Source organism: Glycine soja, chromosome 17 (assembly GCF_004193775.1).
Source record: "Glycine soja cultivar W05 chromosome 17, ASM419377v2, whole genome shotgun sequence".
In the NCBI taxonomy this organism is placed as follows: domain Eukaryota; kingdom Viridiplantae; phylum Streptophyta; class Magnoliopsida; order Fabales; family Fabaceae; genus Glycine; species Glycine soja.
In genome coordinates, this window is record NC_041018.1 from 41,734,737 (window position 1) to 41,998,176 (window position 263,440).

General features: G+C 31.5%; 28 protein-coding genes, 1 long non-coding RNA gene and 2 pseudogenes across 46 annotated transcripts; 16 read left to right on the forward strand and 15 right to left on the reverse strand.

The window, feature by feature from the left end:
* Window positions 1–858: 858 nt before the first annotated feature.
* On the forward strand, window positions 859–5,909 carry LOC114392665 (GDSL esterase/lipase EXL1-like). The gene is made up of 5 exons (XM_028353874.1): window positions 859–1,294; window positions 2,195–2,325; window positions 2,469–2,702; window positions 5,099–5,354; window positions 5,432–5,909. Exons 1-5 carry the CDS (start codon window positions 988–990, stop codon window positions 5,620–5,622), a joined length of 1,119 nt encoding a protein of 372 aa, XP_028209675.1. The 5' UTR covers window positions 859–987; the 3' UTR covers window positions 5,623–5,909.
* A 2,946-nt stretch (window positions 5,910–8,855) lies between these two features.
* On the forward strand, window positions 8,856–13,285 carry LOC114393072 (GDSL esterase/lipase EXL3-like). Its single transcript, XM_028354332.1, has 5 exons — window positions 8,856–9,205; window positions 10,953–11,083; window positions 11,166–11,399; window positions 11,834–12,089; window positions 12,300–13,285. The coding sequence occupies exons 1-5, from the start codon at window positions 8,884–8,886 to the stop codon at window positions 12,488–12,490; spliced, it is 1,134 nt and encodes a 377-aa protein (XP_028210133.1). The 5' UTR covers window positions 8,856–8,883; the 3' UTR covers window positions 12,491–13,285.
* A 10,605-nt stretch (window positions 13,286–23,890) lies between these two features.
* LOC114393177 (GDSL esterase/lipase EXL3-like) lies at window positions 23,891–28,907 on the forward strand. The gene is made up of 5 exons (XM_028354443.1): window positions 23,891–24,219; window positions 26,793–26,923; window positions 27,517–27,750; window positions 28,059–28,314; window positions 28,511–28,907. Exons 1-5 carry the CDS (start codon window positions 23,940–23,942, stop codon window positions 28,699–28,701), a joined length of 1,092 nt encoding a protein of 363 aa, XP_028210244.1. The 5' UTR covers window positions 23,891–23,939; the 3' UTR covers window positions 28,702–28,907.
* A 5,390-nt stretch (window positions 28,908–34,297) lies between these two features.
* On the forward strand, window positions 34,298–36,446 carry LOC114391774 (GDSL esterase/lipase At1g23500-like). The gene is made up of 5 exons (XM_028352723.1): window positions 34,298–34,520; window positions 35,013–35,143; window positions 35,402–35,635; window positions 35,866–36,121; window positions 36,217–36,446. The coding sequence occupies exons 1-5, from the start codon at window positions 34,298–34,300 to the stop codon at window positions 36,444–36,446; spliced, it is 1,074 nt and encodes a 357-aa protein (XP_028208524.1).
* Window positions 36,447–42,607: 6,161 nt separating this feature from the next.
* LOC114391958 (la-related protein 1B-like) lies at window positions 42,608–46,949 on the reverse strand. The gene is made up of 6 exons (XM_028352984.1): window positions 46,194–46,949; window positions 45,373–45,949; window positions 45,150–45,294; window positions 44,969–45,059; window positions 43,227–43,298; window positions 42,608–43,080 (listed from the first exon to the last, which is right to left on the reverse strand). The coding sequence occupies exons 1-6, from the start codon at window positions 46,662–46,664 to the stop codon at window positions 42,880–42,882; spliced, it is 1,557 nt and encodes a 518-aa protein (XP_028208785.1). The 5' UTR covers window positions 46,665–46,949; the 3' UTR covers window positions 42,608–42,879.
* Window positions 46,950–56,159: 9,210 nt separating this feature from the next.
* Window positions 56,160–58,719, forward strand: LOC114392814 (probable cinnamyl alcohol dehydrogenase 6). The gene is made up of 5 exons (XM_028354039.1): window positions 56,160–56,431; window positions 56,508–56,735; window positions 57,120–57,408; window positions 57,914–58,067; window positions 58,393–58,719. The coding sequence occupies exons 1-5, from the start codon at window positions 56,223–56,225 to the stop codon at window positions 58,599–58,601; spliced, it is 1,089 nt and encodes a 362-aa protein (XP_028209840.1). The 5' UTR covers window positions 56,160–56,222; the 3' UTR covers window positions 58,602–58,719.
* A 4,138-nt stretch (window positions 58,720–62,857) lies between these two features.
* Window positions 62,858–64,691, forward strand: LOC114393001 (UPF0496 protein At1g20180-like). Its single transcript, XM_028354256.1, has 2 exons — window positions 62,858–62,993; window positions 63,409–64,691. The coding sequence occupies exons 1-2, from the start codon at window positions 62,942–62,944 to the stop codon at window positions 64,500–64,502; spliced, it is 1,146 nt and encodes a 381-aa protein (XP_028210057.1). The 5' UTR covers window positions 62,858–62,941; the 3' UTR covers window positions 64,503–64,691.
* Window positions 64,692–65,473: 782 nt separating this feature from the next.
* LOC114392453 (peroxidase 64-like) lies at window positions 65,474–66,562 on the reverse strand. The gene is made up of 3 exons (XM_028353599.1): window positions 66,359–66,562; window positions 65,976–66,164; window positions 65,474–65,800 (listed from the first exon to the last, which is right to left on the reverse strand). The coding sequence occupies exons 1-3, from the start codon at window positions 66,560–66,562 to the stop codon at window positions 65,591–65,593; spliced, it is 603 nt and encodes a 200-aa protein (XP_028209400.1). The 3' UTR covers window positions 65,474–65,590.
* Window positions 66,563–70,418: 3,856 nt separating this feature from the next.
* Window positions 70,419–72,379, reverse strand: LOC114392564 (expansin-A11-like). The gene is made up of 3 exons (XM_028353749.1): window positions 72,062–72,379; window positions 71,516–71,837; window positions 70,419–71,016 (listed from the first exon to the last, which is right to left on the reverse strand). The coding sequence occupies exons 1-3, from the start codon at window positions 72,198–72,200 to the stop codon at window positions 70,710–70,712; spliced, it is 768 nt and encodes a 255-aa protein (XP_028209550.1). The 5' UTR covers window positions 72,201–72,379; the 3' UTR covers window positions 70,419–70,709.
* A 1,168-nt stretch (window positions 72,380–73,547) lies between these two features.
* On the reverse strand, window positions 73,548–78,884 carry LOC114394063 (probable 26S proteasome non-ATPase regulatory subunit 3). Of its 2 annotated transcripts, none has more exons than XM_028355613.1 (9): window positions 78,778–78,884; window positions 78,604–78,685; window positions 78,334–78,530; window positions 78,041–78,181; window positions 77,809–77,945; window positions 77,631–77,685; window positions 77,449–77,559; window positions 76,981–77,220; window positions 73,548–74,394 (listed from the first exon to the last, which is right to left on the reverse strand). In XM_028355613.1, exons 2-9 carry the CDS (start codon window positions 78,680–78,682, stop codon window positions 73,882–73,884), a joined length of 1,473 nt encoding a protein of 490 aa, XP_028211414.1. In that variant the 5' UTR covers window positions 78,683–78,685; window positions 78,778–78,884; the 3' UTR covers window positions 73,548–73,881. The 2 variants fall into 2 exon arrangements, with proteins under 2 accessions (XP_028211414.1, XP_028211415.1); XM_028355614.1 differs by having other exon boundaries at window positions 78,787–78,844.
* Window positions 78,885–80,186: 1,302 nt separating this feature from the next.
* LOC114394133 (ribonuclease P protein subunit p25-like protein) lies at window positions 80,187–84,613 on the reverse strand. The gene is made up of 9 exons (XM_028355726.1): window positions 84,473–84,613; window positions 84,177–84,299; window positions 83,282–83,362; window positions 83,091–83,179; window positions 82,889–82,963; window positions 81,641–81,702; window positions 81,510–81,569; window positions 80,894–81,076; window positions 80,187–80,590 (listed from the first exon to the last, which is right to left on the reverse strand). The coding sequence occupies exons 2-9, from the start codon at window positions 84,297–84,299 to the stop codon at window positions 80,511–80,513; spliced, it is 753 nt and encodes a 250-aa protein (XP_028211527.1). The 5' UTR covers window positions 84,473–84,613; the 3' UTR covers window positions 80,187–80,510.
* A 3,517-nt stretch (window positions 84,614–88,130) lies between these two features.
* Window positions 88,131–88,850, forward strand: LOC114391813 (E3 ubiquitin-protein ligase ATL23-like). The gene has a single exon (XM_028352790.1). The coding sequence runs from the start codon at window positions 88,265–88,267 to the stop codon at window positions 88,649–88,651; it is 387 nt and encodes a 128-aa protein (XP_028208591.1). The 5' UTR covers window positions 88,131–88,264; the 3' UTR covers window positions 88,652–88,850.
* A 2,337-nt stretch (window positions 88,851–91,187) lies between these two features.
* Window positions 91,188–91,754, reverse strand: LOC114391775 (glutamate-1-semialdehyde 2,1-aminomutase, chloroplastic-like). Its single transcript, XM_028352724.1, has one exon. The coding sequence runs from the start codon at window positions 91,737–91,739 to the stop codon at window positions 91,188–91,190; it is 552 nt and encodes a 183-aa protein (XP_028208525.1). The 5' UTR covers window positions 91,740–91,754.
* A 3,936-nt stretch (window positions 91,755–95,690) lies between these two features.
* Window positions 95,691–99,799, forward strand: LOC114392710 (annotated as a pseudogene).
* Window positions 99,800–103,260: 3,461 nt separating this feature from the next.
* LOC114394137 (calcium-dependent protein kinase 2-like) lies at window positions 103,261–106,475 on the forward strand. Its single transcript, XM_028355732.1, has 8 exons — window positions 103,261–103,996; window positions 104,108–104,251; window positions 104,750–104,902; window positions 105,013–105,128; window positions 105,338–105,505; window positions 105,616–105,743; window positions 105,990–106,086; window positions 106,171–106,475. Exons 1-8 carry the CDS (start codon window positions 103,315–103,317, stop codon window positions 106,222–106,224), a joined length of 1,542 nt encoding a protein of 513 aa, XP_028211533.1. The 5' UTR covers window positions 103,261–103,314; the 3' UTR covers window positions 106,225–106,475.
* Window positions 106,476–106,564: 89 nt separating this feature from the next.
* LOC114394139 lies at window positions 106,565–107,744 on the reverse strand. 2 transcript variants are annotated; one of them, XM_028355734.1, is made up of 2 exons: window positions 107,244–107,744; window positions 106,565–106,772 (listed from the first exon to the last, which is right to left on the reverse strand). In XM_028355734.1, the coding sequence occupies exon 1, from the start codon at window positions 107,685–107,687 to the stop codon at window positions 107,280–107,282; it is 408 nt and encodes a 135-aa protein (XP_028211535.1). In that variant the 5' UTR covers window positions 107,688–107,744; the 3' UTR covers window positions 106,565–106,772; window positions 107,244–107,279. The 2 variants fall into 2 exon arrangements, with proteins under 2 accessions (XP_028211535.1, XP_028211534.1); XM_028355733.1 differs by having other exon boundaries at window positions 106,565–106,778.
* A 1,210-nt stretch (window positions 107,745–108,954) lies between these two features.
* Window positions 108,955–110,501, reverse strand: LOC114394140. Of its 8 annotated transcripts, none has more exons than XM_028355741.1 (4): window positions 110,267–110,501; window positions 109,885–109,958; window positions 109,582–109,707; window positions 108,955–109,449 (listed from the first exon to the last, which is right to left on the reverse strand). In XM_028355741.1, exons 3-4 carry the CDS (start codon window positions 109,673–109,675, stop codon window positions 109,307–109,309), a joined length of 237 nt encoding a protein of 78 aa, XP_028211542.1. In that variant the 5' UTR covers window positions 109,676–109,707; window positions 109,885–109,958; window positions 110,267–110,501; the 3' UTR covers window positions 108,955–109,306. The 8 variants fall into 8 exon arrangements, with proteins under 8 accessions (XP_028211542.1, XP_028211540.1, XP_028211543.1 ...); XM_028355739.1 differs by having other exon boundaries at window positions 109,856–109,958; XM_028355742.1 differs by having other exon boundaries at window positions 110,225–110,501.
* Window positions 110,502–113,941: 3,440 nt separating this feature from the next.
* LOC114392806 (uncharacterized protein At1g76070-like) lies at window positions 113,942–115,025 on the forward strand. Its single transcript, XM_028354032.1, has one exon. It carries the CDS (start codon window positions 114,145–114,147, stop codon window positions 114,850–114,852), a length of 708 nt encoding a protein of 235 aa, XP_028209833.1. The 5' UTR covers window positions 113,942–114,144; the 3' UTR covers window positions 114,853–115,025.
* A 4,897-nt stretch (window positions 115,026–119,922) lies between these two features.
* Window positions 119,923–124,523, forward strand: LOC114391776 (probable alpha-amylase 2). Its single transcript, XM_028352725.1, has 10 exons — window positions 119,923–120,001; window positions 120,099–120,135; window positions 120,557–120,594; window positions 120,913–121,039; window positions 121,083–121,263; window positions 121,361–121,473; window positions 122,089–122,180; window positions 122,442–122,563; window positions 123,079–123,114; window positions 123,975–124,523. Exons 1-8 carry the CDS (start codon window positions 119,984–119,986, stop codon window positions 122,499–122,501), a joined length of 666 nt encoding a protein of 221 aa, XP_028208526.1. The 5' UTR covers window positions 119,923–119,983; the 3' UTR covers window positions 122,502–122,563; window positions 123,079–123,114; window positions 123,975–124,523.
* Window positions 124,524–135,697: 11,174 nt separating this feature from the next.
* LOC114393237 lies at window positions 135,698–136,798 on the forward strand. The gene is made up of 2 exons (XR_003662496.1): window positions 135,698–136,361; window positions 136,450–136,798. It is a non-coding gene; the product is annotated as an uncharacterized LOC114393237 (long non-coding RNA).
* Window positions 136,799–145,129: 8,331 nt separating this feature from the next.
* LOC114393881 (L-ascorbate oxidase homolog) lies at window positions 145,130–151,974 on the reverse strand. Its single transcript, XM_028355359.1, has 7 exons — window positions 151,643–151,974; window positions 151,448–151,557; window positions 148,555–148,825; window positions 146,896–146,998; window positions 146,052–146,763; window positions 145,750–145,828; window positions 145,130–145,629 (listed from the first exon to the last, which is right to left on the reverse strand). Exons 1-7 carry the CDS (start codon window positions 151,778–151,780, stop codon window positions 145,417–145,419), a joined length of 1,626 nt encoding a protein of 541 aa, XP_028211160.1. The 5' UTR covers window positions 151,781–151,974; the 3' UTR covers window positions 145,130–145,416.
* A 4,459-nt stretch (window positions 151,975–156,433) lies between these two features.
* Window positions 156,434–166,820, reverse strand: LOC114392261 (ubiquitin-like domain-containing protein CIP73). 5 transcript variants are annotated; one of them, XM_028353316.1, is made up of 19 exons: window positions 166,680–166,820; window positions 166,531–166,558; window positions 165,421–165,624; window positions 165,195–165,312; window positions 164,801–164,905; window positions 164,562–164,680; window positions 164,339–164,419; window positions 163,564–163,731; window positions 163,394–163,463; window positions 163,160–163,311; window positions 162,037–162,201; window positions 161,884–161,955; window positions 161,261–161,381; window positions 160,873–161,193; window positions 160,638–160,789; window positions 160,320–160,547; window positions 157,789–158,382; window positions 157,079–157,234; window positions 156,434–156,941 (listed from the first exon to the last, which is right to left on the reverse strand). In XM_028353316.1, the coding sequence occupies exons 3-19, from the start codon at window positions 165,547–165,549 to the stop codon at window positions 156,870–156,872; spliced, it is 2,823 nt and encodes a 940-aa protein (XP_028209117.1). In that variant the 5' UTR covers window positions 165,550–165,624; window positions 166,531–166,558; window positions 166,680–166,820; the 3' UTR covers window positions 156,434–156,869. The 5 variants fall into 5 exon arrangements, with proteins under 5 accessions (XP_028209117.1, XP_028209116.1, XP_028209118.1 ...); XM_028353315.1 differs by lacking the exon at window positions 166,531–166,558 and having other exon boundaries at window positions 166,690–166,820; XM_028353317.1 differs by lacking the exon at window positions 166,531–166,558 and having other exon boundaries at window positions 164,562–164,668.
* A 3,349-nt stretch (window positions 166,821–170,169) lies between these two features.
* Window positions 170,170–173,490, forward strand: LOC114393204 (catalase-1/2). Its single transcript, XM_028354468.1, has 7 exons — window positions 170,170–170,440; window positions 170,532–170,628; window positions 170,707–171,761; window positions 171,861–171,950; window positions 172,360–172,427; window positions 172,526–172,619; window positions 173,135–173,490. The coding sequence occupies exons 1-7, from the start codon at window positions 170,426–170,428 to the stop codon at window positions 173,192–173,194; spliced, it is 1,479 nt and encodes a 492-aa protein (XP_028210269.1). The 5' UTR covers window positions 170,170–170,425; the 3' UTR covers window positions 173,195–173,490.
* A 2,640-nt stretch (window positions 173,491–176,130) lies between these two features.
* Window positions 176,131–177,586, reverse strand: LOC114392045 (probable serine/threonine-protein kinase PBL21). The gene is made up of 3 exons (XM_028353081.1): window positions 177,086–177,586; window positions 176,566–176,957; window positions 176,131–176,454 (listed from the first exon to the last, which is right to left on the reverse strand). The coding sequence occupies exons 1-3, from the start codon at window positions 177,507–177,509 to the stop codon at window positions 176,197–176,199; spliced, it is 1,074 nt and encodes a 357-aa protein (XP_028208882.1). The 5' UTR covers window positions 177,510–177,586; the 3' UTR covers window positions 176,131–176,196.
* A 1,973-nt stretch (window positions 177,587–179,559) lies between these two features.
* LOC114391777 lies at window positions 179,560–180,342 on the reverse strand (annotated as a pseudogene).
* Window positions 180,343–182,927: 2,585 nt separating this feature from the next.
* LOC114394262 lies at window positions 182,928–186,965 on the reverse strand. The gene is made up of 5 exons (XM_028355942.1): window positions 185,951–186,965; window positions 185,293–185,380; window positions 184,966–185,211; window positions 183,506–183,630; window positions 182,928–183,413 (listed from the first exon to the last, which is right to left on the reverse strand). Exons 3-5 carry the CDS (start codon window positions 185,084–185,086, stop codon window positions 183,126–183,128), a joined length of 534 nt encoding a protein of 177 aa, XP_028211743.1. The 5' UTR covers window positions 185,087–185,211; window positions 185,293–185,380; window positions 185,951–186,965; the 3' UTR covers window positions 182,928–183,125.
* A 181-nt stretch (window positions 186,966–187,146) lies between these two features.
* LOC114394261 (short-chain dehydrogenase/reductase family 42E member 1-like) lies at window positions 187,147–195,153 on the forward strand. 4 transcript variants are annotated; one of them, XR_003662680.1, is made up of 10 exons: window positions 187,147–187,423; window positions 187,502–187,844; window positions 187,941–188,218; window positions 188,303–188,499; window positions 188,609–188,976; window positions 189,330–189,396; window positions 191,610–192,176; window positions 192,335–192,559; window positions 193,461–193,509; window positions 194,706–195,153. XR_003662680.1 is itself a non-coding variant. In XM_028355940.1 (6 exons), exons 1-6 carry the CDS (start codon window positions 187,201–187,203, stop codon window positions 189,394–189,396), a joined length of 1,476 nt encoding a protein of 491 aa, XP_028211741.1. In that variant the 5' UTR covers window positions 187,147–187,200; the 3' UTR covers window positions 189,397–189,607. The 4 variants fall into 4 exon arrangements, 2 of the variants coding, with proteins under 2 accessions (XP_028211741.1, XP_028211740.1); XR_003662681.1 differs by lacking the exon at window positions 193,461–193,509; XM_028355940.1 differs by lacking the exons at window positions 191,610–192,176; window positions 192,335–192,559; window positions 193,461–193,509; window positions 194,706–195,153 and having other exon boundaries at window positions 189,330–189,607.
* Window positions 195,154–198,838: 3,685 nt separating this feature from the next.
* On the reverse strand, window positions 198,839–200,354 carry LOC114392338 (cell division control protein 2 homolog D-like). Its single transcript, XM_028353428.1, has 5 exons — window positions 199,887–200,354; window positions 199,604–199,809; window positions 199,434–199,503; window positions 199,205–199,343; window positions 198,839–199,121 (listed from the first exon to the last, which is right to left on the reverse strand). Exons 1-5 carry the CDS (start codon window positions 200,321–200,323, stop codon window positions 199,029–199,031), a joined length of 945 nt encoding a protein of 314 aa, XP_028209229.1. The 5' UTR covers window positions 200,324–200,354; the 3' UTR covers window positions 198,839–199,028.
* A 1,052-nt stretch (window positions 200,355–201,406) lies between these two features.
* On the forward strand, window positions 201,407–210,429 carry LOC114394147 (chlorophyll a-b binding protein 7, chloroplastic). Of its 2 annotated transcripts, none has more exons than XM_028355756.1 (6): window positions 201,407–201,601; window positions 201,684–201,853; window positions 206,828–206,974; window positions 207,303–207,435; window positions 209,383–209,475; window positions 209,891–210,429. In XM_028355756.1, the coding sequence occupies exons 1-6, from the start codon at window positions 201,461–201,463 to the stop codon at window positions 210,203–210,205; spliced, it is 999 nt and encodes a 332-aa protein (XP_028211557.1). In that variant the 5' UTR covers window positions 201,407–201,460; the 3' UTR covers window positions 210,206–210,429. The 2 variants fall into 2 exon arrangements, with proteins under 2 accessions (XP_028211557.1, XP_028211558.1); XM_028355757.1 differs by having other exon boundaries at window positions 201,687–201,853.
* Window positions 210,430–212,637: 2,208 nt separating this feature from the next.
* On the reverse strand, window positions 212,638–217,265 carry LOC114394146 (uncharacterized protein At1g76660-like). The gene is made up of 3 exons (XM_028355754.1): window positions 216,987–217,265; window positions 213,484–214,666; window positions 212,638–213,100 (listed from the first exon to the last, which is right to left on the reverse strand). The coding sequence occupies exons 1-3, from the start codon at window positions 217,023–217,025 to the stop codon at window positions 212,901–212,903; spliced, it is 1,422 nt and encodes a 473-aa protein (XP_028211555.1). The 5' UTR covers window positions 217,026–217,265; the 3' UTR covers window positions 212,638–212,900.
* Window positions 217,266–221,409: 4,144 nt separating this feature from the next.
* LOC114391414 (pentatricopeptide repeat-containing protein At2g13600-like) lies at window positions 221,410–228,753 on the forward strand. Its single transcript, XM_028352419.1, has 8 exons — window positions 221,410–221,622; window positions 222,034–222,152; window positions 222,281–222,367; window positions 223,145–223,210; window positions 223,592–226,320; window positions 227,426–227,510; window positions 227,725–228,300; window positions 228,389–228,753. Exons 5-6 carry the CDS (start codon window positions 223,709–223,711, stop codon window positions 227,427–227,429), a joined length of 2,616 nt encoding a protein of 871 aa, XP_028208220.1. The 5' UTR covers window positions 221,410–221,622; window positions 222,034–222,152; window positions 222,281–222,367; window positions 223,145–223,210; window positions 223,592–223,708; the 3' UTR covers window positions 227,430–227,510; window positions 227,725–228,300; window positions 228,389–228,753.
* Window positions 228,754–263,440: the final 34,687 nt, after the last annotated feature.

A 263,440-nucleotide genomic window follows, 5' to 3' on the forward strand; every position in this document is an offset into this window, starting at 1 on the left:
TTTTCAAGACCTAAGATATCTAATGGTATAGAAAATAAAAGATATGATTAAAAATATAACTCCGAACAATTATAAAATGTCTCATTTTATATGTTTGATTTGAGTTTCTAGACATAGTGGTACAAAAAATAAAAGATATGATTAAAAAACAAATAAATGTTCTTAGATAGTCCGTGTTTTGGATGTATGTCTAATTAATTGTGGTAAGATCGAGATGCAGTAAAAAAAAATGGTAAGAGATTAAATGAGTTTTGCACTATCTAGTACTCCCTTTCAAACCAGCTGGTGAAGAAAGAGGGTTCCAGTGACCTCGTTTATTTGAAAGCAATTTAGGTTGGTTGTTCCAGTTAATTATTAGCTGCGGCAAAATTAATAATGTTGGTTAGCATTTTCCTGGATTAAAAGTGACCTGAAATATGACCAGAGACGATTGTCTTTGACTTCTTTCAGGTTTGCTAATCGTCTTGCATTAAATTAGATAAGAATTTGAAACTTAATTAAAAAACTCAGACTAGAATTGACTCATTCAATCAATATTGCTACTATTACTATATACTATCTCTTTCAAATTTACAATTTGATCTCTACCACTTTCTCTTAATCTAGTATAAAAGACATGAAGTAGCAGTCTCCTCGATCTTCATATCAGTGTGTCATTTTAGACATAAAATAATATTAAATACATAAATATTTAAAATTTAAAATTTAAAATAGTCAATAATTAAAATTAAAAGATAAGAATTTGCTCATTAATGGCTTGACAGAATCGTCGAACTAGAATGATAAGTGGCGTTTGCTTGACTATATGCAATAAATGAGCTAAAACAAAGAAGGATACACTAATGCTGTCATACACTTTATGGTGTAACTGTGTAAGATCTGAATTACAAATGTATAAGATGCCAAGTTTGATCATCCTTATCTTTATTATTTCAGAAAAAAGAAGCTCAACCAACAAGTAGAGACAAACCCCAGCTACATAAACATATGGGTCTTTTTATGAAGCTCCCTTTTCCTCCTCATCTTGCAGCTTCCTCACTGCTCCATTTCATATTATTATTATTATTATTGATTTTTGATATTGTGTGTAAAACAAGGGCAGTTGTGAAAATTCCACCAAATGTTTCAGTTCCAGCAGTGTTGGTGTTTGGAGATTCGATCGTGGACACTGGCAACAACAACAACAACTTGGGAACAACGGCTCGGTGCAATTACCCACCATATGGTAAAGATTTTAAGGGAGGCAAACCAACTGGTCGATTTAGCAACGGAAAGGTTCCATCTGACTTTATAGGTACGTACATGTGCTATCTATATATATTAAGTTATTTTCATATACGAATTTTTTTTTATTAAATATTAGAAACAAAAATATTATTAAAAGTTACAATAATTTATATATCTCTTCTTTTTGCCCTTCCTTCCCATATATATGTTTGGAAAATATATAGTTTTGTGAGCTAAAACATGCATATATACGTGCAAATGTCGAATACAATCATTAATAGTTACTACTATAAAGGGAATCAAAGTGATATGTTTGGGCTCTTCAAATAGATAGTTCCACATATATAAAATGCGACCTAAATGTTGAGTTCAGGTAATACTTTGATACAAATTAATTACTATTACTATTAAGCTAGCTTTCAGTATTAATTAATTTTGATGAAAATAACTTATGTACATATCATTTATTTTTTTACATTTTCATCAATTTCCAGTATTATCTAATTGATTGATTATATAAAATTTCCTATACTAATAATATATAGAAATTAATTAAACTGTTATTCATTTGTTATTTGTGTGTATGTACTACTGATATAATTTACGGGGCCTAGTAGTCAAAAGCCAAAACAACTGATGTGACTTTTTTTGAGTGACAATGTGATTTAATTTGTTTGGAGACAACTAAGGACTAAGAAGGTCTTAAAGAATAATGTTAAAAAAAATATTTAATACAGTTTTAATTATTTTTAATCATTTTAAAAAGTAAATAGTAGATAGTATAGTAATTAACTTTTATGTTTCTACGTATACAATAAATATTTTTTATTTTAGTTTTTTAAAGAGTGGACCTTAATTGAAGTTTATTTTTTCCTTGCTGAATGAAGTCAGTGATATTAAATGACGGTGGGTATTGGCTTTAAATTAAATACTGTATCTTAGTTAGTATTATTTTGTGTTGTATCAGCTGAAGAATTGGGCATTAAAGAGTATGTACCAGCATACTTGGATCCACATCTCCAACCTGGTGAATTGGCCACTGGTGTGTGCTTTGCATCCGGTGGTGCAGGATATGATCCTTTTACATCGCAATCAGCGGTACGCATAATATTAATAGTATATATTTACATCTCCAAATTAATTATTTTCTCTTGAAAAATTAATTAATTAGTATTTCTAATTTCTAATTAATTATGTTTGCTACATTCATTATTATGCATGATATGATAATGAATTATCAGTCGGCTATACCTTTATCGGGTCAACTAGACTTGTTCAAAGAATACATAGGCAAACTACGAGGAGTGGTTGGAGAAGACAGAGCAAAGTTCATCTTAGGCAACAGTCTTTATGTTGTGGTATTTGGCAGCAATGACATTTCCAATACTTACTTTTTGACCCGTGTTAGACAACTGCAATATGATTTTCCTGCATACGCTGATTTTTTGCTCAGCTCAGCTTCTAATTTCTTCAAGGTACGATTAAGTTTCATCACTTTCATCATCCAAGCTAACATTACTCAAGCCTCGAGCCAATTACAACTACATACTGGCTAGTCACATTTTTCTGTCATATTTTCTTATTAACCCACTTACATTTTATAAAAATATTGCATAACTAGTAAACATATTTAGTAGTTTAGATAAGAATACTACAACAACAAAATCTTAACTCATTAAATCACATCGACTATATAAATTACATAATGTCATTCAATATAATTATAATTAAGAATTAAAGTTTCAAAAAAGTATTATGAACTTTAAGATTTTTCTTAATGATTTCTTCTAACATTCTTTATGGTCTGTCTCTTTTTCTTTTTCTTTTTTTTTCAAACTAAAAAGTCATACCATTTATTCTTTTAAGTAACACTTTGTGATTTGTTTTATATATTCCCAAAACATCTATCTTAACTAATTTACTTCATCTTTTCTTTTGTTTAATAGGTGGTACACCAATTAGATAAGAACTAATAATCTTTTATTTAATTAGCAACCATATTAAAAAAATAAATTATAAAAAAATTCAGAATTATTCACATCTACATTAAATCAAATAGTCGAGTTGTTTCCAAACACCACAAAAATAGATTTTTCGGAGATAATGCAATTAACAAGTACGAATGGATTGTTAACCACATAATCCATTACGAGAGTGATGGCTGAGATGCACATATACACAATATATTTTTTTACAGTCACATTTTAGAATATTTTTATTCTATTATAAATTTATCTATGAACTTTATGAAATATTAAATATTTTTTAAGTTTATCTTTATTTTCTAAATAAATCCTATTTAATTATTCTACACTTTCCTACAAGGCAAGTGTATGTTTTTTCACCTTTCTAATAATAATAAACCGTAATAATAGCTATTAATATATTAAAATTAATGAGACATTAGAAAAATTAATAAAATTGAAATTATTAAATATTTATTTCATGAAAATTCAAGACTATTAGCTAATTTTAGCAATTTTCTTAATTTCTGTGAATTAGGTGAAAATGACATAATAAGAAATAAATAGTGCCATATCTTTCTAAAATATTCTCTTGATAATATTTTTAGTACTCTATGAACAGTTATTAAATAAAAAACTAAATATATTTATTAATTTAATATTTTCTAAACAATAAAAACAAGTTTAGTACCTTAAGAAATAATATTTAAAACTATTCATCATGGCATAGCTTATCACCCACTTATTAAAGAAGCAGTTTTTTCAATATATATTTGCTTTACACCATTTTTAGTTACAATTGATGCATAATATTCATCAATTTTTTTATAACTAATCTATGTTAAGAAATATATCTGATTGTATTTGTGAGCTATCATCTCCCAATTATGTTTTCTCCATCTATAATACTCAAACTTTGAGACCTTATTAGAGTGGATTAAGACTAGTACTATTTGAACTAATGACTTGATCATTTTATACGGTTTGGGTAATCAAAATAAAAAGTTTTTCTTATCACCGTCTCTTTCTCCTAATAAGTATTGTGTAAAATGAAAAAATAAATTTTAAAATAAGTGAGATTTTAGCTTTTCAATATAATTTTAATTAGTTTTTTTCATTAATACTCCTAATAAGTATTACTTTAGTTTTTCACTATAATATTAATAATAATATAATTTTATAAAATTACTATTATCTTTTATTTATTTTTACTTTTTCTCGTGCCATGTAAAAAAAATTGTCACAACACTTATTATAAGATAGTGAGAGTATTAAATAATATTCTATCTGTCGAACAATATTTGTCATCTTAGGTATTTTTATACAAGCAAAAAAAAATAATTTTATAAAATTAATAATCTTATTATCATTAATTTAGTTATAAACTTTGTCACTAATCATTACTAATATAATATAAGAGATATAAATAAATAAAACAAAATAATTTTACATTAAAGAGATAAGTTAGATAATTATTTTAAAACTTATTTTTTTCTTACACGATAATTATCATATGACAGAAAGAGTATTAAATAAAATAAATAAAAATTCGATCCATTGAATATATTTGTTTTTTAAATGTTTTCTCCATCTCAAATTATTATTTTTTAAATAACGTCACTCATCTTAGAAAAAATATTAAATGGAACAAATTTCAATACAGACACAATATTGAGTAGAAAGTATATCAAATATATAAACATTTAAACATCTTCAATTATTAAGCTTAAAATTTTAAAACCGAAAAAATAGTCCACGGGTCAGCCTGCTGCAAATGAAATGAAATCTATTAAGCTGCGGGTTAATTAAGTGGTCTGTGGTCTGAGGTGAAAAGACCCACATCTAATTCATGACGTTTTCTATACTTGTAATGATTAATTAACATGTACTTGTTTACTTATTGAAAGGAATTATATGGATTAGGGGCACGGAGGATCGCAGTGTTCAGTGCACCACCACTTGGGTGTTTGCCATCTCAGAGAACGCTGGCAGGAGGTTTAGAAAGAAAAATTGTAGTCAATATTAACAACGCAGTACAGATATATAACAGCAAATTGTCGAAGGAGCTGGATTCTCTCAATCACAACCTTCAAGATAGCAGGATAGTTTACATTGATGTTTACAACCCTCTCTTTGACATCATTGTAAACTACAATAAATATGGTAATTTATATTTTCGCTTTAACCTTAAAGTTTTGATCAACATATATTCATGTTTTGTTAATTTGTTTTTTGTGCAGGCTATAAAGTCGGAGACAAGGGGTGCTGTGGCACGGGCACAATAGAGGTTGTGTTATTATGCAACCGTTTCACTCCATTGTGCCCCAACGATTTGGAGTATGTGTTTTGGGACAGTTTTCATCCTACTGAAAGCGTTTATAAAAGGCTCATAGCTTCTCTTATTGGAAAATATTTGGATAAATTCTTGTGAGCTTTCTACGTACACCCATCAAATTCATTCTTTAAAAATTTAGTAGTAATTGATATTTGTAATTCTTAAGAACTACGTAGAGATTTTTATATTCTTAAAAATCACGTGTTGTCAACACTTTTAGAATGATTTTTCTATTTTCTTTTTAAATAAAACCTCAGACTTAGCCAATTTCTGAGGGATGGTTAATTTGCCACTTTGCTATCAGGATCAAATAACGACGAATCATGTGTGTACAAAATAAAGCATGTAATAAATTTAAAATGTTGCATACAGTTTATATATGATAAGCTTAGCCTAATCATTTTGCTTCATTGTATGCAAATTAATTATTTCATATATTCTCATAAAATAGCTTATATTTGTTGAAGGAATATGGTAATTCTAACTCTAACCGTTAATTAATATTCATAAGATAGGAAATTGAACAATTGGAAAATCAGACTTATCAAAAGTATTTTATATATTATAGGAATTTTGCGTTTTAGCATCGGGTAAAAGTTGATACTGAATGTGCATTTAGTGTCAACTTTGTGTCCACCATAAAACTGACGCTACCATATTATAAATATATGACTATATGCAATAATTAATTTATATTCTATCAATTAAAATTGTTAACGGAAAAGATCAACCATTAAATTAATTATTGTATACAGTCATAAAATAATTTATAATAGCGTCTGAAAAAGATGAAACTAAGTCGATGCTATTAATGTTCGACTAAGGGCAATGCTAAATTGTGTTGGCCTTAACATTGCATCAACTGATGGCCAAGACAAAATAGTGTTTGTTAAAATGCATGAACGAAAATGGTATTTAAGCATTGTATTATATTATTTTTTCTCCTATAATTTTATAACTAACTCAATTAAGTGATTATGTTAATACAAAAATATTTCACAATTTTTCCGCTCTCAGGACAGACCTATACATATTTGAGGGTCAACAAATGCATCCCTCATTTTAATAATGTCACATTATTTATCTTAAAATGTTATATTTTATATCCTAATTTAATATGTTTGAACCCTTGAATTATTTTCAGGTGAGAATAAATAAAAGCACACCCTTATATTTTAGTAAAATTATAAGTATTTATAAAATTTTATATTTACACCTCTTATTTTATATGTATTAACCATTACTTTTTTCTTAGTCTTTTATATCATTAGATTATTTTTTAAATAAATTATTCCGACGGATCCCGAGTCCTAGAACCGCCAATGGCCCATTATAATTAGAGTTAATTCAACGAGTGTTTGAAATACATCATTAGCTTCAATTTAGTGACAACAATTTGAGTTAGAAATTTTGTCAGACTTTTAAGCTCAGTGATGACAAAACAGTTATTGAAGCTAATAATGTATTTAAACCTCAAAAATTCTTGCGTTGACTTTGCATCGGCTTAGCCCACGTTATTAGCGTCGGTGTCAAGACGGATAATATATTTTGGACGTTGTTTTTGCACTTTCTTATAGTGTTTTTTTTGTGTGTTTTTAAATATTAAAAAAGAGGAAATATTTTTTTGACTTTATCGTCCACAATATATTAAAACAAAGTATACGTAGTTCCTGAAAAAATATTGATAAATTAAAATGAGATTTATTGTGTGTGTTATTATACACTAATCAAGTTGGAAGATTTTAATTGTAAAACAATTTTTTCATTATAAAAAAGTCATACTTTACGTACAAGGAGTACTCTACCTCGTATAGTCGTATAAAACCAGGCGCCATATCAAATGGAAAGATAGAGACAATTTTCGAGATCTATACACAATCAAAAAATGGACATTGAGCGCTACCCATCTTGCCTTAAATTAACCAAGTCCATAATCTTTCTTTTATCAAGTCCAAAACACAGTTCAAGTTGAAAGGAATATCCTGAAACACAAACTTGTTTCGTATAATCTAAATAGAGCAAACTACAACATGCCTAAAAAGATGACAAATAGATCGTAACTTTTTCTTTCTTAGAAGTGATCTAAAGTATGCAAATCATACATGCATGTTATTACTTATTAGGCAGCACCATAGCATAAGCATAGACTACATACTAAATCCAATTTGTCATTGGAAAAGATAAAAATAAGTGATAACTATATCTTCCTCCCAAGAAAAACACACAAAGATATACGCTACGTACACCTAAGGCATGCTATGCTCCTCTATTATATATATATAATGTTTACTCACTTATGTTTTAGTTGAAGTATTTTAATTTAGTGGTCTCATCTCTAATTTAATGAGTAACGAAAGAAATGTGATTGCTTAAGGAAAGTCACTAAATGTGATTAATTTTTTTCAAAAATATTTTTTCGTAAGATCAGAAATCAAATCCATGATTGAGATAAAATTATCATTCAATCATGTTATACATGATTGATTAAAGAACACTTGGTTTAATTGGATTAATCTGTCACTGTTATAACATGCTAAAAAGTAGCATACAAATTAAATTAAGAAAATGTGTTATATATACGGTAATAAGAACCTACAATTATTATATGGACGAATTTTATTATTAAGTATTTAGAAGTTTAAATTTTAGAAGGAAAATATTAAATGTTACGAAAAGATTTTTTTTTTCAACTCTGTGTTATGTGAAATCTCGTTTTTTTTTCTTAATTATTCAATTAATAATTGTTTTTTTAAAAAGGTCCAGTTGAATGTTACTTCTTCGTGCGATTTGTGCACATGATGTTCGTTCTCAATAGTAACACTCATTTTAGAATTGCTATTTAAGAAATAATTTTATCTTATCTTTACTTTTAACTTTTTTTAACCATCATAATTAAAATTTTTAATTCTCTTTAAAATCTTGAGATATTTTCACAAATTTTGATCATTTGAATTGACTATAAATTAATACTTATTTAATATTTAATTATACTTAAAACTCTTTACTTTTAATAAAGACGTTAATTTTATGATTTTACATATAAAAAATTCATAATATATAAAAAAGCTAAAAAGGAAATATGTGGTCGGACAAATTGTACTATTGTGATTAGATGTATGACAAATGCACTGAAACTAAAACACATGTTTAGGAGATTGTCATTATTGATGTCTTTAAGGGTATATATGCCAGCCAGACGTACGTTACCTTGCAATTAATTCTTAACGTTGCAGTAAATGACATACGATTGTTTGGTATAGTTGGATGAATGATTTGAAGTACAAATAGGGGGTTGTACATAACTTAAATTTCCTTAGATCGAAGAAGGAAAAGAAAGCCAAAACTACAGTTCTTTCAATGAAGCTCCCAGCTTTTTCTTCTTCTCCTCCTCCAGTACATTATTGTTTTCTGCCTTCAACGACTTTTAAGTCACTTGTCCGTTTGACAGTACTATTACTAGTTGTTTCCAGCAACAAAACAAAGGGTGCTGTGGAACTTCCACCAAATGTCTCGGTTCCAGCAGTGTTGGTATTTGGAGATTCGATCATGGACACTGGCAACAACAACAACAACTTGATAACATCAGCTCGGTGCAACTTCTCACCATATGGCCAAGATTTTATGGGAGGGATCCCTACTGGCCGATTTTGCAATGGAAAGGTTCCATCAGACATTCTAGGTTTGCTTTTGCTTCTTGCTTCTTAATTAATTACTTCTGAGACAGATAATACGTATTTGCACTAAATTAGCTTCGAGGACATTTCTAAGTTGAATCATTTTTATCAATATTAATTATGTAATGTTTAAAAAGTCATTTTTACTGAATTATATTAATTTTTTAAAATAAATGATAGAATTTAAATTGAACAAAATTTAATTATATAAAATCTTATCTATTAAGTATAACAATTCAAATTAATTTATGATTTAGACTTGTTAAGTTGTTTATACTGATTAAGTAATAATACATCAGATGAGATTCTTTATGTGTTGAGTTATTCCTTCTTTTTTTTCATTGCATGTATTGCGTGTCATGAGCTCAATATTTTATTTACTCCTCTCTTAGCAAAAACTAAAAAACATTGATCGAATAATCAAATTAATTTAAAATTGGGATTGATCTATATTAGATGACATTTGAATTAGAGCCACTAAATGATAAAATAAGAAAGGAGAAACTTAACAAATTGAATCACTTATGTTGAATCAAAAGAATATACAAAAAATATGCTAATAATTTATTTGTTTGTGATTTTTATCATTGCTTTATCTTTAGATGATGTATGATATTGGGATCTTTCATTTTTATAATTAAATCCCTTTCTTAGGAACGACATTCTTAGGTAAAGGGTTTCTGTAAAAAAAATTATAAATACATTTTTGTGATCAATTACCATGAAAATTTTCAATAACTTAATAATTAATTCTCACAACAAAAAATTATTTCACCTATAAAGATGAGAAAATTTCATTCTCATTTATTAATATATGACTTAAATATATTTTTTATAATTGGTAAATTTTTAAATTTTGTTTTTGATTCCTAATATTTTTTTTTTAACTTTTTTTATTTTTAATAATTTTTTTGTTTTATGTTTGTTCCTGTATATTTTTAGACAACACTTTAAAAAGTGAAAAAAATGGATTTAGATAGCACTTTATAAATAATAAAAAATAAATAATTTATTAGGAATCAAAAAATAAAAAATCATTAGCAACAAAAAAATTCAAAAAATTATCAGCAACGAAAAACATAATTTAACCTTAATAAATTAAATTTCTTAGAAATCATATATGTTATTTTTTTAATCTTCTATTAAATATGAGAAACTTTTAACCTTTCTCGGAAATATTAATACTTTAGGATCGTGATCCCTATCTGTAATTTAAATATGTTAATGTGTAAAACTGTAAATTTAATTACTTTCTAGTTGATTTTTATATTTTGTGACGTTAAATGAGTGCATATTTACTTATTTTATTTTAGAAAAATAAGCACTTTTTTACTACTAGCTTATAATTAAGAGAACTTTTTGTTCTTTCTAAAAAAGGCTATTATTTATCTAAATTTAAACGTTGATGAGTTTTTTTTAATCCGTAAATGTGGATGAGTTGCTTCAACTTGATTTGTGCAAGGGGATTAAGTTTAAAATTTTTTAATAGATAAGGTTTAGCTTGTATTCGTGGGTGCATCAATATCATTTTGATTTTAATTTATTTGTATTTATGTATAGGTATAGAGAAAATAGGTATATATAATTGATGCACTTTGAAATTTGTATTTGTTAAACTTTCATTAGGGTATGTATGTCGGATGAACAATTGCCGTGATTTTAACATATTTTTTTTCATAAATAAAGTCATCACTTAGCTAAAGTCTTATATTTTTCTAAAATTAGTTTCGTTCTGTTCTTTAATTGGATCAGTTGAAGAATTAGGCATAAAAGAGTTTCTACCCGCATACTTGGATCCAAATCTGCAGCTTAGTGAATTAGCCACCGGTGTGTGCTTTGCATCGGGTGGTTCCGGATACGATCCTTTGACATCACAAACCGCGGTACACAATCAATTTTCTCTCCCTAATTAAAGTTTGTGAAATTAATAATTTTAACTCTGCACGTTACTGCTATTTATAACAGACAGCTATACCATTATCCGGTCAACTAGACATGTTCAAAGAATACATAGTGAAGCTAAAAGGACACGTTGGAGAGGACAGAACAAACTTTATCCTAGCCAACGCTCTTTTCTTTGTCGTTTTAGGCAGCAATGACATTTCCAACACATACTTTTTGAGCCATCTCAGAGAACTGCAGTATGATGTTCCCACTTACTCTGATTTCATGCTTAACTTAGCTTCTAATTTCTTCAAGGTATGCATTAAGTTTCATAATTTCTTCAATTGTACTACTATTTATGACTTTAATTTCAATGAACAGTCAGCATTATGTTATTATAAATAATGTTAATGAATGTCCTTCCAATATTGATTAAGAATAAGAAATGTTAACCAGTTACTTTATTTATGATTTTTTTAAGTTTTCTAACCATAAATATTTTTTATTTTAATTTTGTAACTATAGTATCAATCAAATTAAAAACTGTTATTCTATTGGTATGACTTTTACCATGCATAGTCATAATTGATGTTGTAATTTAACTACAATGGAAATACTCTCTGCTTTCATATGATCACTAAACATATCAATCAATTCACGTATTTTTCATAGTGCTTATTGTTATTTAATCATATGAAAATTAATGTATTATGTATTAATTTTTTCTTCCCTCTCAATAAAATTGAAAGGAAATATATCAACTAGGTGCGCGGAGGATTGCAGTACTCAGTGCACCGCCAGTTGGGTGTGTACCGTTTCACAGAACATTGAGTGGTGGAATAGCAAGGAAATGTGTACAAAAGTACAACAATGCAGTGGTGTTATTTAACGACAAATTGTTGAAGGAGATAAATTCCCTTAATCAGAACCTTCCAAACAGCAGGATTGTTTACTTAGATGTGTACAACCCTTTGCTTGATATCATTGTAAACCACCAAAAATATGGTAATTACATTACATATATATTTCACTTTATCTTTTGATAGAAATTACCATTGATGAGCTTTTGTTTAGAAATGGTTAGTGAAAAAAGTAGCTAGGTAAAACTTTCGTTGTTTACAACCCTTTTGTTATGTATCACTTTAATTATAACAATCTAAAATAAATTAATGGTTTTAATTAACTTTTGCAAAATGTTTCCTTGTCCTACTGCAGGTTACAAAGTCGGGGACAGAGGGTGTTGTGGCACAGGCAATCTAGAGGTTGCATTGACATGCAACCATTTGGATGCCACATGTTCTAACGTTTTGGATTATGTGTTTTGGGATGGTTTTCACCCTAGTGAAAGCGTTTACAAAAAGCTTGTGCCCGCTGTTCTACAGAAATATATATACCAGTTTGCCTGAGCAATTTATCTATTTCCTTTTTACAGAAATCTACCTCTGATTTTTTATGTAAGTTCGGGCTTCATTAATTCTCAGCCACGTTGCTACCAAATAATTAGTTAGCTATATATGAAAGCTAAATATTCATGCATACAATTTCTAGAGGATTGTGGCTTTTTCAGACAATTGTAGCAGAAAGAAGTGCCTTTTAGATGCATTTTCTTTGAAGGTGTATCTCAAACTGATCGAATTCCTTCACTAGCAAATCTGGCCAGGAGAGGGATCATTCACCCTTTGGAATATTCCGATCGTCCAACATGCAACATTTTATATATTTTGAGTGCATAGCTTGCTCAAATGTATGGAAGCTAAATTGGATTGCCATTTTCTCAGCTTTGCGTAATGATTACAAGGTCCATTATCTTCAATTTCTCGCTTATTACCTAGTTGTTGTTCAGTCTTGACTCAGTAGTATGAAATAAAATTATTTTGTAATGAAAAAAGATCCGAGATAGAGGAAATAGTTGATTCATGTTTATGATATGCTATCTTGCTTTTAAATTTGATGTGGTATTTTTTATTCAATCATATTTTAAGGGGTCATGTAAATTTGATTCGAGTTTATGATTTGGTGGTATCTTGCATATGCTGCGGATTGACATTTAGTGCAAATGTTTTGTGCTTCTAGTTGTCACATGATTCTGTTATGGTGGCATATATTTAAAGTGGGTCTCTTTGTATTTGTCTTGTTTAATTTTGCGGACCATACTTGTCCAGGTTGTCATTTTCTAATGCACGAGGAATGTTTTGGCTGAATTTGGATATAGGGACAGATTTATATTTTAAATTGATGGAGTTATTAGACTAGTTTTACTCTTTTGACAACGATAGAGTTTGAGTATCCGTTTAATTATGAATTATGAGTGTGTGTGTGTGTGTGGGGGGGGGGGGGGGGGGGGTTGGATTTACGTTATGTTGAACTCAACTTAGTTCCAAAGGTAACTAATGTTTTAATTAAAAATCATTCTGTACATGTGAACAGAGATATTAATTAATAGGAGCTGGATGGTTGACTCCAAAGCTTCCCCCTTGTGATATTTCAAGGGAAAAAGCAATGTGTATCAAAATTTGGTCTGAGTTTTTAACTTGGACATGATTTTTACTGGTCAATGATTTTTACTGGTCAATTTTACCCTTAGAGAAACCATATATACAGTAGTATATTCTTCACTCATCAACCCTAATTGTTTCCTCGACAATTTGGGATGAACCAATGTTTCCAACTCCTGTGTTGAAGAAATTGAAGCAATTCATTTGTGGATGCTGCAATCAATAAAGTGGAAAATATTATAACAGCATTCTAGATTGATTAATACTAAAGAATTAATTGATATAGAAAACTGATCTAGAATGTTGATAGTGATATTGAAAAAATATCATCTTCTTGTACACGTACATCACAATGATTTTCTAGAAATTGATGTACGTTACCAATATAAAAAAGCATTTTCTTTTGTATAGTAGAGAATATTTAAACAATAGTTAAATCAAACGGCTATTTATCGGTTGAAAATAATGTTATAAGAAATTTCATTACAATAATTTCACATTTCTATTTTTTTTTTTAAAAGGAAGTAAAATTTTGATAAAATAAATATAACACTTAACAATTATAAAATGCCTTATTTTAAAAGTTTGCTTATGGTGTCCCTAGCTATAATGGTACAGAAAATAAAAGATAAGATTAAAAGTTCTTAAATAGACCGTGTTTTGAATATATATCTAAATTATCATAAGAGATGAAATGGGTTTTGCACTATCGGTATATCAGAGCCCGATTGAAATAAGGTGTACGAGGATCTGAATTTCCTTGTCAACCAGCTGGTGACGCAATCTCTATCATTTTTCATATATTTATAAGTTTAATCAAATATCAAATTCTTATAGATAAAATTTTGGTATATATTAAGTGTATTAGGTGGCGTTATTAACTAGTAGTTAGCAGAACATCATCCCCAACTTGTACGGACGAGTCCAATTATGATGACATGATAATAATCATGTGATACAATAGCAGATGGATATCAGTAGCAGTTGCAGAGTGCTTATATAATTAATTGAGTTCCCATGCATTAATGGAGTAATAACGAAGGCCACGCGGATTACTGGAGGAAAGTGTAACAACTACTACTCCAGTCTCCAGCATTCGTTGTTGCACCAGCTGTTTATTGATGTTTCAAATATGATCATGTGATTAAGTTTTATGGAGTATGTACATTTATAAAACTTGTACTGCGAGATTTGTCGGCAAATTTAATCTATATAAGGCTTTTATTATAATAATAAAAAGGGAAAAAAATTATATAAGGCTATTATTATTATTATTATACATGGAAGGAGTCAAAAGGGAAAAAATTATAGAAATGTTTTATAATTGCAAAATACCATTTTCAGTGCACTCATAATTTTTTAAAAAGAACTTTTTATTTGCAATGCATGCACGCACAGCCAAGTCTTGAACAAAAAATAATGAGAACACGCGATAGTAAAGTTCTGGTTAAATATAATATTATTTTCTGCTTCAAAACTTTGTTATTTAAAGGAATAATAAAAAATATTAAATGATAGTATTAATCTTAAGAAAATATAACTAGAGTTAATTAAATTACCTTTTCTTAAAAGCATAAAACTTTTCACTTCCTTAAAATTTCCTTGTTTTATTTAAGGGAGATACTATTTAAGATATTAGAATAAGATTGGAAAACATAATTATTTTTTTTCTAAAATAGCAATTTAATTGATATATATATATATATATATATATGTATGGAAATCAAAAGGTATTCTGAAATGAGGACAATTAGTTTTTTAAAATCAAATTTAATATGAGATCTAAACATGATGTACGTACTATGTAGAGGAGATATTTCATTTTCAAAAACTAATTAACTTCTCCAAGCGCACAATATTTTAATTTTCTGCTTTTATGTTGATACAAGGTGGTTGGCACTTGCAGAGCGAGTTATGGCAAAAGAGGGGGGAAACAGTCACCACATGGTCTGCATTATTTGCGGTTCGATTTTGAACCACCGGCTATTATTTTTATGTTATTAATAAGAAAAAAAACTATATATATAATTCGAAATTTATTAAAGGAGCCTAATCCATTTTACTACTGTTACCTTATTATATCCCATTTTTGTTCTGATTTTGTCATCTCAGCCATATTGAACGTGATAGGTAAAGTGTGGTTACCATGCATGTTTACCATCTAATAATTTCTCGGTTATCAGAGACACTTTCTTTAATTAGCGCATCATCAGCTTAGGCTTGGCCCACCTACTTCCGTGTAGTATCAATTAATTTTCTATTTGTTTTCACGAGAATATGCACAACTCCAGTAACTCACCTTAATTTGTTCACCCTTTGGTTTTTCTTTGGTGATGCATGAGTCACTTAATGCAAGGGTTAGTTAAGGACAGATCGATCCAATTAAGAGGGAGCACGTGTCTCTCTCCCATATCCCTCTTCGATTCGTTTTAATAAATAATAACTTTTGTCATTTATTGACAAATACGTCTCTCAAATATGCAAATACACAAAATTTAGTTTCTGAAAATGTAAAAACTGCAATAAATATATCCTACCGTTAACTTCCGTCCGTCACCATTAATAAAGTAATTTACGTGGCACGGATGAATAAATTTGTCACTGAAATGTTTTTTTGACTTGTTGTCTTCTCACTCCGCTTGACAAATGTGTCCGTGAAATATGAAAATATAAAATTTAGTCCTCAAAAGTATAAAAAGTAAGACAAATATATCCGGACATTAATAATAGAACGTGACTAATTATTATTATTATTATTATTATTATGTATTTCTAATTTACTGTTCATTTTCGTTTAATACTTATGCAATATATTTTTTAAATTGCCTTTTAATATATATATTTTTATTATTTTGATTTTCTTTTCAAACCTTAATCTTTGCTAATAAAAAAACTTTATCTTATATCTTATAAATTTTTTCAAACTTTAACTTAATTTTTTACTTTTAATCTTTAAAATTATTTCATATCTCAATTTCAAATTAAGTACCCTTATATTTAGAATAAAAATAATATGTCAGAGTTTGTTGAGTAGAAAAAACATAATCGGTCACGGGACCAAATTTAAATAAAAAATACAATAATATTCAAACTAATACAGAGGTTAACTTAAAAAAAATTAGTACAAAGGTTTATTACTTGCCTTTGAGACGTAGTGTTGTATTTCTCATTGATTTAGAGTTTGCAGCGACCTTACATTTCATTTGACATATTATGTAACAGTATGTAATAAAGATTAATAAATAATTGAAGAAACAAAAAATTATAAGAAATAAAAGACTTTCATTTTTTTAAATGGTAACTCAATTGATTAAATTTTGTGAGACTTTTTTTTTTTTTTTAAATAGTTGATTAAATTCTTTTTTAAAATAAATAAATTTGATTTCGCGGCCGATTGTGTTTTTTCTATTCAAAACTCTCGACATATTATTTTCAATTTAAATATAAGAGTACTTAAGTTGGAATTGAGATATGAAATAATTTTAAAGATTAAAAATTAGAAATTTTGTAGAAATTTAATAAAATTATAAGATATAAAATAATTTTTTTAACAACAAAGATTAAGATTTGACAAGAAAATCAAAATAATAAAAATATATAGAGAATTTAAAAAATATATTACATAAGTACTAAACGAATAGAAGTACTTAATTATAAACACATAATAATAATAATAATAATAATAATAATAATAATAGTTAATCACAATCTATTATTAATGTTCGGATACATTTGTTGTACTTTTTATACTTTCGGGGACTAAATTTTGTATTTATCTTTCAGTGATGCACCTCTCAATAGAGTGGAAAGACGAAAAGTAAAAAAAAAAATATTATGACAAATATGTCCCTATACTGACAATCCACGTTGACAATCATTTTAGTGACAAATTTATCCCTCTATGTCACATAGACTACTTTATTAACGGTGACATACAGAAGTTAACGGTGTGATATATTTGTCGTACTTTTTACACTTTTGGGAATTAAATTTTGTAATTTCATCTTCTAGTGAAGCATTTTTCAGTGAATTACACATTGATGGACAAAAGTAGTTATTTACCCTATATTTATTTAACTAATATTTCTTTGATTTTGAGTCAAGTCGTTTTTTTCCCTAAATTCTTATATTTTACTATATTTATGTATTTTTATAGTTGTTGGGGGTACTTGTTCTTCTATCAAAGGATTTTTTTGTTGTGTTGAAAGGTCTTTAGAGTGGAAGGATCGTCTACTTGTTGTTTCTTGTTAAGGATTCAAGTGCATGATTATCGGACATAACGGTGGAAGAATACGTGTAAAAGACATTTCGACCCTCAAGTGTGAGTTCTGCTCAGAGCTATTAATGATATATAGTGGGTAGGGGAGAATGAATCAGTCCTCTTACTTAGAGACCCACCCCTTTTTATACTAATCTTATTGGACATGAGGTCAGTGGGTCTGTTACATCATAATTACCCGTTGAACATTACTTCTTCTATCATGCTTAGGTATCCCTAATTGAGTGTAGTGGTTATAATTGCGGTCGAATGGTGTTTATTGCTCGAACGTGCTAAGATTGAGGCATACTGTTTAGTATATGTGGATATGTGACCGAAAGATGTATTCGGTTTGGGTGTGCCTATTCAATATAAAAGTCATTTTTAAAGTTGTTTTTTAAATTTTGTCCTCCTTAAATATTTTCTGAATTTTTTTACTTTACATTTTTTTTGGATATCATTATATTTTCTTGTCTATATGGTAGCCTAGGACCTTCTAATTTAAATGTTAATTAATTAACATGAAAAGCATAGGCGTTATCGTCGGTATTACTTTCTATATATAGAGCGAGTTCTGTGAGAAGTCTCGCATGGCGACAGTCACAGTAATAATAAAGCCTATATGCATTTCATCTGACAAGGCTACAATCTAGCAAAAAGAAAGACTGATAAACAAAACCCTCCAAAACTTCAGTAAACCCAAAAATTAATAAAGAAATTAAAAACTGTATAGAATGAGCATGACATGTAGATTGTGGCTACTTCCCATACGATGAATGCTCATTTATATGTATCTAGGACCATTGCAGGGTCTCAGTCTGTCACTTTATAAATTGTTTTGGATGGACTTCATGTACGTCTTTGACAACTTGTATAGACAGTGGTCCAGGAAGTTTACGATTCTAGCATTGCAATGTCACTACTGCATCATGCTATCTAGGTTTGTTTCAAAAAAATTAAACTGAACTAGCGTCGAACTATGCTAAAAAAATGGAACTGTTTTGAATAAAAAACTGAGCTGAATTGTTTCATACCTCAGTTTTAAAAAATTGAACTGCTCCAAAACCAAACTGCATGAACCAAACTGACTTGTATCTTATGAGATTAAAAAATGTAAAAAAAAAATCCTTCAAAATAAGATGTTTATTGAGAATAATTCAAACAATTTGGAGTACTTTGGTAGCAGTTTGGAGTAATTCAGGACAATTCAGAGTAGTCCAATTTAGTTTGTTCGGACTGTTTTTTACCGTTCAAATCAGTTCAGCTCATCTATTTTGTCCACCCCATTTCTATCACATTTTCTGTTGTACAAAAAGAAATGTTTACTGCTATTTGTTTGCTTGATAACAAACTAAGTTCTGGAGTAATTAAAGCTCTAGTACTATAACAGCCAACCTAATTGATTAATTTATTTTTATAACAAGATTGAATTCATTAAAAATGATAGGACCCTGGATTTTAGCATGAGAAAGGCAGAAGATCAGACTTGAAAGTCTGATACACATGTCCTCAAAACCAATTAATCAGAAAAACTAATAAGGCGGCCTAAAGCAAAACGAAATGTTTATATATAGAAGCAGATAAACAAAAACACCAACTTAACAAAGACTATCCTAGACATGTGTGGCTCTTGACATCATCTCCAAACACCAATATCGAGCCATTTTGAGGTTCCACTGATTCTTATGGAACCACAATTAAAAAGCACCAGCTAGCCAATAAATACTCTATCATAATTCAGAAAAACAAACTATGCATATCACCCAATTCAGCCATAACACCCTATCGATTAATTGTAGATTTGTAATAACTGATCTTCCATCAATCTTCTATTATAGTTACTTGCCATACACGAAGAAATACTCCGATATACTAATATATTGATTAACAGTCGACATCTGAAATAAAACTTCAATCCCATAAATGGGTATAACATGACTAGATGAGTAAGAATAATAAATTAAGAGAAAAGGTGAAAAATATAATAGATGATGTAAATGTGATTAAAAAACAGAGAGATAGAAATATATATATATATATATATATATATATATATATATATATATATATATATATATTTTAACTTAATTGTATTTGTAGTCTCATGAATCTTGAATCAGATATCTCTATCTAGATGTAGAAGCCAATTAATGTTATAAAGAGTGAGCCACAACTCTGCAAAACAACTGAATATTAATTGGGATTTGGGAGACTCTTGATGAGATAAAGTTCCCAATTTAATTTTTTTTCCTTAAAATTACTTTATTTTACTCCGTCTGTCAACTTCTGAGTTCTGACCTTCTCTTCTCTTTGTCCGTTTGCTTTTATGGGCTTTGCTTGCCCATGCACGAGTTAGCTAGCAACGCTTGATCTATTATCAATATGGTTCAGAATTCAGACACAGACCAAGCGATAACTGCAAATGCTCTAATAACGACATATTTTCGTCTTATTTATTTTCGATCCCTCTCTTTATCCTTATATAGTAACCATATGTCAGTGTTCTTCGTTCTTTGCGCACAATACGTACGTTAACCATGGACCATCACCCTCTAGCTACATTTAAAAAGAAACCAAAAGAATCAAGATGGTGTATATATATCATCTAACAATTTACATTTTTTAAGATTTTTTTTTCTTTTACAAATAAATCACTTTTAACACTGGAGATTTTTTAAAATATAGACGATGTATCAATATTAATGGATGGTACGTTGATTCAAATAGTGTATATTTAACTTTCTTTAAATAATTAATGTTTTGTACATGAAAAAAAAAAACTTCAACATTGCCTTAAGTACTGTACATGTAAGTAGATTATTAGGAAAAAAAAACATGGGATATATTATTAACATTTACCCTTTGTTTGGATGAAACAATTTAATAGGGGAATTCATTTTTTCAAGGAATTTAAAATGATTTATGATAAAATAGCTTGTTTGGATAGAATATTTGAAAGGAGATTTAATTTTTGGTATTTTTATGAATCATTTTGATTGACTAAAATAGTAAGATTTCAAATTCTCTCAAAAAATATAAAATTTGAAATTCTTTTTACGGATATACTCACTCTAACTCACGTTCTTGATCGCGACTCTTTTTCGCTCAACACTCACAATTACGGGTGACCAAGGTTTTTATGGCTGATATCGACATAAGTTGTTTTTCACTAACGTTGGCCGAGGTTTTTTCGGTTAGATTTTTTTTGTATGATGTCAACCAAAGTTATTTTTTGCTGATATCGGCTAAGATTTTTTTTAGATAATGTTGGTTAGGGTTATTTTCTTACTGACGTCACTCATGGAAAAATTTTGCTAATGTCGGCCAAGGATTATTTTGGCCTTTGTCATCCAGATTTTTTCAGTTGATGTTGACCAATGATTTTTTTGGCCAACTTTGGCTAGATTTTTTCTACTGATATCGGTCATGACTAACTTTTGAGTAAACACCTGTTAGGGTTTTTTAGCTGACGTCAACTAGGTTTTTCCAGCCAACACCAGTCAAAGCTATTTTTAATCAATATTGGTTAAGATTATTTTTTAGTCAATGTTAGTTAAGGTGTTTTGGCTGATGTCAACTAGATTTTTTTAGCCGGCATCGGTTATGATTTTTTTGCTGACATCGATTAAGGTTTTCTGGCTAACATCAATCAGAGCTATTTCTTAACCACATTAGCTAGGTTTTTTGATTGATGTTAACTAGGATTTTTTCTGCTAACACCAGCTAAGTATTTTTTATCGACATCGGGCATGACTATTTTTAGTTGACATCGACTAGGTTCTTACAGTTGACATCTACTAAAGTTTTTTCCGTCGACATCGGTCAGAACTATTTTTTAGCCAACATCAGCCAAGGCTATTTTATACCCGATGTTGGGTAGGGTTTTTTGTCCGACATTGATCAGAGCTATTTTTTTTAGCCAACTTCTACTAGGGATTTTCTTGCCAATGTTGACTAATGATGTTTTTTGGCCGACATTGGATAGGTTCTGTTGATCGGCATCAACTAAGTTATTTTTTAGCCAGTATTGGGTAGATTTTTTTGTCAACGCCTGCTAGAATTTTTTAGGCCAACCTAAAAATAGCCTTGGTCAATGTCATTCGAAAAAACCCTAGCCGGTGTTGGCCAAAAAAACCCTAGGCGACGTTGGTAAAAAAAATCTAACCAACATCGGCTGAAAAATAGACTCAACCAATGCTAGTCAAAAAATAGTCATGGCTGACATTAGCTAACAAATATCCTCGACATACTTTGACAACAAAAAAATCCTATTTAATGTCTACTAAAAAATAACCTTAGTTGATGTCGGTTTAAAAATATCACTGGTTATGGTCAGACAAAATAACCCTAATTAAAAATATCAATATTTTATATTTATAAATTATTAAAAATTGAAAATATTTGTTAATTAATATTTCAAAATTAGATTGTTTTTATTTTCTATAAATTTTAATATTAAAATTTTATCTATTTAAAATATAAAATTAAAATTTTGCATATGAAAGAAATTGAATTGTCCTATTCAAACAAAAAATTTTAAACGGAAAAAATTTGAATTAATTTATCCAAACAAAATATTTAAAAAAAAATTAAAATCAAAACAATTCAAATTCTAAACATTTCAAATTCCTTAAAATTATAAAATTCTTAAAAAAATAAAAAAAGTTAAAATTAAAACAATTCTAATTCTAAACATTTTAAATTCCTTAAAATTATAAAATTTCTAATGCAGACAGAAGCTTATAGTTCCGTGAGAAGTCATTCAAGGATAACGGATTGAAGATTGAAAACCGAATGCTTGATCCTCACCAAAGAAAGCGAAGATGTAAAGGTTTAGGTTAGTTGCATAGGGCAGGTATAAGGGAATCGTACGGACCATATTCATAACCATACACGGTCCACCACCTAACGCCATGCCACTAATTTACTGCTGCAACACAACTGTGATACCTTGAATATCTTGTTACAAAGCTACCTTCCTTATCTACTTTGCTAAATTAATAATTATTGGACTTAATAGTATTTTGATTCTTTCATTATGATTTATGTGTAATCTCAATCCTTTAATATTTTATTCATTTAAATTCTTAAATTTACAACTGTTATAATAAAGTTTTCTTTGTAATCATTACAATCTCTTCATTTTGTTTACTAAAAACTCTATTTTCATTTTTTTTCAAAAGATCCATGAATTGAATAAGTTTAACCATTTTAAGTCTCTTCATCAAAATTCACTATTTAATTAAAATTTCACTCACGATCCTAAATTAAAGGGTCACAAATTTTCTCATCTTCTACCTTAACTTCACATTTAATAATACTAGTATATTTCAAGTATTATGGAAAAGTTGACTTTATGAATTTTTAAATCATTTTTATGCGGACTAACCTAGTTTTTTTAGAAATATCACAAATATCTTTATTAGAAAACAATCATACTCAATTCAAATTATAATACCATTATGAATATTTTAAAATATTTAACAAAATTGTATATAACTGAAATTTAAATTTAAGACCATGAGTTAAGTTGGATCAACATTCATATATAAGTTGATGCAGGCATTGCATGGTTAACATTCTAGTTTTTTGTTTGAAAAAAAATTGAATTTTGAATTTTAGTTATCGTAAAATTAATTAGTTAAATAGAGAGTACTAAAGATTGGATCATAATAATCAAGAAATTGTAGGACTAAATTGAGTGAAAAATGTTGAAGAGTTAAAATTACATATTAGGGAGATAAAAAAATCAGTTAAATCTTTATTTTATTTTTTGTTTATTCATCAAAAGTGCACGAGTAACTTTTTATATATGGACATAAAATCTTCCACGGTTTTGACAAAATTGTATCTAGTGCGGATTATAATTATTTTTTTTCAAAAAACAATGCACACCAAACATGTTGTAGTAATTCAGTAAACAATATTTTATAAAATAAAATTATGGGATATATAAAAAAAAAGCATTTAATTAATCGTCGAGGCCTCATGCAGTTATTGCATGTGGTTATGATCCTTTATATAATATAACCTTCCCTGAGACACCATAGTGAACAACAAGTCTTACATTAGGTGGAGGATATTTAGAAACAGCTAGCAACTATGGCTCTCATGCAGCTTACTAGCTCTCCTGTTGCCTTATTGCTCCGTTTCATAGTAATATTTGCTTTATGTTACAGAACAATGGCTTTGGTGAAGTTGCCACCAAACGCTTCATCAGTTCCGGCAGTTTTAGCGTTTGGAGATTCGATCGTGGACTCAGGCAACAACAACAACATAAAAACACTGATTAAGTGCAACTTCCCACCTTATGGAAAAGATTTTCAGGGAGGAAACCCAACTGGTCGATTTTGCAATGGAAAAATTCCTTCTGACCTAATAGGTAATCTCTTCTCTCTGAACTGGTTTCTTGCCTTTATCTCGGATTTTTCTAGCTTAGTTAATTACAGCAAAATTTTAATGGAGGGAAGAGAGTACAATACATTCTCACTCTTGTCTCTTTCTCTTGTATAAAACTGTGCCCTGTATGAAAACTTTGAAAGTTTAGACTATTATTAGACAGATTTAGTGTATGAAGATAAGAATGAGAGATAAAAGAATACATAAAAGATAGTAGAAAAAAATATTTAAGTAAAGGTTTTGTGTAATAAATAGAAAATAAATAAAAGGTTTTTTTTTTTATGCACACAAATGATTGCAAGAGATCTTAAGACACTCAAAGGTGAGTTACTCTCTTTCAATCAGGTTTTCTTCGTATACAAGAGTTGAGATTTGCACTTGATCAAACATATACTGTGTGTGGACAGACTACAACTTTCCACCTTACCACTCGAATCAAACATTTATTAGTAATAAATAAATGGCTATCTAACTTTAGAAATGATCAACAATAATTAATGATAATAGAATTGAGGCAAATAAAATGTGTAATTCATGTAATAGATCTCATGAGATAAACTTTGCTCTTATTATTGATTTGTGAGTTAGGCTTCAACCAGTCCTTTGCAATTATACGTTACTAATTACTAACATTGCTAACCTTTTATTTACATCCCTAAACTCGTTATCTTGTATTCATTTCTTTGCTTTCTTTTAATTTTTATGTATCGTGCATTCTTAATGCACAATGGGTTTTACGAATACCATGACAAGAAGTAATTAAGACAATTACAAATAATTTGCAATAATAATAGTAAAAAAATAAGATGATTATCCTAATTGTCATAGCAATTAATTAGAGGACCTTGGTCAACGTACAAGATATTCATAACTTTTTTAGTATGAAACACATCTATCTTTTATAAGAGAGTCGAGTAGATTATAATAAAATTTAGATTTAATTTTTTAAGTGTTTTTTTTTGTGTTATTGTGAAATTGAAATTAGAATAAATTAAACTTTGGTAATTTGCATTAACTGTCAATATATGGTAATGAGGTTAAACTATACCATTTTTTTATTGAAATATTGCCAAAAAAGAAAAGAAAATGTTTGAACAAAACTTAAATGTACTTTCTTGAGTGTTTTTAGTGTTGTTTTCAAATTAAATTAATTTTTCTCGTTAATAATCTACATAATAAAAAATTCTATGAAAAGTCAATATAAGATATCAACATTAAATGTCAATTTTGACGAGAGAGTAACTTTAAAAACACCTAAAAATTAACTGCATCGAATTAAACTTTATCCTTTTTATATTCTTTTTTTTCTCTCATCTAATATTGAAAGTAACAATCCGTGCAGTCACAGTCAAATTTAATATCGATCAAGACAGGATGTTTGGAACCTTCTTTGTTTTTTGTTTTTTTTTTGTCTCACGCGCTCTAATTGGAAGGTCCTTTAATTTATTTGCACGTACTCCGTTTTATCCCAACCATATACTGTGTGTGGACAGAGACTGTTCAATCTCCTTCGTTCTATCACAACATTCAAACATCATATTTATCTTTCTCTCTCTTTTCTTCTCTTGATGCTCAATAAAGTACGTTTGGTTCCACCAAAACTTTTTCCAAAACAAATTAAATGAAACTTAAGCGGAAAAAAAAAAGAGAAACAAATTTGAATGTTAGTGAGGTTATAGAACTCAATATAGGGGAAGCTAAGAGTATGAATTTGGAGCACGAAAATTAATGGTGAGACAACGAGTGACATCATTTGGAGAGGTAAGTAGCTAGTTGTGAGGATCGGAGGTTGTTCCAAGCTTATGGCATCAGCTTGGGTTGGTGGTAGACATGAGGGACATTAATCTCTTATCAAATTAAATTGTTGGCTGGAATCTCGACACATCTTTTCATCTTATTGTTATTGGTTCGTCCCAGCCAGGAACAATGGAATCGTTGGCAATTACTATTATAAAGTGATTTGGGTACGTGGGATGGTAGTGTGCAGGTAAGCGAAGCAACTAACAAGTATACTGCATATTCATGAGAAAAGGAAGGCCAATATAACTAGACCAAATACTTTTAAAAGCACTTTGTTAAAGAAGCATTATTAAAAAAAACTTTTAATATTAATTCAGAAGCGTATTTTGGCTTACTGTTACCTTTTTAACATAATGTAAAAAAGAGTAATGATATCTCGATATTTCCTTAATACTCATAAAAATATATATTCTTAAATAACCGTATTAATAATAGATAATGTTAAATATTTTGGGTTCTTTGATGAAATGTTTTTTTATTTACGTAAAAGAATATATTAAATTTTTTACTCTAATGGTTAATTTACTCACTACAATTATTTTTTTTACTAATAGTCATTACAAATTTTAAGAAAATAAATTTTGAAATAAAACTATTATTGTAATAACTTGACCATCAGAATGTAAAAAGAGGATCCATTTCCCTGGTATGATATTGTAAATGTAATTACGATTCATATGAATCCTTCACTAAATTATAAAATAGTTTTGATAGCTAAAACAGTGTTTAATTTATTGCAAATTCCTTGAGTTTCAGTTGAACAATTGGGTATTAAGGAGTATTTGCCTGCATATTTGGATCCGAATCTCAAATCTAGCGATCTTGTTACCGGCGTCGGCTTTGCCTCCGGTGCTTCAGGATACGATCCTTTGACACCCAAAATAACGGTACATACACACTAACTTGAGCTCCATCTTCAATTCCTAAAGTATTGTTGAGTGGAATTAATAATAATCTACACTCCATATTTTACTGATGATTTTTCAATATATAATTTGATTATAGTGTAAATTTTCTTGAAGTGAAAGTGTATACAAAATCGATTCAAAATCATTTTAGTTCACCAAATATCTTAATTTAAATCAATAGCAAGTAGTATATTCTATATTTTGCGACCCACAAAATTGTTCAAATTTTTTTACAGCAGGATACGTTAACTGTTGTAAATTCTTTAATATTTTTTTATCAACAAATATTAATTGTTAGTATTGTTAATTTTTGTTAAGAGAAAAATTTAAATATTTAACCTCCTTTCTTTTCTTTTCTCTTTTTATCATTAAATCATGAATATTATATCTTTTTAGTTGTTGTAAATTCTTTGGTAATTATATATCTTTGATTCTAAAAATAAATAATAAAAAATTAAACATCTCTTCACCCTTAAGAAAACAAATCTTATAAATTTACATGTAGATGGAAATTAAATTCTATGTATATCATTATTGGTAATGTTGACCATTTGTTTGTTACATGTAAACAGTCAGTTATATCATTATCTACTCAACTAGACATGTTCAGGGAATACATAGGAAAGCTGAAAGGAATTGTTGGAGAGAGCAGAACAAACTACATCCTAGCCAACAGTCTTTATCTTGTGGTGGCAGGCAGTGACGACATTGCCAACACCTATTTTGTTGCTCACGCCAGAATATTACAGTATGACATTCCTTCTTACACCGACCTTATGGTCAACTCGGCCTCTAATTTTGTAAAGGTACCTATGTTCGCATGCTTAGTGTTTGATTGATTTACATGATTACTAGGGGGAAATCACCTACTTCGTACCTAACTATCTTTGCATATTTTTTTAATAGAAAATAGTGGGTAATTTCAGGTTTGTGAAGAAAATAATTATAGAAATAAAATAATAATTTATGCATATAGTTATAGGAGTAAAATAGGTATATTAAAATATTGTTATTTACTTTATATATAATTATAGATTATACGCTCTTTAATTTTATAAGATTAATCTATCATAGCATGCTCACCATATATATGATTTATTTTCTTCTTCTTAAGGAATTATATAATCTGGGAGCTCGTAGAGTTGCAGTACTGGGTGCACCGCCGATTGGATGCGTGCCATCACAGAGAACTCTGGCTGGAGGGCTAACAAGAAAGTGCTCAGAAAAGTACAATTACGCAGCCAGGTTGTTCAATTCCAAACTTTCAAAGGAACTTGATTCCCTCGGTCACAACTTGTCAGATACCAGGATAGTTTACATTGATGTTTACACCCCTCTGCTCGATATCATTGATAACTACCAAAAATATGGTAAACCCAAGTTTACTTAGTTGCATTCAGTCATTCATCAGAATTTATTTAATTAATTTCTTCGATAAAATTCACTAAAAAACTAATACTAGTAACAAAACAATTTATATTTAATTTTTTTCACTAAAATAGTACATTAATTCTTTTTAATGATTCTTGATTTTTTTTCTCAAGTTTTTCACTTCTTGGATTGTAGGCTATAAAGTTATGGACAGAGGTTGCTGTGGCACAGGCAAACTAGAGGTTGCAGTGTTATGCAACCCTTTGGATGACACTTGTTCCAATGCTTCGGAATATGTCTTTTGGGATAGTTATCATCCAACAGAAGGAGTGTACAGAAAGATCGTAAATCATGTTCTTGAAAAGTACATGGATCGATTGTTTTGAGCTCGATTAAGTTTGCCCACAGGAAGTAATTAATATGAATTGGTTATGTTGATGTCAACTAAGACAATGAGTATTTTGATTTGTCGAGTTTATGTGATTGTTGGGTACTTTTTGTAGATTTAATATTCATAGCAGGCATCGATCCATCTCAGGGACGTTTCAGATTTTTCCTCTGTGAAATGTTTTACTTTTAGGGTTGATGTGTATGTTGTTCTATTCTCATATACCTTTCTCCTTGTATGTCACACGTTTAATTGACACCATTTCAAATTTCCTCAAGGTTCACCACCTCCCCTTCAAACTTCAATCAACTTTATCAATTAGCACAAACATTCATCGATGTCTATACTCCTCTCTTTAATCTCATAAATAATCCTCATCCAGAAGGTCATTTTCTATACAACTCTGTTCACTAATTCAGTATTAGTATTAATTAATTAATTGTATAAATTATATCAACAATGATCAATGAGAGAAGGCTACAATTGTGGGCTGGCCCCCCAACAATCCTAACCCACTTATTTGGAGCTGACTAGGACGAGGCCTCCTTAAAGCCCATAACGGCCTTACTAGAATGGTTGAGCCCCAGCGTTGAGGGACAAAGTGTCCACCTTAGATAAGTTCCTCAATTTTAAATTGTAATAATATATTTTTAAATACTTTTTGGATTATTTATTGAAGGTATATTGACATTATGGAATTCTATTTAAATAAAATATTTTTATCTTACGAAAATATTATTGAAAAATAATATGGAAGTTTTTAAAATATTTTTTATAATTATTATTTAAATTTATTTAATTAATATCATATTTTATATTATAATATTTTTTAAAAATAATATGCAAAATTAATTTATTTTTAAAATAATTTTTTAATTTTCAATGTAATTTTTTTATCATCAAAATAAATTTATGATGATTAAATCCATTTTATATACAACTTCAAGTGGTTATGATACTCTATAATTTATTTTATTTATTTTAAATAAATGATATGAATTAATAATTAATCTCTAAGACAACATGTAATGATATATAGTTCAATAAATGCTACATTATTTTAATTAAAAACAATTATAGATTTAAAAAATTAAACTTTTATAAAGATTAAAAATAACAATAAATAAATAAAATCTAGCTAAAAGCCTAAAACCATGTTAACCCATAAAAGAATTTATATTTATATTAAATTATAAGTAATATATGTTTAAATTTTATATCCTAAATTGTAACATGTCTTATCTGAATATTTAAATTTTATATCTTTTTTATTTTATTACTATACGTTGCATAGGATTGAGTTCTTGAATTTTTATTAAATGGTATACTTAACTGCCATCTTACATGGTTTGAAACCATGTTAAGTCCTGTTTAAAAAACTATTTCAAACACATTTTATCTTAAATTTTAGTTAGCATTAATTTTGAAATATATATATATATATATATATGTGTGTGTGTGTATATTTAAATTTTTGGATTTTATATCTATTTCTTTAATTAAACTGAATAGGGTTGAGTTCTTGAAATTCATTTAAATTTCATATACATGTTAAGTCAATTCTAATTAATAAGCATGACTTCTAAATTTTATATCTTTATTTTAATGATTAAATGCTTTTCTATTTATTTTTAATATACATTGAATAAGATTGAGTTTTTGATTTTCATTATATAATATATTTAACTGTCACATCCAAGGCCACAACAATGTTATGTCATATTTACAATAAATTAAACGATAAATAATTATTTTCGTCCCTGAATGTAGAGTGCTGATAAATTTGTTCTGAAAGATGAAAATTTAATTTTTAGTCACTGAAAGTGAAAAAAGTGCGACAAATCCATTAATATTTTAACTTTCATTCATTTCCATTAATGAAAGAGTCTATGGTGGTACAGAGAGACGAAAATATCACAAAAATAATTGTTAACATGGCTGATGAATAGATTGGACCAAAATTTCAATAAGTTTTCATTGTACTAATTTGTCATATCCTAAATTTTGTTTCATTTGAAGGTAAAATATAATTTAATTTTCGCCTCTCTCATTTTATCATTGCAAACATAACATTACAATAAAACACTTAAAATAATAAGCAAACAAGCATAGTTAGAACAAACATAATAATAAGCATAATATTATGACGTGAATCTTACGAGGCGGATCGTTTGATACAAGATTGTTGACGGAGAGGGACGCCACTTCCAAAAGTGGAAGATAAGTCACGGTGACGCCACAAGGAATCAACCTTGATAAGTAAGAATTTGGTTCAACAGGAACCCTGAGAAAAGCTTTCTCATGTATTTGAAAAGAATGTCAAAAGTCCCTTCATTCATTTTGACGAAAATATATATAGTTCACCAAACCCTAAAAACGAAATAAATTGGTGCAGCTGAAAAAGCATAGGTTTCAGCCACAACCACCAAATTATTTATTTAATTGCAATAATTAAATAATAAAATAAAAATAATGGAAACATGAACCTTCAATCATCATTAATGACAACTATACAAATAACCAACCTTGTCTCTATGACGTGTTGGACCTGTTTAAGTCTGCCTCTGGTCATAGGCCCTTCAAGTGCTTCATGGTCCTTGCCCTTAGTTGTGTCCTCATCACTGTGTTGGGTCCTTTTAAGTATGCCTCTAGTCATGGGTCCTTCAAGTGTTTCATGGTCCTTGCCCTTAGTTGTGTCCTCATCACATTAATTATTCGACATAATCATTTTTGTAGCATTTTCGTTTCTTTATGTCATGTAGGTTCTTTTATTAACAATAATAGACAGAAGTTAACACATTAATGAATTTGTTTCACTTTCAGGAACTAAATTTTAAATTTTTATCTTTCAGAGATAAATTTGTCAATGTTCTACATATTCAGGGACGAAAATGATTATTCACCCATTAAATTACATTTTTACCTTTAAATGAAATAAAAGTTAGGTCTGACAAATTAGTCTAATAGAAACTTAGTAACATTTTGGTCCAATTGAAACTTATTGACATTTTGGTTTAATTTATTTAGCAGTTATGTTGACAATCATTTTTGTGACATTTTTGTCTCTTTGTATTACGTATACTCTTTCATTAACGATAATCGATTAAAGTTAACGGATTCATGAATTTGCCACACTTTTTCACTTTTTGGGATTAAATTTGAATTTTTTTTCTTTCAGAGAGACGAATTTTTCACCGCTATATACATTTAGGGATGAAAATGATTATTTATCCTAAATTAAAACACATTTTTTCTTACATTCTAATTAATATGACTTATGAATTTATATCTATTTGTTTTAATATGAATTAAATAGGATTTATTTCTCTATTTTTTATTAAATAATATATATTGAATATTTTAACTGCCGTATGCATGGCTAAAATCATATGAAGTCATGTTTACAAAAACTAAAACATATTTCATCTTAAATTCTAATTAATATGACTTTTGAACTTTATATGTGTTTAATTAAATGTTAAAATTTTATACTTAAAATAATAAAATATCTTATTTTAATGTTTAAATCTTATATCTATTTATTTATTAATATATATTGAGTAGGATTGATTTTTTTTAATTTTATTAAATGATATATTTATTTACTTATTAATATACATTGTGGAGGATTGCATTCTTGAATTTTAATAAATGATATACAGAGAAGATTGTAACTGTCATATATGGAAAACATTCATTCATGCATTTTTGCCTTGTAAAAAATTTATAACATTCTCCTATTTGTATTTAGAAAAACTGAGACCTATTTTATCTTAATCCTAACATGACTTTTTATAAGGGGTATGTTTGTTTCACAAATAAATTTTTTACTCATGCAAATATTATTGCTCAAATATGACATGAGAATGTTATTATCAAGGAGATTTTTTATTAAAAAATATTTATTTAACTATTAAAAATGGTTGAAAATATTATTATATGCCTAGAAATAATTAAAACATGGTTGGTTATATTTTTTCTAGGAATATATACTATAATTACTAAAATATTCTTATTGTTAAAGTTTATTAAAAAATAAAGATGTGTCTAAGGTAGGTATCAGCATAATTGTCAACTCTTGATAATGATTGCTTTTCAAATTTAACCCAGATTAAATTTCCTTTATATTTTTAACTTATTATTTTTTTACAAAATTTTCATTACATTCATTCTTAATTATGAGACTTTTTTAACTAATTGATACCCCTTAAGAAAAATAGTTGATTTAGTTTATCACATTAAATTTTTTAATTAATTATACTATCATTCCAAACTTATTCTTTTATTTTCTCTATATTCACTTAATTGTTTTTCATTAATATTTGGAGAGAAAATAATAAAGGTTATGTAGGAAAAAATAATTAATACATCTAAAAATTAGAAAATAATCCTATAAAAAAGAATAAACTAAGTTTTAAAAATGATTATATAATTATTGTTAATTCTATTTACTAGCCATTTACTTATTGGATTACAATTACTAAATGTGACCATTACTAGGCAAAAAAAAAAATGAATTTATGGTAGAACTAATTAAAATCAACTCATGGAACTACTTCATTTAAGATTGGAGATAGTACTATTATAAGGTTCATATGTTCTTATATATAAGATTCAATTACTTAATTCATCAAGATAAATAAAGATAAATAAAAAGTTGTTAATTTAGTTGATAGTTATAAATTTATTTTAAATTTATAACTTTTTTCAAAATTATCTATGTAATTAATATTGTTTTATTCTAGTTGTTTGTCAATATATTATCTCTCTTGTTTAAATTAAGGATATTTCTAGTCTAAAAATAATTAATGTAAAAAAATTATAAATTGAATCTTATAAGAAAAAACAAGTATCATCTTAAACTTGGGTCTTATAAATAGGAATAAAGTGAATATCTAATAAAAATCTTTGTCCTTCCTTCCCCTCCCCCTCCCGTACAATTCATTCCCTCCCTTCCCCTTCATTAAATCATTTAATTAAAAACAACTCATTCAATTTTTTATATGTTTATTTAAATGTTTAAATTTTATACTCCTGATTGACTCTTATCATAAGGTATAACCAATTCATTAAGATTAAAGAAATTAATTAATTTAATTGAGAACATTAAATTTATTCTAAATTATTTTTTTTTCAAAATTATTCCTATAAACCTTACAAACATTAATGAGTTATACTTCTCTCACTTATGTCATTCTAAGGATAACTTTAACAAAAGAAATTTTTATGAAAAAAAAACTAATTAATTAATATAAAGACATTTGATATTGAATCTTATGATAAAAATCCAATAAACAAATGTGGGAGTACTTTTTATTAAATTAATTTTATATCCTGCATTCTGGCAAATCTTATCCTAATATTCAAATTTCATTTCAATTTATTTAATGCTATATATTAAATTAATAAGATTGACTTATTGAATTTCTGTAGAATGAGTATATGGAATATTTAACGGCCATATACATGGAAAATGTTTCTTTCCTGTATTTATATCTTGCAACAGAGTTAGTATATCTATAAATACTATCACTACCTTGCAAGAAAAACAGTGAGCAAGTAAAATGGATAAGGTATTATGGGAGAGACTAGTAATGGTTGTGTTTGTTTTCTTTGCTATCCCATTTCCCAAAGTATTAGTTGTTAACGGAGCAATTCCGGCATTGTTTGCATTTGGTGACTCAATTCTTGATACGGGAAATAATAACAATATCCTAGCAATAACTAAGTGCAATTTTCCTCCGTACGGAAGGGATTTCCCAGGAGGAATACCTACGGGAAGATGTTGTAATGGAAAAATTCCTACAGATTTAATAGGTATCTATCTATATATATATTCCCTTTATCCCAAGTACAAAGATTTATGAAAATATATATGTCTGATTTTAATTTGCTTTGACAGTTTAGATATAAATTCTTAACACGTTTTGTTTCATGCTTTAAAATGAATGACATTCAATGATGTCAATTTTATTCCAAAGATATATATATTTTTTAATGATCCAAATGCTATTCCAAGATACTTAAGAAGAAGAAAAAATGCGTTTGATTAACCTTTGAAATTCCTGATAATCTATTTTTTGAAATTCTTAAGAATAGTTAAATTTTCATATATCAAAATTATATATTAGAGATGGTTTTTAAAATAATTACTACTATAAAATTTAATAATTAAATTCTTTTACGCTCTCAATATATTTTAATAATTAAATTCTTCTACGCTCTCAATATCTGGTGTTCTCAACATTAGTGGTGTTTAAGATTTAACCCATTCTAATTTATGTGAATACTATATTGTATTGTATGTAGCATCGGCTTTGGGAATAAAAGAAACAGTGCCAGCATATCTGAGTGGTAACTTGAGTCCTCAAGACCTCGTCACCGGGGTATGCTTTGCTTCTGCTGGTTCCGGCATTGATGATGCCACTTCTAGGTTACAGGTAAATACAGTGCTTACACTGTCACTACATTTTCGTCATAAAATAATTAATAAGAAATTCAATTAGCAGTAATATTTTAATTTTATGAAAAATATTAGTTAATTTCTTATTATGCGACTCATCTCTTATATTAATTAATTTCTTTACATTATTAACACGTGAGTTAATTAAAAGTGTTTTTTATACAATTTTTTTACAGAGATAAAAAAAATATTTTCTTTTTGGTTTGTATTAATTTGGGCTATTATTGCATGTGAGCAGGGAGTTGTATCACTGCCAAGCCAACTGAGATTGTTCCAAGAATACATAGGAAAGCTTACAGCACTGGTTGGACAACAAAGAGCAGCTGACATCATATCCAAAAGCGTATTCCTCGTCTCAGCCGGCAACAATGACATTGCCATTACCTATTCTTTTCTATTAGCCCCAACATTGCAGCCTTTTCCTTTATATTCCACTCGTTTAGTTACCACCACTTCTAATTTTTTCAAGGTTTGCATTGCCCCTCCCCTTCAATTCATTTTATCATTAACACTAACATAAACTATATAATGCATCTCACTAACTTGTTATTTTTTGTTTCAAAAAACATTGTATCAGAGTGACGTACATATTCAATGCCTAATTGTAGAAGTGTAGACATATATATATATATATATATATGTTTTCAGTGTAATCTTTTTATAGGTGATATTAATTATATATTTAATTACAACTTGAAGAGTCTTTATGAACTTGGAGCACGACGAGTGTGGGTATTAAGTACATTGCCACTTGGATGCTTGCCTGGAGGTAGAACTGTGGCAGGGGGACCATTAAGGATTTGTGCACCCTTTGCGAATCAATTTGCACAGACATTCAATGGCCAATTATCATCAGCAGTTGATTCTATGAGAGTCACCCTTCCCAATTATGACATTAGGTTCATCGATGTCTACACTCCTCTCTTTAATCTCATAAATAATCCTCAGCCAGAAGGTCATTTTCTATACCATATTAACTTAACTGTGCAAATTATATTAACACTTGTTAATTATTAATATATATGTTAGTTTACTTTATGATAATATCAGGGTTTGTAGATGTCTCGGAAGGGTGTTGTGGGACTGCGCCATTTGGAGTTTCAGGAATATGTACCCTTCTCAGTTTGTGCCCGAATCCTTCTTCATATGTTTTCTGGGATTCTGCTCATCCAACTGAGAGAGCTTATCGGTTTGTTGTGTCTTCTATATTACAACAACACACAAACAATGTTTCAAACTCTTTTGCTTTTGCTCCAGTTAATTCTTCCCTCTCAAATTAATGTATACAGATTAGGAATGAAGAGATAAGCATCCAGTAGTATTTCCCTTAAACTTAAGGGAAGTAAATTTGTTACAATAATTTTAGCATCAATATTAATAAACTTTATTTATTTTTATCACCATCATAATATTGTTGTGGAGTATCATATTATTACGATGTATCATCGATTTTAACAACGATTCATTTTTAACGAGGACAAAAATTATTCCTATAAGCATTGGACTTAATATATTTGTGAGAATACACCTTTTAAAACGGGGAATGGTATCCATTGGAATTGCAAAAGCAACCAAAATGAAAGAAAATTTATTGAGACAGTTGAATCTCTTTCAGTTTAATTTATCTTTTGTAATTCATATTTTAATTTATTCAACAACAACAACAACGCCTTATCCCACTAGGTGGGGTCAGCTACATGGATCAACTTCCGTCATAATGTTCTATCAAGTACCATACTTCTATCCAAATCATTAAGTTCGAGATCTTTTTTGATAACCTCTCTTATAGTCTTTTTGGGTCTTCCTCTGCCTCGAATTGTTTGTCTTCTCTCCATCTGGTCTACTCTCCTCACTACAGAGTCTACCGGTCTTCTCTCTACATGCCCAAACCACCTAAGTCTATTTTCCACCATCTTCTCTACAATAGGCGCTACTCCAACCCTCTCTCTAATAGCTTCGTTTCTAATTTTATCCTGTCGAGTCTTACCACACATCCACCGCAACATCCTCATCTCCGCTACACCTACTTTATTCTCATGTTGGCTCTTGACCGCCCAACATTCTGTTCCGTACAAAATCGCCGGTCTTACCGCAGTCCGATAAAACTTTCCCTTTAGCTTGATCGGTACCTTTGCATCACATAACACCCCCGATGCTTTTCTCCATTTCATCCATCCTGCTTGAATGCGATGATTCACATCCCCTTCAATTTCCCCATCATCCTGTATTATAGACCCAAGATATTTAAACCGTGTGACTTGAGGGATAATATGGTCTCCTATTTTCACCTCTGAGTTAGAAACCCTCCTTCTTTTGTTGAACTTACATTCCATATACTCTGATTTGCTTCTGCTTAGGCGAAAGCCATGTGTTTCTAGAGCTCGTCTCCAAGTTTCCAACCTCTCATTCAACTCCTCCCTCGACTCTCCAAGAAGGACTATGTCATCTGCAAAAAGCATGCATCTCGGCGCTATCTCTTGGATTTGTTCCGTGAGGACATCCAGAATTAAGGTAAAAAGGTAGGGGCTAAGGGTTGACCCTTGATGTAAACCAATTGTGATGGGAAAATCGTCTGACTCTCCACCCTGTGTCCTAACACTAGTCAATACCCTATCATACATATCTTGGATAGCTCGAATATATGCAACCCTAACCCCTTTCTTCTCTAGAGCTTTCCACAAAATCTCTCTAGGCACTCTATCATACGCTTTCTCCAAGTCAATAAAAATCAAGTGCAAGTCTTGTTGGGCCATGCGATATTGCTCCATCATCCGCCGTAATAAATAAATCGCTTCCATGGTCGACCTTCCCGGCATGAAACCAAATTGATTCTCAGTAACTTGAGTCTCCTTTCTTAATCTCCGTTCGATCACTCTTTCCCATAATTTCATGGTATGACTCATGAGCTAGATTCCCCTATAATTTGCACAATTTTGTATATTCCCCTTGTTCTTATAGATTGGCACTAACGTGTTTCTCCTCCATTCCTCCGGCATGCGTTTTGACCTCATAATTTCGTTAAAGAGTTCGGTGAGCCACTCAAGACCTCTATCTCCAAGAGTTTTCCACACTTCAATAGGTATGTTGTCTGGCCCCACCGCCTTACCATTACTCATTCTTTTCAACGCTTCCTTTACTTCCTGTTTCTGAATCCGACGATAGTACTTATAGTTCCGGTCCTCTTCTCTTGTGTCTAGACTGCTAGAGTCATATCCATATCCATCATTAAATAAGTTGTGAAAATACGCCTTCCACCTTTCCTTGATATCTTTTTCATGCACTAAGACTTTGCCTTCTTCATCCTTAACACACTTTACTTGATCCAAATCTCTAGTCTTCCTCTCTCTACCCTTAGCAAGCCTATATATAGATCTTTCTCCGTCCCTGGTTCCTAGCGCTTGGTATAGTCCGTCAAAAGCTTGGGCTCTTGCCTCACTCACCGCCTTTTTGGTTTCATTTCTAGCTATCTTATACTTATCCCAAGTTTCAGAATTTCTACACCTAGACCACTCCTTGAAACACTCCTTTTTTACTCTAACTTTGCTCTGAACATTTTCATTCCACCACCATGATTCTTTACCCCTAGGTCCAAAACCTCTAAATTCACCCAACGTCTCTTTAGCCACTTTAATAATCTCTTGGGACATCTTGTTCCACATATCATTTGCACTTCCTTGTGATTGTCCACACCAACCCTCCCATATCTTTTGTTGGAAGATTCTTTGTTTCTCACCCTTCAAGTGCCACCATTTGATCCTTGGTGCTACCATAGGACTTCTTCTCTTTGCCCTATCTCTAATTCTTACATCCATAACCAAAACTCTATGTTGGGTAGTCAAGCTCTCTCCCGGGATAACTTTACAGTTCAAGCAATACTTCCTATCAGACTTCCTGATAAGGAAGAAATCTATCTGAGAACATGTCCCTCCACTTTTGTAAGTGATAAGATGTTCCTCTCTTTTCTTAAACCATGTATTGGCTATAGAAAGATCCAAAGCCTCCGAAAACTCCAAGATGGATTTACCCTCCCCATTCATTTCCCCTAGGCCAAAACCCCCATGCACCCCCTCAAAACCTCTAGCCACGCTACCTACATGTCCATTGAGATCCCCTCCTAGGAAAACTTTCTCTCCTTGGGGTATATCCTGAAGTACCCCTTCTAGATCCTCCCAAAATTTTACCTTAAAGTGTTCTGCTAACCCAACCTGAGGTGCGTACCCACTAATAACATTAAAGGTGTCATGTCCCACTACCAATTAATTTATTCAATTAATATTATATATAATAGAATATTTAAATCATATTTAAAATTAATTTGTTAATTGAATTGGTTTTTGATATTTTAAATTAAATACATTTATTTTAATAATTTTTATGTTTTTTTTATTATCATGAAAATCAATTTATGTTTGTTAAATTAATTTTATATAATGTTTTTTCTTTATTAGAGAGGACTGCAGGCCAAACATGACAAAACTAGGAACTAACAATGTGGGGGAGACATCTCCTTTATTAAATCCATCCTTCTGATTCGAGCCCGCCTTTGATATCGCATTGAATAATTCTAAATTCTTCTATTTCATCCTCCTTTAAATTTTTTAGGTTTTTATTCCATAAATAAATAAAATTAAAAAATTACACAAATAATATATAAGTTAAAAATTATATTCCTAAATAATACAAATCACTGTTTAGGGTGACAATTTGGTTTCTCTCAAACCCATTTCTCACGTTCACTTTTTTTTTTTATAGGAATCGATTTTTAATGGGTCAAATTTTTTTTCAATTTTATATTTATTTATTTTGTTTTTAAAATACTTAATTTTTATTTTTAATATTTTTTTATTTCCTTTTAATTTTTAATTTTATGATTTATATGTTTTTTCAAAAATAGTTATAGGAATTATTTAATTCTTTTAAATTTTTTATGGAAGTGGTATTTTTGGTCATTTTGTTTATGTTTATCATGTTTTATTAATCGAATAAGAGTGTAGTCTCATAAATATAAATTATGGGTTAAATATAAATTTTAGTAATAACAAAATAATTTTAATTTTTTTTATAGAAAAATTAAAATATATTTTTTAAAATGAAAATGAAAACAAAATGGAAATCCAATCTAGTAAAAAATATCTCAATCATAAAATAGTTTTATTTTTTTATTTTATTTACATTTAAAAAATTGTAGTTGTAAAGCTATTCTACATGATTGAAGAAGAAGAAAATAAAACAAAAACTTAGATAAATATAATAACCCTTAGGAACTAACATGGTTAAAGTAAAGAATCTTTTAAAAAAATAGAATTTCAATGATAAATTGTAATTTTAAAAACACATAATATATACAATTAATAAAATGGAAATAAAATGGATTTCCACTCTTGAAAAAAATGAATAAAAAATATGCAAAAAATTAACAACAACATGCGCCAAATGATTTTTTTTAAAATGATAAATATATACAATTAATAAAACAATTTTTTAAAACAAATAAAAATAAAATAATATAAAAACGTACAAAAAAAATATAAAAAATGCACTTAAGAAATCGATTCCATAGGAACTGATTTCTTACCTGGGTTTAAAAAAATGACACATTTAGAAATCCGTTCATGCAAAAAAAAAAACAAAAAAACAAAAAAAGGTAATCGAGAAGTCGATTTCTCAATGTATCAAAAAAAGTGAAAGTGAGAAATGGGGAGTTTGGAGTAACTGGATTATCATCATGAATAATAATTTGTATTGCTAAGATAAATAATTTTCAATTTGTATTATTTATGTAATTTTTAATTTTTTTATATTTATAGGATAAAAAACTCTTCAAATTTTATACTACTTTTGATTATGAACGAATATAGGTTGAAGATTGTGGGGACAAATATATATACAGTATTAATGTATATATTAAAGTATTCTTGTAGTAATGATTTCAAATCAAACACAATTAAATGTATAACATGTCAAAATATACCTATTATTTTATTTTCTAAATAAAGTCAACAATGAGTAACTTTTATAGTTTTTAATATTATAATATATATATATATTGGGAAAAAAAACAGAAACTTCGTGCCTAATTGTTTTTTCATGTTTTTTTTAATAAATAAATAAGATAATAAAAGTTAGTAAGTGGTTTATGAAGATAGTTATAGAGATAAAATAATAATTTATGAATGTAATTATAGGAATAAAATATGTATAAAAATGTTACACCAAAATACCATATTCCTTTTATATATATAGTTATTGATATATTATACTAAATCCTGTTCCTATAAATTTTCAAAGTAAAATACTAGTAAAAATCAAAACTTTGACATGTAAATTCTTGGATATGTTTACGGTTTTCCTAAATTAGGTACAATTTTTATATGTTAAAAATGAAAAAATCATCCAATATTTTTTTAGAATATTAGAACTTATAAAAAATAATTATAATTTAAATTTATACTTTAAAAAAATATTTTGTTATATTTTAATGCTATAAATTTATGCATAAATATTATTCTCATTATCTAAAATTTCAAGATCCATGAAAGCTTTTGATACAGCATTTGTAGGAGATATATGATTGCTCTGTTGCATTACCTTCCCTGTAAGCAGTTGCAATCTGCATCAGCGAAAGTGATCATGATCTTCTTCGGCACTTGATTGTCCTGAAGCAAACAGCACACCATACCAGCTGTCAACTATCCCCATCCACTGAAATAGTATGGCCCAGCCACTTACGTTTCATAAACCTTCTTCATCTCCAACATGCGTTGTGGCTTTCTAAGTCTAAGAAATCGTTTCTTAGAATAAATTCCCTTCCTTATCAAAAATTTGGATTTCTAATATAAGAAACACGCCATGAAAAAAGAAGAAAGCTTACGGAGATATTAACATTAACGTTAAAGAAAGTAAAATTCTTTGAATCACGTGGACGAATACATAGAAATTCTAAGTTCACAGATAAAATATAAATGTTTAAGAAAAATTATAAAGAAAACATTTTTTATTTTATTTTAAGATAATATTATTAATAAAAGTATTTGAAGATTAAAAAATGATTTTATACAATATAATTCTAATTAATTTTATTGTATTTAATTTTACTTTTCCTAAAAAAACTTTAAATTTAAATTTACCAATTTTTATAATATAAAATTTAAAAATTTATTTAAATTTTTAATAATTTTATACAATATAATTCTAATAAATTTTTTTATGATAGCCTTGACATTCTTTGCTTTTGCTGATGGAGAGTGTGTAATTTAGAGCATGCATATATGTATTCCACCAAAATATATGTTTCAATTTTCATTGTATCAAAAATTTATCCAAAATAATTATAATTTAAGATGTCAATCATTTATTTATATAACTTATAAACATTTTCTCTCACATGATAGACGTAAAATTAAAATTCAACATAAAAAATAGAGAAAATTGTGAGAAAGAATTAAAAAAAAAAAAAACGCGTTACCTTTGTTGGAGGCATCCATCCTCACATCCCATCAGAAAGTCAAAATTCATGCCACCATTAAGCCATTTATCTACACATTCTACCATAAAAAAAAAAAAAAAAAAAAAAACAGGAAAAAATCATCCAAAACGAATATAAGCTATACAAACCAATAACCTCGTTAAATCCACATTAATCAAAATTCTAAAATTTTATGTCTAATTAACTTTTCTCTTTTCTAATTGGACCGTAACAATGGTAAATAATTCTTAGTTGTTTCCACTGCTGCTCCCGGTAGCATCACCACCATTTGACATTCTTGGATCTTCATCTTTAATTGTTTCTTCCAATTTGATGGTTTGAAGATTAGTTGTAAGGTTATTGTATCTTGATCCAATGGGAGATGTTGAACCTCGCTGAGTAGAGGACAACCATCTTTTCCACTCGTTAAGTCTCCTTAGCTTGTCACCCTGGGTGTTGAAAAAAGAAATCAACTAAATGGATTAAATCATGACTATTACAAGTATTATAACTTTATCCTTCAAACATATATAGCCAATAGAATATATATACATATATATGGAAGTGTGCATAATACTAGAACATAAGAGCTTACTTGCACTTCCACGATAGCAGAAGTCCTGATCGAATCGAGTATCAACTGAATGTTGGTTGTCAAACTTTTAACCTGAAAAAAAAAATAATTCATATGAAAAACAAACCTAAGCCACAAAATATTTATAAAAATTTATCACTCATTTGAGAAGCATGATCAGACGACTTATTGCAAAAAAAATAAAATCAGAAACAAATGATCACTAATCACAACACAACCTATAACCTACAATAACAACTCTTGCATCACTAACTTTAGAAGGAGATTAGATGTTACTTAAGGACACCATATCTTTTTTAAGTGCATGTGCATTGAATTGAAAGGAAACATAGTTGAAAATTAGCAAAGGATGACTCAAATTGACATGTTAAATAATAATCTCAAATTTTAAAAAATTCTCAAAATAAGAGAATGGTAACTCAATAAAAAAAAATGCCAACAAGTTCTCATAAAATAAGAGAATGGTAACTCATAAAAGATATTGAGTGCACAAATACCAACAAGTTCAGGGAAAAAATGATAATAATGAAAATTGGAAAGTATTATGTTTTATGATTGATCTACATTTTATATACCAAATTCTAAGCTACAAAATTGGATAGTCAGGTGACTTCAGAGAATCTAATTTCATTACTTGTCACTCTTGATAGCATACCATACAACTAATCAGCTGATAATAAATTCATACATATTTTCATTTGAAAAATACTAATAGTCATTAAAATAAGGAGCTAGTGACCAAATAGAAGAAACTCCTTATTATGTTGATGTTCTATTTAATAATGGAAATAAATTTGCAATAGTCATCATCACCGAGACTAGTTGCAATAGATCATGCTTGTATTGCTGCATGTTTAAATAAGGTGTCAATAGCATAAATCCTTCCAATAATGTATTACACGTACTTGAACTGCATGGGTTGTAAAACATCTCAAATTATAAGGTGTATAACAAATACCGAATCCAAAGCTCACTCAAGCACCTAGTCACAACTGACCAGTTGTTTCAAGGATTCTACCATCCACACTAGATGCAGTACATATACCCAATATGGAGATATCGAGGCAAAGGAAAACAAATTGGGGCAGCATACGTAGAAAAAAATATTAAATAAATTGGATGAAGAACCAACTTGACTATCTAAAGTTTGCTAAAGCACAAGCCATCCTAAACTGTTTTATACACCATATGCACCAATACTATAGTGTGTATTCAACTTGGAAATTTAAACAACAAATAACTAAAAATATATATCTGAAGATCTTGCAAGAGCAATATTTGGAAAAAAAATACAGCTCAAAAGTTACAAACAACAATTATCAAACTTTTATGTCTAGGCTTACCATCACTAAAGACACAGAAAATAGTATTTTAAAATTCATATTATTAGGGTAAAAAAGGTCCAACTTTGTCATTTCTGCCAGCCATCTGCAGCAGCATTACTTTCATAATGACAGAATAAGTAAAATAATCAACTTCAAAGTGAGAAATGTGTCTTTCCGGATAAGAGATATAGGCAAAGTAGCCATTAGCATGCAAAAGTGTACCAAAACATAGATGCCAAATAAGTTGTGTAATGAAAAATCTTCAATGGAAACAATCTTAAAAAAGCAACAAAAAATGCTAGATAATTACTACTGCAAGTCAAAGACTTACTAAATCAAACAACTAGAAGTATAACATCAAAAGGCTCCACATAAAAGATGCAGGAAGTATAGCTTGACCAAGCACAAATAACTTACTCGAGGGAAGTCTGCTATCAAAGTAACAGGAACCCAACCTTGTTCATCCATTTTAGACCTTAAAAACGCATCTTTCACTAAATTAGCATCACTGCCAAAAAAAGAAATGACGAATGAATAGAAAATTCAATTGTGAAAGATTTATTGACAGACAAAATAATAAACAATAGACTAATGTTACCTAAAGTAATATTCAATTTGATAGACTATCATATTAGAGAGAGGAGATTCTGCAGCAGAGAAGAACGGTGTAGGAGGAGGGCTGTGAGCGAAGAACGACATACCCGTAAACTGTTCCACTGTTACTGGTTGGTAGTAATAAAACTCTAAAATGAAAAAGAAAAAACATTGGTTAGATTTTATTTTATGCAAACACAATGGATGGAAAGGAAAAATAAACTAACCAGGAAAACCAATGGGTTTAGCAAATGGTCCAATAGGCTGAGGTCCCACAAATGCAGCAGCAGTAGTAGGTGGTGGTGTGTGTCTCGGTAATCCTCTTGGAGGCATCCTTGGTTGAGGAACAAATGCATCTCTAGTATTCACATAATTTCCACGATCTTGATGATCACGCCGGCTACCATAACTATTATGATAGGAACCATCTCCTCGGGGATGAGGCCCAAAATAACCCCTGCGAGAGGAACCCCGATATCCATTCATGGCAGGCACAAAACCCCCTACCATTGGTCCTGCATCCCAGTTATTGTTCCGGTAATGATCTCTTGGAGCAGGGTCAGGGACCCCTGGTACCATATTACAATAGCTAACTGGTGGGAGCTGGTATACAGGAAAAGGCGGGGGCGGCGGTGGTGGGGGAGGGTTAGAGAAGTTGCCCTGTGAAGGATCAGACACAGTGCTGCTGCTGCCACCTACCCGCTTCATTGATCTTTGTCTACCAGGCACATTATAATTTGGAGCAGAATTAGGTTTTGCATTAGTGGTCGCTTGTTTCTGAGGAGATTGTGAAGCCATTGGCCCCTACAACATATATGAAGGTCAATGCACCATTTACCATTATTCACCAATATTTAAAATCCTTTCTTATCTACCCTCTTTGATCATGCAAAAAAAATAAAAAACCAAAAACTTGCACATAGACTGAATTTTATAATTGGGGATTCTTTCTTCTTCCTATATTTTTTATAAATAAATAAAATAAACAGAGAATTAACCACACAAGGAAAAACTGAGCAGAGAATTAGGGTATGTATTTGAATCAAACCTGAGGAGAAGTGGAGAGTGATCCATAATCGATAACAGTATTGGAGGACGATTCAGGAGGCAATTTAGCAGAACCTTTGGTGGACGCAAGCAAAGTGGGCCATGATTCAGCAGCGCCCATTACAGGCCCAGTCTCGACGACAACGCCGTTTGAGGGCTTGTTCCAAACGAGCTTTTTAGAACGATCCGCATTGCCCTCAGCGCCATCGGAACTATCTACATCACCAACCGTATTAGAATTATCCACCTCTGGGGCTTGGTCAGCAACCAGAGACGAGGACGAGGACGACGATGACGGCGGCGATTGGTGAATGCCGCTCCCCGGTTGGGGCTCGCCACCGTGAACAAGCTGAACCCACGGGGAGGGAAGATTTTTGCGCCTGAACTTAGGGCTGTTGGCGTCGCTGGGCTGCGCCGGTGACGGAGCACTGGGCGGCGAATGGTGGTTTGAAGATTTAGCAGCAGTGACCATTGATAATTGGGGTTCCTGGTTTTTTCTTTTTTTGCCTTCTTAGAGTGATAAAACAAAGTGCAGACTGCAGAGATTGATCAGTGTATAACCAAAGAAAGGGATGAACAAATAAACAAATCGGTAAATTAAAAGATAAAGAAGAGAAATAATAAATATATGAGTTAGGGTTTCTCTGGGTAGAAGTAGAATGAGACGGGAACGGATCTTAGTTGGAGGAAGAACCCTCTCTCTCAGCACAAAAACTGCGATTTCTCGCCCTCTCCTTTGCATTTGTTACTATTATCACTCAACAATAAAAACAATTAAACCTACTTATTTCACCTAGCACCCCTCAAGTATGTGCTCAATTTCCATAATTATGCTTTTTAAATTTTTATTTTTATTTTCTTAATCTTTAATATTAATTAATAAAATATTTTCTATTTTACGGTGAATAATTGAAACATAATTATATAATTTTGAAAGATGTTATATCTTTTATTCGAAAAATATAATTTAATAATATCATTATATTATTTTTTTATCAATATAATTTTACAATTTTATGCAAAAAAATTATTTGAAATAGTAAAATAAAAAATATAAAAGACAGAGATAGATAAATTCTTACGAATTACATAATCATGAATAATATTGCTATTATGGTTAGTTTTTTTTTTTTTAACTCCACATTGTAAACCCTAATCCAATAAACCCTAAGTTGCATCTTTTATCTTAGCACCTCTCACTTATGTGTGCAAAGATCAAAATAAAACTCCCCCATATACGGTATACCTTCTATTCTGGAAAGATTTCACCCCTTTCCCATAAGACTCCTTCACATATTGATGATGTGTGTAGATTTCGTGCAACCACGACTACTTCATCAACACATTACGTCGTCATGTCAATGGAAGTTTTCCTCCCGAAGCTAAAGGGTAAGGCCACAATTAATTAAAAAAGTTATCCAATGTTGCTGCAATTTCTCTTTTCAGTTCAATGAAAGGGAAGGTGCGTTTAAATGTTGACAAATACAGTGTTCTTCAGGGGTGGACCCAAACTATGATGAGAGGGGAGGTCAATCACCAAAAAATAAAAATACATCTAACAATTGTATATCATTGGTTTTATACAAAATATTTATAATTTGATGCATTAACAATCTATCATATCACATAAAATCTTATCAAAAAGCACATAACATTTTTCTTATATGTCACAAAAATAATAATTACTAATTTTTCAACATTTTTTTCCAATGTATACCAACAAACATTTAATAAAATATTTATCTTCCATCTTCTAGCAAAGTGTTGTCTTGTTACTAAAATATCAAATATAAAATATGAAAAATTAATAAAATATTTCTTTTGTGTGTTAGGTGTCTTTTAGTCTTTGTCGGTGTTGTTAATGTCATAGCTCATGACTTTAACTCTTATTGTGCATTTTCATAGTTTGAAAATTATAACAATTTTCAATTAATAAATAAAATGACACTCGTTTATATGAAAAAAAATTTATCCGTTCTTGTTTATATAAGATTTGAAAAATAAGAACTCCTTATGTTGCAATAAAATAGAATTTAACGACTAAATATTAATTATATAGTAACTAAAATTTAATTAAATATAATATTTAGATCCAAGTTTCTTAAAAAGATAACATTATCATTGATTTTATAATTTAAAAAAGTTAAGAGATAAAAATTGATTATATAATAACTAAATTTGATGAAATATAGTGAGATAAGATTTCTTAAAAAAAATTACTATTGATTTTATAATTTAAAACATAATGTTAAGAGATAAAAAAAATAATTACGTAATAATTTATTTTTAAAAAATAATATTCAATTTCAAATTAGATTTACTTAGTAAAAAATCAATTTCTTTAAATAAATAAATATAATACTAATCTATTATTTTAAATATAATACGAATTGTGGCTTGGCCCCCTCCTTCCTTCATGGGCCCGCGCCTGATGTTGTTGTCGGGTGGTCTATGTTTGGCAGAGTTTGAAAGGATTATGAGGGACATGGAGATGGAGGTTTGCATTCGATTTCCTTTTTTTGTAGAATGTGCGTGCTTTTTTTTATGAAAAGGAGAGGGAGAGATGGGAGATGTGTTTTTTGGAAGGTAGTTTGGGGGAAAACAAAATAAAAAATGGAAAGGATGACAGTTATGTAAAGTAGTGTTAATAGCAATTGTTTTTCTTTTTATTCTTTGTTAAGCCACAGAAATAATCAGCCCAAAGAAAATTTAAGAGAGTTGTGTTTTTTTTAAGGGATCTAGACAATTAGGAGGTGGAGAGAAATATCCATTGTTAGATTAGAATTGATTTGAAGTTTTCTTTGTGTTCTTTTATGGAGTATTTCAAAAGATTTGAATTTGAAATGCTTAGGAGAGAGATGTCATATTTAATGCTCTAGATTTTGTTATGTCTCAATTTTGAAAATCTTTTTAATCAAAATTTTCATCTTTTTGTTTTTATTTAAACAATCTAATTATCTTAATTAGTTTATTTTTCATTTTTATTAAAATATTATATTACCTATATTAGTTTATTTGTGTTTTTATTAAAACAATCTAATTATCTCAATTATTTTCTTATGATTTTTATGTTTTTCATATCTTATAAATATCGTCATCTACCTTTAGTTTGAAACACACCAAAAATGAAAAATATTTTTGCTTTTACTCTTTGGGCTCTTTTTCTTGTTCTTGCCCATTTATGTTTCCTATTTATAGGAAGCGTCTGTTATATCCTAGGGGATTTGCGCACTACGCGAATAAATCCTTAAGGACAATGTGTCTAACACATGTCTTAGGTCTGTCTCTCGTTGGTTCTTGCCTCAACGATTTTGCACCAGTCAACAACCATGAACAACAATCTTAAGGATTTTATTTTCTCACAACATGGACGAGGATAAGCCCTATTTTCCTGAACCTGTCTCTCCCACGGTCAATTATGCTAGGTCGTTCCCGGACATCTCCAAAATTTAGAATTTCGAAGGACAAAATTTTCATAGTTGGCAGGAACGTGTCTATGGCATCATGGACATGAGCGGAGTTGCTTTCACACTCACCGACCCCAAATCGCATCCTTCTACAGGCATTAAACTCGTTGACAAGTGGACTTTCAAAAATTAGGTATGTCACCACACCATTATTACTACTCTTTCTGATGAGTTTTTCAATGTCTATTGCTCCTACTAGGAAGCCAAGATCATTTGGGATTCAATGATCATCAAAGTACTGTTGAGGATATTGGGAAAAAGAGGTTCATCACAGGCATCTACTATCGATAGCAAATGACCGACGACAAAGTTATTCGAGTCCAAATTAATGAATACTGCAATCAACTATAGGACTTGAAGGCAAAAGAGGTCAACCTTCTTGACAACTTCGTCACTGAACTATTGATCAAAAAGCTACCAAAATCATGGATGGACTGCAAGCAGCAACTAAAGCACAAACACAAGCAGATGTCACTTTCAGACCTCATCACTTATACCATCATTGAAGATATCATTCGAAAAGATATCATCGCTGCAAAAGAAAGATATTTGGCGTCAATGGCCAATGTGATGCAACACAAACCAAAACAAAACCCAAAGAGGTGCGGTCAAAGACATCCTAATCACAATAACAAAAATAAAAACTACCCACGTGTTGCTAATCCAACCTTTAAGAAAAAGGGCTTTTGTTTTGTTTGTGGAAAATAGGGTCATCACGCTCCTTAGTGTAGGAAACTACTGCGAGAAATGTCAACCCTCCTAAGCCCAAATCTAACTTAGTTGAGGGTGAATGAGATGATATTATTGTTGTAGTTGTTTCTCAAGAAAACATGGTGATCAATGTGAGCAAATAGGTGGTAGACTCTAGGGCTACCAGGCATATTTGTGGTGACAAAAATGTTTTTACCTTCTACATTCCTGTGGGGAAAAGAGAAAGTTTTTTTGAAGCTCACATCTGGGAAAACTCTAGTTATGACCAATGTGTTACATGTGCCTTCTATTAGAGTTAATCTTGTTTCTGTATCACTGTTAGGAAAGGTTGGAATTAAGATGTCATTCGAATCTGATAAGATCATAATGACAAAGAACAATGTTTTTTGTGGGAAAGGGGTATTGTGACCAAAAACTCTTTGTACTCAACATTCATGAGATTGTTAATGAATCTATGTCTTCTTTTGCTTACTTGATTGATTTGTATGATATTTGGCATGCTAGACAAGAACATTTAAATTCCTCGTATGCCTTTAAATTGAAAAACCTAGGAATAATCAAATTGCATGATAAACAAACCAGGAAGTGTGAAATATGTGTTGAATCTAAAATAACTAAAAAGACATGTTATCCTGTGCAACGTGAATATGAACCCTTAGGCTTAATTCATACAAACTTAGTGGATTTAAAACAACATGTGACTAGAGGAGGTAAAAGTTACTTTGTAACCTTTATAGATGACTTCTCTAGATACACTAAGATATATCTTGTTAGAAATAAAAATAAAGCATTTAATATGTTCCTTATATATAAATTTGAAGTAGAAAACCAACTAAACAAGAAAATAAAAAGGGTTAGATCCGATAGGGGTGGTGAGTACACTTTGTTCAAAGACTTTTCTAAGAATGAAGGTATCACACATGAAGTAATCCCACCTCATTCACCGAGTCAAACGAAGTAGCTGAGAGGAAAAATAGAACTCTTAAGGAAATGATGAATACCATGTTAGTTAGTTCCTCTGAACCAAGTAACCTTTAGTGAGAAGCCGTATTAATGGCTTATTTCTTACAAAATAGGATTCCCTACAAGAAGACTAACAAAACACCTTATGAGTTGTGGAAAGGTTATCTGTCCAACCTAAAATATCTGAGAGTGTGGGGTTGCTTAGCCAAAATTATGCTAATTGAACCTAAGAAAAAATAGGCTCTAAGACTTTTAATTGCTTATATATCGGATATGCAGAACATAGTGTTGCCTATAGGTTCCTAGTGTTAAAAATTGATGTGCTTGACACCATAGTAGAAACTAAGAAAGTTGAATTATTTGAGAATGTGTTTTCTTTGAAATCTAGGCAACCTACAGAAACCATTAGTGATATTTTGAGGATCATCCCAACATAATCCATATAAAACCATAATGAGTTCATGGCTAAGGACCTAAGAAAAAGTAAAAGACATAGGAAAGAAACATGTTTTGGAGATGATTTATATACCTTGTGGAGGATGACCCTATAAGTTTTACATGAGCCATTAGTTCTTCTGATGCATTCTCTTGGGAAAAAGTGATTAAGATAGAGATTGATTCCATTAAGAAGAATAACACATGGACCTTAGTGGACCTACCCCTAAGGAACTAAATCAATAGGGTGTAAGTGGATCTTTAAGAAGAAGTACAACCTTAATGGATCTATCAATAAGTATAAAACTAGGTAGGTAGCTAAAAGGTTTATTCATAAACAAAATATGGATTACTTTGACGTTTTTGCCTTCATGACTAGGATTTCCTTTATGTGAGTGTTGATAGCTTTAGCTTTTATACATAAGTGGTGATTCACCATATGGATGTAAAAACTGTTTTTTTGAATGATGATCTAGAAGAAGAGATCTATATGACTTAACCTGAAGGTTGTGTTATACCTAATCAAGCGGACAAAGTGTGCAAACTATTAAAATCCCTTTATGGACTTAAACAAGCACCAAAACAGTGGCATGATAAATTCAACTCTGCTTTGCTTGATTATGGTTTTTCATACAGTGAAGCTGATAAATGTGTTTATACAAAAACTAAGAATAGTGATAATGTGATTATTTGTTTATATGTGGATGACATGTTGGTATTTGGTATTTGTATTAATAGAGTCCTTAGGATTAAAACTTTTCTTACTTCAAAGTTTGACTTGAGAGACTTGGGAGAAGCAAGTGTTATCCTGGGAGTTAGAATTATAAGGAAAGGTGATAGTATCCTACTATCCCAAAGGAATTATGTTGAAAAACTCCTTAAAAAGTTTGGTTACTATGACCTTAACCCAGTAAGTACCCCTTATGATGTTAAATCTCACTTGAAGAAAAATAAAGGAAACTTTATTGATCAAACTTAGTATGTCCAAATTATTGGGAGTCTACTGCATCTAATGAACTTTTCAAGACCAGACATTGCATATGCAGTAGGTAGACCGAGTAGATATACTCATAGTCCTAATCAAGACCATTGAGAAGCTCTTGTGAGATTTATGAGATACTTGAGAGGTACCATAAAATATGGTATTTAGTATAGTGGATTTCCTGTTGTACTAGAAGGGTACAATGATGCTAACTGGATCTCAGATTCAGATGAGACAAATCCACTAGTGGTTATGTTTTCACACTTGGTGGTGATATGGTTGCATGGAGATCAGCCAAATAATCCATAATTGCAAGATCAACTATGGAATCAAAGTTTGTAGCTTTGGAGTTGGCTGGTAGTAAGGCTAAGTGGTTGAAAAACCTTTAATGGGAAAAACAAACATATACAATTGAGATGTAATGTGGTAAAGTAGTTGCTAAATGATGAAACAATTTCCATTGACTATGTGAAGTCAAAAGGGAATTTGGCAGAGCCTCTGACGAAACCCCTAGGGAAGAAACTGATATACAAAACATCGAAGGGAATGAAACTTAAGCCACTTGAAACAAACAAGTGATGGTAACCTAACCATTGTGATTGGAGATCCCATGAAGAAGGTTCATATGGGTAAAAACAAGCTACTTGTTAGTTTTTCTAGTGCTAAAATTAAATAATTTTAATCCATTCCTATGGTGTGAGAAAACACTAGATATTGCATTAATGAGAGGTGAAGCTTAAAGCTTTTAATAAATTTCATGTCCCTTATGAGTGGTGTATGATTGCAACATACACTTGATGACATCACTAATGAGTGTCAAGTGGGGCCGCTTGCATGAGATAGTGGTGAAATCTCTATAGTAGTCATGAATATCGAGCACACGCATGGCCTATTAGCGCAAACCAATGATAACAACAAGATTTGTGGGGGTGTAATGTGATTGTTAAACAATCGACATACACTAAGCATTTTTTGGTCTATATAGTATGTTACATCAACTACATTGTGAAACACTATATCCTAGAGGAGAACCCATAAACTTTCATTCTTCCTTTCTTATCCGTTTAAAACCTTTTGAAATATGTGGGAGATTGTTGTGTTTTTTTTGAAGTATTTCAAAAGATTTGAATTTGAAATGCATACAAGGCAAATGGCATATTTAATACTAGATTATGCTCTACCTCAATTTTTGAAAATCCTTTTAATCATAATTATTTTCTTTTTGTTTTTATTTAAACGGTCTAATTACCTCAATTAGTTTATTTTCATTTTTATTAAAACATTATATTACCTTTATTAGTTTCTTTCTATTGTTATTAAAACGGTCTAATTACCTCAATTATTTTCTGATCTTTTTTATGCTTTTCTTATCCTATAAATACCGTCTTCTACCTTCAATTTCAAACACACCAAAAATAAAAAACATTTTCACTTTTACTTTCTCTTTCTCTGTGGACTCTCTTTTTTATTCTTGTCCGTTTTTGTTCCTTGTTCTTAGGAAGGATATGCTATATCCTGAGGGATTTGTGCACTATGCGAATAAATCCTTAAGGACAGTGTGTGTAACATACGTCTCGGTTCTGTCTCTCGCATACTCTTACCTTGACGATTCTGCACCAGTCAACAACCATGAATAATATTCTCTTCTCTCACGTTTAAACATGGAGAAGTCAAGAAAAAAAAAGAATAATGTTCGAACTTTGATAACAGAGGGATTGTTTTATGTGGAGCAAAGGATTGGTTTAATTTTTTTTCGAACAATCTAAGGTGGGAGAGGATGTTTAGGCTTCAATTGGTAATGTTATGTACTTATTTAATTAGTTTGTATGTGATTAAAATTTTCTACAAAAAATTGTTATGGGTAGTTATTTGATTTCATATTATATGCTTGCTTGATGATGGAAATTGGTTATGTATGATGATCGTTGTTGTTTTAACTTATTAGTTTATCATTGTTCATTTGGAATTGGAACCATGGTTTGAGATTAGGGAAACTTTCTTTTCCCTCTTGGCTCTTCCCCTGTCACGATATGAACCAATTCGTTTTATTTGGCACCCATGAACTTCTCCCATTTTCTTTTTCCTTTGTTCCATTTTGACTCGATCCAAGCAATATAAGATTTTCATTATTTTTTTTCTATTCACACCTAAATAAAATTTATTTAACTGATAGCAGATCATGTCTATTAAATGAGACATGGTCACGTCTCTTCTATAATTACTTTTTATATACTAATTCTGTCTATTGTTGATTAATAAATGTAATAAAAATTATTTAAAATATCAATAAAGATATAATCGATCTACACCACTTTTATATCATAATGTTAGTTATTTAATATTTAATCTTTTAGTTTCAATTACATGAAAATAATAACTAAACTATTATTGAATACACATTTAATGAGAATCATATTTTTTTTTTTGAGAGACAGTGAGAATCATATATAACTACACAAGAAAAAAAAGTTATTTTTTATGCAATATATACATATATAAATTATTTTTAAAAAATTATTAGTTCTATCTCGACTATGCTTTTTTCCTACTCACATGCACTGTCCCACCATTTAACAATTTCTGGGCAGCTTCCGTCAACTACCAGTTTACTAAGAAGTCTATTTGCTAGTGAACTAGTTTAGGTCTTTAACGAAATAAATATATAATATAATTTTTCGGACAACAACCAGTATTGTATTTAGAAAATACAAAATAACTCTTATAAGTAAATTTTGTATTATAAAATAAAAATAATAAAAGACAGCTTATTAATGGAAAAATTTGACTATAATGTGCATCAGACCTTAGAATCAAATTAGTTATCATCATTTAAAAATAAAGAAAATAAAACTAATTTGATGTATAATACTCCTCCGTCCCTACATAAATATCATTCTAGGTTATTTAAAAATAAATTGCTAGAAATATTAGTAAAAAGATAATTAATATTATATTGAAAAATTAATTTTGATATTAATATTACACTAAAACATTAAATTAACATTTATTAGTAATATTAATAGAACAAATTAATTAATATTATATTAAAAAAATTAATATGACACTTTATTTTGGGATGAATGGAATAGTAGAATTAAAATATGAGAAAAAAATATAACAATATAAAATAATTTTATGAAATCTTTCAATAAAAAAAATTGTCATTTATTATAAGTTTATTGGTTGTTATAAAATTATTTTAAAAAATTATATCAAAAATAATTTATAATTAGAGAATACATGAAATATCGGGGTAACAACTACTCCAAAGTCCTAACCTAACTAACTAGATATATCCAATATTAACAAAGAGCATGCGTAACACGCAAGAGAGATGTCATGGTGCAGGAAATGGGCTAAGATTTTTTAATTTTTTTTGGGAAAAGAATTGGAATATTGTTTATTTTGTTTCCCTCTATAAAATGTGAAGGTTGATGCAAGTCTAATTTGGGGTCTGATTAATTCTCTAGTTATGGCTGAGAGCAGAGCGAATCACACAGTGAGCGTATCTGGGTGGGCAGCTCATGATTCGTCGGGCAAGATTACCCCCTACAGCTTCAAAAGACGGCAGAACGGTGTGAACGATGTGACAATAAAGATCCTCTACTGTGGGATCTGCCACACGGATCTCCACTGTGCTAAAAATGAATGGGGCATCACTATGTACCCTGTGGTACCCGGGTAATTAAGTATTTACATTAGTATTATATGTTCCTCTCTCAAACTAACTAATTAATGTTCATTCTGTTTATTATAGACACGAGATCATTGGGGAGGTAACTAAGGTTGGGACCAATGTGAAGGGGTTCATGGAAGGAGACAGAGTGGGTGTGGGCTGTTTGGCGGCTTCATGCTTGGAATGTCACCACTGCAAGACCGATCAGGAAAACTACTGCCAAGACCTCCAATTTGTCTACAATGGAATCTTCTGGGATGGCACCATCACCTATGGTGGCTACTCCCAAATCTTTGTCGCGGATTACAGGTTGCTTCCTTCATTCATCACTCTATTATTTGAAGTCAATTTTTTGAACTTTTGTCCGTACAAATTCTTTATTGAGACCATTTTTCTCATTTCAATACTTTTACTTGTTTTGAAATATACGTGAAATAATTCTAATTAAATACATATTTGTAGTTAATTTTTTTATACTGTATTTTATTAGAGTACCATATTATTATCCATAAATGAAATTGATCGATACTTTGAAGAAGACATTATCTTGAAATTCACGTTGCTTTCAAAGGCATGGCGGTGGTGGTTGAAGGCAACCAATACAAGCCCCACTACACTGCTTGGCAGTATTAAAATAAGTAAAGTAAGGTTTTGAACTTTGTCTATGAAAAAATATTTTCATTGGATGTGTAGATATGTGGTACACATTCCGGCAAGCCTACCAATGGATGCGGCGGCTCCTCTGCTATGCGCAGGAATAACAGTGTTCAGTCCTTTGAAAGAGCACGATTTGGTAGCAACAGCGGGGAAGAGGATTGGGGTGGTTGGACTGGGAGGCCTTGGACACATTGCTGTTAAATTTGGCAAGGCTTTTGGCCACCATGTTACCGTCATCAGCACTTCTCCCTCCAAAGAACCAGAAGCTAAGCAGCGTTTGGGTGCTGATCACTTCATTCTCAGCTCTAATCCTAAACAATTACAGGTTTCTTATCCTCTACATTTCACATTCCTTCATTCTTTTTGTTGGGTAAAAACAAAAAAGAATTATTTCAATATATATAATTGTCATTTTCTTTTCTTAATTAATTATTTTTTTACTTATATTTTTATATATAAATGATAAACTATAAAATCTAGAAATAAATTAATAATAATATAAGGTGAATTTTATAAAATTATTATTATCTTTTTTTTTGTTAATATAAATTAATATTGGAATCTAATATCACTGTTATTTTTGAGAGGAAGGAAGTAATATTTATGAATATGGAAAAATATTCTGATTCAAATATGTTGGGCTTCTGATCCAAGATATATATGGTAAGATAGATTTGGGCTTTGGGATAATGGGCCAAGGCAATTTAGAAATGGGCTATTGCTTTCGGCATTCTGAGTTGCTTACTGTACTTCCTTTTTGTCTTCCGGAATAGCTTCTGGTCCAAAAAATATATGGTTTGACATGATTTGGTTTCTCTTGTGACACTCAGGCTGCAAGGAGAAGCATGGATTTCATATTGGACACTGTTTCGGCAGAGCACTCTCTCTTGCCTATTTTGGAATTGCTCAAAGTCAATGGAACCTTATTTCTCGTGGGTGCACCAGACAAGCCTTTACAATTGCCTGCTTTCCCATTGATATTTGGTAACTTATATAACCTTAATTTTCCTTCCTGTGTTTAGTTGGTTGGTTTTTTTAAAAAAAGAAGCTTAAATATGTTTTCTATATCTAGAAAATAAATCATTTTTATTTTATTATCTAAAATATCTAAAATATATTTTTTTTCATTTAAGTATCTAGTATTTTTTCATGTCTCACTTAATGACAAATATAATGTCAAATATTTGGATAAAAAATAAATTTTAAATAATAAAATAAAAGTAACTTATTTTTTAAGTAAGAAAAAGATATATAAATCTAAAAAAAATGAAAACAGATTTGATTGATGACCATTATTGGTGAAATGCAGGCAAGAGATCAGTGAAAGGTGGGATCATAGGGGGAATAAAAGAGACGCAGGAAATGTTGGAGGTTTGTGCAAAGTACAATATAACGAGTGACATTGAGTTAATCACACCAGACAAAATCAACGAGGCTATGGAGCGCCTTGCTAAGAATGATGTGCGCTACCGTTTCGTCATTGATATTGCTAATGCTGTCACTTCCAACAACAACTGAACTAGCCTTCAATTTGATTCAAATTTCGTCTATTCATTACTTGTTTCTATATCTACTGTTTAGTAAACCGGTAATTTTACCTCTGCAATTGGATCACTAAGTCATATATTTATCCCAATTATCTTCTGTTTAAGTTTGAATTAAGAGAAAAATGGTTATGCATTTAAGATATTTTTTAAGTTCATTTAATTAAATTTATCATTTATCATAAATTTTATTAACTTTTAAAATATTATTTTAAAGTAATTAAAATGATAATTTGTGATTAAATGACACAATAAAATTATTTTATACTGTCATTGTTTAGACATTAAATTCTTTAATTAATTTATTAGGATTTAAGTAAAATTTATAATTAAAACAATTATGTTTGTTTCGTACTTTCGTTTTATTTATTAATAAAATGAATCAAACTAAACGTATTTCTAATATTATAAAGTATTTGTCTAAAAAAGTACTTATTTAACTACTTGTAATTGCTTGGTGATTTAAATCTAAATAACAATAAGTCCTATCAACCATCACTAATAAATATTTAACAATTAATTAAAGACATGAACGAAAAGTAGCAACTCTCCCTTCAATTAAAACTATTACCTATTCTCTTTAAAAAAAAAAAAAAACTCTTATCTATTAGGCTTATTTTGGATTCTAGAACTAGAAATACAGTTCTTTCTTCTTTTTTTGGCGTTAAGTAGTATGGGATACTTGCCAATTGCCGTTGGACTTATGATCTAGAATTATGGATACTAATAATAATTAGCGAGCTCTTTCTAAGGGGTCTATAAAAAAAATTAGCTGCCTCTTTCCAAAAAATAATCATTAAGTACCAACGGCAATTATCATTAAGAACCCGCTAATTATCATATACATTATTGCTTTTGCTTTCAATCGCTTCATTTACGTACCAAGTTTTAAAATAATTGTTGTATTATTAGCTAGATCAACATATTGTTTCTCAATTATATGTATTAAGATGTATTATTATTAAATACCAATAAAGAATTTAGGCAGTTGTGTAAGGTTTTGAGTTGCGTTCACATGAGTAAAAAGATCTATTTAGCGAGATAACTCGTATTTAATTTTTATTGTATGCAAAAAATTTTTGAAATCGTAAATAAAATTAGTCTTTGATCGAGTGAATTAGGGAACACCCGTAACCTTTGACCTAGGATTACAAAATGATTAAATGCTAATAAGGTCCAAAGAGTTGATAGATATATGAATTTCTTAAGTAAATTGACATTTGTTCGATTCATTTATGTATAATGTATTATTAGATATTTTAATTTGATCAGAGAAAAGGAAAAAATCATCCTCCTAAATCCTAATTTCAAATTAAGGATTCTTTGCTTCGAAATTATAAGACATATGCATATAAATAATTTAAAAGATTAAGTGGAAATATATATCAAATTCAAGAGAGAGAAAAAAGTAAATTTTAACCATTACTAGTACTATTACCTCCAAGAGGTTTTGTTATTTTGTGAAAAAAATCCTTCATGAGATTTTATATAATTAAAGAAATACTTCTTACTTTTTTAATTATGAATTTCACCTTCTTTATAGAAGTTTTAGTGTAATGTTTGATGGGTGTATGTAATATTTTCAAATATAAGAAAATATTAGTGTAATGGTTTTAAACTTAAAGGAGAGTTAATGTAAAAACAAAAAAAAATGTTGAGTTATGTGTAATTTGATGAATGCTCAAGAGGTATTGTTTGCTAAAAGAATTAACTTAAAATATAGGTAATAAAAATTAAGACAAAAATATATTTTAGTATCAAAATAAAAGATAATTTAAAATTTTAAAATATATAGAAATATTAAATAAGTTGTTAAATGATGGTAAGATTACATGTTACAAGATGAAAAAAATATGATAAATACTTATTTTCATTCTTGAATTTGTTAGGCATTGACAGCTAGATCCTCGAAAGATAAAAAATTAAAATTTTGTCTTCAAATTTATAAGAAATGCAACAAAATTTTAATTTTTCCATGCTAATTGTCGACGTCTAACAACTTAAGAACGAAAGTGAGTATTTTTCAAGGTAATATAATAAATACCCTCAAGTTTAATAATATTTAAAATTATAATTTATAACTTAAGTGTCAATTAAGTAGACGTAGTCTCAGAGCATCTGCAATGTGAATTATTTAATCATTGTTTATCAACAAATTGTTAGTTGATATTGAACTTGATTTCCTTAGATAAAATTTTGGATTGGAGCCTTTTAAATGAAAAGTACGTGATTGAGATAACAATAACATGATTAAAAAAAACTTAATGGGTTGCTTAACAAAAAAAAAAAACTCATTGTAGGAAAATTAAATTGAGTTATACCTAAGATCGAGGTAGAAAAGTTGGGTTGTTTATATAAATATGCTGAGAGTATATATATTATAATCAACATTTAGTATTTAACATTTTATGTTTAATATTTAATGTGTCATGTTTAATATTTATTACTTATTATTTAATGCTTAGTATTTCATGTTTAGTAATCAAAATTTAAAATTAAAACTAAAATTAATTAAGATTTTGAGTGTTTATAACAAAATTAGCTCATAAATTAGCTTAAAACTCAGAAGTTAGTTGGTAATTTATAGTATGTCAAAAGCTACTAACTGGAAAGTTAAAATTTTATAAGTTAATTGATTGAATTAATTTTTCATTTTTAATAAAAAAATAAAGGTGTTTCATCAGATTAATTAATATGCTAGTTGATGAATATAAAATATAAAATGATATAAAAACACACATTTAGTTATTTTGGTGAACCCTAAAAAAAGTTTATTTTGGTGAAGCCAATTTATAAATTAGTCAAATAATTTATGTTATTAAAGTAAGGTGTGAAATACACCCTATAGCCCTATAATAATATTAAAATTTATCTTATCTAAGGAAAAAACAATTTTTAGTTTTTTTTCTTCTCATTACGAAGTAATTCTGGTAATTAAAAAATGATGACTTTCACAAGGTGTGTATTTTTTTTAACATAATTTATTTTATATCTAACGTTGAATTAGGATTTAAACCTTGAATGGCTTGTTAAAATAATACAAGTAACTCCTTGTGTGAATGGTTGATAGTAAATACTTTTTAGTTTGATATAATATAAGAAGACGCAATTAAAAAAAAAAGCAATCATTTGTTTAATTGTTAATTTTTAAGATTTTATTCTGAAAAAAAAGCAATTATTTTTTCAAACAAAAACCAGGGAAGGGACATCGGTTGCACGAGTATGGGTTGTTATTCATGGTCTGAGTTTAATCAGATGAATATTTGTGATGAATGATGATTGGATTATTCAATTTAGAAGAATCTCTTACCTCCATCATCAAGCTGCTACGTAACATCTGCAATCATTACCGTGCCCACGTGGCAAACAGATATATATCCAATGACAATCATAGGACCCCACGTTAGTATCTTGCTTTTGCGCCACCTGTGCTCCATATCTTACACACAAGCGCGTTCGTTATCAATTATCAATTACTCGCTAGCAAACACCATTTTTCGAAATTTATCCACAATCTATATATCTATTTATGCAAACCTTAACGCCTCCTTCAATTCAGAACCCTACCCACACGAAATAACTGGAGTACTAAGCAATAATTAACCACATGACCCTTTCAAAGTTCAAACAATTAAATTTATAAATAAATTTAGGCGACAATTTGGCAGAATTTTGACAAAAGGCTGTTGTTAGAAGTTAATTATATTTGAAAACGGAGTTCAAAGGAATTTTTTTTTAAATGAATATGAATTTAATTTAATATAGAAAAAATTTCTTAAGTAATGTGTATTGAGTTAACCTCATGAAATGATTGATTTTTGTTTATTATCTTAAGAATTGTTGTTCTTTTTATATACCAACATGTTTTATATTATGAGTAAAACGATAATGATAAAAAAAACTCGTCATAGAACAAAATATATATCCTAAAATATAAATTTTTTCACATGGAACAAATACTGATTTCTCTAACGAATTGAATTTGCGTGGGAATAGAATGAAAATGGATAGATTAAGCTTATGGTAGGAGCTGCCTGGTGTTGACGTGAGAAAACACATCGTGTGAGGTACGCTAACGTGTGAGCAAAGCCATTCAATTAACCATTTGTGGTAGAGCTAACTGCCAACTAGATTCCTTCTCCTTTTCTTCTTAACTTCTCCCCAATCAAGCAATACAAAACACCTCTCTCTCTCTCTCTCTCTATATATATATATATATATATTTCGGTGCCATAATTCCTTCATCCAGTTAATTAGATTTCGAGTCCACACAACAACACAGAATTAGATCTCTCATTGATTTCTTCTTTATATATGCGCGATATGACATGTACGGGGTGGCTTTGTTCTCTACGAAGAACAACAGGCAAGTTTATTTAATTTCTTCTCAACTCCTCTCTTCCTTCAATTCATATAACATAAAAACAGTTAAGCAAATTTAACAGTTTGAACAGAACGTGGGAGTTATTATACATAAAATATAACATAAGAAACATCTTTCTTATAACATATAGTTCATACTTTAGCTCCTCTTTCCCGTCATGATCAATTGCATTAATTAATGTGCTCAGATATATTTTGCATTATTTTGAGGTATGTTGGAAGCATTAATTAATTAATCATTAATTTAAGCTTCTGTTGTTTGCTTTCCTTTTGTTTTTGTCAATTAAATGCTTGATTTCATTGGTAAAGTAATATTATCCACATAATTTGCTCCAATAATTAGTTAGCTAGCTAATAATGAATTTGTTCCCTTTTTGTTATGCAAATTATATAAACAGGTAGATCACGGAAGGAATGTGAGGAAGATAGATTGTGTAAGAAGCAAAGCGTGAATGAAGAATATTTGGAAGCGTTCAGAACAAAGTCTTACATCGAAATATGCAACAAAGCACAAGGGGGGATTGGAAAGACAAGCACCAAAATGCTAACTTCTTCTTCTTCTTCTTCAATTCCTTTGTGCATGCAACTCACGGAGTATTTACTAGAGCCACGGCAAGAGATGATAGCAAACATAACACAGAGATTGAAGCTTCATCATCTTCTTGTGGACTACTTCGAAGCCAGCTTAGAAGCGTGTCGTTGTTGTGACACAATCCTTGAAGCCATCCATTCAATGCGACTTTCTTATCGACGAATCACGAGAATTGTTAAGCTAAGCAAAACGGTGCTTGATGATGATGACACCAAGGGTGTAATCTATAGAGAGCTCGCTTCCTTTGCTCTGCAAAACAACCCTTTGTCCGTTGCTATTAGCAGCGTGAAGTTCCGTGACATTCATGACAGATACGTGGAACTCTTGAAAAGACTGAAATCAACGAGTAAGGAAATTCGAAGGAGGTTGACATTAAAGAGGGTTTGCAAGAAGGTTGCGGGGATTGCTCTTATTACTTCTCATAGTGTGGTTCTTGTTGCTTTGTTGGTGTTTGCTTTTCATAGCATTGTAGGGTTGGTGGCTGCGCCTAGTATCGTGGGTGGGTTGGTTGGTTTGTTCGTGAAGAAGGGTCGTCAAAGGTTTATGTCAATTAGCTCTAATAATAATAATAATAATTGTGAAGAGAGGCTGTGTGAGCAACTTGATTTGGCTGCAAAAGGGGTTTATGTTCTGATCAATGATTTGGACACAATGAGTAGGATGGTGAAGAGGTTGAACGATGAAGTGGAGCATAGGAAAGTGGTTGCTGAGGTTTGTGTGAGGAATGGGAAGAGTGAGATACTACTGAAGCAGGTTATGAGGGATTTTCATGAGCATGAGTCTAGCTTTCTGGAGCAGTTGGAAGAGCTGGAGGGGCATATCTACTTGTGCTTTCTCACCACAAACAGATCAAGGAGGCTTGTTGTGCAACAAATTACGGACAAAAAAGTAAAACATTGAAAAAAACAACACATTATATTCCTTCTTCATTCTATATAGCAAAATGTTCAAAAAGGCACATGAGTTAGTTAAGTCCACAGCACACATGGGGGAAGGTTCAATTTCACAAGCAGGATGGCTCTTCCTTCTCTTTATGCCAATTAATTTGCTTTTGAATTTGATGATGAGGGCTTTCCCTCAATTTTCCTAGACCATATAGCATATACTAGTATATATATATATACACACACATGTCTGTACAAATTAAGGTAGCACAAAAAATCTAAGGTTCGTAACATGTACATGTTTTTCTTATTCTAATTTTTTGTCATACTGTCAGTTTCTGTTGTACATACATTGATCTGTTGGTTAAGTGCACTTACTGTACAGATTAATTTTAGAAAACTAAATTGTCGTTTTTTTTCTTCTAAAAAACTGAGAAAATAATTATTTATTTCGATATATAGTAACACGCAATAAAATTAGTTGTCGTCTTACAATCCGAAGTTGCCTTATCTATCCATCCAAGAATATTTCATGAACACTCCCCTCCCCAAAAAACAAGATTTTTTTTTAAAGAATACTGTTTTGTCATGATTTTCCTGCTTTTGACAGTGGATTTAGGCATTTAGCCTCATCTAACAGGAGCAAAAGTAAAGGAGTTAATGAGAAAATTAATGATTTATATATTAATTAATATATAAGAGGTATAACTTTATATTTAAATATATAAATTATTATATATTAACGCACATTTGACTATAAAACATGCATACATATATTTATTAAATTTCTTTTTATTCTTTTTTAAATAAATTGTTATTTTATTGTTTTTCTATATTTTTAAACAAATAATTACTTCAACAATTAATTTTACTGGATACTTATAATTTAATAAATTATTTTTTTAGCTTTTTTTTGAATATATTAAATGTAAAATCTAAAACACACATATATATATATTAAAATATTTATGTGCAATGGTTATTTTACTAATGGAAACTTCATTTCTGTTTAAGAAATAGGATGTTAGGAATTGATTAAGCAAATATATATGAAATCATGATAAGTGGCTGTAAATGCAGAACTTAACATGTTCATTTTCATTATTAGATCTTTTGCAATTGAATTCGTAATTTAAAATTTTCAATAGTACCTGAGAGGGCCACAAGATCTTCCAAGGAAAGGCCTCTTTGGAAGAAGCTTTGTTGTAATTGGGAGATGTTGAAGGTGGGAGCCGGCAGTTGTCTGGTTTCAGTGGCCTTTGATATTCTTCCATCCTTTCTTCCTTTTGTCACATCCCAAGTGGGTCCTCCGGACTAAATCCACACAAAGGCAATAAGTAAATAAATTTCTAATATTAATTTTATCTAAGATTCTAAATGGTTTTGTTGCAGAGGGATTGACAAAAAAGTATCTCAAAATAATAATTAAATACAATTATGATTACTATATAATTATATTAAATTATATGCAATTGTTTGAGACACTAACAAGGGCAACAGCATCCCTAGCAGCAAGAGCCAAAATATCAGCACAAGATACGATCCCGGGGAAAACGGCTTCCACTGCTTTCTTAGCATTGTCAATGACATAGAATGCATGCAAAGAAATGTTAGGAGGTCCATCCTTTTCTGCTTTATTCTTACCTTTTGATTCCAGAAGTACAGAGGCATCACAACCCTTACATAAAAATTAAAGAGTAAATATATGATCAGTTTTATACGTATCCACTTTAACTACTACGATGTTAGTGCATGCATGTTTTGAAGAGGATTAGTTTTTCAAAATAAATTGAACTAACACGCAAAGGCATGTTACTTGCATTGCCCCATATGAATATTTTTTGAATTTAGGACAAGCAAAAAGTTGCATACCCTTATGAAGCAATCATGAAAATGCATCCGAAGGAGAGCAGCTGGGACAGTTCTGTCATTCATGGTTGCTTTGTGAACAGCAGCAGCTACAATGGAATCTACATTATGGGGGCACGTATTTTCATAGTAATTTACATTTAGTGCACTCACAAGAGAAGCCAGGGACATAGTTATGAGCATAATAACTGTAGCAATAGCTGCCATATTTCTATTCACATTAACGAGAATGGTATTTGTAGAGACGAGGCGGTGACACGGGAAACTTGGAGTTGTTACGAGTGTATGGTTGTTAAGCATATATGTTGATCTACGACCCTGTTAGTCGAGCAGTGTTTTCAAGCATCTTCTATTAAATAAAAAGAAATTTGCATGTGGTACAGTTGCTTTTAAAAGCAAACAGTAATACAAAAGCAAAATCCCAAACATATGGAACTCAAATTTTGGCTACCTCTTCCCCTTTGACGTTTATTTCTAAAGTTGCATATTTTCAATATAGTGACGAATTTTTCCAATACTACTATTTAGTAAGTTTAGTATTTAATTTAATGGTACGTGTATTTTGATGAGTTCAATTTAATTTTCCTACATCTAAAGATGAAAATATGTTATTCAAAAATTAAAATCTAGAGATCAAAATAAGTTAAGAATTAATGCAATGACACCTTAACTTTGAAAGAATAGTTTAGAATTTATTCTAAATTAAATTCCTCTTTTCCTCTCATGAATTAAATGCTGAATACAAACAAATTAATTAAGTAAGTGAAATTATTGACATTTAATTAAAAGATGGAATTGTCTATTGGTTAGATTCCCAAACGTTAGCTGCCCTTCCTGTATTTTCTTTTCTTTTTTATGACAATAAAAGTTGCATTCTTGCTATATATTACTTGACCCGATTCCCTTATAATTATAAATAGCATAATGATATATATTTTTAACAAAACGAGTTTATTTTAGGAATATTGCCAAGTCTAAAGTTTTTCTTGCTTGAGTCCCAATTAGAAAGGCAGCGCAAATATGGGTGTTCGGTGGACCCTTGAAATGAAGGGTTGGTGGTTTTGCTTCAACAAATACGGGGCATCTTGTCTTAATCATAGTTCAATACATTTTTTCAAGGCATTATAAATAATATTTTGCTTTCTAACAAAAACGAGTTTATTTTGGGAATATTGCGCTACAATTTTACTTGCTTGCATTCCAATTAGAAATGTGTAACCGGAAAGGGGTCTTCGGTTGAACAAACATATTGATCCCAAAATGAGAGGTTAGGTGGGTTTGGCTTCAAACCAATACAGTATTATTCCATTTGGATAGAATCAAACTATGAACTGAAACTTGAACCATCAGCTGTAAGAGAACCGAGAAGATTAAAATTATTGATTTAATGCCTAACACACCATCATTAATATACTTCTACTTGAAGTGCAGATCAAACCGCTGCAAGTCTTAGAAGGAGGGCACGTTATGACACAGCCTAGCTATATGTCTGTCAATTATCATTGGTAAAATTTGACATGTAGAAGGCACATTATGACATTAATGATGCTTCAATTTTTTTATTTTTTTTATCAGGCACTCAGTTCAACCAATAGTTAGACTGTTAACTAATTAATATATGATGCTTCTATTGCTATAGCAGAGAGCTTATATTCTTGAAGCTGTAAGCAATTTAAATCTATAAAGTTTTTTTACTGATATTTATCGTAATTTCGGTGAAGATTGATTTGAAGTGAGATAGATATTGGTACGTAAGTAGGTATGATCACATCTTCATTCTTCGCTCAAGTTAACTGATGAGTCTGAAAGGGTAAACTTAACAACAACTAATTAACAAGTGTCACTTTCCCGTTGCGGTACTTTTGTGAGACATCAGTTGCCAGGGTGCCAGCTAATGTCGTGTCTCTCACTTTATTAACTCCTGTCATGTGCTTATCACACTTAGATTCTCTGCCAGCTCTACCAGCATCTTGTTACATTTAAGAGTATCTATAATCTATACTTATTTATTTTAATTTTATAGATATATTAATTTTATGTAGTTTTAAAGATTATATATAAAAATTTATTTTAATGTTGAGATTGTTAAAATAAGTGATTAATTTAATTTTATAAGTCCTACCATACTTAAAAAATATTATTTATGATATAAATTTGTTAAACGATGATTGTTTATATTAGCAACACTGTCATCTATCTCATGTTTTAAACATTATATACATAAATATATTTTAATGCTAAAATTATTAAAATGAGTGATTAATTTAATTTTATAAACCTTAAAATACTTTAAAAATATTATTCATGGTATATATTTATTAAACAATGATTATTTATGCTAAAAATATTATGTCATTTGTTTTAGTAAAATAAATTAAACAATATTATTTAAAGTTAAGCAACATATATAAGCATGCATCTTCAATAGAAATGTTCTAACAAGTTTTGTTTTCTAGTAAACTCTCTCAAATTTTTTTCTGATTTCAAAAGCTTGAGGGAATTTGTTGAAAATATATAGATGTATAATTTGAATTTGAATAACTTAGTTTTTAGAAATTAAATGTTATTATAGTTCAAAATTTTAGAATATTATTGTATTTAGATAAGGATAAGATATTGTTCTTAGAATTATTTTTTTCTAGGTGTTAAAGACTAATTTTAGCCATGGTGTGTGGTTGTTATTAGTCAAAAAAAATTATTCTTATCATTTACTTTAGCAGGTTAGTGATTTGATTTTTTAAGATTAAAGTAATATTAATATTTGAATTTTGTTACATTTTTTCTATATACAAAGTTAATGAATAAAAGTTCTATGAAATCCTACATATAATACATCTGTTACTATACTCTTCTTCTTTTGAAATATATTTTTTGCATAAAAAATCAATAATTGGTGTCAAAGTTATCTTCTTACAGACTTGAGAAGATAGAAGTCAAAGTAAGTTTTTTACAAGTTGTTCTTTGATGGCAAAAGCTATGATCTTTGGAGTCATACTTAAGAGACTTTAGATCTTCGGGAAGTTGCAGAAGAGGATTACGATGTTCCTGCACTACTGACAATCCCACCTTGGTCCAGGTAAAAATTCAAAAAGAAAAAGAAAAGACAAAGACAAAAACATGTATATTTGTTGGTGTTTCACAAATTATTTTCACCATAATCATCACTATCAAAACAACAAAATCAATTTGGGATCATTTGAAGGAAGAATATGCAGAAGAAGATGAAAGGATTCGAAGTGTTACATGCATTACAAGCACTTGAGCATAGAGGGCTTACGAAACAAGAAAAAACTATGAAGGATGCTTCCATGCCAAAATGAGGTGAAAAAAACAAGAACGAGTAAAAGATTTTTAAAATAACGACCAAAGCAATAATAATAGTTAGCTTTTCCACCATGTACTTATTAGTTATTACTGAAAATGCTAATCATCTATAAAGGACAAGTTGGTAGAGGCCTGATGCAAAATGCTACAAGTGGGATGATTATGACATATGGAGAAGATATGCAAGTTTCATCAACAAGTAGAGGCCAAGGTTGTTGGGGATCAACAAAAACATGAACAATGACATGTTTTACGACCAACAACTCTATAAAAGCAGCTTTAGCTTATTCACAGTGATTTATAAACCATATGACTTATGATCGAGTGTTTTTCGATCAAAGAGTTTTAAAAAAAATTGTTATCTTTATTGGAAAATATTCAAATTTGTTAAAAATAAAGATAAATTATAATATATAAATGAGGAATAATCCTCACCTCTTGAGTTAACTTTTAGAATTGAGTACTTCTCACATTATTTATTCAAAGATGGTATAAGAAGCAAATAAATAATCACAATTTAGAACCATTCATATCTTGATTATTCTTAATTATCATTTAGATTTAAGTTGTTAGCCGTGTGATTAATGTTAGTATTTGAAATTTTTGTAACACTTTGCTATGTATATGAGCAATAAAAGTTTTAGAAATTTCTCCCTATAATACATTTCCTCTTTCTCTTAAAAATATATTTTCTAAGAATAAAACATAATTAATTCACAACAGTGACAACATCACAAAATTTAGGGAATTAATACTTTCCCAACTCCCGCGGCACAGCTTGAACTTCAACTATAATGATATTACAACAATTTATAGTATAAATTAATTTAAACTTGAAAGATGTTTATTTGATATACAAGCTTATGATGATATGATGGTGATTGATTGTTATTATTGATAACAATTTATGCCTTGATAGAGGGCTTGGAGTTGATGGGAATAATCAAAACCAGAAGAAGGGTGGCGGGCAGCTCCAGTAATAAAATAAAAAAGCACGCCTCAGCCGTTGGTTGGTTTATCTGTAATCAGCTTAGAACTGAACTGGGCTAGAGAAAGTTTGGCCGAATGTCCAACTTGCTGGAACAATATCTTGGAAAACTCTGGTCTCTCCATCAGTGGTGGTGACCCTGAAGGACAAAGATTGACCATTCAAATACGCATTGGATTGCCAATTAGAACCCCAATTTCTTGACATTGCCATCCATCCAGTTTTTGAGCCTTTAATGAACACTGATTGGATGGATCCAGCACCCCCCACATTGCTGATCAATACTAGCTCAAAGTAGTCCCTCCCATTCACACTGAACCTAACCCCTCCATGCTTTTTGCATGGAACCCTGTAACAATAATTGATAAAAATGTTACTTCTTGCTGTCTCTAATATAAGTAACAAGAATTTCTTATTCTTTTAAATATAAATAAATTTCAATTATTTACATCTCATTTAATAAAATTTTCCCAAAATACTTTTTATTTAATAAGACTGCAAAAATTTATATTTAATATCAAGGTTTTAATGATGGATAGTTTAAGAAAAATATTTATTTTTTAATTAAAAATAAAATAATTTAATGCTGTTAATTGATTTTCTTAATAATAAGTGTGAAGTATGTTTTCTATTTTTACTTATAATTAAAATAGGAAGGAGCATGTAAATGCACACAAGGTCGGCAATATTAATATTGTTATTTTTTTTTCCTAGTGTATGACGACAACAATGAAATTAGAACTAAGATCTCCTGTAAACTAGTCAAACTCTTCACCACTACTAGACTGTTATGCTAAGAATGTTATATAATAGTATTAGTAAGGTAGAGAAAGAGAATGTATTCAAACCTTTGAAATAGCACGGGGACGATCCCTCCTCTGTAAATACCAATCTTTTCCCAAGCGGGTTGGGCCATATCAAAATGCTTGAGTGGTGGGTTGCACCAGCCTCCATTGTTGTTAGGAAGGGCGAAATTGGGAGGGCAAAAGTTTGTGGCAGTTACGGTTACAGATCTTCCTTTGATGCACCATCTAGAGTCTGATTTGTAATCACATATAATTTTGTAGCACTGACCACAGGAAGCTCCATCATTAAATAAGGCAGTGCTTAAAGCTGCAGTTCTAGTTCCATACCCAGTTGCATACAGATTCCCATACCCACAAGCTCCCCCTGCACTCATACACACAAAAAATAAATTCAATGTTGGAAGAGTAGTAGGGTAAAAAAAAATTTAAAAAAAATATTTACTGTAAAGTTATGAAAAACATAATTTTACACCTCCTATTAAACATATTTTTTATTTCTTAACTAATCTATTAAGAACTCCGATTAAATTTAAAAAGAAAAAAAAGAAAAAGAATATAGTGTTAAAAGGTTAAGTCTGAATGGCTTACCCATAGTTCCTGAAGCATCACTACCCCCATAAAAAGTGGCATGGGCATTGGTCCATCCAGAAGGTGAGAAGGCATAGGTAGTGATTGTGAAACAGCATAATCCAATGAGGCTACCCAAAACAAGCATGATTTTGCCCATTTTTTTTTCTTGCTTGCTGAATGCCTAATGATGAGAGGTTGAAGGATATATGATATGACTAGAATTTGTTTTTGCAATTATTGTCATTTCCAAAGTACAGAAGCTATGTGTTTAAATAAGGGACTACTAGACTAGCTAAGGCAACGATGGCACATGTGAGATTCTGCAAGACGAGAGAACTCAAGAAACAATTTTTATTATTTATCTGTGCAAGTCTGAACATCATTCAATCATTCCCACGTTCTCTTCAGTATTTTCCCTTGTAGGTCCCTTCCCACCCACCCACATGCCCATCCCAACATAAGAGCCGTGAATGTTTCAAAACCCACAAGCCCATTTGGTACTCTATTTTTTATTTATTATTTTAGCTTCTCTCAGATCCCAATGTCTACTACACATGGATCTCATGGTTTGTAACTCTATTTGTGGATAAAATGGTTTTATCAAATGGAACAAACGGTGTAAGATGGGTCACATGGAAATGATGACAGTGTCGTTTTTTCTGAGCTACATCCACATGTTCCATTTTGGCTATACAGATTGTCAGTTGTCCGGTAGCTAGCAGCTCAATTAATCGCCGTTGATTCAATCTGATAACACATGGGATATTTGACATCTAAATCTTCACAAGTAAATAAATTATCTAGTTGTCCATTAGACACCAAAATTTTCTCGTTTTTTAAGTGGAGTATTAATAAATTATAAGTTTGATCTAACCAAGCAATGCTATGCTATAATAACAGCACCGTCAAGCAATCAGAAAGGAAAGAGCAGGAAAAAAGAAAGACAGACTAAAAGGTTTAAGGAAGTTTACCATGGGAGTTACAGTCAACAACTTGAAATTAGAAATGTTGTACGTATTCTAATATAAATTTAATGGATAAAAGTATAATAAAAAATAAATAAAGATTATGACTCTTCAATGAAATTACTTTTACCTTTAAAGTATTTTTTCACTTTAAAATCGAACATTAAAAAAATGATGAAATTACTTTTATCTCAAGTATTTTTTTCACCTTAAAATCAAACAAAAAAATGACAAACTAACAGCACCCTCAAGCAATCAGAAATTGCTGAATGCCTGCGAGCCCAACTAAAGGCAATCCTTTCTTTATATATATATACAGTCAAGTTCATTTAATTTGTCACTATACTACAATTTTCTAAAAATATGACTTTTCGACCCCACCCCCACCCATCTTAAGAGATGCTCTGAAATATATAACAAAAAAAATGTTATTTAGATATGGCAATCAATTCTATCTCAGACTCAAACAGCGGGGGCAGGAGAATTTTATCTGAGAACAGGAAATATGTGTGTGTGTGTGTGTGTAATGGCTCCGGGAATGGGTCAATGAGCAAATATTTTTCAATAGTCAAACTTTAGAACTGAATCACTAACACGGTCCTAGATAATTGATTAGTTTACTCAAATCCCAAAACATAGTTCACCGAACAGGAAACAAATACTCGGTGTCGCCATGATCTGTAAATGTAATTAACAGTAAATATCTCAATAAGGCAAAAGGATTTACAGATAACTTTGGTGTAGAAAATAAAACTTGGCGCTCCAAAAAGGAAATGGTAATGGAAGTTCTCGAATGCAGAAATATGAGCAGCAAATATAGGAAATAAAGAGATCCTGACAACAACTGGCAATATAAAAAAGAGCAAGTCATTATCAGAAGTCATCATCATCTTCCTCTGCGATATGCTTAGCCAATTCTTGCTCTTGTTGATGCCTCTCTCTCCTCTTCTCAGCATTTTCCTTTTCCTTGTCTTTGTTTGGTGGAAAACGCAGTGCTCGAACAGCCTCATTGTACATGTTAAGACAAAAGGCAATCCGAGAATTAAGGGCCAACTGAGGCTCATTTGTAGAGTAAATATCTCCAGTTCCCTTGGATACCATCCACCCATTGGCATGATCCAATGAAGCATCAATGGCCCCATCACGGATAGCCTTTGCTACAATGCTCTCAGAGTCAGCAACAGGACTTGCAGAGTTCAACCTCAACTTTTTAGCTACATCAGCTAGCGAGATGCGTGAATATGATATGCTGATGTTGCGTAAACCAGTCCGGATGACATTATGACGGAGCCGAACAATCAAATTATGAGTTCGGTCTCTACTGAAAGTCGTACCAAACTTCTCTGTAGCATTCCTAAATAGCTCCAAGTCACCAATCCGGACAGCCTGAAATTCCACAACATAATTAAACACTACCAACATGGTTAAGGACTTAACCCAAAATTTTAGTATTGGATTTAGAAGGCGGCCAGTGGATTGTGATTTAGAAACACATGAAATAACATATGATAAATCATCGAAGATTGAACAAAGGCCCATACACATGCATAAAAATGTGTTTTATAATTGAATTTCTACAAAAGTAAACTTGTTTAAGGGCTTTCATAATTTTGACCCCTAGAACAACTTTCAAAAGCATTCCATAAGGTGCTTCTGAAAAGAACTGGAAGATGCACAATGATTTTCTTTTACTTAACACATTTGTGACTTTTGCTGACAAAAAGCATAAAAAAAAGAAGCCAGGGTAAAACGAGTATGCACAAATATTTGAAACTATGGCTCCTTAAATAGAGTCATTGGAGCTCAGTGCCTAAATATAGTTGAACTGATTAAAACCATAATGATATGGCATTTTAAGTGCATTATTCATTTGAAGCTCTAATCAACACTATTTATCTATGGCATCATGGTTGCCATTATCATCTCTTTTGTTTCATAATAAGTTTGTCAGATTTTCTAAATTTGAAGTCTTACAGTGCATTTGAAGCACATTGAAGAACACAAGCAAATCAACACAGTACAAGAAGCTGAGTCACAGCACTTCTTTTTTGTCTATTGTTTGATGGTCAATGCATAGCACAAGTAGTTTAGGAGGTGGAGCAAGCCAGCAAGGGGTTGCATTGGGCACTACTACCTGATGGGGCTTATTGGTTGTTAACCATTGGTGTTGACAAGGTTTAGCCAAATTGATGGATATTTTTTACCTTTGGGGGTTGCGTGTGAGACAAGAGTTGTTCCAGGTTTAAAGAGTAATAAATATTTAGACTTTTGTCCTGTGCCTCATCTTTTGTTTTGTTCTGTTATATGACCATTATTAAAATCCAACATGGAACATATGTTTTTGTACTATCCAGTTCTTCATTTTTCAGCAAATCAAATACACCCTTAAAAAAAGTTTGATAACTGCAACATAGAGAGTAATTCAATTTTTTGTATAAATTTTTCATTTCATAAAACAAATATTAAAATAAAATCTCCATGAGAAAAACCCACATAATAATAGAGAGAAGCCAAAATGGAATCACATTAAAGAAAGGAAATTTTGCAATGAATGTAAAACTATAAAAGGCAAGGGTGACAACGTAGATGAAAAGCCTTGTTGGGTTGTTATCCCAGACATCAGTTTTTATTCAAAAGTTTAATGAAATTTTCATAATAGGTCATTCAATTGTTGATTAGAGCTTATTCAAAAGTTACTATAGCTCTGGATTACTTTGAAAACTGAAATAGGGCCAATGTTGAACCTTACAGATTAACTTTCTTTCTAATTGGGTATCTCCCATCAACTTATGTTAATAAAGATGACCCATCCAAGCTGCCAAAAAGTTTTCCCATGTCAGCTGTGTGAAGAAAGTGAGAAATGATAATAGAAATCAAAATTAAAAATGCAGAACTCAATTTCTTCATTGACCACTATACTTTCAGCAGACCTACACTATTCCTTCTCTTCCAATAAGATTAGGATAAAAGTAGTATCTAACCATGGTTCACAATTGTTCTATTTGTGTTAATTTCAGTTAAACAAAGCATTACTGCAGGATTTCACTTATTTATGATATAGTCTATAGCACGCCATAGCAGAGCAGCAGAGTGAAGTGAGACTAAGCTGTTCAAATGTGAAGTAGTTTTCAGCAGCGGCCATCATGCACAAAATAGTGGCTTTCTATGTGCTTTAGCAGCACTACCGTGATGGGATTCAAAAACCATTTCTACCCCTGAAACATCTTTGTTTAGGGGTTTTTGTGGGTAAAATTGTGATTTCTCACCCATTTTCTAATGCATTTTTTGCTTCAGAAACATTATAGGGTTTTAGACCCTTCTTCCTCAGTCATCTAAAAAAAAAAGTTACTTCTATTGACCTCTGTTCCTTCACATTTTACAGGTCTATGTTCTTTTTTGTGTGTGTTATTTTTTCTTCTTCGTTTAGACTTCACAGTTCACATCCTAGTTATTATGTAATTCTCTTTTCTATTAATTTCACCATCATCTTTCATTTTTTTTTCTCATTTCATTCCTATGTTTGTATTGCTCCTAGATTGATGGTGATTGTGAGTGTAAACTGACTAATTGTTTTTCATGATTTTTTTTTTAAAAAAATTGTGAGTATTTAGTATTTACATGTATTGTATAAATTATTTAGTTTGTCTTATAATATTTCAAAATAGTGACCAGCAAGCTTTCTGCAATCTCACTATAGATTGAGGTATTTGTGACAAAAAAAGTTGTCACACAAAACCAATTATGTGACAAGCATTTAATATGCCACGTCATAATTTTGAAAGAGTTCTAACATAGGATGGTAGAATAAATAATTAAACAGCAAGGACCTAATTTCCATGCAAAAAGCATAGTGCCAATTTCATAACAAGATGAAGCTATAGGAACCAAACATATAATCAGATAAACAAATTAGAAATTCGCTTCTATTCTGGACACTAAAGTAGCTAACTCTGGTTGATAATGTGGACTTACATTAGTAAGCTCAAAGTAAGGCCTCAAAGATTTCTCCATTCCTCTATGCATAAAGATTATCCTCTCAGGTATTTCTCCCAATAACAAACGCACTATCACAGCCCACTTGTTACATTGAATCTGAAAACCCTGTGCTGCACTGGGAGCTTTACGAGCAGCCTGCAAGAGCAAGTCTTTTGCATCGGTGTACTCCAGCTGAATTGTGCGAATTTTCCCAAGGTAGAAGAGATAACGGCAGAACTAAAAAAGATACACAACACGTGGATCAAACATCAAGTAAAAAAGAGTCTAAAAAACAAAAGGAAATTTAAATTAGACTAGCTAAACAAACAAATCTCAGAATTATTGAGAATGTTCAACACAGGCGCATCATCTCAAAAAGGTAATCAGACCAGGTATAGAAGGTGAAGATTGCATTCACCATAGGAAACAAATCCCTTTGATGCCTAGAACAACAAACCACCATACCTGCTGGTTTGAATGTGCCTCAAAACGTGGAGCCTTAGACCTCAACTTCTCTGCCTGATCATATAGGTTGTAGTGTAGGTAGTTATGAAGTAACAGATTCAGAAGGGTTTCCTGCATCACGTCACCAGGTAAGTACAAGACATGACCCATCTATGAAACAAACCAACAAGTTCGAAACAAACCTGACCCAGCTCATCATGGCGCAGGGTAGCAATCCGGTGCAATGCAAGGAGGTTACTGAAATAAAAATGCCATTTATTTTGGAATAGATTAATCTCAATCAGCTGTAAATCCCCTTAACATTATAGAAATCTGTTCCTGAATTTATTTTTGAACCACACAGATGAGAACCCAACTCACCCTCGAATTTCAGCAAGATTTCCAGTGAGCTCATAGCTATATGAGTAATAAAAGTACAGTCTGGATGCAATAACATTGACAGTTCTTCTATTCAGGCTCTTCAGCCGAACAATGCTTGCTGAGGAACAAGCTTTGGCCTAAAATGAGAAATTAAAGAAACCTTAGCATATAATGAGCAGCAGCCTATTGGCATAGCTGATTAAAATTTAAACATACAGGAACAGGACTCAACCGTGTCGTATCTTTTCTGGTCGATCAGAAAAAGTAGGACAAGGAGGTAACAGTAGATTTCTAGCTCAGGCAACAAGTGCTTTGCCGCCGGGGTTTGAATAGTAGATGTTGAACTGTCCACTTCCATCTCTCGATCACCCTCCTATACAGCCAGCCAGTTACAAAATCAAAGACCATCACATCCATTAAAACATTGAATACATACATAATTGATCAAAGTAACTAAACTTGGATATAAATATAACTAATGTTTACAGAAGTGAAATTGAAGCAGGAAAAAAAGATTAATTATACCTTAGGATTAGGGAGAAAAGAGGATAACCTAGTGTGAGGTTCAGAAGCGGGAGGAAGAACATAATCGAGGAAAGATGAGAGAACTGGTGCTGTCAATTTACGCCTCAATGCAAATGTAAGGCGCAGGGCACGAGCAATTCGACGAACTTCCTTTGAGTACGAACCGGTTTCAATAATTGATGCTATTTCCTTCAAATCTGTGAGTGAGCTCAAAATTCAGCAAAATTAAAACGGAATGATGTTTCAGAAAGAATTGAGGAAGAAAGTTACGCTGCAATGCAGATGGAGGAACTGAAGAAAGCGAGTGTGAAGGCGTTGCCTGATCTTTCATCTCCACGTCTTCACTCATCTTCTGCAACCGCACAAGACAATGATGTCAGTGTTTTTCTATCTGAAAATTACGCAAACCCTAACGCGAAGAACACGATAGATAGAGGAAGCAACTTTGGTCACACAAGAGTATGCAGCCTCATCTTCCTAAGCTAAACGCACGATACTTTTCTTCTTCTTTACGCTTTTATTTTAAGAAAAGAAGACAAGTTTAAGGAAGCGTTCTACTTCTAGCTTTTAGCATTTTTTTTTGTTTGAAATTTATTTTATTCTTTTTTTGTTGTGACAAAAAAAAATTATTTTATTTTATTGTTTAAAAATGGCTAAAAATATTTTTTTGAACAAAATATTCTTACATGCGTTTGTTTATCAAAGAATAGTGTCAGTCCTACCATCGGTCGCGTATTAACTATGAATCCTATTCCATAATTGAACTCTTAAATAAGTCAAGTGCAATCCTCTTAAACAAGCATGCAATAAAAATTTTGTTGCATATAAAATTGATATTTTTTTCCTTTTTGACAGGATTAAAAACCTACACTATTCGTAAATGTTATCATTACAGAAGCGATTGGTTAAAAACTCTTGGTATTTTGATTGTAGAGGGTGAATGCTGTCCTCATTTTCTCTCATAAGAATTCTTTAATAATGGATGAGGAGGGAAGGTTCGTGTAACGTAACCAGTAAATTAATATGGTTTAATGAGTTGCACCTTAATTAATTAATGGGGTCTGACAATATTAACTTAGGTAAGCTATTAGGAATATAAGAACTCAATCCATTTACCTTAAATTAGTCACTTATTTCACCTAATAAATCGGAGGTTAAGAAAGAAAAAAAAAACACTCAATCCAAATATATATTTACTCACCTGATACAATCTATCGTCGCAAAAGTGCCGAGTTTTCAATTTGATTCTCAATCAATTCAATTCAATTTTTTTTTTATTTAAGAACGGTTCATTTCATTTTATTACATGTAAATAGTGCAATGTTTATAGTTCAATTCGTTTTTTTTAGACACGTCTAACTAATTGGAATGAATCACCCACATTCCTCAGTCCACTACTATGAGTCTACTCTTGTAAATTCTTTCTTCTTTAATAGGAAATAAAGCGGCACAAGTCGTGTAATGGGGGTGGCAGTTAATGTGCATCAATGAGTTAATTATTAGTCGTCCTTGTTAATTAATGCGATCTCCCGCATAATCAATCTAGGTCGGTTGACTGATCATGAATGACTTAAGAAATGATTTGGTCAGATTAGCACAGTTAATTGGCCGTCGTAGTCCCATAAATTAGTTAAATTTAGTAGGCAAATAAATAATTAGAGCTACATCGAGGGGATACCATTCAAGAACCAATTTGCATGACACAGTACAAGTTTGCACCAAACTAAGTCTATAACATCTCAGCTCATGGAAAAAAAAAATACATCCAACTAAGAAAATTATTAAACCACGCATTCGCTGGGAGCATAATCTTTTCTTAATTGCCCAAAAATGAAATAGAGGGTGTAAGAATAGGAAAGGAAAAAAAAACATCAATTTAAACACATCTCTAGAAAATAAAAATTAAAGAATGAGATTCAGGGCCAAAACAGAAGTACAACTGTTCAAGCATCTGACCAAGGTCTAAAACATAAAGGGTGCCTTATGCGGGCAGCAGTCTGAAAACTAAAAGTCTACATAAAACTGTAAGAAAATGCCCTACAGTTCTTCAGGGCCCCAGAGAAAAAGAAGGGGGAAATGAAGAAAATTGAACAAATAAAAGAAAGCATAGATTAGACATGGCTTTCTTTCACTAGTCAAGTCATCTGCACTGCACCAATGGCAGCCTACTGGTTGCCTCAGGCAGCTGCTTGAATTGGCCCATTGGATCTGAAGCCACGACCCCTTCCACGATATCCCCCCCTGCCACGGCCACGACCTACAACAAAAGCAGCTTAATCACTTCCAAAAAAGATGTATTATGATATATAGATGACAAAGTTAAGGTAATATATGAAATTGCTCCAGAGTCTAGACAGTAAACCAAGAGCCATAAGGTCACACAACCAGCTTAAATACTTATTCACTTCCAAAATATCAAGAGGTAACAGTCATTTACTTGAAACAAACAGATCAAACACTTCCCAGAATATCAACTGCAAAAGCTGATTTCCAAACACTGATAGCCATTGCACACATGTATCTACCACAGAAATGAAAGAAAGTAATAAGGATCAAGTACCACGGCCTTGAGGTACATCTTGGTTGTATCCTCCATCTTGCATATCAACATGGGGCCCATTGTACCCTACCCCCCTTCCACGACCACGAAAGCCACGACCTCTTCCCCTACCCCTGCCCCTTGCATTTCCCCTATTACGATCCCAACCTCCATCCTCATAATCAGCTGAAATAAAACCATTCCCTGAAATCAAATACAGCAGCTATATCAAAAAACAGCATAACCGTTCTTCACCTGTTTCCCAAGGGTTCAGTTCAGATTCCCTACAAACTAGTTTTTTTATAAAAAAAAAATGGAAAAGATGCTCGGTTAATACTTAACATGATAAATGAGGTTGTGGACTGCTTTAAGTGAGTGCCTATAGATAAAACATCTATTGATTAATGAAAATATAGATGTATTTACATATCTGAATAGCCTGTGCCTAAAGTTTCACAGAAATAATCATCCACAACATCTAAGGAATATTTTCAAGCATATATATGAGGAAACTATATATGGACTCATTCAAACAACTCTACCAATCACAGATAATTTACCCAGGTGACAACAAAGTGAACAAACACCTACAAACATATGGTTCATAAAAATGAAACAATGCACACAACAAACATACCTCTGCCCCTTCCCCTGCCTCGGCCACCACGACCATGAGCACGGCCATTGGGCGAACCCTCTGTGAACATAAAAGTTAAAACAGATGTAAACTATCAAATGGGGAAAAAAGCACCTTACATGTGTACGTACCTCCTTCATAATCAAAATCTGTGGCAGCCTTCACCTGGTCAGCTGGTAATGGAGGCTGATACCTAAAAATACACAATCCGTTAAATTCCCTGTAGTTCATAGTTCATAATATAACTTGCTTATCTATTGATTGATGCCTAAAATCTTGAAATCTTGTAAAGAAGCACATATAACTAGTGCATATACTCTCTAATTTCTTATCATCCAAACCAGAGTTTCTTTTATTTCATCTACTTTTTACCTTTTACAATTAGCATGTACTATGATTAATATTATCTATGATTTTCATGCCATTATCCAACGCAAAAATAATATCAAATGCATACTTGTCACAAAAGGAGGAATTCTAGGGCCCATTTGTTTCGGCTTATTTTGAAGAATAATTCTTTTTTTTAATCAACAGACATGTTTATGTTAAAAAAAACTTCAAAAAAAGTTTGTGTTTCACTCAATGCTTCTAAAATAAGATTCAATAAAAGCTTTTATTGCAATTCCTTTTTTAATTAAACAAGAAAAACACTTAGTGAGGGAACTGAAATCATGAAGATCCCATTTAAAAGGATACAATATCACTCTATTGATGTTCACACCAAATCTAATAAAAGCTGTTATTGCAATCCCTTTTTTAATTAAACAAAAAAAAAAGCTTAGTGAGGGAACTGAAATCATGAAGATCCCATTTAAAAGGATACAACATCACTATTGATATTCACACCAAATCTAATAAAAGCTATTATTGCTATCCCTTTTTTAATTAAACAAAAAAAAAAAACTTAGTGAGGGAAATGAAATCATGAAGATCCCATTTAAAAGGATACAATATCACTATTGATATTCACACCAAATCTATTATTATTATTATTTCTTCTTAAATTTTCCATTTCTATAACTTTAGCAACATAAATTTAATACCAGTCTCCTCTCCAATTGCCAACACAAAGCATCATTTGGGTAATTCTAGATTTGTGCACTGTGCTTCAATATTTCACCCAATTCAAACAAAACCTTCACCAACAACATCTCTGACTTCACATGATTCTCAATACTAATCCAAGTACACATAATATAAGACAACTTATTTTGGTGCACTGAAAGCAGGGTTTTGAATATTTATTTTCAAAGCTGAAACCTCTCTGCATACTGCATATGTCTGAAACAAAACTTGGTACCCTAACTCCATCTTGTGAGTCAAAATTTATTAATAATTTGTGTGATGGCATTAGTAAGAAGGATTGAAAGCCAACTTACCCCACAGATGATGTATCAAGTTCCTTCTTTGAAAGGGTTACTGTTATCATTGACACATGCCTCGTTGTCTCCAAACTACAAGATGAACAATGATAAAAATAGAGTGTAAGGATTAAGCACCAGCATCCACCTGATTGGATGGAATGTTTAACACTTGAACCATTCAGATTTAAAATACTATTAATCATAAAACTGCTCTTACGGAAGGAGGCCTTCCTCTAGGGGCTCCCAAGTATCAGTGATATCAGTGGATCCAATTGCTGTATTCTGGTGGAGGCCCACAATCCTCCTCTGCATTAACCCCAAGAAATAAACGTTAAAATAAAATCCTCCTCAAGTGAAACAAAATACTAAGATAAAGGTCAGCCAAGCTAACCGCAGAAGCAAACAAACCTTGATCAACTCCACAATTGTCACGGTTTTGTTAATAGCTCTCCCCATTGCTTTGAAAACAATTTCATTAGAACCTTTCTCCTGTGAAGACATAAACAAGAAAAAGTGAGCTTACAGAAGTTAGCACAGAAAACAGAGAATCAATATCTTAATTCAGAATTCAGGAAATAAAAGACTTCACACACAAACTTTCTGCAGCTCCAATGTTATGACTAAGCAGTAAGCACAACTCAAACAGGCGAGAGAGCCTCGTGACACAAGCGCGGGACTCATAACATCCACTTTTCCCAATGCCCCCAGAGAATGCTACAGACAGAAGGAAAGGGAAGATAGAGTGTCCCCTTGTTGTGAATTTCGCAACGGAAAGAGCAGAAGCACTAAACCCCACCCCCCCTCCACACACACACACACTTAGACTTGAAACATTTAAATATGGGGAGAGAAGGGAAAAGGAAGGAAGGAGATGTCACAACTCACATGCTTTAAATTATATTTCGAGGATCTAAGCCTTACAATAATCATATGTATAGTGGCATACTAGTCATAAACTCATAATACATTTATTAGTCACCTTCGTTTTTTATTTAAAAGTGAAAAATAGAAGTACAAACAAGTAGGGTAAGGTACGCCACCTACCACACACACTGATCCTTCCCATTCGCTCCAAAATCCAAAACATACAATTTCGTCATAACCAAACACAAAGGGCTAAACAAAAATAAATAAATAAATAAATAAACAAGAGGCCATGGTTATGTTGAGAGCTTCAAACGAGAAGCGTAATAATTATGACTCGACAAGCAAGCAATAAAACAAAGACAAACAGTATTTCCAAAGTTCAACTAGTCGTCATAAAAGCTCAGTATAATTATAATTTTAAAGAAAAGAAGAAAACCTGAAGCAAGCTCATGGCGTAAGTAATGTAGTTACGCATCCTTCCCTGACTAGTAATCCGGATCTCGTTTTCATCGATTGGAGTTTCAGCTCTTGGCTTCTCTACCTTCTGGTACCGATCCATCTACGCCGCCAAACAAACAAAAAAAAAATTAACACACAGAAAAACCTTCAACCACAACATCGAAAAAATATATCACTGGAAACGAAAAAAAGAAGAAAAAGAAAACAAAACACAAGAGAGAGGTTTGTTAATGGAAGAATAGGAAGAAGAATTGATCTGCGAGTGAGAGTTACCGCGATAGCTAAGGATAGAGTTTCTTTCCTTCGCGGACAAACACAAAAGAGCGAGCCCTCTTCTACGGCTTTGTATTTTCTATTGCGCCCTAACCTGGTTGCTGCGATGTGTTTCACTTTATATACCCCCTAACACCCGGCACTCTCTCCCTCTCTCTTAATAGGCCTCTTCTCGGCCCATTCCCCAATGGCCCATCATCCTCTCCCACTTTATCCAAGTTCAATAACTCCTCACTCAGATTTTGTTCAACATTTCATAAAATCTCCTATGGAATCTGAATCTTTCGCACAGTACAAAAACATAAATTTGTAGAGATATGTTTTTAATTTTGACAACAAACACGTGGTTTCACAATAAATTAGCGTCATGTATGTTTGGAAGAAATAAAATGTATTCTAGTGTAAAAATTCATTAAATAAGTACTTTTAGAACACCTTTGTTTCAAGATTTCAAATTAAATTCTCAATAATTACATTTCTTGGTACATTATTTGGTATGCTTGGAAATATTAATTTCATGAACATGTTTAGTTGGCATTTGACAATTTCAGGAAAAAAAACATTTAACAAAAATAAGAATAAAAGAATAAATACAACAAAAGAGAGTGGATATGAGTAGTTATTGTAGAGAGTAACTTCTATTCTCATGAAAATCTAAGATATTCATTTCATTGTGAGAATGAATAAGACTTGAGATAAGTATGGATATTTCATATTTTTAATCCGTAGAAATTAAAAACACATATCAAGAAAGGTTTAAACCAACTTATGAATCTCCGTTAGACTATTTGATATATGAATATTTCATATTCTTAGAAATCAACAATGCTTTGCGAATATATTTTTAAAACTTCTAGCAAACATTTGTCAAAAAAAAAAAAAACAGAAGAAGAACAATGCTCAACCTCGAAGGGAAGGAAAAAATAACAAGAACACGAGCAAAAATCTCCCTAAACTAAAGGTAAAAAATCTATCAATAAAAAAAATCCAAATAAATGAGTGAAGAGAAATTAAAACTAAAATTTTCTTTTACTTCAACTTCTTTCCTTCTTATTACTTCTTACCTTCTCTCATGATACAACAACACCTTCTCTTTCACTAAATGAAAACCATGGTAGCTAGCAATCTTTGACCCTCCATGACTGCCATCTACAACCAGTACCACAAACCAACTACGCCCAACATTCTCTCAACTAGCAATTTAACCATGTGCGATTAACACTCACAACACTACAATATCTTCTCTTCTCTCCTTACGAACACAATCCAACAGCACTAAACCACTGAAACGTATCACTCACGCCCCCATAAACCAAAGTATCAACACAACACTACCATGAATCTCTCCCCAAATTACAATGAATAAATAATATTTTGATTAAATTGTTACCATGTAATAAAATTATAAATAATTTTAAAAGTTTGTTACTTTAAAATATTTGTAATGAATGACAATAATTAAAAATAGGAATACTTTTATATATTTAAATTCACACACACAAGTTATTGTGCCGTCAATTTTGTTTGTAAATAATATATAGATAGATAGATCGTGAGATTTTGATTTTGGAATACTGGACTTTGTATGCTTTAGATTTAGACTATTCTTTCCAGGTCAGATCAGCTAAATCATTTGATATATAGTAGTGAATTTTTTTTAGTTTATTTTTTCATTTCAATCCAAGTTGATTATGGTTAAATTAGTCAAATCACCCTAAAGAATTTCCTTACCCTATTATCAATAAACCCACAGATTTTATGTTTGCACATAGTTATGGAAAAGTCCTAGCAACCATTGACGGATAAAAACGGTGCTTATACCATTCGATGGCAAGTTGCGTTGGCAATTGGCGAAATGGGATCCACTTGAATAGATTCAGGTACGTTTTGTTATGGTAAAGTGGCTTACTTATATACACGAGATATATATTATTCGATTGGTTCCAAATGAACGAAACGAATTAATTACCGCAAGATTATGAAAAAAGGAGTAAGATGCATGCTTAATTAGTTCTGCAACTTGCAAGTGATAGATATAAAAGTAAAATATCTGCCTAGATTTGTTGATGTTGCTTTTACGTTTAGCACCGTAAACATCGGGGCTTTAATTTGATGGATTCTAATTCAATTGGTGAAAAAACAAAGTATGAATACAGAAATAGTAAAAACAATTTTCCAAATGAGTGAATATTTTAAGATAATGGTTGTTGCGTTTGCAAGAGCTGAATATCGTGTCCGGCTATAGTGGGAAGCGTTCGAGCATCATTTTCCAACAACATGATGCCAATGGAACTTGGAAAGTGATATACAAGATCAGAAATTAAATGGAGGATTTACTCGTTCTTACTAGGACCATGATGGTTTTTTTTTTAATCTGATATATATTACTCCAAGATTCATCTAATAATCATAACATTGAAGAAACGAAGACGAATGCTTTTTATCTGCACGCATCAAAATCAAATCAAAAAGCCTTTTTTTTTTTGAAAAGCAAAATCAAAATGCCTAATAATTACCATTCGAGAAAGCATTGCTGAAAAAGAAACTTCAAACGAACCTCACCATTGACCATATCCTTCGCTCACACTGTTCGTAATCGCAGAGTAAATATTAGTACTATATCATCTCTGATACCTCGGATCCTGTAGAGTAAGCTTATTTAATTTTTTTAAAAGAAAAAAAACAAAAATATTAGTACTATACCTCTGATCCTGTAGAGGATGGGTCCTAAAATTTTGTGAGCTCATCAGAAAATAAATAATAACTGAAGCATTATAGAAGTAATCTTTCAAGCTTTCAAAATGAATTTTATTTATTCCCATCCCCATTCATTCATTCCCTTGCTATCACCTTCACATTTTTTGGCTGTGATTCTGGACATTCTTCATTCTTGTCTTTATGTAGCGAAACAGTGATGGTCCCAATTACGCATACTCCACGTGAGGCTAACTTTCGTTGTGCCATGTTAACCTTCCCAGTTTAGTTTTCCTACGTACGTACTTCGTTAATTAAACTCTTGGAACCATTTTTCTTCTCGTTAAAAACAAGTCACTATTTTAAGGATATGAACTTCTTTAATTAAAATTATAATACCTAATATATATATATATATATATATATATATATATATATATATATATATATATATATATATATAATTATTCAAAAGTTAATAACGGCTTGAATTCATTGTGACGCATTTTGTTTATGACCTCTTTCAAATGCAAAATGAATTAAATCAACGACACACTTGTACACGAAAAAGAAAGTACAAAGAAGAATAGATACGTCTGATTTGGTAAACTTGAGGGGGCCCATCTAGAAAGAAGATAAGTGTTAATGATACAATGGGTGCTAATATCTCTAATTTTTCTCTATCTTTTTATTTTTCTTATCAGTCATAAATCTTATACTTTTTCCTCTCCGAGTTTGTTATAAATAACACAATGGGTGTTAATAAAGCATTTTTCAATTGAAAAAAAATGATCTAAACGTGACCCAAATTGCTTCTAAAACCTAGCTTATTGTTTGAAAAGTTGTTATTAAAGAATATTTGGTATAAATAAATAGGAAGATAAGCGAAATATAATCCAATAATTATATAGTGGTTTAAGATAAGATAAGATAAATACTAAAAGTTAATCTTAAGAGGCGATGATGGATGGGGGTGGGGCTTTTGGAGAGCTTTCCTTGTCACATGCGAAACAGCAAAACTTTAAAAGGGAACAGCGATCTTCTCAATCAAATGCAAACAACCTTTCCTTTCCTTATTCTCTACCAACGCCAACAAACATGCTCGGTTCCGTTCTTCTGGCGGTTTTCTTGCCGTGCATCGGCATGAGCGCCGCTTTGATCGTGTACATGTGCCTTCTCTACTACTTCACCGACCACTTCTCCGACCCCGCGCTACCGGCCAAGCCAGCCTCCGACAGCGGGCTCTCCCCTTCCCAGCTCGACAAGCTACCCAGAATCACCGGAAAGGAACTTGTGATGGGAAACGAATGCGCCGTCTGCCTGGACCATATCGGAACAGAGCAACCGGCTCGGCTGGTTCCCGGTTGCAACCACGCCTTCCATTTGGAATGCGCCGACACCTGGCTCTCCGAGCACCCTCTCTGCCCTCTCTGCAGAGCCAAACTCGACCCAGCGCTTTTCTCTTCCTCCCAAAATCCATGCTGAACCTCTTTTAATTTGTTTCTTCAATGTCTTCTCACATTGTTTTTTTTCCGATCAAGCACCGGAGCGAACGCAGTGATGCCGACTTTAGTAATTAGTAATTTTCACTGCTGATGGTTGATTAGGAGTTCTCTTCTCGGATGCCTTCTAGATTTTTTATTTTTTATTTTTTTGAAAAAACTGCAATTTCACTTTTTGGCTATTTTTGTTTTCATATTTTTAATAGTTTTTCTATTTTTTAATTGAAATATTTTGTTTTTTATTTTTTATAATTTTAATTATCTTTTTTTTGAGATATTTTGTTTTTCATTTTTAAATAATTCATAATTTTATTTCTTATACCCAATTAAAATTATTTAATTATAAAAAACTTAATTTATTAAAATAAAAAAATACATTATCAACAAGTTTAAAATTGATAAAAAAATTTAAATTAAAGAAATTTTAAAAGTAAAAATAAAATATTTCAATCAAAAAATAAAAATAAAAAATGATTTTTTTAAAAATAAAAGATAAAATATCACAATTAAAAAAATAGAAAAATTAAAATTATAATGTTTAAAATCAAATAGGAGAAGGATAAATTACATTTTAACTTATTGTGTGAGGGAGAGGAAGGGTAATTCACGCAAACACGATACGTTGAAGCAAGTGGGGGGTGGATGATGTGATCGTGAATTGAACGGTTCGTGTGTTTTTTGTTCGCTTGGCTCATCTGTTTATTGTTTCCTAAGCGTCCTCCACACATGCTTAAGGTAATCCACCGGCTTTCTTATTTTGATAAATTATAGTAGTAGTTTGTAACCTGTCAGTTAAACTTATAAAATTAACCATTTCAAATTCATATGATCTATATCTATATATATGCAGTCAATCTTACTTAGTTAATAAGATTTTACTCTTATTGTTGCACACTCTAAAATATACAAGTATTTTTTTTAATTTTTTAAAGTATTATCTCATCGAGTAGATGAAAGTTAATCTCCTAAAAAATTCATTTAACGGTATATTTTATATATATATTACCTTTTCTCCCTCGCATATGGTTGCACAACAATCTGATAAATGAATTATAAATGTCGTCGATCACTGTTCATGTTAATAAATCGGTACACTAAATAGCAAAACTGTGCTGCCTTATATCCTAGCTAGTATTAAAAAAAAATAATGAAAAAGGACCACTTTGCAAATATCTCACATGCATGTTGAAGGCCGCTTTCTCCAGAGATTTTTTGTCGTGAATATAAACTTCTTTGATGCATATCCGACAAGTGGAAAAGAATGAATAATAGAGCAAGTGCTTTGTCCTACTTATTATTTTACTTCCCATGAGCTCATGAAGCCATACACCCGGGAAAATATATGAATATAAAATGTTGTATGACATTAATTCTTATCTCAACCGAGTGTCCCAATGGCCCTCATTTTTTTAATGGAAACAAGAACTCCCATGCCACCTCAACAGTGAAATGTAAATGAGTTTTTCTACAGGGAATTCGTGTTTCCTTATAGACCTGAAGTTGGGTTAATTTTTAATTTTAATTATTTCAGTGCATCTTTTTTTTCTTCTTCTACTTAATAGCAGTACTCATTTATTCTCCTATTTCTTTTAAACATACTAATTTCTTCTTAAGTATGTAATTACGTAACTGCTTTCAATAATACGGAATGGAATCGATATGCTTTCAGCAAGTCAAACGGTGCTACTGCTCGATCTGGACCTTTACATGTTGAATGCTCAAATTCCACATCAAAAAACATAATGCAATGAATGTTATCAGTTCTTTTCTGTTATCTACAGTTCTATACTTTATTTTTTCTGCTTCATTTAGGAAGTTATCAAATGTCTTCCATATCTATTTCACCCAACTAATTTACCTTAATTTTATCGGTTTAGTTAATAACCTGTTCTTCAATCAAAACAGGTCTTTCAAGTAAAAACTAGAGAAATTAAATTTGATTAGCTTTCATTTAAATTCGTATCACGTAGGGTTGCCAGGAAGCTCTTTGGCAAGGATCACCCTAAGTTTGATGGAAAATAGTATGAGTAAATTGATGGTAAGAACTACCTTGGCTTCATGGACAATCATGGGGGGGATATGTTGCTGCTGCAGTCATCACTGATCGCATTCAAGGTTTATAACTTATTCAAGCAGCAGTAAAAAAAAAAATTCAAGCAGGAAAAAAAACCGAAATGACATGGTCTTAAAATTAACCGATCATTTAATGTTTCTTTCAATACAAGATAAGTAGTTTATGTATGTATTCGGCAATAGAGACAAGTACAACAAAATAGAGATAAATATAGAACATTTTCTTTTTATTGTTTAAGGTATGGTAAGAAAAGAAGAAAGAACGAAAAAAGTCTCAAAAACAATAAATACTCATTAGGACACTGAGCTAAGTCCAGCTAGTCTTAGCAGCAAAGTCCCAAATTAGAGTCTCCCAAGAACGACATGATGTCAGGAAATCATCCCAGTTACTATATTCGTTGAGAGTTGAAAATCACATTTTGAAAAACAAAAGTATAGATCATCAATCATATCATATCATATCTGGCTGCTATTGTCATTTTGATGTCTTCAGTAGTATGTGCCAAGCTTGTGAACCCAACCTCAAATTGTAAAGGTGCAAAATATACACCTTGCTTCAACATTCCCCGGTAGAACCTAGCGAACTTGGCTAAGTCACTCTTCTTAGCATCGGCGAAATTGAAGACAGGTCCTTCTGTAAAGAAAAAACCAAACATCCCATTTATATGCCCACCACACATGGAATGTCCTGCACTCTTTCCAACTTGAAGAATCCCTTGAACAAGTTCTCCAGTGACTTTATCTAAGTACTCATAAGTTCCTGGTTCCTTAATAAGCTTCAGAGTCTCTATTCCTGCAGCCATAGCCAAGGGGTTTCCACTCAAAGTACCAGCCTGGTACATATGTCCTGCTGGTGCCACCATTTCCATAATATCCCTTCTTCCCCCATATGCACCTACTGGCAGACCCCCACCAATTATTTTTCCTAGAGTTGTCAAATCAGGAACAATGCCAAAATACTCTGGAGCTCCTCCATACGCCGAACGGAATCCGGTCATAGCTTCATCAAAGATGATAAGTGCATTATTCTCCTTGGCGATTTTGCGTATGGCATCAAGAAACTCAAATTTAGGAACAATGAAACCTGAGTTTCCTACAACAATATCCTGAATATGAGAATAATATCTATACAGATTTAAAGAATGATTTAGAGTTAGTTTATTGAATCAAATTTTTATTTGACGATTATAAGTTGGTTCTAAGAAATATTAATGTCAAATTCCTAATGGTAAAAGTGACTTCATGTTCAACAAAAGTGATGATTTTAGTACCCGCAGATTAATCGTTGACCTTCTCTAGCCCACAGTACCCTAGGGATCATCAGATCCTGGCTAAAACCACAATTTTATCATATAAACTGATTATTGAAGTCTAATTACAATGAGAACTAATGACGCCTTTGAAACCATTGTGATATCAAGGGAATGAAGCAACAACATGGATCACAGAGATATTGTAACTTCTAGGCAAACTTTATGAAATGAACACATGATGAATTACATCATAATAAGTTGAAGTGGAAAAACACGTTGTAAAGTAGGGTGAAGTGAAGCCAATAGAATCCCAATAGGGTTAAGTTATGAGGTGAATAAGAAATGAAGATAGCATTGAGAGAGTGAAAGCTTGTTGGGAGTTGCGAAGAGAAAATTCACTGTTTGTATTGTGGTGAACGGATGCTTGCATTCTGATAGAGCGTGGGCAATAAGAATGTGATCGAGAAAGAGCCCTTGACCTGCAGGGTAGGTATGGTTGTCATTAACTATAATTTAATTATTAGTGCACATGTATGGTAGATTTTGACTTTATTTATTTTGTGGACTATGTGACTAAACCGTAATATTTATTAACCCCTAAGACCGAATAAAGCAATGTCGTTAGTGATTGTTATCAATGACCTTCGTTTAAATTTTGCAAAGGTTGAAGTATTCTTTATACTCCGTTTAAAAAAAAATGACTTACCATAAAGAAAAATTAATTAGCTGCCTGCTGTTATTGTGAACTATTTTACCGTTAAGAGAATCATATGCTTTTAACTTATAACTATAATCTGCGTAACCAAAATTTTCTACTATTTAGTTGGACTAATAGAAGCTTGACCCAACTGGTAGCTAGGATTAGGCTTGTTCTGAACATGAACCAAGGATTATTATGATATATGAAAGAGTCGTGAACAAGAACCCATATATAGATGCGAAGCGTTGATGGCATTCAATAAAATGCAAGTCTTTGTGCCGTAATCGTAGCAATACCAAGAGACGAGTAATGGAATCGGTTCTAATCCAGAGCGTGAAGCTGCACGTTATTATTATATATATTATTGCCACTAATCCAAGGGATCGGAAGAAGAAAAGCACCAAAAGAAATTGGCAATACTAATCAATCCCATAGAAGGGAATAATTAATTTAATTATATAAATAGGGGCGCAGAGATGATGTTGATATATATAGAGAGAGAGAGAGAGCAAAGCAAATTAAATTGTGTAGTTTGTAGAAAAATGGGACTGGGGCTTTTTAAGGCATTGTTTTGCTGCAACAAGCCCCATGAAATTGAGGTTGCAGACTCCTGGGACTCCTCTCCTGACAATACCCCAAAACAACATTCTTCTAAACCAAAGCCAAAAGCTGCACCTGCTCAATGTTCCAATAATAATAAACACAAAACCTCTACTACACAAATAGAGTTGTTCGCGTCTGCCATTTCATGGCCGTCATGCATCGATACCTCAAGCCCGAGAATTTCATGTTGGCCACCAACCATCCCAATGCAGCTGTCAAAGCCACTGGTTTTGGACTCTCCATTTTCATCCAGGAAGGTTAGTATTTCAATTTCTTCCCTCCGGATTTTATCGAATCTTTGCATGTTCATAGTGTTGGAAGTGAATGAAAGCACTTCCTAGTAGCTTATGATGCTTTGACTTGTTAATAACTTAATTAATTAACCGAAAGTTAATATATGTTCACATAACCTCTGTCATAATTAATGCTGTGTTCAAATAATTTGGGTGTGAATAGGAACATTTGGTAAGGTTTTTTTTTTATAAAAAAAAACTATAACTTTTATTTTCATTTTCATTTGCATTAAATGGTTTTTAATTCAAATATATAAAATTTAAATAAAAACATTTAATATGTAATTTCGACATAATTTATTATGTTTCAACAACTATTAAATTGAGTTGAGTCAACACAAAATACTCTTATTTTCTAATAAATTAAAGCTTTGCTATTGGGCATGGACCAATTGGGAGAGAATTTGCATTAAAGGTCAATAAAGATCAAGCAAATTCCACTAGACAGGTAAGTAACAACATAACATAAAATGAACTAACATAAAACCAAACCTCTCACAATGTGTAGTACATACTGGTGAGGACCATCCCAACCCAAAAGAAAAAGCAAAGCATAAATTGAAAGCAATCGCACAATTAAGCTTGTTCACAAATTGCTTCTTTTCTTTTTTTCACTATCATAACACATTTTTTCAACTGCAGTTGATTAGTACAGTCCATGAAGGTTTCAAAATTGTCTTTGAAGTCACCGTCGTGAAAAATAAATATTTTTAGGATGATTTTTCAATCGTCTTAATACGTCCGCTCCTATAGAAAACCGTCACAGATACTTTCATTTATTGTTTAAAAATATAAAAAAAAAACGTCAACATTCTAATACGATTTTAAGAGAAAATCGTCTTAGAAATATAAGATTCTAAGACGATTATTGCCACATTATACGAACACTACATATGAATTGCCACACATGTGAGGCATGTTCTTTGATAGATAATTTCTGGATCAACAGGAGAAAAACTTGTAGCAATGCACAAATTTGATAATGTGCAAGCAAGACTTTCAGAATTCAAGAATGTATAAATATGTGCTTATGCAAAGATATATATATATATGTTAGACAATTTGGTCATAATTTAAAATAGGCCACAAAATGTCATTTATAAGTATTACTTGTTGTCTTATTTTACCTCCATCATACATTTTCTTATCCTAGAATTAACTTAAAGGTTTGCATCTTGTTAACAGATGTTGCCATTAACAAAGCATATGAACAAGCAAATAATTGTTGCAAATGAAGTCTAACCATGCATCTAAGGTACAACAAGCCAAATAACAAGTTATAATTGACACCGACATGACCATTTTCATTAGTCAGATTAATGTATGTTTGACATAGGGTTTTTTCTTTCACATTCAGTAAGAAAGAATAAATTTTTTATCCTTTTCATTAGTCAGATTAAGGTTCTCTAGGCGAGGGGTTTTATTGAACACTGACACTTGGTAAAGATAGACAGGGTTTGAACCCTTTATAAATTGCACATGGCCTAAAGTTAAAAATAGGGTTTGTTTTTTGCATTTTACCCTATTTTTGGTTGTTTTCTTCGAGTGTATCTATTTGTAACAAGTTGTGAACTGTGTAAGCTCCAAGTTAAGAGAAGATTATAATACAAATCAAGATTCATTAACATACTACTATAGATTTGTTCTTATATACCAAACGTTATAATATTGGCAATTATAGTTATGACAAATAAATAAATAATTAGTTGTGTAGGCAGTCCTTTATTAGCTTCTTTACTTGATACATTCAGTGTATTAATTGAAAGCAGCACCATAGGTAAGGTTGCTCACAATCGGCTTCTTTTCTTTCTTTCTTTTTTTTCCACCTCTCAAACTCTGAAGCTAAAAAAACTATATAACTTTTATTTTCATTTTCATTTGTATTAAATGCATTTTAATTAAAATATATAAAATTTAAATAAAATCATTTAATATGTAAAAGCACTAACATGAAACCTAACCTCTCACAAGTGTACTGCGTACTAATGCAAATAAGTGATTGAGGAATATGATACTTTTTTTTGTGAGTGAGGACCATCCCATCCCATATCCCAACCCAAAAGGTAAAGCAAATTAAGCATAAATTGAAAGCAGCAACACAGTTAAGCTTGTTCACAAACTTCATCTTTTCTTTCTTCTTCTTTTCCACCTCTCAAACTCTGAAGCTAAAAATCTCATATATGACCAAGTATTATATCTGTGTCCACAAAGAAACATTATTATTCGACATGGGGATCTGCTTAAGCAAATCCAACACAAACGAAATACCATTCAACTATGATCATTCACCACCCTATCATCATTATCAGCCACGGAGAACCCAACAACCTCAACAACCTCGTTACCCCTATCATAATCCAAACTCAGACCCATCTCAATCTATTGCTCCATCATCATCCTTTGGTGACCAACAAGCACGAATATTAGACAAACCATACTTTGACATCAATGTTCTTTACACCCTTGAGAGGGAACTCGGGAGGGATGAAATCAGCATCACTCGTCTATGCACCGAGAAGACCACAAGAAGAAAATACGCTTGCGAGTCCATTCCAAAGCAGAAGCTAAGTAAAAAAAAACATATTGATGATACCAAGAGGCAAGTTCTCATCCTTCAGCACCTCTCGGGACAACCCAACATCGTCGAGTTCAAGGTTGCTTACGAGGATCGACAGAACGTGCATTTGGTGATGGAGTTGTGTTTGGGTGGTACACTCTTTGATCGCATCACTGCAAAGGGTAGTTACTCTGAGAGTGAAGCTGCTTCTATATTTAGACAAATTGTCAACGTGGTTCATGCTTGTCATTTTATGGGGGTCATGCATAGAGACTTAAAGCCTGAAAATTTCTTGCTTGCTAGTAAGGATCCTAAGGCACCTCTCAAAGCCACCAATTTTGGATTGTCCGTCTTCATTGAAGAAGGTCATCATTTTACGCGCTTTTGCATTCATTCATTCCTTTATTTAATCTATTTAATGCCTATGCACTCACATCACATTCTCTAGATTTAAGTTCTAATTGCTTATTCTTTTTCTTTTTTCATTTTCTCCTTTAGTAAAAAAGATTCAAAACGTTGCCGTCTAATTTCAAATTTGTTGGATTCCAACTTTAGATTAATTAAACATTGTACTAAAAAGAATGATAATAATGTATAGTATAGTAAAAGAAAACAAGGTAGCTTCAGCATCAGATGACTTAATTAGCTTGCTTGCCAATTGTTATTATGGAGTCAAACGAGTAAACGATTTCCCATTATAAAAATGAGCAATAGAGGAAAAGCAGAGACAAGAAGCCAAGTCACATGTGGCTACTAACATAAATCATATGATTCAAAATTGCACTGGTAGAAGTGATATTTTTATATTTAAATAAACTAATAATATTTTGACACCTCTTCGTTCAAAACATCTCATTCACACCTATCATTTTTTTGTATTTTTGTTTTCTTATTGCATTTTATTATCTATCATTTGGACACTCAGATCAAGTTAACACTCTTCATTTCTATCTATTTATATTTTCGTGACACATTTTACTACTTCACTTTCCATTTCTCTCTTGATATCTACAATCTACACCCCTCAGGTGACCAATGAGATGGGGAAAAATCGCTATTATGTTTTTGTTTCTTTTGGAAACTAGCTAATTTTGTCACAGAAGCAAAATTTGTACATTTTTTAGATTGTGTGTGAAAATTTATTAGTTGTATTGTACTAAATAAGATCCAATTCAACAGGTAAAGTGTATAAAGAAATTGTTGGAAGTGCATACTATATGGCTCCGGAGGTGTTAAACCGAAATTACGGAAAGGAGATAGATGTGTGGAGCGCAGGAATCATTTTATACATCCTTCTAAGTGGGGTGCCTCCATTTTGGGGTGGTAAGTATATATTACTCTATTTCTATTCACACTGCGGACAAATTAATTCAAAACATCATTTGGAATTCTGTTTCCACTCGTGCATATTTGTGTTGGTTAAGTAAGTACGTGAATAAATTGCAAAATTGAACACTGCACTTCCTAACGATAATTGCAGTTGAGAGCTACGTGTTGACTAAAACAACAATGTATATAGATCACACTATATGGCAAGTCTTTATGTATGTTTATAATTCAAAGACTAATTAATGAGCATCAATTAATTGATTTATATAGGAAGAATATCAAACGTGACTGGTTAATAGCTTATATCAATTTCTTGCTTCCTTCATGTGTTACATACTTACATTTCAGGTCATGATAGATAGATAGATATTGTATTATTTTTATTGGTTTAGTGATATTATGTTATCCGTGGGACAATTTTAGAAAACGATAGAAGCATATTTGAATCTATTTTGGGAGGCCAGCTTGATCTAGAGAGTGCACCATGGCCTTCTATTTCAGCTGCTGCTAAAGATTTGATCAGGAAAATGTTGAATTATGACCCTAAGAAACGCATTACAGCTGTTGAAGCCCTTGGTAAGTAGTATGTCACTTCATTTTCTCTTTTATGTTAAGAATTATGACCCAATTAACTGTGCTTAGCACAAAGTTTTTTTTATACAAACTAACTTTAATTATTAAGGTTACTGACATTACTCATTTGAACCAGAACACCCGTGGATGAAGGAAGGTGGTGAAGCATCTGACAAGCCTTTAGATAATGTCATTTTGACTAGAATGAAACAGTTCAGAGCAATGAACAAGATGAAGAAACTTGCTTTAAAGGTACCTCAAAATTTTCAATAGTGCATAAAATTTGAATAATATATAGGCAGTGTAAAAGATTTTTATACAGTAAACCACTTAAAAATTAGTTTTAGTGTAATTTTTAAGATGATTGTTATCAAAGTCAACAAATTTATTTATTATACATGTAATTTCAATTGGATGACAATTACATTCTCACTGCAATCCCTTTTTGAAATTCTATATGTGTGTGTGTTCAAATACCTTGCAAAATGTAATTAGAGCTGGGTGAGATCGGTTGAGTAGGCATAAATGTAAAAAATTTAGGATATAAATCAGTTACACTTGCTTGGTAAATAAAAAAAATGAGAGGCTAGAAAATAAAATAATGACCATCCTTCTAGTAATAATTTTTTTTTGTCTTGATATGAAAGGTTATAGCAGAAAACCTTTCAGAGGAGGAAACAAAGGGCTTAAAACAAATGTTCAGCAATATGGATATTGATCGTAGTGGCACAATCTCATACGAGGAACTCAAATCTGGATTGACCAAATTGGGATCCAAGCTTAGTGAATATGAAATAAAGCAGCTAATGGCCGCTGTAAGTTGAATCTGATGAAAATTTTAAGAAGATAATAAACAGTGGTACATAATTTAATTTTCAATCTTCACATGTTGACATGTTTGGTCAGGTTGATGTTGACAATAGCGGGACTATTGACTATCTAGAGTTCATCGCTGCCACCATAGACCCGCATAAACTAGAGAAGGAAGAGCATCTGTATAAGGCTTTTCAATACTTTGACAAGGATAACAACGGGTTAGTATAAGATTTTTGTCTATTTTAATTGCTTATTGTCATTTTTTTATTGGCAAATATTAGTTTGTTAGCTTTATTAAAAATATCAATTGGAAGATTCAAATTCATGACCTCTCCTCCCTTTTTTTTTTTCCTTCATCCTTCCCCAACCAATTAATATCATGTTTGTGACTTTGTTCAGATACATAACAAGAGATGAGCTTAGTCAAGCTTTGACTAAGTATCAAATGGGAGATGAAGCAACTATATATGAAGTCATCAATGATGTTGACACTGACAACGTAAGTTACACAGTTTATCTTGTGTAATTTGATTCTATATATATATATATATATTGACTTCTCAATATTGTGTTATGAATTCATAGTCTTTTGCCCTCAATTTGACTGGTGACTTATGTTTGGGGTTTTTATTTGTAGGATGGGAGAATTAATTACCAAGAGTTTGTGGATATGATGAGAGGGGATCCTGGATATTGATGAGAAAGAGAAACCACGATAATTGTGTGATGCATTGACATGAATTGAAGACAAAGTGGTTTATGGATTTATCTTCCTGATTTCTGCTGGGGATTCAATCACTCTTGAATTTGTCAACGTGCATGTGTGTGCTTAATTCATGTAACATTTTATGGCATTCAAAATGCCAATCATTGTATAGCTGCTTTAAATAAACTGCAATGTGAGGAAAATAAATAAAACTATCATTCCAAGACATTCTTACGCTACAATACAATTTTTTTTATCATTCTTACGCTACAATACAAAATTGATTACTCGTTTGTCTTCTTACAGATAAGGTTATTTATTGAAACCATTATCGTTATTTGGAACAAAAAAATTAAAACAAAAATGCTTCAAAATAGTTATTTTTGTTACTAAATATGTAAATCATTGACAAATTTGTCCCTGAAAGATTAAAATCCAAAATTTAGTCTCTGGAAGATTAAAAAGTGCGACAAATTTATTCAGTCGTTAACTTTCATCGATTATTGTTAATAAAATATCCTACATGACACAAATGAATGAATTTGTCACAAAATTGATTGTCAATGTGGTCATACTAAATAGATTGGACGAAAATGTCAATAAGTTACTACTAGACTTAAATGTCGTGATTTTTTGTTGAACGCAAATGTTAGTAATTTTTTTAGACAAAAACGTCAATATGTTTCCATTAGACAAAAATGTTAATATGTTTCCATTAGACAAACATGTCAGTACATTTCCATTATTGGACCAAAATGTGAGTAACTTTTCATTATATCAAAATGTCAGCAATTTTTTATTACACATAAATGTCAGTAATTTTTTGTTAAACCTCAATATTAGTATATTTTTATTAAACTAATTTGTTAGACCCCAAATTTCCTTTCATTTAAGGGTGAAATATAATTTTAGGGTAAATTTCCCTCAAATTTTGAATTTTAATTTTTGAGGGACAAATTTGTAAGCGATTTACACATTTAGGGACAAAAATAATTATTTATTCTTTTTTTTATTAGTAACTCAAAAGCTATGACTCATTCAACTTGAATTTGTGGAACTAATATGATATACACTAAATAAACTTGGGAAGGAATGAAAAGTCTTAATTGTGATTATATTTTAAACAGAATTGTAAGATTATTTTTCAAAGAAGAAGATATACCTATGCATAAAAAAATTGCCTAAAAAATCAGAAAAAAGAAAATAATTTTAACAAATTTACATTTATTATCATTTAGAATGTAAAAATACTCATTTATTTTAGGTAAACTAAAATGATAGTTGTTGTGCCAAGACAGATTTAACCACAAAAAATATGAGTTTCTTGATTGAACAAGATTAAACACAAATGCAGAAAAGGGATGAACAAAGAAGAACTCCACGGAAATGTAATTTGATTAGAGTAATAATTCAACTCTAAATATCTTCACAGCAGCCACTTTTTATTTAAACTCTAGAGATTCCTCCTCTGGGTACAATTTTTCTGCTGGTCTAGGCTATGCAGAAAAAGAAATAGAAACATTATCTCAAGCCTAACTAACTTAACCAACTTAAAATTACCTAAATGTTAACTGTTATAATAGAAAAACAGAGAAAAATAACGTAAAGTCTTAGAAAGATTAACTAATGATTGTTAATGAATCAACATACGACAATAGTTAAAAAATTATAATATTTAAAGATGAATTTAATATATAATTACTTTATGAATTTATTTCATCTTAATTCTGGTATACTTTCATTTAGAATATGTGTGTGTGTAGATTTATTAAAAAGAGTGTTTTTTTTAGATATTTAGTTTTAATATTTGAGTATATATTATTTAATTTGTTTCAAGATTTATAGTAATATAAAATACCCAAAGAAAAGTATTTGATGACGTTAATTGGAATTTTATTAGAAGTATCTTATTTAATGTTTAATATTGTATCATATTTCAATTTTGTGTTAATTTTTTGAACATTTTATATAATCATATTAGTATATTTGTTTTACTAATAAACATTTAGGATTTAATAAATTAGTCTAATAAAAACATACTAATATTTAGGTTTAATAAAAAATTACTCACATTTACGTCCAATAAATACATATTGATATTTTTACACAATAGAAAATTATTGACATTTTCGTCTAATAATGATAACTTTCTAACATTTTTATCCAATGGAAATATACATGCATTTTGGTTCAATATAAAAATTATTAACATTTTCATTCAACACAAAAATTATTGACATTTAGGTCCAATAATGATAATTTAATGACATTTTCGTCTAATCTATTCAGTATGACCATGTTAGCCATCAATTATGTAATAAATTTGTCTCTATGTGTCATTAGTGGGCTATTTTATCAACAGTAATGGATGAAAGTTAACGGTTAAATAATTTTGTCACATTTTTTATACTTTCAAGATCTAAAATTTAAATTTAAATCTTTCAAGAGAGAGATTTATCAACGATTTATACATTTACTAATTAGATTCTGCTTGGCAATACATGGTGGGTTTTTTTTTTTTTTACTTTCTCTTTTCATGAAAACTATGGATACTTCTCTTTGGTTAACAATGACTAAGTGGTGGAAATTTTTATTCAAAATATAGTCACTAATACATCAGAATTCTCAAACTCATGAAAAACTTCTCCCTTCTAATGAACATTTTAACTTTTTTATATATAAAATTTTAACATGCATTGTTATCTTTAACTATTTTTATTATTTTTTACCACACTTGTTATAAAATTAAGTAATACAATATTAAAGAAAGGTACGAATTTTTTTTCTAAGAAAACCCACTAAGTCCTATTTGAATAAATTTTTTCATTAAGTATTTATAGGAGAGAAAAAAGTAAAATGAAACAAACTTTTTTCATAAGTTAAAGAGAACTTCTATTAAAATGTAATTCATTTTACTTTCATATTTTACTTTTCTAGGTGTACTTAATGAGAAATCTATTTAATTGTATCTTATTCTTCTACTTATCCTAAAAAAAATCATTTTACTTTTCTAGGTGTACTTAATGAGAAATAATGGAAGCATGTTAAATGAAAACAACATATTAAGAAAATAAAATATATTTTAATGCACATAAATATAATAATTATATTTTTAATCTATATACAAGTACTTTAAATAATACTTTAAAAGGAATAAAAAAGTAATTCATAAAAACTAGATTATTATGTTAATTACTTTATTGCTTATAAATTAAGAACAAACATAAGATGGTCGTCAATTTAATCTTGAAAAGACAATCACGAAACGATAGTGATTAATCTTAAAAAATTTACTGGGATATTGCTTGGGATCTTGGAATGAATTGTTCTATTACAAGAGTTGATAATGAATAAAAAAAATTCTATCGTTTTTTTTTGTTACGTTACTTATCTTAATTATTTCACCATTTCCCTATTATCCTCTTATGGTAAAAATTGTTGTAAAAAGTTGGGTGGGAATAAAATCATCATTATAAAATCCATATCCATATACTACACCGCCCAAATGTCTAGCTAGCATTGAAAGATGAGAAATTTAGAGATGTTTATTATTATGATTATTTGTAATGATGTTTTGAATGGTATAATTGATTGTATATATTATCCAGATTGGAATCGATGCTCTCATATTCTTGCCGCTAGTCGAAGTAAAGAAGAAAAAGCACAAAGTGCAAATACCAAAGCAAAAACAAGAAGCGAATGGCCAATGCAAGTTGAGTTTGCTTAACCAAAAATCCTCTGGCATGAAAATGGGAGTGGGGTTCTCTAAGGTGTTAACAAAGAAACCAGAGCATGAAATTCCCATTAATGCCTCCCCAGATTACACTCCTCAACTGACCTACAAACAACCAAGGAAAAACCTTCTAATTGCACCTCCACTTCCACTTCCTCCTCCTAAGCCTACCGAATGTTGTTCACAAACAGAACCAGTTCTAGGGAAACCTTACGTTAAAATAAAGCAAATGTACGAGATGAAGGAAGAGCTGGGAAGAGGAAAATTTGGAGTGACTTATCTGTGTGTAGAGAAGGCCACAGGACGAGCGTATGCATGCAAATCCATAGCAAAGAAGAAGCCGCCACAAGAAATGGAGGATGTGAGAATGGAGGTTGTGATTCTGCAGCATCTTTCGGAGCAACACAACATAGTGGAATTCAAGGGAGCTTATGAGGACAGGAAGAACGTGCACCTTGTCATGGAGCTGTGTAGTGGGGGTGAACTCTTCGACCGCATCGTTGCCAAAGGGAACTACACCGAGCGTCAAGCCGCCAAAATCATGAGACAGATTGTGAATGTGGTTCATGTCTGTCATTTCATGGGTGTCATGCATCGAGACCTCAAGCCAGAGAATTTCTTGTTCGCCACCAAGGACGAGGATGCCCCATTGAAACTCACCGATTTTGGATCCTCTGTCTTCTTTCACAAAGGTTACAACTTAATTACATATGCATGGCCATCTTGTTTATTAAGCACTTTTGCTTAATCTTGTCGTGTTCATTCTCAACCTATTCATTGAATTATTCAAAATTATGGTACAGGTAAAGTATGCACAGATTTTGTTGGAAATGCATATTACGTGGCTCCAGAGGTTTTGAAACGGAGTCATGGAAAGGAGATAGATGTCTGGAATGCAGGAGTCATTTTGTACATTCTCTTGAGTGGGGTGCCTCCATTTTGGGCTGGTAAGTACAATGCACAACTCTCAACTCTGTTCTGGTTCTTACAATACACTTTAACAAATTAGGAACATCCCAACAACTGTTGCCGCTGCTACTACACTCTAACATATTGTAGATTTGTTTGTTTGACAGATAAATGTTAATTGTAAATTTGTTTGTTTTTATTAGTGAGATATGATTCAAAAACTAAAGGAATGTCAGCCACTTGTTCAAATGAGAAATGTCAAACATGATTGTTTATTGTCGAACACATTTTTAGGCACATTCTCATTGACAAAAAAATTGCATCAGAAATTAAGAAATTACGTAGCATATCCCTACTCTTTATTTAAAGGGTCACGTTCATGATTTCATGATTCTCGACAAAATTTCGAATAGTAGTAAAAAGAGTTTTGTGTTAGAGAGTATGTTGTTACTTACTCCCTTACATGTTACTCTATTTTTCAGCTCGTGATAGACATATCTATTTTTATTGATTAATTATGTATCGATCAAATTCAGAAACTGAGAAAGGCATATTTGATGCTATTTTGGGAGGAAAGTTAGATATGGATAGCGAGCCATGGCCTTCTATTTCAGAAGCTGCAAAAGATTTGGTTAGAAAAATGCTGACTTGCGACCCTAAGGAACGCATTACAGCTGCTGATGCCCTCGGTAAATATGTTGTATTGTTGCCGCATTTTCACTCATTTGCATTCTGATAGTTTAACCAGTGATTGATGCTGTCTGTCATCACCCCATTCCTCATTTTTCGTTTGAACCAGAACACCCTTGGTTGAAGGAAGGTGGTGAAGCATCAGACAAGCTTCCAGACAGTGCTGTTTTAATTAGGATGAAACGGTTTAGAGCAATGAACCAGATGAAGAAGCTTGCTCTGAAGGTCCGTCAAAATTTTATCTGTGCATAAAAATGGAATCTGATGTGTCCACGCAAAATGTAAACTAAACTAATCTAATTAGTTTTGGTTGAGTAGGCGGAAATTTTGGGATAAAAATCGTGTTACACTTGCTTGGTAAGACAAATATAAGGAGGCGGATAACAAAATATACTTTGACTAATTGAATGTCTAATTTTTTCTTAACATGGAAGGTAATAGCAGAAAATATTTCAGAGAAAGAAACAAAGGGCCTGATACAAATGTTCAACAATATGGATACTGATGGCAGTGGCACAATCACATTTGAAGAACTCAAATCTGGATTGTTTAGATTGGGTTCCCTGGTTAATGAATCTGAAATGAAGCAGCTAATGGATGCTGTAAGTTCAGTCTCACGCAAATCAGAAAATAAATATCCCTTTCTCTCTTTATTAAGCAAGATTAAATTAAATTATGGTACATACTTTTCCTTCTTCACGTGTATTTTCAGGCTGATATTGACAAGAGTAGGACTATTGACTACTTTGAATTCATTGCTGCCACTATGGATCGGCATAAAGTGGAAAAGGAAGAGAGTTTGTTCAAGGCTTTTCAATACTTTGACAAGGATAACAATGGGTCAGTCTTCAGTTCATTAAATTGATCCTCCTTATATATACTGCTTAATCATAGTACATACAGTTAGGTCAAGTAATGAGTTTAGCAACATAAAAATCAGAATCACTTGTTGGCAAGTTATACCGAACTTCAAAGGAAGCCGATATTGGTCTGCTCCATACATATAAAACTAGATTTTCATCTGTTTTTAGTTGTGAATCTTATTGCATTCTTGCTTAACTGAAATGTTGTTTCCATTTGAGATAGTTACATAACAAGAGATGAACTTAGAGAAGCAATAACTGAACACCAGGGAGATGAAGCTGCTATAGATGAAGTCTTCAACGATGTTGACTCTGACAAAGTGTGTTATAATATAGTCATGCTCCCGTAGTTCTGCTCTCCATGTGATTTGTAACTTACAGTAGAGTTGGGTTTCATTTTGCAGGATGGGAAAATTGATTATCACGAGTTTATGACCATGATGAAAAATGAATGCTAAATAACAATGACAACAAGAAGTTCAGCTCATTGGCATCAACTTTTTGTTACCTTGTGTAATTTTTGCTTGCTGTCAGAGATCGAATCACTCTTGAATTGATCAACCTGTGCACTTTATGTAAAATTTTATGCCACTTGAAACGCAAAAACCTTGTATGGCTTTTTGTCTAGAAGATGTATAAACAATGCAAAACTACAAGGAACCTGTAATTCCAATACCCACTTATGCTAGCATGAAAGTTGATTCGTTTCCTCGTGTTCTGAGACTTTTGACCTTTTTACTTTTCTTTTCAAGTTTTTGTTATTTATTTTGCAGCTACATAAACTAGGCCAGAAAAGGGTGGGGAGGAAACATGATAAGCAAACACATTATGGTAGTGTTACTAGACAGTTCATCTTATATACAACAATTTTTTTGATATACACGATAAATTTGTTATCATAACTGTTAACAAATTGTCTGGTATGCGAGAACAGCAGTCTGCTTGTTTGACCAAATATTCCACAACACTAGAAGTTTGCCTCAATACCTAAAGAACAGGTCCTTCCCTGCACCTACCAATGAATGCATCAGTAAATAAATTTAATGAAATAAAAGTTAAAAACAACTTCACTCAATTTTCACTGCAATTGACCAATCAATTGCAAGAGCTAATCTTAACTAGAATATGTATATTATATATAAAAAAAAAAAAAAAAAAACTGAGATGCAAGCAGTTCCCTATTCCTATTCCTAAACACGTTCCTAATTACATGTCAATTACTTAGGCATTTCATCGAATTACCAGCTAAATGAATCGTTCTAAGAAGTTGAAAGCCATTTTCAAAGGCATTTGAAAATAAGGCAAATTTTGTAAATAATAATATTATATTAGGGTCACACAAGGAGCAAAATATGACCTCATGCTTATTTGAACAAAGACAGACAAATTCAATAGCATACAACATTACCAGTAACTCAACTTAAAAAGCAAACCATATTTGATTCTTCTACAGACAAATTCAATTGCATTACATTACCTAACAGCGGGCAACAAAATGAAATAAGCAAATAAATCAGCGTTGTTTGTGCTTCTCGGCGAGCTTATCTATAGCGGAGTGGAGGGCTTGGCGGCCCCCAATAAGCAATCGGGTCACGATTTCAGGGTCGGATTCGAAACGGGACTGTTCGAATTCGGTTCGGGCGTTCTCTCTAAGTATGTCGCGCCAGAGGATGCCCCTGGAATCGGGCCATATAAAGAAGCGGGTGGCCCGAAGAATGTCACGGTAGAGACATAGCGCTTCGCGGCGAGTGCTGGTGAGTTGCCTCCGATTCTCCAACTCGTTCTCGTTTTTGTTTTTAACGAGATGCCTCTCGAGAAGCTCCTCTACGGTGTCAGGGCCCTCGTGCAATAGACGCAGCTGCTGACTCGGGCGATGAATACAATTCCAAACGCATCGCCATCTTTGCACCCTTCCCATCATTCCTCTTCTTTCTCCCTCGCTCTCGCTCACGCACCAACACCCCTTTATTTTTTTCTTCTTAATCTCATATATTCATCATTTTATTTTATTTTTTATTTGTTATTCCTTTCAATTAAATATACTTCTTCTCAATTTTAATTTGATTTTATAATTATCTAAAAAAATAATCAACCATCTCAATTGTCAATCCGTTCTCTTTTCATGCTTTTCTGTATACTTAATTTTCTTCACTGTTTATCTCTTCAATTTATCCTTTTAATCTTTGTTTCTTAATTGAATTTCAATATTTTTTTAAGCAAAAAAAATAATCTTTTATCACAATATAAACTGTCTATTATAAATTTAAAATACAATTTGTATATTTGAATAAAAAATTCAATTATAATATAACACATATATTAAAAATATTTATTTATTTAAAATAAATATTTTTCCTATGTATTACATTTGTATAAGCCAAAATACTAATCAAATATATTTCACTTTAGAATGGTTTAATCACTTAGTTTACCCTTCCTTAATATTGATAGTGTCATTCTTGATTTTCTTTTAAACTTTAAATTTTAATTCTTTAAAGTTTATTATACACGCATTTGCTATAACTTTATTGTTAAATTTATGTACTCTAAATTTTATTCTAATTAATTATATTTATCTCATTTACTATTTTGATTTCATCCACCTTAAAATTTATACATTTTATACTTTGCTTGAATTTTAAATTTATTATTACTTGAAGTCTAAGATTCTCTCTCTCACTTTCTCAATTAAATATTCTTTATATTTTCTTGTCTCTCTTGTTCAAATTATACTTTCCTTTTTTTCTCCCGATGATAATTCAACCTATTTTTATTAAAGATTGGCATTCATACCAATCACATATTCTCAATCTCCTTTGAAGATCCATTTTAGTATGTTGTGGTGAAAAAATTGAATCATATAAAAACATCCAAAATTTTCATATTTAAATGAATCAAAATACATTTTTCATATTATCTCTACATCTTTACAACTAGCTGGAAAAAACCTTTAACAATAGTAAATTATTTTTATAGTATACTTAACATTCTTAATTGTCTATCGATTTCCTTTTTATAATAATTTTTTTTTAAAAAGAATCTCAAAGACTCGTTAAGGTCAGAACATGTCTTAAGACTTAATGAATACTTAGACACGTACTTACAATTTATCCACCAATAAAATCATTACATGATTAATAAAAGGAATCATACTCACATCTTTGTTAAATGAATTTATACCTTAACAATTGGATCAAACTCTGTTGGCATTGCCTATCATAGAGAGGATTGGTAGACAGGAATATTTTTTTTGGGATAAAAAGTGGTAGCAAGAATAGGTAGATAACACCATTAAGTAATAACACATAAGAATCTATAAGTACTGCATCAAAAGATATTTTACATCACCCATAGTGTAATTCACTGAAGAATCTCTCTGGAAAGGGATAATCATCGAGCCAAGTCATTAATCAACGGAGACTTTAAAAAATTAAACCATAATTTTACTGACGCCATATCCTTCATGAACTATTTTGACTTTCTACTCCTCTTCTAACAAGGGGAAGATATTTTATTACCTACCGATACGTATTCAATCCATCAACGATAACCTTGCATATCTAGCATTTCATCCAATCGTTTCAGTTTATCCAATCCCTCACTAATCAAGAAACGGATCCTTTGCTTGTCATTGCAGTTTCTATTATTTTCCATCTCTTGCCTAATTGTCTGCCTCAGTTCAGCTGTACAGTCCATTACACCGAGCAATGTCATATATAAAACTTACATGCATGTATAAATGTATAATTGTATATAGCATCACAAGACTGTTGATTTGGATAAAGGAATGACCCAGATAATTTAAGAATATTCACCTTTAGCGGAAGAAGGGGCTCGACCAGCAATTCTCAATGCTTGTCTGTAAAGCCTCAAGACCCGAGCACGGATAAGGAAATCCTGAAGATCCATGGAGAGAGAAAGAGAAACTATCCAGCCTCTTCCTAAAAAACATTTTACAGAACAAACAAATCAGCACAACAATAACAATTAATGGAAATTGAATTAGCCAAGCAAAGATGCGCAATATACATATATCTTCACTGTTCACAACCCTCATTATTTTTCATATATCAATTACCAAGTAAACACCTGTGATGGATACGGGTAAGGTAACACACTATTTAAGGGATGCAGAGTTTATTTAACTTGGTGAAGTAGCGGAGCAAGGAGTCTAAATCACCCAAGTGGCTACCTGAATACAAACAAAACAATGTTTCTTTCATTTTCAAAACACGGTCTATAAGAATTGGAAAAGCATCATTAGCACATTTTCGCAAACACTTGGTGTGCTATTCAACTATCATACATGGCAAAGGAGAATACGTGGTGTTTTGAAGAGGAAATAAAGAAACAAGTGAACGATTCATCTGTGCCATTGCAAAAATAGTCTCAAAATGGCGGCGATAATATATCATACAAAATTAAAAATTTGGATGGAAAGGAGCTGTAGCTACATACAAGTTGCATTCTTAAAACACAAAAAGAGAGAATAAAGCTCACTCTTTGTGCACCCAACCAAAAATTCGCAGCCACTTAGCTGATGTGATCACAAAACTGACCAGAAACAAAAACAAGGAACATCACCAACGTTGCCAGCCGTTGCTTATATTCATTTTTATACAAGTCTGTAGAATCAGCCGATCCTATTTATTTGTGCGTGGATGTTATATCATAGAGAAATGTTAGTGCCACTTATGATATTTTCTCATATTAATTGAAATTTATTCCCACGTCTAAATAAGGAGATTTCGAAAATTTAAATGATATGTGTGAAGCATCAAAATCAAAATCAATGATTTTCAGTCAATTTTAACCGATCAAACAACCAAAGTTGATTAGCCCAACATACATTCTACTTCCCCCCTTCCTATAAATAAATAATATTCAATTATTCAATTCATCAAAATTAATAAAAGTGATTAGTTTAATTGATAGCAACAATTACAAGGAGGATGTATTCAATAAGAATTTTAAAATGTTTTTTTATAAAAAGAATTAAGGTCTTCAATAAAAAAAATTAAATAATAAAAATAAGTCTTGTGATATTCAATTAAAACTATTGAGATTTTTTTTAGGAAATGAATAAAATTAGTATGTATTTAATTAAGATTTTATACAAGTTTTTTTTTTTAAAAAAAACTTTTTATATTCAAAAGTATACAAATTTGTATAAATTCTTTTTTAGGATGAATTTTATAAGATTTTTTAGTAGAATATATATATTAAACAATCTTATTAAAATCCTTGAGATTTTATGATACTCTATTTCTTTATTTTCTTCTTTTTTCATCACACATAATCCATTGTCACTTTGTTGAAAGCAGTACACATTTATAATTTTTTTTACTCTTTCAATCAATGGTCAACATGCCTTGGAACATGTGATATGAAATATCTTCCCAATTCATTGAATTTGGAGCATCTTCGTTTATACATATAAATGAATGTGAATATACATGAACATAAAAATATATCGTTTTAACGAAAGTTGACTCATGTATAAATGAATAAATATATAAATGAGGTTTAAAATGATTATTAGACATATTTTTTATTTGATGAGATCATTATTATGAGAATGACTCAAAGTATCCATGTTACTAAGAGACATTAAGCTTTTGTCCAATTAACATGATTAATGATTAAAGGAAAATGAGTTGATTGTGCTTCTAAATATGTGTAGGGGAATTGATTTGTTATGTAACATAATTCTTTGTATAAGATGAATTTTATTTAAAGTGGTAGGTGGACAAAATTAATGGATCTTATCAATAATTTTGAATGTTTTTTTTTAAATTTTCAGAGTTCTTTGAAATCTTGAAAATTTATAATGTCATTTCAAATATTATAAATTCATATTTTGTAAGTCCATTAAAATTTGAACTACAAAATTCTAATTATAAAAGTCTTTTAAAAGAATCTTAAAAGTTATTACATTCTTACAAAATCTTTTAAAATTTATATGATTTTTTTTATGTCAAAATAGTTTTTTAAAATCCTAATTCAATACACTCCTCCTAAATTTGTCTTAAATTTATAATTTTTTTTTCAAAATTATGATTTTCATTAATATTTTTTTCTCTTCTAATTGTTTGTGAATACATTCTCTTTTTTTTAATGAAGGATACTTCTAATCTGAAAACAATTAATGCAAGAAGTACTATAGATTGAGTCTTATAAAAAAATAAACATTAATTTGAATCTGAGTCTTATAAATAAAATCAATGAGAGTAGATTATTTTAGTCAAAGGCCCAAACCACTCATTTTTATATTCTTAAAGTTATTTTCAAGATGCTTAAATATATTTTAATTTTCCCCTCAAAAAATATTTTTTTATTTCTGCAAATATAATTAAATTTAATTTTAGTATTTTAAAAGAATTATTAATTTTAATTTTAATTTTTTTAAATAATTTATGTCATCAATCATCATTTAGTAATGTGACATGAATCTAACCATAACCATGACATATTAACAACAATTTTAAGGTAACATCTAATCTAACATGTTTAGATGAAGATATAATATTGACATAGTGATGAAGGGAGAAAAAAAAAGATGGAATTTGAATTTTATTATTAAAAATATTAATAAATTAACCATTAACATTTGTTGATACATTTTTTTAACATATTTAGATGAATAGTGCTAGAGATTATTTTTTTATATAAATTTTAAGTTTATGAAAATTAAATTTTGGTAGACTAAAATTACACAATTATAATTCTGGGACACTAAAGGTATATATAGTTAAACTTGTTTTTTATTATTAAAAAGATGTGTTTCTCTTGCATTTTGTTAAGGTATGCTTCTCCTGCATTATTACTACATAAAAATATATTTGGCATCTATTATTACTGTTTATATGTTAATTTAATTTGTAGGGTCTTGAATTATTTTACAATTTTTAATTAGTTATCCGAACTATGTTTTTTTTTTTCATTAGGCGACTGATTAATTTTTTAATTAGATCTTTACTAGCTTCAAGGACTCAATCGAAGAAAAATAATAAATTAGAGATATAATTAAAAATTGTAAAATAATTTAGGAACATCCATATTACAATGAGTGTTGTTTTTATTTTTATTGTTCTTTAATTAGAATTAAAATTTCATCTCGACAATTTACCTAAACCTTTAATACAAACATTTATTATACGGACTATTGTGATAAAAATCTAATTTTAATTAGTGAAAAACACAAACAACATCTAAAGGACTGATTATAAATTTTCTCCATTAACTTTACAGTACCTTGTTTTACATACAAAATATAATTTTTTGGTATTACGTGAACTTATTTGAACATCGTACAATTAATGTTTTAACTCTCAGCGTCGATATCGTCTCGTGTTAGGCGACACAAATATGAGAGGTTGATGACCTTTTTTTCTGGTTGTAGTATTTCTTTTATCTTCATGGATACACACAAAAACAATCAATTTATGACAAGTTGACAATAGCAAAATTACATATACGAAATCACAAACCTTCTGGAATTTTTATCTATAAAGTAGTAGTATAAATTGATGATTTGAAAAATAAAAGAAACTATATAATAAATAGTTTTTTTTTTTGTAGTTTTCGTATAATAAATTTTTTTTATATTTTCAACCCCTTTAGGCCTTAACCTATAATTGGATTACAAAAACAGAAAATCCTTTTAAAATGTCATGTTTCACTTTTTCCACGTTTGTGCAGAGATAGCAAATGCAAAATTTGTCTTATTTCACCAAAACCATATGTTTGTCGTTAATAACTCGTTATCTTAAATCTTTGTTGACCCACGTGTCATGTTCAGTGATTGGATAGAAAAGAACTTCACAAGTCAGAGAGAGTGACGAATAAGGGCAAAAACGGCACCATCGAAAACGAGAAAAAATCTTTACGTTTGAAGCCAAAAAATACAGTAAGCTTGGATTAATAGCGAGAGATATTTTTTGGACTCATGTAAGTAATTTAAAGAAGGATATAAGCTTAAAAAAGATCATTATTTGATTTTGAAGAGAAGAAAAAATGATCATTACTAAAATATAATAAAAAAGAGAAAAAATCCTGACATTGAAAGAAATCGAAAATTGTATGCGTCCGTGAGATCAAAGAAGAAAAAATGTAGGCAGCATTAACCGCAGCCTGTTATGCATATGTTAGCGGATAAAAGTGGCATGTTGTTTAACATTTGTGACTGTATGTTTATTATTCATATTCATTACAGCGAATTCATTTGACCAAACCTTTTATTTTACTGTCTTACTCTCCCACCTTTCTTGACAAAATCAAACACATATGACGGTTTTAAGGTTTAACTTGTCTTAAGCACATATAAATACAACACAAGCACTCCTGCTTCAAACAATTTCTTCTTCCTTCCTTGGCAAATGGAGAAGGAGAAAGAGAAAGAGAAAAAGTCTAAGCTGAAGAACAAGATCTTCAAAATACTGCCAAAAGCTGCTGCAATGAGCGTGACATTCCAAAACCCTCCCTTCAGCCCAGGCAGGGATCACAAGTGCAAACACTATGGAGGCAAAGGGTTCTTCTCTGGCCCCATGATTCCCGATGAAGCCAGAAGAAAGGCAAAGAATGGTCATGGCGTTGAAACTCAAGAACCCACTTCCCCCAAAATCTCCTGCATGGGACAGATCAAGCACAAGAAGGGAGGGGCAAAGAACATGTCCATGTCCATGCCTACTCCCAGAGACCCCGAGGTAAAGAAACACGCTTCCAAGTTTCAGAGGATGTTGTTGTTCCACGCGGGGAAACCAAAACAGTCTGATGCGGATGTGGAGAGTGAGAGAGCACCTGCACCGCCATTGGGTCACATGAGGCGATTTGCAAGTGGGCGTGAAACCTTTTCGAATTTCGATTGGAAGGCTCAGATTGCGCCTCATGATCAGGAAAGGGATTATGATGATGTTGATAGATTGGATGATGAGATCATTATCCCTTTCTCTGCTCCTCTTACCCTTGGTGGTGCAACTGCGCTTAATCTTAATGTGCAGCCACGGAAAGAGATTAATCTATGGAAGAGAAGAACCATGGCACCACCTAGGCCTCTTAAGTTGAATCCACTTCTTACAGCCAAATGATTCTTTTACTTATTCTAATTTGTAGATTTCTTCTTTTCTTCCATCCGCAGACAAATACTACTGTTCTTGGTGGCTCGGCTCGGCTCCATGAGTATGTATTTTGTTTCCTTCCCTTGTATAGAAAATATGGTTTAATCATAAATCATGGTTTAGCGATCACGATTGATTTGATTTATTCTGGTCAATTATGAAGAAAAAACTATCGAGTTGTTGGGAAATTTTCAAAACAATAAATAAAAGAAATTGAATTTTCTCTTTCAAATTTTAGCACATTGGGAACTGCTTAATTTAATTAGTTAATGATTCCGCGATGCTGTCGATGGTAATTGGTCCAATGAGTGTGCGCGTAAGCATTTGAAAGCAGCAATCAGGAATAGGATGTGGTTGGTGGCTGCATTTGCTTGAAGATATCCACCGACACTTTCAAACAAGTTAGCGTGCATACAGTTACAAATACAATTCACTATTTTAATAGTAGTAGACTAGTAGTGGTGTTTACTTAAGTAATTTATATTTTGAGATTTTAAGTGGGTTTAAACTAGTACTATATCATCCTAATTGAAAAAGAGGCACTTCCTATCTTTATCTTTATTTTTAAAATAAAAAAGTAGTTAAAGAAAATAGTGGTAGAAGTTTTTTCTAAGAAAAGTTGTAGCTTTTTATACCATAATAATATTATTAGTACGAGATATTTATCAGAATTTTACTTCATCGAAAAATCTTACAAATTATTACCAAGTTTACCAAAATCACATGTCACCACTTTCAATGGTCATGTTACACAAGTAGATAAGATCCACCTTCTTTCAAAAGCCTAACACCACAATCTGAACAAATAAAATATAAAACAACACGACAAAATCTCAGCCCCATCATTACATTTGACATTTGCATATATCCGACTTGGTAATATCTTTACGCTTTCTAAATTACTATTTTTGAAAGGAAAAAATAGTAATTTAGAAAGCATAAACTTATAATAAAAATTAGCATTATTTTTAACTCTTGGAAGCCATTGAACAAATTTCGCACTTAGAAAAAAGCATCAATAAAAAATAAGGATTAATTACTGTTTTTCTTCGTGAATTTGAGGTATATAATTTTACTAGTGTCTGGAATTTAATAATATTTTTTTAGTTGTTAAATTTTAAAAATTATATTTTTTAATTCCTGAGATAATAAATTAATATTTTGTAATGATTTTTAGCTGTTTTAAATTAATTTTTATTTTTTTAGTTACTTGAATTCATATTTAAAAACTGTTACAAAGTATTAAAAAAATCTATCACAAAATATTTAAAAACCATCATAAAGTATTAATTTATTATGTGATGATTAAAAAAAATATTTTTAAATTTCAAGAACTAAAAAAAGTATACCCTAAATTGAGAGGCTAAAACATTATTTAAGCCAAAAATAAAATAAATAATGAAACATCATCAGCCACGATCGTTCATGATGTAGCCCAACATTTAAAAGGATCAGGCTTAGCCCACAAGCAGTTAATTCTTTAACGCACCCCATTTTTACCACCAATGGGGTGCACCAAGCCAAAAATGTGGTGCGCTAAAGAATTGCCCCACATGCATTCAATTCGACTGACAACAAATCCACTGAAACTGAAGACCAAAATAAAATGGTTTTTGTTATTTCCACTCCCCTTTATTACTAATACATTTCCCTTTTATTTTATTTTCCCCCCTAAATTACCCCGAAAATGCACTCTCTTTTGCACTCACCCTCACCATTTGGGAATTGTCTTGAGGCCAGTCGCATTCCATAAATTTGTCAAAAAATCATAATCCTTTCTTCTTTGCACAAGCACAAGAATCTCTCAATTCAACAACACTCCAATATTTATTTTTGTAAACAGGTGTTGTTACAATTTCGAAGTGTTCTAATTTTAGTGTTCACTCCAATCAAGAAAACCATTGAATCCACACATCCAGGTGTGTTTGCTTTCGAAAATATAGTCAAACATGTTTTTCCAAATTGGCTCTGTTAGTATTGGTCTAAGCACTAGCAAGTAGCAACCTTAATTTTGTGTGCACATTCACCATACAGAACATCACAATTGTTCTTTCTCACAAAGATAAGAAATATGTTTACACTAAGCCAGTCCCTTTCTTCATATCATTGCAAAAGGCACAATCACATAGGGAAGAAAAAAAAAACTAATTCCACAATTTCATAGCATAATTCAAATTTAAAGCACAATGAAAAAGGGGTCACAGCACAAATACCAATTGTTACTGCATCAAGGACCACTGCATAGTAGGAAACTATGAGCAAGGAAAATTTTTGTTTTACAATAATTGCAGTCGTGTAGATACTAAATTACATACAGGATCAAAGTTAACACTTGAAGCCTTAAAGTTAGAACTTCCTCCCCCACCTTTATTTTCCAAAAAATCTGGCTTGTTGACAGTAGACCAACAAAAGTAGAAAACATTGTTTCACGGAGAGAGATCCATGTAGAGAGAAATGAAACGGAGTGTATTTTTAGGTATTTTAGAAAGAAAATTAAAAAGGGAAGTTTATTAGTAATACCGAGGAATGAAAATAACACGAGCCAATAAAATTTCAGTGAAACTCACTCCCACAGGAAGAACTTAGAAACACTCTTGCGAAAACCTTAATTAGGCCAACCAAGACCAAAATTATAATTGTAAATTTGTAATTAATGAGTGGATTTATTTTTTCAATAAATTTATTTTTCAATTTCTTAATTATTACAATTACGTTTATGTACTGTTTTCTTCTACTTAAAAATTTCTATTTTTTATTATCTGTTAAAAAATTATAAAATAAATTGATTGGATTTTTTTTTTTTATAAAAAAAGGCAAAATTTATTGATGATGGCCAAACCAGGTAATTAAATTGATTGAATTATTTCAAATTTTAGTATCTTTTAAACCCTTCACATCATATTAATTCCTTCATATTTTATCAATTTCTACCAATTTTATTTATTTCTATAGTTCTAAAGATATTTCATATCTCTAATATACTATAATCTCTATTTTTTTAAAAGATGGAAGGTTTTAAGAGGAAGAGAATTGACAAGAAAACCAAATTTATTAAATTTTAAAGATAAAAGAATTTGATTTGCTCAAAGAAAAACTTAAAAAGACCAAAATTTCACATAATTCAAGTTAAGATATTAAATGACCAAAATCATGCTTCTTCTTTTTTTATTAAGATTTAACACTTGTGAAACAAAATACTTTCCATACATAACATAAGAAGATTTGTCATAAGAAGATTTGTTTGTGTTTACACTCGCCAAATTCACATATCTCATTATTTGGGAATTTACTTTACACTTCTATCTTTTAATACAACATCACACTCTTGTCTAGAACAAGGATATTTAGATTATTTAGATTTAGATATCGGAACTCAGCTCATAGCAACCACCCACACCCTGCATCTCATCCCATCCCCAACATTCTGATTGCTTCCAACAATTGGAAACAGAGTATGCTAAAAATTATTGAATTAGGCGTTTTTTTTTTTACTGAAATGAATTTTACCACTTGCAAGTTACAACAAAGCATTTTCCATAGATAAACTGATTTCTTATTTTCTACACTCGCCAAATTTACATTACATATTATTTAGGATTTCGCATTACACTTACCAAGTTCATATATAGTATGTTGTTCCTTTCTCACAAAGTTCCCTTCCCTACTGGTAGTAAAGTAAGATGTTTGTTGAAATGAACTTCTTTTTTACAAATAAGGAAGCATGAACATGTATGTTTAGTAAGAAGAAATTAGAAATTAATAAGTGATACGCACTCCTTGGTACCTGAGAATTTCCCCAATGAGCTCCCCTTTGCCCTCAATGTTGCCATCTCTGATGAAGAGAAAGGTAGGAACCTGGATGACTTCCATGTCCCTCAAGAACTGCATGAGTCCCACATTGAGCACGATGAGCTTATGATCCAGCTTGTGGTCCTCTATGGTTGTCCCCGACCAAACATGTCAGGACCAATCCCTTCCTCTTGTCTTGTCGGACATGAAAGGGTATATCCTGATTTAACAAAACTATCCACCACTTGATTGACCTCTCTAACCGGGTGCAAATGGGAACACCCATTAAGCAGTAAATTAATAGCTGAGCTGGAATCAGACTCAACTAAGACATTTGGCATACCTTTCTCACCCAGAATTTTCACACCAAGCTTAATGGAGCAAGGATCAAGGTTAGTCGAGAAGCCTGAAATGAAATTTCCACAATGGTCTCGCATCACCCCACCCAGAGGACCAAAGCCGCATCACTGTTCAGTTTAATAGATGGAGCAGGCGAGGGAATTGTCAGAACTATTTGGAGAGCAGCCTGAATATCATAAACCTCCTTTTTAATTCCACATAATTTGGAACCGTGTCAAAATTTTACATTTTTTTTTTCTGTTGAGTCCGACTTCAACTTGGATTCTTTTCCCCGTCAGGTATCCTTCTAATTTATTTACAATTTAAAAAAGTGCATGTTGTGTATGTACGAGATAAATCTCAACTTTTTATAGTTATTTTTAACACACTCCTGATCACGTCATGATTACTTGAAAAGAATGTATATATATTTTTGTCTAGAACTAGAATAATTTGTCTGGGCCGAAAGAAAGACACGCTGGGCTCGTCGTAGAGCTGCTGCACCAATGCAATGCAGGGAATAATTGAGAAATCATTTTCAGGAATCTGAATTGAACGCTACTGCTAGCTTACTCTCCAAGCTTTGTACTTTGTAGCGGAGAAGAGAGGACTCTGGAAATAATTGCTAAAAACGTTGAATTCCCAATGCCTCTTTATTCCTCCAATTGGATGAATATTGAATATGAATTTTGGCTCAGAGGCCGATTCTCGTTTATCCTCATATTCCATATTCCTGATTAATGTCATGCTTGATTCTAATTCCACTGATTTTTTCTCTACTAATATCAATGCATCCAACGCTCTTCCCTTCTCAGATCAACCTGGTGGTGCGTTTCTCTCTTCTCTTATTCACCCCTTTTCTTTTGATTATTATTTGAAATTCAATAATCATTTTTTTTTCTCCTTGATGCAGGTAACTGCGTTGGTAGTGAATTCCTTAATCGAGTCCAGTATTCATAATCTTTGAGTTAATATGGGCTATTGGAGCAGTGTATGCAATAAATCCTCTTCATTCTCTTTTTCTCTATCTATTTTTTCTTTTATAATATAATATTTCTGTGCTTATTTTGTTCTTGGTTGACAAGCAGGAGGAACGTGATCAAACCACTCAACAAAGTGATCTCGGTATGCTTTTGTTCTGACTCCTAACAAACCTGATTAACATAACTGAGAATTTAAGTGGTTAAACCACATCATTTTCTCTGTTCAGTCCTCAGTCTATGTGTGAGAAAATGTGCTTTATTAGATGTAATTTTTGTCTAAATCATGACATCAGCTAACTGCTCCGGATTCCGGTTATTAAGTTTTTATATTTCAATGCTTGAATATTGGATACCTTGTTCTAATTAGAGGACTTGTTTTCCGTAAGTTGTACTTTTTTCAAAACCATTCATATAATATCTTTGCTCTACTTCTGCGTAAAATTAAAACATATTTAATGTCATGAACTAGCATCAAGTTTAATTGCTGTACTTTACTTGAGATGATATTTCAGTAGTGGGTCTTTTACGTTCTAAGTATTCCTTCTCTCCCCGCATGTGACCAGGTGCAGTTTTGCGTGATGGAAAAGAAATACTTCTTCAGGTAAATTTCCATGACTCTGGTGTAGGCTTATCTGCTTAGTTCCCTGTCCATAATAGAAGAATTTTCAAGTCAAAGCTGTGTTATAGTGATCAGGTTAATGTTGTTGCTATTTGAAAAACCAAATCGTCCTGAATTTCATTTTTTTTTGTTCTTTCTATTTTCTTTATTGAAGTATTTGTAGTTTGCGCTCCAATAATACTGTTTAATTGCAATGATTTGATGATCTTGGAAAACTAGTAGGATTAGTTACTTGCATGCATGCATATCATGTTGTGACATACAATCTTTTAGTATCTAAGAATGTGAAAAACTATGCAGGCATTCAACTGGGAGTCTAACAAATACAACTGGTGGAATAATTTAGAAGGCAAAGTTCCTGACATAGCTAAAGCTGGATTTACTTCAGTCTGGTTGCCGCCACCAACTCACTCCTTCTCACCTGAAGGTTATATATTCTTGTTGATTCTAATTTGCATTCTACGTAAAAGTTCTCTCATTTGTATACATGTGTTGTTTATTTCAGGGTAATCGAAGCACAGGAGATATTTTCCATGGATTTCCCAATATCGACCATACTAAAGATTTTGTGAGAAAGGATATCATAGGATGGCTCCGTTGGTTGCGCCATGAGGTGGGCTTCCATGATTTTCGATTTGGTTTTGTAAAGGGGTAAGATGTTTGGAATATTGGTTATTTTTACTGTGTTTTTTCTTTCATTATGTTCTCATTAATTATGTTTATATACTTTCAATTCTGATACTCACAGGTTTTCACCAAAATATGTTAAAGAATATATTGAAGGAGCAAAACCATTATTTTGTGTTGGGGAGTACTGGCATTCTTGCAACTACAAGGGTTCTACCTTGGACTATAACCAAGGTACAGTAATTGAACATTAAATGTTACTCAGTTCTGAATTTTCTGAAATCTGAATATGTTGGTGATCCAAATATAAAATTTTTATGAGGAGACAAAAAAGCTCTACAATATCTTCTTTTCCCTTTAAAAAGTGTTGATTTTTTTATTTATTGATATGACAAATAATTGATGCATATAGACAGAAATAGGAATGCCAAACTGACACCATTTTCTGCTGAGTGAGAAATTCAAGGCATTACTAACTAATAACTTAGATATCCACTGTTTTTTATGTTGGAAGGCATACCTAATTGAACTGGAAGTTCAAGTTTAAATTCGTTTATTTAAAAACTAAAATATAAATAGTAGAAAACAGTTCATATGTAGTTGCAACTTGCTAAGTTTCTCTTTTTGGTACAAGTGACTATTGACCTGTTTGGAAATTAAATAATAATGTAAAGTAGATGTTGGCATTTAATTTATTGGTCATCTTTTTAAAAAAAATATATTCTGGTCATGGTTTGGTGGATTAGCTTTGTGCGAAGTGTGTGACTTTCAATATTTGCATTTTGTACTTTGTACTCTAATCATTGTTTAGTCATTAGCTTACTTATTTTCATTTTACATGCTTTGCAGATAGCCATAGACAGCGACGACTAATCAATTGGATTGATGGCACTGGACAACTTTCAACTGCATTTGACTTTACAACAAAAGGAATTCTCCAGGTACCCAACATTTTGTCTTTAGTATGTCAGTGAATGTTTGAAAAATGCTCATGGTAGTTAGATTTCTTCCTAGGCACATAGGATTTCATTAATCCTCCTTCTCTTCTTTTACCATTCAATAAGTTGATTTCTACCTATTATCAAGTTTACAAACTCTGATACTCTCAGGTGCATTGAATATTCGATTCATTTAATTACATTTCTCAGCATAAACAACCAATCCCTTTTTTCATGTCTGTTGATTTCTTCTTAATTTGTAAGAAGCTGTTAAAGGAGACTTCTGGCGTCTGTGTGATCCTCAAGGGAAGCCCCCAGGTGTGATCGGATGGTGGCCCTCAAGATCTGTCACATTTGTAGATGATCATGATACAGGTTCAACTCAGGTAGCAAATTATCTCTTTGTTACAATGATACACTAAGATATACATCTTGGAAAATAGTGGGAGGTTGCTATTATTGTTTATAGTGCACGAATTTCATGTTGAGGAGTAAATTTTTAGTTCTCATGTAGCACTATAAAAACCCAAAAATTTCTTGTTGAATCAGCCCAAATTTATGTGTAATCTCATCTCTGCTGGCAACCTGAATAGACATGATCGAGTAGCTTACGGGGATAGTAGATAAGTGTAAAGTTAAGTTTACTCTCGAAAACAAATTTTTGCATGTCTGTTGAAATATTATGCAGGAGTAACTGAAGTTTAAAGGTTATTTTTAATTAGGAAAACTGCCTCAAAGTTGTATGCAACTGAGATGCCTCTAATAACTAAATTCTAGTGCCTTTAATGTTGGTGCCAATGCAACATGCAAAAATTCCACTGCCTTTGCATAATACTTTTCTTTATAATACTTTTCTTATCTACTGGATCTTGAACTTATGCTCTTGTTTCACATTGTGCAGGCTCATTGGCCCTTCCCAAAAGACCATATCATGGAGGTACTTTTTTTCTTTTTTGGCATTAGTGACCATTTAAAATAATGTTTTCCTGTTTATAAGGTATTATTAGTTACATCTGGTACCATGCACGTTCATAAATATGTTTGATTATTTGATGGGCATACTTTTAAATTTAATAATCTTACCATCCTATTTAATTCTATGTGTAATCTATCCATTATATAAATACTTTGGTAATCTATTAATTTGAAGCCTTTGTTTGTTATGCTACACTTAAGCAGTGATATAGAGGCAATTTATAATTACACATATACATAATATTAAGAAAATTTTGAAACTACCCAATATCCACCAAGTGGATCTTGACTATTTTTCCTTATATATATATATATATATATATATATATATATATATATATATATATATATTCCATCAGATAAAAAGACAAGATGAAAATTTGGTTAAATTTAAATCATGTTCTTCTTTGGCATTAATAAAAAATATCTAATGCATGCAGCTCTGCTGATTCAAAATCTACTTACCTTACTAAGGCAGATTTTTAATTCGTTGGTAAAGAATGTTTGTGCAGATAAATAATCGTGTAGTAGCAAGAAAGCATGTCCCAATTCTGTTCTTTTTATTTCATATTAAAAATTTGGTCTAATACTTCATTAATAAAATAAAAACTGAATTATAATTTTGATCTCCTCTTTTTTTAAATTTATGATTTTGATCGGCCTAAAATTTTATTATCATTTGGTCCTCTTAGTTTTTAAACTTCATAATTTTGGTTCATTCATTAATTTTTATGCGTTGATCGTTATATTATTGTTGTTAACTGTCTATTTAGAATACTTTTAATTCTAATAAATTAAGTCAAAACTAATTTTAAAAAAAAGTTAAAAAGTTCCAGTATCATTTGTGACGCCGACGAGGAGAGCATGACATCAAGGGAGGATCTGGCTCAAGCTAGGTGAGGGGTTAATGCATGGAGAAGATGAAGGTTTTGGAAGCTTGATCAGCGGAAACAATAGAAGGGACCCTAGGTAATTTCAATAGAATATATTTATGAAGGGACCCTAGGTAACATACACATATATATTTCTTTTAAGGGATCCTAGGTATTCGATCGAGGAGAGCGTGACATCAAGGCATTCAAAGTATATCACCTGTGAGAATTCTGGAGGCCAAGCACGACCTTTACTCTGCAGTAATCTGAGAGAAGGTGTGCATGAAGATTGGAAATGGTTCATGGTGCCCAACTGCGAGGGAATGGACACTATCAACTTCTGGTCACAATTACGCTGTGTGGCACAAGTAGTGTTCTGTTGGCATGACCCTTCTTCTCCACTGGAGTACTCGCAGATAAGAGAAGGGAATTATGAGCTTCTTATATGCTTCTCGATTGAGTCTTAATCATGATAAAATTGAAACTATTTCCTTATTAATCTAGCAGGCTTAATTTGGAAGCTCCTTCCTTCAACTTACGTGCTACCCACTTAAATAAACAATATATGTAACTATAGCCAATAACAGTAGCTGCTTTGTTTATGTATTACATAACAATTATAAGCAGCTTTGTCTATGTCACATGTAAAATAAATTAATACAATAAATTTCTATTAGTACTTATAAGTAGTGTGGCGTTCATCATGATTTTTATAATTATTATTTGATGTATACAGTTTTCGTATAGAATGATTATGAAAATAATATACATGAAAAGAAAGTAATTTCAATAGAATATATTTAGAATAAATTATTAAAATATTAAATATATATACATTGTTTGAAATTTATTTAAAAATAAAAATATTTGGTATATATATATATATATATACACACACATGTGTGCGTGTGAGAACACTGTCTATAATTTTATTAATAAATATTATTTTTTATTATTCAATCACACAATTATTATATAATATGTTTGTTAGTTTTATAATAATTATTTTGTAAAAATAGCTTTTATAATAATTATATTTTTTACGGATTTATAATAATTATATTAAAAATTATTAAGACAAATTATAATTGACTGATAGTATAAAAAAAAATATTAATGATGCTTGTGGATTAAACTCAATTTTTATTACAAAATTATTATGCCAATCGTAAGTTAATTGAAGGTAGGAAAGGATCTAATGTAATTTAGAATTAAGTTGAAGTTTGTTGCCGTTTAGACAAAAGGTAGTTTGGTTTAAGTTACTTCATTAAAAAATTAATAGGCTAAGATCAATGAGAGTGCATGTTTTTATGTTTTAAGAGAGGACGGGGCTAAAAAATTAATAATAAACTGCATGTACAGATCTCAACCATATACTGAGTGCACTTGAGAGGCAAATATCGTGTACGCACGCATGGCGGGGATTTGGTATCATTTGAACAGAAACTTTAAATACTAGGGGAAACTCAAATTGCAATTACTGATAGAGATTCTTTTGTGAATGTAGATCTTAAGCATTGGAATTATAGATTGATAATAATAATAATAATTAAGTAGCACTTGCTTGCACAAATGTTTGAGGTTTTCGTTGGCATCAGCTGTGATCGGATTCTTTTTTATAATCTGGCCTTAGATGCCATACTAGATACGGAGAGAGAGAGAGCAACAGACAGTCACATGGAGTTGTGGCTGGAAGGGTCTCACCCACATCAACATCAACATCAAATACAAATATCGTCATAGATTTCATCATTTAGTTTTTGAAACACAGGTCTTAGCAGTTCAAAACAAGGTACATTATTTGCAACACAGATGACCCTACTTTGACTACGGCGTGTGTTTGGTTAAAAAGAAATAAGATAAAAAAGAAACATTTCCAAAATTTTGTGATGGTCTCACACCCATTACATGTGTAATGTTTTTATTAATATTTTTCTGTCTAACAATATTTAAAAGAAAAAAAAAGTTACAACAATAATATAAGAGTTATTATTGATTTGTAATCAGATCTAACATAAAATTATTTTATATTATTAATACATAAATATTAAATCCTTTAAAAATATCATCAAATATGAATAAATGTTATTAATATGCTTTCTGATATTTTTTTTGATATTTTATGAAATGTTCTGTATGATTCTTCTAACTAAAATCTTTATCGACATAAATTATACACAATATTTAATAAAATGTCACAAAAATATATTATTAATATTTATTTATATTCAAAAAACACTTTTTAACATTGCCTAAAAATTTTAGCAACATTTCTAAATGTTAAGAAAAAAACACTACTAAAGATTACATATGTAATGGTAATTTTTGTCTTTTTTATTTAAATATTTTTCACACTTTTTTTTTTCACACAACCAAATTCACCCATAAGGTAAATATCCTTGGATGAATTTGACATAAAAAAATTTAAAAATTAGTGAGTACTCTAATCCAAACTCGGATAACATAAAGTTACTTATTAATATGTCTAAATATTTTTCTCACATTTTTTTATTTTTTTTAAATTTTATAATTTTAGTCTCTATATTTAATATAAAAAAAAAGTGCATTTTTTAGTTTTGTGTTAGAGACTAAAACAATGTGATTTTTTTTATTTTTAAAGCTAAAAGTATATAAAATTTAAACAAAGAACATTTTTAAAAATATCATATTTCAAGAATTAAAATTATATTAAGTATTTGTTTAATAAATTTTATTTTTTAAAATAGTATATTCATAATATAATATAAAAATATTTAGTATTTTATAATTTAATTCTAATTATCATTACTATTTTTAATAAAACATAAGTTTTCACATTAAACATCTTTTTAGTTATTGTAATTTAGTGTTTTTGTATTTTCGTTCTTGCAAAAAAAAAATAGTCCTTATAAATTAAGTTTTTATTTTTCATTCTTAAATTAATTTAGATAGTATTTGAACAATAAAAAAGTGTCATCTAAAAGGATTTAAAAATAAAAAATAAATCAAACATAATTTGCAAGAAATAAACAAAAAAAAACTATTGGAAAAAGTAAAATAATACCAAATTGTAAGAACTAAAAAAGTAGTTAAACTAAGTTTTTATTTATAAAATTAATTATTGTATTTTCAAGTTAATTATTTAATAGGACAAAACTTTGTTTACAAATTGACAATTTTAAAAAACTTATTTTGTATAAAACTATCTTTTAAGAATCAAAATAACACAACTGATTACTTTTAGTAATCATATATTAATTTTATCAATAAATTCATACACACACTCACACAATGAGAATTTTGAATGACTTAAAGTTTGATTTTTGTCCCCAAAAATAGTGTTATTCTGATTTTGGTATTTTAAGAAAATTTCTTTTGATTTTAATCTTAAGAAAATTTAATATTTTTTATTTTAGTCTTTATTATCAAATAATAATGTTATTTGATAATATAATAATAAATTTTAAATATAATGACTTGTTACATCGTTGAGGAGTTTAATAGGACAGTTAAGTGTATTTTTTTAGTAAATTATATTTTTAGATCCTTATTTATTTTAAAATACTTGATGATGTGAAACCCGTTGATAACATAAATTATTATATGTGATTATCAGACAAATTTACTAAATGATGTGGTAAGTTAGGGAACTCCAAAAGTTAATATTATGTCATTGGTTAACATTATTATTTAATAACAAGAATTAAAATAAAAAATATTAAATTTTATGGGATACTAAAATCAAAATGATCCTAATTTTTAGGGAAAAAATATATTATATAATTTTTTATTGTGATGAATAAAAATAATGATTCAAATTATGTGTATAATTACAAATTGTATTTAATTTTTAAAATCTTACATCTATTTTATGGAGAGAGGAAAATAAAATTATGCGAGATTTATAATTAAATATGCAATTAAGTCTTTACTTTTAATTTAATAATTGTAATTAGCTAATTTGCTATTCGTTCTGATATAAAATTTAATACATAAAAAACTTATTTATAGAGAAAATTGTCCCCTTTGTATACAGAGAGAAGCAATATTAAGCAAAAAAAAAAAAAAATTGTTATCGGAAGAAATAAAAATTATAAATTTGATTTTTTTTTCGAGATCAAAGTATAGTCTAGACATGTTGACTAATCTAAAAAAGTAAAGTATCACTTGTGCGATATTTAAATAATTTTATCCAACATTTATATTTTAATATCTGCTTAAACAAATTTCAACTTTCCAAGAACTTTTAGTTAATAGCTAATTTTGAAGTTAGTATCCATTATATGCAAAATGCTCCAAATTAGTCGAATGTGATAATCACTACTGGCTTCGTCTGATTCAGCAGCGCGCACTAACGACATATCATGGACGCAGCACTTGGGTACCAATCGGTGCATAATGATGAAGATGGTGAATTCCCTAGCTAGTTCCAATCCAAGTGTAGGTAACGTTGCTCTTCTAGGTTGCCCACTTAATATTCAACAGTTGGTCAATCAAATCTGCATAAATACCCTTACGATCCGTTTAAGTCAGTGTTCCCATTATGTTTTGTTTTTCGTGTTTTAAAAGTAAAGGCTAAAGACTTGTTTTTTTACACAGTAAAAGCTAAAGACTTATGGTTTCAAATATAAGTATTAAGTAATAAAAATTTCTTATTATTTTTTCTTAAATAAATTTCAATTATTTGTCTCATTTTATGAAAATATTTTTAAATTATTCTTTATTTAATAACATCAAAGAATTTTCTTTTATATTTGATATATCAAATTCTAATGAATAATAATTTAATATATATATATATATATAATTAAAAATGATTTAATAGAGTTAATTAACTTTTTAATAAGTATGAAATTTTTTTTTTCTTATAATCAAGATGAACATCCTTCTTTGCCCTTTTGCCTTTCTGTCCACTTTACACATACCTTGGACATTGCACTGCCTTTTCAAAACCTTTTTAATAAACTCTGCACATACGACGGGGAACAAACCGCATGAACTTTTCGCGAATTGAAAGTTTAAAACTGAAAAGAGCATAAAAATAGTTTATTTTACTCAACCAAATTTATAAGTTACAGAAATCATAGTTTAATATAATTTTTATTATGGATTAATATTTTTTCTTCCTTAACCAATATTTTAAAAATACTTTATCGAAATGTGACTCTATCTCCTTGGGTCAAAATTTGAAATGAAACACATCTGGGCATGCAAGCTTTTCGTTTCTTGTTTACATTTGAGATAACAGAAAGCTTGAAAAACACATAATAATCAATTAATTTGCCTATTATTCGCCTTAAGGTGTTCAGTAGCTGATAGAAAGTAGCAACCTATCTAGCTACGCGCTCATCACTTTATTTCTTTTTTCTTTTCCCACATCATTATTGTCGCTCATGATCAGTTTATTTTTATATGAAGACAATAAATTAGTTCAATGATAATGCTCGTTTTGAATTGTCTATTACATATACAGCAAAAGCGCTGGGACGGAGAAAAAAAATTTATGTGATCTGGTCTTCACTTTGTCATATCTTTTTGAACACTTTTCTTTTCTCAGCGTTGGATGTGGTTAGTGATTAATATATATATCCTCCTACATACTAATCCGTTTACTTCACTGGCCATGCTTGGCATGGGAAATTCAACTTGATTATATATACATAGTTATACTAAAATTATTGATCAATATATATTAATTAACACTATATATTTTCTCCTTGTCTTAGATTAATACCTTGTTTTTTATGGAAGATGGAAGTCGAAGATGTGCTTGAAGCAAATCAAGAAAGTTGGATTGAAAATCAGTTCAATTTTTATTTCAATTAGATGATAAACGGGGCCTGAGCCCAAACTTTACTTCAATTTATGATCCTTTAAGAAATAAATATAAGGCTAAATTATTTTATTGGTCACTTATCTTTTTTTAGGTTACAATTTGGTCTTTTTATTTTTTTAAAGTGTAAAATGATCTCTTATTTTAATTTTAGGTTGCAATTTGATCCTTTATTTTTCAAAAGATTCAAAATAGTTCCTTAAATAATTTGTTTATAATAGCATTTTTTTAAATATGCAATTTTTTTATAGTAGCATGTTTATCCTTAAAGTATGTCTTTTTTATTTTTTGTTAGATAATATTTTTATTAAAAAAATTAATTGCGTGATTATTTTGCACCTTTTAAAAAATAAATGACGAAATTGTAACCTAAAATAAAAATAAGAAATCATGTGAACAGTTTAATTAGCCATAAATCTAATTTTAACCGGAATTAAAAATAATATATACCTTAATTTGCAAAAGAAAAGTAACAAGTTGTGTTCCTTGTAGAGTTATAATATTTACGAGTCATGGGATATATCGAGTGTACCTATAAATATAAATGTTTTTAATATCTTTATTCAACCATAAATTATTATATATGATATTATTAAAAAAATTTACTTTTGTAATAATTATTTCAAAAATCATATGTGAACTAATTAATTAGTTAATAATGTAAAAGAATTACATTATTAACTATTGTTTATATAACACATTTTTATAATATTATCTATCTTTTCTTCTAAAAAAAATATTCAAAATGTTTTTTAGTGTTCAAAATACTATTTAAAATTCTTTAAAGTGAAAAATAAAATAAACACTTTTTACAAAGACTAAATAAATTCTTTTCTGCAAGAACGAAAATAAAAAGAAGTTAAATCACAGGGAGGAAAAATTTTAAACTTAAAAAAATATATCAAATTATCATTATCTTATGTTACACTTCTCTACTTATCTCGAGGAAATACAATTTCTTTTTATGTTTTTTTCCTTTTGTTTCAATGAATTTAGGCTGTGACAGTAGTTCACCAGGCCAACTGGTGTGTACTGTACCTCGTAGACTAATAAAACAGCGAAAAAGTCATCCAAACAGGTTGCAAACTTGCAGTCTATACATAAGTGCGTGGGATCAACTCAACGGTTCCTGCATTATTATTGTTTGAACTTTGAAAATGGGAAAGACAGAAAAAACGTAGACAATGGTTTAAGGGTTAGATGGGTAGCCATAAATGAAGCAAGGAAAATGGGTTGGTCGCATAAATGCTATATATACGCACATATACAAATCCCAGCAATCGTACTCTATTGATGTCTATCGTTTTCCCTTTTCATCATTTTTGCTGTTGCATGCATAAAATAGGGTGGTCCAGTGGAGTTTTGGACCACTCATATTTTGTTCTTAGAACGATCGAGTAACATATTTGTACTTCTCTCATCGTTCTATAATCTCATTAACATTCATCACTTCTTTCTGGTCATCTTTTTTGTTTTTTTTTCTTTTATCAGTGTTAGTTAAATAGGTTGTTGACGTGTAACAATTAATCATTTTTGTTTTACAGTAATTATAGCCTATAGGTGTTTATTTATGTTAATTTGCTACATGGTCCTTCTCATCAGATTTCCTCGATCTCCTTAAAGATACAAAAGGTGCTGCCAAGTGTCAACCCATCTCTCAGAAGATGCAATATAGAAGTGCCGTGCCTCCTTCCCTTACACCAGCAGGATTTTTAGACAAAGTTTAATTCATTCCTCTTGTTGATGTTGATGTCATTTAATTATCCTTGGTTTAATTTCTGGGTGGTTTTCATAGCTAGCACTCATAGTGGCCGTCTGCATTTGAGTCTGATTTAGATGACAAAATTTGAATGAGGAATAAAAAAATTATTAATTTAACAATATTCTAGGTTTTAGAGGTTAATTTCCATATACAATCTGTTTCATTTAATTTCTCTTAGTCCTCCTCTTCCTTCTAATTATCGTCATTGTGCCTAGAAGCTTTGCCCCTTTTGCTTGGTTTGCTTCCATCGTTGCTAAGGCTGTGCTGCATTGAAGGAATAATTGCAAATTTCATAAAATATTATAACTTTACATCATCACATACTTTGATTTAATTTAAATACTATTATTTCTAATGCCAGAAAGAATGCATCTAAGGTGGTTCATTTTCTCCTCGGACCACCCTATACTTACCTTCATATATATTAATTATCTTTTCCAGATTTGAGAAGGCTTGGATATCCAATTTGCTTGGAGTCTTACATATCATGATTCAGGAGAGTCACAATTATTGTAGGCTTTTAAGTCTGAAGATCCAAATTCCTTACAAATTGTCACCTTATGAGAAAAGAAGACTAGAACTTGGATTATTAATCAGATCCATTCTAGTCTATGTTTGGTATATATCCTTTTATTTTATATTATCTTTCTAAAATTCTCTAAGAGAACCTAACGAAAAAATATCAATATTTCTTCGAAACAAGTTAAATTGGACGTACGAGAATTTTGTGGAATCAAGTGAAAAGTGTATTAACTCCTTTGTAGGTATTTAAACTTTTTTGGGAAATCTATAGTATCTTTCAGTCGGAAGCCACAAGCTAATATTTTAAAGTATTAAAATTTATTTAAGAAATTAAACTTACTAATTGATATTTTTTTCATACCCATGAACATAAGAGTTCAAACAATATGAAAATGAAAACTTTGATTTTTAAGAATAAAAAACTTTTAAATAAATAAGGACACGCCTTTTAATAAGTATACTTAAAACTTAAAAGTATTAGTTAAAGGCTAAAATAAAAATATTTTATTAAAACGTAATTAATCACGTTGAGAGTATATTAAAAGTTAAATAAAATACAGTAATAACATTTATATACTTCAAATTCATTAACTAGCTCTTAAAAATATTCCCTTTTTGCGTAAAAAAATCACTTTTATTACTTAAAAGAACCTGTTATCATTTATCTAATATAAAAACTATAATTAAATACAAAAATTATTTTATTTTTTATCAACTTGTACCTTTCCACGTTGGAGAGGCACACTTTTTTCATAAGGTAAATACATAATATAAAAAAACACTATTTAGACAAAAAAAAATGATAAAGGCAGAAATTTGGTTGCTAATTTTTCAAATTGCTAAAAAAAAAATATTCTATTAGCTACTTATTTTGCTTTTATTATTAGAGACCAAATTAACGACCAAATTTTTAATTGCAAACTCATGAGTTGTTTAATTAAAAATTATTGTTTTAAAATTCAAACCGAATCCATCGATCGGAAATCAATCAGGTGACCGTCCCATTACCTAATAAAATCGACGGATTTTAGAACCCATGAAGACTAACCAAAAACTTGTAAAAATCGTTTTGAACTGGTATTTTCTTTTTGAAAAAAATATTTTAAAATTTAATCTAAAAAGCTTTTCAGATAAATGAAAAGTAATTTAATAAAATTTATAAATTGCTATAAATTATTCTATTAATTTTTATAATACGTATAATTTAATCATTTATATTAATTTATATTTTAATTTCTTATAATATTATTTTAATTTTATATGTTATTGTTAAGGACATTGTTGTATTTTATTAAAATATATGAACCTAAATATTAGAATATATTTGATTTAGATTTTTATGTTTAATTTAAATGTAGAGAACCTATGAAATAATGTTTTTTTCCTATCTATAATGTTTTTACTTAAATTTTTAGTGTTATAATTAATGCTATAGTATTATATTTATTTAATATGATTTTATGTCCTATTTAATTATTATTATTATTATTATTATTTTATTAATATCAGTTCGATCATGATTGAAACATTAAGTTTTGAATCAATGTTTTGATTGTTTTAATGTCTAGTCTTATTTTAAAACAATGGTAAAAAATATTAGATATACATTAAAACATATATGGTGCGCATGCATGTATGAGCATATTGATACCAACACATATATGAAGATAAAGAATAAAGTTTATGCCCACGTCGATCGATATGAGGGTGACTAGCTACTATACTACTCTATCTAAACTACACATTACCATCCCTAAAAATAATTGAGAAAGTGGGAAAAATATATTTTGAAGGTCCATTTATGTTTGATAAACATTCACAAATAAGACTTAGAGGTAGATTTTAATTTCATCAGTGAATTTCAATCGTTAAATTTTCCTCTAAAAAAGTTTCTCATTCTTATCACTAAGCATAATGAACTTTAAAAAATTGAAAATCTCTTAAAAGAATATGATGCATTTAGAGATGATAATATGTACATCAATTTAGCCGAGAATAATTTGGTAAAGATCAAACTAAGCAACCTATTTTCACTTTATCACCTGCCAAACTTATTTTTTCTCTTATCAAAATTGCATTCCTTTTTTTTACATCAAGGGCTCGTGTCAAGAAAATTATTTTGAAATTTGTTGAATTATTGATTTAACAAATTTTAAAATAAGATCATTACTTTAAAGTTTGAGACCATACAAATCCTATGAGTGAAAAGGCTAGAGTTTTAATTTTTTAAAAAAAATTGAAAAGGCTGGAATTTCGTTATTTAATAAATGCCACTGTAAACAAATTGAAAATTGTCTTATATATACATTGCAGATATTTTTTGTAGATGCCCATAAGTTATGAATAAAATTGTCATCCATAATTATTTATTGTTTAGGTTCTCATATTGCAACGACACCTTTCATTTTCTTTTTGAAAGACCTCTAATTTATTTTAGGCTAACACACTCAACCTTCAAGTGTTTTTGTTTCTCGCACTCAAGGTATATAAACTATGTTTTATTTCTCTCTTTTTTTGTCTTTTTTTTCTTCCTTTTCTCCATCTGGAAATGAGGCTATAACTTACCCTCTTCATCGTCATTCGGCAAAACCTATAGGATATTAAATAAATCTTGTCTTTGTCATCAAATTCACCAATTTTCTTCAATTTTATATCACTTTCCTCTTCATCAAGTTAACAACTTGGTAATAACATTTCCCCAATTAAAAAATTGAGTTCATTTATATCAATTTAATTTATATCTAAAGATGAAAAATAAGTTTAGTTAAGTCATGAGTTTAAAATCTTATTTATTTAACATGATGCTTTTATAAGATTTAATATAACCTTTTTAAATTGAAAATTTCTTTGAACACCTTTTAACTAAGATATCAAACTTAATTATTATTATTATATAAGTTACGAGAAAATAGTTTATATACTAATTACATAAATGGATTGTGCATTACAATCGTAATTCCAATTACAATATTAAAATATTTTGACACTATGTAATCATATCATGACCACAATTATGAATATATCAATCACATTATTCCACAATTATCAGTAATATAATCAATTAAAATTATATTTTTTTTTCCACCAATATCCTTTTAATCTATCAGTTAGATACTAACATTACTTACGGTACTTAATTAGCATTAACCTCAGATAATTATACAAAAAAAATAATTATTGTTGTTTTCCTTCCTATTAAATAAATCGTTCACTCGCCTGTAAATATAACCGAACCTCGTATCACAGACTTAGTTCAAAAACTATTATAAAATTAAATACAATTATTGCTGTTGTGTCCTTCCTATTATATTTTTAAGTCTATTTTATAGTGACCATACAAGAGAGACAAGTGCGTTTTGTAGGTGAAATATCATGAAAATCGAGGGTGTGGGTGGGATTTCATCAAGAACGAGACGAGGGGGAGGATGTAAGAATAATTATGATGATCCTTCCTTTGATCCTCTAAATATGTCTAGTCTCAGGAATGAACAATCTAATCTAAATCGCTTATCAATCTTTTGCTCCTGCGACTACGTCTCCTGTCCCTCACCTTTATCTTTTTCTTTTCTCAGTTAATTAAATAATTACTAGTTAATTAAATTCTCCCTCTCTCTTTCTCTCTCTCTCTCTCTCTCATTTACTGTGAAAGTAAGCAAGTGAAGCTCCATCACATATTAAATACCTACCGCTGCCAAGTCCCAACCCATCACACCCTCAGCTTCTTTCTTATTCACTCCTCCACACTATCTATCTTCTTTGGCCTTGATCGATTTTTGTCTTCATGATCATGAGGGTTTAGCAAAGTGTTGCTAACAGAGTTTATTGGCATTCTGTCCACCTCCACTTCCTACTCTCTCTCTCTCTCTCTCTACCCATGAATATGGAGGTGGGCATACTGTCAACTGAGCTCTGTTGGCTACACTTTGTAAAGCCTTCATGATATATATTTACTATTCATTTCTCAACAATTAAAAGAAAGAGCCACCACAGCGACTTCCCTAAACCAATATTTTTACGTTTCTATACTAACTCGCAATTCTTGTGATCGATGCTTATAATAAAATACTGTATGTTCTCGATCTGTTATCGTCTAACTTATCAAGACCATGACTCTGTACGATCACGAAAGGATTATTACTTACCACCATACTGCTTGCTGTTTTTTTCTTTTCTTTTCTTTTCTTTTTCTTCTTCTGCAGACCCTAATAAGTTTGCTACGCAAATCAGAGGTAAAGGGAGAGGTAGGTAGCACTAACACGCCTTATATAATTTCCTTCTTTGTATTAGGTTGTGTTCTCACTAAGTATTTATATTTGTTGGTTGGCTTAGGAGATGGAAACCCTAATGTCTTCCTTCCTTTCTTCGATCTGTTAATGTTGGAAGTTTTCATTTTTCCTGGTGGATCCACCTGGTGGGAGGCTTGATGACAAGATCCTCTCTCGGGATGAGATGGAATTTCAATAAAAAGAAATTCTTATTCCTTTTCAAATCAAAGTTTAGCCTTTTTGCAGAAAGGATTTGAAATCTGCCATGGTTATACTTTATAAATAGTTAAATTTACATGTTTATTGGCTTAGATATGACAGTGGAAATTTAAGTGTCCGTGACTGGCTTCAGCTCCATGTATGCCAGACTTATTGCCATTTTGATTTACAAAAAAACAAGTTGCTTTGGGCTATTCGCGTTACTTATTTGCTAATAATACAATACATAGCCATATGTAGTTGAGTGAGGCGGATGGGTGTACGTGGATGGGTGTACGTATCTTTCTTTCTTTCTTTCTTTCTAGGCTCCACGAGCTCTCTGAACGTCAAGTTAGGCTCATGATTGCAGATTGAAATTAAAACCCTCTTGCTCTTCTTTCAATGCAAAGCGCAATCTTCTATGGCGCGTGACCTCCATCCTAACTCCCTAGTCAGTAACGCTTGTCTGCTTGCTAACAATTAATATTGAAAATTTCATATGATTATTTCTCCTTGGTTGAAATTTCCTTGTATTTTCAGTCAAAATTAATTAATTAATCAACAACTACTGTAATAAAATAGGGGTGCAACAAGTTTGGAGAAGATAATGATAGTATGGGATGTGAATGTGATTAAGAAGAGGTGGTGTAAACACAGGACAGCAAGCAGGGTGGGTGGCCCCCCAGACTTAGGAGGTGCGCTGGAGTCTGTTGTGTGTGTACTATGCTTATCACAGCTAGCTAACGGCAAATGCATTTTGAATTTGTTTCCAAGTGTGTTTGTACGATTCCACAGTGTGCTAGCTAGGAATTTACCTTAATTATGGGACCATTTCATTATTATGGCATGTGGATATCATGGACAGACTCGTCCCAGTCTTATACTACAATGAGGGATAACACACCACAAGGATTTTGTTTTGTTTTTCACTTTTTCTCTAATAGATCTTATGATTTTTTTTTGCTTCCTTTTTCTGAAAGCTCTTTGGAGTGTTTAGAGGCCAAAGTCCAAGCACGAGGTGGACCAATAAATTAAGGAAGTTGGTGAAAAGTAATTTCAGATAATAATAGTATCTCGTAAAACTGTAAAAAGTCGGCATTGTGTGTGTTCCCCAGATAGAATTATTAGTTTTTAGTCACAGTCACGGCCTTTTGCTTGCTTGCATGAGGATATAGGAATATGTGGGTGGGTTTGCAGGCTATCATGAATCTTCAAGACAAACAGCACACGTTAATTAATCAACTTTTTCACACATTTTTATAAGCTATGGAAAGGGCATGCAACGATGAGTGCATGTTTTTTGGATCATTATGTTAAAATAACGCTCCCTTTTTGTGTTCTTTTTGTTTCAGCGTATATAGTGCTTTTTATTTCTCAACGCTACGAGTTGCATTGCAGAAGGCAGCGAAAATGGTCACCGCTTGCTTCTTCCATAATAAGCAGAAGAAGGAAAAAAGGTCTGAACTTTAGTATACTGTAAGAAATTAACCCAATGTTTGGAATGAGGGAAAGAGCTGGGAGAGGAAGGAAAAAAATTAAAACTAAAATTGTAAGAAAATTTAAAGAAAAGAAAAAATTAAATTTTTTATTCTTATATATCAATTTTTCTTTTTCTTTTTTTCCATTTATTCTTCATCCAAACAATAGAAATTGTATGGTTATTTGTGTTTTTCTTTCTATTTTTTTTCCTTCCCAGCAAACATGCCATAAAAGAAATAATTAGATAGAATAAAGTGGAAGGGATAACTTATTAACTTATATTTTATTTTGAAAAAAATGTGGCTAAAACTATCTCTCTAACAAAACATTAATTGTTCATTAAGAATTATTTACGTGCGTTTGGCTAATGGATTGAATAAGTGTTCAGCTAAAGAAAGTTTATGGTTGATTATAAAATTTATTTACGATAAACTTTTTTAGTTGATTCATTTATTAATTTGTTTGGCACGAAAATAAATTTCTAAAGGCGTGTTAGGGAGCGATTTTCACAAATCTGTGATGAACTTAAAATTTTTAATCTGACTAGTATATGATTTACAAGATAGGAGCTATATATGATACTTGTTTCAGGGGTGTTCATTTCATTTGGGTTAATTTAAAAGTATATATAGGTTGTTAACCAATTATTAATTTTTTTTTGTTAAAAAAAAGTTGTTAACCAATAACTTGAATTGAAATAATATTTTTTTTTTGAGTTGATTTGGTTGAAAACTTCTTTCTAAAATTATAGATTTTTTAAAACAAGAAATCAAAATTACGAGGAAAAAATTTAAGAGATAAAAATCACTGATCAAGAATATAATTGAAGAGACCTCCAAATATTTTAATTGGTTTGGATTTTTTCCCTTTTGAATTAATTGAATCAGATTGAACAATATATACATTCCTATTTTTTTTCCTATTTTTGTAATTATTAATTTAAGAAAGATTATTCTTTTGCTTTTAGATATGTTTCCATATTTTTCGTTCTTGCTTCAATTTTGAAGATTATCAAAGATGCCTCAAGGACATCAACATTTATATTGAAGACACATTGAGGACGTAAATGCTTCCTCTTCATTCTCTTATAAGAATGACTTTTCTTTATTTTCTCTTCGTACTTCTTTCCTGATACAGTTATCTTTGTTTTGATTTTTTTTGCATCTTCGACTTCGCATTTTTATTCTCAATGTGTTCTATGACAAAATTGATGACAACCCACAGTTCTCATTCACTCAAAACTATGCTATCCCTCTCTGATTATAGGTAGCCTATTGTTGTCTATTTGCTTACCTTCTTTTATAGATGAGTATTCATTGTGTGTTTTGTTAGAAGGGAAGAAAACTCTTACTAATATGATAGGATTCAAATTGAGTGATGTACCATGAGATTAATTATTTAGTTCTTGTCATAATATATCAACATTAATTTTTATAATATTTTAAAATAATATAATCAAAATTATAGATTTTAAAAATATACGAACATTAAATATCTTTTATTTTAAAATAAAAGACCAAAATTATGAATTTTAAAAAATAAAATATCAAAATTATATTTAAACCTTTATTTTAAAGTGTAACATTTATTTATAATAATTTTATTCAACTCATACAAATTAATTAAATATATAGTATATTGTCTAAATACAAAAGTTCTATATATTTCGATTCTTTTGATATTTGGAATAATTTTATTTTTCATATCATTATATGTTGAGAATCAATAATTTTATAAGAGAAACTAGTCTATAAAAAATATAAAGAATTCTTTAGTTTTTCTTTTTTGTTGAGATCTATCTTGTAGAGATATTTTAATTAGATTAATGTTCAATTTTTAGGTTTTGCCGTAAACCTAGATAAAAGAAAATACCACCTATTTAAGATATTTCTAGTCTATTTATAAACATACAACGTGAAAGTATTAAATATATTTTATTAAATATTTTTAAATTATTTAAAAAATAGCTAGTAAAATATTTTTAATTTTAATATAATCAATATTTTTAATATTATTTTTATCAAAACATCCAATATTAATATATTTAAGTCATGACTTTACAAACGTAATTTTTATTTTATTTAACTATTATCCTTAACATTAGTATTTTAAATGAGTTATTTCTTTATTTAATTTAGATATCTTAAGATATTCTTTTTGAACATGGAAAGGAGTAATGATAATGTATTGCCATAAGGCACACTAGATCATTATCCGCACAGGATGAGTAATTGCTTCCACGTTAATGGGTTGTATGGAGCATTTGCGAATTCTTGTCCTCATTCAATCATTATACTCTTTTGTCATGGCGACCCTTTGTGGGAACTAGGACCGCCAAAGCCTAAATTATATGTTCAGATTCGCACCATCATTAGTATTTAAGAGTTTTTGGTCTTTGCGGATTAGTACTCCTCCGTCCAAAAATAAATATCATAGAAGAAAAGTTACTCATCAAAACAAAAACAATAATAATTTTATATTATCACTAATTTATCTATAAATTTTGTTATTCATTATTAATATTATAAAAGATATAAAAAAAATATAATATCACAATAAAAAATTAAAATAATAATTTTTTTGAGATAAATTTTTTTTACACCACAATTATATAGGACCGATGGAGTATTAACATTAAATTCAAAAATTAAAATAACATTTATTAGGAATATTCCTGAAGAAGGGGATTTACTGTTACATTTAAAAGTTAAATGCTGATACTTATTTTACTTTCATTATAATTATTTTATAAGAAAACAAATTATCCCAAAACAATAGGGATGGATATATAGATCAATTTGGTCTTTTTAATTTCTAATCACGCAACCCATGTTTTGAACTGATCAAATAAGCTCGATCTGCAAAATTAATGAACTTTTTTTTTAAGATATGTATCCAGTGCGTAAAAGTTAGCGAATAAATACATTAATCCGTAGACCAAAATATTAATTTGAAAAATATATAAAATTTAACTTCATTTTTTAAGCTAAAATCTATCGTAACAAAATATACCAACATTTTTTTTATAAAAAAAAATATACCAACATTTTAAATATAACAAATTAACCATGACAACCTAAACTAAAAGATAAAAATCTTAAACCTAACAATACTTATACATAAGACATAAGTGGGTTAAATGGGTAGTTGGCGGGCTCACAGATCAAGTTTGCAGTTGAAAGTTTGCTCCCAGCCATCCAATTTGGGCCATTATAAAATTCCCTGCATCATCATGAAGACAACAACCATTACCAGATGCATGTTGATCCTCAAAAATGGCACCATCAGTATTGCTTATAACATATCCTGTTGGAGGTTTGGTCGTTAAAATAACAACGTTAGTTGTTGAGCCATTATCTCGATGAACTCCACGAAATTCTTAAGCCAATCTCCAATCTTACAACACTGATTGAGCTCTACAGCAGACAATACTCCCTGATCCATCTACTGCATTACATGGATTTCCATTCCTTCCCTTCCATTGGCTCCAAAGCAAAATGGCTATCTTAGAAGTGGTGTTGGCATTACTGATAAGCTTGAAATTCTAATCATAGATTGATTCAACTTCAGTCAAGAAAGGTTCGATCATGTTTCACAAGCCTTCTTTTTCCCAAACAGAAATGATTCCTGGAGGCAGGTAAAGAAACAGTTAAATGCAATTTCCAAATTTTGCTGACAGAAAAGGCAAGAAGCTGGACATTCAATACCTTTTGATTGCAGTCGTATTTTTGTAGGAATGTAATCCCTGCAAACCCTCCAAAGGAAAACTCTGATCTTTTTTTTTTTTTTGAAAGCAAAATTATATATTTATATATCATAATAGAGAATTTAGTAGCATAGTTTTGTACAAGGTGTACACTGTACCCCATTGATCCGTGCAGTAGCAAACTAGCCTGCAGGATTCAATACATCCAAAATAGATACAAAAACGTGGTCCACAGATGAGATGTAAATCGAGTGAATTGGTCCCTGCAACACAGCCAAGGGCAATGCACCAAATCCCGGTTTAGACCCCTTCTTACACTTCACCCACTGAAAACTCTGATAACCATTTAATATCCAAATTACCATCCAATTACCTGGTCTCCAAACGATCCATAACGAGTCTGTAAGTCGACTTCACTGAGTATAATCCATCTGTGGAAAACTTCCAAATTCTTTTATCCTCTTCAAATTCATCCAATAGAGGCAGCTGCATAGTTTTATCATACCATTGAGGCATCAATGTATAAATAAGAGTTTTGTCCCATTGTCTAGTACCTGCTATCACCAAATCTTTAACTACGACCTCTTTGACTGCCGAGTGAGGAAACTCACCAGTAGGACCTGAAGTCTCATACGTTGAAGTTCCTTCATAGTTAACTTCGCCAAGAGATAGACACTCATATCATAGGTGGGAATGACCTGCAAAACAACTTTAATCATGGCTTCACAACATGCTTGGGATAGAAATTCTTCGCTATGGAGTTTATCTCTTCCACCCCTTATCTTTAACAAAATTTTGTTTTTAATTTAATGGATTGTATCAGTATTTAAAATTTAAATAAGATCAAAATTATGTAATAGTATTTAAAAGAAATAAAAAAATAAAATTAATTAATAAAAGAAGTCGCCTGACTTAATAAAAAATCCTAAAATCATTATGAGAACTTAAATTTATAATCCAAAAATTGATTAAAAAAATCTAAATGTTAATATTAGATCTCATATACGAATATTTTTATTAAAAATGTTTTTAATAAAAACATTATTTCGAGTGGCGACCGGCTTCACTTATTTTTAATAAAAACCACACTACTCTCTCTCTGTTCTGTGGCGACCGGCTTCACTTATTTTTCAATTTCACTCTTCAGATTTTTATTATGTTAACTTCTTCTTTTTTCATTCTACTTCATTTTTCCTATCTTTTTTTAATTTTGTTTTTAAAGATACTTTAGAGAAAAAATAATAATTAATAATCATATTTTATTCAAATTCAAAATCTTATTCAAATCTTCAAATTTATAAAGGGGATTAAAATACCTTAATAATTAACAAAAGCAAAAACAACTAAATATTAAATGGACTAAAACACCAAATAAATACCTAGCATGTACATGAATTAACACAACATAATTTAAACTTAATTATTATTTCGAGTTCAGATCCTGAAAATACAATGATATTAGAATTTAATACTTAATAGCTGACAATATAAAATAATTTTATATTATTATTCAATTATCGTTTAAATAAATTATTTTAATATAATTATTTTAAAAATCAACAAATTTATTATAATACTATTTTTACACGATTAAAGTATAATTATTTTTCTGATTATATTAAATACTTAGAGAAAAATTATTACTTATAATAATTCTATATCCAACTTGAACATAAATATTTTCATAAATATTTTCTGTAAAAGATATTTATAGTCTTTACAAAAATATTAGAATCTAAAATAAGTATTTATTCACTTTTAAATATTTCCTCTAAACAATTGAAATGTCATTTGAATGAAATAATTTTAGTCTATTTTAAGTGTCATTTTGGCAAAACAAATTTGATTGATAATTACATGATCCAATAATTTATGTTGGCATCAATATTGCCTTTGCAATTAATTAGTGTTTACCACTGTTAATTTGGTTCAAGCTTGTGCACAAAATGCTTAAATTTCATAGATATAAATATATCATCAATCAACACCTTATTTCTATGTCATGGCTTCGATAGTCATATGTCAAATATTAAAAAGGATTAATTATATTTTTACTCTTTAGTTTTTTTAAGTTTTACTTTTAATCCCTAATGAAAAAGTTTACTAGTAAGTTAACGACTAATGTTTTTGTCCGTTAACATTTATAGTCTTTCTCGTTAAGTGTCGTCATTAATTGATGATGTAGTGACGGTTGCTATGGGTGTTAAATTTTTGTGGCAGTCCAACACTGCAAATTCTTGGTTGATTTGTTTAACCGTCAAAAGATGCTTCTCATAGGAACGGCACCACGCCTGATCCCTATGCTGGTGCAAGCTTGGATCGAGAAAAATCCTCTCATCTTACTAAAATGACAAAGTTGTTTGACAAGAAAGAAAGACACTGTTTAATAAACCTTGGACAAATGAACCTTACTATAATTATCTTGTACTACTAGTAATTTTATATATATATATATATATATATATATATATATATATATATATATATATATTAAGAAATGCACCATGCTGAAAGTATTTAAAAAGTTATAGGAGGCAGCCCACAAAGTTTAAAAACAGGGAATAGTAGGCCTGGATTATACTCCAGTCCAATAAATCAAAGCGTAAATAAACTGCCCCCCATCAATAACGTGTTGTCATAGCTTAGAAAATCACTCCACTAATTAGAAAATGTAACTTGACCTATGCAGTTAAAGATATGCATATGAGAAGATACGATCTAAGAAGTAAAATGACCCAACACTACTCCTCATCGGATTGCCAAAGTGATTTCTGGATTAAATTGTCATTGTTGGAAAGATATATCAAAGTTACTTTGACATGTCTTTAGCCATGACCACATCTCAAAAAGAATTTTATGCCATGAGGGAATCTAATAACATGAGGGAATGGTATTACACGACTTCCGGGAAATACTTTTTCAAAAACATAATTACAAGCGGTGCAGAAATCAATAAACTGTATTAGGGCCCTTTAAGCAAAGTAATAGGAGTACTACTCAACACTTTCGACTGCATTACATTCCACAGCCAAAGAATATCATTAAATTCTGACTGGCTCCTAGAATAGCATTTAGATGACCAAAGAGATCAACTCTCTCAAGCTGCATGGTGATTTATCTGAGAAATGTCTAACCCAATATTTGGTTCTGCACCAATTCAACATGTGGAGAAACGTGTTTAGCGCTGTTGAAAGACCCAAGTAGTCAAGTAGAAGGGTAAAACCGTTAAAATTAAAGTTGTGTGCTTCAATTTCAAGTTTCAACAGCTAAAATCAATATATGGACTAGCATTTATTCAACTATTTTCAGATTAACTAATTAGAGAAGAAACTATAAATGCTAAATGAATGACACACTGCTCTGCGAAGTGCTAAATGACAACTTTCTTACGACATTAATATGTAATAATAGTAAAAATTTCGGAAAATTACAAAGAGAATAGAATATATTGTTTCCTTCTTCTTCTTCTTTTTTTCTGGGAAAGAATGTGACCTCGAGCTGGGGTCATTTAACTTGTAGTTTAAATCATACATGTCCATCGGAGCATAGCATAAATAACTGAAAGCACCGAAACAAATAAATTCAAAAATCAGAAGCAGATAAGTTAACTGCTTTAGTTTTCATACTCGAAGGCGCTTGCTTGCTAGCTCAAAGGGGTCGAGTGTGTCTCCCACTTGCCCTACCACAAAGTAGTGCATTCTTCGGAACAGGATATTCATCTCTGATTGAGGTCGATGTTGTATAAACGCGCATGTAAAACTGTTGGCCAAGGTATTGCCGTGCCCAAAATTCAGACCTCAAGTTCCACATTCCCACGTTGTCAAGCGCAATATATATAGCAGTCCATGACTTGGGATATACCTGCACCAATCATCAAATATTTATTTGAATGACTTGTAAAATCTAATCTAGGGAGCATTCAGTGTAACACACACATATATTGTATCGTGTTACATAAGGCACAATACTTATAATTCCCACCTGAGTTGTGGACCGCGAAACTGCATCTCGAAGATTGTACGTGTTCCTGCTAGCAGGTGTCCACTGTCCTCCATCCATACTGCACTTACAAGAAATAATGTTTCACTGTCTTAAATATTGAAAAGTAAAATCCAATAACAATTTGTGAAATGTGATGTTGGGATCGAGGTCAACAAATAATTAATTGACCAACCATATATATATATATATATATATATATATATAGTAAACTGAAAAAAAATAAGAATATATTATAAGAAAAACATATTTAATCCTATTATTTATAATGATTGATGACTCACCCAACCACAAAGAAAGAGTAGCCATCGAGATGATAGCTCTGAATGATATCTTCGTCATTTTGGAAGACAAACTCCACAAATGTTCTGTAGTCAGTTTGCAGCACAGATGTGTCAAGGTATATGCCACCGCCAGTGGGCCTGTCAGAAATGCTTCCCACACGGAAAACGCCAGGGATTTTGAAGTAGTCGGCGAGCTTAAGAGGAGTGTCCGGAGCAACGTAAGACACGCTATTAATTGCGTATCTTTGTTTGCCATTCACTATACCTGGTGAACCCGACAGTATGATGGTCCTGGTTGTGTTTATGAGACCGTAATGGTAGGAGCCTTGCGGGTTGGGCCTAGGCCCACTTGCTGTGAGGTTGGTCCTGATGGAGCGGGCCTGGTTCAAAGACCAATCAATTTGGATGGTAGGTCCACCAGGGGGTGGGCCTGAAACTGGGCCTGCAGAGTTGCTATAGCGCAGAATTCCGGTGGTGGTGAGAACTGTGGAGGTAAATCGAGAGGAGACCACAATGTAGTAGTCCTGAGCAGGTTGATCCGCAGTTACCAGAACTGAGTAAGATTGGCCCACGTGGACGTCAAGGGATGAGTACGTAGTTTGAAGGGTGTGTGTCCCTTCCACTTCCACCAGCTTTAATTTGTGGTTTTGTATGCGCAAGTTCAGCGAATTTTCCAACCCCACATTTGATATTCTAAGCCTGTAAGTCTTTCCTGTGCCAAATAATAGATTGTTTCATCATTTGTGTCATAATAAGTTACTCTTGCTTATGTAAAATATATGAATTAGCAAAGCTATTCAACTAATCAAATTATCAATTAATTAATGATTTCCGTATTTGATACCTTGTTCCACATTTAAATATGCTCCATTAGAGCCACGACCATTGATTAGGATTCCATCAGGTAAAGGCAGCTTCCTACCGCTATCAAGCTGAGACTTCAAATCCTGTCAAATAAGACAAACATGATATATCCAATTATTCCAATTTCAAAAAAGACAAAAATTAAATTGTAGAGAAGAAATATAATAAATTATTGAAAGACTATGTAAAAACACATCTCCGGCAAAATTAAATAAGAAATTGATTTGTTTAAGAGACATAAATCTTAAATAAAAAATCAATTCAACAAAACTCTAAGAAGACTACTGTACTTTATTTATGTTAATTTATTCAAATTTTACATGCGGTGGCTTCATTTTTTTTTTATATAAACAGCTAATAACTTCATTCGGTTTCGCAGATTTGAACCCTTGATCCTATTTTTATTTTTAGTTAAGTTCCTTACCTTAAGTAACTTCTTTAATTTCATTCCTTGGAAAAAGTAACTTCTTTAATTTTAAGATCATAAATTGTTAATTCTTTGGAAAAAGGTAAATCACCATGTTGATCTATTCTCTCTCTTCTTTTTTTTTCTTAATCAGGACATATCTAAGTCTTTTATATGACATTCAACTAATTTTCTTTCTACCAAGTTAGTTGATTTTGAAAGTAACATAATATCTCTAGTTGAAATTTTGTATGACGAAGATAAAAGCTCGAATCTTTAATTAAGGAACTCAATTACTAAATCGGTTGTGCCAATTATTTTTAGTACTACGTTCTATTCTAATTTTTTTACCATAAAAGTGTATTTAATATGTAATGGCCAAGGAAGAAAATAATTAGTTAGTAAGTATTTTTAGAATATTAGTTGCGGATGGAAATAAAAATATATATTACTTAAGTAACTAATTATGTTTAATATTTTAGCTCTTTTTTTAAAACAATTCACTTTTTCAAAATTAATTTGATGTTATATAAAAAAAGGAACTCAACTAAAGAATAATTTCAATATGTTAATAAAAAATATTTAATATCTAATTCATTTTTATGTGTTGAATTGACGAGGACATTTTTTAATAAACATTTAATCTCTTATATTATTTTTTTATTGAAACAGTAAGACATGTCATTGTTAACTTTTATTTTAAAAATTCATTTAAATTATTACTGATGAAGAAATTAAAAAAATTATAACATTATCAATATACTTTATCATAATTATAATATATTTTTAACGCAATTTTTAATAAATAATATTTTCTTTTATCAAAAGTGAAAGACTAATATCCAAGATACTAAAATGGATTTAAAAAAATCAAACTCATGATTACATAAATAAATAATTTTTTTAGTTTATTAACAAACATGTCCTTAGAGCATTAACTAACAACCTAAAATTAAATCTATACCGATTTTGTCAAAAAATAGTTGTGTTGTAGATCAGAATTCCTTTCTCATTAGTTACGTGTTGAATGGGTATTGAGAAAATTAGTTGGGATATGAACCACTTTTCCAACCACGTAAGAAGTCATGTGTTGGTTAGTTGTTCATAGGCCCCATCATCTCGCTAGACCCTTAACAAAACAAAAGCTAGGGATGGAGGAATATTAAAGTGAGCAAGGCAAATATAATAGTAATAGTAAGAAATTAACAATTAAGGGATTATATACAATATTACCGTGTGGTTGAGCTTGTACCAATCTCCAATGAGGACAGTGTAATCACCGGCAGGATCATCGAAAGGAACTGGAATTCTAGGCCTGCTCAAAATCCTAATGCCTCCAAAACCACCAGCAGCTTTGTGGAATGCAAGGGATGGGAAGTAGTAGAAGCTTCCAATTTGATCCTTCACTTGAAGTATGTATGTGAAGTTCCCTCCTGCTGGGATGGGGCATGTTGTTCCCAATACCCCATCTTCGAATGAGTTCCTTCTCTGCTGGACTCCGTTCCTGTCAAAATGGGATATATATTCATATACTTGCTTCTAAAACATTAAATTTTCTATTTATTACTTGTTACAGTAAGTACAGGATAACAGGAAATTGCCCTATAGGAATTCTCTGTGTTTGACCTATGGCTAATTTAATTTTTTTTTATGTATAAGAGTCGAAGATCGTATCAAATCATTTCCAATAATTTAGACACATTACTTAACCAGTTGAGTTCTCCTTGATTAGTGTAATTTATTTTAGGCAACTACTGGGAAAGTGAGAGATATTATGTCATGTATATATAGTCAATGCAAGTAGTCAAATTCCTACCTTCTTCAACGATGGCATTGGAATTACATTAGCGTATTGACTAATTGACCTATATAAAGATTTAAGATTATAATATTAAGTTTTTTCTTTAACTCATTTGTTCATCAAACAAAAATAATTATGATTAATTTAGAGTTCAAAAAAATTTTAAAAAAAAATATTTCCATGATTTATTAACGTATCTTGTAATCATCCACAAATAATAATTTCCAATTACTTAATTTATTAACGTATCTTGTTATCATCCAAATAATAATTCGAATTATTATTCTAAATCAATGCCATGATTTACTTCAGACGTTGGCAAGCAAGCAAAGATTTAAAGGCTTCTCAATCAATCGATAGGTTTGTTATATTACATCAATATTAATTAAAAAGTAAAGGTGGAAAAAGAAAATCAGTGTGATAATCCATCCATCCCCATCTCCAGCGGAGAACAGCCATGCATAAATAAAGTAAATGGGCCCACAATATAAATTATTGGCATGGCTAAGGCTAACCAATAACAGAAAATCAAACTAATAATCACAGACTATTTCATCTTCTTGCACTTTTTTCTTTTATTTCAGCAAGCAATTGAATCCGACATTATTTACATTGTTATTTGCCCCATGTAGAAAGCCAAACTGCAATGCTGACCAACCACTCATACGGAATAATAACTTTTGATAATGTTTTCCATCTCCTCCATACATACCATTCCCTTCCCAATCTAATACAATCACCAAATTCCATGTCCCGTAATAATCACGTATGTTTGCCCTTTCGGTGGAATAATGTTAAAAGGTAATTAAAACATAAAATAATCGTTTTCTATCAAATGATGAATTGTTTTTTGGTGCACAATGTGATTAAGTTATTCTAAGAATAATAATAGATAGAGTTATTTTGTTGAACTTTTGTACATATATTAAATTTTAATAATTTAATTATTGAATATTTTGATAATATCTTAAGAATTATATTATACGTATCGAATTTTAAATATTGAAATTAAGTAATTTTATAGCTGATACAAATTTATACTTTTGAAAAATATATTATATGTTAATATTAAGTTTATACGTTTATTTAATAAAGTATATATTAAATAATTTTAAATTTGCATAAATAACTATAATATAAATAGACTTGATTTAGTAATTAATAAGAATTTTTAATTTAACACTTAGATTATTGAAATTTAATATATGACAGAAATAAATTCCGCGTATAAATTTATAGATTTAATATATTTGATAAGAATTTTTAATTTAACGAATATATTATTCAAATTTAATACATAATGAAAATAAATTTTGTGTGTATCTAAAACTATTCATTTTGATAACTCATTACATGTAGTAAATTATTAATCTAACCTTAAATTAAAATTAATCATCAAGTTGATAATTTTGATAAAATTTTAAAAATATTCAATAGTTGATTAAATTAATTCAATTTAACATATAATATAATCTTTACAAATATAAATAAATTTTAATCATAACATTATATATAGAGGAGGGCTAAGAAAATGTATTCTAACACACTCTTTTCTACTATTAAAATTTATTTCAAATTAAAAAATCGATCATGAGAAAGATTTATTAAATAAAGTGTGAGGGTTGGGATACACAAAAATTTACAAATTCTAATAAATTTCATCTAATAATAAAGTATACTGACAACAAATTGTCAACAAGTTTATCTATATACAAAAATAATTATTTTGAATTAGAGTACTTGAATGAGTCATTCTTCAATAATAGCATCTTTAGCTGCTTTTTCTTTGAAAAGAATATTTTTAGGATTTTTTTAATCGCTAATCTTTTTGAACCTATCATTTTTAATATCTTAAAATATTTTTTCTTTAGTACATCAAGTCATCAACATCTTTAATTTTAACTTGAATTTTAATATTTTTAAAAAATTATGAATAGCTAAAAATAACATGTTATCAATATAACGTATAGTATTTATCATAAATCTAATAATAATTTATATAGTATTTTAAAAATATTAATTTATTATAAATTTTAGTTATATAAAATAAATATTTGTTCGATGTAATACAGAGGTTAACATACTTATTTATATAGTATTTGAGATCTGGATGGATGTCCGTAGAATTGGAGGGTTGACCGATGCCCCCCAGTAGGGGTAGGATTAGATGTGGACATTTGAGAGTTGCAGGTCATGTGACTCAACAAACATCCAAAAACGTGCAACATCACATGCACTCACACATCTGATACTCATCTCAAGCAATTAACCCATGCATAATTTCATTTGATGCTTAGAAATTAATTGAAAATGTAAAGTAAGTACCAGGAGAGGAGAAATGGCTGGTCCAAGCTGTTGAAGACATTGATGATGAGGTTGTCGTTGGTAACAGAATGAATGTCTGGACCTGGGAATTGACCGTTGATAAGTATTCCCTGTGTGAGAGAGAGAGCAAGGTTATTTTATGAATGAATCAGATCCAGCAAAGATGAAACAAGCTAGGTAGGAAGAGAGAAAGACCTGTTGGCGAACACCAAGTGGATAAATGTCTCCGTATGTAACATTCCAGGTGAAGAACCTATATGGATCTTCAGCCACCACAGCGATGCCAAAGACAGAAATACACAACACAGCCAAAGCCGCTATGTTGAGCGTCATTGAGAGAGAGAGAGAGAGAGATTGATTATAGAAATGAACTGAATTGAAATGTACAAATGGATGGATGGATACAAATACTCAATTTAATTTAAGTGTGGAGAAGGCTACTGTCAATATAGCCGTAAAGGGTTAAATCAAATTAGAGGGAAAGTTGGTAGGCCATGATAATATAATACTCTTTCTTATTTTCTGGACAGTCGACTATCCACACCAATTAAAATTCATATATATACATATTATTAATAATCAACAAGTATAGAAGAATTTTCACATGAAAAATAAATTATTCAATTTTTTTAAAAAAAATAGTTAATTTTAATTACGATTTTATTTAAATAATTGATTAAAAATATAAAATACTTCGAATAATGCCCTTGTCTACAGTAATTTTATTTTATTTTATTTTTTGCGAATGAAATGGGTGTCGGTGGCGGGGGCCACTCCTCGGATGTCTCCCAGTCCCAACCCACATGGCCTCGTGATTGTGCTTACAACTGTGCCTCCTAATTGGTTTTGTTTTCGCGTCTAAAAAAGACAGTGCACATGTGACGAATTTATACGCCTAGTATTCTCAATTGTTTTCTATTCGGATCATATGCATTCACACACCCACGCATTTTCCAACTTTGAATAATCTCTTCAAGTTTTACTCTTCTCTCTGTAAAATTTTCAATTACAAAAAAGAAAAGGAAGAAAAAAACATGTAGCTAAATAAATGCACGACTAAAAGCTTCCTTTCATCAACCAAGAAGCTAGTACGTAGTACATAGTCATATACCTAGCTATTTTAAAGGTATATTTATTTAGATTTTCCTTAGGCGGGAAGGAATTAAAAATGCATACTCTTCAAAGTCAAAGATACATACTTATTTACCGACTATTGTTCTTGGCATCTTCTTCTAGCAACCTAATGTGTTGCCAGTTGTTCCACTAACTTAAATTACTAGCCAGTGGTTAGCTAGCCATTTTCCTTCCTCTTTCTGGTTGTAATTACAGGGATGTTTATAGAGTAGAAACAATATAATAGAGAAATAAGATATACGTGAGAAATGAAAAAAATTGTGGGACCTGAATCTTTTTATTTTTTCGGTGATATATATACACAATTGCAGCTAGAATTCACACGTTTCATGGCAGTTCATTTTCTGATAAGTAAAAATGGCTTTTAATTCATTGGCATATTCGATTTTGAATTTTCACCCATTACAATCGATGGTTTGTTGCAAAGATCAGTTAACAGTGATCTTTTTCTTCTATTTTTCTCTTTCTTATTTCTTTATTTCTCTTATTTCTACTCTATTTTTACACGCGGGTAACTAATAACAATGACTCTTCACGGACATTAAAAAGAAGAATATATATATATAAAATGTGTGATTACTTCTTATCTTTTCTCCCGTACAGTTGTGTGCGTGTGTTAAAGTTTTGAATGCACATGTCTGGTTTGTGTGAGCCAAGTAATACAAGAAGAGGCATCGAGCACAAAAGGCTAACTGAGGGTGAATCACATTTGCAATGCCATAGTTGGCATGTGAACCTTCACCCAAATGTACCTTATTTTCCAGTACATGACCTACTCAGAAAAGTACTGATTGAGATATAGATAATTCCTAATAATATGCGCCTCTTCTTGTATTACTTGGCTCACACAAACCAGACATGTGCATTCAAAACTTGTACTTACTACATACTACTCACCAAAAAAGGAATTGTCACTTTTATATATATATATATATAGTCAGACTCAAGTAAGAACACTATATCGATCTTTTGTGCATATAAAGTTTTTTGGACTCAAATAAATATAAATAAATTTTAATTATTTTTATTTTATTTAATAATATCATCTTAAAAATATCCTCCAATTAATTGAGATTTTATTACTAACAAATTATTTTTATTATTAAATTTAAATAAAGGACAGTTTATAAAAAAATTCTTAAATGTAATTAATAAAATTAAATTATATCAACTAACTTTCTTAATTACTACATTTAATATCCTACATTTACAATTTTGAGCTACTTTTTATAATTTATATTTTTTTTAGCGGAGGGTTAACAATATGGTTGAAACTTTTTAAAAATCATCATCCTGCATATCTTTCTGGATGGAATTGATTAACAATTTTGGGTAGATTTATGCTAAATAAAAAAAATCCTTAAATAATATTGAATACCCAACATTCCCATAACAAATATTAACAGATTGTAATCCACCTAAATGTACCATTCTACGAACTCAAATATCACATTTAATAATTACAACAAATGATAACACTCACACAAAGATATTTTTCTCTAAAAAAAAGTGATTTTGTTTTATTATTTATCTTCTCACACACTTTTTGCATATGTATCTTCTCTTCTATATTTAGAGTAAAGATTGTCATCAAGTATAATAAATATGTTCTATTGACTCTCATAAAAAAAAAAGTTCATATCTATGAACTTAGAATCAATGATAGAATGAGAGGAGGAAAGATTTGTGTACCGTATATGTTGTTCTTCCGATGAGAACAATGAGGAGGAGGAAATGGAGGAAGGAATTGAAGTATTCGGTAAACTAATACAATGTTTATTTTGGATAATTTCTATTGTGATAGACAAATCATGATTAATAATCAATATCATCGTTATTATTATGTTTGTTTTAAATGACCTTTTATATTAAATTTTAATTACTTTATGGTAAGAATCACAAACTTTCAATCATAAATTTAAATATTACAAAATATGCATGATAAAAAAATGTTAGAATAAGAAAATTTGAAATAGAAAATGATAAAAGCCAATATATACAAAAACAACTTTCAATACATTTATTTAAATAAGATTAATCTAGTAAAATATAATCTTTTACTTTGTATTTAAATCATTTAAATCTTAGTGATAAAAAAAATTCAATTTCCACGATGCATTTTATCTTTTAACTTAAAACTCTACTAATATACAATATCCACCAAAATTAATATTTTTTTAATTAATTTCAATCAATTTCGAGATAATATCAAAATGAGATTGTCACATAGTGTGGCTATCACGCCTCATTGATTTTAGAGCTATATTCTGCTACAATTTTTTCCTGGAGGCTTCTACTTTCTCTGGGTTACAGTTCGTAAAAAAAAATCTTCCTATAATCTTTTATGTTATCGAATGAAAAGTAAATACATTTAAAAATTAAATTTATCACAGGAGGTATTATGAGAATTTTTAGGAGGATGGAATAGAAGGATTTAATTTTTTTAAAGACTAAATTAAGTTAATGATTTTTTTAAAGAATCGAACTAAGTATTTATTGAAATGGCTAAATGAATTGATTTTATATTTTATAATTTAATAAATAAAATCATATAAAAATTATTTATATTTTAAAACTAGTGTGCCATTGCTTTAAATTTAAGCAAATAATAGACGTACGTAACAAGCAATGAACCAAAGAAGCATTAGAAACTAGAAAGACAGCTTTCCCACTACCAAAGAAACAAGATTAAATAGCGCTCCAAACCTTCAAAGCCTAATGTACACTACGCATTGTGCAAAGCGCTTTTTCTATTAGTTTGTTTGCTGGATAGGAGGAACATTCCATTTCAATCCAACGCAATTTGGGAGCATATTACGCTCTAATGTGTTGGGTTGGGTCCATTTTCAACTGATGCACATGGAAAAAAGTCAATGAAGTCATGTGAGTATCTATCACTAATTCATCATCCCACTTCCCAGGCTTCACGCTTTTGCTCAGTCTAGATTCTGTCAAATCACACGCATAAAATTGGCTCCTCGTTAGTTGGCATTTTGAGTGATTTGTTAGATATGATACAATAATTAGTTTTAAGTTGTTATAATTTAAATTTAAATTATACATAATTTTGAATTTATTATTTTTATGAATTAAATATATATATATATATATATTAATAATTAGATAGGTTTAATTGTAAAAAGTGTTTTTTTTATTTTTTTTCTATTTTACTAAATCAGTCTCCTTATTTTTTAATTCATTATCTGAGTTTTCAAAGAAAAAATTAAAAGCTTAGAACCTGATTATCACATGTTTCAATATAATTAATCATTTAAGAAATATTTATATGTTTAAAAAATATTAACTAAAATGATTTATTATTTATGTTATTTCTAATTTATCCTCATCAGGTAGTAAATTTTAAAAAATAAGAAGATTTCGATAGTAAATTATAAAATAGGAGAACTCTTTACAATTAAGCCAATTAGATATGAATAAAATTCTAATTATTCTATTTTTTATAGAACCAAAAGTTTAACAGTCAAATTGATGTGATCCTCCTTATATAACAACCAAAAAGTTCTGACTTCAAGAGGATAAATTATTTGGTAATTGACAGAAGTTAAATAAAGAAGAAGAAAAAATAGTCAAAATTATTTTGACCATAAACAACTAACTTTAAATTTTTAACTTTAAAAGTTTATATTTCTATGTAATACTTCCTTTTGCATTAATTTATTTTTCGACTAAAATACTCTTTTGTATTGGAAAAAAAATTGTATTGAAAAATTAGAAGAGATACAAATTTACATTTAAAACAGATTGTTAATAACTAAATTAACCACCTTATAAATCTTAATGAATTAGGAAAATGTTAACACACAATCCTCGCTGCGAGAACAGTGTAAACCCTTTGCACAATAATCTAGGGTGCTGTATTTCCTTTACCAATCTACTGTTTGAAAATGTATTGAACAGGTGAAAACAAACACACTGGTTGACTTGCATATAATGGAAACGCTAGATGTACAAGACTATTTTGATAGAAGCCTTCACTGTCCAAATTAAGCCCAAACGAGGGTATAATCAGAAAGGACATAAAAATATATAACAATGGAAGGCCATTAAACGCCTAAATGCTACATTTGAAACAACCGTCTGGCATGTGGTGTATGTTAATTTTCTCACATGATCTGGAAGTCCGTCAAAATGATCCAGACCAATTAATGATCAATTAATTATTCAGGGCACAACACGCCAAAACCCATTCTCTAGAAGGACTTTCAGGAAGGTCAAGAGTTGCGAGACAATAGAAGCAATGAAGCATATGTATTCATACAAGCTAAAATTAGACATTGTTCGTCTCAGAATGTTCCTTGAGCAGCTTACTTACATCACATCGCAACATATCTACATATTCCTGCACAGCCAAGAAAGTCAATTTTTTATGAGACTGAGCACAAATCATCAAGAAAAAAGCTAAGTGGTTTGCATTTAAAGGCAGTGCAACAAACAACTTTCAGCTCGCAAAGGACAAATAACATTAAAACGACTTACCCTGGCAAGACTCTCATTGCTGCACAACTCATCCAGAAGATCATTAGAAGTGCTTCCACTGCCAGATAGCTGGACAGCATTTTCAGCTACAGCACGGAAAATATCAGTAGAAGGACCCAGGTGCTCAATCCTCTCAGCCAGTGGTTGAAGGTCAAGCTGGAGAAGACAAGGAAAAAGTCACATTAGGACTACTGTTATAGCATTTCAGCTTAGAAAATAAAATATTAATATTGCTGAGGTATTCCCCAAGAAAAAAGAGCACACAAGTGTTTATTCTAAGAAGCAATCTATGTTCACTTACAGAAAGTTAGCTAGATCTTACTAATGTTTTTCATAGTCAAAAATATGTTGAACTACCATCATTCAGACAAGCGAGTCTCACTATAACAAAAAGTCAACTAATAAGTAATGCTTTGAGCACAAATTATAAGAACAAATTCAATGATACAGCATCAACTTGTCACAAAGATGCAACATGTTAATGATACTCCATGTATTCTCACTTTAAATTGCTGTCGAAGAGGAAACTAAAGCTCACCCCATAAATGGGAAAAAAATCTAATATATTATAGCCTCCATTAGGACTTCCATCTAGTGCCAAAATAAGTAGTCAAAAGAAAATATATGATTCTCAACAGTTCACAGAAATTACTAAACATGGAAGTGTAGTAGTACAGCCAATGACTTTCTTTTAGCAAATGGATACAAACCTGTAAACTTTGATTATCAGAATATTCATCTCTGTTAATTGTTCCATCACAGTAGGGTGCATGGGGTTCAGCTTCTTCAGCAGAGAATAGTGAGGAAGGATTTCCCCCACCAAGAGCTTGAGATACAATGGGCATCATCTGTTGAAACATCCTTGAAATGTCAATACCACCACCCTGCCCTCTTTCCATTCCAGCAAACATATTCCCCACATCCTGACTGCCAACCTGTTGGACAATTTGATTAACCGTGTTCATCATCTGTGGGCTCTGTGTGAACTGCTGCAACATATTCCTCAAGCCATCAGGTGAGTCAACTCCGGTTTGCTGAGAAACTCCTTCCAACAAACCATTCAAGGCAGGACTACGTAAAGCCTGAGACATTAAACCAGCCACATCAATTGGACGATCACTGGAGGGCAAGGACCGCTGGGATGGCCCATTAGCATTTCTTGAATTCAAACCAGATCCATGACTTGCAAGAGTTTGCAATATATGTTGACCATCTGTTCTGGTTTGCTGATTTTGATTGGCAGAAGAACTGGATGATCTATCATCAGCACCTTTACTTACAGGAGGTTGAAGTCTAGTTCTCCTCTGTTTTGGCATGCAAATTTGGGAAGGATAAGTCAAGAATATAGCTATTCAATGTGATTAAAAAAATGAAGATCAGAGATATAGAATTCCTAATTCCATGACAACCAAGGGTCTGTGCTAATGCACAAATGTGTTAATGTTCACAATACATTGCTGACAATGGATTAAAATACTATTTTGTCCCCAGAAAGATTTAGGGTCAGTCACATTAGTCATTAAAAGATGAAAATCAACTTTTCATCCCTTTAAGTTGAAAAGGTTTGGCCAATTTAGTACTTTTTCACATCAATTTAACCCTGAAAAGGACTAAATTGATCAACATTTTCAGGGACTAATGTGACTGTCCTCAAATCTTTCAGGGGCTAAACCGGTATATGCGCTAATAATGTGCCTGAAAGATTTGCTTTTTCTTTACTTTTGCTTTTTCTTTACAATATGTTGCTGCCTCCAAATGGCTTGTTTTCCACCATCGAAATACATGGTCATAACTTCATATATTACAATTTACAAGTAAATCAATATTGCCATTCCACACCCCTGGGAGTAAAATATCTAAAATATAATCAAATGTTTCCAGGCAAGCCCCCACACAAACAGTGGAGGGGGGATACTTTCACTTCCATCATGCGGATGATGCCAGGACAGATGCTTTATCTTCATAGTGTGGACAGCACGGTAAACATGTCCCTATCATGGCAAACTGTTGGTTTGAGAGATTTTTTTTGTTTTCACTTTCAAATACAAAAATGTCACCTTGTTTTTACTTTGTTTCCTGCTTTTAAAAATTTATATAACAGTGAAAACAATAAAGTTGCTTTCATTGTTTTCTAATACAAATCTTTGACAACAAAACAAAACGAGAACAAGGTGACATTTTTGTAATCAAAAATGAAAATGGATAACATTTTCTCAAACCAAATGGCCCCTAAAATTTTTGTTAATTTATATATAGCATCCCCACACATTAAATTTAATACAGCCTTACATTTGTTTCAAAATTAGCTTGTCAAATGAATGTTTTAAAATTGCTGCATATTAACATCCCATTATGCAAGCATAATGAAAAAATTCAGTTTTAAGCAGCAGCATGGCTAAGCAACATCAACAGGTTAATGCCTGCCAAAGGAATGGGTATATGGGATGCAAAGCAAAAAGCCAAAGGGACGCATCAAACTATATATACTAACATCTAATGAGGCATCTGATCAAACCAGTCATAAAACAACCAAATTCTAAATCTAAATGATTTCAGTTTCTAACTAATACAATATATATATATATATATATATATATATATATATATATATATGTATGTATATTTCTCCAATTGCCAAGACACAAGCCTACGACGGCCTTACATGACACAATATCCAAATCCTAAGCCCTATAAGGTACTTGTGTTAATTTTAAAAAGATTTTCAAATTGATTACTTCGTAGCAATACATATTGGATAATATAACATGATGACATAGATAAAATATAGAGGGATGGTAGAATCTGGTAGAATCAGAAAGAAATAAACAAAGAGAGAGAGAGAGAGAGTAAAAGTTTGTGAAATTGTGAATTCTAATATTATTCCCAAATGGATTCAGTTACACTGTAGTTTATATAGACCTATGAGACTTGCAGAGCAACTAATACAAACTTGTAGAGCAAGCTTCTAATCAGTTAGTTGCCAGCTGTCAAAACCACACTCTAACTCACTTAACTGAGTACAATACTCACATAGGTGGTGCTGCAAAATCATGATAGAATATAACTTCAAAAGGCAAATATATGAATTTGAAGAGAATAAAAAGACTCATCCAGCAGCCTTTTAAATGAAAAATACCATTCCAAGTTCCAAAATTATAGCAAACAAGTCTATTTGCATTGCATGACACATCAATTGGGAAATTCAGGCTTCTAATTCACAAAATCATAACCGTAAGCTTACCTTGCGCTCTAAACCACCCACACCCAATCCTAGCGGAGCAGCTTTGGCAGGTTCAGTTACATTTTGTCTTTCACTTACAGCCGGAACATCTTGTTCTTTTTCTGGTTTTACTATTGTTTCTCCACTAGAACAACTTCGTAAATCTTGGTTGGAAGAACTTGAAACAAATTTGTCAACCAAAACATCTCTCTCATCATTACTAGAGGTTTGGACTGCCTTAGTTTGGAGCTAGTAGTGATTGAGAGGTAGATATTAGTCAATTAAAAACTACGCATGTAGGAGACAGATGTATCACCAAGTATGTGCAAAAGCCATTACCTTTTGTACTTCACTTTCAGAAGTGCAGCCAACTGAGGAAGCACTAGTAGCCCCAAAACCATTCATGTCCATGGTATCTCGCTGTTCATTTACTGTAGCAGGTCTTGATTCAGATCCAGAAGGCAAGTCCCTGCTGTTTGATTCCATTTGACCTGAATGGATACAAAAAAGTGGTTTGAAATTACATGCTAATGTATCAAGACTACATATAATGAAACAATAAATTGGTAATTACCAGATGGAACTGTGTTATCTCCATGCATATTACCAACAACGTTTCTAAGGCGAGAATTGATTTCTGCTAAAACAGATGACAATGAAGCTGAATCAGAAGGTGGCTGTGAAGTAGGAATACCAAACCCAGTTTGTGTGCTACTAGAGATTCCAACACCAGGAGGGTGTGATGGGATAGTTGCTGCTATGACATTTCTAACAGGTAATACCCGTGTTGAACCTGAATCACCAGAGCCAGGCTCATTACGGTGTTCACTTCTTGTCCCCTCTCCATTATTTGCCCCAGAACCAATGGCTGAAACAATAGGTGCAAGAGAGGTACCTGGTATGAAGCAAAATTAATAGAAGTAGAATATTTCATGCGTTGAAGTACAATTAGTTTTGTTTACCAGCATGTATATGAATGTTTACGTTCCTAGGAGCATTTCCAATACCAATGGTGCCTAAAGTTGCAGGAGTTGAGGGGGGAACTGGACCACCAAAGAGGGAGCTTGTCTGTAATGGAAAAGGCTGAAAATAGCACAACTTCATCAGAACCAGAAATAGTAAATGTAAACTATGAACAATCCACACATATACATTACACTGTCATCCAATCATGGATTGCCATCTATGATAAGATTATTGACTTCTGTAATAATTACTTTTAAGTCATATCTAGGGTGATTTTAAATTGGTTGACAGTGTTAAAAAACTCCATACTGACAGTGTATCTAAATTAAACTTATTATATATGTGGTGTCCAACATAAAATTTACTTTCGAATATGAAGAGTTTACAGAAGTTATCAATTTCTTTCAATCTTCAACCCTTTATCAACAATCTATCATTAAACCATGCTAATCATGTATAATTTACAGTTTCCAGTTCTGAAATATCAACAATGTATAGTTTATTGAACGTCAAACAACTTGATTGAAAGTTTAAAACATCAGCTAACGCTTAAATAATTAAACTTGGCATGAGGCATCACCATTAATGAAATCAGAATAGATCAAAATAGCTGACAAACCTGCACCATTATTGGATTTGGCCCTGATGGAGAGATGTAAACTGCTGGTCCAGTGTTAACAACAGATTCTGCCTGAAATTTGAAAGTGAACATGAATGATATGTTGACACAATGAAGTAAACCAAATCACCTAAGAAAAGAATGAAAACATACAGAAGACTGTCCCATACGCAGTGTCAACATTGTTCGGCCAAGTTCAAGTAGAAGTGCACCCAAATGCTGCATAGCAAGTCCTATTTGCACTGACTCTGATTGTATTTGATCCCTTACGCGCAGATCAGCAGAAGTTCCTTCTCTTTCCAAGCGCCCTGCAATATGCTAGAGTCGCAAATTACAAGTAAAACGTAATCAGATAAGATAAAGGAAGAAGATAGTAAGGCTAGTTCATTCTAACAAATCCTACAATGAAAGATGTACTTCATCATCATAACAACATTTTTGGCTTAAATAGAAGTAAGATTAATATATCGTTACATCTATATGGTTACGTCAAGGATGGACACTAAGATATCGAAGACTAGTGGTTTTTTAACAATAGAGTATGCAATGAATACATCTCTCAAATACAGAGTGCATGTTTGGATTACCGTTGTGAAGTGCAAACCTTCTAAAAGTATGTTCAGACTAAAAGATACAAAGGATGTCCATCTCCATACTTCAGCACCCTCCAATGGAAAAACAACAGTAATCCAAACATAGGTTAGTTGTCTTCATATCCAATCTGAAATGGATTTGACCAGTTATCCAAGATATATTAAGAGGGTTTAACTGACTGCATAATATGTGTTTGGGCATCCCTAAATTGATCAAATGACACAATGGATAAAATTGCATGTCTTTTCACAGTCCACCAAGACCAAGCCCTGCTAAGATTGGTAAATATCCCAACATCAAAGTAAAGGTTTAGTTAGAATCAACAAGGTTATTGCAGATAAAGGCCCTAGACTAGAAAGACTCCTCAATTATTTTCAGTCCACAAATAAAAAAATTTCACCACCAGCCTCTCAAATGAGCATACTCAAAATGCCAGTCATTTTAATGACATTTAAGTTCCTCCAAACACAAATACATAGTTCATTCATGCTTTTAAGGTACTAATTAAAAGAGTGATGAAATTTTATTTTGCCCAAAATTTAAATTATTTAGGATCATCCTATGCAACTTCCATCCATCCTTATTTTTTTAATAAATCTATATTTTATAGTTGCAGATAATAGAAAAATATTTTTATCATTAAGGGGAACATGGATATTAGTAAATGGGATGTGTTAATTACAGATAGTGCAGCAACAGCTTGACCACCAAGTAACCGTTCTGCGGAATGCAAGACAGTGCTTAATGCTTCAAGTGTTGGCAACCCTTGTGCATTAGAAGGCAATTCCGCTTGCTGATCTCCAGGGTTAGCGGATGAAAGATTTGATTGATAACCTGCATAAGCATTAAGCAAATATAAATATTTCAATTTTCTTTCAAATTAAAAATAAAAGGGCAAAAATTTCAACATCATCACCATTTTGTGTTAGTGTCTGTTCCATGCGATTCATAAACTCAGACAGTGTGTTCAATGAATCAGGAATTGGCTGAAATGATGGGGAAAGAAAGTAAGTTAAACAACATCGAGAATGTGTTAAATTTCCACAAGAAAAAAATAAGTATCCAAAAGAGAGGTCATGTTCCTACTGCATTGAGAGAAGGAATGGGTATGGCCCCTGCTGCCACAGGAATCTGAACAACATGAGAGACAGATTGAACTGTTGGGCCATGAAATGTCTGTCCAGATGGTGCCTGATTTCCTGCTGAGTTTTGATTTCCAGCATGCATTCCTTCAGTTTCATTCCATGGGTGAACCTGACCAAATAGATTGGGTCCCAGTTTAGATACACACACCAACCTATTTTAAAGGATATATATAGTGCATAATGCATGTAGCAAAACAACATATACTAACTTCGTAGTACATGAGTACAAGTCTGTGTTCTGTATCAATTCTATTCACAAATTAAATTGATGATAATAATTAAGAGAGTTTGACAATGCCATGTTAGTATTGCAAGGAAAAATAAATATCTATACATTCAATAAAAAAAAAATGAAGATTCTTTAATTTAAGATAAATAACCATTCATAAGATACTTGAGATTTGACACTATTAGGACAATAGAAAAATATTTGTACACTATGAAACACAAGCCACCTGAAATAGATACCACAACAAGTCATTGCTTCATGATCTAAAGGATGAAATTGAAAAAAGGCAAGCAAAAATAACTATGCAATGTTGCAAGGAGAATTCAAATAAGGAGAAATCTAAACAATAAAATGGATGTGAAATTAATTCAGTCCCTCATGGTTAAAAAAAAAATTAACAATGTACATACAATAGTCCAGTAAATCACACAAATGATAGAAAATATGACAATACATGATCATCTATTCAAGCAAAAATGGTACTAACTGAAGAAGTTTGTGTAGCATTAGGACCACTAAGTGTGCTCTGGCCACCGTTTCCAATAGAGTTTAAAACATGCCCAATAACCTGAAAACAAAGCACAGCAATACATAATGTTCCTTAGGCAATACAAATCATACCATTATTGCCAAGACCTACAAGAAAACAGAATAGAAAGAATGCATGATGTGAACTACATAAGATAGATACAAAGAACATGGTAACGAACCCGAGTGAGATCATGAACAATTCCTTCACCTTGTTCGCCCACATTAAATGTTCCAAGAACAACACTGTGTGAAATTTGCCCAACATGATTACGAGGAGCCCCTGAGCCTACATCATTTCCTTCCAAATAATTAAATTTATCATTAGCATAGGAAATACAACAGATGTCTGATAAGAAAATAATTAAAATCTGAAGGGAGAAGAAAAAAAAAAGACCATCATTGCAGCCTTAAGTTATACCTCGGTTACCACTTGTACCAGTTGACTCACCAGAACTCGTACCAGAAGCCTGCGACTGATTTGGTTGTCTTTCAACTAAATGCAATGTATGCCCATTCTCAACATCTTAAATGGTTAAGGATTTATAATATAAATAAATGAGTACCGCAGTCTGATTTGAAATACTAACTCATTTCACCATTTATGAAAAGTTCTGGTACAGGCCATAGCATTACCTTCAGTCCAGCAATCCAATTTTTAAAAGCTAAACCAATAATGGTGTTGAATAAAGAGAAGAAACTTAACATAAATAATGCTTTCACTTACAAGATAAAACAAATTATGTTAAAACTAAGAAAAAACTAGGTCCATTAAGCATTAAGCTGATGGGAAAAAATTACAATTTGAAGGATACAATACTCAGAAAGAGCGTGCTCATCCTTTAAGACTTTTCCTCTAAATATCAGCCGTTGCTGATTAACTGGAACACCAATTTCATTTGCAATTTTCTCTTTGAACAACGAGACGGGCATCTGAAATGATTTTGAAGACAAGTTTTAGGATTATACCCTAACCTACATATATTTACCTCAAACAGGACTCAAAACACAAGAATGTCAGGAATAGATATTATTGCTTACATTTTTGTCCACTTGAAAACTGTAGATGCGGGAATCTAGAGTCTTGATATTGAGCTGAACAGTTGAATCTGAACATTCTGCTGAAATGTTTCCAGTACTGGAGCCTTCATTGGAGGACTGACCCGCCATGCTGTTGGTTCAGCTGCAAAGTCTTGGACCAAGGAATTCAACAGAACTGACCCAGACAATAAGATACCAAAGTAGCTGCAAATGCAAAACAATGCAGATGTAGGGCCATAATAATCATTCAACGAGTGAAAGAGATTCATTGAGGCATCAGAAGAAAACCTAAAGCAGAACTTCCAAAGCATGTAGCAAATATTTCATATCGTATTCTACTATAACCATAAACAGGACTGAGCAGTAAAAACAGCACAATAACACACTATGCTTGTATGGCCAGTGGTGCAACATATCTAACACAACAGTGTGCAAAAAAAAAGATATGCAATGTAAAACCCGGTAACTCTTCATATTCAGTCATTAAATTGTAAAATCCAGTAAATAACAGGTTATCACTGTATTGCAAATATAAATATGAATATATGATTATACTATGCATCCTTTTATCCATCCAAACGACTCATAAAAAAGCTCAGTGTCATTGGACATATCAATAAGGTTTTTGGGCACTAGCAGATTTTGATGATACATTTATCCAAACATAAAAACATCTAGAAACCATCACAATAATGTTGACTGATGCATATGCAATCAAGACACGTCAATAAGGCTATGTTATATCAAATAAAAATAAGCGCAAACCAACACAGATACAAAAATTATTTGAGATTCGTTAAAGCAATTAGGCATGTAAAAAGCCTAAAAACTTGGTCAGATTTTGATAGTCAATTACAGTGGAAAACAACTATGAAATATTGAAACGAAATCGACACATGAATCGGGAGATTCTGAGTTATAATAAAAAGAGTAGCATACATGATTACATTAGGAATAGCATATGAAAGTGCGATTGAAACGAAATTGACACATGAATCGGGAGATTCTGAGTTATAATAAAAAGAGTAGCACACATGATTACATTAGGAATAGCATATGAAAGTGCGATTGAAGGTTGAAAAATAAATTGAGCACAGGGAACTAAAGTACCTAGATTGAATAGAGGAAGTTCGCGAGGCTAGTGTGAAGAAGAGAAAAAGAAATAGAAGAGGTGGTAAGATCTGCGTTTAGAAGATTCTAGAGAGCTTTGGGCGAAAAAGAAAAGAGCAGAGAGATTGGTTTAAAAAAAAAGTGCTCACCGTGACTCACCGGAAATGGAGATGAAGATGGATTGGATTTGGAGGGCATATGAATATGATCTTTGGAGAAGGGGACGATGCTACTGCTAGCTAATCAGTAATCACCAATGCATAAACACAACACATGCCTTCGTTCCAACGTTTTCATTCCTCGTCATAGACTTAAAGAAGGGGCAACAAGTTCTCTACGAGTCTTCTGGACTGGACTGGCTACCCCCTCGGCCCATTCTGGCCCAGTTGCGGGCGGCCTTTCATTTAATAAATATTTCTAATAGATATAAATTATTTTATCTAATATTATTAATTTTTTTCTTATAAAACATATAATTTACTCAGTTATATTAATTTATATTTTTTATATCTTGGTATTTATAATTTTTTATTGTATTAATTTTTCATTTTTATATTCTAAAGATAAACTTATTATTTGTAAATGGACATTATTCTATTTTATTAAAGTTTAAACTTAAGTATTATACTATGATATATTTTATTAGACTTTTACGGATATTTTGAATGTTAAAAACTTGTACAATTATGTTTATTTTAGTTTTTATTGTTACAAAGTTATGTAATATATTATATTTATTTATAAACATATTATAAACTATTTAATTATTATTATTTTATTAATGTCCATTCAATCATGGTTTTAATTATTATTATTTTATTAATGTCCATTCAATCATGGTTTAATCATGGTAGAATCATTGGATCTTGATCCAATGTCTTGGTCGGTTTAATGATCAATTTAATTTTAAAAATATTAATATTTTGGTTATAGTTAACAAAATTAGTTTCAAACTAGAAAATTAGTTGAAAATTAAAAATTATTAAATTATAAGTATTTGAGATAACTATTGGTTGAAATGATTGAAAATTATAAAATAATAAAAATAAACATATTTATATGATATTTTTACATAAATTTTAATTTTATTTTATAGATAAAAATATATATTGAGGTGTTATATATAAGGCCTTATTAAGTTTTTGGTCTCTACAAAATAAAATGTTTTCTTAAAAGTGTTTTTATCTTCTTTTAGTCTTTTAAAATTTAAATATTTTTTTAATTTAATGTCTGTCAAAATACTTTTGAAATGAAATAATGAAGGATAAATAATCTCAAGACAATGAATCAAGATAGGATCAATATAATAATGAAATAATTCAACTTTCTTGTTTGTTGTTTTTTAGAAGAAAAAAAAAGTTATTTTATGGGTAAGTGAATATTTTAAAGCATATCATTAGTAATGTGAATCGATTGTTTTTTTTCCCAACGACATCAACACAAAAGAAAAAAGAAAACAGAACAGAAGAAAAAAAAAATGTTAAAACAAAGTGTTTCCTCTTCTAGGTTTTTTTAGGCTATAAAGTAATTTTTTATTTTCCATAAAAAGTACATGATATAAATATAATTCATTTTAAAAAAATTAACATAAGTTAACACTGTTAGAGAAAGGAACGACAAATAAATGTTTTAAAAAGGAGGAGTGTATGTGTAATTAATATGAAACACAAGGGTTTCACTATAATCTACTTTAACTTAAAAGAATAAGGTTTTCATTCCCCTCACTTTTTTATTTATTTTCTCAGTTAGTGTTATATTTCATACATTACTCTTGCAATTAACAAAAGGATTTAAAATATTTCAATTATAGTGAGTAAAATACTTTTGAAGTTTCAAATTACAACGATATAAAATTAAATTAATTTTTAAAACCTTTTCATTTCTCTAGTAAACCAAACAAGAAAATGACTATTTCCCTTACCTTCCATTTAAATCATTCTCATCCCTTCCTCTCAACAAACATAATGTCTAATCAAGATCTCCTGTGTTCCTTTAGCTCCATTAAAATTCATCATCTTTTGTTCCTTCATTTGAAATAAAAATTTATTTTGTGAACCAAACAAGAAAATGTTGTTTTTCCTCACTTCATCAAAATCCATATCCTCCCCCTTTATTAATCAAACAATATATCTAATAAAAATTCCTATCCTCTTTTTCATTAATATTTTTCTTCTCATTTTCACTCCTTTTGAACCAAACAATCCATACATCATCTCAAAGTATTCTCCTTTTATTTTTATCCATATATTAATTTTTTTTGTTTATCTCTTTCACTTTACTTTTTATTACAAAGCCAATGGATGTCATGAACAACAAATTCCTCCTTTTCCATCCACCGAAGATGTTACTATTACAAAATCAACAAAGAACTAAAATCAGATGCATCCTATCAAAATACAATTGTAATGTCAAGACGAGAATCTTTACTGTTGCAAAGACTCTGACACTACTGAGTCTATCTACAAAATAAATTTCATTGTAAAAAGGACCTTGCGACAAAGTAAATGAACAGTAATTTTACTGTTCTTGACTGAAGGGATCTTTGTCTTTTCCTTTCCGTTTTTCTATATAAAGGGTCTTTCGAGCTCAGTTGTACACACTCCAGAGACACTACAAAAATAAGTGAGAGAAATAGAAAGAAAAAAGTTTGTAATAGTGCTTTGTGCAATAATATCAAGCTTATTTTCAAATCTTCCCCCTCTTGATCTTTTTCGTCAATTTGTAAGTATAACATCCACCATGTCTGGCTAAATTCTCCGAAGGCACCCTCAAGGGGCGTTAGTTATCTTCATTTAGAAAATGCGAGTATAATTTAGAACCCAGATATTTATTTTACTTTTGAATTTTTGTTTTGTTTTTCAAAAACTTAGAACAAAGGTGTGCCCTTGATATCTGTTTTTGAAAAGTAATGGAAATCCTTTATGGTTAGGCTGGTGCTTGGAGGAAAATAAGATCATGGTAAGACCCTAAGAGTTTGGGTGGTAAGGATCTTGGCTTAGTAGTCAGAAAATCGATAAGGATCCCGTATTTGTATTTAAAAAAAAAAGTTTGACATCATCATATTTTATATTTTACTGAAATGAGATAACTTATAGTGTTCACTTAAAGCGTGTCCTCTATTCATCTAATTTAATTTTTTCTTCCACTTATGACTTACTCTTTATTTTTAACTATGTATTTTATTTATCTGTTATAATATAATATAAATTTAACTAGAGAGGTTTTGCCACCTTTCCTAATCTATATTATATTATCGTACTATCCTTACATACTATTATTTTTATTTGTTTGTTGTTTAAAAAATACAAGCGACTCGATATTTAATGAGACGCGGAAGTTTTTTTTTTTTTTTAAGTAAAATTTATATTAATGATATATTTTATATCAAATATTCAAATCACTACTTTGATATACCGGAAAAAAGTTCTTTTTTACTTTAAGAACTATAATTATAGTTCTTCTTCTTCAAACTTTTTTTTTAAAATTCTGGAAAAATAGTATATTTTAAAATACAAACATATTCAAATAAAAAATAAAAAAAATAAAAAAATCAATAAATTTTACAATTAAACCATCCCAGGATAATTGTTCGTTAGGACTTAGGAAGAGTTTTTCGATAAACATGGTTTCCCTCACCGTTTTTTCTTCTCCTGCTTTTCAGCCCTTCCAAAGAAAGGGTAAAAGATGAACATTCATGATTTATCCTTGTAAGGCGGTGACAAAAAATAATATAGAAAAGAAGATACCAACTAGAAGTGGAAACAAGGAAAAGCGGGTGGTGACTGTATAGTATAAAATAAAATTGTGCCCATAGAAATAGAATAGTGACAGACACACTCGTGAATCGTGATTTAGCATTTACCACACCAAAATCAATCTGCGGAGTCAGAAAGCCATGGATCCCTACAAGGTTTGCTCTTCTTTTCTTTTCTTTTCGGATTAGATTCGATTAAATTTCTCAACTTGCTTGTTATTTTGACTGTGTTTTGTTTTCCATTTAGAATCGGCCATCAAGCGCCTTCAATTCTCCCTTCTGGACTACAAATTCCGGTGCTCCCATCTGGAACAATAACTCATCGCTGACTGTTGGATCTAGAGGTATGGTATTTAATATTTTTCATTGAATTGAATTAGGTTAATTAATACTAGTATTGGGAATTGAATTGGGGCATGCAGGTCCAATTCTGCTGGAGGATTACCATCTGGTGGAGAAGCTTGCAAACTTTGACAGGGAACGGATCCCCGAACGTGTTGTCCACGCTCGTGGAGCTAGCGCAAAGGGTTTCTTTGAAGTCACGCATGACATTTCTCACCTCACATGTGCCGATTTCCTTCGAGCCCCTGGAGTTCAGACCCCCCTCATCGTCCGTTTCTCCACTGTTATCCACGAGCGTGGCAGCCCCGAAACCCTCAGGGATCCCAGAGGTTTTGCTGTCAAATTCTACACCAGAGAGGGTAACTTCGACCTTGTGGGAAACAACTTCCCTGTCTTCTTCGTCCGCGATGGCCTCAAGTTTCCTGACATGGTTCATGCCCTCAAACCCAACCCCAAGTCCCACATCCAGGAGAATTGGAGGATCCTCGATTTCTTCTCCCACCATCCCGAAAGCCTTCACATGTTCTCCTTCTTATTCGACGACGTTGGTATCCCTCAAGATTACAGGCATATGGATGGCTTCGGTGTCAACACCTACACCCTTATCAACAAGGCCGGCAAAGCACTCTATGTCAAATTTCATTGGAAGACCACCTCTGGCGAAAAGTCTCTTTTGGACGACGAGGCCATCAGGGTTGGAGGATCCAACCACAGTCATGCCACCCAGGACCTTTACGATTCAATTGCTGCTGGAAACTATCCTGAGTGGAAACTCTACATCCAAACATTGGATCCCGAAAACGAAGACAGGCTTGACTTTGACCCCCTTGATGTTACTAAGACCTGGCCCGAGGACGTTTTGCCCCTCCAGCCTGTTGGCCGCATGGTCTTGAATAAGAACATTGATAACTTCTTTGCCGAGAATGAACAACTTGCATTTTGCCCTGCCATTATTGTACCTGGTGTATACTACTCCGATGATAAATTGCTTCAAACTCGCGTATTCTCCTATGCTGATACCCAGAGACACAGACTTGGACCAAATTATCTGCAGCTTCCTGCTAATGCCCCTAAGTGTGCCCATCACAACAATCACCATGATGGTTTCATGAATTTCATGCACAGGGATGAAGAGGTAAATTATTCCCCTATACTGTCTAGATTAATTAAGAAGCTGGTTAATTGACTAACTTATGCGTTAGTTGTATAATCACTGACTGCTACTGGTTTATAGGTCAATTACTTCCCTTCAAGGTATGATCCTGTCCGTCATGCGGAAAAGGTCCCCGTTCCTCCTCGTATCCTAGGTGGGAAGCGTGAAAAGGTTAGTTTTGATCGATTTCTTAGTGTCCAAGATATAAAATATTTGTTTGATCATTTCACTTTCTGTAGATGGCAATGAGTATTACACGGAGCCAGAAAATATCTTTATTAGGCATGCTCTTCTTTTTTTTTTTTTGCTCAGCAAGGCATGCTCTTCTTAATGTAATAAATAATGTTGCGTAGCAAATACAATGAAAATTTGATCTTACAAGTGAGGAAACAAATTAGAACCAATACGTTGGTATGTTAAATACCTATCAATTGTTGTTAATAAAGCAAAGGCCTAAATTAGTTTAAATGTTAAGACTGTGTTTAATAATTACGTTTCTATACAACAAATTATTTTAGAAAAATGCTTATAAAACTGTTAAAAGACACTTTAATTAGTGAAGAAATGTGACTTATTGCAGTGCATGATTGAGAAGGAGAACAACTTCAAGCAACCTGGGGAGAGATACCGATCCTGGCCCTCTGACAGGTTCCTTTCATAAATTACAGATATGAATTGATCAATATGAGATATTTTTGTCATTGTCTAAAGATGGGGTATCCTTTGCTGTTTTCTGATTTCTCCAGGCAAGAAAGGTTTGTCCGCCGATGGGTTGATGCTTTGTCTGACCCACGTGTCACCCATGAAATCCGTAGCATCTGGATATCATACTGGTCTCAGGTGAGTTTTTCACATATATACGCTATTTACCACTGTAAGCTATTGAAGAAATTCATGTATTCATAAGAGAAGATCTGTTTCTGTATTATGACTATCGTATTGTACAGCAAAAGCTTACAAGTTATTATAGAGGTGACTAAAAGACTAACTAAAATTCTAGCTCAAAACAGCATAATACCATTGATTATTATTACATATTAAGCTGAATTACTCAACTTCTCCAATAACTATGGGCTCAAGAGCTCCCTTGACACATTTCATTTGACAATAGTCATGGGACATTAGAGAGAGTGTAATGGTTTGATCCTCAGCTTTCTTGTCCCCTTCCCAGTACCCATACCCCTTCCTCTTCTCCCTTGACCCATTGTGGACACTCACACGTAGGGACCACTCCAGTGGTAGGTCCCTTGAACTAAAAAAATAGTTATAGACTGTCTATAGGCTCAAACCATAAAAAGTGAATCTGCATTTGGGTGCTAATTAATGTGATTTTCATGGATGGTATTGCTACGCAGGCTGATCGTTCTCTTGGACAAAAGATAGCATCTCACCTGAACTTGAAGCCAAGTATCTAAGATTGGTGGTGGAAACCCTAGCTTCTAAGAGATGCAGATGTAGGAACAAGTGAGAAGTTTGTGGCACAGTATTAATTTGAAAGGACTGGTCCTTTTATTACAGTATTGCTATATTGTATATTGCTTATTTCATGAACTCAACTTCTTGACTTGTCCACTTAATACTATATGTCCATTGTGATAAGGATGAGGATCTGGACAGTTCCATGATTCTCTGTTTACTTGGGCTTACTCTTCATTTATATTTCAAATAAATTTTATAATGTCAGTTATGATAGTCATCGCTGACTGAAGGAGAATTTTGGCCCAGTGGTTAGAAGTGCTGCCGTGTGACTAGAAACAGATAACAGGTTTGGGTAGCCGAATCTCTCTTCACTTCCACAACTTTTCTTACCGAAAATCTAGATTTTAAGCCTCGTGTATAAATTAAAAAAAAACCTTTGTCGCTATAGCTAATATTATTATGTTGTGGATATTTTATATTTCTATGAACAGAATCACCTTTCACAAAAAAAAAAATTACAATTAGATAATTATAAATAATAGTATTGAGAAAAATAATAAAAATGACAAAGTATAATATTTAATGTATGAGAGTGATGTACTAGACTGAGAAAGAGAATATTAATTAATCAAGGATATAAGACTCCAATCTAATATATAAAAATTGATAATTAAATTGGTAAATTATAAGATCATATTATTACATAAAAATATTAAAATTCATATATTATTTTTTTTCTTGGAGAGGGGTTTGGCCTTACTTCTTGTTGTGTATATATGTGGGATAAGAATTAATTAGTTTATTTTCACTGTTGCTGTGACTGAATAAATTTTATGTACAGCAATAGTGCTTTGACTTCCAAAAGAGCAATTTGGAGGGAGGATTTGCATAATCAACTCCATTTTGTCATCTTTTTTCTTTATTTTTTCTGCTTCAAAATGCCAAAGGAAGTATGGAGGAAAGTAGTAGGAATTCAAAGAAAATTTTTATGGGGGTGGTGATGATGAAAATAAAAAAATAGCATGGGTGAGATGAGAAAATATTTGTAAAAGTAAGGAGGGTGAACTTGAAGTGAAAAATTTGAATTTATTCAATGATGACTCGGGCAAAGAGGAAATGGAACTTATTTCATCAAAAGGATAGTTTGTGGAGTCAAGTTGTTACTTCTAAGTATGGGGGTATGGGGGTTGGCATGGTCTAATGGGAAATAGTGCTTTATCTTGTGAATCTCATTGGTGGAAGGATTTGGAGAAACTTTGTGGGAGTGAGGTGGACAATCCATGGTTTGAAGAGAATACTGTATGGAAGATTGGAAGAGGAGACAAGTGTAGATTTTGGAAAGATGTATGGGTTAATGGAAATAGTTTAGCAAACTTATTTCCGAGATTGTACCTAATCTCGGAGCAAAAAGAGGAGCTTATAGAAGTTATGGGATGTTGGAGGGGGCCTTTTGAGTGGGAAAGTGGCCTTATTCAACAAGTAAAAGCTCTGGTGGAGACTATCTTAGTAAACAAAGACGAATCAGATTACTGGAAGTGGTCAAGATGCGGTTAGCAGTGATATTTTCTCAACAATATGGAGTATAAAGATACCAAACAGAACTGCCTTCATGGTGTGGAGATCATTAAGAAATCGCTTCCCAACAAAGGATAATCTTTTGCAACCTAACATTTTGGCGGAAAATTCTGATCTATCATGTTGTTTGTGTTATGAGGGAAGGGAGTCAGTGAATCATTTATTTATTTCTTGTAAGGTGGCTAGCCCATTATGACGACATTGCTATGCTTGGTTATCACCTGAATTTGTGGTGGTGCAACATGGAAAATCTGGAAGGGTATTTCTGGCAGACAGCAGGTATTGCTAGGAGCAGAGAGGAACGCGAAATCGGCAGATATCATATGGGTGTGCATTGATACAATGTATTTGAAAGAAAATTAATAACATAATTTTCAAGCAGGTGGGGGTTGTCGTGCAATCCATGATTAAGGAGGTCAAATTCGTTTCATGGTCTTGGTTACCTAATAAATATGCAGATTTCAGTTTTTTGCAATGGGCATGTAACCCGGAGGCGTGTATCATTGGATGCTGAACTAAGAAATATTTTTGGTTGAACACATTCACATCATCCTTACATATAGCTAATAATTTTTTTATAATTAATGATAATAATAATAATCCAACGAGTAAAAAGAATTAACATTTAAAACAAAAAATCAAAACCCATAATTTTCTTTCCAATATTTTTCTTCTGTTAGACTGTAATTAATTTTGTTGGAAAATATTTTATTTTAATTTGTATTAGTCTATTTTAAAATATTACGTTGGTGATATTAAATGAATCAATTTTATTATTTTTAAATATTTGATAATTTTTATTTTTTTTGTTTTAAGTTTCTGTGATATACGTATTTTTTTAGTTTTAATTTTTATATAATATATTTAATTTATTTTGAGTTAATTTTGGAAGAAATAAATTGTTGGGAATTAATGCCATGTTTGATAAAGAAGAGAGGAATATGATGAATGAAAATAAAAGAGACAAGTATAAATAAATAAGAAATAAAAAAAATTTGGAAGGCAAATGAATTTTATTAATAGGAAGAGGCCTGAGCTGAACTGAGGTCACATGTGATGAGGAGCATACAATGATAAGGACCTTCACAGGTCAAGAAGAAGAGGAGAAAAATACATAAGGCATGATTACATCATAAAAATAAAGGTGAAATAGCACAATAGGTCTCATAAATATTTTAAAATTATTTCTATTCTAATCTTCTTTATAAAACAAAGCAAATATAATTTCCATATCTCCTTTTTTTTTCAATTTCTTCTTTATCAAACAAATTAAAGGCTAAAAGCAAATTATTCACATGTTAGTATGTTACAAATATAAAAACCAAAAAAAAGTATATTATAGGGATTAAAACAAAATAACAAAACTAAAATAGAATATATTTTTTTTCACAAAAATCATTTAAAAAAGATTACATATTTAATTCTAGTTGCTATTTGTTTCAGTTTCTGATCGTGGTTGGCTGCGCACACCATGCCTGATGATTTCAGAAACTCTTTCAGAGGCCAAGTACTCCAGTGCCACAACAATATCACCAATGGACGGACGAAGATTCGGTTGCTCCTGGAGGCACATTGCCGTAATAGCAATTGCATTGTGCAAACAACGTAAGGGGTAGTTTCCTTCCAAACGAGGATCAACGATATGCGAAAGCTTTCTCCGGTCACTCAAGAATGGGCGAGACTGGAATCACAAGACACAAAATTTTAAGAAATAGAAAGAGAGGTATTGGCATATATGCTAATTAACTAATTAAAATGTGCCATGTAAGAAAGGAAGCATTTACCGACGTACCCATGCAACCAAGCTTTGCTCGCGGGGTCTTCTATTGACATCCATTGCCTTCCGTCCAGTGATCAACTCTAGCAAGACGACACCAAAGCTGTAGATATCAGATTTAAGAGTTAATTTGCCACTCATGGCATACTCGGGGGCACAGTAGCCATATGTTCCCATGACTCTGGTGGAAACATGGGTATTGTCTCCAACAGGTCCTAGTTTAGCAAGCCCAAAATCAGACAGTTTCGGTTTTAAATTATAGTCTAATAAGATGTTGGCAGATTTCAAGTCCCGATAGATAACAGGTGGATTCGCTTCACAATGGAGATACTGGAGACCTCGGGCAGCCCCCACAGCAATGTTCAGTCGAGTTTTCCAACTTAGTGCTTCTTTGTTAGGGTTAGGATCTGAAATACGCACATATATTGATTAATAGCTTATTCACATGCATGCAGCATGGTTCTAAATTACCATGATATATACATGACATGTATATATAATGTTTTGAATGAATGAATAATATTTGATTCCATACCGAAGAGATGGTTTTCGAGGCTACCCATAGGCATGTATTCATAAACCAAAAGCCTTTGATCTCCATGGGTGCAGTAGCCAATCAATTTGACAAGATTGGAATGGTGAAGGAGGCTTAACATAAGAACCTCGGTGACAAATTCCCGATTACCTTGGTGACTTTCACCATCAAGACGTAATTGTTTTATAGCAACAAGTTGGCTTCCTAGTGTAGCAGAAAGACGACCCTTGTAAACCTTTCCAAAACCTCCTTCCCCAATCAAATTCACTTCCTTAAAACCACTCGCTGCCGATGCAAGCTCCCGAAAACTGAAACTCGTCGCTGAGGCTTTCTTGTTGCCTTTATTTGACGACCCTAAACCTAAATTATCAACAACAAGGCCCACATCCTTCCCACGAGAACGAGAAGTACAAAAGCAGCTCATCTCCCTAATCCCTATTCCTCCTCACAATTCAATCAACCTTTCTCCTCCATTAAAAACTAATCAAATACAAGCTGTCTTTTTAAACCTGCTCTTTACGCTATATCTGGAACACCTAATTTAGCCGCATGCCAAGTGCAACAGACTAACTATATCCGTATAATTACCACCTTTATGTAACTGCTTTCTCCTTTCTTTAAGCTAACCTCTTACATCTCTATCTCTAAATTGAGATTTTTCATCAAGCATATCAAATTTTTACATATAATTTTAAAATTATTTCATATTTTACCAATTAACTTTATTTTGACATATACTATATATGCTTCTCAATATATAATTAAGAAAATATCCTCTACAGTGTTATATATCAATAAAGGTTTAATTTATCTAAAACTTAACATACTTAATCATTAATATATATAATATAATATAACTATTAAATTTATTAGAAAAAATTATTGAGTAAATTAATTTTCCAAGACTTAGAACATGTTTGTTTCCTGTTATTCTTGAAACTAATTTTTTGTTTTCATAAAAAAAATACTTTTTAAATAAAAATAGTTTTTGAAAATTCTATTAATTAAAAAATAATACTTTTTTCAGTTTTTAAAATAAAAATCAAATTAAAGTATTTTAAAGATGTTTTAGTTTTCTAATTTATATTTTTGTTTACTCATATTTTTGTTAAGACCCTTAATCAGTGAAAACAATTTATATAGAAAAAAAATACCTAATAAAATTATAATTATCACATTATATATCATAGATATGAAATTAAAGACATAGATATTATAATCAAGTATAATGTGCTAAAAAGGAAATGAAATGTCCAAGTAAATAAAACATAAAAGTACCTAATGAGTTAAAAAGAGAATTAGACATAAGAAAAAAAAATTATCCAATAAAACTGAAAATTGAGAATAACATGTTCACATTATAAAAATAGAAAGTAAAAGGTATATACTATTAATATTTTTTCAATGTTAGGGAGTGCTCGCATATGCACCCGTCAATCGTACTTGGACCAGCCATTGTGTCGCTACGCACTATCTAAAAAATATTTTATAGAACAATTTCTAAGAAAGCGAATAACACAATCAAATGTGCGTATACTTTTATAATTTGAATTTTAATAAAAAAATTAAGAAAAACTAATTACAGTACCCACTGTGATTACGTTGGATTTTACACGTTGCAATATTTTATTTTAATTTCTATTTATATAGATATTAGATCAAAATAATTATATTAACGTATTAAAAAAAGTAATTATAATGAATAAAATCTACTGTAATTTATTTTTTTATGATTGCAATATATATATATATATATATAAAATTATATATATTTTAAAAAAAATATCATTACAGTGAGTAAAATCCTCTCTAATAAAAAACGTCGATATAGTGGGTAAAGTTGTCTGTAATTAGAGTGGGGTTAGTTTTACCATTATAATTACTTTATTTTTATTATACTATAAAAACATTTATATGTATTGTATATAAGAATTATATGGATTAAAATTATTTACCTACGTATATGTAAATATAAGACAATAGAATGGAAGTTATATAATAATTTTAAAAAATACAGTTACAGTAGGTTAAACTCACTATAAGTAATTCTGTATTACTAATAGAAAGATCAAGATAATGTCTTTGTCCATCAAAAATTAATATTTCCTATTTCACAGATAGTCGCAGAAATGCTCATTTTGAGGACAAAACTCATTGTAATTCTTCATTATTATTAACAGAAAAATCGTCTATAATATACTAACTGACAAACTCATTATAATTTATCTGTATTACTGACAATTTTATAGTCCCCTATAAAAAAAACCCCACTGTAGTATTATTCTTAGAATAAGTATATTTCTTCCTTTCTCTCTATATCTAAATAAACACAACAGTTAAAGTAAGACACACACAAGACATACTAAATGAGAAAAGTTTCATTTATTTTTTGGAAAGAAAAGCCTCATTTTCTGTGAGATTATAAGAAAATCATAAATACTTCCTAGCCTATTGGATCTTAGCATAAATGGTAATTAATGATTAAACACAAAATTTTATAAGGAGAAAAGCATGTTTAACCGAAACAGAATATGGTTTGAATAGGGAAAGGAAAGCCATAATAGAAGATGATGGTAGTTAGTTAATTATACAAGTCCAAGTGGAGGGATTGTGATAGTGCAAGATGAGTGCTAACTGGTAATCATAATAACATTACTTGGGGTTGGGTTGAAGAAAGCACAGGATGATGTGTGTAAAAGGTGGTGACATCGGGTTGGTTTAAGTGAGCATCGAGGTGAAATCTTGTGGGGAGATCTGGATTATTAGCCAGAAAAAGGCGGCCATAAGCGACCAAATGGGCAGCACCAGTGGATATGGCTTCATTTCGATCCCTCAGTCCTATCCTAGCCACCAGCCACAATAAAAGTCCCGTCTTTGAAGGCCTTCCTAATTGGTGCTAGTGATGCCGTACATGTGGTTTCATCAAAGTCCTTCTTGTGGAATTATGTTACCATCCTTGGCTCAATCAAGTGAATATAGAGAATGCCCAGTTGACTCAATGACTGAGCTATGTGAATGCCCAATATATGCTTGAGGGTCAGAGTCTCCACAATCATTGTAATCAGCGAAAGGAGACAGCCTAATCCCAGCGTCGTCATCTCTGCCGTTCACTTTGTCCTTTAGGAACTGATCCAGCAAGTACCCGTTTGCTCCATGTGTATCTCTATTCCGTCAAAACCTGCATGGCAGAAACGTCCTTCATTATTAACATCACATATTTATATGTGTATATAATATAGTATCATACCCGCTTCCATGGCATGGTCAAGGTCAAGGTATCACAAAAACAAGCAGTTATGCAGCACGCATGGTCAAGGTCAAGGGTATATATACGTGTGAGATAGATTAAAACTTCCCATCTTGTATGGGTTGAGTAGGGGTATCGCCTCTCTTTCATCCATTTTTTTTGCTTTCTTCTTTGGAGTTGCTGTTCGTGTTCGTATTCGCCACACTCAATTGACTCCCATGAAGTGTCTTGCCATATTATAGTATTTTATTAGTCTTAAACATATTAAATACTCCTTTTGCGCCAAGCTGTCGTTGATGCTTACCTTAGTGACCACTGTGGCATGAGAGGAATCAGGATTTAATATTTTAATCATCATTTGCTTTGAAGAAATACTCCCTCTCTTCCTTTTTGATTGTAAAATTTTGAGATAATTATTAATTATTTTTTTTATTAATAATATTTTATTTGTTTTTATCTTAATTAATATATATATATATATATATATATATATATATATATATATATATATATATATTTTGTGAAGTGGAAAGGAAAAGTATTAACTAGTACAATTGTTTGTCTATTTCATTCATTAGAACATCTTTAACATCAGGTTTAAGTAAGGATATAAGCTTAAGATATAGTCTTTACTAAAGAAATTGGACAGATTTCAACATGGATAATGGATTCTTGTACAAGAATTCTGAAAATATGTACATTGTTCAAAAAGTAAATAAATTTACTCTCTCTCCTTAATAACAAAACACGAGACCAACAGAACGAGAATGTAATAAAGAAATAAAGAATGAGATGAAGAAGAAACAAGCAAACTAAACAAATCAAATAAACAAACAAAAAATAGACATAGGTGGGGGTAATGGTGGAGTTCCGGAAGGGGGAAGGGGGTGGGGCGCGACAGATAAAGAAGAAGAAAGAAAGAAGAAGCAGCATATGAGATGAAGAGAGAGGGAGGAGAAAATAAAACAAAAGCCAACGAATAATGAAAAAAGAAGCACCCTACGAGATAAGGATGGAGAGAGGAGAAAATAAGATAAAAAAAAAGCCAACCATGAAAGGAAAGGGAGAGGAGAAAAAAATATTTAATTTATTAAATATTTAAAAGTAAATTTCATGTGAGACCTACTAAAAAGTTATCCAAAATTCTAAAAAAAAATCTACCACCAAAAAAAAAAATAGAAATCTTGAAAAATATTCAGTCTTACATTAACACTGTGAGGTCTAAAAAACATATTTAAAATCTCAAATTGAAATCTACCGCATGCTACACCCTTGGTAATAGCCACCAAATGCGCTGAAGTCTAGTTTTGTAATCATTGCTTTCATTCTTTTATATTTATTTATCCCATTAAACTATTAAATAATTAAATGTGATATAGCAAAGAAAAAATCCAGACTATCCACAATTCATAATTGTTAATGAAATTGTTTAAGATTTTTTTGGTCTTATATTTCACTTTTAGACTTAAAATTCATTATTTTTAATGATAAACATTTATTGAATTACTTAAATGGTTATGAAATTAAATATATATTTTTTATCATTTAAAGTTAGTTGAACAACATCATGTAATCCGTACTAATGATATTTTTCTTAAACATTACTTTACTTAAAATAACTCTTATAAGCAATGACATTTAAATGATATTTGTGTTGTTACGTTAATATTTAGATTTGACAAAATAAAAAATCTCTCTCTCAATATATATAGTCTCTAATCCAAACATTTATCTATGTATATTGTTACATTAGGCAACATTTACTTTTTACTCTTAAGTCAACTTGTTTATAAACCAAAGCAAGACTAGCTTGAGGGCATATGGAAGCAACATTCACTTTTCAATTCTTAACTTTTAAGTCCGCATTACTTGACCAAAATATTAACGACTTGAAGACAACCGTTATAGAAGTTACATAGTTACACCGACTTTCGGTATTTATCTCATGACATAATTCTCAAACAACTTTGACAATTGAGAATTGCTTTAATTAAGAGCCCCTAAACACAAGAACATCAAGCTCGCTACCTAAAATTGGCATTGTACTTTACCCAACTATACGGGACTATAAATGATAAATGAACTCAAGCAATCAAGTGGCTTTCCACATGGTATATAATAGACCTAACGATTTTTTTCCCGTCAAATATGTTTACATTTATATGGACTCTTCTCTAGTATAAATAACTATTCATTTTTATTCTTTAAGCTCACTCTCTTATTTGAGCATTGGAGTCCATGAAATTCCTATTCTAGTGACTACTACACAACAATTTTGAAATCGAAAAGGCTTTGATATTGTTTTCGAGGGATTGATCAACTGTATATATATGTTATTTTTTTCTTCGTAAGCATCCATTCACAACCAAAGTAATCGCCAAATTGCTTACAAGAGAAATAATTAAACCATATAGTTTCTCCATCTATTAGACATAACATAGATCTTTCTTAGTCACTTTTAGACTTTCAAGAGTAAATTACTGCACCTGAAATTTTGTTAAATTACATATAAACTCCCTGTTTTTTTACCATGTAATGTTCTTCAAAAAATTAGGAGGTGTTGTGTAGGTGTAAAAAAATGAGGGATGTTATGTGTAATTTTAAGAAATATTAGGACGACATCAAATGTGTAATTTTAAGAGTACATTACACCAAAGTCAATTCTCCAATCACTTGTAACGTATTCTCTCTACTCATGTATTTCGAGATGACAAGAAGAGTTCATTATTGGGTTTAAATGTTTTGTTACTAAAAATAACCATACCAATTACAACAAAATGATGGGAAAAAAAGTTACCTTGGCTCTGTCTGATTACTGCATTGAGGGAGATATTTACAATTGTATGTGTTACTATTCTTTTGAGCTGATGGCTGACTCTCAATAAGATCTGGAGAGGTTAGTGTGGGAAAAGAGATGTTATTCTCAATCACTGATGTTTCTCTCCCATCTCCATTACCAGACTTGTTCAGCTTCTGTTTTTTCTTTCTTGTGAACCATGCATTCTGATCCTTGTTTTGGACGACATCCCCATTTAAACCCAAACTCTGTGTGGCACGTACTGTATTTATGCCATAATGTTCCTACAGCAAGTTGACCATATATCAGTAATCCTTTTTCCACTAAACCTTGAAGAGGAAATAGGTAGATTATAATAAACCAGCATGCCATGTACCTTGGCATTCTCAAAGAAAGATTTTAGTCCCTCCAATGACAAATCAAAGTTTTCATATACTCTCAACGGTCTTCTTAGCCACTTTGAAATGAATGCCCTATTTCTTTCTTCCCGAAAGCGTTCATCTATTAATTCCACAAGAATAATTACACCAATTATGATAGAAAAGCTGGTTGAAAGTGTCGAGTTCATATCTATACAAAGAACAGTGTTAAAAAAAACCCTAGTACAAGAATAAACTAGCTGCAATGGCATACTAAAACTCAAGATTATTAGATTCGAAACAAAAAAGGTACTTTGCAAGACAGAACTGCCTGCTTTTATGGTTGCACCATGGGTATAACTGTCATGACTCATGATAAGTTTTATGTTCCATAGGAGAATATTTGCAAATGGTACACTGTCTACTGTTAGAATTATATATTATTCTCTTAATTATCATTAGAGAGAAATTGGAAGTTGTTCATTATTACTTAGATTAGATTGATTCTAAGTAATTAATGTAGATCCTATTTGTTAATTATAAATAAAGGAATAGTGGGTCATTTGACACATAACATTGCATAGTAAATAAGATTGTTATATGATATCAGAGCTTAAATTATTTGTCAGAGAAATAACATGCATAAACCGTCCCCCACTGTCTGTAGGTCCCCGATGGACCTTTTGAGTCGTTGCACTTATTTCGACAACCCTTTCTCCTTTCCCAACAACTTTTCTAACAACCACCACTTGCCTTTAAGCCTTTTTGCTTGCCCCCCTTCTTTTGGTGAGCCCTTCTACTCACCGCACTTTATCGGTGAACTCGAGTTCATTTTTTGGAAACTATTTCGATCATCGTCATCGGCCTTCGTCACAACTCTGACGACCTTTTCAGCTTCCAACCATTATATCTGGTGTGCCGTGGGCTGATCTGTCCAGGTCTGGCCAACGTAAGTTCAGTAGAGCTCTAACGCGCCCACACATGCCACTTTTTTGACGCACTATCTTTAGCCAAACAACGTCGTTTCCAAGCACGTGCAACCATCTATCTGGTCGCGATGACCGGCAATGAGTCACCCACCTTGGGCGACCTTAACCCAATGACAATGGTAATTTTAAAAAAAGTTTCCTTAATCTTGACGAATTAGGTCATTGGATCTTATAAATAGAAGCGGGGTATATCTCATTTCTAGTCTCCTTTTTTAAGTACTGAAACTAATCTGTCCAGTACACTAGGACCACTACAAGAATACAAAGATTAAAAACAATTTAACCTTTTATGTTTAAGATTGTCTCCACAAATGATTTCAATTTGTTAATTTAGATCCTATTATATTTCAAATCTGAGACTCCAAAAAATCCATTCATACAATCAAAAGATTTCCAGACCATTCTCCATTCACTTCTATATGGATAACAACCATGTAATTTGTGATTCTGCTGGATATTATTGTTAGACTGAAATTGCAACTATTTACCAGTATCGTTTCTAACGCATCGCTGAAGAGCAAGCTGGTAATCCAACATGTGAGATCCATTTCTTGAGAAGAAATAAGTTAGTGGTGAGAATAAGCCTGAAATGAGATCAATAAATATCATTGGTAGTAACAAATATTTTGAGCCTAGTCACACATAAAAACAATAACCCCAGACCTTCCAAAGTTATCACTGACATGGCACTTATTTGCAGTATCTGTCTCCGAGTCTGTAGCAACTTTGATTGCCTTGAACAAATTATCAAGTAGATAAATGGCATGCTAACATAAGAATAATAGTATAATACAAATGCCAAACAAATGAGATACCTTGGTAGCACATTCTAGCAAGATAGGGAAACACTGTTTTGAAATATTTGCTTCTTCAAGCTCTCTTAAAGCCTTATCACCAGTCCAACTATACATATAGAAAGCATATGTCATTAAATCCCAGATATAATTCACAAGTTATGAGTTTTATTTTATGAGGCTGTAGCCACCAGAGAACACAACGGTCAAATAATTTTTCAAAATATCAATTCAGTTGCAAGTTTGCAACAGAGGAAAAAGAATTTAATCACTGGAAGTACATAGAGCTTAAAGCAACCCTTCAATTCTCAAATAGTAAGTGACGTGAATGCAAGCAATCAAACAGAAACAAATAAGATCAAAGGATCAATTTCTAATTAACACATTATTAGAGTAGATATCAGAGTAGATATACTTTTATTACAACTAACAGTATCTTCCCAACCCAAGTGGAGTCTCATTTCCCCAATGCCCTTTTATTCAGTTTGATTATTGCAATTCCAATCAATTACTAATTGCAAATAACACTATAAGGCATGTTTACATCAAATCTATAGAAAACCAACTTCTATAATACTAGAAAATTCTAGAGCCTCAAGATCCAAATTACAAAATGAAAAATGCATTCACAAAATAATAATCAATAGAAGCATAAAGAATGACAAAATCCTTAACTTACCACATAGTGCTGAAAATCACGTTTTTCTAGCTTGTTTTTCTTTTGTTCCATCCAACTAGTAAGGTCCTGCACAAATGCAGCACTCACTACAAATATACCGTCACTGAGGATAAACTTATAAGTCAAACATTTCAAACCCAATATATAATCCTATTAGGTGTGTCATTTCATATAGTGGTTGGTAAATTGCAGCATTAATAGAACAAAGTTGCTGGAGCTCCACTTGTAGTTCTTTCAAAGGTATGGCCATATAGTTAAGCATCATTATTAGTAACAATGAAAACAAAAGCTATAATTATTAGAGACAATAAAAATAAAAGCTGTAAGGTTCATAACATACTATCCAAAACATCTTCTTCAATATCCACACTGCCAACATCACGAGCAATGTCCTCTATATTGCTGCAAAGTGTAAGCATGCGAGGATCATTTCATAGAAAAAAACAGGAATAAACTACTACCAAACTATACAAATTTTTCATTCAGCTTTACATTGGATTGCATACAACTGATGGTTTGTGAAAGACATCCGGAATCCATATATTATCTAAAAAAATAAAATAAAGCAAATTCAATTTAACTGGACTTTTAGAACTGTTTCATTGACTTGGCAATTAAATAGAAAGAGAAGAACAGCTCACTGAGCTTCGTCAAGAATAACTATGGCTCCTTTAATATCCTCATCCATTGCTGCCCGAATGACTGGATTAATGATGTAGTTATATACTTATATGGACAAAATACCAATTGTGCATCATTTGACATAGAACAAGCAGCATAATAAGAGCAACCTGAAAGTGGTGGATTCTCAAGGAAAGTGCACGCTGAACGCATCGAGTGTGAGAGTGGTGTCGCCGGAGCGACGAAGAGGGGGATCAATGATAAAGGTGGCGCAATTTAACATGTCTGTCACTTTACGGGGTGAGATGCATGTGAGGGAAGTGTGTCTATAGATGGAGGACATGGATGGAACAGAGGAGAAGACGCGTGTTGGATGAGGCAGCAGGGGAAGTAGCCAGCAAGAGAGTGACACGTGTTGCACGACCCATTACCAAGTAAGATCGGTTAAAATCGAGCTTAATTCTAGGTAAAAAGTCACATATTTAAAAAAAAAATGACAAGATTAAAAGCAAAATGTAAGTATTTTAGAAAGACAAAAACATATATTAGAATGAAAATAAAAAAAAAGTGGGTCCCTATGCCTGGTGCGACTTGCGAGAGGTGTACTGTATATTGATAAATGAGATGGGATGAATCAGGGGAATCTAGGCGAGTTAATCAGAATGCACTTGAGCGAGAACGAAGGGATAGAGGGGAAGACCTTCGTGGTCACCGGTGGACTGGGATTCGTAGGATCTGGTCTCTGCTTGGAGCTCATACGTAGAGGTGCCGTAGAGGTGCGAGCCTTTGACCTCCGCCTCTCTTCTCCTTGGTCGCGTCCTCTCAAGGACAAGGGAGTCCTCTGCATCCAAGGTTAGCCAGCAGCGTCAATTTCATTTCTTGTTATTTTTTTAGCTGTTGACTGAACAACTTCATAAACAAACTCAAAAGGGGATGTTGCCCGCAAAGAAGACGTGGAAAGGGCCCTTCGCGGTGCCGACTGTGTATTCCACCTTGCGGCCTTCGGAATGTCAGGCAAAGAGATGCTCCAATTTGGTCGCGTCGATGAAGTCAACATTAATGGTACTTGCCATGTTATCGACGCTTGCCTCTACCTCGGCATCAAAAGGCTTGTCTACTGTAGCACATGCAATGTTGTCTTTGGCGGTCAACAGATCATCAATGGGAATGAGACATTGCCCTATTTCCCAATTGATCACCATGTCGATCCTTATGGCCGCAGCAAATCTATTGCTGAACAGTTGGTTCTTAAGAACAATGCCCGCACTCTCAAGTAAATCTCACACTATTTTTATCTGATTTATTTGACGTTACTATTACAACTGGTATCTCTCTTCAATTAATGATATCCTTTCTTTCCCCCATCAAGGAGCGATTCCTCCGGGAATCATCGTCTTTACACTTGTGCTGTTCGTCCAGCTGCAATCTATGGACCGGGTGAAGACAGACACCTTCCAAGGATCGTAACCATGGCAAGGTTGGGTCTCCTTTTGTTCAGAATTGGCGACCAAACTGTAAAATCAGATTGGATTTTTGTGGATAACCTTGTCCTTGCTCTTATATTGGCGAGTATGGGACTTTTGGATGACAATCTTAGCAAGGGAAAACGCCCTGTAGCTGCTGGCCAGGCCTACTTTATATCTGATGGTAGTATTGGATTTGGTTATGTTTCTACTAACCAAGTTACAAGCTTTGCTGAGTCTGACTTCTGAGTGAGTCTTCTTTTTTCAGGCTCACCGGTCAATTCTTTTGAATTCCTGCAGCCTCTACTTAGGAGTTTGGGTTATGAACTGCCAAAGACTTCCCTACCAGTCGAACGTGCTCTTGTTCTCGGGAGGATTTGCTGGGCTGTTTATACAATCCTATATCCATGGCTCAATCGGTGGTGGCTTCCACAGCCATTCATCCTCCCCTCTGAAGTTCACAAGGTCACTCAGTCCTTTTCATGTGTTTTAAATGAGGATGCATAGATGACAGAGCAATTATCATGATTTGTGAATGCTATATTATGTAATTCCACATTTGTTTTTTCAACAGGTGGGAGTGACCCATTATTTCTCTTATCTTAAAGCCAAAGAGGAGATTGGCTATGCTCCCATGGTGACCTCTCGAGAGGGGATGGCTTTGACCATATCTTACTGGCAAGAGAGGAAACGGACAACTCTGGATGGACCGACAATCTATGCGTGGTTGTTTTGTGTCATTGGAATGATCTCACTGTTTTGTGGTGCTTTCTTACCTGATATAGGGATCATGTCCCTTCTCAGAACTACATGTCTATTTGTCTTTCGGTCAATGTGGGTTACAAGGCTGGTGTTTCTTCTGGCTACAGCTGCACATATTGCTGAGGCCATTTATGCTTGGTACCTGGCTAAAAGGGTGGATCCTGCCAATGCAAGAGGATGGTTTTGGCAAACTTTTGCTCTTGGGTTCTTTTCGTTGCGTTTACTATTGAAAAGAGCAAGGAAATAGGTAAGCTTTTCCAGATTACTTGTACAATACAGTACAGGTTACGAAATCAATACTGTTTTCTGTCCATTGCATGAATAAATGGAAACTACCATTGCCAATAATATATTCAACTATCTAAGTGCTAGGAGATTCTTAACTCTGGCCTTGTCAAAACTTGTCCATCATATTTATTGGATATATATTAATATAAAGTGGAAGGGCTAGAATCAAATCAATGACTCATTATATGTTACAAGAGAGAGATTGGAGTTTTTCCAAGGGTGGATCCTGCCTATGCAAGACGATGGTTTTGGCAAACTTTTGCTCTTGGGTTCTTTTCGTTGCGTTTACTATTGAAAAGAGCAAGGAAATAGGTAAGCTTTTCCAGATTACTTGTACAATACAGTACAGGTTAGGAAATCAATACTGTTTTCTGTCCATTACATGAATAAATGGAAACTACCATTGTCAATAATATATTCAACTATCTAAGTGCTAGGAGATTTTTAACACTGGCCTTGTCAAAACTTGTCCATCATATTTATTGGATATATATTAATATAAAGTTGAAGGGCTGGAATCAAATCATGACTGATTATGTTAAAAGAGAGATTGTTGTTTTTCCAAATTACTCGTTCAAAATATATAAATTTGGAGACTCTGCAGAGTGATTTCCAACTACAATAATGCGTGAGAAAAATCCGAGCAGAGGAATGGATCCCTTATCGTGCGTCCTCATTTGTCCATGACCTTGGACCACCCATGTCGGTGTCCCCGTCTCACGATCAACAGGAAAAAAACCCGATATTGCATATTTCAATTTTTTAATTGTTTGTTAAATTCATTTTTTTTGCACAATTTTTACTTTGTTTATGATTGTTTTGTTTGAACAAGTTTTATAGTTTATATATATATATATATATATGAATCTAATGGGACTAGTTTTACATCCCTAATTAGTCAAAGAAATGTTCAAAATTGTTTTAGGATGATCATTTTCGCTCACTTTAAAAACATGAAGGATTGAATTTTTTGAAAGATAAAGAATTGTAGTAAATATAATTGGAAAACATAAAAGAACAAAAGTTTATATTAGTCTATATATTATTTAGAAATTCGGTCCTATTTTCTTGAAACTTATTTTGTTTTATGACAGTTGTTTACTTGTCATGTAAAATAGATTCTCAATTTCATCGGTTGGCATTATCATTAATGGTAATGGTTTATAATTTATGTTTTTTCATAATATTAAGAACTAAAATCGTGATTCACTCTTGATTTGCTCTGAATATTCTCAAGTTTTTTTCTTTATGGACTAAACCTAATAACTAAAATGGATCGTAGATATTATTTTTAAAAAAGTTGGTCCTATTTTGCATTAAATCTTCGAAGAGAAAGCTTTATGACAATAATATTGTACTCAATCAACCAGAATTATCTCATGTAGAGAATATTTGTTGTTTTAAACAACAAAAAAAGTGGTCCTATTTCCTTGAAACTTATATTATTGAATCACAATTTTTTGATTGCCATGAAAATTGTCTCTTCATTTCATCTAACATTATTTTAATAAAATGAGAGTTATTGTGATTATCAGAATATGATAATGCCTAAAAGAAGAACGGACATGCTTTCCTAGTTGATATGACTCACAAAATAGGTCTTTTATTTTTTCAAGACTTAGAATCATTATTTTTAGTTTAGATAAATGTGGGTGCCCCAAACGTTCATGAAGGACCTTTGGTGATGTGACAGCACTGTAAACCCAAGAAAAATTAGGCTTGAGATAGTAAAGACTATGAGATTCATGTCCTACACCAATCGTTCGACCTGTACCACATTCCTGTATGACAAAGGAGTTATGTTGAAAGGGTTTACTGTAATGTGGTGTGGTGGATCATGGATGACCACACTTTGTCTTTATTTATAATAATCAAATAGAATCAATATTGATTACATAGGATCAATGTAATTAATGAGTAATAAGGACTAATCCCTTAATTGCTATCTAATAATAAACAAGAGAATAAAATAAAATCCCTTAAGTGGAAGCTCCAGCCTTCGCCACTAGTCCATGACATGGTTGTGCTGTGCATCCCTGGGTGAGTCGTCACCACCTCTGAATTCCACTGGTGGTTGCTTGTGATCACTATCATGGTGGTTGTCACTGATGGTGGTTGCTACCAAGCCCTCTGCTCATCTCTCATAGGGAAATGGGTCGCAGTTTGCTTCTAAACTGTCTAAACACCCAATCTTTGCAATGCTTCCACAAGAGATTCTGTTGTACCCCAATATGTGATTATTAATAAGATTTATGTGTGAACATACAACCCAACATTCAGATATATTCTTTCAACAGTCGCAATGCAACATTCTTACCATTTAGCTAAACTGGACACTATTTCCATATATTTTAGATTAATATAATTCACTACTACATCAAGTGCAGTAATTTGGAAAGTCTAAAATGATTTTTAATTCGAATGTAGTTAGTTGCAGGGGCTAATAATTAGTTATTCTAAATGAAGGAATATTTATGTTCATGTTATCCTTGGTACTCAAGCAACACATTAAATTTCTGTATCAGGTGAACCATTTTGGTTCTTTTGTGAGATTTATCTTTAATCTCCCTGCACCCACAGATCAAATTCCTGCAAAAATGGTACTTACCACTCTTAATTCTGCTGTACATTGGGCAACTTCTTCACCATGTGGTCCAGTGCATATTAACTGCCCTTTTAGAGAGCCTTTGGAAAGCAGTCCCTGCAGATGGTTGTCAAGCTGTTTATCTGGGTTAGACTTGTGGATGGCTAATGCTGAACCATTTACCAAGTATATTCATATGCAATTGTCTCATACTTGTTTAAATGCTCCTGGTGAAATGACTGAAGTTTTAAATCTGATTCCAAGGGCCAATAATAGTCTTCTATTATTTGGTGCAATCCATACAGAGGATGAGATGTGGGCTGCTCTGCTTTTGGCTAAACACCTTCAGTGGCCTGTTGTAGCAGATATCTTGTCTGGGTTGCGGCTAAGAAAACTTTTAACTTCTTTTCCTGATATTGAAAGAAACTTTATATTTGTTGACAATCTTGATCATGCTCTTCTCTCAGATTCTGTCAAGGGCTGGTTAGAGGTTGATGTGGTTATTCAGGTATTATGACTTATTACTAAATTTTACTGATTCCCCGTCTATTTCATTCTATAATTTTAATTTTCCTTTATATGTTATGTTTCTGCATATTCATTTTTTGACATGATAGTTATGCCTTTTCCACATGTTCCCTTCCTCCTTTTTTAAATTTGAACCAGATAGGAAGCAGGATAACTAGCAAACGGATCTGCCAAATTATTGAGGATTGTGCTCCTTTTTCATATATTATGGTTGACAAGCATCCACATCGTCATGATCCAACACAGATTGTAACTCATCGTATACAAACTTCCATTTTTGAATTTGTGGGCTGTGTACTTAAAGCTGCAGTTCCGCATACAAGGAGCTTGTGGAGCACTTCCCTACAATTGTTGAGTAAAATGGTATTAATTTCAGTAATGAAAAGTTACTTCTTGTTATGGTAATATTGGCAATGTTTTCTTTTACATCTAATCAGATGTATTCCTGTGGTATCTTATCTTGAAGTTTGAAGTCAGTTGAAAGCACTTGAATACGAGGAAAAGATTGACTAAGTGCTCGAGGAGAATGATTCCCCAGCTCTTTATTTATAATAATGGAATTGAATACAATAATGATGGGATCCCTTGATTATAGGGATTTACAATTATAATCAATTACATAAAAACAGTATCTGAGCAAGAAATAATAACGAAAATCAGGAAACAAAATAACATCTCAACACTCCTCAAGCCAGCTTGGAACAAATGTAGGATATCCTTGGCCCTCTAAGTGACTTATTATAGATGTCTGCAAGCTGATCATTTGAATTTACAAATAAAGTGATAATTTCTCCAGAAATTATCTTCTCTCACATAAAGTGACATCTAATTTGAATGTGTTTAATGTGATCATGGAAGACCGGATTAGATGCTATATGCAAGGCTGCTTGGTTGTCACAAATAAGTTTCATGGACTCCATATTGTAAAATTTGAGTTCATTAACAACTTGCTTCAAGCAAATCAGCTCACATGTTTTTTTTTTATAATTATTAGCAAAGATTAATATATATATTAATTGGGGCCCATTTTTCTACCAGGACTTTTTTTTTCTTTTCTTTAATTTTGTTGTCTTTACCTTTAGTTTCTTTAATTTAATTTCAGCAGTTAATTCCACTAGTTTAATTTCAGTCATTGAATAAAAAAATTACATGATAGAGACATAAAAAGTTAGTAATTGGCTGTGACTTGTTCTGGATGAATTGATGCATGAGATATTGTGTACTAATGAGATAATTGTGAAAGTTTTGATTCTTTTCTGAGCAGGCGTCATTGTGAGTGATGAAGTATGAATCGAAAGCACAAGAGTAAAGAGGTTAGCATGTTTGAACGGATATCATAGTATGGTAAATCAAGCACTTCATAAATTTTCGGTGAGATGTGTGACCTTGTAAGTGTGAGAGAACAATTGTTCTTAATTTCCTGATTTTGAATGATTCTTAGATTGTTTGGGTACATACATAGGGTGGAAATGATCAATGTCTTGTTTGTTTTTCTTAGCGACTTAGCTAAATAACCAACCTATTATTTGAATGAATCCCTTGCACCCTGTTAAGCCTAATGCAATTAATTGGTTTTTTTTTCTGAGCCTAATGAAATAAATGACCACCTTATCTTAGGTTGTAGGAGAGCACGGGTCAAGGCAAATTTACCCTTAATTTGGGGGAGTTGGAATTTTGGTTGGGTGAAAAAAAATTCAAAAACATCACCAATAACACACATGCAAAAATAAAATATGTTAAGTTGCTGCCGTACCAAGTCAATTTCTATTGTAAAAAAAATGAAAAATAGAAAAAAGCAACAAAAAAAAAAAGAGAGAAGCAAGCCATGAGTTCAAATAAAAAGTTGATAGCAACTTAAGTCCAAATAAATTTTGTGTGTTGTTAGGAATAGAAGGCAGTTGGGTCTTTTGAGATACAAGTCATGGGTTATTAGGTAAGTGCTCTCTTATAACTTAACTTTGTTTTCCCAAGAAAAATCATGAGTTCCTTGTTAGCCCAGCCAAGTTACAAGCCTAAAAAGCACTTAGTGATCCACAATATGTATGTATGATTGCTTTAACTAAGAAGAAGTGCAAAGTTGAAAACATTGGTTCAACTGTTGATTTTGAAAATATTCAAAGTCGAGACACTTGTGCGCTGAGAGAAACACTGACCTTGTGAGAAATGAAGTGTGGTAAGTCTGCCTTGATGAAATTTTTACTTGCTAACCTTTTTAATCTCCATGTGTATTCCTTCATGCTTCCATCACAAGATCAAGACAAATGCAAGCTTAAGACCATTCATTGAAAGGTTTGAAAGGATTTGCAGTTATCTCATGTGTTGGCACACTCAGCACTTGTCTTTTTCTTGAGGACAAGCAAATGTTTTAATTTGGAGAGTTGATAACTGCGGAGTCTGAACTAATTTGATAGTCAATTTTAGCTAATAAATGGGTGTAATTTCTTTACTTTATTATTGTTTTTAAGGAAATAATGAAGAAATTAACATTTTTGCAATTTTATATTAGCAGAATTCAAAAACAAAAGATTTCAAGTACTTTAGAGGAAAAATTGATGCAAAAACTAGAAGAAAAAATCTTGAAGAAAAGTTGAAAGAATTGGACAGCTCGCTTAGTGCGTGCTGCAGGCTTAACGCGAAGAAAGCCCACAGTGAAGCCCAAATGAGTGCTTAGCGCAAAATGAGCGTGAAAATTAAGGAGGAGGAAGCAGAAGAAAAAATACACCGAGTATCAGAGCTATCCAAAGTCTGGGCCTATCCCTTAGGGGAAACCCCTCTCTCTTCTAGTCATTCTCCTTTTTCTTGTTATTAGTCATTCAACTATTTCTTTCATTAGCTCCTGAAGTGTAAAATCTGTTATGGCTATAAAAGGCTAAACCCATGTTGTTGAGAGCCTAGAGGTCAACTCTTGTAATGTAAATCTTTCCTATTATCTATTTAATGTAATTTTGTTTCTATTATTCTTCTCTGTACTTTTCTGTTATTATGATCTGATCACCCGTATAATTTTAGAGGGTAATACATTGAAAAATGGTTATTTTCCAAAGAACTAGGGAAGGGTATCTAAATAAATTCATTGCTAGAAATAGATTGACATTTATTTTGCCCAAGAATTTTTGCATCTCTTATTTTAATGTGGTTTGTTATTTTATCTCTACAAAGAAATTTGGGAGAAAAGGATAAATAAACTAGACCCTTCGTGCAGGAAACCAAAGATAGGATAATTCACTAGATGCGGGTGGAAACAATCTCACCACCTGAAATAGGACATAGAATCATGGATTTAGTTTCTCATTTTTTTTGGGCTATCGCTTGTAGTCTACATGGTTGAAGTTTGAGAAAGACACATTGTCCAACTTGATAATGCAGCGCCCCATGGACTTTATCAATTTGAGTCTTCATGCAATTTCAGGCCTTCATAAGAATAACTTGCAACTGCTAATAACATAACTTTCTAGTGTGATTTGGTTGACTTCCTCCACATAGGACGGAACTATAGTTCCCTTAAGCAATGGTAGGGGATTCCAGCCATGTAGAGCGTCAGATTGTATTTGGTATTGTAGAAAATACATTGGAGCTGTGGTATTTGATATTGTAGCAAAAAGTTGCCTAGCTTAACTAGTGAGGATATTGTCTAGGCTTGTGCCCTATTAAACACTTGAACTAGGTCTCCAAACATTTGTTAATCATCTCTACTTGCCCATCAGACTGTGGGTTGCAGGCTGAACTAAAGTTGATTTTGATTCCTGCTTTCTTGAATAATTCGGTCCAAAAGTGCCTTAGAAAAACCTTGTATCTACTAATCACCATGCTAGCTAGAAATCCATATAAATAAACACTCTCAAATTAAAATTGATGCAAGAGCAAGTACAATGAAGGGATGACTAAGTGGAATAAATGGGGGTACTTAGTAGGGCAATCCACCTCGATTAAAAGACACGTGACTTTTTCCAGTGTTTTACATCATTATTTGATTCATTTTCTCTCTCTTCTTGTTGTCTCATGACCTCAACTACTCAGATTTGACTTCTTTGGTTCAAATCATGCACTATAAGATTAGATATAATCTAGCCCAATGACTTTCCTAGAGACATGAGCCTAGCTACATTGCTTTCCCAGATTAATCAGCCTAGCCTCACAATGTTAGGAATAGAATTGAAATGATGAAGAAAAAAAGAATTTTACTAAATATAAGAAAAGAACCGAAAGTAGAAGAGAAAAATTCTTATCCTTCTTCCCGTATTTATATCTAATAAAACCCTCTAATTAACTATAACTCATTAATAGTCCAATTATCTTAACTAACCCTTCCTTATCCTTGTATCCTAAATCCACACAACTTTACCACAAGTATTACTAAACCCTAAACCCCAAACCCCAAACACCAAACCCTAAACCCTAATTTGTTAGGGTTACGTGAAAAATTAGGGTTTGTGTGTAGTTGACTAAATAAGGCTAATGGTTAGGTGACTAATTTGGGTTTAGTATCACCTAACCAATTAGGGTTTATGGTTATTTGATAAATTAGGGTTAGTTGACTAATTAGGGTTTATGGGTATTTGAGAAAGTAGGGTTTAGGGTTACTTGACAAATTAATGTTTATGGGTATTTGACTAATTAGGGTTTATGGGTACTTGACTAAGTATGGTTTAGTATTACTTGACCAATTAGGTTTTAGGGTTACTTGACTAATTAGGATTTAGGGGTATTTGACTAATTAGATTTTAGTGTTACTCGACCAATTAGAGTTTAGGGTTATTTGACAAATCATGATTACTTGACTAATTAGGATTTAAGGGTTTAGGATAGATTCGCATATAAAAATAGATTCAATTTTTTTTCGGAAAAATTTTTTAAATCAAAAAGAAATGTTCGATAACAAAGATAGTTGATCGGTTAATTCAATAATAAGTAAGAAATGGGAGTTAGTATTCCATTTTTTTGATACCATTCGACCAATCCAATTAAATTGTTTACTTATTCAATTTCAATAATTGAATTCTTAAGTTTATCCCAGTCATTTTTTAAATTTCAATTGGATAAAATCTTTCAAAAGTTTTTTTATTTTTTTCTATCATTATAGACAATATCATCTATTTACTAATTAGGGTTTGTTGTTAGTTGACCAATTAATATTTAGGGTTATTTGACATATTAGTGTTACTTGACTAATTAGGGTTTAGGGGTATTTGACAAATTAGGGTTTAGGGTTACTTGAAAAATTAGGTTTTATGGGTATTTGAGTAATTAAGGTTTATGTGTACTTGATTAATTAGGGTTTAGTGTTACTTGAGCTATTCGGGTTTAGGGTTATTTGAAAAATTAGGATTACTTGATAATTAGTGTTTAGGGTTACTTGACAACATAGGGTTTAAGGTTGCTAACTACTTAGGGGTTTGTGGTTATTTTGACTAATTAGGGTTTAGGGTTATTTGACAAAATAGAGTTTTGGATTACTTGACTAATTAGGGTTTAGGGTTGCTTGACAACATAGGGTTTAGGGTTGCTTGGCAAATGAGGGTTTAGGGTTACTTGACAAATTATGATTTAGGTTACTTGACTAATATGGTTTAGGATTGTTTGACTAATTAGGATTATTTGAGGTTTAACATAATAATGTGATTGGGTCATTAATTTGATATTCACATATTGCACAAACAAAAATAAATAAAAACCTTATCAAATAACACTAAATAATAAATATTGTTCAATGATGTTGCATACATTATGCGAATGAAAAGGGTAAGAAGGCAAGAGAGGTTGAAAAAATGCATTGAGTTGATGATTAGAAGGGAAAAAAGAGAGCAGGAGAGATTTTTAGAAGAGAGAGAAAATAAAAGAAGGTAAGAAAAAAGGGATGCAAGCATTCAATCTTCTAAAAATCTAAAGAGAAATAATAAAACGTAAATGTAATAATAAACCTAAATAGACTCTTTTTCCTATTCTTGCCTAATGTCAATAATATAAGATGTTCAATTTTATAATTATGTTGATAATTTTCTTTTATATATATAGATAGTGAATAAAAGGTAAATGTAATAATGATTATTTTTCTCCTATTCTTACCAATATCAATAATATAATGTCCAATCTTATAATTATGTTGGTGGTTTTCTTTTATATAGAGAGAGTGAGGGTTTGGTTTCATATCCATTAGTGATGAATTTGGTGGTGTCGGCGTTGGGAGGGTGGAGGGTGTGCAATGGAGCAATGTTTTTGCTTGAGGGAGGCGGTAATGGTTTGGGAATGAGAAGTGGGAGAGTGTGCAATCGGAGTGAGGCTAGTGGAGTCAGAGTCGGAGTGAGTCAGTTAAACGGAATGAATTTCATTAGAATGACACGAAAATACACCTAACTTAGAAAACAAAGAAGTAACTATGAAATAAATACCAAGGCAACTGCATAATTCCACGAATATGAAAAATAAAACAGCAAAGTTAATTGTTCTAAAACGTATTACGTTATAATCAAGGTTTTGTTATATTATTATGCTTTTAGGTGTGCATGAACTTTAGGTCTCCATACATCGTTTTTGAACTTCATGTTTTAAATGACCATCCTTCTCTGTTAATGTAATAAAAAATTGTTAACAAGGATAATATTGGTGGATTTCTAAGGTTCTAGTTAGTAAGAAAAGCGGAGAGGATTTTCATTAGAATGACACGAAAACACCTCGATATTTCCATTAGAATGACTAAAAAACATAGAAGCAGCTATGAAATAAATCCCAAGGGCAACCACTCCTTAAACGGATTAGGATACACGCTCGAGAGAAGCATAGAGTAAATTGGTAGTCATAAAATTCTACTTCCAAATCTTGGACCAATTTATTCGTTCTAAAGGTGCCTCTTGTCCAAGTCATCAAAGTAAGCATGTTCCATTGCTTTCTTTGCAGAAATCCTCTTGGAAGGCTCATATTTCAACATTTGCTGAAAAGAAAGAGAAAAATATAATGAAAAAAAAAAAAACAGGACTTAGATGCCAGATGACAGTTAGTTTAGGAGTAGCTTACAGATAGCAAATCCAGTCCAAGCTCATCCAAACTTGGAACAGCCGTTGACAGACTTTGAGGGTTCCATTGAGGGTATTCATGCCAGTTCATTAGTTTACTCACGCCTGGCCACACGTCTTCGTTGGGAGTACCCAATAGCCTGCACTAACAGGGTAGAATTATAAACAGAATGAAGCAAACTAAATAGGTGACACGCACAATACATAATAAACATATATCATAGCGTCACCTGAATATATGCAGGAGTTGTTGCAGTTCGGAATCACCAGGAAAGAGTGCTTGTTTGGTGACAAGTTCGGCTGTAATTTAGATGCAAATAACATTAGTAAACCCTCAAACTCACATACAATTGGGATGTAAATAGAATTAGTAAACCCTCTACCTCACATACAAGCTTACCAAATATGCAGCCTACGGACCAAATGTCCACCGCCATTGAGTAATGGGTAGCACCCAAGAGGACTTCAGGAGCTCTATACCACAGGGTTAGTATCTCATGTGTATATTTCTTAATCGGCACAGTAAATGCTCGAGCGAGTCCAAGATCAGCAATTTTAAGCATCATGGTTTTTGGGTCCATCAAGAGATTGTGAGGTTTCAAGTCCCTTAATAATAAAGATTGAAAGATTCATCAATTGATATTCGAAGGAGGTGTGAGAGAAATGAAAGGGAACTAGAGTACCTGTGCAAGATCCCATGACCGTGGCAGAAAGCAACGCCCTTGCAAAGCTGGTACATCAAGCTTTTGATGGTTTGGGGTGGAACGGTTTGTCCAGTTTGACGGAAAGAGCGAATGAATTTCTTGAGATCGGTGTCCATGTACTCAAAGACCAAGTAGAGCACTGTCTTCCCTTCCTTGTTCTGACCTTGTTTGACATCCATTAACCTAACGACATGGGGATCGCGAGAGAGCATTCGCAGAATGGAAACCTCACGGAGAGTGGTGGGAGGGACACCTTCTTCGTCCTCGTGGAGACGAGTCTTCTTCAGAGCCACGATCTTCCCCGTGGCCTTCTCTCTTGCTCTGTACACCTTCCCATATGTCCCTTCTCCCACCTTTTCAAGCTTCTCGAATGCCTCCTTCGCCGATAACACTCCTCCTCCTCCTGGCTTCTCCATCTCTCTCTCTCAATTGAGTCCTTCTTCGCCGATAACACTCTTCAATTCAATTATATAGGCCGTTGCAACATTTTTAAATATAATAAATAAATCAGAAATCGAATCGTTGAGCAACGGACACTTGCCTGCCTGCCTTTTGAATTTCAAATCCCGCCGCTCCCCTCCCCCTCCCTCCTAAGTCCTAAACAGCAAATTAGGAAAATAAATACGTTTTTATTTTTTATTTTTTTTCCTTTTCTCTGTTTCCAGCAAAATATATTCATTCCTATCTTGGATAAGTAGAAATGCCATATAATAATGATATATTAAATACTTACATTTTAAATTTGATTAAATATTAAGAATAAAATTAAAAGAAAAATATTTACTTAAATATGCTTGAAATTATAAAACAATATATATAATGTATAAAAATTCAGGTATTATCTTATGAGTAAAAAAATAAAAATAGTATTTATTATATATAAATATATATAATTATGGGTACATTATATTTTTAGTTTCCGGATTTTTTTATTCTTATGACTATAATCATTTAATTTTATAGAGATTTATCTGTGTCTCCAATATTTTTCTTAATATATATATATATATAATTACTGAAAAAAATAATGATAATTTTTAGGAAATTTTTAATGAAATTATATTTCATTTTTTTCCTTTTAATGAGTTTGTTCTTAAATTTAAATCTATGATAAATAATTATTTTTGTCTCTTAACATGTAATTTGATGATAGATGCATTCCAAAAAGACGAAAGTAAAAATACTTTTGATTAATATTATCCAATATTTTTTTATTGTATTAACATGTTTTTAAACAAAATTATCTAAATATAAATCATGTTATGACAATTTTTTAATTTTTTTTCTATCAAACTTTACAATATATTTTAAATTGGAACTTATGTATGAAAATTTAAATTCAAATATGTAATCTTTGGATATAATCCTAACAATTTAAAATTTAAAACTAACTAAAAGGATAAGAGGGATACATATTTTTCTAAAATGGCAAAAATTACTTTAAATTTGAAATTAAATTAATAAAAATATTAGTGACGATATTAGTATATGGCCTTCAATCATTCAAGTGTAGAACTAGAAGGTAAAGAAGCAATTGACGTGAGCGGCCATCCATGGTTTCGCTTCATCCACATACACTAACACTAGCGTGCCCTTTGTCCGTTTCCTCTTCATCCTCCCGTTTTCTCAGATGCTCCGTAAATTCTGCCCCGAAGCGAAGAAGAAGCAGCTTCATTACTGCTTCGTGGCAAGAGGTCCGTGCTATCCCATTCCATTTCGTAGTTTCTACTATTTCCCATTGTTTCATTTCATTCGATGATTATGCTCCGATTGAAGCAGCTCGCGGGAGTTTTACTATTCTCCGCGATTCCTTTCACTGCCGTGAAAGCTATAGCTAATAGTCCGCTAGGGGAGTCGCTTCAGAGGAAAATGGAGGAGAGAAAGACATTTGCTGTAGAAAACTCGTCTACATTCAAGGCCTTAGCCGGCAAGGCCCGAAAGGAGAGGTAATCCCTCCCTGGTAAGCAACTGTATGCATGTTACACCACAATTCCAAATATGCGTTTTCTTTTGTTCAGGCCTTCTAGGTATGGTTTTGATTCCAGCAACCATGTGTTGTGTTAGGTAACCCCATTAGTAGTTAGTTACAACAGGTTACTTATTTATACTTACTTATAACATAAGACTATATTAGAACAGTTTTTAAAACCAAAAACATGACAGGTAAATCAAACATGCCCAAGAGGAGCTCTATCCTGATCCAGTTCTATCAACAAGTATATAGCTCCCTTGATCCTGTGGGAGCAGTACATATTTGAGTCAAAGAATGAGGGGAGATTAGGTTTCATGGATAGAAGATTATAAACTTTGAAGAGAGAAGATATGCAAGAAGCGAGAATGAAAAAGATTGAAGACCTTGAAAATCTGACCCAGTTCTCCGACAAAAGGGGTGGAATGTGTTAGACAACTTAGAAAAGGGAGGATACAGAGATGGGGTAGAGGATGGGGTAGAGGCAGGTAGGTGAATTGACTCAAGAGAAGACTGTTGAAGGAAATTAGGGATTCTTTTGTTCACTGGAATTGACGCCAATGACTGGGTTAATCAGGTTGAGAAGTATTTTCAGTTGAAAAGGATTTCAGATAGGGAGAGGATACAAATGGTTACAATCGCAATGAAAGGACATGCTCTGTCATGGTTTCATTGGTGGGATTCTTGAGTTCCAAACTCGACTCAGATGATGTTTAGGAACACTTAAATTAGGTGTTTTCAGTCATTCATAATCCAAAATCCTTACCATATATTGTTGGATCTGAAACAAGAAGTCTCAGTGCAAGAATCCAGGGAGAAATTAGAGGCTTTTGCTGGACCGCTTCTCCTCATAGATCAAGATTACCTTTGGGGAGTCTTCTTGAATGGCTAAGGGAGGAGGTGAGAGCAGAACTCAGCATATGAGCAGCTGTTGGGTCTTTGTCTGGGGACAGGTCTTTGTTTGAATGGATGGACTTGGCACAACTCATTGATAACAATTCTTTTGTGCAAGGAATCTAAAAGAAAGAATATTAGAGATATAGACAACTGACATTAGTTAGTTACAAGTTAGTTACTCTTGTAACCAATTGTGTTATATAAGGCCCAATGTATTCATGTAATGAGTGAGATTTGCTCATTTGAATAATATCCAAAATAATATTCAGTTTTTCCCTTTCTCCATTTTTCTCTCTTCCATTTCTTTTCCTTTTCTTCATTTTCTTTCTTCCATTATCTGCTCCCCATGACCTTGAACTTTATTCTTCTGCAACCTTTGCATTCATTCATTCATGGCAAACATGAGATTTATCTTGGTATCAAAGCAATACCACCCTCCATCCACAATTTTTCCACTGCTTTGTTCATCTTTTTTATTATTTGCTTTCCATTCTTTTTTCTTTCTCGTTCCCAAGAAAATCAAAACACAAATCTGTTGGTCATTCTTTTTTTTGTCGGATTTCAATTCCTTTTCCCGATTTCCAACTCATGGCTTTTCATTGCAAGTTCCTTTTTGGTTTTTTTGGTTCGATTTGCTTTGGAGAAGGAATATGTGTTTCTTGGTCTCCTTTCTTGATTTCTCGTCTTTGGCTTCAGTTTTGATTCTCGAATTTGACCTCTTGCAAGGGATTCTTGATTGCCTCAATTTTTTTTTCCTTTCCCCTTTTGAACCCTAGCTATCATCTTTTCCTCTGATTTTTGGCCAATCTGAGCTGCGATTCATGAAACCATTGCCACCAATCAATTCCTCTCCGTGTTCGCAACGAAACCCCTAAACATTTGTCACTGCCTCCTGCCAGTGATCTTCGGCGACCGTACTCCATTGCGACAACGATTTTCAACCGCCGTTGTGTCTGAATGCTTGTGATGCTGGTTGTTCTCTCTAAAACCATTGTCTCTGTTGGAAATAATCCAAGTCTCACATCGGCTAACAAATAAAGTCATATTAGACTTTATAAGTGAGGGGTAACCCTCACCCCTTGAGCTAGCTTTTGGAGTTGAGTTAGGCTTCTCGCATTATTCATTATAAGATGGTATCAAAGTCAGTTCAGATCCTGGGACCACGCTTCCACTAGCCCTCGCTTTGTAGTGACAAACACTCACCATTTGTTATTCACGCATCAAGCCCAAGAAGTGCTTGACGTGAGGGGGTGTATTGGAAATAATCCAAGTCCCACATTGGCTAAAATTAATCCCATATTAGAATATATAAGTGAGGAGCAACCCTCACCCCTTGAGCTAGCTCAAGGAGTTGAGTTAGGCCTTAACTCGCATTTATCCTAGATCCATCCAAAGGACCACCTACCATTTGTTGTTCACGCATCAAGTCCAATAAGAAAGTGATTTTGGGCCTAACTCAACCCCAAAAGCTAGCTCAAGGGGTGAGAGAAAGAATATTTTTCTCCCCTCTTTTATTAACTGATTAGCTAGGCTAAAAATACTAATAGAATATCGTATCATATATTTTATCAGTCTCAATCGATTGCTTTGTTCTATGTTTGATATTGAGATGCTTCAAGTGCTCTCTAGATGTTTGTGATTAATCTTATTTGAAGATAGCCTTTGATTAGTTTTGATTGGATTTGGATGGATGCCGTATACGGTGGACTCTTAGGCTTTTTGTTTGAGTGATTTGAGATTGTTGAAGCCTCCTATTGGAGTTGTTCAGTTCAATTAGTTGATGAATTTTCTCTTCCTATTTGGTACTATGCTACTTGCTTTCAAGCTGTTAGTGAGTATTCCTGATGACAGATTAGAGTTGTGGTTGCTGCTGCGTCCACAAAGTGTTTGTGAAAATCTCTCATTGAAGACAGATTTTGTGTTCTTCTATTTGTTGATGCTTTATGTTGATGTAAGTTTTTGTCCATGATGATTAAGCATTGTTCGAGCTTTTGTCATGAATGGTTAAGCATTGGATTGTTGGTTTGCTTCTGTCTTGAGTGGTTAAGCATTGTTTTGGTTTCTGCTCTTGATGTTTAAGCCTTGTTGCTTTTGCCAAGTGATTAAACTTTGAGATATAGTTTCTGCTTGATGGTTAAGCTTTGATAGTTTCAGGGATTGATGGTTGTAACTTCTGCCATATGGCCTCGTTGTTGATTTTGTTTGATGGTTAAGCTTTGATGCTTGCTTTGGACTCTTGGAAGAAGATTGAGAAAATCAATATTGGTCGAAGATTTCTAGGAGCTATGCACCATAGCCGCACTTACATTTTGATTTGTTTTTAAATTTCTGTTTTGGCTGATGTATTTCCGGCATGTTTAGCTATATTCCAATTTTTCAGCCTTTATTTATTATCTTCTCCAAGATAGAAGTGTTTTCAACACCTTCCAACTTGTGGGGGCATTAGAGATATAGACTACTAGTATTAGTTAGTTTCAAGTTAGTTATTAGTTTAATTAGTTACATGTTGGTTTAGTTAGTTACAAGTTAGTTAATCTTGTAACCAATTATGTTATATAAGCACAATGCATTTATGTAATGAGTGAGATTTGCTCATTTGAGCAATATCCAAACTAATATTCATTTTTTTTCCTTTTTCCATTTTCTCTCTTTCATTTTTTTCCTCTTCTCCATTTTCTTTCTTCCACTATCTGCTTCCCATGACCTTGAACTTTATTCTTTTGCAAGCTTTGCATTCATTCATTCATGACAGATATGAGATTTATCAAAGAAGATGGCTTGGACATCATTTTAGAATTTGGGTTTAGGTCTAAGTCAACCTCAAAAGTTAGTAATCTCAAATGAACCACAAGTTAGTGCTGTTGTAAACTTGGACATCAGCGCTATTTTGGCTGCTTCTGGTCCGTGATTAGTGAATGAGAGTTCGAGGTCTTAAAAAAATGAAGAACTAGAAGTGAAATGTAGGAAGACATTACAAAAAGAGGTGGAGACAAAAAGATGGCTTGATTTGTCTCAGTTTGAGGAGGAGAAACATATGCAGCACCATTGGGGTAATGAATAGGGGAGGATAGACGGTAACCTGACTAGCAAATTGTGCATTTCAACAAAAAAAATAAAATAAAATTGAACAGTTCACTACCATTGCCGGAAGTGCAAGACATAGATACTTCCATGGAGGTGCATTGGTCTTGGGCTCTTGCATCTCAATTAGATGAAGAAATAGGGAAGATGGCTTGGGCAATAGAGGAAAGGTGAAGGGATACAATTGGGATTTCAGAAGTTTGACAATTTTTTTGATCTCATGGACCAAGCCCCTACCAGATTGAAACTGCTTCTTTCCTAACATAAAAAGTCAGAAGTAGGCAGGAGGTAGTGAAAGATTTTCATGATCATCAGCTTCTACCATTTGCAATAGTTCAATTCTCAATGGTGCCTTGGGTTCTTGTTAGCCATGCAAAGGCATTGATGCTCTGTTATAGGGCTAAAAATATAGGAGAAAACAGAGCATTGGAATAGATTGGAAGAGGCTATTTTGGGCTGCAAGGCAGTGATTGACTTTATCATCGGGATTCAACCAGTTGGAACCTGATGTTTGTTTGTAGTTGTCATCACTTTTCACCTCAAGGACATGGTGAACGCTTAGGGGGGAAGGGGGGGGGGGGGGGGGAGTATTGTTAGGTAACCCTCATTAGTAGTTAGTTACAACAGGTTAATTAATTACCCATCTTTTAGTCATAACTTATATTAGTGAGATAGTTTGAAGAGGGCATGTTGCCTATAAATAAGGAAAGAGGTTGGGAGAGGGGGAGAATCTTATCATTTGGGGAAGGTTTGTACTCTTAAGAGACTAGAGAGTGGGGAGAGGTCAGGATCTCTTGAATACCATGAGCACTAATGTAATTCATATCTGGCTGTTATCAGAGAATTGTACTAGAAAATAATTTAGAGACAAAAAGAGCTTCAGATTGTCATTTCATTACATGATTATTATTCTCACTGTTGCTTGTGTGTCCAAATTTTATGCTTATTTCGTTAAACATTCACTAATTTTCAGCTTTTGGTATGGAGAAGATCGGCCTCGTTGGCTTGGTCCTATTTCATATGAATACCCATCATATCTTACTGGGGAACTGCCCGGGGATTACGGCTTTGACATTGCTGGGCTTGGCCAGGATCCTGTGGCACTGCAGAAATACTTCAAGTATGTCATTTTTAAATTTTTAATGGAAGCCATTATGCATGTGTTATTGCTGCTTGTCATGTATGATCATTTTTCATATGATGAAATGCTTGATTTTTATTTACTTATGTATATTCTACACCTATAAAAAATATAAAATATGTTTATTCTTTAGATATACCGTGGACAATAATTTCCTGTTTCTTCTGAATAGTTTATCAATAATCTGAAGTGACTGTTTTCAAAATTTTGATAGAACATATTATATAAAATGAAAATGTTTATTGATGATATCTTTATATTGTGTGAAGCTTTGTATATGATAATTTTAACCTCTTTTATCAATAAGCTTTGAGATATTGCATGCTCGGTGGGCTATGCTTGCATCCGTCGGTGCTCTGATTCCTGAAATATTAGACCTATTGGGAGCCTTTCACTTTGTAGAACCAGTGTGGTGGCGTGTTGGATATTCAAAGCTCAAGGTTATTATGTCCTGTCTCTTTAACCATCTTTCATGCAGTCTTGTTTGTCAATTTTGTTGAGTTTTATCACTCAGAAGTTTGTGCTATTAAATATACAATTATTCTTCATTACCTGCTCCTTGAATCTATTAATTAATTAATTGAAAATGTTGCTCAATAATTTGTTCTCCATAAAGGTGCATATGCTCTAGACATGGCTAAACGGAAAATGAATATTCCCATATGGGTCATGATAAATTTCTTTGAAGTTAAAAATGGTGATTACAGATTTTTGGCATATTTTGTATGATCATGTTTTTTTTTTCCTTGCCTCTTTGAAAATGAGTTTTGGTATTGATGATCACGGTGACGATAATAATATCATCATTAATAATAATAATAATAATAATAATAATAATAATAATAATATTATTATCTTTAACCTATTTTTTTAAGTCATTGAGTCTCTAGAGTTAAGAGGAAGGAATCAAGGTCTTTTGGAGTGAGAAATACACTCCTTTATCGTTACACCCACGTATTCATATGAATATTTGGTATAAAATATAGTATTAATATAGGTTTAATTTTATGCGAAATAATTCAAAATTTGAATTTTATTCTTTTTTAATTTATTATATTTTTATAATCTCATATATTATCTTTTAAAATATAATATATAAGATTAAATTTTATTTTTACATAAATTAGAATATTGATATTTATATAAGTTTTATTTTTATTTTATATATTATATTTCTTTTAAAATAATGCTTGTGAGTTAGTGACAACATTTTTTTATCTATATTAAGATATTTATGTTATTTATTGTAATATAGATAAAAAATATTGTCAATAAATCACATGCATAACTATTTTAAAAAAATAAGAAATATTTTCATTTTATTTAATTATTTATCTTTACTATATAATTAAATTCTTTAAAAAAATTACATACCTAATTAAATAAATTTAAATATAAATAAAAAGTACTATTATAGTAAATAACAAGAATATCTTAATATAGATAAAAAATACTATCATTAAATCACATATATAAACATTTTAAAAGATAATAAAACACTGTCATTGAAATTATAATTTATATAAAAAAAATACATTAAAGATAAAATTTATATTATATATTTATTGTATAAAATAAGTTTTAAATAATGTGATAAAAAAATACCTAAGATTATAAAAATATAATATATAAAATAAAAATAAAACTTATATAAGTATACATATTCTAATTTATGTGAAAATAAAATTTAATCTTGTATATTATATTTTAAAAGATAATATATAAGATTATAAAAATATAATAAATTAAAAAGAACAAAGTTTGAATTTTGAATTATTTTGACATAAAACCTATATTAACATTATATTTTATACAAAATATTCGAAAGAACACTTGGACGTAGTGGTAACTCTTAAGAACCATGGTTTTAGTTCTTCCTCACTAGTCCTTCCTCAAATGTTGGTCAACTTTCTAATCTAATCAACGTTTAAAATTTAACATTTAACGGTCAATGGTTAAAATCAGCTCTGAGGGACTCAATAATAAATTTTAAAATATAGAAGATTTAGATAGTAAATTAAAATAGGAGAACCGATTTGGTGAAACAAATAAAATAGAAGAATGAATTTTGCAATTAAGTCTAATATCATCACAAGCTCTCACTTTATACATACTATATGAACATTTTGTTATTATATTGATTAAAAAATTTAAACTTGTAAATATTATTGTAAGAAATGTAATTGACACTTCCTTGCTTTTGAGTCTTTGAATTTTCAACAGGAAGATACTCTAGAATAATAATAATATCATCGTAGGCTCTCACTTTATACACACCGTATGATCATGTTATTACTATATTGATTAATTTTTTTTAATTTAATAAAGATAATTGTAATAAATGTAGTTGACACTTCCTTGCTTATGAGTCTTTCACTTTTCAACAGGGAGATACTCTAGATTACCTTGGTATCCAAGGTCTTCACTTTGCTGGAAGTCAGGGAGTGGTCGTGATTGCTATTTGCCAAGCACTCCTTATGGTAATGCTTGTATCCCATATATACCTTTGTGAGCTTTGTTAACATTTATTTCTTGTGCTTATAAAAAATAACATTTATTTCTTGCGATATTTTCCTTCCATTGTTTTTTAGCTCGAGTGTACTAAGTGGTGAGTGGTGTAGCATATATGATTTCAGATTTGCAACTAGGTTGTACTGGATTAACTTTTCCATTTTAATTCTACAAATGAAACATGGTCTGTAATCCTTCATGTGTCAAGAGGCATAACATAATGCAACCATAAAATTTTAAAGTTAAATTCCTCTCCTACATATTTTATATTGGCTGAAAGTTTCAAATAATCGAAGCTGCTTGACTACACGACTTGTTCTTTTGGGACAGTTATTGACGTCTGCAAATGGATAACCTTTATACTAATTAGAGATTCTTAAACAGGTTGGACCTGAATATGCTAGATATTGTGGGATCGAGGCATTGGAGCCTCTTGGAATATATCTGCCTGGTGATATAAATTATCCTGGAGGAGCTTTGTTTGATCCCTTGAATCTGTCCAACGATCCTGAAGCTTTTGAAGAGCTGAAGGTAAAAGAAATAAAAAATGGACGCTTGGCAATGGTTGCCTGGTTAGGCTTTTACGTGCAGGCAGCACTGACGGGCAAAGGTCCTGTACAGAATCTTATTGATCACATCTCTGATCCTTTCCACAACAACTTGCTGGGCTCCCTCAACTTCATTAAAGTGGTCATGTAATATCAGAAAGGAATCTACATCCATTCGGTTGCTCTTTTCTACGTTTTGCTGAGGGAATTCTGGTAAGAACGGTATAGCCATCAGCCATGTACCCTTCGCATTCTATTGTCAAATCTCTATAAAAGAAACTATTCTTAAGAATTACTACTAATTATGTCATTCTATTCCTAAAAACACCACAATTACGTCACTCAATCCTAATTCTAGACCAATTTCAATAGTTATTTGTTGATTTTTTTGGGTAGATATTTCAAAAGGTTAAAGTCTCATTAATTAATTTTATTAATATATGTTAGTTTTTCAAATATGGATTTAATTTATATTAAAATGGGATTTTAATTTACATTAATATTCAATTTTATGTATATCCTTATTTGAAAAACTGACCGAAATTTCTTTGAAAACCCTCCTCTATATCTTCATTTTTTATTTATTTCTTGTGTTTATGCAAAAAAAAAAAAATATTATTTTGCTAATTTTGTTGCCCCAAGTCCCAACAAAAGTTGTGAGGAGGCTCTTAAATCCTGAAAATTTACCCATTACGTGAATAAGTCCTTGATATTATTGTTTTAGGTTAGACCAAATCACAACTTTATCTAAAACTCATGTAATCAATTGATTACATACAAATTAGCATCAAATGTGTTATTAGTTAAAAAAATGCATGTCCATTTTATTTTACGATTAATTAGTAGAAAAACCTATTAAATGATCTTAAAATGGTTATGATTGGTATCCTACTTTAAGTTCTTCAGATTGTTATAGAAGAAATCTCATTTGGTGGTTACTAGTCAATTTTTTTACCTTGAGTGGATCTTAAATTGGTTATGATTGGGAGGAGTCAATGATTGTGGAAAACTTTGTTTTAAAATTATTGGGAGGAGTCAATGATTGTGGAAAAAAATATTTTTTTGCTAATTTTGTTGTCCCAAGTCCCAACATGATTGTGGAAAATTTTGTTTAAAAATTATTGGGAGGAGTCAATGATTGTGGGAAAAAAAAATTATTTTGCTAATTTTGTTGTCCCAAGCCCCTACAAAAGTTGGGAGGAGTCTCTTAAATCCTGAAAATTTACCGATTACGTGAATAAGTCATTGACATTATTGTTTTAGGTTAGACCAAATCACAACTTTATCTGGAACTCATGTAATCAATTGATTACATACAAATTAGCATCAAACGTGTCATTAGTAAAAAAAATGCATGTCCAATTTATTTTACGATTAATTAGTAAAAAAAACCAATTAAATGATCTTAAAATGGTTATGATTGATATCATACTTTATGTTCTTCAGATTGTTGTAGCATAAATCTCATTTGGTGGTTAATAGTCAATTATTTTACCTTGAGTGGATTTTAAAATGGCTATGATTGGGAGGAGTCAATGATTGAGGAAAACTTTATTTTAAAATTATTGAATGAAGTTAATGTGTGAGAGAAAATGAACTCATAGGAGAAATGAGTTTGAGGATGTAATTACTCATCTTACTGTGAATTTTTTAACATTGGTGTGTAATATTTATTAATGCTAATGTTTAATTTGCAAAAAAAAATAAAATCTAACTAGTCATTTTTACCAAAGTTTTTTCTCATCACATTTTTTGCATTTATAAGAACTTTGTACAAAATGTTAAGAGAACAAAATTCAATTCTACTTGTACCTATGATATGTTGATCATCCTGTAATATTTGTGAGAGAAAATGAATTCAGTGTTTAAATTTTTTGGTAACTGAATTATTTTGGTCATAAAAAATAATTTATAACGAAGCATACAGCTGCTTGATGGTCTTGTAGATACTAGTGTCCCTTCATTTTAAGTGAGAATGATTATATTTTAACAAACAAATTTAAACACTCAATCAATATTTTTTTTCTCTTCCTATAACACTACATCAACCACATGAATCACTTATCTCTTCCTTTTTCTCTCAAGTTGTAAATAATTCAAGATTGTCCAAGAAACATTTTTCTTTAAATGGTCACCACCTCACCGGTTTGAATATTATAATACCTGTAAATAACTGAATTATTTGATGGTCTGATAGATACTAGCGCCCCTTCATTTGAAGTGAGAGTGATTATATTTTAACAAAAAATTTAAAACACTCCATAAATTTTTTCTCTGAATAACTCAAGATTGTCCAAGAAACGTTTTTCTTTAAATGATCACCGCCTCAACGGTTTGAATATTATAATAATTGTACATTTTCAACATCATTTTTTACAACAGATACTACAGGAAGAGATTAATTACATTCTCAAATTCATTCCCGCTTTTACCAATCAATAAATATCCAAATCTAGTCAAAACAGATTTTATTATTATTATTATTAATTACCATTCCTACACCAATACGCTAAAAAGAGTTGAGGTTTGTGTAAAGTTTGTATGCTCTATAGTCGGAACATATGCAGGTGGATACACTGCCCGTTGTTTAAAATCAAACTTCATTCACTTCAGACATTAATCTGAACTCGCTTGAAGAAAGAGACTACAATCATTGATCAGTAAGATCTGGTCAAACACGAGACAGAATCGGTTAGATCTAAGTTAGGTCATTCCATTTCCATATATTAGACAACCCCAAGTAAAGAGTTTCTTTTTCTTTTCTTTTTTTCTTTTTTTAAAAAAGCTACAAATTAATACACAGATAACAGACAATCTGTTCTCAACTGATTAATTCTAGTTATAAATCACATTCCCTTTTCTTCTCGGAAGCTTCTTCCTCTCCTGTAGTCAACCTCAGCATCAGAGCACGATAACCCCATCTGATATTTCCTGCAGATTCTGGAAGATTCCATTTTTGAGAATATATCCTCATCATCTTCGAGAGTACGGTTCTCTGGTGTACTTAATCCAGAGCTGTTGCTACAATGCCCTTGTGATATATGATCTGACATGCAAGAAAGAGCATATTTGCTTACAAGTAGATGAAGAAAACGACATGAAAAAAGTAGAAGCAAAGACAGAACATCCTACTCGTTAAAATGCATGCAATCACTCACAAAATTACCCTCCATCTTTTCCAGATGATATACAAATATGAACAATGCCTTACATCTCATCGGACAAAAAAAATTATAACCTTAACCCATTAAAAGTACAGTACAGCACAGTGCACCAAGGCTCTAGTTATAGAAATTATATTATATATAATATTGAAACCAAATTGTAATTAATTTAGAAGTGAGCTACTCTATTTTCTTTTTTTATTTCCATGATTTCTCAATATGCAAGGAAACAAATCAACATTTAGACCAAGTATTTACAGCATACCTTCATATCCTGGACATATAGGGGCCTGATTGTCTTTTTCCTTGCCTACTGGACCTGGATCTGATCTAAGACTTCTCTGACTCTGCAATGCCACCTGCGTATCCTGAGCTTTGAATCCTTTCATAAATGAAGGCTCTATGCTTTCTTCCATTGTTGACTTGTTAGAAGCAAATGGCAACATGGTAAATGACTCCTCCATTACATCAGAAATTTCCACATATTGACTGGTAGTTATAATCTCATCTGCACTGAAACCAAAGGATGCTCGGTAAGCTTCTATTTCTTCCACATCTTGCTTAGGACTTCTAGCATGCCTACTCTGATGTCCATTTCCGCCATTAGATTGAACATCTGAGTCTTTTGAAACACTTAATCTCCCACCATTATGAGGAAATGGAGGATTTTGGTCCAAATAAAATTGTGCATAGGTAGCAGGGCAAAAGAAATTTGTATCTTGTGATGCCATAGTGACACCACTTGTGTCATGCCCAGACACCCTCCCAGACCCAGTTCTCTGATATTTTCCATTCTCGGGAGATAGTGATGAATCCCATTGTGGATGGAACTCTCGTTCAGGAAAAGAAGATGATAAACAGTCACCCGAGTTCCTTGATATTGGAGATATAAGGCTACTGGCAGGACTTCCAGGGTAGAGTGAATATGTAGCTTGAAGATCATTTGCAGTGATGTAGTTACCCTTGCCATTGTTTTTGAGATCCACTGAAGATGAAAGAAAATGAGCAAAAGGTACATCAGGGGAAGAGGGAGTTGTTAAATGAGCCAACTCAGGAGGAGGAGTGAGAGGAGCAGTAGATGGTTCAGTAGTGAAATTTGAAAAGACTGGAGGAGACACCAGCTGTGTTTCATGAGCATATGGTCCAGTGGCAAACATTGTAGATGAAGGACCACCAGGTGAGTTAGCAGACAAGGATAAGAAACAACTAGGTGATTGTGCAGTGGAAGGAAGGGCAGAATGTGTGAAGGATGCTGGTGAAGAAGGTGGAGCTAAGAGAGAAGGAGCTAGTCCCGTGGCTTGATTGGTCAACCCAACCACTTGAGGTCCATTTGGTTGAGAGGCTGGCCCATTACTGTCAGGAATGCGAGATGCAGGTACAATGCGCTTCCCACCCTTCTGTGAACCTAAACAAGAAAATGCACCCCAACATCCTCCCCATCTCTTTCGCTGACAATGCAAGTGAAGCAATACAGATTACTCAAAGGAAAAAGGAGATCAATAACAGGTAGATCTGAAATGAAACAATAACTATTGATAATTCTTTTTGAAAATTTTAAATATTTAACAAGAATCTAGCCTCCCAAACATCAATAAATTCTTCGTCAAATTGTTACATAACCTTTAGGCATGCCAAGATAAGAGCTTACACTTGGTAATCACCACATATCTTTTAGGATCTAAGTTTTTATGTGTGATATATATTTTTTTTTTATGAAAACTGTTAAAGGGATATCTAAATTAACATCACATACATTCCAAAGTTAAGTGACCCAGTATCCTTTTGGCTACTTGATTCTAGTAGTCTCACCCTTAACTTATTTACAACAATTTAGACGTTAGTGGGATGACAGCTATTCTGAATCTTTTTATTACTCTCATTATTTAATTTATTATATTTATGTTTTGCTTTATTTAGTTTCTTTTATTACTATTATTATTTAGTTAACTATCCTAACTTGTTTAATATTATTGCTTAGTTTATCATATTACATATTATGCTTTATTTAGTTTATCGTTAGTATTATTTTAGTTTTCTAATTATATGTTATAATTCCTGAAAATACTAAAAAAGAAAATAAGAGAAGTTAAACTGGATCAAACTGAAGTCCAACAAACCAAAACAAAAATCTTGACACAATTCTCAAATCTGATCTAGATGCTGAAAATAATATCTGAAAATACAAGCAGCAGGTTCAAGCCAAATAAGTTACAGAGCAGTATAGTAATGAGGATAATAGTGGTTACTTGCCAATAAATGTTAAAAGTTTAAGACTCTTCTAACTTCAATCTACATCATACATACTTGCTACTTATGAACAAATATATAAACCATATAACAGTACTGATCCACCATTTCATGCCCGAACAAAATTAGGCATTCATCTGACATAGCATCCATCTCGTAATTTGATTTACCATATCCACATGGGCAAGTTGCCAAATTCGAGGATGTACGTAAACTCATGGACTCAACTCGAAAACTCATAAGAGTATATCCAATATGAAAAATAATATTAAAAATTCTATAATGACATATAAGCAAAACAAAATACTCTTTAAGACTACAATAATTCAACATTTCAACTTCATAATAAAGCTAAGAAGCAAATCACAATAATAAAGTATGATAGTACATAAGTACTAAACAAGATCAAACTACATAAATGATAAATCATATATAAACTCAAAAACATAGGTTACTTCAAAACCTTTAAAAAGGGAGTTATTTTTTTCAAATCATTGGAGTCCCAATAAAACAATGTCACTCTGGACTCACCGACTCGCTTCTTGACTCAAGAGTTTATCCAAGTTTATGGGAAAAAGAGTTTGACAACGAGCTAGCTCGCTTTCTCTAACTAGAATCGGAAAATGGTAAAAGTTCATGTTCTACTTAAGAGTTTGACAACCTTATCCACATGCAAATCCAGGCTATTAGGACATGACACAAACCCACACAATAGAAAAAAGAACAGAAAAAAAAAAGGAGGGAGAAAGAGAGGAAAAATATACTGGTTGTTAAAAGAAAGAAAATAAAGCAAATATTCTATTGGTTATTATAAGTTGCAGGTATTCTTTCAATACCTGCCAAAAAAATCGCAAATAGCTATTAACAGTAGGGGTTTAACTTTCTTATTTCTATTGCATACGAATTATGAGACCCTTCAACATAAAGAGCTTTTCAAAATGAAGGTTTACATAACACAACATAGCATAACGACAAGCGTGTATGTACGTGATGATATGGATCCAGATTTTGACTCAAAAATGGGAATATAACAAAAAAAAGAAAAGGCCGATTGCACCAAAAGAAGAAAAGTATACCACACTTGTCACTAATTTGTGGGGGTAAGATTTGAAAACTAATAGTTCAGCCATCAGATCCGTCCAAGTTTAGTTCGGGCTGGTTTGAAGTGACCCACTAGGTTTCGGACAGTGGGAATTATCTGTCGTTCATAATGTTCTCGAAGACAAACAAATGCAAGTGTAACCAGAAGAGAAAAGCAATGGTTGGCGCCCAACATGTGAACTAAGTTACAAATGCAATTAACATCATTTGACGTGAGATCTGAGTGCTTAAAACAGTGAAAACAGCAGCAATAAACAAGCATCAACCGAAAACAGAGAAAAATAGTGTTACGGTATGTACTAGGGACCTCAGATCTAACCCCAGAAACCCTTGTCTCGCTCGCAAATAATGCATAGAAATGAAATTTATAAAGAGTAATAGAAGGGTGCATGAGATTGAGAGAGTGAGTGAGAAATATACTCTTTCGTGCTGAGGAAATCGATTTTGCTCGGACCCCATTAGATTAGATTGTAGCTGTTGCACTCTACTACTAGAACTGTCAGGTCAGGTGTAAACCAAGATCCTTCTCACATTTCTTCTTCACAAGCTGACACCGCATGGACTTCTTCTAACTTCTTGATGTGAAGAGGGAGGGAGAATATTAATTAATTAATTAATGGCAGCAATCAAAGGACAAAGAAAGACAAAAGCGAAAAAGATTGAAGTGTGTGTGATGAAGATAGAGAAAAAGCGACGGAGAGACCGGGACAAGGGCAATACTTTATACTATTATTATCAACATTATTACTGGAAAAACACGCCCTTATGGAATTAAAGAGTTTAATTATCCAAATAATTTTATTTTATACGGTTCAATTAGTTGAATTTAAAAAAGCGTACTTAGAATTATCAACTAACAAGTGAGAGAGAGGGTCTTATCATATGATAACATTAAAAAATTACCAATAAATTTATATTAAAATTTTATGACATTATAATCTCATGTTTAAACTTTGTAAATTGTTGGGAAATAAAATTTTACTACAGGTGACAGATAGATTTTAGGTGTTGTTAGGTGCACCCAGCACCCATAGCGAAAAGACAAAAATATTCCGTGAACATTTAAAACAATTATCGTGTATCCAAATAATATTGTTTGATCCGCAAATGTTATAGTTGATCCGCAAGTTTCTGATGAAGTAAGTTGATCCGCAAGTATGTCATGGATCAACTTGATCCGCAAGGTACCCGCGGATGAACTTGATCCGTAAGACACTCGCAAATCAAGTTGATTCGTAGTTGATTTTTAAGAAGTGTTTCACGGATCAAGTTAATCTGTAAGCTTCAAACAGTTGTAACTTTTGATATAAATGTCTGTTTGAGGTCCATAATATGTCAAAACGCTTGAAATTGAAGGAGAAATCCCCGAATAAATCCCCAAGGGATTTGGCCCACTATTTTTCCAAAAAATGCCTCTAAGTAGCTCAAATATAAGATTTAAGATTAAAAAAATAAGATTTGGTCAACTTGATCTGCAAGCTTCTTTAAAATGCTTGGTGGTGGTGCTGTTGTGCTGCTCTGCTCTACTTCTTCCTCACGCATTCTCCTCGTCTGACGTTTGGCAAGGTGGTGGTGGTGCTTTACGGATCAACTTGATTCGCATGTAGATTTTAAAGTTGTGGATCAAGTTGATTCGTGGTGGTGGTGCTTTACGTTTCAATAAAGCTAAACTTTTTTAAAAAATTCGGGCGGATCAAGTTGATTCGTGAAAAACTCACGGATCAAGTTGATCCCTGTAATGCTTGCAGATCAAGTTGATCCATGAAAAACTCACAGATCAACTTGATCCGCTTTTGGTCCGCCTGCGTTACACAGATTAACTTGATCCGCATGAGTCTTTCGCAACGAAACATTGGAGGGACATTTCTAACATTTTTAAGTGATGATGGGTGCACCAGTAATAACGCTGGGTGCACCTAGCAACACCCATAGATTTTTCGTAAAATTAAGATATTTTGCATTAATATCACAATGACTCAAAAATATGAATCACGTAATAATTCATTAAAATAAATATAAATGATGAAAATTTAAAAAAAAAGTATAAATAAAATGTGAATATAAGAACTTATCTTTTTTATATTTAAATTTTATTTAAATATTTGTGCAATTACTATACAATTTAATTAAAAACTTTTTATTCTCTTAATAAATTTCTCACATTCTTTGATTATAAAAATTAAACACAATTATTTATGTAATAACTTTAAATAAAGTATTTTATAAAGTATTTGGTCAAATATTATCGGCGAATATTTTTATAAAGTATTTTAAATAAATAATTATTTTTTAAAAATTTATGTTCAGAAGAATTTATTATCAAATTATTTTTTATTTTTAGGTGGAATTCTATTTATTTTAATCATGAATTATAAAGTATAATATTTTAATTATTAATTATTATTGTTAATGGTATATGTATATGCATTGTTGATTATATATGGAATGATAATTAGTAAAATCAGGACAGATTATTACAATGTATGTTCCTCTCCACACATCTCAATTACTTCAACCAAATTAATTAATGTACAAAAATTCTATTTATTACTTCTCCATTTTATTCCTATTTCAAGAAGGAAAAAAAAAATCTAATCCAACCATTATAAGAAAAATGACCTATGCTTAACAACAAAAACCATTAATAGATGTTAAAAATGTGTATGTAAATGTAATAAATATTTTCCCCTATGAATAGTTGGTCATCAACTTTGAGGGGATGTACAATGACACATTATAGTATGTCATTAGAGGTTTTACTTACAGATTTACTTTTATCTACAATTATATTTAATTGACACTATATATGTTTCCTACAATTCACAATGTGTGTAGGTAATAGTCATTAATTTATATCTACAACCTCTAATTATAGGTAAAAATATTAACTTGTACCTACTACCTCTAACTGTGAATAAAAGTCATTAACCTATGCCTACTATTGAAAGATTGTAGATACAAACCATTTAGTTGTACTTATATCTCAGGAAGTGACTGTCCTACAATGCCATTTTGTCCACTCTGGTGAAATATGACACATTTCAGAGAATTATAGTATTTCAATTTTTCATTAAAAGAAACTTTCCACTAAAAGCTATTTATTAGTAATCTATAACTAAGTCCAAACACATGGGATAAGTTTTCACCATTTCCCTCGCTAGGTTCAATAATGTCCTTTGCGTCAAGGGTTGATGGGAGAACACTTTCAGGTGTAGCTACCCTGATTTCCCCTAAACTGCTCCTCTAGATCTGACCAAATCCATTACTTTGCTTCAGAGATATAAGCTTGGTCATTATTATGGCCTAATGTCAAGAATCTAGAACTTGTTTCCTTTAGAATCTGCTTAGCAACATCTTTTGATGATTCCCGTTCCTCTTTATAACCATTGCTTTTTTGCATTTAATTATGATGAGAACCACCATTTGTTTCACTTTTAGTGCTCAAAGACCCTTGACTTAAAGAAGTTGACTCGTTAAAGTTAGGAGGTTTTGATGGCTCAAGTCCTAATAATCCACCATTAGTTTAGAACCTAACTGAATGAGCAATCAAAGACTCTACAAGTCTCTTTAGATTTGAAAATATTGTTGTTGTTCTTACCTGCTTTCTCATCTGGTAAATTAGAGTTATTGAAACCAAAAAATGATATATTAGTCTCAATTGATGATGACTGTTGAACTATTGACAAGTGTACCAATTTGTCTCAAGTAGTAAAGTAAATAAAAGTCTGAGTGTTGAGTACACAAGGACTTTGTTTATATTTAAATAAATGAATATTTTGACCATTCTCATCCATAACTACTGTAAATTCGGCCGCCTTCATCTTGCTACCAACCTCTTCCACAATATGCTTCAAATTGGTTGTTCTCCTAATGTTGTGACACATACCACCTTATTTAAGGCTTTTATGCAATCCAACATGCCAACCCCTGCTTTTCGCTTGTTTAATGTCATGTTATCTGCTGGCCAATCTCCGGATTTAATTCTTTGTAATGTATTAATTGATTGTCTTTCAAAGGCTTGAAGGTGCCAGGATGCAATTCAAGTTTTTCTTAGTTTGTCAGAGCGAAACTTAAAGCCTGATTCTTATACCTTTTCTTCATTGTTATATACAATCTGTCGCTCCAGAATGTTTTATCTCTAAACTAAACTAGTTCTAGTCTCCTGACATATAGATGCTGATTTAGTGTTTTGTAATGCTCTTTTAAGCTCTCTTACTAAGGTTGACCTTCCTTCTCTTGCTGTTGGATTCTATGACCATATGATTGATGAAGGTTTTGTGCTAGATAAATATACTTTGCTGGATTACTAAGTGCACTCTGTTGTGCGGGAAGAGTTGATAAAGTAGTTAATGTGTACCATGGTGTTGTAACGAGTTATCATGACACTGATGCTCACATCCATACTGTAATAACAGCTGGTCTTCTAAAGATCGGAAAGTTTCACAAGGCTGTCAGTGTTTTAAGATTTGCAATAATGAATAAATATCCACTCGACACTGTAGCATACACAATTGGCATCTGTGCAGTTCTTAGAGGTAGAAGAACTTAAGAGGCTTGCACATTGTATGGCCAGATGAAGAACAATGGTCTGAAACCTAGTGTTCATACCTATAATATGATGTTGTTCACTTTTTGTAAAGAAAGAGATCTCCAGATGATAAAAAGATACTACAAGAGATGATTGATTCAAGGATATATCTTAGTGGCAGAAATTTCTCCAACTTGTGTAAATATATGTGTAGATCAGATACTCATCTTTCTCTTTTAAAATTGTTGGCTGAGATAAGATATTTGAGGTTATTATCTGCCAAGGCATTGCATTTGTTAAACTTTGACAGGCATGCCGATGGTGTACAAGCAAAACATAAACATTAGGCAGAAGATAATACAGAGTGGAACCCAATTCTGGATACATCCAGTTCTGAAGATCTGTCAGATGTAGCTGCTTCTGTTGGTTGATCTCTTATCAGTCTTATGCTTGCCATGTAGCTCACTTCTGCTTGAAGCGTTCATTCAATTTCTATACCATGAAATTCATTAATCTATCCACACCCTGGTAATAATTAGTAAATCTTATATAATTAGTAAATCTTATGCTTTTTCTTTGTATGTTTTCTATGATGGAAGGGACTAGGCATTAGTGTTATCCTATTCTAGTTAATAGTAGATCACTGGTATCTTTATGGAACTTATCCCTACCTCCCCTAATTTTTTGGTCCTTGATTTTAACATGCTTTCAGCAGGCTTGCAGACATTTTATTAACGGTCACATATTTTAATGTCATGTTTGATTGGAACTTTTCAGATTTGAATATTTCATTGTATCGTTGATAATATGCTTTATCGCTAGCCTCAAATTCATAAGTTTGTTTTGCATCCCTGATCCCTGACTAAGTTTACCTGTCTTGTGATTATTGTAGTATGGCCAAAAGATTGCTGCTTTCATGCAATAATTTGTTTTTCGCAGATAGTTTGCACAAAAGAAAGACGGCAGAAAAGTAGTTGTATTGTTTATGGATCCAGCGTCTTCCATATATTATCTTGATATAAGCTGGAATGGGATAGCGAGAAAAAGGCCACAAAAAGGTATAATCTTTCTAGATACATTATACTAGTTTATAATGGAAGCTTAGATTACCTTTTTCAATATTTGTGGAAAAAAAGTGAATTGTTGGCAGTATTTTTTATGCTTTCACTATCTTGTGTTACATCAGATTGTGTACTTTGTCACATTGTTCATATATGATGTTGCAAGGGATATCGTTGGTATTACAATCTTCATTGGCGTCGGTCTCTTTCAGGTACAGTCTGAATTTATTTGTCATGAATAAGTTATTTGTTTGCTTCATCATCTTGGATAGTTCCTTAATGCTTATATCTGCTTCAAGACTATAATAATTTGAAAATGGTGTCGTCAAGCTGCTAACAGGGTTGTCGCATTTCTAATTATATTGTAAAGTAGATTTTGTTTGCTACTTTGCTTTTAACACTTCTGTATTGATGTCGGTGAATTTGGGAATAGTATACTTCTCTTTGTCATGGAGCAAATTTTCATGATATTTGCATAGAAAAACGTAGTGGACAATGTTATAATAATTAATTTTTTGCATATTTTTTTCCTTGAAAATGTGAATAATGGTGTCAACCATCATATGATCTGTTTCGATTTGATAGACTGAGAGAATTCTCATTAGGCCTTTTCTGTTTCCCTTACCTATAAAGCATTGCAATTTGTAATTTTTTTTTCTTATAAATTTTTCTTGCTTAGTGAATTATGTTACTTTGCTCAACATTTTAATTTTTGTAAATTGTAATACCAGTTGTACATTGATTATCAGTGTGTCTACATATTCTTTTTTTCATCTCTTCTGTCTTGTACAATTTAGTGGTTGCTCTTGTTATGTTTAATTTCATCTTTTCTTTTTGTGGGATTTAGAGAGCAAAGAGTTATGTAGTTGTTCTATAAGTTTAAAGGTTGAGGTTATGAATTTTGAATTGTGAATAAGTTGGTTAAGTAGCACTTTTTTTTTACCTTGACCTACTTGGTTTCAACTAGCTATTTTTTTTTTTGCAAGCAGGCAAATGAAGTCATGAAAGCAAATAACTTGTCTGATGTCGTTGTTGTATTGCATGGGCGAGTTGAGGTAGACTCCTTTGACCAATATATGGTTTTCATTTTTCATAGATGCTATACTTTATACCATAGTTACTTAGTTTATGGTACTCTTCAGTATGTGTATGGGTGCATTAGTTACTTAGTGCATGGTACTCTTCAGTATGTGTATGGGTGCATGTTATGTAGCATATCATATGTCGGGGGTATATTTCATTTTGGTATATTATTTAAATTTGTAATATGTTTTACAATATTAATTAGTATCTATTAATATAATTTTTTGATTTTTTAAAATTTACAATATCTAGGCACACATATATATAATTACTTTAAATTAATTTTTCTTATATTTTAATAACTTTAATCATTATTTTAGGTTAATATATTTTGGGCTTTTTTCCTTAACAAGGTGTTGATCCAATTATGAGCCAACAAGGGTAATAGGCGAAGCTGCAGAACATGAAAAACACTTGTCCGTGCTTCCCATTGAAATCATGAATATGCGAGTAAGGAACCTCAAAATCAAATGTCTTACATGCAACTGTCTCAGAAGTTTTACGATGCTTTCAAGCTGTGTGGGTCCCCACCCATTGCTCGCAAACTTCATGCCCAACTCATACTCTCCGGTTTGGACGCTTCCCTTTTCTTACTCAACAATCTATTGCACATGTACTCCAACTGCGGCATGGTAGACGATGCTTTTCGTGTTTTCCGCGAGGCCAACCATGCCAATATCTTCACTTGGAACACCATGCTCCATGCCTTTTTTGATTCGGGTCGAATGAGGGAAGCAGAGAACTTGTTTGATGAAATGCCCCATATAGTGAGAGACTCCGTTTCATGGACCACCATGATATCCGGCTATTGTCAAAACGGCCTCCCTGCTCATAGCATCAAAACTTTTATGTCAATGCTCCGGGACTCCAATCATGACATTCAAAACTGTGACCCCTTTTCCTATACTTGTACTATGAAGGCTTGTGGCTGCCTTGCCTCCACTCGGTTTGCTCTTCAGTTGCATGCCCATGTCATCAAGTTACATTTGGGAGCCCAAACCTGCATTCAGAACTCCCTTGTTGATATGTATATTAAGTGTGGAGCAATCACTTTGGCTGAGACTGTTTTCCTTAACATTGAAAGCCCAAGTTTGTTCTGTTGGAACAGTATGATTTATGGATATTCTCAATTATATGGACCCTATGAAGCTCTCCATGTGTTCACCCGAATGCCTGAACGTGACCATGTTTCTTGGAACACGCTGATCTCAGTGTTCTCTCAATACGGCCATGGGATCCGCTGTCTTAGTACGTTTGTGGAGATGTGCAATCTGGGGTTTAAGCCCAATTTCATGACTTATGGCAGTGTACTCAGTGCATGTGCCAGCATTTCTGATCTGAAATGGGGTGCCCATTTGCATGCTCGGATTCTTCGCATGGAACATAGCCTGGATGCGTTTTTGGGAAGTGGTCTCATAGACATGTATGCCAAATGTGGATGCTTAGCACTGGCGAGGCGTGTGTTTAACAGTTTAGGGGAACAGAATCAAGTTTCTTGGACTTGCTTGATTTCAGGGGTTGCACAGTTTGGACTTCGTGATGATGCTTTGGCACTATTTAACCAAATGAGGCAGGCTTCTGTGGTGTTGGATGAATTCACCCTTGCGACAATTCTTGGGGTTTGTTCAGGTCAAAATTATGCTGCCACTGGGGAACTACTTCATGGATATGCAATCAAAAGTGGGATGGATTCCTTTGTTCCTGTGGGGAATGCAATCATTACAATGTATGCAAGGTGTGGTGATACTGAGAAAGCTAGTCTTGCATTTAGATCAATGCCACTAAGAGATACCATATCATGGACGGCCATGATCACTGCATTCTCTCAGAATGGAGATATTGACAGGGCCCGCCAATGTTTTGATATGATGCCTGAGCGTAATGTCATAACTTGGAACTCCATGTTAAGCACATATATTCAACATGGCTTCTCGGAAGAAGGGATGAAGTTGTATGTTTTGATGAGAAGCAAAGCAGTCAAACCGGATTGGGTCACTTTTGCAACATCTATCCGGGCCTGTGCTGATTTGGCTACTATAAAACTTGGGACACAAGTCGTATCTCATGTGACAAAGTTTGGACTTAGTTCAGATGTTTCAGTTGCAAACAGTATTGTCACCATGTATTCAAGATGTGGACAAATCAAAGAAGCACGAAAAGTTTTTGACTCAATACATGTGAAAAACCTGATTTCCTGGAATGCCATGATGGCAGCATTTGCTCAAAATGGTTTAGGCAATAAAGCAATTGAAACATATGAGGATATGTTGAGGACAGAATGCAAACCTGACCATATAAGCTATGTTGCTGTTTTATCTGGTTGCAGCCACATGGGGCTTGTAGTTGAAGGGAAAAATTATTTTGATTCCATGACTCAAGTGTTTGGCATTTCTCCAACAAATGAGCACTTTGCTTGTATGGTAGATCTGCTTGGCCGAGCAGGGTTACTAGACCAGGCCAAGAATTTAATAGACGGAATGCCTTTTAAGCCAAATGCCACTGTTTGGGGTGCTCTACTAGGAGCATGCCGAATTCATCATGATTCAATACTAGCAGAAACTGCCGCAAAGAAGTTGATGGAATTAAATGTTGAAGATTCTGGAGGTTATGTTCTTCTAGCAAATATATATGCAGAGTCTGGGGAACTAGAAAATGTTGCTGATATGAGAAAGTTAATGAAAGTGAAAGGAATTCGAAAGAGTCCAGGTTGTAGCTGGATAGAGGTTGATAACAGGGTACATGTGTTTACTGTAGATGAAACCAGTCATCCACAGATAAACGAGGTTTATGTAAAACTGGAGGAGATGATGAAGAAGATAGAAGATACAGGAAGATACGTTAGTATCGTCTCTTGTGCCCATAGGAGTCAGAAATACCATAGTGAAAAGCTCGCTTTTGCTTTTGGGTTGCTTAGTTTGCCACCTTGGATGCCTATACAAGTAACGAAGAATCTCCGCGTCTGCAATGATTGTCACTTGGTAATAAAGTTGTTGTCCTTGGTCACCTCAAGGGAACTTATCATGAGAGATGGATTTCGATTTCATCATTTCAAGGATGGGTTTTGCTCCTGTCGAGACTACTGGTAGTCTGGTGTACACATTATTCTTTTCTATATTTTCCTAGTGCTTCCTCTCCCATTGCTTCTGCTTTATACCTTTTTCCTTATGAAAAGCCAACAATCATTATTTTTAAAAAGTATGTTATCAGTACTATAGTTGTTACATAAATTATTATCTAAACTAAATAGGAATTTTGTATTAATTGCTACTTTGCTAGCAATTTGACAGAAGTCATATATATACAAATTCCAGACATCCACAGAAGAGAGGGAGAAGGTTGACAGAGAGTGGCGACCAGTGTCTTCACCTTGAGACCAATACAGTCCCTAATTTTTTGGTTATAGCAATTTGAAATTCAGAGGACTGGTTGAACTGGACTGGAGCCAAACTCATATTGAAATCTAAATGAATGTAATCAAATCAACATGCATAAGTAGTGATCTTTCTCGTATTGCCAAATGGACTGAAAAAAAATCATTCAATGAATCAAAAGGCTTGAGGAGGACCACAGGCAATGCCTCAAGGAAATTGGTGTTTGCAGTATTTTGGTGCAAATGTTTGAAGGGAAATTTCTGAATTTTCAAGTATAATTCCTTTAAATGTTTCCCCCTTTCAAAGCTGGGCATGCCATATGCTTCAGCAATGGCTCACAGTAGTACTTGTTGATGTCCTTCCCATAAAGGACAACTAGCAGGAAGAGAACCGAAGATCTTTTGGTCAAAGAAGTTTGACCCTGCTAGTTGAGCCAACCCTCGGGGATTTTAGTTTTTGTTATCTTATTTATTGAGAGGATGCATTATTCAATGCCTTTGTACTTTATTTTTTACTGATTTACTATTATTAAAGGGAGAAGAAAAATTATCTGATTAAACATTATTGGTTAGCATCAGTTAGTAATGTTTCTAACTTGACACCATTTATTTGATTATTGTAGAATCTTTAGATTACAATATGCACTATTTGATCGAAATGTCTTGTAGTCTTCGTTGTAATTTGTAAATACTTTTGTACAATAACATGTCAGTTTGTGCCTGTATATATGACGCATGCTTGTTTCTTTAGTTCAAACTTTCCTTTTAATAAGTATGTAGTATCATTTCTGAAAAAATTGTTCATTCACTATTACAGGTAAAATATATTGATAGTTATTCTGTTACCATCCAAGAGTTAGAATCTATAACAGCCAAATTTAAGTTCAATTCTATGATGCGAGGTAACCTCCTTTTATTTTTTCTTCCTTTTCACTGGTGTATTGACCTCTTAATCTTTACCTTGCTGCTAATGTTCGAGCCTCAGGCAGTCATCATAATGTTTGCTCGTTTATTTTGACAGTGTTCTGTTCTTATCCAATTTACTGACAAATTATTGTTTAATGAGGTCCTGTATTATCACAGCATTAATTGAAATCTGTTTCTTGTTTTCTCCAGCACCATTACATGGTTTTGCATTTTGGTTTGACGTTGAATTTAATGGGCATGCAATATCATCAACCAATTATCAATCAATTACTTCATTTGTTGACAATCATCAGATGAATGGTAATCAGAGAAAAAGGCAAACAAACCCAAATGAAGCACTGGTCTTGTCCACTGCGCCTGAGGACCCTCCAACACATTGGCAGCAGCTGCAGTATTTATTTTTCCAATTTTCAGTTTAAATATATGGTTCTAGTTTTTTTGTTCAATATGAACTGGGGGTGGACCTTGAACAATGTTCCCATCTATTCCCGTTAGAGATGTAAACACAATACCCAAAGCTTAAGCTTTTGGAATATAGTTAGTTAGGTTTTTATTATTATGCTTATTTTAACTGCTGGAATATTATGTTCAAAATTACATTTCTTTTATTATTTTGGTGTCTTGATCTTATTGATGTATTTTGCAGACATTGATGTACTTTTATAACCCTATAGAGCTGGAACAAGATCAACTAATTGAAGGTTCAGTGACATTGTGACAAAGCAAAGAAAATGCTCGATTTATGAATATTCACCTCGAATATACGTGAGTCAGAACAATTTCTTTCACCAAAATATGCCTTTAGGGTAAATTTTTAATGGATTTCTGACTTTGTTCCCTGCCATTATTGCAGTTCAGGTGGTCGATCGTATGTGAAAGAGTCTGTTATGAGATGATGATCTTTTCACTTGTACAACATCCTCAGACTGCAGCTTATATCTTTTCTGACTTCGTTTCTCCTATAGAATTGAGGTAGCAGTTTGGTTCTTGAGAATCACTAATCTCTGCTTGCTAGATTAGAACGGAGCAACTGACGAACGTTAGCATAGAGTTAGGTAAATCACATGAAACTTTGTTGTAATTTATTTGATACCAAATACATCATTGAGGTGAATTATTTATGTCATAATTTGTCCTTTCTAAAGCCTTTATTGTGGGGACGACTCGTTTCAATTTTTTCTTGGAGTCTTACTGTAACATAGGAGCTGTTTTGAACCACATATTCTTGTCGATTTTATTTTATGTTCGTTAAAAATTGGTAGCATCGGCCATTTTCCTGTATATTGCGTGTATTGATAAATTTCAGTGGTCATCGTTGAGCATCGGTCCCTTGATTAAGTTGTAAAATAAAAGAAGTATAAAACTTAAAATATATATTTTGCAATATAAATTATAAAATAATTTCATTATATATATATATAACACATATATAATATCATATTATACAAAAAATATTAACTGTTAATTAAAAGTTTTATCACCTACCAAAAATTTTAATGAAAGTTTTATTATTAATACACAATTATTAAAAAATTATACTTTTTAAGAGAATATAGATGTTAAACTCTGACATGCGACTTAAACCATTCTAACAATAAGACCATTCTATTTTTAAAATTCAATCCCGTCCAAATCAACATAGAGCCAGACCAACTAAGATTATGCTCACTATCACCTATAAGGTCAAATGATTAATTTAACTATTAATTCTATTCGGATTGTTAGTCAATCACATTTTAATAATGTTAATAAAGATGTAATATTATATGCTATTTTTTAACAAAAAAAAAATATAGAAATTAGAAGTGCACTTTTTTTACTTAGAACATTTACAAGTTATTCAATTTCTCTCCCACTAAAGTAGATAACATGAAGTTATTTATATATAAGTGATTGTTGTTTAAAAGATTTATGTCATAAATAATACATTTTTCAAAAATTGTAGGACTATAAAATTAAGTTAAACACTCACTTTAATAACCTTAACATTGAAATAAATTTTTGTGTAGAATATTTAAATGTATGTGAAATTATAAAGCCTAAATCCTAAATCCTATGATAGAAGCTGTGTTTCTGCTGTGGAGAGAGAAGAGAGGGTGCATGTGCAGTGAGAGTAGTGAATCGGCTACAGATTCACGCTACTTCTGTGAGCGTGTGGAATACCAACAATTGGATTCTCACCTATGGCAAACACTCATGTTCTTCTCCATGACCACAATGAGGTGATTCCTTAATGTTCTTATTGTACGCATAATTGATCAATTTGTTAGTGTGCTTATTTGGACAAGAAATATCACTGTCTTCAAAATGAGGATTGCAGTAAGTCCTAATTAAGATAAGCCTTTCATGAAGATGCATTGAATTAGCTCTGCTTGGCTAAAACAATGTAACCATGGTAAAAAAAAATTTAGGTTAATTTTACACTTCTAGTTTATTCCCATGTTTTTTTTCTTCTTAATACAGTTGTTGGGATCCCCAGGTTAACTTTAGGGTTTACTTGGCCAACCCATCACCTGAGGTCAGTGATATGTTCCCTGACTTGCTCAGGAGTAAACAACTCAGTCTGTTGGTTTTGTGGAGGAAATTATAAAAAACAGAGGAGAGAAAAGAGACAATACGTATGTGGAGGAAATAGAATTATTCTATTCTAATTCAAATTGTTCTCAGCAGCGATACAATAAATAACAAAAGATAAACTAATTAGATAACAAGATATTAGCAAAACATAATATTAAAACTAACTTGCTCCTTAAAGATAGGAACCACTTATTGACTAGACTAATCCATTAAAACTAACTTACTCCTAAAATATAGGAAACCAACTTATTTACTAAATCCTATTTTAAAAACTAAAAAATAGAATATTATGCAGTTACAAAAGTATATCTTCAACACTCCTCCTTGCTTTTGGAATTGCAAACTCCAATTCTTTGCCTTAAGAGTTCTTTGTTGATAGGTAGTGACTTTGTAAACATGTCAGCCAGTTGATCTTTAGACTTGCAATAAATTAAGTTTACTTCTCCACTTTGTTGCATCTTTATCAAATAATAGACCTTGATGTTGAAATGTTTAGTCTTCCCATGACACACGAGATTGTTTGCAATAGCAATGACTACTTGATTGTCAACAAAAATTCCAGTTTTGTTCTTTTGAGAAAATATAATGTTTGGCCTTGTTGTAATGAGATACATTAGACATCCAATCAAGTTCCCATAATATCCTTCATAATTGTTATCAACACCTTCTTCCTTACTGAACTTCTCCTTTTGATTCATTGGTGTGCTAACAGATTTGCATTCCTCCATTTGAAACTTCTTCAAATTTTCTTTTGCATATTTCCCTTTTTTTCATGTTTAGCATTCTTTCAAGATGGCAATGACCAAGTCTCTTGTGCCAGAGTTTCGTGGGTGTGACTTGAGTAAAATAGGTTGTATGCTTCTCCTCTACTGGATCAAATAAGAAGCTTTTACCTTTCATTTTAACCCTTAGAACTTCCCGACAAAAATTGTCATAGATAAAACAATGTTGATGTTCAAAGGACACTTTAAATCCCTTTTTAATCAACTGACCTACACTTAGCAAGTTTTGGTCAATGTTAGGTACATAAAGAACATATGATATTAATTTGATACCTGAACATGTTGAAATTGCAACAGTTCCTTTTCCTTTTACTGGAATATAGCCACCATTCCCAATTCTGACCTTTGAGACATTAGTTGGCTTCAAATCCTTGAATAGAGTCTTATCATATGTCATGTGATTTGTACAACCACTATCAATCAACCAACTTTCACTTGATTCACTACTTAAGAAGCATGTGGCCACAAACAGTTGGTCCTCCTCGTCTTGATTAGCAATCTGAGCTCCCTCATCATGGTGATTTTTGTTGGGGCAGATCACCGCTTCATGCCCTATCTGGTTGCACTTGTTACATTTTGCATCTGGTCTCCTCCAACATCTGAAAGGTGCATGACCTTTTTTTGCCACAATGCTGACAAGGTGGATAATTTTTCTTTTTATCCTTACCTTTGTTTTGGTTGTTTGCACTATTTTCGCTGCTTGCTGGTTGATTCTTCTTGAAAAAATATTTTTTGCTTTCATCATCTTCATGATGTTTGGCGGGCAAAGCACCTTCGACAACACGATCTTGCCTCATCAACCTTCGCTGCTCTTGAGCTTGCAGGGCATGTAACACTTCTGCCAATGTGATTTTCGACAGATCCTTTGTGTTCTCCAATGATGCTATAGATGCTTCATACCTCTCCGACACTGTTACCAAATTTTCTCTATAATTCTCGAATCAGCAAAATCACTTCCCAACAACCTTATCTTGTTGGCAATACCTAACAATTTGTTTGAGTACTCTTTGATTGTCTCTGACTCTTCCATCCTTTGAAGCTCAAATTCCCTCCTTAAATTCAGCACTTGCATGTTTCGTATTCTATCATCTCCAACGTATTCCTCTTTTAGATAATCTCAAATTGCTTTGGGTGATTTAAGAGTCATGATTCTGATGAACATCATTTGTGAAACACCAGTGAACAAACTTGACCTCGCCTTTGCCTTCTTCATCTTTCTTTCCTTGTGATTTTTAATTTGGGTCGTGGTGGGATTTTCAGACAGCGGATATATATATTTCATAATCCTCTTCCATAGCATCCCACAAATCCAAAGACTCCATGTAGGATTGCATTTTCATCATAGACCCAGAGGATGTCGCAGATGCATAAAAGCTTACAGAAGTAAAAATGTCAGCATTAGTCAATTCATATCTGTCACCTGATAATAAGATGCGCACATAAACATATAGATGCCAATTAGTACAGAGAAAAAAAGAATACCTTCCCAATTCCCATCCCTCAGAGTCCAATAGGAAATGGTGTGCACATAAACATATGGATGCCATACACCCAACAAACAACAACAAAGCTTTTTCCCATAAGGTCGACACCAAAATGTTTTTTAGTTAGACCAGTAATTAAGATTATCATATCTCTTTATTTAAATCTTGATTTATTTTGATTATCTTGTTTCATTATCTTTTCCTATCTTAATAAGATTTGGATATCAGAATCCTGATTCCAGATCCTTAATTAATTAGGATAAATTTTAGATATAATCCTATTAATTAGATATCTTTTTTTTGGTTATTTCATTAATTAGGATCAATCAGGACAATTGTTTGGCATATCTTTGTAGCCTTTTTAAAGGGAAGGATTGATTAAAATATAATCAATGAGAAATAATTTCAGAAAAACTTGTGCTAGTCTAGGAGGGGCTTTGTCAAGGAAGAGTTTGCTTCATTCTTTCACCATAGGTTGAAAGAAGGATTAGTCCACATCTAGACCTGTGACTCGGTTCTTCACTAAGGTTCATAACAATTTTGTCATAAATCATGTGTTCCCAACAAACAACAATACAGCTAAAAAAGATTATACCACAACGGGGAGGGGCAGGAAAGAGGGAAAGATATTTGATTTTTTACTTAATTATACTCCATCCATCCCTAAATATAAGACTCTTTTAACTAATTGACACCCTTTAAGAAAGTTGGTTAATATAGTTAGTGGCATTAAATTTGTTAACAATTTGTATTATTTTGCCAAAATTACCCTTAAGTTTATATGGAATCATAATCTCTCTTTTACCACTTAATTGTTTTTTCACCTAATTAATTAATGTGTGCTAGTCTTCTTATCCGATCCTTATAACAGAGATAATGTATTTATCTTTTAAATATATAACATTTATTATAAAGTAATAAAGGGTATTTGGGTCAAAAAATAATTAATGCAAAAGATAACTTGAAAAGAGTCTTATAAAAAGGGACATATAAAACTGAAAAAAAAGTCTTATATTTATGGATGGATGGAGTACTTAATAATAATAATAATAATAATACAAACTAACATACCCTAGAGCCAAAAGGCTCCTCGCCAAGAAACTCTATGAGGGGTGGTAATTGTATGCAGCCTTACCCTTGCATATGCAAAGAGTTTGTTTCCGAATTTGAACCCATGACCAATTGGTCACCAAGGCACAACTTTACTGTTGTGCCAGGGCTTGCCCTCATGATTTTATACATAATATAATCAAACAAAAAGATTAAGAAAGATTACTCTGCACTATTGGCTGTTGATTTTGATCAAAGTGCTGCTGTAAGTGTTTAGGGGAATTAGTGTACATTGAAGAATAGTCATGAGTGCCAGGTTCATTTGCAAATTGTATGCTGTTTCCAATCAAGCCTAGCCCATTATTTATAGAACCATTTGGATATGCAAATGAATTTTGCAGCAAATCAGATCTCATTCCACCATCAATTTGACTGCCAAGGTTGTGCAATGCATGATTGTTGTGGTCACAGTCTTGCAGCTTCTGGTGTCGTTGCGGCTGTGACTGTGACTGTGATAGTTTTGTAGAATCAACACCAGAGAAGAACTTTTTTTTATCAGCAAAGATAATATATATATATATATATATATATATATATAATGGAGTACCAGAGGTACTGATATTATAGAAAAGGTTCCATACAAATGGTTCCATAATCAGACATTTGCATTCTGAGAGAGAACCATTCTATGGATACGCTTGAAATGTACATGTATTAATCTCCTAAATGTCCTATCCTCTGCTGATACCTGAAACCTTGTCTAATGCTACTTGATCGGAAAAAGAACTGCTATCAGTTGATGGATCCATATTTGTATATGAATGATTATTACTGACACTAAGTCCTGGAGTTGGGATCATGTGGCTAGTAGCTCTTTGCACCCCCACCGATGACATGTTTCCTCCTAAACCAATGAAAAAATATGTAGAAGATTGCTGGTAACCATTAGACAAACCGACAATAAGTAGAACAAAAAATGCAGGGAAAGAAAAACATACTGAAAGGACTAAGGAATCAAAACAACAGAATTACCATCAGATCTATTTACACTATTGACAGATGAGTATGCTATGTTGTTACACCCACAGGCAGGAATCATTGAGGCATCCATAGAAGATGCCATGATCATGATTGAATTTGTAACATGGGACATATCAGGGGTTGGTATCATTGTACCAATTGGAGAAGAGCTAACAAGCTGTGGATGTTGTTGGTTGTGATTAGTCATAGATGACCTACTAAGGAAATTAGATAAGCCACTCTAGTGTGTCCAAGTTCATGTAGTCCCCGTAAACCCTAAACACTAAGTTGTCAAATACCCGTAAACCATAATTAGTGAAGTATCCATAAATCCTAAGTTTTTAAAATAGTCATAAACCCTAATTGGTCAACGAACAATATACCCTAATTAGTCAAGTACACATAACCCTAATTAGTGAAATACCCATAAACCCTAATTTTTCAAATACCCTTAAACCCCAACTAGTCAAGCAAACCTAAACCCTGATTTGTCAAATAGCATTAAACCCTAATTAGTCATGTAACCATAAACCCTAATTTGTAAAATAACCATAAACCATAATTGGTTAAGTAAAACTAAACCCTAATCAGTCAAGTATTCCTAACCCTAATTAGTTAAACACCCAAAACCCCAATTTGTCAAGTAACCTATGAATCCTTAATTTTAAAATATCCCAAAACAATGATTAATCAAGTAACTCTAAATTGTCTCATAATCCTAAACCCTAATTGGTCAAGTAACACCAAAGCTTAATTTTTCAAATACCTAAAAATCATAATTAGTCAAATAACCCTAAACCCTAATTGGTCAAGTAACACTAAATCCTAATTACTCAACTACTCTTAAACCCTCATTAGTAAAATACCTATAAACCGAAATTTGTAAAGTAATCTTGAACCCTTATTTGGCCAATACCACTAAACCCAATTAGTCCAGCAACCTTATTTTGTCAAATAATCCTAAACCCTATTTGGTCAAGTAACACATAAACCCTAATTAGTCAAATACTCCTAAAAGCTTATTTGAAAGAAATCCTAAACCCTTATTTGTCAAATACCCATTAAAACCCAATCAGTCAAGTAGCCCTAAACCCTAATCTATCAAATACCCCTAAACCATAACTAGTAAAGTAACCCTAAAGTGTAATTTGTCAAATAATCATAATCCCTAATTAGTTAAGTAACACAACACCCTATTTAGTCAACTACACATAAACCTTAATTAGTCAAATACACATAAATCCCAATTTGTCAAGTAACTCTAAACCCCTAATTTTTCAAATACCCCTAAATCCTAGTTAGTAGAGCAACCCTAATTAGTCAAGTACCCCTGAACATTGATTACTGAACTAAACATAAACCCTCATTGGTCAAATACCCTTAAACCCTATGCACTAAGTTGTCAAATACCTGTAAACCCTAATTAGTGAAGTATCTATAAACCCTAAACTTTTAAAATAGTCATAAACCCTAATTGATCAACAAACAATATTCCCTAATTATTTAAGTACCCATAACCCTAATTACAGAAATAATGATAAACCCTAATTTGCCAAATACCCTTGAACCCTAACTAGTCAAGTCAAGCTAAACCCTGATCTATCAAATACCGCTAAATCCTAATTAGTCATGTAACCATACATCCTAATTTGTAAAATAACCCTAAACCATAATTGGTTAAGTAAAACTAATTCCTAATTAGTGAAGTATTCATAACCCTAATTAGTTAAACACACATAAATCATAATTAGTCAATTAACCATAATTTATCAAATAACCCTAAACCATAATTAGTCAAGTGACTAGAATTTTTCAAATAACCCAACAGCTTAATTGGTCATGTAACACTAAACCCTTAAACCCTACACATAAACCCTCATTGGTGAAATACCACTAAAACCTAAACATTATGTTGTCAAATACCCGTAAACCCTAATTAGTCAAGTATCCGTAAACCCTAAGCTTTTAAAATAGTCATAAACCCTAATTGGTCAAAGAACAATATACCCTAATTAGTCAAGTACCCAGAATCCTAATTAGTGGAATACTGATAAACCCTAATTTGTCAAATACCATTGAACCCCAACTAGTCAAGTAAACCTAAACTCTGATATATCAAATACCGCTAAACCCTAATTAGTAATGTAACCATAAATCCTAATTGGTAAAATAACCCTAAACCATAATTGGTCAAGTAAAACTAAACCCTAATCAGTCAAGTATTTCTAACCCTAATTAGTTAAACACACATAAACCCCAAATTGTCAAATGACCTATTAATTTTCAAATACCCCTAAACAATGATTAATCAAGTAACTCTAAATTGTCTTATAATCATAAACCCTAATTGGTTAAGTAACACTAAAACTTAATTTTTCAAATACCCATAAACACTTATTAGTCAAATAATCCGAAACCCTAATTGGTCAAGTAACACTAAACCCTAATTACTCAACTACCCATAAACCCTCATTAGTCAAATACCCCTAAACCCAAATTTGTAAAGTATCGCTAAACCCTTATTTGTCAAATACCCCTAAACCCAATTAGTCCAGCAACCCTATTTTGTGAAATAACCCTAAACCCTATTTGGTCAAGTAACACTATACCCTAACAAGTCGAGTACACATAAACCCTAATTAGTCAAATACCCCTAAAAGCTTATTTGAAAGAAACCATGAACCCTTATTTGTCAAATACCCATTAAAACCCAATCAGTCAAGTAGCCTTAAACCCTAATCTGTCAAATACCCCTAAACCATAATTAGTAAAGTAACCCTAATTAGTCAAGTACCCATAAACATTAATTAGTCAAATACCCTTATTTGCTACTTTGTCAAGTAACCCTAAATCATAATTTGTCAAATACCCAAGAAACCTTAATTACTCAAGTACCTATAACCCATAATTAGTTAAATACCGCTAAACACAAATTTGTCAAGTAACCATAAAACCTAATTTGTAAAATACCCCTAAACCATAATTGGTCAAGTAACCTTAATTTTTCAAACAACCCTAATCGTAATTAGTCAAGTAACCTTAATTTGTCAAATAACCGTAGCCCTAACTGGTCAAGTAACACAAAACCCTAATTACTCAACTTCACATAAATCCTCATTAGTCAAATACCCCTAAACCCTAAACACTAAGTTGTAAAATACCTATAAACCCTAATTAGTGAAGTACCCATAAACCCTAAGCTTTTAAAATAGTCATAAACCCCAATTGGTCAACGAACAATATACCCTAATTAGTCAAGTACCCATAACCCTAATTAGTGAAATACTGATAAACCCTAATTTGTCAAATACCCTTGAACCCCAACTAGTCAAGTAAACCTAAACCCTGATCTATCAAATACCGACAAACCCTAATTAGTCATTTAACCATAAATCCTAATTTGTAAACTAACCCTAAACCATAATTGGTCAAGTAAAATTCAACCATACTTAGTCAAGTATTGATAACCCTAATTAGTTAAACACCCATAAATCATAATTAGTCATAAACCCCAATTTGTCAAGTAACCTATGAATCCTAAATTTTCAGATACCCTTAAATAGTGATTGACCAAGTAACTCTAAATTGTCTCATAATCCTAAACCTTGATTGGTCAGGTTACACTAAAGCTTAATTTTTCAAATATGCATAAACCTTAATTAGTCAAATAATCCTAAACCCTAATTGGTCAAATAACACTAAACCCTAGTTACTCAACTATCCATAAACCGTCATTAGTCAAATACCCATAAACCCAAATTTGTAAAGTAACCTTATACCCTCATTTGTGAAATACCCTAAACCCAATTAGTCCAAACACCCTATTTTGTCAAATAACCCTAAACCCTAATTGGTCAAGTAACACTAAACCCTAATAAGTTGAGTACACATAAACCCTAATTAGTCAAATACCTGTAAAAGTTTATTTGTAAATAAACACTAAACCCTTATTTGTCAAATACCCATTGAAACCCAATCAGTTAAGTAGTCCTAAACCCTAATCTGTCAAATACCCCAAAACCATAACTAGCAAAGTAACCATAAAGTGTAATTTGTCAAATAACGACAATCCCTAATTAGTTAAGTAACACAACACCCTATTTTGTCAAGTACACATAAACCCTAATTAGTCAAATACACATAAACCCCAATTTTTCAAGTAACCCTAAACCCCTAATACCTCAAAACCCTAATTTGTCAAGTAACCATAAAGCCTAACTTGTAAAATACCCCTAAATCATAATTAGTCATGTAACACTAATATGTCAAATAACCCAAAATCCTAATTAGTCAAGTAACCATCTAATTTATCAAATAAACCTAAACCCAATTTGGTCAAGTAACACTAATTGCTAATTACTCAACTACATAAACCCTAATTAGTCCAATACCCCTAAACCCTAAACACTAAGTTGTCAAATATCCGTAAACCCTAACTAGTGAAGTATCCATAAACCCTAAGTTTTTAAAATAACCATAAACCCTAATTGGTTAACAAATAACAAACCCTAATTAGTGAAATACCTATACACCCTAATTTGTTAAAAACCCTTAAGCCCAAACTAGTCAAGTAAACCTAAACTCAGATCTGTCAAATACTGCTAAACCCTAAACCGTAAACCCATATTTTTCAAATACCCCTAAACCCAATTAGTCAAGCAACCCTATTTTGTCAAACAACCCTAAACCCTAATTGGTCAAGTAACACTAAACCCTAATAAGTTTAGTACATATAAACACTAAGTAGTGAAATACCCCTAAAAGCTTATTTGTAAAGAAACCCTAAACCCCAATTTCTCAAATACCCATTAAATCCTAATCAGTCAAGTAACACAAAACCCTTATCTGTCAAATACCCCTAAACCATAACTAGCAAAGTAATCCTAAAGTCTAATTTGTCAAATAACTATAAACCCTAATTAGTTAAGTAACACAAAACCCTAATTAGTCAAGTACACATGAACCCTAATTAGTCAAATACACATAAACCAAAATTTGTCATGTAACCCTAAACCCCTAAATTTTCAAATACCCCTAAACCCTACTTAGTTAAGTCACCCAAATTAGGCAAGTACCCCTAAACCCTAATTAGTGAAATACCCATATTCCTTAATTTGTCAAGTAACCCTAAATCCTAATTTGTCAAATACCCCTAAACCTTAATTGCTCAAGTACCCATAAACCTTAATTTATCAAAAACCCTTAAACCCTAATTGTCAAGTAAACCTAAAGCTTGATCTATCAAATAACGCTAAACCCTAATTAGTAAAGTATTTATAACCCTAATTAGTTAAACACCCGTAAACCCCAATTTGTCAAGTAACCCATGAATCAAAAATTATCAAATACCCACAAACCCTGATTAAACAAGTAACTCAAAATTGTCAAATAACCCCAAACTCTAAACCCTTATTTGTGAAATACTCCTAAACCTAATTAGTCAAGCAACCCTATTTTATCTAATAACCCTAAACCATAGTTGAGTCACAAATATCATTAATGTGTTCGACATAATTTTAAAAAAATGCACAACATGGGTACTTAACCATAGTTGCAAGGGTTCAAATCATAGTTTTTTTGATTTTGTGCTTTTATTTTGAGATGTTATTCCATGGAACCGGTGCACGATATAATTTCTTTGGATTCTATGACGTTCAAATCCTAGAAAAAGAAAGTCACAAATATGATTAATGTGTTCAACATAATTTTGAAAAAAAGCAGAACATGAGTACTTAACCATAGTTGCAAGGGTTCAAATCATAGTTTTTTTGATTTTGTGCTTCTATTTTGAGGTGTTATTACATGGAACCGGTGCATGATATAATTTTTTTTGGATTCTATGACGCTAAAATCATAGAAAAAGAAAGTCACAAATATCATTAATGTGTTCGACATAATTTCAAAAAAATGCAGAACATGGGTACTTAACCATATCGGCAAGGGTTCAAATAATAGTTTTTATGATTTTGTGCTTCTATTTTTAGGTGTTATTCCATGGAACTGATGCAGGATATAATTTCTTTAGGATTCTATGACATTCAAATCATAGAAAAATTGAGTCACAAATATCATTAATGTGTTCGACATAGTTTTAAAAAAATGCAGAACATGGGTACTTAACTATAGTTGCAAGGGCTCAAATCATACTTCTTTTGGTTTTATGCTTCTATTTTGAGAGGTTATTCCATGGAACTGGTGCACGATATGATTTTTTATGAATTCTTTCACATTCAAACCATAGAAAAAGCGAGTCACAAATATCACTAATGAGTTCGACATAATTTTAAAAAAATACAGAACATGGGTATTTAACCATAGTTGCAAGGGTTCAAATCATAGTTTTTTATTTTATTTTGTGTTTCTATTTTGAGTTGTTATTCAATGGAACTGGTGCACAATATTTTTTTTTGGATTCTTTGACGTTCAAACCATAGAAAAAGCGAGTCACAAATATCATTAATGTGTTCGACATAATCTTTAAAAAATGCAGAACATGAGCACTTAATCATAGTTGCAAGGGTTCAAATCATAGTTCTTTTGGTTTTGTGCTTCTATTTTGAGAGGTTATTCCATGGAACTGGTGCACGATATGATTTTTTATGGTTTCTTTGACGTTCAAACCATAGAAAACGCGAGTCACACATATCACTAATGCGTTCAACATAATTTTAAAATAATGCAGAACATGGGTATTTAACCATAGTTGGAAGGGTTCGAATCATAGTTTTATTTTTATTTTTATTTTGTTCTTCTATTTTGAGGTGTTATTCCATGGAACTCGTGGAGGATATAATGTTTTTTGCATTCTTTGACGTTAAAACCATAGAAAATGCGAGTCAGAAATATGATTAATGTGTTCGACATAATTTTTTAAAAAAACAGAACATGTGTACTTAACCATAGTTGCAAGGATTCAAATCATAGTTTTTTTGGATTTTGTGCTTCTAGATTGAGGTGTTATTCCATGGAACTGGAGCACGATATAATTTTTTTTGGATTCTATGATGTTCAAATCCAAGAAAAAGAAAGTCACAAATATGATTAATGTGTTCGACATAATTTTGAGAAAAATCAGAACATGGGTACTTAACCATAGTTGCAAGGGTTCAAATCATAGTTTTTTTGATTTTGTGTTTCTATTTTGAGGTGTTATTAAATGGATTCGTTGCACGATATAATTTTTTTGGATTCTATGACATTCAAATCATAGAAAAAGAAAGTCAGAAATATCATTAATGTGTTCGACATAAATTTAAAAAAATGCAGAACATGGATACTTAACCATAGTTGCAAGGGTTCAAATCATAGTTTTTGTTTATTTTGTGCTTCTATTTTGAGGTGGTATTCCATGGAACCGGTGCACTATATAATTTTTTTTGGATTCTATGACGTTAAAATCATAGAAAAAGAAAGTCACAAATATCATTAATGTGTTCGACATTGTTTTAAAAAAATGCAGAACATGGGTACTTAACCATATCTGCAAGGGTTCAAATCATAGTTTTTATGATTTTGTGCTTCTATTTTGAGGTGTTATTCCATGGAACTGATGCAGGATATAATTTCTTTAGGATTCTATGACATTCAAATCATAGAAAAATTGAGTCACAAATATCATTAATGTGTTCGACATAGTTTTAAAAAAATGCAGAGCATGGGTACTTAACTATAGTTGCAAGGGTTCAAATCATACTTCTTTTGGTTTTGTGCTTCTATTTTGAGAGGTATTCCATGGAACTGGTGCACGATATGATTTTTTATGAATTCTTTGACATTCAAACCATAGAAAAAGCGAGTCACAAATATCACTAATGAGTTTGACATAATTTTAAAAAAGTACAGAACATGGGTATTTAACCATAGTTGCAAGGGTTCAAATCATAGTTTTTTATTTTATTTTGAGTTTCTATTTTGAGTTGTTATTCAATGGAACTGGTGCACAATATTTTTTTTTTGGATTCTTTGACGTTCAAACCATAGAAAAAGCGAGTCACAAATATCATTAATGTGTTCGATATAATCTTTAAAAAATGGAGAACATGAGCACTTAATCATAGTTGCAAGGGTTCAAATCATAGTTCTTTTTGTTTTGTGCTTCTATTTTGAGAGGTTATTCCATGGAATTGGTGCACGATATGATTTTTTATGGTTTCTTTGACATTCAAACCATAGAAAACGCGAGTCACACATATCACTAATGCGTTCAACATAATTTTAAAATAATGCAGAACATGGGTACTTAACCATAGTTGGAAGGGTTCGAATCATAGTTTTATTTTTATTTTTATTTTGTTCTTCTATTTTGGGGTGTTATTCCATGGAACTCGTGGAGGATATAATGTTTTTTGCATTCTTTGACGTTAAAACCATAGAAAATGCGAGTCAGAAATATGATTAATGTGTTCGACATAATTTTTAAAAAAAACAGAACATGTGTACTTAACCATAGTTCCAAGGATTCAAATCATAGTTTTTTTGATTTTGTGCTTCTAGATTGAGGTGTTATTCCATGGAACTGGAGCACGATATAATTTTTTTTGGATTCTATGATGTTCAAATCCAAGAAAAAGATAGTCACAAATATGATTAATGTGTTCGACATAATTTTGAGAAAAATCAGATCATGGGTACTTAACCATAGTTGCAAGGGTTCAAATCATAGTTTTTTTGATTTTGTGTTTCTATTTTAAGGTGTTATTAAATGGATTCGGTGCACGATATAATTTTTTTGGATTCTATGATATTCAAATCATAGAAAAAGAAAGTCAGAAATATCATTAAGGTGTTCGACATAATTTTAAAAAAATGCAGAACATGGGCACTTAACCATAGTTGCAAGGTTCAAATCATAGTTTTTGTTTATTTTGTGCTTTTATTATGAGGTGGTATTCTATGGAACCGGTGCACGATATAATTTTTTTTGGATTCTATGACGTTAAAATCATAGAAAAAGAATGTCACAAATATCATTAATGTGTTCGACATAGTTTTAAAAAAATGCAGAACATGGGTACTTAACCATATCTGCAAGGGTTCAAATCATTGTTTTTATGATTTTGTGCTTCTATTTTGAGGTGTTATTCCATGGAATCGATGCAGGATATAATTTTTTTAGGATTCTATGACATTCATATCATAGAAAAATTGAGTTACAAATATCATTAATGTGTTCGACATAGTTTTAAAAAAATGCAGAATATGGGTAATTAACTATAGTTGCAAGGGTTCAAATCATACTTCTTTTGGTTTTGTGCTTCTATTTTGAGAGGTATTCCATGGAACTGGTGCACAATATGATTTTTTTGGATTCTTTGACGTTCAAACCATAGAAAAAGCTAGTCACAAATATCAATAATGAGTTCGACATAATTTTAAAAAAATACAGAACATGGGTATTTAACCATAGTTGCAAGGGTTCAAATCATAGTTTTTTTTTGATTTTGGGTTTCTATTTTGAGCTGTTATTCCATGGAACTGGTGCACAATGTATTTTTTTTGGATTCTTTGACGTTCAAACCATAGAAAAGTGAGTCACAAATATCATTGATGTGTTTGACATAATCTTTAAAAAATGCAGAACATGGGCACTTAATCATAGTTGCAAGGGTTCAAATTATAGTTCTTTCGGTTTTGTGCTTCTATTTTGAGAGGTTATTCCATGAAACTGGTGCACGATATGATTTTTGATGGTTTCTTTGACGTTCAAACCATAGAAAAAGTGAGTCACACATATCACTAATGCGTTCGACATAATTTTAAAATAATGCAGAACATGGGTACTTAACCATAGTTGGAAGGGTTCGAATCATAGTTTTATTTTTATTTTGTGCTTCTATTTTGAGGTGTTATTCCGTGGAACTGGTGGACGATATAATGTTTTTTGGATTCTTTGGCGTTCAAACCATAGAAAATGCGAGTTAGAAATATGATTAATGTGTTCGACATAATTTTTAACAAAAGCAGAACATGTGTACTTAACCATAGTTGGTAGGGTTCAAATCCTAGTTTTTTTTTTTTTGATTTTGTGCTTTGAGTTTGAGGTGTTATTCAATTGAACCGGAGCACGCTATAATTTTTTTTGGATTCTATGATGTTCAATACCAAGAAAAAGTAAGTCACAAATATGATTAATGTGTTCGACATAATTTTGAAAAAAAAGCAGAACATGGGTACTTAATCATAGTTGCAAGCGTTCAAATGATAGTTTTTTTGATTTTGTGTTTCTATTTTGAGGTGTTATTAAATGGAATCGGTGCACGATATAATTTTTTTGGATTCTATGACATTCAAATCATAGAAAAAGAAAGTCAGAAATATCATTACTGTGTTCGACATAATTTTAAAAAAATGCAGAACATGGGTACTTAACCATAGTTGCAAGTGTTCAAATCATACTTTTTTTTTATTTTTTTCTTCTAGTTTGAGGTGTTATTCCATGGAACCGGTGCATGATATAATCTTATTTTGGATTCTATGACGTTAAAATCATAGAAAAAGAATGTCACAAATATCATTAATGTGTTCGACATAATTTTTAAAAAATGCAGAACATTGGTACTTAAGCATAGTTGCAAAGGTTCAAATCATAGTTTTTATGATTTTGTGCTTCTATATTGAGGTTTTTTTCCATGGAACCGATGCATGATATAATTTTTTTAGGATTCTATGACGTTTAAATCATAGAAAAATTGAGTCACAAATATCATTAATGTGTTCGACATAGTTTCAAAAAAATGCAGAACATGGGTACTTAACTATAGTTGCAAGGGTTCAAATTATACTTTTTTTGGTTTTGTGCTTCTTTTTTGAGAGGTTATTCCGTGGTGTAGAAGCAAGGCTTCAAGAAGGTTTTGATGATGACAGAGAATCAAGTGCTTCTCAAGTTTATTCAAGACAAGAATCCATGAATCCAAGAAAATCAAGATATATGATCAAGTTGATATCTTGAATTTTAGGATGAAGTTTCCAAATTGAAATTGCAATAGGTTTGGCCAAGAAATTTAAGGTAAAAAGTCTTTTTCAAGAGATTTACTCTCTGGTAATCGATTACTAGAGGATGTAATCGATTACCTGTGACCAAAATGATTTGTAACAGCTTCTAGAAATTTGAATTCAAATTTTACACTGTGTAATCGATTACACAATATTGGTAATCGATTACCAGTAGTTAATAAACGTTTTGATTCAACTTTTAAAGCCTGTAATCGATTACACAAGTCCTGTAATCGATTACCAGAGGAGATTTTCAGAAAGTAATTTCCAAGAGTCACATCTATTCAAATGGTTTACGAATGACCATCAAAAGTCTATTTATATGTGACTTGGAAACACGAATTTTATGAGAGTTTTCATTGCCTAAAAAGTTTTATCCTCTCAAAAGATTAAGAGAGTTTTTCTGAACTAAAATGTCTTATCTTCTCAAAAAGATTCCTTGGTCAAACACTTGCATATTCAATAAGGAATTTTGATTGATCTTCATTGTACAATCTATCTCTTTCAAGAGAGATTTCTTCTTCTCTCCTTCTTACTTCGGAAAAGGGATTTAGAGACCGAGGGTCTCTTGTTGTAAAGGATTCCTGAACACAAGGGAAGGGTTGTCCTTGTGTGGTTCAGACTTTGTAAAAGGAGTTTTACAAAGAGAGTGGAAAATCTCAAGTGGGTTGCTTGAGGACTGGACGTAGGCACGGGAAGTGACTGAACCAGTATAAATAGAGTTTGCATTTCTCTCTTCCCTTAAACATCTTTTATTTATCGCTATTTATCTTTTGCTTTAAAGAAGTTTATATTGAATTGTCTTTTGAGTAATTCATGTTAAGGGTGCATTGCAAATCCAAAAAGAGAGATTGAAATTTTAATTGGGGAATAGTTTTTGTATCGTAATTCAACCCCCCCTTCTTAAGATAACTAAGGCCATTTGTCAAACACATGGAACTGGTGCACGATATGATTTTTTATGGATTCTTTGACGTTCAAACCATAGAAAAAGTGAGTCACAAATATCACTAATGTGTTCGACATAATTTTAAAAAAATGCAGAACATGGGCATTTAACCATAGTTGCAAGGGTTCAAATAATAGTTTTTTTGATTTTGTGTTTCTATTTTGAGTTGTTATTCCATGGAACTGGTGCACGATATAATTCTTTTTGGATTCTTTGACGTTCAAACCATAGAAAAAATGAGTCACAAACATCATTAACGTGTTTGACATAATTTTTAAAAAATGCAGAACATGGGTACTTAATCATAGTAGCAAGGGTTCAAATCATAGTTCTTTTGGTTTTGTGCTTCTATTTTGAGAGGTTAATCCATGGAACTGGTGCACGATATGATTTTTTATAGTTTCTTTGACGTTCAAACCATTGAAAAAACGAGTCACAAACATCACTAATGTGTTCGACATAATTTTAAAATAATGCAGAACATGGGTACTTAACCATAGTTGGAAGGGTTCAAATCATAGTTTTATTTTTATTTTTATTTTGTGCTTCTATTTTGAGGTGTTATTCCATGGAACTGGTGCACGACATAATTTTTTTTTTGATTCTTTGACGTTCAAACCATAGAAAATGCGAGTCAGAAATATGATTAATGTGTTCGACACAATTTTTTAAAAAAGTAGAACATGGGAACTTAACAATAGTTGCAAGGGTTCAAATCATAGTATTTTTGATTTTGTGCTTTTATTTTAAGGTGTTATTCCATGGAACCGGTGCATGATATAATTTTTTATGGATTCTATGACGTTCAAATCCAAGAAAAAGAAAGTCACAAATATGATTAATGGGTTCGACATAATTTTGAAAAAAAGCAGAACATGGGTACTTAACCATAGTTGCATGGGTTCAAATCATAGTTTTTTTGATTTTGTCTTTCTATTTTGAGGTGTTATTAAATGGAATCGGTGCACGATATAATATTTTTTTGGATTCTATGACGTTCAAATCCTAGAAAAAGAAAGTCAAAAATATGATTAATGGGTTCGACATAATTTTGAAAAAAAGCAGAACATGAGTACTTAACCATAGTTGCAAGGATTCAAATCATAGTTTTTTGTTTTATTTTGTCTTTCTATTTTGAGGTGTTATTAAATGGAATCGGTGCACGATATTATTATTTTTTTGGATTCTATGACGTTCAAATCATAGAAAAAGAAAGTTACAAATATCATTAATGTGTTCGACATAATTTTAAAAAAATGAAGAACATGGGTACTTAACCATAGTTGCAAGGGTTCAAATCATAGTTTTTTTTTATTTTGTGCTTCTATTTTGAGGTGTTATTCCATGGAACCGGTGCACGATATAATCCTTTTTTGGATTCTATGACGTTAAAATCATAGAAAAAGAATGTCACAAATATCATTAATGTGTTCGACATAATTTTTAAAAAATGCAGAACATGGGTACTTAAGCATAGTTGCAAGGGTTCAAATCATAGTTTTTATGATTTTGTGCTTCTATTTTGAGGTGTTTTTCCATGGAACCGACGCATGATATAATTTTTTTAGGATTCTATGACGTTTAAATCATAGAAAAATTGAGTCACAAATATCATTAATATGTTCGACATAATCTTAAAAAATGTAGAACCTGGGTAGTTAACCATAGTTGCAAGAGTTCAAATCATAGTTCTTTTGGTTTTGTGCTTATATTTTGAGAGGTTATTCCATGGAACAGGTGCACGATATGAGTTTTTATGGTTTCTTTGACGTTCAAACCATAGAAAAAGCGAGTTATAAATATGACTAATGTGTTCGACATAATGTTAAAATAATGCAGAACATGGGTACTTAACCATAGTTGGAAGTGTTCAAATCATAGTTTTTTTAAATTTTTATTTTGTGCTTCTATTTTGAGGTGTTATTCCATGGAACTCGTGCAATATATATTTTTTTTGGATTCTTTGACGATCAAACCCTAGAAAAAGTGAGTCACAAATATGATTAATGTGTTCGACATAATTTTTTAAAAATGCAGAACATGGGTACTTGACAATAGTTGCAAGGGTTCAAATCATAGTGTTTTTGATTTTGTGCTTTTATTTTAAGGTGTCATTCTATTGAACCGGTGCACGATATAATTTTTTATGGATTCTATGACGTTCAAATCCTAGAAAAAGATAGTCACAAATATGATTAATGTGTTTGATATAATTTTGAAAAAAAAGCAGAACATGGGTACTTAACCATAGTTGCAAGGGTTCAAATCATAGTTTTTTTGATTTTGTCTTTCTATTTTGAGGTGTTATTAAATGGAATCGGTGCACGATATAATTTTTTTTTGGATTCTATGACTTTCAAATCATAGAAAAAGAAAGTCACAAATATCATTAATGTGTTTGAAATAATTTTAAAAAAATGCAGAACATGTGTACTTAACCATAGTTGCAAAGGTTCAAATCATAGTTTTTTTGATTTTGTGCTTTTATTCTGAGGTGTTATTCCATAGAATTGGTGCACGATATAATTTTTTTTGGATTCTATGACGTTGATATTATATAAAAAGAAAGTCACAAATATCATTAATGTGTTTGACATAATTTTAAGAAAACTGCAGAGCATGGGTACTTAACCATACCTGCAAGGGTTCAAATCATAGTTTTTATGATTTTGTGCTTCTATTTTGAGGTCTTATTCCATGGAGCCGATGCATGATATAATTATTTTAGGATTCTATGATGTTTAAATCATAGAAAAATTGTGTCACAAATATCATTAATGTGTTCGACATAGTTTTAAAAAAATGCAGAACATGGGTACTTAACTATAGTGGCAAGGGTTTAAATCATACTTCTTTTGGTTTTGTGCTTCTATTTTGAGAGGTAATTCCATGGAACTGGTGCACGATATGATTTATATGGATTCTTTGACGTTCAAACCATAGAAAAAGCGAGTCACAAATATCACTAATGTGTTCGACATTATTTTGACAAAATGCAGAACATGGGTAGTTAAGCATAGTTGTGAGGGTTCAAATCATAGTTTATTTGTATTTTGTGCTTCTTTTTTGAGGTGTTATTTCATGGAACTTTTGCAGGATATAATTGTTTTTGGATTCTTTGACTTTCAAAACATAGAAAGAACGAGTCAGAAACATCATTAATGTGTTGGATATAATTTTAAAAAAATGCAGAACATGGGTACCTAACCATAGTTACTTGGGTTTAAACTAGAGTTTTTTTCTATGGAAAAAAACTCTAAACCCGAATTTGTCAAATACCCATTAACCCTCATTAGTCAAATACCCATTAACCCGAATTTGTCAAGTAATCCTAAACCCGTCTTTGTAAAATACCCCTATACCCAATTAGTCAAGCAACCCTATTTTGTCAAATAACCCTAAACCCTAATTGGTCAAGTAACACTAAATCCTAATAAGTCGAGTACACATAAAACCTTAGTAGTCAAATACCACTAAACACTTAATTGTAATGAAACCTTAATTCCTAATTCGTCAAATACTCATTAAAACCCAACCAGTCAATTAATCCTAAACCCTTATCTTTCAAATACCCCTAAATCATAACTAGCAAAGTAACCCTAAAGTCAAATTTATCAAATAACCATAATCCCTATTTAGTTAAGTAACACAAATCCCTAATTAGTTAAGTACACTTTAACCCTAATCAGTCAAATACACATATACCCAATTTGTCAAGTAACTAGAAACCCTAATTTTTCAAATACCCATAAACCCTATACACTAAGCAACCCTATTTTGTCAAATAATCCTAAACCCTAATTAGTCAAGTACACATAACCCTAATTAGTGAAATACCCACAAACTATAATTTTTCAAATACCTTTAAATCCCAACTAGTCAAGTAAACCTAAACCCTGATCTGTCAAATACCGCTAAATCCTAATTAGTCATGTAACCATAAACCCTAATTTGTAATATAACTCTAAACCATAATTGGTGAAGTAATAAAAAACCCTAATGAGTCAAGTATTCATAATCCTAATCAGTTAAACAAACATAAACTCCAATATGTCAAATAACCCATGAATCCTAAATTTTCAAATATCCCTAAATCCTGATTAGTCAAGTAACTCTAAATTGTCAAATAACCGTAAACTCTAATTGGTCAAGTAACACTTAACCCTAATTACTCAACTACCTATAAAACCTAATTTGTCAAATACCCATAAACCCGAATTAGTCAAGTATCCCTAAACCCTATTTTGTCAAATAACCCTAAACCCTAATTGGTCAAGCAACCCTATTTTGTCAGATAATCCTAAATCCTAATTGGTCAAATAACACTAAACCCTAATAAGTCGAGTACACATAAACCCTAATTAGTCAAATACCCCTAAAAACTTATTTATAAAGAAACCCTATACACTAATATGTCAAATACAAATTAAAACTCAATTAGTCAAGTAGCCCTAAACCATAACTACCAAAGTAACCCTAAAGTCTAATTTTTCAAATAACCATAATCCCTAATTAGTTAAGTAACACAAAACCCTAATTAGTAAAGTACACATAGACCTTAATTAGTCAAATACACGTAAACCCCATTTTGTCAAGTAACCTTAAACCCCTAATTTTTCAAATACCCCTAAACCCTACTTAGTCAAGTTCCCCTAAACCCTAATTTGTCAAATACCCATAAACCTTACTTAGTCAAGTACCCCTAAACCCTAATATGTCCAATAGATTAATGATATTCATGACACACATTTTTCATTGTTTGGATGACAGAGAATCCAAAAAAAAATCTCGTGCACCAATTTCATGGATAACCACCTCAAAATAGGAGCACAAAATAAAATAAACTATGAGTTGGACCCTTGCAACTATGCTTAAGTGCCCATGTTCTACAATTTTTTTAAAATTATTACCAACATATTAATAATATTCGTGACACACTTTTTCCATAGATTTAATGCCAAGGAAGCGAAAAAAATATATCATGCACCAGTTCCATGGACAACCATTTCAAAATAGTAGCACAAAATCGAAAAAACTATGATTTGGACCCTTGCAACTATGCTTAAGTGTCCATGTTCTGCATTTTTTTTTAAATTTATTCTCAATACATTAATGATAATTGTGACACAATTTTCCATATATTCAACGTTAAAGAACCAAAAGAAAATATATGATGCACAAGTTCCATGTACAACACTCTCAAAATAGGAGCAAAAAATCAGAAAAATTATGATTTGGACCCTTTCAACTATGATTAAGTTCCCATGTTCAAATTTTATGAAATTATGTCAAATAGATTAATGATATTCGTGACAAACTTTTCCCTTATATTGATTGTTAAAGAATCCAGGAAAAAAAATATCGTGCACTAGTTCCATGAACAACCATCTCAAAATAGGAGCACGAAATCCAAAAAATTATGATTTGGACACTTGCAACTATGCAAGTGCCCATGTTCTCCATTTGTTTAAAATTATGTCCAACAAATTAATGATATTCGTGCCACACGTTTTCCATAGTTTGAACATCAAAGAATCCCAAAACAAATATATCGTGCACAATTTCCATGGACAACCACCTCAAAATAGGATCACATAATCGAAAAAACTATGATTTGGACCCTTGCAACTATGCTTAAGTGCCTATGTTTTGAATTTTCTAAAAATTATTCCCAAAATATTAATTATATTTGTGACCAAATTTTTTCATAGATTCAACATCAAATAATCCAAAAGAAAATATATCAGGCACTGGTTCCATTGACAACCATCTCAAAATAGGAGTAGAAAATAAAAAAACTATGATTTTGACCTTTGCAACTATGCTTAAGTGTCAATGTTCTACATTTTTTTAAATTATGTACAATAGATTATTGATATTCATGAAACACTTTTTCCATTGAATGGACGCCAAAGAATCCAAAAGAAAAATATCATGCACCAGTTCCATGGACCATCACCTCAAAATAGGAGCACAAAATCGAAAAAACTATCATTGATGTGTTCGACATAATTTTAAAAAATGCAGAACATGGGTATTTAACCATAGTTGCAAGGGTTCAAATAATAGTCATTTTGATTTTGAGGTGTTATTCCACGGAACCGGTGCACGATATAATTTTTTTTTGGTTTGTATGACGTTCAAATCCTAGAAAAATTGAGTCACAAATATCATTAATGTATTCGACATAATTTAAAAAAAATGAAGAACATGGGTGCTTAACCATAGTTACAAGGGTTCAAATCATAGATTTTTTTTGATTTTGTGCTTCTATTTTGAGGTGTTATTCCATGGAACTGGTGCACGATAAAATATTTTTTGAATTCTTTGACGTTCAAACAATAGAAAAAACGAGTCACAAATATCATTAATGTGTTTGACATAATTTTAAAAAAATGCAGAACATGGGTTCTTAACCATAGTTGCAAGGGTTCAAATCATAGTTTGTTTGATTTTGTGCTTCTATTTTGAGGTGTTATTCCATGGAACTGGTGCATGATATAATTTTTTATGGATTCTTTGACGTTCAAACCATTGAAAAATCGAGTCATAAATATCATTAATGTGTTCGACATAATTTTAAAAAAATGCAGAACATGGGTGCTTAACCATAGTTGCAAGGATTTAAATCATAGTTTTTTTGATTTTGTGCTTCTATTTTGAGGGGTTATTCCATGGAACTGGTGCATGATATAATTTATTATGGATTCTTTGACGTTCAAACCATTGAAATAGTGAGTCACAAATATCATTACTTTGTTCGACATAATTTATAAAAAATGCAGAACATGAGTACTTAACCATAGTTGCAAGGGTTCAAATCATAGTTTTATTTTTTATTGATTTTGTGCTTCTATTTTGAGGTGTTATTCCATGGAACTAGTGCATGATATAATTTTTTTTGGATTCTTTGACGTTCAAACCATAGAAAAAGGAAGTCACGAATATCATTAATGTGATCGACATAATTTATAAAAAATGCAGAACATGGGTACTTAACCATAGTTGCAAGGGTTCAAATCATAGTTTTTTTTATTTTGTGCTTCTATTTTGAGGTGTTATTCCATGAAACCGGTGCACGATATATTTTTTTTGAATTCTCTAAAGTTCAAATCATAGAAAAAGAAAGTCACAAATATCATTAATGTGTTTGACATAATTTTAAAAAAATGCAGAACATGGGTATTTACCATAGTTGCAAGGGTTCAAATCATAGTTTTTTGATATTGTGCTTCTATTTTGAGGTGTTATTCCATGGAACTGGTGCGCGATATAATTCTTTTTTGATTCAATGACGTTCGACTCATTGAAAAAGAAAGTCAAAAATATCATTAATGTGCTCGATATAATTTTTAAAAATGCAGAACATGGGTACTTAACCATAGTTGCAAGGGTTCTAATCATAGTTTTTTTGATTTTGTGCTTCTATTTTGTGGTGTTATTCCATGGAACCGGTGCACGATATAATTTTTTTCGATTCTATGACGTTCAAATCATAGAAAATGAAAGTCACATATATCATTAATGTGTTTGACATAATTTAAAAAAATGCAGAACATGCGTAGTTAACCATAGTTGCAAGGGTTCAAATCATAGTTTTTTTTTGATTTTGTGCTGTTATTTTGAGGTGTTACTCTATGGAACCGGTGCACGATATAATTTTTTTTGAATTCAATGACGTTCAAATCATTGAAAAAGAAAGTCACAAATATGATTAATGTGTTCGACTTAATTTAAAAAAATGCAGAACATGAGTACTTAAACATAGTTGCAAGGGTTCAAATCATAGTTTTTTTGTGCTTCTATTTTGAGGTATTATTCCATGGAATCGGTGCACGATATAATTTTTTATGAATTCTATGATGTTCAAATCCTAGAAAAAGAAAGTCATAAATATCATTAATGTGTTCGACATAAATTTAAAAAAATGCAGAACTTGAGTATTTAACCGTAGTTGGAAGGGTTCAAATCAACGTTTTGTTGATTTTGTGCTTCAATTTTGAGGTGTTATTCCATGGAACTGGTGCACGATATAATTTTTTTTTGGATTCTTTGATGTTGAAACCATAGAAAAAGCGAGTCACAAATATCACTAATGTGTTCGAAAAAATTTTAAAAAAATATAGATCATGGGTATTTGACCATAGTTGCAAGGGTTCAAATCATATTTCTTTTGGATTTTTTCTTCTATTTTGAGAGGTGATTCCATGGAACTGGTGCACGATATGATTTTTTATGGATTCTTTGACGTTCAATTCATTGAAAAAGCGAGTCACAATTATCACTAATGTGTTCGACATAATTTTAAAAAAATACAGAACATGAGTATTTAACCATAGTTTCAAGGGTTCAAATCATGGTTTTTTTATTTTTATTTTGTGTTTCTATTTTGAGCTTTTATTCCATGGAGCTGGTGTACAATATAATTTTTTTTGGATTCTTTCACGTTCAAACCATATAAAAAGCAACTCACAAATATCATTAATGTGTTCGACATAGTTTTTAAAAAATGCAGAACGTGGGTACTTAATCATAGGTTCAAGGGTTCAAATCATAGTTATTTTTGTTTTGTGCTTCTATTTTGAGAAGTTATTCCATGGAACTGGTGCACGATATGATTTTTTTTTTGTTTCCTTGACATTCAAACAATAGAAAAAGTGAGTCACAAATATCACTAATGGTTTCGCCATAATTTTAAAATAATGCAAAACATGGATACTTAACCATAGTTGGAAGGGTTCAAATCATAGTTTTTTTTATTTTCATTTTTTGCTTCTATTTTGAGGTGTTATTCTATGGAACTGGTGCACGATATAATTTTTTTTTGGATTCTTGGTTGATCAAACCCTAGAAAAAGTGAGTCACAAATACCATTAATGTGTTCTACATAATTTTTTAAAAAAGTTGAACATAGGTACTTAACAATAGTTGCAAGGGTTCAAATTTTAGTGTTTTTGATTTTGTGCTTTTATTTTAAGGTGTTATTCCATGGAACCGGTGCACGATATAATTTTTTATGGATTCTATGACGTTCAAATCCTAGAAGAAGAAAGTCACAAATATGATTTATGGGTTCGACATAATTTTGAAAAAAAGCATAACATTGGTACTTAACAATAGGTGTAAGGGTTCAAATTATAGTGTTTTTGATTTTGTGTTTCTATTTTGATCTATTATTCCATGGAACTGGTGCACGATATGATTTTTTATGGATTCTTTGATGTTCAAAACATAGAAAAAGCAAGTCACAAATATCATTAATGGGATCGACATAATTTTGAAAAAAAAGGAGAACATGGGTACTTAACCATAGTTGCAAGGGTTCAAATCATAGTTTTTTTGATTTTGTCTTTCTATTTTGAGGTGTTAATAAATGGAATCGGTGCACGATATAATTTTTTTTGGATTCTTTGATGTTCAAACCATAGAAAAAGCGAGTCACAAATATCATTAATGTGTTCGACATAATTTTTAAAAAATGCATAACATGGGAACTTAACCATAGTTGCAAGGTTTTATATCATTGTTTTTTTTTATTTTGTACTTCTTTTTTGAGGTGATATTCCAGGGAACCGGTGCATGATATAATTTATTTTAGATTCTTTAACGTTCAAACCATAGAAAAAGTGAGTCAGAAATATCATTAATGTGTTCGACATAATTTTCAAAAAATGTTGAGCATGGGTTCTTAAGCATAGTTGCATGGGTTCAAATCATAGTTTTTTGATTTTGTTTTTCTATATTGAGGTGGTATTCCATGGAGCTGGTGCACGATATAATTTTTTTTGGATTCTTTGACGTTCAAACCATAGAAAAAGCAAGTAAAAAATATGATTAATGTGTTCGACATAATTTTTTAAAAAAGCAGAACATGGGTTCAAACCATAGTTGCAAGGGTTCAAGTCATAGTTTTATGATTTTGTGCTTCCAATTAGAGGGGTTATTCCATGGAACTGGTGCATGATATAATTTTTTATGGATTCTTTGACGTTCAAACCATTGAAAAAGCGAGTCACAAATATTATTACTGTGTTCGACATAACTTTTAAAAAATGTAGAACAGGGGTACTTAACCATAGTTGCAAGGGTTCAAATCATAGTTTTATTTATTTATTTTGTGCTTCTATACTGAGGAGTTATTCCATGGAGCTGGTGCACGATATAATTTTTTTTGGTTTCTTTGACATTCAAAGCATAGAAAAAGCGAGTCAAAATATGATTAATGTGTTCGACATAATTTTTAAAAAAAGTAGAACACGGGTCCAAACCATAGTTACAAGGGTTCAAATCATAGTTTTTTTGATTTTATGCATCTATTGAGCTGTTCTTCCATGGAACCGGTGCACGATATAATTTGTTTTGGATTCTCTGACGTTCAAATCATAGTAAAAGAAAATCACAAATATCATTAATGTGTTTGACATAATTTAAAGAAAATGCAGAAGATGGGTACTTAACAATAGTTGCAAGGGTTCAAATCATAGTTTTATTGATTTTGTGCTTCTATTTTGAGTTGTTATTCCATGGAACCGGTGCACGATATAATTTTTTTTTGATTCAATGACGTTCAACTCATACAAAAAGAAAGTAAAAAAATATCATTAATGTGTTCGATATAAGTTTTAAAAATGAAGAAGATGATACTTAACGATAGTTGCAAGGGTTCAAATCATAGTTTTTTTGATTTTGTGCTTCTATTTTGAGGTGTTCTTCCAAAGAACCGGTGCACGATATAACTTTTTTTGGATTCTCTGACGTTCAAATCATAGTAAAAGAAAATCACAAATATCATTAATGTGTTCGACATAATTTTAAAAAAATGCAGAACATGGGTACTTAACTATAGTTGCAAGGGTTCAAATCATAGTTTTTTTGATTTTGTGCTTCTATTTTGAGGTGTTATTCCATGGAACCGGTGCACGATATAATTGTTTTTTTGATTCTATGACGTTCAACTCATAGAAAAAGAAAGTCAAAAATATCATTAATGTGTTTTTTTTAAAATGAAGAAGATGGATACTTAACCATTGTTGCAACGGTTCAAATCATAGTATTTTTAATTTTGTGCTTCTATTTTGAGGTGTTCCTCCATGGAACCGGTGCACGATATAATTTTTTTTGGATTCTCTGAAGTTCAAATCATAGAAAAAGAAATTCATAAATATCATATAATGTATTCGATATATCATCAATGGTTCAAATCATAGTTTTTTTGATTCAGTGCTTCTATTTTGAGGTGTTATTCCATGGAACCGATGCACGATATAATTTTTTTTGGATTCTATGACATTCAAATCATTGAAAAATTGAGTCAGAAATATCATTATTGTGTTCGACATAATTATAAAAAAATACAGAACATGAGTACTTAATCATAGTTGTAAAGGTTCAAATCATAGTTTTTATAGGTTTTGGAACCGGTGCATGAGATAATTTTTATTGATTCAACGACATTCAAATCATAGAAAAAGCGAGTCACGAATATCATTAATGTGTTCGACATAATTTTTAAAAAATGTAGAACATGGGTACTTAACCATAGTTGCAAGGGTTCAAATCATAGTTTTTATGATTTTGTGCTACTATTTTGAGGTGTTATTCCATGAAACTGGTGCACGATATAATTTTTTTTTGGATTCTATGACGTTCAGATCATAGAAAAATTGATTCACAAATATCATTAATGTGTTCTACATAATTTTAAAAAAATGCAAAACTTGGGTACTTAACCATAGTTGCAAGGGTTCAAATCGTAGTTTTTTTTATTTGGACTTCTATTTTGAGGTGTTATTCCATGGAACTGGTACACGAATTAATTTTTTTTGGATTTTATGATGTTCAAATCATAGAAAATTTTAGTCACAAATATCATTAACGTGTTCAACATAATTTTAAAAAATGTAGAACATGGGTACTTAACCATGATCTCTTAAATACCGCTAAATCCTAATTAGTCATGTAACCATAAACCCTAATTTGAAAAATAACCCTAAACCATAATTGGTAAAGTAAAACTAAACCCAAATTAGTCAAGTATTCGTAACCCTAATTAGTTGAACATGCATAAACTCCAATTTGTCAAGTAACCCATGAATCCTAAATTTTCAAATTTCCCTAAACCCTGATGAACAAATAACTCTAAAGCGTCAAGTAATCCTAAACCCGAACTTGTCAAGTGAACTAAAGCTTAAATTTTCAAATACCCATAAACCCTAATAAGTCAAATACAGATAAACCCTAATTGGTCAACTAACACTAACCATAATTACTCAACTACCCATACACCCTTATTAGTCAAATACCCCTAAACTAGATTTGTCAAGTAACCCTAAACCCTTATTTTTCAAATACCCCTAATCTCAATTTGTCAAGAAACCATATTTTGTCGAATAACCCTAAAGCCTAATTGGTAATGTAACACTAAACCTTAATTAGTGAAGTACCCCTAAACTCTTATTAGTCAAATACCCTTATTTTCTACTTTGTCAAGTAAACATAAATCCGAAAATGTCAAATACCCCAAAACCTTAATTACTCAAGTACCCATAAACCCTAATTAGTCAAATACCGTTAAATCTTAATTTGTCAAGTAACCATAAAATCTAATTTTTAAAATTTAACTAAATCATAATTAGTCAAGTAGCCCTAATTTGTCAAATAACTCTAAACTCTAAATACTGAAGTAGTCCTAATTTCTCAAATAAATCTAAACCCTAATTGGTCAAGTAACACTAAACCCAAATCACTCAACTACAAATAAACCCTCATTAGTCAAATACCCCTAGACCCTAAACACAAAGTTGCAAATACCCGCAAACCTTAATTAGTGAAGTATCCGTAAACCTTAAGTTTTTTAGATAATCATAAACCCGAATTGGTCAACGAACAGTAAACCCTAATTAGTCAAGTACACATAACCCTAATTAGTGAAATACCCATAAACCCTAATTTGTCAAATACCCTTAAACCTCAACTAGTCAAGTAAACCTAAACAATGATCTCTCAAAAATCGCTAAACCCTAATTAGTCATGTAAACATAAATCATAATTTATAAAATAACCCTAAACCATAATTGCCCAAGCAACACTAAACCCAAATTAGTCAAGTATTCATAACCCTAATTAGTTAAACACACATAATACCCAATTTGTCAAGTAACCCATGAATCCTAAATTTTCAAATAACCATAAACCGTGATTAATCAAGTAACTCAAAATTGTCAAAGAACCCTAAACCCTAACTGGTCAAGTAAACTAAAGCTTAATTTTTCAAATACCCATAAACCCTAATTAGTCAAATACACATAAACCCTAATTGGTCAACTAACACTAACCCTAATTACTCAACTACCAATACACCCTCATTAGTCAAATACCCCTAAACTGAATTTGTCAAGTAACCCTAAACCCTTATTTTTCAAATACCCCTAATTTAAATTTGTCAAGAAACCATATTTTGTCAAATAACCCTAAAGCCTAATTGGTAATGTAACACTAAACCTTAATTAGTCAAGTACCCTTAAACTCTTGTTAGTCAAATACCCCTATTTCCTACTTTGTCAAGTAAACCTAAATCCGAATATGTCAAATACCCCAAAACCTTAATTACTCAAGTACCCATAAACCCTAATTAGTCAAATACCGCTAAACCCTAATTTGTCAAGTAACCATAAAATCTAATTTTTAAAATACCACTAAATCATAATTAGTCAAGTAGCCTAAATGTGTCAAATAACTCTAAACTCTAAATAGTGAAGTAGCCCTAATTTGTCAAATAAATCTAAACCCTAATTGGTCAAGCAACACTAAACCCAAATCACTCAACTACACATAAACCCTCATTAGTCAAATACCCCTAGACCCTAAACACTAAGTTGCAAATACCCGCAAACCATAATTAGTGAAGTATCCGTAAACCTTAAGTTTTTTAAATAATCATAAACTCGAATTGGTCATCGAACAGTAAACCCTAATTAGTCAAGTATACATAACCCTAATTAGTGAAATACCCATAAACCCTAATTTGTGAAATACCCTTAAACATGAACTAGTCAATTAAACCTAAACAATGATCTGTCAAAAATCACTAAACCCTAATTAGTCATGTAAACATAAATCATAATTTATAAAATAACCCTAAACCATAATTGCCCAAGCAACACTAAACCCTAATTAGTCAAGTATTCATAACCCTAATTATTTAAACACGCATAATCCCCAATTTGTCAAGTAACCCATGAATCCTAAATTTTCAAATAACCATAAACCGTGATTAATAACGCAACTCTAAATTGTCAAACAACCTTAAACCCTAACTAGTCAAGTAACACTAAATCTTAATTTTTCAAATACCCATAAACCCTAATTAGTCAAATAACCCTAAACCATAATTGGTCAAGTAACACTAAACCCTAATTACTCAACTACTCATAAGCCCGAATTTGTCAAAAAATCCTAAACCCAATTAGTCAAGCAACCCTATTTTATCAAATTACCTTACACCCTATTTGGTCAAGTAACACTAAATCTTAATTGTTCAAATACCCATAAACCCTAATAAGTCAAGTTAACGTTATTAGTCAAATACCCATAAACCCAAATTTGTCAAGTAACCCTAAATCCTTATTTGTCAAATACCATATTTCCTACTTTGTCAAATAACCCTAAATCCTAATTTGTCAAATACCCCTAAACCTTAATTACTCAAGTACCCATAAACCCTAATTTGTCAAGTAGCCTTAAACCGCAACTAGTCAAGTACCCCTAATTTGTCAAATACCCCTAAACCTTAATTACTCAAGTAACCCTAATAAGTCAAGTACCCCTAAACCCTTATTAGTCAAATACCCTTGTTTCCTACAATGTCAAGTAACCCTAAATCCTAATTTGTCAAATACCCATAAACCTTAATTACTCAAGTACCTATAAACCCTAATTGGTCAAATATCGCTTAACCCTAATTTGTCAAGTACCCATAAAACCTAATTTGTAAAATACCCGTAAATCATAATTAGTAGAGTAACCATAATTTGTGAAATAACCTAAACCCTAATTGGTCAAGCAATATTAAACCCTTATTACTCAACAACACATAAACACTCATTAGTCCAATACCCGTAAACCCCAACTTTTCAAAATAATCATAAACCCTAATTGGTCAACAAACAGTAAACCTTAATTGTCAAGTAGACAAAACCCTAATTATTGAAGTACCGATAAACCCTAAATTGTCAAATATCCTTCAACCCCAACTAGTCATGTAAACCTAAACCTTGATTTATCAAATACAGTTAAACCCTAATTAGTCATGTAATCATAAACCCTAAACCATAATTGGTCAAGTAAAACTAAACCCAAATTAGTCAAGTATTCATAACCCTAATTAGTTAAACACACATAAACCCCAATTTGTCAAGTAACCCATGAATCCTAAATTTTAAAATACCCCTAAACCCTAAAGTAACACAAAACCGTAATTAGTCAAGTCCACATAAACCCTAATTAGTCAAATACACATAAACCCCAATTTGTCAAGTAACCATAAACCCCTAATTTTTCAAATACCCCTAAACCCTTTTTTGTCAAGTAACCCGAATGAGTCAAGTACCCCTAAACCCTAAGTAGTCAAATACCATATTTCCTACTTTGTCAAGTAACCCTAAATCCTAATATGTCAAATACTCCTAAACCTTAATTACTCAAGTACCCATAAACCCTAATTTGTCAAGTAGCCTTAATCCGCAACTAGTCAAGTACCCCTTATTTGTCAAATACCCCTAAACATTAATTATTCAAGTAACCCTAATAAGTCAAGTACCCCAAAACCCTTATTAGTCAAATACCCTTATTTCCTACAATGTCAAGTAACCCTAAATCCTAATTTGTCAAATACCCATAAACCTTAATTACTCAAGTACCCATAAACCCTAATTAGTCAAATACCGCTTAACCCTAATTTGTCAAGTACCCATAAAACCTAATTTGTAAAACACCCCCAAATCATAATTAGTCGAGTAACCCTAATTTGTCAAATAACCTAAACCCTAATTGGTCAAGCAATATTAAACCCTAATTACTCAACATCACATAAACCCTCATTAGTCCAATTCCCGCGAACCCTAAACAATAAGTTGTCAAATACCCGTAAACCCCAACTTTTTAAAATAATCATAAACCCTAATTGGTTAACAAACAGTAAACCTTAACTGTCAAGTGGACATAACCCTAATCAGTGAAATACCCATAATCCCTAATTTGTCAAATATCCTTAAACCCCAACTAGTCATGTAAACCTAAACCATGATATGTCAAATACCGCATAACCATAAACCCAAATTTGTAAAATAGACCTAAACCATAATTGGTCAAGTAAAACTAAACCCAAATTAGTCATGTATTCATAACCCTGATTAGTTAAAGAGGCTTAATCCCATATTTGTCAAGTAACCCATGAATCCTAAATTTTCAAATACCCCTAAACCGTGATTAATCAAGTAACTCTAAATTGTCAAAGAACCCTAAACCCTAACAGGTCAAGTAACACTAAACCTTAATTTTTCAAATACCCATAAACTCTAATTAGTCAAATAACCCTAAACCATAATTGGTCAAGTAACACTAAACCCTAATTACTCAACTACTCATAAAACCGAATTTGTCAAAAAATCCTAAACCCTTATGTGTCAAATACCCCTAAACTCTATTATTCAAGCAACCCTATTTTATCAAATAACCTTACACCCTAATTGATCAAGTAACACTAAATCTTAATTTTTCAAATACCCATAAACCCTAATCAGTCAAGTTACCCTAATTAGTCAAATAACCCTAAACCTTAATTGGTCAAGTATCACTAAACCTTAATTACTCAACTACTCATAAACCCTCATTAGTCAAATACCCATAAACCCGAATTTGTCAAGTAACCCTAAACCCTTATTTGTCATATACCCCTAAACTCAATTAGTCAAGCAACCCTATGTTTTCAAATAACCTAAAACACTAATTGTTCAAGTAACACTAAACTCAAATAAGTCGAGTACACATAAACC

Bases quoted from the DNA above. Each gene is read 5' to 3' on its own strand.
- LOC114393177 (XM_028354443.1), top strand. From the start codon at position 23,940: ATGGCTCTCATGCAGCTTACTAGCTCTCCTGTTGCCTTATTGCTCCGT. The intron at 26,924-27,516 runs GTACATACACAC...ACATGTAAACAG, and splicing joins CTTTGACACCCAAAATAACG to TCAGTTATATCATTATCTAC. The intron at 27,751-28,058 runs GTACCTATGTTC...CTTCTTCTTAAG, and splicing joins CGGCCTCTAATTTTGTAAAG to GAATTATATAATCTGGGAGC.
- LOC114391813 (XM_028352790.1), top strand. From the start codon at position 88,265: ATGCTCGGTTCCGTTCTTCTGGCGGTTTTCTTGCCGTGCATCGGCATG.
- LOC114393204 (XM_028354468.1), top strand. The intron at 170,629-170,706 runs GTATGGTATTTA...TGGGGCATGCAG, and splicing joins GCTGACTGTTGGATCTAGAG to GTCCAATTCTGCTGGAGGAT. The intron at 172,620-173,134 runs GTGAGTTTTTCA...ATTGCTACGCAG, and splicing joins GGATATCATACTGGTCTCAG to GCTGATCGTTCTCTTGGACA.
- LOC114391776 (XM_028352725.1), top strand. The intron at 121,040-121,082 runs GTTATATATTCT...TCTACGTAAAAG, and splicing joins TCACTCCTTCTCACCTGAAG to TTCTCTCATTTGTATACATG. The intron at 121,264-121,360 runs GTAAGATGTTTG...TGATACTCACAG, and splicing joins CGATTTGGTTTTGTAAAGGG to GTTTTCACCAAAATATGTTA.
- LOC114394261 (XM_028355940.1), top strand. From the start codon at position 187,201: ATGAATCAGGGGAATCTAGGCGAGTTAATCAGAATGCACTTGAGCGAG. The intron at 187,845-187,940 runs GTAAATCTCACA...TCCCCCATCAAG, and splicing joins AACAATGCCCGCACTCTCAA to GAGCGATTCCTCCGGGAATC. The intron at 188,219-188,302 runs GTAGTATTGGAT...TTCTTTTTTCAG, and splicing joins GGCCTACTTTATATCTGATG to GCTCACCGGTCAATTCTTTT.
- LOC114394063 (XM_028355613.1), bottom strand. From the start codon at position 78,682: ATGAGTGAAGACGTGGAGATGAAAGATCAGGCAACGCCTTCACACTCG. The intron at 77,686-77,808 runs GTGAGTTGGGTT...TTTTTATTTCAG, and splicing joins AATCTTGCTGAAATTCGAGG to TAACCTCCTTGCATTGCACC. The intron at 77,560-77,630 runs GTTTGTTTCGAA...GACGTGATGCAG, and splicing joins GCCATGATGAGCTGGGTCAG to GAAACCCTTCTGAATCTGTT.
- LOC114392453 (XM_028353599.1), bottom strand. From the start codon at position 66,562: ATGGCAGCTATTGCTACAGTTATTATGCTCATAACTATGTCCCTGGCT. The intron at 66,165-66,358 runs GTATGCAACTTT...TTTTTATGTAAG, and splicing joins TTCATGATTGCTTCATAAGG to GGTTGTGATGCCTCTGTACT. The intron at 65,801-65,975 runs GTTAGTGTCTCA...GTGTGGATTTAG, and splicing joins CTAGGGATGCTGTTGCCCTT to TCCGGAGGACCCACTTGGGA.
- LOC114394140 (XM_028355741.1), bottom strand. From the start codon at position 109,675: ATGGATCTTCAGGATTTCCTTATCCGTGCTCGGGTCTTGAGGCTTTAC. The intron at 109,450-109,581 runs GTGAATATTCTT...TGGACTGTACAG, and splicing joins AGCCCCTTCTTCCGCTAAAG to CTGAACTGAGGCAGACAATT.
- LOC114394137 (XM_028355732.1), top strand. From the start codon at position 103,315: ATGAAAATGGGAGTGGGGTTCTCTAAGGTGTTAACAAAGAAACCAGAG. The intron at 104,903-105,012 runs GTAAATATGTTG...CGTTTGAACCAG, and splicing joins TACAGCTGCTGATGCCCTCG to AACACCCTTGGTTGAAGGAA. The intron at 105,744-105,989 runs GTCAGTCTTCAG...CATTTGAGATAG, and splicing joins TTTGACAAGGATAACAATGG to TTACATAACAAGAGATGAAC.
- LOC114393072 (XM_028354332.1), top strand. From the start codon at position 8,884: ATGAAGCTCCCAGCTTTTTCTTCTTCTCCTCCTCCAGTACATTATTGT. The intron at 9,206-10,952 runs GTTTGCTTTTGC...TAATTGGATCAG, and splicing joins GGTTCCATCAGACATTCTAG to TTGAAGAATTAGGCATAAAA. The intron at 12,090-12,299 runs GTAATTACATTA...GTCCTACTGCAG, and splicing joins TGTAAACCACCAAAAATATG to GTTACAAAGTCGGGGACAGA.
- LOC114392261 (XM_028353315.1), bottom strand. From the start codon at position 165,549: ATGGCGGGTCAGTCCTCCAATGAAGGCTCCAGTACTGGAAACATTTCA. The intron at 164,420-164,561 runs GTTCGTTACCAT...CTTTGTTTTCAG, and splicing joins TTGTTCATGATCTCACTCGG to GTTATTGGGCATGTTTTAAA. The intron at 160,548-160,637 runs GTAATGGCTTTT...AATCACTACTAG, and splicing joins CTGAAAGTGAAGTACAAAAG to CTCCAAACTAAGGCAGTCCA.
- LOC114391775 (XM_028352724.1), bottom strand. From the start codon at position 91,739: ATGACCGGATTCCGTTCGGCGTATGGAGGAGCTCCAGAGTATTTTGGC.
- LOC114391774 (XM_028352723.1), top strand. From the start codon at position 34,298: ATGGTTGTGTTTGTTTTCTTTGCTATCCCATTTCCCAAAGTATTAGTT. The intron at 35,636-35,865 runs GTTTGCATTGCC...TACAACTTGAAG, and splicing joins CCACTTCTAATTTTTTCAAG to AGTCTTTATGAACTTGGAGC. The intron at 36,122-36,216 runs GTCATTTTCTAT...TGATAATATCAG, and splicing joins AAATAATCCTCAGCCAGAAG to GGTTTGTAGATGTCTCGGAA.
- LOC114392564 (XM_028353749.1), bottom strand. From the start codon at position 72,200: ATGGGCAAAATCATGCTTGTTTTGGGTAGCCTCATTGGATTATGCTGT. The intron at 71,838-72,061 runs GTAAGCCATTCA...GTATGAGTGCAG, and splicing joins TGATGCTTCAGGAACTATGG to GGGGAGCTTGTGGGTATGGG. The intron at 71,017-71,515 runs GTTTGAATACAT...TTATTGTTACAG, and splicing joins GTCCCCGTGCTATTTCAAAG to GGTTCCATGCAAAAAGCATG.
- LOC114392814 (XM_028354039.1), top strand. From the start codon at position 56,223: ATGGCTGAGAGCAGAGCGAATCACACAGTGAGCGTATCTGGGTGGGCA. The intron at 56,736-57,119 runs GTTGCTTCCTTC...TTGGATGTGTAG, and splicing joins ATCTTTGTCGCGGATTACAG to ATATGTGGTACACATTCCGG. The intron at 57,409-57,913 runs GTTTCTTATCCT...TGTGACACTCAG, and splicing joins CTAATCCTAAACAATTACAG to GCTGCAAGGAGAAGCATGGA.
- LOC114392806 (XM_028354032.1), top strand. From the start codon at position 114,145: ATGGAGAAGGAGAAAGAGAAAGAGAAAAAGTCTAAGCTGAAGAACAAG.
- LOC114394146 (XM_028355754.1), bottom strand. From the start codon at position 217,025: ATGGGGTCCGAGCAAAATCGATTTCCTCAGCACGAAAGA. The intron at 214,667-216,986 runs GTATATTTCTCA...TTGCATTGTCAG, and splicing joins GATTTCCTCAGCACGAAAGA to CGAAAGAGATGGGGAGGATG. The intron at 213,101-213,483 runs GTATGCTGTAAA...CTTGCATGTCAG, and splicing joins TATATGTCCAGGATATGAAG to ATCATATATCACAAGGGCAT.
- LOC114394147 (XM_028355756.1), top strand. From the start codon at position 201,461: ATGGTTTCGCTTCATCCACATACACTAACACTAGCGTGCCCTTTGTCC. The intron at 201,854-206,827 runs GTAATCCCTCCC...ACTAATTTTCAG, and splicing joins GGCAAGGCCCGAAAGGAGAG to CTTTTGGTATGGAGAAGATC. The intron at 207,436-209,382 runs GTTATTATGTCC...ACTTTTCAACAG, and splicing joins TTGGATATTCAAAGCTCAAG to GGAGATACTCTAGATTACCT.
- LOC114394133 (XM_028355726.1), bottom strand. From the start codon at position 84,299: ATGGATCGGTACCAGAAGGTAGAGAAGCCAAGAGCTGAAACTCCAATC. The intron at 82,964-83,090 runs GTAAGAGCAGTT...TTCATCTTGTAG, and splicing joins CTAGAGGAAGGCCTCCTTCC to TTTGGAGACAACGAGGCATG. The intron at 80,591-80,893 runs GTACTTGATCCT...CTTTTGTTGTAG, and splicing joins AGATGTACCTCAAGGCCGTG to GTCGTGGCCGTGGCAGGGGG.
- LOC114392665 (XM_028353874.1), top strand. From the start codon at position 988: ATGGGTCTTTTTATGAAGCTCCCTTTTCCTCCTCATCTTGCAGCTTCC. The intron at 2,326-2,468 runs GTACGCATAATA...ATGAATTATCAG, and splicing joins CTTTTACATCGCAATCAGCG to TCGGCTATACCTTTATCGGG. The intron at 2,703-5,098 runs GTACGATTAAGT...ACTTATTGAAAG, and splicing joins CAGCTTCTAATTTCTTCAAG to GAATTATATGGATTAGGGGC.
- LOC114392045 (XM_028353081.1), bottom strand. From the start codon at position 177,509: ATGAGCTGCTTTTGTACTTCTCGTTCTCGTGGGAAGGATGTGGGCCTT. The intron at 176,958-177,085 runs GTATGGAATCAA...TGCGTATTTCAG, and splicing joins CCTCGAAAACCATCTCTTCG to ATCCTAACCCTAACAAAGAA. The intron at 176,455-176,565 runs GTACGTCGGTAA...TTGTGATTCCAG, and splicing joins AGCAAAGCTTGGTTGCATGG to TCTCGCCCATTCTTGAGTGA.
- LOC114394139 (XM_028355734.1), bottom strand. From the start codon at position 107,687: ATGATGGGAAGGGTGCAAAGATGGCGATGCGTTTGGAATTGTATTCAT.
- LOC114393881 (XM_028355359.1), bottom strand. From the start codon at position 151,780: ATGACGCTCAACATAGCGGCTTTGGCTGTGTTGTGTATTTCTGTCTTT. The intron at 148,826-151,447 runs GTACTTACTTTA...CCATTTTGACAG, and splicing joins CAGCCATTTCTCCTCTCCTG to GAACGGAGTCCAGCAGAGAA. The intron at 145,630-145,749 runs GTGGGAATTATA...TGATTGGTGCAG, and splicing joins TTTCGCGGTCCACAACTCAG to GTATATCCCAAGTCATGGAC.
- LOC114391958 (XM_028352984.1), bottom strand. From the start codon at position 46,664: ATGGTCACTGCTGCTAAATCTTCAAACCACCATTCGCCGCCCAGTGCT. The intron at 43,299-44,968 runs GTAAGTTATTTG...TTTTTTTTTCAG, and splicing joins TGATAGCAGACTTCCCTCGA to GTTAAAAGTTTGACAACCAA. The intron at 43,081-43,226 runs GTAAGCTCTTAT...TTCAACACCCAG, and splicing joins CTGCTATCGTGGAAGTGCAA to GGTGACAAGCTAAGGAGACT.
- LOC114392338 (XM_028353428.1), bottom strand. From the start codon at position 200,323: ATGGAGAAGCCAGGAGGAGGAGGAGTGTTATCGGCGAAGGAGGCATTC. The intron at 199,810-199,886 runs GTACTCTAGTTC...TTTATTATTAAG, and splicing joins GGTCATGGGATCTTGCACAG to GGACTTGAAACCTCACAATC. The intron at 199,122-199,204 runs GTAAGCTACTCC...CTTTCTTTTCAG, and splicing joins TTGGACTGGATTTGCTATCT to CAAATGTTGAAATATGAGCC.
- LOC114393001 (XM_028354256.1), top strand. From the start codon at position 62,942: ATGCGCGATATGACATGTACGGGGTGGCTTTGTTCTCTACGAAGAACA. The intron at 62,994-63,408 runs GCAAGTTTATTT...TTATATAAACAG, and splicing joins TTCTCTACGAAGAACAACAG to GTAGATCACGGAAGGAATGT.
- LOC114391414 (XM_028352419.1), top strand. From the start codon at position 223,709: ATGTCTTACATGCAACTGTCTCAGAAGTTTTACGATGCTTTCAAGCTG.
- LOC114394262 (XM_028355942.1), bottom strand. From the start codon at position 185,086: ATGATATTTATTGATCTCATTTCAGGCTTATTCTCACCACTAACTTAT. The intron at 183,631-184,965 runs GTAAATAGTTGC...TGGAATTAATAG, and splicing joins ATGCGTTAGAAACGATACTG to ATGAACGCTTTCGGGAAGAA. The intron at 183,414-183,505 runs GTACATGGCATG...AACTTGCTGTAG, and splicing joins CTTTCTTTGAGAATGCCAAG to GAACATTATGGCATAAATAC.